The sequence below is a fragment of the Mobula hypostoma genome, chromosome 11 (assembly GCF_963921235.1).
Source record: "Mobula hypostoma chromosome 11, sMobHyp1.1, whole genome shotgun sequence".
Taxonomy (NCBI): domain Eukaryota; kingdom Metazoa; phylum Chordata; class Chondrichthyes; order Myliobatiformes; family Myliobatidae; genus Mobula; species Mobula hypostoma.
Window position 1 is genome coordinate 4,801,448 of NC_086107.1, and position 288,358 is coordinate 5,089,805.

At 43.5% G+C, this 288,358-nt stretch overlaps 1 protein-coding gene across 1 annotated transcript; it reads right to left on the bottom strand.

Annotated features, from left to right (window-relative positions):
* Positions 1-24,837: 24,837 nt before the first annotated feature.
* On the bottom strand, positions 24,838-168,516 carry syt9b (synaptotagmin IXb). Its single transcript, XM_063063116.1, has 7 exons — positions 168,369-168,516; positions 87,593-87,938; positions 79,981-80,524; positions 52,297-52,417; positions 49,991-50,162; positions 47,650-47,779; positions 24,838-24,994 (listed from the first exon to the last, which is right to left on the bottom strand). Exons 1-7 carry the CDS (start codon positions 168,514-168,516, stop codon positions 24,926-24,928), a joined length of 1,530 nt encoding a protein of 509 aa, XP_062919186.1. The 3' UTR covers positions 24,838-24,925.
* Positions 168,517-288,358: the final 119,842 nt, after the last annotated feature.

The following is a 288,358-nucleotide window of genomic DNA, read 5'->3' on the forward strand; positions in this document are numbered from 1 at the left end:
TGATATCATTCATGGAGGAACATTGTATCATTTCTTAATGCATGCATTACTAAATGACAATAAAAGAGGACTGCGGTCCTCATAATCTAATCTAATTATCATTTTTCTATTTGTATTTGCACAGTTCATTGTCTTTGACATAGGTTGTTTGTCTTGTGTACAGTTTTGCATTGATTCTATTGTTTTACTTTGTACTTACTGTAAATGCCTGCAAGAAAATGAATCTCGGGGTTGTATATGTTGACATGCGTACTTTGATAATAAATGTACTTTGAATTTTGACCTTTGAACATCTCTAACCATTCTACACCCACTGACGTACATATTTCTGATTCTGGGAAAGGCAAAGTCAAAGCCAGGTTTATCATCATATACACAAGTCCACGTGGGCACAGGTACAATGAAAAACCTACTTGCAGCAGTGTCACAGACACAGAGCATTAGATACACAAAACATTCACTAGAAAATCAAATTATGTACATTTTTACAAGAAAACATGCAATGAGAACTAAAAAAGGAATCCATTGTTGTGTAAACTGTACTGAGGTAGTGATTGGGTTGTGCCAGTTGGTTCAAGACCCGAATGGTTGAAGGGAAGTTGTTGTTCTTGAATTTGGTGGTGTGGGACTTCAGGCTTTTGTATCTCCTTCCTAATGGGAACTTGGAGAAGGTGGCTTGACGCAGATGGTAGGGATCTTTGACAATAGATGCTGCCTATCTGAGGCAGCACCTCCTGTATATGCTAATGCGGGTGTGGAGGGACGTGTCTATGGTGTACGTGTTGGGGAGAGTCCACACGCTCTGCAGCTTCTTACATTCCTGTGCATTCGATTTGCAATACCAGATTGTGATGCAACCTATTAGGATTGCCACTGCAACGGCTATCATGACTACACAATGCTGGAGGAACTCAGCAGGTCAGGCCCCATCTATGGAAATGAATAAACAGTCGACGTCATGGCTGTTGGTTAGTTAACTTCAGACAGTGCTTGATATATAAGCCTATCCGATATAGGAGCAGAATTAGGCCAGTTGGCCCATCAGGTCTGCTCTGCCATTCCATAATGGCTGATTTGTTATCACTCTCAACCCCATTCTCCTGCCTTATGCTCATAACCTTTGACACCCTGACTATTCAAGAACTTGTCAACCTCCACTTTAAATATACCCAGTGACTTGGCCTCCCAAGCCATCTGTGGCAATGAATTCCACAGATTCACCACCCTCTGGCTAAAGAAATTCCTTCTCATCTCTGTTCTAAATGGACATCCCTCTATTCTGAGGCTGTGCTCTCTGGTCGTGGAGTCCTCCACTGTAGGAAACATCCTCTCCACGTCCACTCGATCTCCGCCTTTCAACGTTTGATAGATTTCAATGAGACCCTCTCATTCTTCTAAACTCCAGCGAGTACAGACCCAGAGCCATCAATCGAAACAAATCCACAAAGGATTGTAAACGTTGCAGTGAGCTTAATTAGAAGCACATTCATGTTTTTCCTCGCATTCGTGTGGCATGGTAGAATAGTGGTTAGCGTAATGTGATTGCAGTTCCAGGTTCAGTTCTGCTGTTGCCTGTAGGAAGTTGTACATTCTCCCCAGGAACATGTGTGTGTTTCCTCTGGGTACCCTGGCCTCTTCCCACTTTCCAAAAATGTACAGCTTAGTAAGTCAAAATACACAAAATGCAGGTCAGCAGGTCAGGCAGTATCTATGGAGAGGGATAAAGTGCTGGCGTTTTGGACTGAGACCCTTCATCTGACTTGAAGAGACCGAAATGTCGGCTCTTTATTCCTCTCCATTGACATTGCCTGACCTGCTGAGTTCCTCCAGCATTTTGTGTGTGTTATTCTGGATTTCTAGCATCTGCAGAATGTTTTGTGTTTAGGCTTAGTAGCTCAATTGGTGTCATGGTTATAATGAGACAGCAGGGGTTTGTTGGGCTGAAAGGGCCTGTTACTCTGTTGTCATCAACATCATCATCATGAGCCATGTTGTATGACATGGGCAATCATGGTCTCATGACCATGATTGTTCTTGGCACATCTTTCTACAGAAGTGGTTTGTCATTGCCCTTTCCTGGGCAATACTTTTTTCAAAATAGGTGACCCCAGCCTTCATCAATACTCTTGATGCTGCAGTGTTTGCTGAACTTGGCAATTAGCTTGCAGATGTTTCATCACCAAGTGAGGTGACATCGTCATTGCGCAGTTGTTGATGCTTCTCTCTGCTTGCCTTGGTCCTGATTGGCTACCCCTTCAGTTGACCTTTGAATTCTAACCACCTCAGCCCGAGCAACCAATATTCACCATTATCAACACTCTTCAGAGATTGTCCGCCTGGTGTCAGTAGATGCATAACCATGAATTGTGATATGCACCAGCTGCCCATATGGCCACCAACACCTGTTCCCATGGCTACACCTTGCCCAAGGGTCACTTGCAGGCTAGTAGAGGGAAGGAGCACCTTACACCTCCTTTGGTAGAGACGTATCTCCACCCCGCCACCTACTGTGCTGTATCTCTAAATAAAAATATAAATAAATAAACTCTAATTTGAGTGGGCTGTGTGGAATATGAGAGGTCGTGGGTTAAGGGTGAAAAGTGAAAATTTTAAGGGGAGCGTAGGAGGGAACTTCTCCTCCCTGAGTGTGGTAACAGCGTGGAATGAGCTGCCAGTGCAAGCGGTGGAAATGATTTTGATTTCAACGATTAAGAGAAATTTGGATACATATATGGATGTGAGGGGTATGGAGGACTATGGTCCAGGGGAATGATGGGACTAGGTAGTCAAAATGGTTTGGCAAGGAATAGGTAAACCAAAGGACCTGTTTCTATGCTATGGTTTTCTATGAGTCCATGTCGATGGCCTGTCTTTTTGTTGCTGGGCTGTGTTCCAAGGAGCTGTACATTGTCTTTGTTCTTCGATCCAACCGTCTTTTATACAGGTTATCTACAGCGACTAGCCAGGTGCTGGCAAGGGTTCAGCGGGGGGTGGGGGGTGGTGAGGAACAGCTAATGATAGAATAAATTTCCATCAACCACAGCTTTGCCCTCATACCCGAACTCTCTGAATATCAAGCAGTTTCATTCCTCTCTGCCAAGTTCCAAGTTTATTGTCATCTGAATGTACATATATACAACCAAACAAAACAACGTTCCTCCGGACCACGGTGCACCCACAGCACATAAACCAAAACATTACCACAAGTAAGTTGATAAGATATGATTCAGAATGCATGTACTCAGCAGCATGGGTAAACAGTAAGCAGCTCAGTAAAGAGCTCACTCTCCTAGTGACAAGACCTTGGAGGTGCCGGGGTATTCATTAGTCTCACAGTCTGAGGGAAGAAGCTGTGACCCAGACTGGCATTCCTCATTCTGTTGCTCCTGTACCTCCTTCCTGATGGTAGTGGGTCAAAGAGATTGTGGGATGGGTGGCAGGGATCTTCAACAATGACTCAGGTCCTTCATCTGCAACATTCCTGGTAAATGTCACAAATAACACTCACAACACGCTGGAGGAACTCAGCAGGTCGGGCAGCATCCGTGGAAACGAACAGTCAACATTTCGGGCCGGAACCCTTCGTCAGGACTGTAGGGGGAAGGGGCAGAGGCCCTATAAAGAAGGTGGGGAGAGGGTGGGAAGGAGAAGGCTGGTAGGTTCCGGGTGAAAAACCAGTAAGGGGAAAGATAAAGGGGTGGGGGACGGGAGGCAGGGAGGTGATAGCAGGAAAGGTGAAGAAGGAATAGGGGAAAACACAATGGGTAGTGGAAGGAGGCGGAACCATGAGGGAGGTGATAGGCAGCTGGGGGAGGGGCAGAGTGAAATAGGGATAGAGGAAGGGAGAGGGAGGGAATTACCAGAAGTTGGAGAATTCAATGTTCATACCAAGGGGCTGGAGACTACCTAGACGGTATATGAGGTGCTGCTCCTCCAACCTGAGTTTAGCCTCATCATGGCAGTAGAGGAGGCCATGTATGGACATATCCGAATGGGAATGGGAAGCAGAGTTGAAGTGGGTGGCAACTGGGAGATCCTGGCTGTTGTGGCGGACGGAGCGGAGTGGAGGAGTGGACAGAATGTCACAAATGGGTGTGGGAGGGAGATCACGGTGATCCTCTCAGCAGTTGTTACCATCCAGTGTAGGGTCTCGCAGTCTGATGCCTCACAGCTTCTGTACCTTCAGGAAGATTTTGTTAAATCGTTTGTTTCAACAGAGGGAACTGTGTGACTTTGAAATTTTTGGATCTCAGGACCAGATCACAGTTCCCAGGTTACCCAAGTGCCTGGCCTGGATCCATGTTCTACAGTTCACTCTGAAAGTGTACATTTAATTTGGTAAATTGGTTTATTACTGTCACATTACCGCAGTACAGTGAAAAATATTGTTTTGCTTGCCAACCACACAGGTTTCATCACATTAGTACTGCGAATAGTGCGATCACTGCAGTCAATTTGATGTTCTCCCAAGGGGTTATTCCCTTAATGGAGAGTGCCTGTATGTGACTTTGTTTAAATGTGGGGAGGCTGATGCACGGGGCAGCCACCATTCAGTCCTTAACAGATCAGGGTCAGGGTCCAGTGCCATGGAATGCAAGATGACTGGGGACCCTTCACTGCTACGGCCTTCCTCTGTCTTCACTGGCGTTCTGATGTGTCATCACCTTCCACCAGCTCCACCACTGAAGTCTTGGTTAGATCGCTCTTTGTCCAGATTCTCCCCCTTGACCTTTCCGACATGGGTGAGCCTACCAAGAGCTAAGTGCTGGAAGACTACGTTCCAGACATCATCAGGGTCCGGATCTCAGGAACTCAGAAACCCCTCCACCATGACAAGGTGATAATCCTTGGAGAGGAGTCACATTAGTGCATTGAGGTTCAAGGGCAAAGCAGTAACAGAATTCCGAATAGAGTGTTGCAGCTACAGAGACAGTGAAGAAGACAATAGGTGCAAGGTCATAACAAGGTAGATTGTGAGCTCAAAAATCCATCTTAGCTGAAGAGTAGAGTTGGGTAGAAGTTGCCTTGAGCCTGGTGGTGGTACATGATTTCAGGCTTTTGTACATTGTGCCCAATGGGAGGGGGCAGAAGCAGGAATGTCTGGGGTGTGTGGGGTCTTACATTATGTCATCTGTTTTACTGAGGTAGTGAGAAGGGTAGGCAGAATCCACGGAGAGAAGGCTGGTTTCTTTGATGTGCTGAGCTGTGTCCACAACTCTCTGCAGTTTTTTGTGCAAGTGTGCACAACAGTTGCCGTACCAATCCCTAATGCATCCAGACCGAATGGTGCATTGATAAAATTTGGTAAGAATCGATGACAACATGGGAAATTTCATTAGCCTCCTGAGGAAGTTCAAACTTCAAAGTAAATTTATTATCAAAGTACATATATGTAAATACAACCTTGAGATTCATTATCTTGCGGGCATACACAGTAAATCTAAGAAATACAATACAATCAATGAAAGACACCACCCAACAGCACAGCCTGCCAACCAATGTGCAAAGGATGTCGAACTGTGCAAATACAAAAAGAAAGAAAGAATATCAATGTGTAAGATAGCAATAAATATAGAGAACGTGAGATGAAGAGTGCTTGAAAGTGAGTCCGTAGGTTGTGGGAACATTTCAGTGATGGGACAAGTGAAATTGAGTGAAGTTATCCCCTTTGGTTCAAGAGCATGATGGTTGAGGGGCAATAACTGTCCCTGAACCTGGTGGTGTGACTCCTGTACCTTCTTCCCGATGGCAGCAGTGAGAAGAGAGCATGTTTTAGGTGGTGGGGGTCCCTGGTGATGGATGCTGCTTTCCTGCAACACTGTTTTATGTAGATGTGCTCAAAGGTGGGGAGGGCTTTACCCGTGATGGGCTGGGGCGTATTCACTACTTTTTGTAGGGTTTTCCATTCCAGGGCATTGGTGTTTTTGTACCAGGCTGCGAATTAGCCAGTCAATATACTCTCCACTACACAGCTATAGAAATTTGTCACAGTTTTAGATGTCATGTTGAATCTCCACTAACTTCTGAGGAAGTAAAAGAGCTGACATGCTTTCTTCATAAATGCACTTCCATGCTGGGTCAGGACAGGTCCTCTGAAATAATAACACCAAGGAATTTAAAGTTGCTGACCCTGTCCACCTCTGACCCTCTGATGAGGACTGGCTCATGGACCACTGGTTTCCCCCTCCTGAAGTTAGTAATCAATAATAATAAGAGGTTATTGTCATGGCACGACTCAACCAGATTTGCAATGTGGGCATCGGTGAGTTTTCTTGGCTTTGACATCATGGTGGCTGGACCGGAACAAGCCGTTGGTTATGCTCGCACCTCGGAACTTGAAGCTCTCAAGGTCCACACTGTTGATGTACTGATGAACACATGCACCGTCCCCCTTCCTGGCAGCAGTGACCATTGAGGGAAAGGTGGTTGACATGACACTGTATCACTAAGCTCTCTATCTCAAGTTCAACTTTATTGTCATCTGTCTGTACATATATACAAACAAGCCTGACAACATTCCACTGGACCACAGTGCACCCACAAAACACATATCACACACGCCATGAAAAACAAAATGTTACTACGCATAATCTCCTTCCTGTACTCCATTTAATTGCTAATTGAGATAAAGGTGTAATGGGTAATGGTGTTCCAGTGCTGGGGAAACCTCCAACCCACAACACAGATGAGTATCCCAGCTGCAATGTATTAGTGAGAGTCTGCATACCTACTCAGGATGATGCAGAAAGTCCCACTAACTCAAGCAGAAGGCATGGTTCTCCAGAGATGTAGCATCTCTTCAAGCAATGTCATGAGCTGTCGACCATGTGGAGAGCTTGTGGAATTGTGCTGTGCTGCAACGGCTCCTTTGCTTGGCTGCGGAATTTGATTACAGTGGGGAAACCAGGACTAGAAGGCCCAGCCACAGAGATGAGGAAAAATATCTTTAGCCAGCTGATGGTGAATCTGTGGATTCATTGCCCTCGACGACTGTGGAGGCCAAGTCATTTGGTATGTTTAAAATGAAGGTTGATAGGTTCTTAATTAGTAAGGCTGCCAAAGCTTACAAGAAGAAGGCAGGAGAATGGAGTTGGGAGTCATGATGGAATGGTGGAGCAGATTCGATGGGCCAAATGGCCTAATTATGCTCCTATGCCTTATAGTTTTATGGTCTTAAATGGCAAGTGGCTTCTCAGGAGATCAGTTTTTTAAAGATACAGCACGATGAGCCCATGCCATCTAATTACACCCATATGAGCAGTTAACCAATGAATCTGTATGGCTTTGGAACGTGAAAGGAAACCAGAACACTCAGAGGAAACCCACACAGTCCTGGAGAGAACATACAGACTTCTTACAGGTAGCAGCAGGAAGTGAGTAGTGGTTATGCCACCAGTAAGATACCAAGCCACACCGAAAAAAAACAAGTTCGAGATGACCCAGTGGCATAGTGGTTAGCATAATGCTTTACAGTGTCAGTGATCAGGGTTCAGTTGCCACCACTGTCTGCTTGGAGTTTGTAGGTCCTCCTCGGGATCAGCCGGCTTTCCTCCAGGAGGTCCAGCTTCCTCCCATTGTCAAACTGTTCGCATATAGGCCAAGTGCAGAGAGAGAAACATCGAGGTGGTCAACAGTTCACTGACTTTAATGAGACCTATTGCAGAATTTTAAAGGAAATGAAAAGCAATAAACACTAGGCTAATAGGGCCATTAACTAAAACTCTCAAACTGAAAGTTATTGCCAATGCTGTGGCTGGAAGCAATTACTAACACTAAATGAATACCGCCTGTTGACAGAGACAGTTGAAAGGTAGACTTCTTTCCTGGACAAGGACGAGGGTAAGCAGGGAACATAAATGTTGCTGTGCTTTTGGTCAAGTCTCAGCAAGACTAGAACAAACAGAAGGGAGTTAAATATTACCACAATGAAACCGTAATTAGCTGAGTAATACACCCAAAGTGCCGGAGGAACACAGCAGGACAGGCAGCATCTATGAAAAAGAGTACAGTCGACGTTTCAGGCCGAGACCCTTCTTTGGGACTGGAAGGAGATCTTTCCAGTCCTGAAGAAGGGTCTCGGCCCGAACTGTTGAGTATTTACTCTTTTCCATAGATGCTGCTTTTCCGTAGAGTTCCTCCTGCATTTTGTGTGTGTAACTTTGATTTCCAGTGTCTGTAAATTTTTTCTAGTAATTAGCTGCACATCAGGCAATTGCCAAACCTGTTGCGCAGCCCGCCTGCATGGGTGCATAGACCCCGTGGTTGTGACACCCACAATCCAAAGATGTGTGGATCAGTAGGTTCATTGGTCACATGGTATCATTGGGCAACGCGGGCTCATTGGGCCAGAAGGGTCTGTTACCGTGCAGTATCTCTAATAAAAAATAATAATATCCATAGATATTAAAATACAAATGCAAACATTTTCTGTTTGGAATCACAGTTCCATTACCTGTTTTCTATTCTCTTCTAACAGCACCTAGCAACGTATCAGCTTCTGTTCTGCAGTAGAAGGTGTCACTTACACACACACTTGTGTTCTAGCTGACTGGGGCTGACCTTGACAAGTTGAAAGGATCCAGCGGTAAGATTTGCTCAAGTCTAGTTTCCCTCATCTGCACTCCGATCATTAAAGGGAGACAGTCAGTGAAGTTATTTCCAACCGAATCTTTCTCAACAAGAGTTGAGTAATTAAACATTTTCAGTTGACGCACTACACTGAAAAGGATGGAGAGACTGCAAGAGCTAACTTACAAAGAGCAACAGTTACTTGCAATTGATGTCCATTATTTAGTTGACAGGACAGAGCACAACACATCCAAGTTTGTATTTTGTATTCACAAACAACAGGAATTCTGCAGATGCTGGAAATTCAAGCAACATACATCAAAGTTGCTGGTGAACGCAGCAGGCCAAGCAGCATCTATAGGAAGAGGCGCAGTCGACGTTTCAGGCCGAGACCCTTTGTCAGGACTAACTGAAGGAAGAGTAAATCCCTTACTCACTCTTCCTTCAGTTAGTCCTGACGAAGGGTCTTGGCCTGAAACGTCGACTGCGCCTCTTCCTATAGATGCTGCCTGGCCTGCTGCGTTCACCAGCAACTTTGATGTATGTTGCTTGTATTTTGTATTTATTTTATTTTGGCATTTCCAGCCCAATGAGTTTATCAGCTGAATCAGAATCAGGTTTAATATCACTGTCGTAAAATGTCATGTTCTTGTTTTTGTGTCATAAAATATGTTGTGTTGCAGCAGCAGTACAGAGCAATACGTAATAATAAAAACTATAAATTACAATGAGAAGTACTCTATACACACACACACACACACACACACACACCATGGTAATGTAGCAGTTAGTGCAATACCATTACACTTTGGAGTTCACTTCTGACATCATCTGCAAGGAACTTGTAAGCTCCCCATGACAATGTGGGGTTTCTCCAGGTGCTCTGGTTCCCTCCCAGAATCCAAAGACATACCGGTTAGTAGGTTAATTGGTCATGGCAAATTGTTTTATGATTAGGTTAGGGTCAAATCAGGAGTTGCTGGACCGCACAGCTCAAAGGGGTCCTATTTCACCAGCAGCTCTAACTAAATAAATGAAATTAAATAAGTAATGCAAAATGAGAGGGAAGATATAGTGAGGTGGTGTTCATGGATTCAATGTCCATTCAGGACACTGGCAGAGGGGAAGAAGCCGTTCCTGAAACATTGAGTCTTCAGTGCTGGGGAGGCTACTGCCCTGATGGAGCTGGCTGAGTTTACAACTTCCTGCAGCTTTTTCTGACCCTGTGCCGCGGCCCCTCCATATCAGACGGTGATGTAGCCAGTTAGAATGCTCTCCACAGTACATCTGTGGAAATTTGCGAGAGTCTTTGGTGACATACCCGTTCTCCTCAAACTCCTAAAAATATAGCCGCTGTTGTGCCTTCTTAGGAACCGTATCATTATGTGGGGCCCACATGACCAATTACATAAAACATAGAACATTGAACTGAGAATATAAAATGTAGAATGTTACAACACAGTACTGGCTCTTCAGCTCATAATGTCCCGCTGATGATTTAACATGCTCTAAGGCCAAGCTAACCCTTCCCTCCCACATAGCCCTCCACTTTTCTATTATCCCTGTGCCTATCTAAGAGTTTCTTAAATATATCTCCCTCTGGTACCCTGGCAGCCACAGCTCACCCACCACTCTCTGCATAAGGATATCTCTGATATTCCTCCTATACTTTCCTCCAATCACCTTAAAATTATGCCCCTGCTACTAGTCATTTCCTCACTGGGAAGTGTCTGGCTCTTCACTCTAACTAGTTGGGAAGATTCAGGACATAGAACATAGAACACTACAACACAGTACAGGCCCTTTGGCCCACAATGTTGCGCTGACCTTTTAAACTACTCTAAGATCAATCTAACTCTTCTCTCCTACATAACCCTCCATTTTCTATCAACTATTTAAAAGTCTCTTAAATGTCCTTAATGTGTCTGCCTCTACCAACACCCCAGCAATATGTTCTATATACCCACCACTCTTTATGTAAAAACTATCCCTGACACCCCCCCCCATAATTTCCTCCAGTCACTGTAAAGTTATACCCCCTCGTACTAGTAATTTTCACCCTGAGAGAAAGTTTTTAGCCAGCCACTCGATCTGGTACGTCACTTTTCATTCTCCTCTGCAAAGAGAAAAATCCTTACTAACCTGCATATCTTTGGAACATTGTCTGGTTATTCCTCTCCATAGATGCTGCCTGACCTGCTGAGTTTGTGTGTGTTGTTGTGAATTTCCAGCAACTGCAGAATCTCTTGTGTTTGAGAGAAAACATAATATTTATGATTTATTTATTTTTATTTTATTTAATAATACAACACAGTAACAGACCCTTCTAGTCCAATGTGCCTACACTGCCTAATTACACCGATGTGACTAATTAACATAGAAACATAGAAACATAGAAAATAGATGCAGGAGTAGGCCATTCAGCCCTTCGAGCCTGCACCGCCATTCAGTATGATCATGGCTGATCATCCAACTCAGAACCCTGTACCTGCCTTCTCTCCATACCCCCGATCCCTTTAGCCACAAGGGCCATATCTAACTCCCTCTTAAATATAGCCAATGAACTGGCCTCAACTGTTTCCTGTGGCAGAGAATTCCACAGATTCACCACTCTCTGTGTGAAGAAGTTTTTCCTAATCTCGGTCCTAAAAGGTTTCCCCTTTATCCTCAAACTGTGACCCCTCATTCTGGACTTCCCCAACATCGGGAACTATCTTCCTGCATCTAGCCTGCCCAATCCCTTTAGAATTTTATACATTTCAATAAGATCCCCCCTCAATCTTCTAAATTCCAACGAGTATAAGCCTAGTTGATCCAGTCTTTCATCATTTGAAAGTCCTGCCATCCCAGGAATCAATCTGGTGAACCTTCTTTGTACTCCCTCTATGGCAAGAATGTCTTTCCTCAGATTAGGGGACCAAAACTGCACACAATACTCCAGGTGTGGTCTCACCAAGGCCTTGTACAACTGCAGTAGTACCTCCCTGCTCCTGTACTCGAATCCTCTTGCTATGAATGCCAGCAAACCATTTGCCTTTTTCACCGCCTGCTGTACCTGCATGCCCACTTTCAATGACTGGTGTATAATGACACCCAGGTCTCGTTGCACCTCCCCTTTTCCTAATTGGCCACCATTCAGATAATAATCTGTTTTCCTGTTTTTGCCACCAAAGTGGATAACCTCACATTTATCCACATTAAATTGCATCTGCCATGAATTTGCCCACTCACCTAACCTATCCAAGTCACCCTGCATCCTCCTCACAGCTAACACTGCCACCCAGCTTCGTGTCATCCGCAAACTTGGAGATGCTGCATTTAATTCCCTCATCTAAGTCATTAATATATATTGTAAACAACTGGGGTCCCAGCACTGAGCCTTGCGGTACCCCACTAGTCACTGCCTGCCATTCTGAAAAGGTCCCGTTTATTCCCACTCTTTGCTTCCTGTCTGCCAACCAATTCTCTATCCACATCAATACCTTACCCCCAATACCGTGTGCTTTAAGTTTACACACTAATCTCCTGTGTGGAACCTTGTCAAAAGCCTTTTGAAAATTCAAATATACCACATCCACTGGTTCTCCTACTGGTTAACCTACTAACCTGTATGTCTTTGGAATTTGGGAGAAGACTGGTGCACCTATAGGAAGTCCACATGGTCATGGGGAGAATGTACAAACTCCTTACAGGTCAGTGGTGGGAACTGAACCCGGGTGTGTCATAGTGTTACATTAAATACTACACTACAGACTCTGGTGGATTGAACAGACGAGACCAATGGAAGCTCCAACAGTCAAGAAGGCAGTCTCTGCAAGTGTCGTGGAACATGTAGAGCAGGACAAGACACAGAAGATGTCCTGGTCATCCACTGTGCCTAGTCCCATCTCCAGCCGTCTAGACTCTGTCTTGCCACTGGATCCAGATGGGAATTGGGAAGAGAGAGTGAGGCTGACGCTGCGCAACTCTCCCTCACTTAAATCCAAATCATGCGCTAGTCTCGACACCATCATAATGGTGTCGAGGTCCTCATCGATGTTGGCGATGGATGAACACACACACTACTGTAACACCTCAATTTGCTGGAGTGCAGAGTAGCTGAGAAGGTACTCTTGCAGTTTTTGTGATTACACCAATTGTGTTGTGGCAGTGGACAAATCACGATGTAGATTCTTTCAAAAGTTCAATCGAATTATAGATTGAGTTATGTGCAGGGGCTGAAACCATCTTTCACTGGAAATGACAATGTAGAAGGAAAAGAAATCCAGTTTGCTTTTAGCCCTCAAAGCTAAAATGAAGCACATTGGCTCGAGATTAACTGGCATCCAGGACAGGAATGGAACAAGAATAAAGGATTCAATCCTGACCTTCACAACGTTCAGCAGAAGTATCAGGACTTGGAATTTTTATCAGGGCTTTTTATGAAAATTAACTATTTCCTATAGTGGGGGAGTCCAGCCTAAGAATAGAGCCTTAGTCTAGGAGGACATCATTTAGAACAGAGATAAGGAGGAGGAGGAATTTCTTTAGCCAGAGGATGGTGAATCTGTGGAACTCATTGCAACAGAGAGCTGTGATGACCAAGTCATTGGGTTTATTTAAAGTGGACGTTGATTAGTGAGGATGTCAAAGGTTATGGGCAGAAGGCAGTAGATTGGGTTTGAAAGGGATAAGAAATTAACCATAACCAAGAGCAGACTTGATCGGCCAACTGGCCTAATTCTGCTCCTATGCCTTATGGTCTTATGGTGCAATTTGGAGGAAACTCAGGAGTATGTGGGAGGATTAGAAAAATGAGGATGAATCAGAATGAGAATCAGATTTGATAACACTGGCATTTGATTCTGATTTTGAAATATTACGTAATTTGGAAATGTTTTATTGGTTAGAAATCTCCTGTGAGTATTAAGTCATGTCAAGAATTATTTGTGCAAATTAAACATACATCACTAAAAATAAAATAAACTGTGTTCGCTGGAAGTATCTCCTCCTGGGTAGGAAGGGCTAACACACCACTCAAATGGTGATCATTGACAGCTAGACCTCATTGTGGAGACTAAACAGTGAAGTGAATTTGTTCCTGAAGAGTAGGTTGATACAGTATGATCTCCTTATAATGAGGATTCTCGTAGATACTTATATCAGGTAGAGCTTAAAATCTACAATGAAGGTTAGAGCTCGTGGACGGTGGACTCAATATCATTGCTTAGTTAAGTCTCCACGTCAGAGAGTCATCCAAATACATGGCAGTAACTCCTCAGAGTCCTGCCATAGACCTCTACAACGAGGAAACAGGCCCTCCATCCTGCTTAGTCCATGACGACCAAGCTACCTAATCACGCTTGTCTCATTGGCCTGAGTTTTCCCATATTCCTCTGAACCAGGGGTTCCCAACTTGGGGTCCGTGGACCCCTTGTTTAATGGTTTTGGTCCATGGTACAAAAAAAGGTTAGGAACTCCTTCTCTAAACCTTCACTGTCCATGTATCTAAACAGGAAATATCTGGATGCACCACAGCTTGGTATGGAAGCTGCCCTGCCTGTGACCACAAAAGGTTATGGTCAGAGCATAGAAACCAGCCTCCCCTCCCTGGGATCTGTTTACACTTCTCACTGCTTCAGTAAAGCAGCCAGCCTAAATAGAGACCCCACCCACCCCGGACATTCTCTCTTCTTCCACCGCACCCCCCCCCCCATGAGGGAGAAGGTACAAAAGCCTGAAAGCATGTACCACCAGGCTCAAGGACAGCTTCCACCTTTCTGTTATCAGACTCTTGAATGGACCTCTTGACAATAAGTGTACTCTTGGCCTCACAGTCTACCTCATTATGACCTTGTACTTACCATTTCTTCCCTCTCTTTGCATGGAAAACACAAAAGCCTGAAAGCCTGTTCAAGGACAGCTTCTATCCTGTGTTTTCAGACTCTCGAATGGACCTTTTGTATAAGGCCTCTTGGCCTTACAATCTACCTCATTATGATCTTGTATTTATCATTTCTTTCCTCTCTCATCAGAAGCAAAACACAAAAGCCTGAAAGCCTGTTCAACGACAGCTTCTATCCAGCTTTATTAGTCTCTTGAATGATTGTAATAAGGCCACAAAACCATGAGACACAGGAGCAGAATTAGGTTACATGTATTTGGCCCATCGAGACTGCACCACCATTTCATCATGGCTGATCCATTTTTCCTCTCAGCCCCAATCTCCTGCTGTCTCCCTGTATTCCTTCACGTCCTGACTAATCAAGAATCTATCAACCTCTGTCTTAAATATACCCAATGACTTGGCCTTTGCAGCCATCTATGGCAATGAATTCCATAGATTCACCACTCTCTGGCTAAAGAAATTCCTCCTCATCTCCATTCTAAAAGGACGCCCCTCTATTCTGAGGCTGTGTTGTCTGGTCTTAGACTCTCCCACCATAGAAAGCATCCTCTCCACATCCTCTCTATCGAGGCCTTTCAACATTTGATAGGTTTCAATGAGGTCACCCCTCACTTTTCTGAATTCCAGCGAACACAGGCCCAGAGCCATCAAACTCTCCCCATATGACAAACTGTTCACTTCCAGAATCATTTTTGTTAACCTCCTTTGAATCCCCTCCAGTGTATGCATTTACTCTCTTAGATAAAGGGCCCAAAACTGCTCACAATACTCCATGAGGGTTATGAGTGCTTTATAAATCCTCAGTATTACATTCCTGCTTTTATATTCTAGTCCTCTCAAAATGGATGCTAACATTACATTTACCTTTCCACCAGCGACTAACCTACAAATTAACCCTTAAGGAATACTATTTGAGGATTCCCTAGTCCCTTTGTACCTTAGACTCTTGAAGTTTCTCTGGTATGATGAGATGTACTCTGGAATTTGCTCTCGTTATGACCTTGCACCTTCTTGTCTACCTGCTCTGCGCTTTCCCTGTAGCTGTAAAACTTCACCCTGCATTCTGTTATTGTTGATATTTATACTTACTTATCACATGTACAGTGGATGTGCCATTTTCATTAACAGTGAACACAACCAAAGGATGTGCTGTGGTAGCCCGCAAATGTGGCCACATACTCCAGTGCCACCACAGCAAACCCACAATGAATAACTATAGTTTTACTTTATTCCGTCTTAATATACTGCACAATGAACTGATGGAGGTCTCAGCCCAAAGAGTCAGCTGTTATTCCCCTCCATAGACACTGCCTGAGCTGCGATCCCCCAGTATTTTGTGTGCGTTGCTCTGGATTTCCAACATCTGCAGAATCTTTTGTGTTGTGATGAACTGATCTGTATGAAGACAAACTTTTCACTGTCTCTGAGTACATGCAACAATAATAAACCAATTCCAATTCCAATTCACTGTTCAAATGCCTTTTAAATGTCGTATTTGTACCCACAGCTGAGACCAACCAGTGTAGTGTCTAGACCTCTTGCCCCTGAGTCACTGAATCGCTGTGCACCCACAGCTGAGACCAACCAGTCCTGAAAGCAGCTGGACTATTTGGTCAGACATTTAATAAATTTATTCCTAGATATGAATGGATAATATCACCAGTGGTAGAAGTATTTCCATATTTTCAATCCATTCCCTTTTGAGATCCATAAATAAATAACGATTTCTTCCTATGAATCAATAACTCCTGGTTATTTTTAGTGCGTGTTACTTGTCGGGTGGAATGCGTGTTCTAGCACGTGTGTTTTACCGTGTATTACTGTCAGGTGGAATGTGTGTTGTGATACAGGTTACTGTCGGGTGGAACAAGTGTTGTAGCATGTGTTTTACCACGCGTTACAGCCAGGGTGGAAAATTCTTTGGAGAATCAGTTTATAAAATGTCTGGCCAGATTTTTTATTTAGGCAGTGACAGTGCCCCTTTCAGACAGATCTTTCAACTATTCAATTATTCTTGTATTCTCTTCCCCCACCCCTCCACATCAGAATTAGCAAGACATTGTGTTAATAAGTTGTACCTGGATTGTAATAATGTTGCGAGGGTTTTATGAGGCCAGTACGATGGTGTAGTAGTTGCTGTCCTTTATATTTATTTTTCACATGTACAGTACTGTTCAAAAGTCTGAGACCCATAGATATAGCTAGGGTGCCTAAGACTTTTGCTCTCTACTGTAGTAATTTTACGTATTGCACTGTACTGCTCAGAATCAGGTTTAATATAAGCGCAATATTACATGAAATTTGTTGTTGGTGTTCGCAATCCTCCTTTTCCCTACACCACCCACAGCCCCTAGTATCTACAACTCTTGAACAACATTGGTGGGCCAAAGGACCTGACCTTAAGCAGTTCTTTCTTATCAACAACTGAGAGGACGTATGACCTGCCTTAAGTACAGCTTCTATCCCACTGTTATCAAACTGGTGAATGGTTCCCTAGTACAATAAGATGGAATGCTGACCTCATAATTCTACCTCATAGTGTCACAGCACCATAATGTCTGCACTTTCTCTGTAACCGTTGCACTTTATTCTGCATTCTGTAATTGTTTTACCCTATTCTACCTCAATATACTGTGTAATGATCCGATCTGTATGGACAGTATGTGAGACAAGTTTTCCACCGTACCTCAGTATTTTTAACAATAATAAACCACTTTAACCACAGAGTGATGAGAATGTTGAATGGACAGGCCATGGAGTAGTTCGTGACAAAGCAAAGCGATAGAGGCAGATATGATAGTAAATGTAATAATAATGACCCGTTTGCCCATTGCTGAATTCAACCCCTCTAGACTTTGGCTCTCTCAACCACAATGGCATTGACCCTTAACTGTCTTTGAGTTTATGGACAACTTGAAGAGAAGGTCTCTTTTGTGGACCTTAGTTCTGAAAGCTGTTTGCCTGCTTTTATAGTTTGCACAATTTGCTTTTTTTCTCTCTGCATATTGGATATTTGATGGTCTTCTTATTTTTAATGGGTCTTTTGTTTTGGGTCTGCCTGTAAGGAGACGAATCTCATGGTTGGATAATGTATACTACATACATTGATAATGTACTTTGAACTTTGAACAATAAATATTGGTCCCAATTAACTAAAATGCTTCAAAGTTATTAAAAATAACAATGCATTAAATCTTACTAATAATTTATAACTCAGAAATAGTTCTATGGCCTCACTTTAAATTGCTTTGCGTCATTTCACTTCTAGTGAATGCAATCTTTAAGACAGGTCTACCAGAGATCAAGTTCTGATCCATTAGCCAAATGGAGTCTGTAACATGTTGCGTGATCAATTAAGGAATAACTTCAACCGGCTTGTGGTAAATGGCCTATAGTTCCCAGGAAGAACATAAAACGTAGCATAGCCCTTTGGCCTATGATGTGCTGACCTTTTAACCTACTCCAAGATCAAACTTGGTCAAGGCAGGAGAATGGGGTTGAGAGGGATGATCAATCAGGCATGATGGAATGGTGGGGCAGGCTCGATGGGCCGAATGGTCTAGGTCTGCTCCCATGTTTTATATTCTCCGACAATGGACCATGGAAGAAAGTGAAGGATGAATGTAACCAGAGGGAGGTGATGAGCAGGTGAGAAGGGAAAGCATGAGAGGGTAACCAGAATGGGGAGTGGAGAAAGAGAAGAGGCAGCAAGAAGTGGACCAGGTACATTTGATAGCAAGGTGGAAGCTGAAGGCAAAGTTGATGAAATTGACAAGTTCAGCTTGGATGCAGGACGCAGCACCAATGTAGCCGTTAATGGAGGATGGAGGGATATGGACCATGTGCAAGCAGAGTGGATTAGTGTAATTAAGCATCAGTGGCTTAATTAGTTTACTGTGGGCTGAAGGGCCTTTTTGTGTGACAAATGACCATGTGACGGTAATACTCCGATCTGCTGCCCACAATATTTGCTGAACTAATTAACCTAATTATGCCTAATTAAACTAATCTCTCCTGCGGGCACATGGTTCCTGTTCTTCTATCCTCTGTACATTCATGTACTTACTTATTTTTATTTACAGAAACATCACGGCAACCAGCCCGTCTGGCCCCACAGGCCGGTGATGCCCAATTACACCCATGTGAACAACTAACCCATGGGAGGGAACTCCTGTGGTTGAGGGGAGAACGTACAGGCAGCGGTGGGAATTGAAGAAGAATTTCAGAGTCGATAATAAATGAACGTTTGAATCTCTGAGCCCGTGTCATCTGTGTTCTAATAGCAGTATGCTATCGGTATGCCTCGCTATCTATCTACAAACCTCAACCGTATCTGCCTCCTCTACCGTCCCTGGCAGTACATTCTACGAACCCACCACTCCGTGTAAAGAAAAAACATTTGCACTGCACGTCACATCTCCTTTGAACTCCTTTCACCCCACTTCCCCCCACCCCACCACCCACTTAAATAAATGCTCTCTGGTATTAGGTACTTACTTATTGAGATACATCACAGAATATGTCTTTCTGGCCTTCTAGCCATGCCAGCCAGCAACCCCCTGATTTAATCCTGGCTTAATCATGGGAAAATTTACAATGACCAGCTGGTACTTTGGACTTCTCCGTGGATTGTCACCTTGTCGTGGTGGAGAAGCTTGTGTGGTCCTGTGATCCCGAGAGCGATGCCGTCTGGAGCTATGCTCCTGGTAGGGTCACCCATGGCGGTAAGGTCGAGGGTGAGGTCCCTGACAAAGAACAATCCAACCAAGACCTCAACGGTGGAACAGGGAGAAGAGGTTACTTTGAACTCAACGGCTGTGAAGGCGGATGAAGGCTGCAACAAATCCATCAGCTCCCATCATCGTGGTTTCCATGCCATTGGAATCAGTTGGTTGATTTGTGAAGTATCGTGTGCTTCTTGGAGTGCAACATCAAGTACACGTTAAACAAATACACGCACAGGCATCTTCACTCTGTGGGCCACTTCTTCAGAACGAAGACCATCATCCTCGACCTCGAGGGATAGCCATGATGACGACGACTTCTTTGGAGTGTGGGAGGAAACCAGAGCATCCAGAGGAAACCCATGCAGTCGTGGGGAGAACGTACAAACTCCTCACAGAAAGCAGCGCGCATTGAACACGGATTGCCTGTATTGTAAAGCGTGGTGTTCACCCCATGTCTATGATGCTCATCATCTTGAAATTCTACCAGAATGGTCTTTACAATGCTGGGTGGCGGGTGGAGATACATCCCTACAAAAGGAGGTGTAAGGCACTCCTTTGCTGCGCTAGCCTGCAAATCACCCTTGGGCGAGGTGTAGCACCTGCTTAGCCCCCTGATCAAGGTCACATGGTCCATGGGAGCAGGTGGCAGGTGGTGCATACCACAAGTTCTGGTTATGTGACCACTGATGCCAGGCAGACAACCTCTGAAGAGTATTGATAATGGATCAGGTCACCTGTCTTGTAAAGACACTGCCCAGAAGAAGTCAATGGCAAACCACTTCTGCAGAAAAATTTTTCCAAGAACAATCCATAAATAGATAGGTTGCTATACAGTGTGGCTCAGCGGACCGGAAGGGCCTGTATTCTAAACAAATAGACAAACACGTAAGTAACATTTACGGATCTGAACTCAGGATAATTAGTTTAAGAACTGAGTTTTGGATCTCCACCTGGTAATGGAATGCAATACATTCCTACATCAGTCAAACTCCTGTTGAAGCCATCCAAGTCCCTGTACCCTCCAGACAATTCTGGCCTATTGTATTCCTGGCCACACGTTCTTCTCTCTGAAAACACTGGACAGATCTCCCTCTCACACTTTTTTCCCTCTGAAACTCTGGCCTGATCCCCCTCTCACATGTTCTTCCCTCTGAAACTCTGGTCTGATCTCCCTCTCACACGTTCTTCCCTCTGAAAACACTGGACAGATCTCCCTCTCACACATTCTTCCCTCTGGAACTCTGGCCTGATCTCCCTCTCACACGTTCTTCCCTCTGAAAACACTGCTTGTGTTCTGTTCACTGGCCAACAGTGCTTGACTACGTACATTGTCCCTGAGTTCTGCCCACAGAAGGTGGAGGGTGGTTGTAGGTGGAGTGTATTCTGCCTGGACATTGGTAACCAGTGACCAGTGGTTTTCCACAGGGATCTGTTCTGAGATCCCTGCTCTTCATGATGTTTATAAATGACTTGGAATGGAAAGTGGAAAGGTGGGTTTGGAGATGACACAAAGGTCGATGGTCTTGTGGATAATGTAGGTTGCCATGGGTTGCAACGGGATATTGATAGGATGTAGAGCTGGGCTGAGGGTGGCAGATGGTGTTCGATCTGCAAAAGTGTGAAATAATACTGGTTGGAAGGTCAAACAGGAGGCAGAGTATAAGGTTAAGGGCTGGATTCTTTGCAGTGTGGAGGAACAGAGGAATCATGGGGTCCACGTCCAAGTTGATAGGGTGGTTAAGAAGGTAAATGGTGTGTTGGTCTTTATTAGTCGGAGGATTGAGTTCAAAAGCCACGAGGTAAAGTTGTATCTCTATAAAATTGTGCTTAGACCACACTTGGAAAACTGTGTTCAATTCTGGTTCCATTCAATTCAATTCAGGCTTAATTGCCATTCAATCATACATGAATACCCATGAATACAGCCAAACCAAACAGTGTTACTCCAGGGCCAAGTGCAAAACACAGCACCAACAGTCATACACAGCTCAAGGCACAAATAGCACATATAAAATACCAGTAAAATACAGTCACACAAAAAAACTACAGTCCAAGATCCCTGAGTCCATGAATATTGCAGTAATCTGCAATCTGACACAATATGCTGACTGAATACTGGGGGGCAGCACCGACTCCAGTTTGGACGCCACACCACACCGTCCATGGTATTCCAGTGCAGTGCACCAACTTCAACACCTCTCCCCCAGGGTGACTACAAACAGGTGACGCTACAGCTTGAGGCCCAGTCCTTACCCATGACTGAGGCCACGCAGCGCCTCCGCCATCCGCCAGTGTATCAGTGAATCGGACTTGCAGCATTCCACATCAGCAATGCCCAACAGGGTCTTGTGATCAATAGAAAGGTGACCAAGACGATCAGCTACTGTTAGACCGCACACCTCCTTCGCTCACTGACTCCTCTGACGCAGGCAGCAGTATGATCCGCATCAAGCCCCGCTCTTCTGCCAATGAACAGAAGACGATAGGGTAGATCTGCAGCACTCCAAGTTCTCGATGTCCAACATGGTCTTACGATTGTGAAAAAAATACATCTACAAAAGACAATAACACCTCTGGTTGGCCCCGTAGAAGCTGTTGCACCTGAGCACACCACCATCATCGCTTGTTACCTGGTTGCCTCATTATAGGAAACACCTGGAAGCTTTAGAGAAGGTGCAAAGGAGATTTACCGGGATGTTGCCTGTATTATAAAGGTCATGGGGAGAAGGCCCGGAACTGGGATTGAGGAGGAGACAGAGAAAAGGATCAGCCATGATTGAATGGCAGAGCAGACTCGATGGGCCAGATGGCCTAATTCTGCTCCTATGTCTTATGGTCTTATTATCTTCTGAGGAAAAGTTGAGTGAGCTAGGGCTTTTTCCTTTAGAGCGAAGGAGGATGAGAGGTAACTTGAGAGAGGTGTATATCTAGAGTGGACAGCAGCGCCTTTTTTTTCAGGACGGCAAATACATTAGAGACTTTTAAGGAATGTTTAGATAGGTACATGGATATAAGTAATATGAAGCGATATGGACATGGTGTTAAAATGTCACCACACCATCGTGGGCCAAAGGTCCATAGTGTACTATTCTATATTCTATGATGTTTCAATGTTAAAATTCCCATGCTTATTTTTTTAAACTTTTCATGGTCTCTATACTCCCTTTCTGTTCAACACCCCTACAACACTGAGCTTCTTCAACCGTTGAACTACAGTAAATTACCCTTGAATTCGGAAACATGAGTGCCTGCAAATGTTAGAATCCAGAACAAAAATCCTTGGATTTAGCTTTCAACTCCAGAAACTCCTTTCTTCTGCTGTCAAGGACTTACACCTCGGAGGCTCCTTTCTAAACTTCTCCAGCTTCAAGGCACAAGATTCTGCAGATGCTGGAAATCTTGAGAAACACACACAAAATGCCAGTGGGACTCAGCAGTTCAGACAGCATCTATGGAGGGGAGTAAACATCGATGTTCCAGACTCGTCAATGGAACTGGAAAAGAAGGGGGCAGAAGCTGAAATAAGAAAGTGGGGGGAGGGAGGTGCGAGGAGAGCAAGCTAGCAGGTGATAGGTAACCAAAACCAGGTTAGGGGAAAAGTGGGTGATGGGGGGATGAAGGAAGAAGCTGGAAGGGGATAGGTGGAATAGGTAAAGTGCTGAAGAAGAAAGAATCCGATAGCCTGTGGAGAAATGGAAGCAAGAGGGAACTATAGCAAGGTAATGGCCAGGTGAGGACAGGAGAAGGGGTAAGAGGGGAATAAGAATAGAGAATGTTAAAAAAGTGAGAAGGGGAGAGAAGGGGGATAAATTACCAAAAATGAGAGAAATTGATGTTCATGCCATCAAGTTGGCGGCTACTCAGAAAGAACATGAAATGTTGCTCCTCCAGCCTAGGTGGGCCTCATTGTGGCAGTAGAGGAAGCCATGGACTGACATCTCGGAATGGGAATGGGAAGCTGAATTGAGATGGGTAACGACCAGGACATCTCGCCTTTTGTGGTGGACAGAGTGAAGGCTCCAAACAGCGACTCTTCATTACTTTCCATAGATGCTGCCTGATCTGCTGAATTCCTCTACCATTTTGTGACTGTTCTACTTTAAGATGTTGTTTTCTTCACCAGCCTTCGAACATCTGGCACAATGTTTTCTTGGCTGCCTCGGCCACAGTTATATCCTGTTTATCAGCACTCATGTGAATTACCTCGGGAGGCCTCTGTTACCCGAAGGTCACCGTATACACTCAACTTTGGTAAAATTTATTAGTGAATTATGAAGTAAATGTCATGGTAAGCATTAACACAAACAAGTTCTTGTCAAAATTGTATCTTTTATTAGGAACTGAGTTTTTTTTTACATAACGTATGTTTATAAAGAATAAATCACAGCACATTTAAATTGCAATTTTTTTATATAATAAGAAAAAGGAATTTATTTTGCCTTAAAAATGAATCTCACCAAAAACTGGATGAATATAAGTGCTGACATTTTGTCTCCAGAGTAGAAATAACAGCTCTTCTTGCTATAAATTAAGGCCGTAAGACCATAAGACATAGGAGCAGAATTAGGCTATTTGGCCCATCGAGTCTGCTCCACCATTCCACCATGATTGATTTATTATACCTCTCAACCCCCTTCTCCCCATAACTATTGACACCCTTACGAATCAAGAACCTATCAACCTCTGCTATAAAAACACCCAATGACTTGGCCTCCACAGCCGTCTGTGGTGATGAATTCCACAGATTCAACACCTTCTGGCGAAATAAATTGTTCCTCATCTCCATTCTAAAGGGATATTCCTCTGTGCCCTATGGTCTTAGACTTCCCCACTACTGGAAACATCCTCTCCACATCCATTCTGTCTAGGCTTTTCAATACTTGGTAGATTTCAATAAGATCCCCCTTCATTCTTCAAAACTCCAGTGAAAGCTCCAGGCTCAGAGCTGTCAGAAGCTCCTCGTCTAGTAAACCTTTCATTACTGGGATCATTCTTGTAATCCTCCTCTGGACTCTTTCAGTAATGGAGATATCCTTTCTATGTCCACTTTATCCAGGCTATTGAGTATCCAGTAGATTTCAATGAGACCCCCTTCAGCCTTGTGAACTCCAGTGGGTATAGGCCCAGAGCCATCAAACACTCCTCATGTGTTGATACTTTCATTGCTGGGATCATTGTCATAAAGCTCTTGTGGATCTCCCACTATTGGAAATATCCTCTCCATAACACTCTATCCCAGCCTTCCAGTATCTAGTAGGTTTCAATGAGATTTCCTCTCATCATTGTGAACTCAAGCAGGTACAGGCCCAGAGCCATCAAACACTCCTCATATGCTGCATTAAAGTAGTTTGGTTTCATTTTAATGGCAGATGTGGTCATAATTAATAGAGACCAAATAATACAGTCACATATTGGGACGACTAACAAAAAAAAACCCACTGCCATCATCAGGAAGGATATTATCAAAATCTTTCCTCACAATGGTTCACAGGTCACCAAACAGTGACATAGTAAGTGGTTACCCAGATATGATTAACTAGCATGCAACTGAATACAATGTCTTCATGCACGGGAAATTAAAAACAGGAAGATAGAGGGGAAAAAATAACATTTTCTGATTTGGGCCATTGTCAGAGAATTCCCAGTGCTCCGGCCTTTCCTGATTACAAGCCTTCAGGAATGTTTGTGATAAGGATCCTTGTGAAGTTCCTTGACGAGTTCCTGGGAGCTCCTCGCCCCTCTCTCAAGGAGATGGCGCAGTCTTCAGGGAATTATAGGACCCCTGGTTGCCGACAGAAGATGGCCCCAGCCACTGTGTTACAAAGACGTGAACAAAAAAAGATAGCATTAGATTCATCCTTATGTAGGCTGAGGAAGTAAAATCATAGCTCCAGCATTGTCTCTCTCTCCATTCACTTTTCCGTTGGCATTGGAATTGGTTTATTATTGTCACGTGTACTGAGACACGGTGCAAAGCTTGTCTTGTATACTGTTTATACAGATCAAACTACTACATAGAGTACTGAACTAGAACAAGGTTAAAAATAACCAAGTACAGAATAAAGTGTAACAGCTACAGAGGAAGCGCAGTGTAAAATTCAAAGTAGAAAGTAAATTTATCATGAAAGTTTGCAGAAGAAGAATCTCAGAGGTGTAAACTACATACATACTTTGATAATAAATGCACCTTGAACGTTAAATATGTCACCATATACTATCTTGAGATTCATTCTCTTGCAGTCATTCACAGTAGAACAAAGAAATACAATAAAATCAGTGAAAAACTACACACAAAGGCTGACAAAAGAAGACAAACTGAAAACTAAAAAAAATAATAATACTGACAAGATGAGTTGAAGAGTCCTTGGGAATGAGTCTATGGGTTGTGGAATCAGTTCATTGTTGGGGTGAGTGAAGTTGTAGGCTCAGGTTCAGGAGGGTAATAACTGTTCCTGAACCTGCTACTTGCCCAGGTTTGACCCATACCTTTCCTGTACAGACACTTGGCCAAGTACCTTCTAAATGTTGTTAATGTACCTTCCACAACCACGTTCTCTGGCAGCTTGTTCCATGTACTGCCATTCTCTGGGTGAGAGAAGTTGCTCCTCAGGTTTCTATTAAATTTCTCCCCTCTCCCCTCTCCCCTCTCACCTTAAACCTTCTGCCCACTGGTTGAGCATCCAAGCTGGTGCAGCCTTTCATTGAGTCTGCTATGGCTATTATTATATAAATTTATTGAGTGTGCTGCAAGAAAATGGATCTCAGGGTTGTATATGGTAACATATATATGCATGTACTTGGCTAATAAATTTACTTTGAAATTTGAAAGAGACTTGACGAAGTCCCTTGGCCTGAAACATCAACCATCCATTTCCCACTGCCTGATCCACTGAGTTCCTCCAGAATTGTGTGTGTGTGTGTGTGTGTGTGTGTCTGTGTGTGGTGTGTGTGTGAATATCTGTGGGTGTGTGTGTGTGTGTGTGTGTTTATCCAGATTTCCCACATCTGCAGTCTCCCTTGTGTTACAGAAAGAGGTCTTGCCAAATACAATTCTGACAGTGGATACAGAGACGGTGAATTCTGTTTCACTCCAGTTGATTCCATTGGCCTCGTTCCCACTGCAATTTCAACAGAAATCACTATTTGACCTCCAAAATAAGAAAACTGTAATATAACCCTGTTCCCAAGGAGATTTCTGTGACAGGAATACATCCAGGCAGTGTGAGTTGACTCAATGATTTCCTTGTCTTCAGTCTATCATGGGGGGATATATCTGGCAGGGTCCCAGAGAATCACTCCTCCCTTCCACCCCAAGCTGGACATTTGCTGAATGAAATGCTGGCAGTGAAATAAAGATGTTGTCGTGCCAATGCAAACTTCCTGCCAGGCCTGATGGAATCTTATGGAAGGCAAGATGTAACTAGCGGCTCAGAGAAGGATGTATTATACTTGGGCTAAGGGCAGAATGGGTTCAGGGACAACGAGGAGAAGCAGAGGGTGAGAAGAGAGACAACACAGGCACAGGAGGTACAAACTTCCTCCGGATTCAAAAAACAATGACTTAGGGCAGCACAAGGTCATCAGACCATCAGACCATAGACATGGGAGCAGAATTAAGCCATTAAGCACACTGAGTCTGCCCCACCGTCCCATCATGGCTGATTAATTTTTCACTCCCAGCCCCATTGTCCTGCCTTCTCCCTGTAACCATTGACATTCTAATGAGAGAACCTACCTACCTCCACATTAAATTCACACAAGGACTTGCCTCCACAGCTGTCTGTGACAATGAATTCCATAGATACACCACTCTCTGGCTGAAGAAATTCCTCCTCATCCCTGTTCTAAAGGACATCATTCTATTCTGAGGCTGTGCCCTCTGGAACTAGATTCCCTCACTGTAGGAAATGTCCTCTCCATATCCAGATCTTCCAAAATTGTTAGGTTTCAATTCATTATTCTAAACTCCAGTGAGTACAGGCCCAGGGCCATTAAATTTTCTTTCATTCATAGGATCATTCTCATAAACCTCTCCTGGACCCTCTCTAATGCCAGCACATCCTTTCTTGAGATAAGGAGCCCAAAACTGCTCACAGTACACCAAGTTTAAAGCCTCATCATCACATCCTTGCCTCAGCATTATATCCTGTTTTTACTTCCCCACAATGAATGACAGCATGGAGGCACATCTCTGCTAAAGGTGTAGGGCACTTCTTCCCTCCGCTAGCCTGCAGGTCACCCTCAGGCAAGGTGTAGCACCTGCTTAGCCCTCGATCAAGCTCACGTGAAGCCATGGAAACAGGTGGTGGGTGGTCGTATGAGCAGCCGGTGCAGATCACAAGTCCTGGTTATGCGACCACTGACACCAGGCAGACAATCTCTGAAGAGTATTGATAATGGGTGGGGTCACCTGTCTTGTAAAGACACTGCCCAGAAGGCAATGGCAAACCACTTCTGTAGAAAAATTTGCCAAGAACAATCATGATCATGAGACCATGATCCCCCACGTCATACGACACAACACATAATGAATGAATAGGTACTGAGTTCTGACTCACATCCACCCTCCTTTGAGTCTATAGCCCATTAGTTTGGATTTGCGTTCTCTGCTCACTTCCAGGAACTATATTGCCTGTCTCCGTCAGCTCAGGATGCTAGAAAGGTTGCTGCACACTTTACAACTTCGAAGTTCAAAGTGTATTTATTATTAAAGTACATGTTTTGTATGTCACCATGTACTACTCTGAGATTCATTTTCTGGTAGGCATTTACAGAAAAATAAAGGAATACATTAGAATCTCTAAAGAAAAAACCATACGTAACTAAGACTGACAAGTGACAAATGTGCAAAAGAGGACAAATTGTGTAAATAATAAATATATTAAATAAATAAATAATTCAGAGAACATGTAAAGTCCCTGAAAGATCACAAGACCATAGGATTAAGGAGCAGAATTAGGCCATTTGGTGTATCGAGTCTGCTCCATTGTTTCATCATGGCTGATTCATTTTCCTGTCAGCCCCAATCTCCTGCCTTCTGCCCGTATTCCTTCATGGTCTGACTAACCAACAATCTATCAGCCTCTGCCTTAAATATACCCAGTGGTTTGGCCTTTGCAGCTGCCTGCGACAACGAGTTCCACAGATTCACTACCCTCTGGCTAAAGAAATTCCTCCTCATCTCCATTCTAAGTGTACATGCCTCTATGTTGAGGCTGTGTCCTCTGGTCATAGACTCTTCCACCATAGGAAATGTCCTTGCCACATCCACTCTATCCAGGCTTTTCAATAGCTTTCAATGAGGTCACCCTTTATTCTTCTCAATTCCAGTGAATAGAGGCCCAGAGCCATCAAACGATCCTCATATGACAAAAAAGTAGGACTGCAGTTTGTGGAGTCAGTTCAGAGTTGCAGTGCAGGAGTAAGTTGGGAAAAAGAACTGTTCCTGAGCTTGCTGGTGTGGGACCTAAGGCTTCTGTATCTCCTGCCTGATGGTAGTGGTGAGAGGAGAGCATGGTCTGGATGGTGGGGGTCCTCAATGATGGATGCTGCTTTCTTGTGGTAGTACTCCTCGCAGGTGGCGGGGAGGTCTTTGCCTGTGACGGAAAGGGCTGGATTCATCATTTTCTGTAAATGTCTCTATTCCTGAGTTTAAAAGGTTAAAGACTGAGTAAAGCCCCAGCTGCTCACTGTTCCTCTCCACGCGAGAACACCAGAAGGGTGTGAAATGCAAGCCGGAATCTTCTCTCACATAATTCCCTACTGGCTGACACGTTCCTAGGGTGAGGAGTTGAGGAGGAGAGAAGAGTTACTCATCTGCTGCAGAGTGTAGAATGGAGGCGGGGATGATACAGCGCCTTCTGCCAAGATATGGGCAATTCAGTCCTTTTCTATGTGTCTCCTGCCACCCCATCCTCCATTTCCATTCACCCTGGTGTGTTTAACCAAGGTATCCTTACCCTGTTCACTGTCTAAACACTCTCTGTGAGAGTAGTTTCCACACAGACTGGAGTCAGGACCTTCGACAGGGAAACTGGCTCTTTGGCTCTACTCCTCCATGCTATGTTACCGAGTGAGCTGGTCCGATCTGCCCATGTTTGGCCCATAGCATTCTAAACCTCTTCTATCTAAATGGACATATTGAGGTGGCTTTTAAATGTTGCTAATGTGCCCTCCTCAACCACTATTTCCAGCACCTCCCTCAGGTGAAGAAGCTTGTCCTTAATTCCTATTCCAAATCTCTGGCGAGGAGCTGGCCTTCAAGTGCGGCCTAGCTACCACGCCCAGCGGAACCATTTCTACCGACAGGAGAAAGGGCAAAGTCAGGTTACTGTCCCCTTGAAACTAGTCGCTTCAGGCAGATGGGGCCCATCAGGAGAAGGAGAATCTGATCTGAAGCCTCTGCTGCCTTGCAGTTATACCAACTCACGGGAAAGGCTTCGGGAAAAATCTGGAGCTGGAGTCCTGAAGGCAGTCCTATGTTGAGTTCATTGCTGACTGGCAACTCCTCTAACACTGCTGGTGCCAAACTGCATCGGTCTCTGCCATTCCTTTGAATTCATCATCTGCGTGGTGAGGGTGAGCCTGCTGCTTGGGCAACAGCTTGCTCTCCATATCGTACTGCCCTGGCCTGCGTATCGAACGTAGACAGCTGGGAGGTAACATCCATCGTCAATCTCGACCAAAGGAGTGCTTCAAAACCTCAAATCTCTCACCTCCGATCTTAAACCTATGCTCGCTTCTTCTTCATATTGGTAAAGTAGTAAATTGTTTCATTATTGTCACAGGTACCGAGGAACAATGGAAAAACTTGTCTGACAAACCTCCATACAGATCAATTAATTACACGGTGCATTGAGATAGAACAACGTAAAACAATAACAGACTGCAGAATAAAGTGTAATGGCTACAAAGGAAGTGCAGTGCAGGCAGACAACAATGAGAGAGCTTGTAAGGTCAAGGGTCCAGTACAGCATGCCCACACTGGGTATAACTCTCTTGAGCTGATATCTCTTTATCACAGGAGTGTATTATATTCTAGGTTGAGCAAGCGAGGGTTTTTCTCTTTGGAGCGAAGGAAGATGCAAGGTGACTTGATGGAGGTGTACCAGATGAAAAGGGACATCGATCAAGTGGAGAGCCAGAGACTTCCAGAGCCTTTTTCCTAAGGTGAAAATGGCTAATACGAGGGGGCATAATTTAAGCTGATTGGAGAAAAGTACAAGGGGGATGTCAGATGTAGGATTTTTACACAGAGGATGGTGGGTGGATGGAAAACCCTGGCAGGGTTGGTGGTAGAGACAGACATATTAGGGACATTTAAGAGACTCGTAAATTGGCACATGGTAGATGATAGAACAATAGAGGACTGTGTAGCAGGGAAGGGCTAGACTGATCTTAGAGTAGGTTAAAATTTCAGCATAACATGGTGGGCCGAAGAGCCTGTATGACATCCTGTGTTCTATGTTCTGAACCATACTCATCAGAAAGCGCCAGTGATTTTCAAAGTTCAAAGTAAATTTATTACCAAAGTGCATTTATGTCACTATATACAACCCTGAGATTTGTTTTTTTGCAGGCATTCACGGTAAATACATGAAACATAATAAAGTCAATGAAAGACCTTACCCAAAAGGACAAATAACGAAAGACAACGAACTGTGCAAATACAAAAGAAAAAAAAAGAAATAATAATAATATAAATAAGCAATCAATACCGAGAACATGAGACGAAGAGTCCTTGAAAATAAGTCCATAGGTTGTAGGAACAGTTCAGTGAAGGGGCAAGTGATGTTATCACCACTGGTTCAAGAGCCTGATGGGTGAGGGAGGAGGGAGGAGGGAGGAGGAGTGACAGGACACGAGCTATGGGACACTGGAAGAAAGGTTGCAAGGTATGGTAGTCAACACAGATGGTGTGACACAGCTGAAGGTACAGGGCAGGTTATCAGACATATGAAAGCGAAGAGTTAAAAAGCAGAAGACAGACACAGACTGTTCTTTTCCTCTAACTAATTTTATCCACCCCACATTACTATCAGCTGGCCCTCATAAACCCATCCCTCATTAACTCACTTTGGACAACTAAACCCCCAACCCACCCGCTTTTGGCATCACCTGCCAACTTTTATATTGTGACCCCTGCATCTAGCTTCTTCCTCACCGCCATCAGATTTCTGAACAGTCCATGAAGCCGTGAACACTATTTATTTTTAATGTATTTCTATTCGTAACTTATCATCTCTTATGTATTGCACTGTTCTGCTATATGTAGAACAATGAAGTTCATGACATATGTCAGTGCATCAATGGTTCTGATCAGTGACCCCCACCGAAAATCAGAACGTTCCCAGTTCTGATGAAAGGTCATCAAGATGAAATGATTATTCTGTTTTCATCTCCACATTGGCTGCCTGACCTGTTCAGTAATTCCAGCATTTTCTTTAGGAGTTTGAGGAGAGCTGGTATATCAGCAAAGACAACAGCAATTTTCTACAGAAGTACTGTGCAGAACATTTCTGGTTGCATCACTGTCTAGTATGGAGCGGCCACTGCACAGGATTGGAAAAAAGCTGCAGACAGTTGAAATTTCAGCCGGCTCTATCATGGGCACTAGCCTTCTCAGCATTGAGGACATCTTCAAAAGGTGCTGCCCCAAAGAGATGGTGTCCATCATTAAGGCCACCCACCATGCAGACTATAAGACCATAAGGTATAGGATAGGGGCAGAATTAGGCCATTTGGACCATCGAATCTGATCCACCATTTCATCATGGCTGATCCAATTTTCTTCTCAGCGCATATCTCCTGCCTTTTCCTCATATCCTTCATGCCTGACCAGTCAAGAATCTATCAATCTCCGCCTTAAACATATATAAAACCTTGGCCTCCACCGCTGCCTGTGGCAAAGAATTCCACAGATTCACAACTCTCTGGCTAAAGAAATTCCTCCTCATCTCCATTCTAAAAGTACTCTGTCCTCTGTTCCTAGACTCCCCACCATAGGAAACATCCTGTCCACATCCACTCTATCAAGACCTTTCACCATTTGATAAGTTTCGATGAGGTCACCCCTCATTCTTCAGAATTCTGGTGAACACAGGCCCAGAGTCATCAAATGTTCTTCATATGACAAGCCATTCAATCCTGGAATCATTGTCATGAACCTCCTTTAAACCCTCTCCAGTTTCAGCACATCCTTTCTAAGATAAAGGGCCCAAAACTGCTCACAATACTCCAAGTGAGGCCTCACCAGTGCTTTATAAAATCTCAACATTACAATGTGGCTTTTATATTCTAGTCCTCTTGAAATGAATGCTAACATTGGATTTGCCCGCCTCACCATGGACTCAACCTGCAAAGTAACCTTTAGGGAATCCTGCACAAGGAATCCCAATTCCTTTTGCACCTCAGTTTTTTGTACTTTCTCTCCGTTTAGAAAATAGTCAACCCTTGCATTTCTTCCACCAAAGTGCCTGACCATACATTTTCTGACATTGTATTCCATTTGCCATTTCTTTGCCCATTCTCCTAATCTGTCTAAATCCTTCTGTAGCCTCTCTACTTCCTCAAGACTACCTGCCCCTTCCTAATGTTGATAGTCAGTGTGATAGATGTAAAATTGAGACAGTTACATTGACGCATATGTTTTGGCTGTGTTCTGTATTGAAATATTTTTTGGAAATCTATTTTCTCTACAATTTCTAAAGCTTTAAAAATTAATTGACAACCTAATAAATTGACAGTTTTGTTCGGTATAATCCCTCAATATATTAATGGTATTTCTATATCAGACCAACATGCGATTGCATTTGTTACATTATTGGCCAGAAGGGCTATATAATTGAAATGGAGAGATGCCTCTGCTTCCACTTTGATACAATGGTTCTCTCAGGTCTTAGTTTGGAGAAAGTCAGAAGTCGAACTTTTGATCCTCGATTTGACTTTGAGAAAAGGTGGGGTTCATTGGTCCGCTACTATAATCTGATTTGAGTTAATTAAGATGGATTCCTTCTGACTCTTGTTTAAATGGATTTGAGTTGGCGGATTGATGTTTTTCTTTTATGGAAGCTTGTATGGTGTACAGCTCCGGGGTTGTGCTCCCAATGGGTTTTTTTTCCCTCGTTTTTTTTTGTTAGTAGGGGTTGTTTTTGTTTTAGTTAGTAGGGGTTCTTTTTTTCCTTTCTTTTTCTTCCTTAAAAATATTCTTAACACTTTATTTTTTCTTCTTATTATTGATATATTGTTTAGCTTTTTTAATCAGTTATTTGGTAATTTAATTCTTCATTGTACAGATTGACACGTTGACTTGATAACCTTAATGTATTTTTTGTTGATCTTTAATAATAATTAATAAAAAGATTTTAAAAAACTACCTGCCCCTCCACCTAGCTTCATATTGTCTGCAAACTTTACAACAAAGCCATTATCCAAATCATCGAAAAAAATCATCAAACAAAACCATCATCCAACATCATTCAAATCATTGATATATAACTTAAAAAAGAATCAGTCCCAACACTGACCCCTGTGGAACACCACTAGTCATCAGCAACCAGCCAAAAAAAGGCTCCTTTTATTCCCGTTCTTTGCCTCCTGCCCTTCGGCTAATGCTTTATCCATGCTGGAATCTTTCCTGTAATAGCATGTGCTCTTGGCTTGTTAAGCAGCCTCATGTGTAGCACCTTGTCAAAGGCCTTTTGAAAATCCAGGTAGACAATATCAACCGATTCTTCTTTGTTTATCCTGCTTATTATTTCTTCAAAGAATTATAACAGATTTGTCGGTCACGATTTTCCCTTGAGGAAACCATGCTCACTATGGCCTATTTTATCATGTGTGTCCAAGTACCCTGAGAACTCATCCTTAATAATTGACTCCAACATCTCCCAAGCATTGAGGTCAGACTAACTGGCCTATAAACAACAGGAATTCTGCAGATGCTGGAAATTCAATCAACACACATAAAAGTTGCTGGTGAATGCAGCAGGCCAGGCAGCACCTCTTCCTAGAGATGCTGCCTGGCCTGCTGCATTCACCAGCAACTTTTATGTGTGTAACTGGCCTATAGTTTCCTTTATTCTGCCTCTCTCCCATCTTGAAGAGTGGAATGACATTTGCAATTTTTCACTCCTCTAGACCCATTCCAGAAACTAGTGATTCTTGAAAGATCATTACTGAAGTCTCCATGATCTTTTCAGTCACCTCTTTCAGAACCCTGGGGTGTACACCTTCTGGTCCAGGTGACTTATCTACCTTCGGACCTTTCGGTTTCCCAAGAACCTTCTCCCTAGTAATGGTGAATTCGCATACTTCATGACCCCTTACACCTAGAACTTCCACCATATATTGCTAGTGACGTCCACAGTGAAGAGTGATACAAGACAAACCATGAACTCTTCTCATTGCTATTATCACGGAGGAGGTACGGGAGACTGAAGACACACACTCAATGTTTCAGGAACAGCATCTTCCCCCTGCCACCAGATTTCTGAATGGACAATGAAACCATGAACACTAAATCACTACTTTTCCCCTCATTTAGTCACAATTTATTTAACATATTTTTTGTTTATACTTATTGTAATTTATAACTTTTATTATTTTATAGTGCACTGTACTGTTGCCCTAAAACAACAAATTTCATGACATATGGCGGTGATATTGAACCCGATTCTGAGTAATACAGCACAGAAACAGGCCCTTCAGCCCAACTGGCCCATACTAACCAAAATACTCCATCCAATCCAGTCCCATTTGTCAGTGTTTTGCTCATAACCATCTAAACCTTTCTAATCCGTGTACTTTTGCAACTGTGTTTTAAATGTTGTTCTTGTACCTGCTTCAAACACTTCCTCTGGCAGCTCATTCCACATAGATATTGCCCTTTTGTGTAAAAAAAAACATTGTGTAAAAAAAAATTTCCTCTTAAATTGCTTCCCTCTCAGTTAAAATGTTTCATTGCAACTTGGATATTTTTTATACATTGCACTACACAACTGCCACAAAACAAGAAATTTCATGAGATATGTCAGTGACATTAAACCTGACACTAATTCTGATTCTTGATTACCTAAGCATGGGAAACAGACTGTCTCCATTCACCCACTCCATTCCCCTCATGTTTTTATACATCTCTATAAAATCAGTGGGTGGTGAGTTGGAGATGCATTTCTACGAAAGGATGTGCAAGGCGCTATTCCCACCACTAACCTGCAGGTCACCCTTGGGTGAGGTGTAGCACCTGCTTGGCCCCCCGATCAGGGTCACGTGAAGCCATGGGAGCAGGTGGTGGATGGTTGTATGAGCAGCTGGTGCATATCACAAGTCCTGGTTATGCAACCTCTGATTCCAGGCAGACAGTCAATTGAAGACTATTGATAATGTCTGGGGTCACCTGTCTTGTAAAGACACTGCCCAGAAGAAAGCATTGGTAAACCATTTCTGCAGAAAAATTTACCAAGGATAAGCATGATCATGAGACCATGATTGCCCACGTCATACAGCATGACACACAATGATGATGATAAGATCACCTATTGTGAAATAACTTTAATTTCTGCATCAAAACTTTCAGGGAGAGAATGAGTTAAATTGTATAAAACTGAACCCCGAGTCTATGAGTCACCAACAACTTTTGATGTGCAGCAACATTTTAAAAAAATCTCTCGTCACAATCAAAGGCTTGTTCGCAATTGTGAGTCAGAGGGTTAAGTGCAATTTATGCAGAGACACCAGTGAGGTGCTGAGGAGTATTGCACTGCAGGAGATGGCATCATTTGATCTGTTGGGCACATTTACGAGGAACACAGCCACAAGAAAGCGGAATTCATCATCAAGGACCCCCCCCATCCCAGTCATGCTCCCATCTTGCTGCTGCCATGCAGAAGGAGGTACAGGAGCCTCGGACCCACACCACCGGGTTCAGGAGCATTTATTACCCCTCAACCATCAGGCTCTTGAACCAGAGGGGATAACTTCACTCACCTCAACACTGACTAATTCCACAACCTACAGACTCACTTTCAAGGACTCTACAACTCACACTCTCAGTACTAATTATTTTTTATATTTGCACAGTTTGTCTTCTTTTGCACAATGGTTCATCTTTGTTATTTATAGGTTTTCATAAATTCTATTGTATTCATTTAATTTCGTGTGAATGCCTGCAAGAAAATGAATCTGAAGGTGACATATGCGCTTTGATAATAAATTTACATTAAACTTTTGAACTTTGGGTGCTCCAGTGCACTCACAGCTTTATACATGGGCACTGTCAGAAGTATCCTGACTAGTTGCAACACAGCAATCTGAACGCACAGGTACGCAGGAGAATTACAATCAGATTTATTATCACTAATTAACAGGGTAAGTAGTTTTGCAGTTTGTAGTTTGTAGTTTTGCATCACAGGCATAAAATGACTATTGCTCATTTGGTTAGCCCTGATGAAGGGTCTCGGCCCAAAACGTTGACTGTACCTCTTCCTGGAGATGATGCCTGGCCTGCTGCGTTCACCAGCAACCTTGATGTGTATTGCTCATTTGTTATGTGCCAAGTCGTATGATATGGGCAATCATGATCTTTTCATGACAGTGATTGCTCTTGGTAGTTTTTTCTACTGAGGTGGTTTGCCAGTGCCTTCTTCTGGGCAGTGTCTTTACAAGACGGGTGACCCCAGCCATTATCAATACTCTTCAGCAATTGTCTGCCTGGTGTCAGTGTTCGCATAACCAGGACTTGTGATATGCACCAGCTGCTCGTACGACCATCCACCACCTGCTCCCGTGGCTTCACGTGACCCTGATTTTGGGGGGGGGGGGGTAAACCGACCTTGCCCATGGGTAACCTGCAGGTTAGTAGAGAGAAGGAGCATCTTACATCTCCTTTCATAGAGGTGCATCTCCATCCCACCACCCACAAAATTACTACAAAAAATAACAATAAATAAATAAAGCTAGAGAAAAGAAATAATGAAATGGTGTTCATAGGCTCAGAATCTCAAAGCAGAGGAAAAGAAACTATGGACCAAGGTGCCTGTCTAATCCAGTTCCATTTGCCCAAATATGGGACATATCACTCTTACTTTTCCTATCCATATGCATGTCCAAATGTCTTTTAAATTTTGTTAATATTCTTGCCTCAACTTCCTCTGGCAGTTCCTTTCATATACAGACAACCTTCTGGCTGAAGAATGTAAACAGGAGGAAATCTGTAGATGCTGGAAATTCAGGCAACACACACAAAAAACTGGTGGAACTCAGCAGGCCAGGCAGCACCTATACCTCTTCCTATAGATACTGCCAGGCCTGCTGCGTTCCACCAGCATTTTGTGTGTGTTGTCTCTGGCTGAAGAAGTTGTCCTTCATGTCCCACTTAAATCCTTCCCTTCTCACCTGAAACCTTTACCATCTAGCTTTAATTTTGGTCGGCATAGCTCAGTGGAATGTCCTTCACTCCAATAGATCAGTATGAAGCACTCCCACAGTTTGAATCAGAGGTCTTTAGTACACCTTGAAACAGTGTTGTCGTCTAGCTGACAAATTGTCTAATTCGTGCACATTCTGTTGTCACCTACTAGATGCTAAGCAGGGAATGATCTTTGTGAACTCACTGCACTTAGATCCTGAAAGCCAACAATATATTCATGCCACCTGTGTTGGACTTTGAGGGCTTTGTTAATTCTCAGGGAAGTCTAGAAAACCCGCTGATAAACATTTTGGTCACAATCCTTATAAATTGAGAAGTTCACAGGATCGGCAAGAGCTGTAGAGGGCTGTAGACTCAGCCAGCTGCATCATGAGCTCGACCCTCCCCAGCATCCAGGACATCTTCAAAAAGCAATGCGGCATCCATCATTAAGGACCCTCGTCACCCAGGGCATATCCTTTACACTTTACCACGATCAGGGCGGAGATACAGGAAGTACACACACTCACCGTTAGGAACATAGACCATAGAACAGGAGAGCACAGGAACACAGCCTTCAATGTTGTGCTAAGCCAATTAAATTAGTCATTAAATGGCCAAATAAACTAATCTCTTCTGCCTACACAATGTCCATATCCTACCATTTCCCTTACAATCATGTATCTATCTAAATGTCTCTTAAAAGTCACCAATTTATCTACATGTACCATCACCCCAGGCAGCACATTCCAGGAACCCACCACTTGCTATGTAAAAAAAAAACATGCCTCTCACATCTGCTTTGAAATTAACCCCCCCCCCCCGCCACCTTAAGTCCATGCCCTATGGTATTAGTCATCTCAAACCTGGGAAAAAAGATAATGTCTGTCTGCTCCGTCTATGCCTCTTTCAATCTTATAAACCTCTCCTCAGCCCCTGCCGCTCAAGAGAAATCAACCCAAGTTTGTCCAACCTCTCGTTATAGCACCATGTCTTCTAATCTAGGCAGCATCCTGGTAATCCTCTTCTGCACACTCTCCAAAACTTTGACATCTTTCCTATAATGGGGAGACCAGAACTGTATGTATGTAATACTCCCGATGCAGCTGAACTATAGTTTTGTAAAGTTGCAACATGACTTCCTGACTTTTAAAATCAATGCCTTGATGAATAAAGCAAGTGTGCCAGATGCCTTCTCAACCACTCTCTCAACCTGTGTAGCCTCTTTCAGGGAAGAGTTGTTTCAGGAACAACTTCTTTCCCTCTGCCATCAGATTTTTGAATGAACAATGAACTCATAAATACTACTTCACTGTTTTGCTGTCTTTTTTGTACTAATTATTGAATTTTTCATATATATATATATTTCTTATTTTAATTTATAGTACATTTTATGTAGTGCACTGTACCACTGTCACAAAACAACAAGGTTTACAACATACTGTATGCCAGTGATAATGAATCTGATTCTGATTAAAAAGAAATTGTTATTGGATTATCTTCAAGGTTTACATTTCAACTTTGCTTTAACAGGAGGTTCAGTAGCCTGTGTGCAGAGAGTTAGTGAAATGTATCATACAAATCCAGAAGAACACATACAAAATGCTAGAGGAACTCAGCAGGTCAGGAACACCTATGGAGAGGAATAAACATTCAACATTTCTGGTGAGCCCCTTCTTCAGGACTGAAAACGAAGGGAGAAGATGCCATCATAAAAATGTGGAAGGAGGGGAAAGAGGATAGCTGGAGTGTTATCTTGTAAAGTTTAAAGTCCATGTTTTGGGAATTACTTCAAAGTTTACAAAACATCTAGAACTATGTATTATTAACACACAGATTCTACAGATGCTGGAAATCCAGAGCAACACACATAAAACTCTGTGGGAACTCAGCAGGTCAGGCAACATCAATGAAAAGGAATGAACAGCCACTATTTCAGGCTGAGATGTTCAATCAGGACCCTTTATGAGCCCTAATGAAGGGTCTCAGCCAGAAATATTGGTTCATTATTCATTTCCATAGAGGATGCCTGACCTGCTGAGTTCCTCAGAATTTTGTGTGTGTTGCTCTGGATTTCCAGCATCTGCAGAATCACTTGTGTTTGCAAAAATGGAGGGGAGTTGAGGAGAATTTTTATTCAATTTCACCAAGAGGACAGGGTAGATTCAATAGTAAGACGCTGGGTAAGTGTTTGAAAAGGTAAATGTTTCAGAGACAAGGGAGGAAAGAATATCAGAGCAAAACCAATTTTCTTGCTCTATTTCTGTGAGGTAAACATTGCTGTCAAGACCAGTCTTTATTACACACCAGCTCTGTCACAACAGTGAATTCCTCCATTAAAATACCCTCACTCTCCCCATATAATCTTTAATCCAGTTAAAGATCTCCAATAACCTTGCCTCAATTCTTAACTAACATCATTTTTATGATATGGTGCATAGCTATTTTTATCGATGCACCACAGAAAGCATCCCATCTGGATGCATCACAGCTTGGTACGGCAACTGCTCTGCCTGTGACCATTAGAAACTGCAGAGAGTTACGTGAACACAGCTCAGCTGTGAACAAGCCACCTCCCATGTCTACACTTCTCACTAACTTAGTAAGGCAACCAGTAAAATCAAAGGTCCCACCCAGCCCAGACATTCTCTCTTCGCACCTCTCCCATCAGGCAGAAGATACAAAAACCTAAAAGCACGCACCTCTAGTCTCAAAGGCTGCTTCTATCCCACTGTTAGTGGAGATCTTGTACAATAAGATGATTTTTTTACCTTACCATCTACCCCGTTATGACCTTACACCTTATTATCTGCCTGCACTGCACTTCCATAGAGTATTGAACAGTTCAGAATGTTGTGATGACCTTCTAACCTACTCCAAGAATAATCTAACCCTTCCTTCCCACATAGCCCTCCATTTTTCTATCCTCCATGTGCCTATCTAAGAGTTTTTTAAATGTCCTTAATGTATCTGCCTCTACCATCCCCTCTGGCAGTGTGTTTCACATACTCACCCTTCTCTGTCTAAAAACACTGCTGACATATCCTGTATACTCCTTGGGAAATAGTTGCTGGCTGTCTACTCTATCTATGCCTCTTATGATCTTGCATACCTCTGTCAAGTCAACTCTCATCCTCCTTCACTCCAAAGGGAAAAGTCCCAGCTCACTCAACTGCTCCTCATAAAACCTGCTCTCTAATCTGGGCAGCATCCTGGGAACACACACACAATGCTGGAGGGAATCAGCCAGTCAGGAGCAACTATGGAAGTTAATAAATGGTCGATGTTTTGGGCTGAGACACTTCATCTGGACTGCAAAGGAACAGGAAAGATGCCAAAGTAAAAAGGTGGGTCGAGGGGAAGGAGGACAAGGTAGAAGGTGATAGATGAAGCCGGGGGGTGGGGGGTGGGTAGGAAAGATAAGGGGCTGGAGAGGACGGCATCTGATAAGAGAGGAGAGTGAACTATAGGAGAAGGGGAAGAAGGAGTAGGTGATAGGCAGATGAAAAGAGGTAAGAGGCCGGATTGAGCAATTGAAGAAAAGGGGAGGTGGTAGGATTTTTTTTTTACCTGAAGGAGAAATTGACATTCATGCCAATAAGTTGGAGGCTAGCCAGATGGAATATAAGGTGTTGCTCCTCCATTCAGAGGGTGGGCTCATTGGGGCACAAGAGGAGGCCATGGACCAACATGTTGGATTGGGAATGGGAATTGGAATTAAAATGTTTGACTACCCAGTAAATTTTCTGAGCACCCTCTCTAAAGCTTCTACATCCTTCCTATAATGAAGTGGCCAGAACTGAAATCAATACTCCAAGTTTGATATAACTAGAGTTTTATGGAACTGCAACATTACTTTGTGGCTCTTCAATGCAATCCCCTGTAATGAGGTGACCAGAACTGAACACTAAGTAGTTGAGAGATAAGCCATAATTACGCAAAATAAAATTAGCAAGTGCCATAAAAGCATAAGACATTGGAGCAGAATTAGTCCAATCAGCCCATCGAGTCTGCTCCACTATTCCATCATGGCTGATTTAATATCCCTCTCAACTCCATTCTCCTGCCTTCTCCGTTGTCCTGATCACTAACCTGTCAACCTCCGCCTTAAATATTCCCATCCTTCTGTGGCAATGAATTCAATAGATTTACCACTCCTTGGCTAAAGAAATTCCTCCTCATCTCTGTTCTAAATAGATGTCCCTCCAGGAATTCTGCTCTGCAGAGATGTGGTCGTCATACTTCCAGATACCAAGGGGCTGAGCTCTAGAATTCCTTCGATAAAATCCATTAGTCGTTTTCCCTTGCTGAGATGCTCCTTCTCAGATCAACGTCCACGTCAGTTTTTGTGATTCAGTCACCTTGTGTAACTGATAGTGTCCAATAAACTGTTGAAGATACTACATTCAGTGGCTAATTTATTAGGTATCTCCTGTACTTAATAAAGTGGCCACTGAATGTATATTCATAATCTTCTGCTGCTGTAGCCCATCCATTTCAAGGTTCAATGTGTTGTATGTTCAGAGATCAGCTGCACACCACTGTCGTAAGGTGTGATTATTTGAGTTACTGTTGCCCTTCTGTCAGCTTGAACCAGTCTGGCCATTTTCCTCTGATCTCTTTCATTAACGAGGTATTTTCACAAACAGAACAGGCACTCACTGAATGTTTTTTAGTCTTTCACACTTTTCTCTGTAAACTCTAGAGACCATTGTTTGCGAAAATTCCAGATCAGCAGTTTCTGAGATACTCTAACCACCCCATCTGGCACAGTCAAAGTCACTGGGATCACACTTCTTCCCCGTTTTGATGTTTGGGCTGAACAACAACTGAACCTCTTGACCACATCTGCATACTTTTATGCATTAGGTTGCTGCCTTGTGATTGGCAGATTAGATATTTGCATTAACAAGCAGGTGTACAGGTGTACCTAATAAAGTGGCCAAGGTGTGTATAAAATAGACTATAAACTACAATAAGAAATATTTATTTCCCTGTTTAGCAACAAGCAGTCTGCTGGAGGAACGCTGTTGGGTGGATCAGAATCTGAAGGGAGAGAGAAGCAACTGGTGTTTCAGGTCAGAACCCTACCTCAGAGTGGAGGGGGGAGATGGCTGATATAAAGAGGATAAGGGGAATGGTGACAAAGGATTTGGAGGTGATTGATGGTCTAGGGAGGAGTGTATGAAGACAGGTAAGTACAGCCAGGTGGGGGATGTGAGAGATCGCATGTAGTAGATGGTAGCTGCCAAATGATTAAGGTCGACTTTCAAGTTGAATCTGGTTCAGTTTGTTCATTATGTGCCAGATCACATGAAGTGGACAATTATGGTCTGTCCATGATCACAATTGTTCTTGGCAAATTTTTCTATAGAAGTGGTTTGTCATTGCCTTCTTCTGGGCCATGGCTTTACAAGAGAGGTGACCCCAGCCATTATCAATATTCTTCAGAGATTGCATTCGATATTTTGGGCTGGGACCCTCCTTCATGCTGTGTGTGTGTTTTTTTGGATCTTCAGTATCTGTTGATTTTCTGATGCTTACAACTCTTCAGAGATTGTCTACTGGCGTCAGTGGTTGCGTAACCAGGATGTGATATGAGCAGGCTGCTCATACGAGCATCCACCACCTACTCCCAGGGCTTCACTTGACCCTGATCAAGGGGCTAAGCAGGTGTTACAACCTTGCCCAAGGGTGACGCGCAGGCTAATGGAGGGAAGGAGCACCTTACACCTCCTTTAGTAGAGTCGTATCTCCACCGCCACCTGCAAGGAAAATGGAGTAAGGATGGCAAATGCAACATTAGCACTCACTTTGAGATGATGAGAATACAGATTTAAGAATATAATGCTGAGGCTTTATAAGACATTGGTCAGCCTGCACTTGTGACCAGTCTTGGAAAAGATGTGCTGGCATTGGAGAGGGTCCAGAGGAAGTTCATGAGTATTATTCTGGGAATGAAAGGTTTAACACATGAAGAGTGTTCCACAGATCTGGGCCTGAACATGCTGGAGTTAAGAAGAATGAGGTAGCAAATTGGACTAGACTTCGGCTTCTCTGGAGAAGCTAAACGTGATAGTAGAGGGTTGTCTCTCTGACTGGAGACCTGTGACAAGTGGAGTGCCACAGGTATCAGTGCTGGGTCTGTTGTTGTTTGTCATCTACAGCACATCGATGATCTGGATGGTAGTATAGAAAAACGGGATCAGCAAATTTGTGGCTGATGCCAAGGTAGGGGGTGCAGTGAATGTTGAGGAAGACTGTCAAATTGTCCAGTGGGATCTGGACCAGCTGGAAAAATGGGCCGAAAAATTGTAGATGGAATTTAATGCAGACAATTGTGAGCTGATGCACTTTGAGAGGACAAATTAAGGTAGAATTTCCATGGAAAGACATTGAGGAGTGCATTAGAACAGTGGGATCTGAGAATACAGGTCTATAATTCATTGAAAGGGGCATCACAGGTACAGTCGATAGGGTTGTAAAGAGAGTTTTTGGTACATTGACATTCATAAATCAAAGTATTAGATATCGGGGGAAGGGTTAAGGGGAAGGGGGAGAGTAGATATTTTCATTCCATGTAATCACTTCAAAAACTCAATGAAAATCATATTAAAAAAAGTATTAGATACAGGAACTGACAGGTTAAGTTGAAGTTATAGAAGATGTTGACGAGGTTAAATTTGGAGTATCATGCACAGTTTTGGTCACCTACCTAGAGGAAAAATATTAATAAGATTGAAAGAGTGTAGAGAAATTTGACAAGGATGTTGCCAGGACGTGAGGACCTGGTTATTGGGGAAGGTTGAATAAGTTATGACTTCATTCCCTGGAGCAAAGGAGATCGAGGGAGAGATTTATTAGAGATATACAATGGCATGAGAGGGGAACTGGCTAAAGTTGACTAGAAAGGGACACTATAAAGGGAGGCAGCAGAAGGGCAACTATAGACCTGTTAGCCTGACATCAGTGATTGGTAAGTTGTTGGAATCAATTGTTAGGGATGAGATTATGGAGTATCTGGAGGCACATGACAAGATAGGCCAAAGTCAGCATGGTTTCCTGAAAGGAAAATTCTGCCTGACTAACCTACTGCAAATTGTTAAGGAAATTACAAGCAGGGTAGACAAAAGAGATGTAGTAGATGCGGTGTACTTGGATTTTCAGAAGGCCTTTGACAAGGTGCCACACATGAGGCTGCTTAGCAAGATAAGAGCCCATGGAATCACAGGGAAGTTACTATCATGGGAGGAGCATTGGCTGATTGACAGAAAACAGAGAGTGGGAATAAAGGGATCCTATTCTGGCTGGCTGATGGTTACCAGTGGAGTTCCACAGGGGTCGGTGTTGGGACCGCTGCTTTTTACGATGTATGTCAATGATGTGGACTATGGGATTAATGGATTTGTGGCTAAATTTGCTGATGATACAAAGATAGGTGGAAGAGCGGGTAGCGTTGAGGAAACAGAAAGCCTACAGAGAGACTTAGATAGTTTAGGGGAATGGACAAAGAAGAGGCAAATGAAATACAATGTTGGAAAGTGTATGGTCATGCACTTTGGTGGAAAAATTAAATGGGCAGACTATTATTTAGATGGGGAGAGAATTCAAAATACAGAGATGCAAAGGGACTTGGGAGTCCTTGTGCAGGATACTCTAAAGGTTAACCTCCAGGTTGAATCGGTGGTGAAGAAGGCAAATGCAATGTTGGCATTCATTCTAGAGGTACAGAATGTAAGAGCAGGGGTGTGATGTTGAGACTCTATAAGAAACTTGTGAGACCATACTTGGAGTACTGTGTGCAGTTTTGGGTTCCTTATTTTAGAAAGAAAATACTGACATTGGACAGGGTTCAGAGAAGATTCACAAGAATGATTCCAGGAATGAAAGGGTTACTGTATGAGGAACCTCTGGCTGCTCTTGGGCTGTATTCCCTGGAGTTCAGGAAAATGAGAGGGGATCTCGTAGAAACATTACGAATGTTAAAAGGTCTGAACAGATTAGGTATGGCAAAGTTATTTCCCATGATAAGGGAGTCTAGGACAGGAGGGCATAACTTCAGGATTGAAGGACGTCACTTAGAACAGAGATGTGGAGAAATTACTTTAGTCAGAGGGTGGTAAATCTGTGGAATTTGTTGCCATGAGTGGCTGTTGAGGTCAAGTCATTGGGTGCATTTAAGACAGAGATAGATAGGTTCTTGATTAGCTAGGGCATCAAAGGGTAGGGGGTGAAGGCAGGGGAGTGGGGATGACTGAAAGAATTGGATCAGCCATGATTGAATGGCGGAGCAGACTCGATGGGCTGAATGGGCTACTTCTGCTCCTATATCTTATGGTCTAATGGTCTTATACAAAATTATAAGTGATACAAACAGAGTGCACTGCCCCAAAGAAGGAAATGGAAAACCACTTCTTTAGAAACATTTGCCAGGAATAATCATGGTCATGGATAGAGAAAAGAATAAGAACAACAGCATGAAGGGGGTCTTGCCCACAGGCATCGATCAGATTAAGGACAGATGGACAGCCGCGATCACCCATGTCATACAACATGGCACTTAATGATGATCATGATGAAATGCAAGCCACTGAGGTTGGGTGAGAGTAGAACTAGAGGCCATGGGTTAAGGGTGAAAGGTGAAATATTTAAGGGGACCAGGAGAGGGATTTTCTTCACTCAGAGGGTGGTTGAGAGTGTGGTACAAGCTGCTAGTGGAAGTGTTGATGTGGGTTTGATTTCAAAATTGAAGAGAGATTTGAATAGGTATATGGATGTGAGAAGTATGAAGGTATATGGTTCAGGAGCAGGTCGTTGGGACTAGGCCAGCATTGACTAGATGGACTGAAGGACCTGTTACTCTTCTGTAGTACTCTTAGACTCTGTAGTTTGATTTCATAAGGGTCTTGTGTTTTATTCAATTATTTTATTTGTTTAATTAAATGAATCAAAACAATGTCTCTTTGAATGGAAATAATGGAATTATTCACTCCACTTGAACGTCAAGTACATTTGAAACAATATAGAGATTATGTCAGACATCATCTCATAAAGTATTAATTAAAATAATGAGAGAAATTAGTTTTATCTGAGAAGATTAAATCCCATACATTATTTAAGTGTGTTGTACTCTATCGTAGGTGCAATAACATGATGAGGGACATAAATGGGTTGAAGCTCAGAATGAATATTCATAAGCCAACTGTTTAAATGCTAGTACCTCCCTGATGGATTTTGCTTAGCCTTACATCTCCTCTGTAAGCCGTTCTGATTTGCTCCAAATTTCATTCTACCCTTCAGAGATGAGAACAAGTTCAAAGATGGACTGTTGGTTTTCAAAACTCAACTTTTACAGAATTTAATTTGCTATAAATAGCCCAATGATACACGCTGTCCCACTCTCCATATTCAGTCCATGAGCCATAGGGGCAGAACTGAACCATTGTGCGGTGCCTCCTGCAGAGAAGAGAGTGCACTGGGGTGAATTTTAAGGCAGATTAAAGTGTGGAGGCCCTAGAGTGGAAAACGTACCAGTGTTCAGCCACACTAAGTGCCAGCCAAGATTCCCTACTTGAGCCCATCCCGACTGCCTGCATTTGACCCATCTCCCCCTCTTCATGCTACGACCATCGGGAGTAGGGGTTCCCAACCTTTCGTATGCCATGAACCCCTACCATTAACCGAAGGGTCTGTGGACCCCAAGTTGGAACACTTGATCGGGAGGAAGGTGCAGGAGTCGTGGTCACTATGCTACCAGGTTTAGGAACAATCTCTGCCTATCAGGCATTGGATTCCTAGACCGGTGTGGATTTTTCACTCGCCTCAGAGCTGAACTAACTACACAATCTGTAAACAATTTCAGAGAATCTGCTTTGGTTGTACATGGTTTTTTTATGGATTCTATTGTACTTCTTTATTTTTCTGTGGGGTGGGAATTTCCTTTTAAAATCCTCTGAGTTTCCTTGCTCTTCGATTGCAGGCCTTACCAAATATGAAAGGCCATCACTGGGGACACACCCACGTGCCTCCTTCTAAACCCGCAAAACCATCCAGGTTCTTACCTCTGCCAATTGGTGCCAGTGTGCCACTGGTTTCCGGGGATAGCTGAGCATTTCACTCCAGTGATCTCGTCCCAGTCTCTCGGCGTCATTCCCCACGCGACACACACCGATGACCTCATTGTGACCTACGCTGTGAAAAGTTGGCCATAATGATTTTCCTTAAAAAGCCAAAACAGTAATCATCTCTCGAACAAACAGCTGAGGAAGACGTATAAAATAATGAGAGGCAAACATAGGCTAGGTTTCTCTGCATCACAGCCTGGTATGGAAACACCAACACCCTTAAATGGAAAATCCTATAAAAACTAGTGCATATGCCCCAGTCCATCACGAGTAAAGCCCTCCCTACCATTGAGCATGTGTACACAGAGTGCTGTCACAGGAAAGCAGCAATCATCATCAGGGACCCCCACTGCCCAGGTCATGCTCTCTTCTTGCTGCTGCCATCAGGAAGAAGGTACAGGAGACTCAGGACTCACACCACCAGTTTCAGGAACAATTATCACTCCTTAGCCATCAGGTTCCTGAAGCTGAGGGGACAACTTCCCTCAACATCACTCACTCCAACACTGAACTGTTCCCACAACATATGGACTCACTTTCAAGGACTATTCATCTCACGTTCTCGATATTTATTGCTTATTTATTTATTTGTTGTTATCATTTTGTCTTTTTTCTTTTCATTTACCGTGAATGCTCACAAGAAAATGAATCTTAGGTTTGTATATTGACATATTGTGATAATATATTTACCTAGAACTTTAAACTTTGAGATAGGCAGAGTCTCTTCTCAGGGTGCAAACGTCAAATAGGTAGCGGACATAGCTTTAAGGTGATTGGAGGAAAGTTACATGCTAGTTTGATGACTCAGAGGTAGTGGGTGCATAGGTTTAAGGTGGGCGAGAGCAAGTTTAAAGGAGATGTGCAAGGCAAGTCTTTTGTACCAAGAGTGTTAGGCACCTGTAATCCACTGCCAGGATGAGTGATGGAAGTGGATACAGTAACAATATTTCTGAAACATTTTAACAGGTGAATGGAAAGTCAGGGATACACACATAGAAGAACGTCAAGCAGTGGATGTGGTGTATATGGATTTCAGTAAGGCAGTTGATAAGGTTCCCCATGGTAGGCTCATCTAGAAAGTCAGAAGGCATGGGATCCAGGGTAACTTGACTGTGTGGGTTCAGAATTGGTTTGTCCACAGAAGGCAGAGGGTAGTGTATTCCCTTTAGGGTAGAGGGAGTATATTCTGCCTGGAGGTTGGTGACCAGGGGTGTTCCATGGGAATCTTTTCTGGGATCCCTGCTCTTTGTGATTATTATTAAGACTTGGATGGAGGAGTGGAAGGGTGGGTTAATACGCTTGCAGATGACATGGAGGTTGGTGGAATTGTGGATAGTTTAGAAGGCTGTCATAGGTTACAATGAGAAATTGATAGGATGCAAAGCTGGGCTGGGAAGTGGCAGATGGAGTTCAACCCGGGCAAAGGTGAAATGATTCAGTTTGAAAGGTCAAATTTGAAGGCAGAAATACAGAAAAAAATGGCAGGATCTTTCGCAGTATGGAGGAACAGAGGGATCTTGGGGTATACGTGCATAGATCCCTCAAGATTGCTGTGCAAGTTATTCGGGTGATTAAAAAAGGCATTTGATGCGTTGGCCTGAATTAGTCAGGGGACTAAGTTCAAGAGCCATGAGGTGATGTTACAGCTCTATAAAACTATGGTTAAACTGAACTTGGGCTGCATTCAGTTCTGGTCACTTCATTATAGGAAGGATGTGGAAGCTTTAGTGAGGGTGTAGAGGTGATTTACCAGGATGTTGCCTGGATTGGAGAGCATGTCTTATGAGTTTAAGCAAACTAGGGCTTTTCACTTTAGTGTGAAGGAAGATAAGAGGTGACTTGATATAGGTATATGTTGATAAGAAGCATAGACTGAGTTGATAGCCAGAGACTTCTTCCAGAGTGGATATGACTAATACTGGGGGGCATAATTTCAAGATGATTGGAGAAAGTACAGGGGGATGTCAGAGATAAGTTTGTTATGCAGAGAGTGGTGTGTGCATGGAATGCCCTGCCAGGGGTGGTGGTAGAGGTAGAATCATTAGGGACATAGGCACATGGATGAGAGAGAAAGTGGATGGTTATGTGGGGGGGGGGGGCAGGGTTAGACTGATCTTAGAGTAAGGAAGTAGATCGACACAGCATCCTGAGCTGAAGGGCCTATATTGTGCTGTGATGTTCCACGTTCTATGTTCTAAACTAATCTTTATCTGCACACTATGAGCAAGGACAAGATAAGAGTCTATCATTTAAAACTATTTGTAAACTGGTATCTCACCGGTCATAATCCATTACGGCTATTAACAAGTTCACTTGGTCAATATTTTCGGGAGGGACGTCAAACACGATGGCCTCGTTGTACACAGGGTTCAATGTGTTTCTCTTTGTCGACGTTTTCCTTTTCTTCAGCCTCCTCCCATTGCACATGAGGGAGATCTTCACGTATGGATCTGTGTGAACATAGAACAATACAGCTCAGCACAGGCCCTGCAGCCTACAATATTGTGCCCTCCATTTTTCTTTCACCCATCTACCCCAGAGATTCTTAAATGTCCCTAATGTATCTGCTTCTATCACTACTCCAACAATGCGTTCCATGCACCCCCTCCTCTCTGTGTAAAAACACTTAACTCTGACATCCACCTCTATTGACTCCAATCATTTTAAAATTATGCCCCCTTGTTTTAGCTATTTTCAACCTGTGATAATGTCTCTGTCTATCCATACCTCTTATCATCTTGTACACCTCTGTCAAGTCGTATCTCATCCTCCTTCACTCCAAACAGGGAAGTCCTAGCTCACTCAGACTGCTCTCCAATGCAGGCAACATCCTAGTAAATCTCCTTTGCACCCTCTATGAACCTTCCACATATTTCCTACGACGAGGCAACCAGAAATGAACACAATACTCCAAATGAATGTCATAGAGTTGAAACATTACCTTGCGGTTCTTAAGCTCAAACCTCTAACTAATGAAGGTCACCACACTATACGTCTTCTTAACCACCCCATCAACTTGTGCAGCAAGTGTGAGGGATCTATGATTGTGGATCCAAAGACCCCTCTGTTCCTCCACACTAGTTCCGACCATTAATCCTGTGCTCTGCCTTCAGTTTTGACCTTCCAAAATGAGTCACTTCCCACTTTTCTGGATTGAGCTCTGTCTGCTCATTCTCAGCCCAGCTTTGCATCGGTTGTAACCTACAACATTACTCACAAAAACACCACCTTTCGTGTTGTTCAAATCCCGTCTGATGTTGACCTGAGCTGGCTGATTGAAAGGCAGAATGGTCTAATTCTGCTCCTATATCCTGTGGTCTTATAAGACCATAATACCACATAGGAACAAAATTAGGCATTTAGCCCATCGAGCCTGGTCTGCTATTCAATCAGATCTGATTTATTTTCCCTCTCAATCCCATTCTCCTGATTTCTCCCTGTAACTGTTCATGCCCTGAATAATCAAGAATCTGTGAACCTCCACTTTAAATATTTCAATGACTTGGCCTCCACAGCTGTCTGTGGCAATGAATCCCATAGGCTCACTACCCTCTAGCTAAAGAAATTCCTCCTCATCTCTGTTCTCAAAGGACCTTCGTATTCTGAGGCTGTATCCTCTGGTCTTAAACTCCCGCTCTGTATGAAACCTCCTCTTTCAAGGTCTATCAATATTCAATAGGTTTCAATGAGATCCCGCCTTATTCTAGACTCCAGTGAGTACAGGCCCAGAGCAATCAAACACTCCTGATACATTAACCCTTTCATTACCAGGACCATTCCCACGAACCTTCTCTATTCAAGTTCAAGTTTAATCATCATTCAACCGCATGTGAATACTGCCGGATGAAACAGCGTTCCTGTTGCTCTGGACCCTCTCCAGTGCCAGCACACCGTTCTTAGATAAGGGGCCAAAACTGCTCACAGTACTCCAAGTGCATTCTGACCAATGCTTCATAAACCCTCAGCTTTACGGTTTACCTCTGCTTCTTTCTTGACCAGACTTCTGAGTTCTGCTTGCTTTTCTTGTTCATTCCTTATATCCGTTGCTTCAGTAGTGACAGGCATTTCATCAGCTACTGGGCCCCAAGCTCTGGAAATCACCCCTCCCCCCCAACACCACTAAACCTTTCCACCTCTTCTTTCCAACATTGTAAAGTTCTTTTAAACAGAATTGTTATTCCAAGCCTTCTTGGTAACCTTTCTTGGTGCCTAACTTTTACTTACTAGTCCCTCTCATCAAGATCCTCTGGCCACTGAGTCCTGTTGAAGCCCTTGTATTGGCTACAGAGGATGTTGCTGCTAATAGCTTATCTTAAAATGTTTTTTTTTATTTCAAGATACAGCACAGTAACAAACACTTCCAGTGCAACAAGACTGTGCTGTCCAATTACACCTCTGAGACGAATGCATCTACTGACCTGTATGCCTTTGGAAAGTGGGAAGGACCCAGAGGAAACCCACGCAGTCACAGGTATAAATTCCTTACAGGGAGTGACGGGAATTGAACCCAGATCACTGGCGCTGTAATAGCGTTATATTAACCACTACACTACTGTGCCAGCATCGGATGGTAGGAGTGCTTACCGGATGCCCCCGTTATGTCCATGGCCTTGAGGTTGCGTGCCTTGATGACGGTGATGGTGAGTCTGCCAGCAGTGGGGAGATAGCACAGGGAGAACATAAGGTCCCCCAGATCCACATTTTCCTAAAGTACAAGAAGCAAAGTTCAGCAGTGCTCTCCTCAGTACAGCACACGCTACAAAATGGATAAACACCAAGGATTCTGCAAATACCAGAAATCCAAAGCAACATGTACAAAAATGCTGGAGGAACTCAGCAGGTCAGGCAGCATCTGTGGAAATGAATAAAATATTAATGTTCTGGGCCGAGACCCTTCTTCAGGACTGGAAAGGATGGGGGAAGACGCCAGAATAAGAAGGTAGGAGGAGTGGAAAGAGGATAGCTGGAAGGTGATTGGTGGAGCCATGTGGGTGGGGAAAGGTCAGGGATGGAGAGTAAGGAATCTGATAAAAGAAGCGATTGGACCTTAGGAGAAAGGGAAGGAGGAGGGCATTCAAGTGGAGGTGATAGGCAGGTGAGAAGAGGTAAGAAGTAAGAGACCAGAGTGGGGAATAGAAGGTGGGGGGGGGGGAGTTGGGAGGGAATTTTTTTCTACTGGAAGGAGAAATCGATGTTTATGCTATCAGGTTGGAGGCTAACCAGATAGAATATAAGGTGTTGCTCCTCCAGCCTGAGGGCGGTCTCATCTTGGCACAAGAGGAAGTCATGGACTGATATGTTGGAATGGGAATAGGAATCAGCATTAAAGTGTTTGCTCCTGCAGATCTGGGGAGGGGAATAAAGAGTCAACATTTCAGGCTGAGCCCCTTCATCAGGACTGGAAAGGAAGAGCAGCATCGGTGGGGAAAATGACTGGTTAACGTTTTGGTTCCTGTGTTCCCCAGTGCAATAAGTTGGACTCTTGACTTCAGAATCTAACTTACAATGACGACCTAGCACCATATTGTCTGCCTACACTGCCCTCTCTCTGTAACACTCACAGAATTTGGAGTACTGTGTGCAGTTCTGGTTACCTATCTACAGGAAAGATCAAAAAGTTTGAAAGAGCACTGAGAAAAGTTATAAGGATGTTGCTGGAACTTGCAGACTTATAGGGAAAGGTTGAATAGGTAGAGGCTTTATTCCTTGGCGTGTAGAAGAATGAGTGTAGATTTGATAGAAGTATACAACATTATGAGGGGTTTCGAAAGAGTAAATGCAAGCAATCTTTTCCCGCTGAGGATGGGTGAGACTAGAACTAGAGGTCATGGGTTAAGGGTGAAAGGTAAACTGATTCAGGGAAACTTGAGAGGAAACTTCTTCACTGAGAGGATGGTGAGGGTGTGAAATGGGCTGCCTGTGGAAATGGCGGATGCAGGTTTGATTTCAACATTTAAAAGGAGCTTGGGTAGGTACATGGATGGGAGGGGTACGGAGGGGTATGGAGGCCTATGGTCCGGGTGCAGGCCGATGGGACTAGGCAGATTAATAGTTCGGCACTGACTAGATGGGCCGAAGGGCCAGTTTCTGTGCTGTAGTGCTCTATAACTCTTACTGTTTTCCCTTGTTCCAGTCTGTGGAACTGTATGCAAGGTAAGATTTGTACTGTACCTCTTTATATTTGACAATAAAAAAGCAAATTCAATTCAAGAAGCTGCATCGGGACTGAACTTCCCTTGAAACATTACCACAGATGCTGCCTGACCTGCTGAGAAGTTCCAGCATTTCCTGTTTTATCCAGTATCTGTTCGTTTTTTTCGTATTTTCATGACCTGCATTTGTCACGTGTACATCGAAACATCAAAACAGTGAAATGCGTTGTTTGCATCAATGACCAACACAGTCCAAGGATTGTGCTTGCGAAAGCCCTCACCGTGCCCCTCTACTGAACGTAGCTTGCCTACAACTTACTGACCCTAACCCACAACTTATTAACCCTAACCCGTAACTTACTAACCCTAGCCCGTAACTTACTAACCCTAGCCCGTATGCCCTTGGAAGGTGGGAGGAAACTGGAGCATCCAAGGGAAACCCATGTGGTCATAGGGAGAATGCACAGACACCTTCCAGACTGCTGCAGGAATTGAACCCCAATCGCTGGCGCTGTAAAGTGTTTCATGAACCACTACACTGCCGTGCCACCCCTGTTGATTGTTTTTACTGGGGTGCAGTGAATGCTTGTCTTTCATACTGCTCATACAGATCAGGAGCCAGTCTTCATCGAAGGATCAGAGGTGGAGACGGTTAGGAACTTTATATTCCTTGGCGTTACTATTTCAGAGGATCTGTCCCGCACCCAGCACATAATTGCAATTGCAAAGATAGCACGGCAGCACCTCTTCTTCCTTAGAAGTTTGTGGAGAGTTGGCATGACAAATTTCTATAGATATGTAGTGGAGGGTATACAGAATGGTTGCATCATGGGCCTGGTATGGAAGCACCAATGCCTTTGAATGGAAAATCCTACAAAAGATAGTCGTCGTCGTGGCTATCCCTCGAGGTCGAGGATGATGGTCTTCGTTCTGTTGATCTACTTATGGGCTCTCAAGTGGCTTATGAGTCCAATCTTGGCTTTGAAAGTTCTTCTGCATTCAGGACAGGTAGTTCCAGATGGCAGATCGGGCTTTGGTTGTTGCTGCCTCTCTTTCCATTTTCTTCTCTTTTCTTCTAATTCTGCACATCTGTTGGCTTCGAAAGTTGCTGTTCCTGCTTGGGTGATGGCTTGCCAGAGTTTCCTGTCCTTGGCATTGGTTTCCCAATTGTTGATGTCGATGTTACGTTTCTTCATGTTGGCTTTTAGGACGTCTTTGAATCTCTTCTGTTGTCCGCCTCTTTTACGTTTGCCTTCTTTAAGCCGGGAGTAGATTCAGCCCAGTATACCATGGGTAAAGCTCTCCCATCTGTTGAGCACATCTACATGAAACCCTAGCAGAGGAGAGCAACGTTCATCGTCAGAGATCCCACCACCCAGGCCATGCTCTTTTCCCACTACTGCCATCAGGAAGGTGGTACAGGAGCCTCAGGACTCACCGCACCAGGTTCAGGAACAGTTACTACCCCACAACCATCAGGCTCTTGAACAAGGAGGAGAATTACACTCATTTGCCCATCAATTGAGATATCCCCACAATGAATGATCTCACTTTAAGGTCCTTATCTCATTATCTCATGTTCTCATTATTTAATGATAGTGTTTTGATAGTGTTTGACATTGATAGTGTTTTCCTTTCGATAGAAGCTGCCCAAACTGCTGATTTCCTCCAGCACTTTGTGTATGTTGTTCAAGAGAGTGCTAACTTCTTCTAGTGTCCTGTCCTGATCTCTGTGACGAGTGCCAATAGAGTCTGCTTTATCCTGGAATTGGCATCGAGTTGTGTTGGCTGTTGACACAAGTAACACATTTCACTGTATATTTCGATGTACATGTGACAAATAAAGTTAGTCTTTAGTTACAGTAAAATGCTTTTGTGTGGGTGCCGATTGTTTGATCATGTCATACACAAATGCTAAAATCCTGCTGAACCTCTCTCTCCCTCTAGTTCCCGTTCCCTCTCCCTCTTCATCTCTCACCCTCTAGCCCTCCCCCTCTTCCCTTTCCTTTTCCCTCCCCATCCCCATCCATCTCCCCCTCCCTTTTCTCCTTTCCCTCTCGCTTCCCCTTCCCCTCTCTGTCTTTGAACACCTCCTTAAAACATGCATCTTTGACCAGGTTTTGGCTGTGCTCCAGAGCTTCACGATGAATGGCTTGGTATCAGGTTTTGATGTAATTGCTCCGTGAAATGCTTTGGGACATTACACTGCACTAGAACTGCTTAGAACAGCAAGCTCAGACAGGAGACTCAGAAGCTACCGACTGACGTCCGAATATAATTATTACGAGAACAGAGTCTGGGAACATTGCAACGTAGAAACAGGGTGTTCATATCAGACTGTACGGTTGTTAATGAGGCTGCACTGGGAGTACTGTCACCCTGCTATCATCATCATCATCATCATCATTATGTGCTGTGTTGTATGATGTGGGTAATCATCATCTTTCCATGATGATGATTGTTCTTGGCAAATTTTTCTTCAGAGTAGTTTGCCATTGCCTTCTTTTGGACAGTGACTTTACGAGACGGGTGACCCCAGTCATTATCAATACTCTTCAGAGATTGTCTGCCTGGCGTCAGTGGTCGCATAACCAGGACTTGTGATTTGCACCGGCTGCTCGTACGACCATCCACCACCTGCTCCCATGGCTTCACGTGACCCTGATCGGGGGAGCTAAGCAGGGTCTACACCTTGCCCGAGGGTGACCCGCAGTCTAGCAGAGGGAAGGACCACCCTACTTCTCCTTTGGTAGAGACGTATCTATAGGAAATATATTACAGTCCAAAGTTGGCAGAAGGGAATAGCTGGGCTGAAGCATCTTGATCGGCATGGAGCAGATGGGCTGAAGGGCCTGGTTTTGAGTGCTATAACTCTATGACTCCATGAATGAACACAAGACAACAAAAAAATGGAGGAGATGGAGTAGGCCACTTGTCTCATCAAGCCTGCCCTACCATTGAATATCATCCTGGTCAATCTGACCCACCAGCTCTCATCCCCTCCTCTGTGCTCCTCCCCATAGCTCTCACTTCTCTGATCATTGTCTCAGAATTCGAATCCGAATCAGGGTCAGGCTTAACATCACTTGTATGTGTTGTGAAATGTGTTGTTTTGCAGCATCAGTACATTGCAATACCTAATCATTTAAAAAAACTATAAATTACAATAAAAATTATATATATATATATAAATTATATAAGTAATTCCTGAAATGTTGAGTGTGAGTCTTCCCGTCCCTCTTCCTCTTTAAGTACCTGCAACAAACAGCTCCTGTAACTCTTCAGGGTAGACAGATCTAGAGGTTCACTAAATTCTGCAAGCAGTTCCTAGGCACCTCAGCTTTAAATGACCTTGGCCTAATCTCGTAAGTGTGTCCACTCATTCAAGACTCCCACACTAGTAGGGACATCTCAACATCTACCCTGTCCTGCAAACTCGGGATAAAGAGCTAGAAATGTGCACTTTATTTGTCATATGTGAGGCCCTCCATTGGTTGAGGTGGACCATAATGTTGCTTCCTAGCTCTCTACCTGACACACAAGCCATTAAACAAACCAGGAAGTACAATAAGAAGAGCGAACAGTTGCCCATGCAGCAAGCTCCCCTTCTCCAGATGGCTGATGAATCCAAAGAAATGACAGAGACCAATACAGTTTGGCACCAGCAGCATCGCAGGTGGACTGAAAATTGGACTGCCTTAGGGACTTCAGCTTCGGATTTTTCCCACAGCCTTCCCCAAGAGTGGGTATAGCTGCAAGGCATCAGAGATTCGAGATCAGAGTTTTCCTTCTCCTGACCTAGATGAGCTGCCAACCACAGCTGACAAGTCCCATCTGCCCAGAGCGTCTGGTTTTAGGGCACCAGTAACCCACCTTTGCCTCTTCTCCTGTCAGTAGAAATTGTTCTGCTGGGCTTAGTAGCTAAGCCCCATGTGAAGGCCAGGAGTTGGACGAGGTTATTTGAAATGCATGCCATTGGGAGCATTTAATAGGTAGTGGGAGCTTACCCCCACACCCCACCCACCCGGCTATGACAATCTTAAGGAACATACACATGTCACATGTCACAGGTACATGTCTTTTTGCGTCCACAACCAATATAGTTCAAGATTGTGCCTGGGACAGTACACAAGCTCATTTTACTTAAATTAAGTAAACAAAAAGACAGCAAAAAATAGAGAGGTAGAGTTCATCGGTTCGTTGTTCATTTAGAAATCTGATGGTGGAAGGGAAGGTGCTGTTTCTGAATCATTGAGCGTGTGTCTTCAGGCTCTTGTACCTCCTTCTTGATGGTAGCAATAAGAAGTGGGCATGTATGAGTTATTGGGAGCTCCTTAATGATAGATGCCATCTTCTTGAGGCATTGCCTTTTGAAGGCTGTCTTGCACAAAATCAGATTTGAGAAGTGCATCAGTATGCTCTCCTCCACAGACTGGAGAAACGCTAGCGGATGCAACTGGGACAGACAGACAAGGCACATATAAAGAAGCAGAATACTGAGAGGAGAACTGAGCAGAATGCAGAAGGTATAGGAACTGAATAGTATGGTGGTCGGAAGGATGTAGGAATTAGTATGGATGAATAAAACATAGAAACAGGAGAGTAGACCATTCAGTCTTTTAATCCTAGTCTGGCATCCATATTTAATCCTTGGCTCCAACTTTTCTTTTATCCTTTGATTCATTCAGTACTTTGAAGAATACATAACTCTTTCAATATATGAGAATGATCCGGGGAATAAAAGGGTTAACATATAAGGAACTTGATGTCTCTGGGCCAGGAGTTTAGAAGAATGAGTTGGGGGGGGGGAATGGTGAGAGGGACTCTCATTGAAACCTATCAAAGGCCTTAATAGAGTGGACATGGAGAGGATGTTTCCTACCGTGGGGGAGTCTAGGACAGAGGACAGAGCCTCAGAATACAAGGACGATTCTCTCTATATATTTCTTTCTGTAATTTATAGTTTTCTTTATGTATTGCATGGCACTGCTGCTGCAAAACAACCAATTTCCTGACATATGTCAGTGATATTAAACCTGAATCTAATTCTGATTCTGATATTCATGTGCCTGTCTCATTGCCTTTTAAATGCTGCCAATATTTTTGACTTTATCTGTCTTCTGCAGAAGAAAGTACCACAGGTTCATGATCCCTTTTAGAGGAAATTTCTCAGTCTAACATGCTTTGCATCTCATTCTGAGACTGTGACCCATGGTCCTAGAATCCATCAGCGTTAGATACATCTTGCTTGTATCTGTTCAGCACAGTAGGAATTTTACAGGTTTCTTTGAGAATTCTCTCAGTCAGTGAGACATGGTGTCTGAATGACTCTGAATTGATGACTAGTAGTTATTGTGTCTCATAGCTTTGTCAATGTTAACTCTTGTGAAAAACTAGGGAGTGAGTAGGGAAAAATCAACTTCATCACATTTGGAGGATTGCGTGCAATTCTGGCCACCCCATCACAGGGAGGATGAGCAGACGGTGCAGCAGAATTTAATCAGGATGTTCTCTGGTTTAGGTTAGGACATTGTTCCCTGGAGTGTAGGAGAATGGGGGGCAGATCTGATAAAGGTATACAAAATTATGAGGGGTGTAGAAGGGTAAATGCAAACAGCATTTTGCACTGAGGTTGGATGAGACTACAACTACAGGTCATGGTGAAATGTTTAAGGGGAACCTGAGCGGGAACTTCTTCACTCAGAGGTGGTGAGAGTGTGGAACGAGCTGCCAGCGGAGGTGAGGGATGCGGGCTCGATTTCAACATTGAGGAGAAATTTGGATAATGCAGAATATGGATGGGCGGGCTGTGTGCAGGTCAATGGGATTAGGTAGAATAACAGTTTAGCATGGACTAGATGGGCCAAAAGACTTGTTTCTGTGCTGTCGTGTTCTGTGACCTGCTGTAATATGCAACTTTCTCTAAATCCCGTGAAAAACGTTAGCTCATCATGACACAGAACTGAAAATTACTATCAGATTTACTGAATCCAGTAGTAGTACAGTGGATATCCAGGGAGCTAGCGAACTCTGGATGGTCACAAGTTCAAATCCCATCACAATGGTAATCTCAGGATTGCTACCTGTGCTAGGTGCCAGTGAGGGTAGGAATAGGATGCTCTGGAGGAGGAACAAGTGGCTGAGGAATTGGTGTAGGGGGCAGGGTTTCAGATTTCAGGATCATTGGGACCTCTTCTGGGGCAGGTGGGACCTGTACAAGAGAGGCAGGTTACACTTGAACCACAGGGGGACCAATATCCTTTCAGGGAGGTTTGTTAGTGCTATTGGGGAGGCTTTAAACTAGATTTGCAGGGGGATGGGAACCAGAGTGCCAGAGCTGACAGTGTGGCTGGGGTGAAAATAAATGATATTGAAAGTTTAAGCAAATCCGCTGATAGAAAGGTTGTGAGTGGTGGTAAAAATCTTCTGAGGTGTTTATATTTCAATGCTAGGAGTATTGCGGGGAAGGCGGATGAGTTGAGGGCGTGGATTGACACGTGGAATTATGATGTTGTAGCAAATAATGAAACTTGGCTACAGGAGGGGCAGGACTGGCAGCTTAATATTCCAGAGTTCCGATGTTTCAGATGTGATCGAGGCACAGGAATGAAAGGTGAGGGAGTAGCATTGCTAGTTAGGGAAAATATTACAGCAGTGCTCAGGCAGGACAGATTAGAGGGCTTGTCTACTGAGTCCTTATGGGTGGAGCTGAGAAACAGGAAAGGTATGGCCACATTAGTGGGATTGTATTACAGACCACCCAATAGTCAACGAGACTTGGAAGAGCAAATCTGCAGAGAGATAGCAGGCAACTGCAGGAAACATAAAGTTGTGGTGGTAGGGGATTTTAATTTTCCATACATTGATTGGGACTCCCATACTGTTAGAGGTCTAGATGGTTCAGAGTTTGTAAAATGTGTTCAGGAAAGTTTTCTAAATCAATATATAGAGGGACCAACTAGAGGGGATGCAATATTGGATCTCCTGTTAGGTAATGAATTAGGGCAAGTGACGGAAGTCTGTGTAGGGGAGCACTTTGGTTCCAGTGATCATAACACCATTAGTTTCAATTTGATCATGGACAAGGATATATCTGGTCCTAGGGTTGAGGTTCTGAACTGGAAGAAGGCCAAATTTGAAGAAATGAGAAAGGATCTAAAAAGCGTGGATTGGGACAAGTTGTTCTCTGGCAAAGATGTGATTGGTAGGTGGGAAGCCTTCAAAGGGGAAATTTTGAGAGTGCAGAGTTTGTATGTTCCTGTCAAGATTAAAGGCAAATTGAATAGGAATAAGGAACCTTGGTTCTCAAGGGATATTGCAACTCTGATAAAGAAGAAGAGGGAGTTGTATGAAATGTATAGGAAACAGGGGGTAAATCAGGTGCTTGAGGAGTATAAGAAGTGCAAGAAAATACTTAAGAAAGAAATCAGGAGGGCTAAAAGAAGACATGAGGTTGCCTTGGCAGTCAAAGTGAAGGATAATCCAAAGAGATTTTACAAGTATATTAAGAGCAAAAGGATTGTAAGGGATAAAATTGGTCCTCTTGAAGATCAGAGTGGTTGGCCTTGTGCGGAACCAAAGGAAATGGGGGAGATCTTAAATAGGTTTTTTGCGTCTGTATTTACTACGGAAGCTGGCATGAAATCTATGAAATTGAGGGAATCAAGTAGTGAGACCATGGAAACTGTACAGATTGAAAAGGAGGAGGTGCTTGCTGTCTTGAGGAAAATTAAAGTGGATAAATCCCTGGGACCTGACAGAGTGTTCCCTCGGACCTTGAAGGAGACTAGTGTTGAAATTGCGGGGGCCCTGGCAGAAATATTTAAAATGTCGCTGTCTACGGGTGAAGTGCCGGAGGATTGGAGAGTGGCTCATGTTGTTCCGTTGTTTAAAAAAAGATTGAAAAGTAATCCGGGAAATTCTAGGCCGGTGAGTTTAACGTCAGTAGTAGGTAAGTTATTGGAGGGAGTACTAAGAGACAGAATCTACAAGCAATTGGATAGACAGAGGCTTATTAGGGAGAGTCAACATGGCTTTGTGCGTGGTAGGTCATGTTTGACCAATCTGTTGGAGTTTTTCGAGGAGGTTACCAGGAAAGTGGATGAAGGGAAGGCAGTGGATATTGTCTACATGGACTTCAGTAAGGCCTTTGACAAGGTCCCGCATGGGAGGTTAGTTAGGAAAATTCAGTCGCTAGGTATACATGGAGAGGTGGTAAATTGGATTAGACATTGGCTCGATGGAAGAAGCCAGAGAGTAGTGGTAGAGAATTGCTTCTCTGAGTGGAGGCCTGTGACTAGTGGTGTGCCACAGGGATCAGTGCTGGGTCCATTGTTATTTGTCATCTATATCAATGATCTGGATGATAATGTGGTAAATTGGATCAGCAAGTTTGCTGACGATACAAAGATTGGAGGTGTAGTAGACAGTGAGGAAAGTTTTCAGAGCCTGCAGAGGGACTTGGACCAGCTGGGAAAATGGGCTGAAAAATGGCAGATGAAGTTTAATACTGACAAGTGTGAGGTATTGCACGTTGGAAGGACAAACCAAGGTAGAACATACAGGGTTAATGGTACGGCACTGAGGAGTGCAGTGGAACAGAGGGATCTGGGAATACAGATACAAAATTCCCTAAAAGTGTCGTCACAGGTAGATAGGGTCGTAAAGAGAGCTTTTGGTACATTGGCCTTTATTAATCAAAGTATTGAGTATAAGAGCTGGAATGTTATGATGAGGTTGTATAAGGCATTGGTGAGGCTGAATCTGGAGTATTGTGTTCAGTTTTCGTCACCAAATTACAGGAAGGATATAAATAAGGTTGAAAGAGTGCAGAGAAGGTTTACAAGGATGTTGCCGGGACTTGAGAAACTCAGTTACAGAGAAATGTTGAATAGGTTCGGACTTTATTCCCTGGAGCGTAGAAGAATGAGGGGAGATATATAAAATTATGATGGGTATAGAGAGAGTGAATGCAAGCAAGCTTCTTCCACTGAGGCAAGGGGAGAAAAAACCAGAGGACATGGGTTAAGGGTGAGGGGGGAAAAGTTTAAAGGGAACATTACGGGGGGCTTCTTCACACAGAGAGTGGTGGGAGTATGGAATGAGCTGCCAGATGAGGTAAATGCGGGTTCTTTTGTAACATTTAAGAATAAATTGGACAGATACATGGATGGGAGGTGTATGGAGGGATATGGTCTGTGTGCAGGTCAGTGGGACTAGGCAGAAAATGGTTCGGCACAGCCAAGAAGGGCCAAAAGGCCTGTTTCTGTGCTGTAGTTTCTATGGTTTCTATGGTAACAGTTGGGGAATTAAAAAGAAGAAACAATCTACAGATGCTGGAAATCCAAGTCAACACACACAAAATGCTGGATGAACTCAGCAGACCAGGCAGCATCTATAGCAAAGAGTACCTGGAAGGTCGACTGTGCTCCTTTCCATAAATGCTGCCTGGCCGGTTGAGTTCCTCCAGCATTTCGTGTGTGTTGCTTGGGGAATTAAGTTTTGTTAATTAAGTAAGTTTAATGAAAAATCTAGTAATATCAACAGTGACAATGAAACCTCTGATAAATGCATGTCCTTCATCAGCATTCCTAAGGGAATCTGGTCTGATCTATACGTGACTCCACATCCTTAATACTGAGGTTTGCTATTGATTACCCTCTCAGAATAAGATAAGATTAAAATTAGTTTTATTTGTCACATGTACATGGAAATGTACAGTGGCAGTCACATATCAAAAGTAAAGAAGTTTCCCTCTCTTCTATGCCAATATACATAGATAGGGTAGACAGTATCTAAGACCAGAAGGCATACGAAGGCACAGGAAGGGGCAAGAGCTTTACAGGGGTCATACAGCACAGAAATAGGTCATTAGGCCAATCTAGTCATGGCAAACAATTATTCTGCCAAGTCTCATCGACCTGCTCCTGGACCACAACCCTTCAAATCCCTTCCATCCATGTACGTATACAAACTTCTCTTAACTGGAGTGGACATGGAGAGGAGGTTTCCTGTACTGGAGGAGTCTAGGATCAGAGCACTGTACTTCACAATAGAGGGACATCCATTTAGAACAGAGAAGACGATGAATTTCTTTAGCTAGAGGGTGGTGAACCTGTGGAATTCATTACCACAGGCAGCAGTGGAGGGCAAGGCATTGGGTATATTTAAAGCGGAGGTTGACAATTTCTTTATTAGTAAAGACATCAAAGATTATGGGGAGAAGAGCAAGCGAATGGGTTTGAGAGGAATAATAAGTCAGCCATGATGGAATGGTGGAGCAGACTCGATAGGCCAAATGGCTTAATTAATTCTGCTCCTATGTCTTATAGTCTTAAATGTAGAAATCAAAATCTCTGTCCACCACCTCTGCTGGCAGTTCATTCCACACTCTCACCACCCTCAGAGTGAAGAAGTTCCCCTTCATGTTCACCAATAATCTAAGGAAGATTTCTTTTTCATCCAGAGGACAGTGGGAGCCTGTAATTCATTGCCTAAGGAGCTGGCAGAAGCAGAGACTCCAAAAGAGGTCTTGTGCAGCTGTCACAAGGGACGTCAAGTTACAAGATGTGACGGCCACAGACAAGGCCAGCAATTCTTACCTGGATTTGAGTGACATGCTGGGTTATATTTAGACAGTAATCAATAGTAAATAACTGAGGTACTGGAATCGCAACTAGGCCAGGTGCAGTAAGAACATTACAGCACAATATAGACTCTTTGGCCATCGATGTTGTGCCAAATTTATAGCCTACTTTAAAATCAATCTAACTCTTCCCGCCTACATAACCCTCTTTCATCCATGTACCTGTCTAAGAGGCATTTAAATGTCCCTAATTTGTCTACCTCTACTACCACCCCTGAGAGCTCTTTCTACACATATGCCATTCTCTGTCTAAAAAATCCTACCTCTGACATCCCCCTTATAATTTCCTCCAATCACCTTAAAACTACGTCACTTATATTCGTCACTTCCACCCTGGGAAAATGTTTCTGGCTGTCCACTTCATTTATGCCTCTTATCATCTTGAACATCTCTGTCAAGGCCCCTCTCATCCTCTTTTGCTCCAAAGAAAATATCCCTAGCTCTCTCAGCCTGTCCTCTTAAGACCTGCTCTCTAATCCAGGCAACACCCTGGTAAATCTCCTCTGCACCCCTCTAAAGCTTTCACATCCTTCCTACAATGAGGCGAACAGAGCTGGATGTGGTGGACTTCATTTCTTTAGGAATACTGATGAACCACAGGGGGATTTTAATTGTGTTATGTTTTGTAACTCCAAAGCATTAAACTAATTGAGAGGAAAAGATGGAAGGCAGAAATGTGAAGTTAACTTTGTTTTCACTTTAAGCGAGGTGCGTACGTTAGGTATGGTAGCTCGATGACTTATGCAATTCACTTATTTATCTTTCTATCTATTTATGTATTTATTTATTTATTGAGATACAGAATGGAGTAGGACCTTCCGGCTCTTTGAGCCTCACTGTCCAGCAACCCCCGCTTTAATCCAAGCCTAACCACGGGACAATTTGCAATGACCAATTATCCTACTGACTGGTACGTCATTGAATTGTGGGAGGAAACCAGAGCACTCAGAGGACACCCACCCGGTCACCGGGAGAAGGTACAAACTCCTTACAGACAGTGGTGGGAATTGAACCCGGGTCGCCTGTACTGTAAAGTGTTACGCTGACCACTACGCTACCGTGCGGCCCAATATTATTCTTACATATAACCCAATAATGAGATGATTAAACGAACAAAAATGTTTAATCAAATAATATATTGACATTATTACTCAAAGCTACTGAAATATTAAATACACAACACTCCTGCTCCTGTTAACTATAGTATAACCTCCAACACAATATAGAATGCATCTCAACTATATACACAGTACACTATATAATACAACTACTACAGAGACATTCACAACATAGTATTTTATTTCATTGTCCCATTCAGGTCTAAAGATTTAATTGCTGTGGAGGATTTCTTACTCTTGTGGGATAACTCTTTCCAACAAGCAGAGGTCGCTCTGCACGGCAGGTGAGATGTGGCTGTGAAACTGTCTCAGTTTCTGGGTCCTCCTCCATGCTGGTTGTAGGAGTTGACTCTGGGACTGTGGGAAATGGTTCTGACAGCTCTGGCCAGCTGTTTCCTCTAGCAATCGACTCTGCTCACCTCGGCTGATCGATGTGTCATCTCCAGAAGATATCAGACACAATCTCCATTGTTTAGGACAGTAATCCAGTTCTCATAGTCATACTTTATTGATCCCGGGGGAAATTGGTTTTCGTTCAATAAAGTATGGCTATGACTATGACTAGGACATTAATCCAGTTCTGTCCTTAATCTACCCGAGTACACACTTTTCATCACCTCTGTAGTCCCTTACGAGGACTGCTTGTGCCTCCTTGTTTGAGGAGCCCTCAATTTGTCTCAGCTGTTTGTCCTGCACACTCCTTCCGACATCGGGGTTGAAGAGATCCAAGTGTAAACACAAAGGACGATTCAGGAACAGCATAGCCGGTGAGTTGTTGGCTGTGGAGTGTGCTGCATTGCGATACACAAAGAGGAAATTGGAGAGCTTCTGATTCAGTGTCAGAATAGTGTGTTCTGCTGATGTTGCTCACAGCGTGTTCTTTAGACTCTGAATAAACCTTACCGTTAAGCCATTTGTAACGGGGTGGTACAGTGGAATGATTTCAGGAGTGCCTGAAACTGTTCCACAACAACTGTGGCCCATTGTCACTGACTAAGTTCTGGAACACCAGTCCTTGAGAAGAGGCTTCTCAACACGTCAGCAGTGTGAGAGGCTGTAGAGGACGCTATTGGGAACACATCAGCAGTGTGCGAGACTGTGGTGGAGGCTATTGGGAACATATTAGCAGTGTGAGGGGCTGTGGTGGAAGCTATTGGGAACACATCAGCAGTGTGCGAGACTGTGGTGGAGGCTATTGGGAACACATCAGCCTCTTTGTAGCAGCATCCACTACTATCAAGAAACTTAGGCCCATGAATGATCCAGCAAAATCCACATTCATACTCTGCCAGGACAATACCAATTATTCCCAGGGATGGAGAGGGCCTGCTCTTGGCATCTTCTGGATGTGTTGGCATCCTGCACAGTTCATGGCAAGCTACTCAATCTGCTGATCTATTCCAGGCCACCAGACACCACTTCAAGCCAATGCTTTCATTTTAACCACCACTAGGTGACTGGCACGTAGCTCCTCCAACATTGTAGCTCTCAGCTTGAATGGCACAACAACTGTCAATCCCCGCATAAGGAACTCCCATCAAGGGCAGGCTCACCTTGCTGCTGGTGAAACTGGGGGCACTGGCGTTTCTGCTGCACAAATCAGCCATTTTGGTGGCTATTTATCCCTGAGACAGTGTTTTTCTTCTCTGGTTTCCCTTTGGATCATCTCTGCCATAATACTTTCGATCTACGTTAGGGAGAATATGTCAAGTGGAGTGTCCTCTTTTTAAAAACTTTCAGGTATTTCCATTCCAAAGGTAAATGGGGCAATCCATCAGTATTTCCATGATTAGTTGTCCCCTTGAATTCAATCTTGTAACTGCATCCTCCATGAAACACAGCTCATATGGGCATTCGTGCTTCCACTATTAGTGGAACACCCTTCCGTGGATTGAAAATGGGCTCTAGTGGTTGTTGATCAGTAATGAGGGTAAACTCTCTCCCATAAAAATACTGGTTAAAAAGTTTTACACCCCAAACCAGATCAAGGCCTCTCTGTCAACCTGTGCGTAATTTTGCCTGCAGCAGTATGGGAGTCTGATGCAAACGCTATGGGGCGTTCACTTCCATCACTCATAATAGGTGACATGACTGCACCTGTACTATAAGGCAAAGTATCACAGGCAAGTTTCACGAGGTGATGTGGATCATAATGTGCGAGTACTGTGTCTCACATCACCATTTCCTTTACCTTTTTAAAACCCACCTCACACTGGTTTGTCCATTGCCATTTTTTTTCCCAATCTGTAGTAATGATTTCAAGAGGTAGAGCACAGTAGTAAGGCTTGGCAGGAACCTGTTATAGTAACTGACAAATCCTAAAAAGAGCCACAGTTGTGGCACGTTCTCTGGTTTGGGGCATCCACCATTGCTCGACTGTTCTCAGCACACTTGGGTAATCCTTGTGCATGGATGGTGTTGCTTGGTTTAAAGAATTCACACTTGTTGTGTCACGCTCTGAGCTCATAGCCTTCTAATGCCTTTAAAACTGTCTTGAGATTTTGGAGAGGTTCCTTGCTATCCTCATGGGTAACAGTGTTGTCATCCGGGTAATACTGAGTGCCTGGAGAGCCTAGCAGCTCCTGGTCCATAGCTTTCTGTCAGGATGCAAGTGCAGATGTACTCCAAAAATAAGCCCATTATCTTTGTGAGTGTTTACGATAGGCAACATTTTTGCCTCTGCTTCCAACTCCATTTGTGGTTAGGCCTTAGCTAAGCCCACTTTGGTGAAGTTTTTCTCTCCAGAAAGGTTTGCAAAGATATCCTCTACCCTGAGGAAAGAGTATTGGTCTATTTTCAGGACTGGATTGATGGCAACCTTAGTCACCACCGATCCTGACAAATTGGCTGTTGGGACCACTGATATTGCCCAGGGCTCCACTCAACTTTATCACGGATGGCACAAGGAACCGGATAGGTTTTGTAAAACCTGGGTGAGGCATCTTCATTTAACACTATTTTACCCTTGATATGTTTGAGTTTTCTAATGCCACCCTTGAACACTGCTGTGGCATCATCTGCTACCTTTCTTAATTCGGGTTCAGTTGACTCTGATTCAGGAGATGTGGCATGCAAATAGTAGATGGATCTCCAATCAAGTTGTGGTGTGTCAACCAATCTCAGCCCCGCAATGCTGGCCCTCCTGTTTTTTACCACATACAAGCCTACTATGGCTTGTTGATTGCTGTATTTCACTGTTACAGACGTCATTTCCACAGGAGTTATCTTTTCTCCGGTATCTTAGTTGGATATCTGCAGACTTCAGTTCAGTATTTTTGAAATTCCATTCAAACTCATTTTGAGGAATTACTGAAGCAGCCGATCCGGTGTCTATTTCCAGTTTAATTAATTTGCTGTCCACTTCTGGTATAAGTCATATTGCTTCTCTCCTGTTAGTTTTCACGTGTAAATCTCAAGGCTACACAGCCCTGTGTCACTCTCATCATGATCCGACTTTTCATCAACAGCATGCAGATTAGTGCTCTTTTTGACACTGGAACTTTACTTTTTAGCCTTTTCTCTTCCCTGTCAGTCCATTTATTTTTGTCTGCCTGACATGCTCTTTGTGTGTGTCTACTTTGTTGTATTTTCTGCAAGTCTCACCTTTAAACTTGCATTGGTCTGGTGTTTGTGAGCCCTTGCCCCAATGGTAACACAGTTTGTTCAGCCAGACAGTTTTCTGCTTTTTGTTGCTATTTTGTTCATGTTCACATTCATTCCTGACTGCAACTCAATTGCATCTAGGTTTGCTGTTTCCATTGATATGGCTACTTCAACTGCTCTCTTAAATGTAAGTTGTGTTTCAGTGTTTTTTAGATGTTTTCTTGTAAGATTCCACAAGCTAAATGAATTCTCAATGCATCATTAAGCTGATCACTGAACTATCCATGCTCAGACAATCTCTTTAACTTAGCCACATACATTAAAATGGAGTCCCCTTCTTTTCTATTCTGCTTATGAAACCTTAAGTATTCTGTAATCAACAATGGTTGCAGTTCTAATTGTTCCTACATTACTCTCACGACATCAGCAAAGCCAATTTTGGCTGGTTTGGTTGGAACAGTCAAACTCCTAAGCAATCTATATGCTTTTCCACCTAATGCACTCAGCAAAACTCGTAGTTCCTTCTCACTGGTTATTTCATTTGCTTCAAAATACTGCTCAGTTAGCTCAGTATTCGTGAGCCAGTTGAGGAATCAAGTGTGTGTATCTTTCCAATATGGCCAACCATTTCTGCTTTTTTGTAATGATTATTATCATCTGATGAATTTTTCCATTGTCTTGCGTTTTTTTTACCTCGACAGTCTCTGTCGATTTGCAAAGGAAGACGTGTTGTGCCGCTTTTTAATTTCTTACTGTGCTTTTCTTAACTCAAAAGTCTCGTTGCAGGTAGGTTGTCATCTTGGATTCATTAAAAAATTTGTTATTGCCACTATTATGTTTTGTAACTTCAAAACATTAAACTAATTGAAGAGAAGGGATGGGAGTTTGATATGTGAGTTTTATTTTGTTTTTACCTTGTGTGAAGGAGACTGATTGGTGACCCTGTAGAACAGGGGTTCCTAACCTGGGGTTCAGAGACCCCTTGCCTAATGATATTGGTCCATGGCATAAAAAAGGTTGGGAACCCCTGATGAAGAGGTTTATAAAATCATAAGGCCATGGGGGTGGGGGTGGGGGTGGGTGTGGTGATCAAACTCTTTGACCATGATTGTTCTTGGCAAATTTTACAGAAATTTTACAAATCTACAGAAGTGGTATGCCATTGCCTTCTTCCATGCAGTGTCCTTACAAGATGACTAACCCCAGCCATTGTCAATACTCTTCAGCGATTGTCTGCCTGGCATCAGTGGTCACCTAACCAGGATGTGATATGCATCAGCTGCTCATACGAGCATCCACCATCTGCTCCCTTGGCTTCACATGACCCTGACTGCGGGGGCTAAGCAGGTGCTACATCTTGCCCAAGGTTTACCTGTAGGCTATTAGCGGGAAGGAGCACCTTACACCTTCTTTAGTAGAGATGTATCTCAGCCCCACTTCCCACTAGGGTAGAGGAGTCTAAAACTAGAGGACACAGGTTTAAATTGAGAGGGGATAAATTTACAGAGGACCTGATAGACGACTTTCATTAGGTACATATATTAAAAGCGGATTGGTAAGGGCATCAAAGATTATGGGGAGGAAGCAGGAGAATGGGGTTGAGAGGGATAATAAGTCAGCCATTACTGAATTTTCAGAGTAGACTCACTGGGCTGAATGGCCTAATTCTGTTGCTATGTCTTATGGTCTTATGGTCAAAAGTTAATGGAAGAAGGATGGAGAATGGGTCTAAGATGGATAAGGAATCAGCTGTGATTGAATAACAGAGCAGACTCAATGAGCCGAATGGCCTATTTCTGCTCCTATACCTTACAACCTTATGGTCTAATGGTCAAGGTTATGGGGTGAAGACAGGAGAATGGGGTTGACGAGGATAATAAATCAGCCATGACTGAATGGCAGAGCTGACTCAAATGGTCAAATGGTCTAATTCTGCTCCTGTCACAATGGGGTGTTGGGAACGGACCCAAATGCTGTTGCACGGGGCGAATGAGGAGAACCCAACTGCAGGACACCGGCACGTCGACTGAGTTGGGGATGCTGTTCTACACTCACGTCTACACCAGCATCCCCAACTCAGTCGACGTGCCGGTGTCCTGCTCTTGGGTTCTCCTCAGTCACCCGTGCAACAGATCCAATGTCTGACAGTCTTAAGGTCCAAATTTTTCACACAGAAGATGGTGAGTTTATGCTTATGGAATGCGCTACCTGAGGAAGTGGCAGATGTGGGTATAGTTACAATGTTTAAAAGACATTTGGACAGGTGCGTGGATCGGGAAGGTAGAGAGTGCTACGGGCTAAAAGCAGTTAAATAGGACTAGCTCAATTGGGCAACTTGGTCAGCATGGATGTGTTGGGCCGAAGGGTCTCTTACTGTGTTGCTTGACTCTATGACCCCCACAATACTTCACGGGTACCTGGACAAGCACCTCAATCACCAAGGTTATGCACCAAGTGCTAGTAAATAGGGGGAGTACAACATGGATATAGTGGGCCAAGGGGGCTGTCTCCAGGCGGCATCTGTGGAGGGAAATGGACAGTCAACATTTGAGGTCAAGACTCTTCATCAGGACTGGAAAGAAAGATGGTCAGTGTAAAGAAGTGAAGGGAAGGGGTGGAGCAAGAGCTGGCAGGTGATGGGGTGGATCCAGGTGAGGAGGGGTGGCTGGCAGATGGTGGAGGGGAAAGTGGGAATAGTGGCACTGTAAGGTTACCCCTCTGCTACTTTCCAATTGAAAATGAGCCAACTTGCTGAACCTCTCTCCATAACACAGTGCTTCGAGACTCAGAAAACATTCTACATAGGAAGTGATAGATACAGCTCCCCACATCACAGACAAAGCCTCCCCACTACTGAGTACATTTACAAGGGTGCTGACACAGAAAGCACATCCATAATCTAAGAGCCCCATGTCCAGGCCATGCTCTCTTTACACTTCCACCATCGGGACAGAGGCACAGGAACCTTAGATCTCACACCACTGGGTTCTGCAACAGTTATTACCCTGCAACTGTCAGGCTCCTGAACCGACGTGGGTAAATTCACTCACCACCGCTCTAAACTGATTGTATAATCTACAGACCACTTTCAAAGACTCTTTACAACTCATATGCTCAGTATTTTTAAAATTTATTTGCTCATTGCCTTCCTTTGCACATTGGTTACTTGCTTGCAAGCAAATGAATCTCAGGGTAGTATATGGTAACATATACTGTACATATTTTAATAATAAATTTGCATTGACCTTAAATCTCCTCCGCACTTTTTCCAGCTAAATAATATCTTTTCTATGGCAGCGCGACCTAAACTGAGCACAATATTCCAAGTGCTGCATTAATTGGCTGCAGTAAATAGTCGCTCATGTGAGGGTAAATGGTAGAAACTGGGGGAAGGATAAATGGCTTAGGGTGACATTAATGTAGGTGGGGCCACGATGGCTGGCATGAGTTGCAGGCTCTCTCCCTCTCTTCCTCTCTCTCACAATCTCTCTCCATTTCGATCTTCCTCTCTCTCCCACATACACTCTCTCTGTCTCTCTATTTCTCTCTCACACTCTGCCTGTTTTATTCCCTCTCTTTCTTTCTCTCTCAGTCTCCTTCCCACTCTCTCCCTTTCACTCTATGTCTTTGTCTCTCTGCCCTTGCTTTTGTTTTTCTGTGTCTATGTGTCTCTCTTCTGTGTCTCTGTCCCTATCTCACTCTATCCCCCACTCTCTGTCTCTCTCTCTTCCTGTCTCTTTCTCTCTACCACTCTGTTCCTCTCCTTCCCTCTCTCTGTTTTCCTGTCTCCCCGTCTCTTTCTCCCCCTTTGTCTCTGTCTCTGTCTTTCTCTCTATCTTTCACTCTCTGTCTCTCATGTCTCTCTCTTTCGGTCACCCTGTCTCTGTCACTCTCTCTCTCTCTCTCTCTCTCTCTCTCTCTCTCTCTCTCTCTCTCTGTCTCCCTCTCTCCCTGTCCCTCTCTGTCTCTGTCTCCCTCTCTCTGTTTCTCTCTGTCTCTATTATTTCTCTGTCTCTGTCTCTCTCACACTCTGCCTCTCTCTGTCTTTGGCTCTCTCTCTCTCTCTCTCTCTTCCTGTCTCTCTCTCCCCCTCTCCCTCACTGTTTCTTTCTCTCGGTCTCTGTCTCTGTCTCTCTGCCTCTGCGTGTGTGTGTCTCTCTGTCTCTCTCTCTCTCTGTTTGTCTGTCTGTCTCTCTGTCCCTTTCCTCCTCACTCCCCTTACCCCTCTCTGTCTCCCCTCTCTCTCTTCTTCTCTCTCCCTCTCTCTGATTATCTCCTTCCCCCACACTGTCTCTCTCTTTGTCCCTGTCTCTTCGTCTCTCTGTCTGTCTCTCTCCTCCCCCCTGTCTCGGTGTCAATCTTTTTCATATCTCTGTCTCTCTCTCTCACTCTGTCTCTCTCTCTGTTTCTCTCTCTGTCTCTCTGTTTCTCTCTGTCTCTGTCTCTGTCTCTCTTTCTCTCTTTCACTCTCTCTAATTTATCCCATCAGCATAGCTCATTTTATTTTCAGCGCTGCTCCATGTGAAAAGCTCCTCTGTTACCCAGCTCCCAGCTTCCTGTGGGAACGACTCGCACAGTCACTGAGCGGTACGTGCTGACTGATCTGCTGTGTGTACAGCTGGTGTGCACGAGCTGCAGCTGCCCCTTCAGGCTAGCTGTCCCCATTTTCAGTCGGATCATTAGTCAGACGCAGGTATGAGGCACTCACAACTGGTGCTGCCTCAGCTCTGGGCTCCTGGGGGAAGGGGAACGCTTGCAGAAAGCAGAATCACAGAGTCACGAAGTCAAAGAGGGCTACAGCTCCGAAACAGGCCCCTTAGCCCGACTAGTCCATGTCAAACTTGTTATTCTGGCTAGTCCCAATGATCCGCACCTGAACAAAAGCCCTCCATATCCCTTTCATCTATTATTTATCCAGACATCTCTTACGTGTTGCAAACGAACCACTTCTGCTTGTGGCTCAGTTCACACTTGCACCACCCTCTGTGTTTCACCTCAGGTTCCCCTTAAATATTTCACCTTTCACTCTTAACCTATCATTTCTAACTGTAGTCTCACCCAACCTCAGTGGTAAAAGCCTGCTTGTATTTACCCTATCTACACCCCTCTATCGAATCTCCCCTCATTCTCCTATACTCTAGAGAATTAAGTCCTCATCCATTCAACACTCGGGTCCTCAGGTCCCTGCAAGATCTTTGTAAATTTATTTACAACTTTTCTGGAGGTAGGCCACCAGAACAGCACACAATCCTCCACATTAGGCCCCACCCCAATGACATCACATTATAGAAAGGGGGAAGAAGCCTGAAAATTAAATTGGGGAGAGGGGAAGTACAAGCTGGAAGGTGATAGGTGAGACCAGGTGAGGACGAAGGTGGATGGATGAGGGAGGGGAGGATGTTGAAGTAAGAAGCTTGCTCTAAACTGGAAACTTCTTCACTCCCCGCTCCACACTCACTCTACTTTCCCCTCTCCAGGTCTCATCTATCGCCTACCAGCTTGAGCTCCTTCCCTTCTCTCCACCTTCTTATTCTGGCTTCTGTCCCTTTCCTTTCCAGTCCTGAGGAAAGTCCTGATGAAATATTGACTGTTTATTCCTCCTCATACAGTATCCACCCGTTGTGATTGTTTACACCTCCATAAGGTCACTTCTCATTCTCGTACACTCGAGGCTTGGACCTTTTTCCATTGGAAAGTAGGAAACTGAGGTTAATAACATCCAGAGAGGCATGGATAAGGTGGATGGCTGCAATTTTTTTTCCAGAGCGGGGAGTCCAAAGGTCATAAGTTTAAGGTGAGCTGGAAAATATTTACAGAGGACTTTCGGGGAACCTTTTTCACAAAAGGCGGGGTGGGCCAATGGAATAAATTGCCAGAAGCAATGGTAGAAATGATTATAATTCTTCATCAGTCCGGATGAAGTGTCTTGGCCTAAAACATTGATTCTTTATTCCTTTCCATAGATCAGGAGTTCCCAACCCGGAATCCACAGACCCCTCGGTTAATGGTAAGAGTCCATGGAATTCTTCCAGGACTTTGTGTGTGTTAATCCAGACTTCCAGCATCTGCGGAATCTTTTGGGTTTAGAAGTGCAATTATGATGTTTAAAAGACATTTCAATGGCCATATGGATCGGAAGAGTTAAAGGGGTATGAGCCAAACACAGACAATCTTCAATAGATATCTTGGATATCTATTGGATGGATGAGTTGGGCCAAAAATGCTGCATACTTGTTGACAATAATTATATCCAGTTCTGGGGGATATACTTTAGAAAAGGTATGAGATCAGGTGCTGGATGGTCATATGAGCAGAGGGTGCATATCACAAGTCCTGGTTATGTGACCACTGACACCAGATAGACAATCTCTGAAGAGTATTGATAATGACTTGTGTCATCCGTTTTGTAAAGACACTGCCCAGAAGAAGGCAATGGAAAACCACTTTTCTAGAAAAATTTGCCAAGATCAATCATAGTCATGGAAAGATCACGGTTGCCCATGTCATATGACATGGCACATAATGAAAGTAAACATTTCCCATTGGAATCTCAACATTTGCCCAATCCAATTGGTAACAAGGAAAGTACTTCCGATAAATCAGCACTCTTCTATCCTCTGCAAAAGGCATGTTCTCTTGGTGGCTACCCAATTCAAATCAACTTCCCATTCCCATTCCAACCTGTCTGCTCATGGCCTCTTCTGCTGCCACAATGTGGCCAACCTCAGGTTAAAGGAACAACACCTCATACCCAGTCTGGGTAGCTTCAATCTGATAGCATAAACATCAATTTATCTAACTTCCAGTACTTTCTCCCCGGCTCTCTTTTTTTCTCCTTACTTGCCTATCACCTCCGCTTGGTCCCCCTCCTCCTTCCCTTTCTCTCATAGTCCACTCTCCTCTCCCATCAGATTCCTTCTTCTTCAGCCCATTAACTTATCCACCCATTCCTCCCAGCTTCTCACTTCATCCTTAGCAGTTGCAGACACATCTGTCAGCTGGGGGGCAACTCCGTTCAGTGTTAAAGCTGAAGTCAATAGTTTCTTGATTAGTAAGAGCATCAAAGGTTACAGGGGAGGGTGGTCGAATAGGGTTGAAAAGGATAAAAAATCAGCCATGATGGAATGGTGCAGCAGACTCAATGTAATTGAATGGCCGAATTCTGATCCTACGTATTATGTATGGTCTGACTAGGAGCTGTGTGGTCACTTTCTGAACCTCAGTTGGTTCAGAATCAGAATCAGAACTAGTTTTAATATCACTGGCATAACTTGTTGTTTTGCAGCAGCAGAATATTGCAATACATAATCATAAAAACTGTAAGGTACAGTAAGAGGTATATATATATTTAAAAAGTTACATTAAATAAGTAGTGCAAAAAAAGAAAAAAAAAGGAGGTAGTGTTTATGGGTTCAACGTCCAATCCGAAATCTGATGGCAGTGGATAGGAAGCTATTCTTGAATTGTTAAGTGCGTGCATTCAGGCTCCTGCACCTTCTCCCTGATGGTAGCAATGAGAAGCAGACACGTAAGGGTCAAAAATGTCCACTTAAACTCGTCCTATATTCCCAAGTTTGGCCCATATCCCTTGAAACCCTCCCTATCCCTGTACCTCTCCAAATGTCTCTGAAATATTGCTATTATCATTGTAACCAGCTTATTACTGTCACATGTATGAGATGCATTCAGAAGCTTTCTTTTGCATGCCATCCACACAGGTCATTCCATCACGTAGACCGAGGGGCCTCTCTCCAAATCATAAGAAGAAAAGCAGTGGGAATTAACTAAAGAGAGTCTGCAGATGTTTGAATTCCAGAGTAACTCATACAAAATGCAGGAGGAACTCAGCAGGTCAGGCAGCATCAATGAAGAGGAATAAAGATCTGACATTTCAGGTGAAAACCCTTCATCGAGACTGGAAAAGGAGGGGGAAGACGCCAGATTAAGAAGGCGGGGTGAGGGGAAGGAATACTAGCTAAAAGATGATAGGTGAAGCGAGGTGAGGGAGAAGGTAGATGGGTGGGAGAAGAAGGATGAAGTGAGAATCTCTGAGGGGATAGGTGGAAAAGGTAAAGAGCTGAAGAAGAAGGAGGAATCTGTAGGAGAGGAGAGTGGACTATGGGAGAAAGGGAAGGATGAAGGGCACCAAACAGAGGTGAAAGGCAAGGAAGGAGAAAAGAAAAGATAAAATGGGAGCCAGAATGGGGAATAGAAGACTTTTCATCTCATGTTCTCATTATTTATTCTTATTTATTATGACTATTAATTCTTTTCTTTCTCTTTTTTTTGTATTTGTACAGTTCGTTTTTTTTCACTTTGTTTGTTGTCTGAACAGTTGTGTGTGGTCTTTCATTGATTCGATTATGTTTCTTGTACTTACTGTGATTGCCAGCAAGAAAATGAATCTCAGGGTTGTATATGGTGACGCGTATGTTCTCTGATAATACATTTACTTTGAACTTATGAAGAGTTCATTGTTAAACAAGATACCAGGATAAAAGAGCTGGAGGTGATTATAGGTTTGGCAACTCAAGCTAACTGGCCGATGGCTTTCTGTATGGAATCACAAGGTTGAGACAGTTTACAGTAATTGCAGCAATTTCTTCACACTTCATTGATTTAATAGCCTGCTATTCTTATACAGTGTCTCCAGTGCCTATGCAGCAGCCACACAGCAAATGCTCTGTGGAATTCTCTCTGACAGAGCGGGTAAAGGGCAGAAACTGAGATCCGTATTATCAGAGTAGACTCTGCAAAATAGGTCAGGGCTGGACTGAAGATACTTGTGTGCTAGTTTTGCAGGTTTCACAGCCGACGTTCCTGGGATTTGAACTTCCGATATCTTGCTAAAGAGCTAATACACAAAGTGCTCTTCTTAAGCAGCCTTTGTTTAAAAACAGGTTATTACAACTCTGAAAGAGGGCATTACAAATGCAGGCTTCAGCTGTGCCCATTTTAAAGTAAAATCTGGTGGTTTAGTTAAAGGTCTCTCTGCTAATGGCACATTTAGACTGATACCACTTCACAGCAGTTCAAAGTTCAAGTAAATTTACGATTAAAGTATGCCAATGTCAATATACACTACCTTGAAATTCATTTTCTTGTAGTCATCTACCGGAAAATAAAAAAATACAATACCATTTATGAAAATCTTAAGGATGTAGTGCTGACCCTTTGAAAGGCAGTAGTCACACCACTCTTGGAGTATTGTGAGTAGTTTTGGGCCGATTATCTAGGAAAGGTATGTTTGTATTGGAGAGGCTCCAGAAGATGTTCCAGAAGACATACTTTTAAGATGAATGGAGGAAAGTTCAGAGGTGATGTCAGAGGTGGGTTGTTTACAGAGAGTGTGGTAAGGGCCTGGAACGCACTGCTAGGGAGATTGGTACAATATTGATATTTAAGAGACTCTTAAATAAGCTCATAGATAAAGCAAACATGGAGGTTTTTTGGTCTGTAGAGGAGGGAAGGCCTAGACTGACCATGGGGTAGATTTATATTGTTCTGCACAACATTGTGGACCACAGGGCTCATTCTAGGCTGTAATATTCTCTACGTACAAAATACTGGAGAAACTCAGCAAGTCAGACAGCATCTGACTGTCTGAGGTAGGGTTGCAGATTGAGCAAGGTCAATACGTGCCAGGGCATTGGAGTTTGGAGTTCAATTCCAGCATCCTCTGTGCGGAGTTTGTACGTTCCTTTCCATGTGTGAGTGGGTTTCCTCCGAGTGCTCTGGTTGCCTCCCACAGCCCAAGGACATACCAGTTAGTGGGTTAATTGGTCATTGTAAATTGTCCCATGATTAGACTCCGGTTTAATAGATGGGTTGCTGGGCGGTACGACTCAAAGAGCCGAAAGGGCCTACTCCGCACTGTATTTCTAAATCAATGCTTTGGGTTGCACTTCTTCATTAGGGAAGGGTTTTCTATGGGATCCCCTCCATAGATGCTGCCTGACCTACTGAGCTCCTCCAGCATTTTGTATGTTTTGCACAAGATGTCCAGCATCTACAGAACCTCCTTTGTCGTCTATGTTCTATGTTCCACTGCTGCAGAGTTGGTGTGGCCTTTAGCACTGTTCCCTCAAAGCCGTACTGGTGCGTGACTGTGCAGTAACTGAAATGTTCCTGCGCACTTGGCCTTTGTTGTCACACAGCTGTAATTTTCTTTTATATAATGTTAATATAAATTTGAAATTCCAGTATGCTAATATAATTTTGAAACCTACGTTAATATTATTGTGAAATACCCAATAATTAGTTATGTGTTAATGAATGTATATAATAATAAATGTGCCCCAACATTTATCTTGAAACATTTTAGAGCTTCAATGTATTTACATTGTCAGTGTTTCAAGTTACAACACTGTTACAAATTGTAACAATAAACACAGAATGGAAGTCAGTAACTCAATGTTAATAAACCCCTGGCCCACTGAATGCTGATGCCATCTAGTCAAAACATTCTTTTTGTGCTGTATTTCATTACACACTTCAATTAATAAGATCAAAAGTATGTGATTTTTCAATTTTCATTTGAAATATTAATAGTATGAATATTAGAGAAAAAAATTCAAGTTTTCAGGCTGTGCAAAAAATTCTTGCTCAGAGCAATGCATCATCTGCGCAGCTGTAAAAAAGATTAGAGGGAATATTTGTGTTTAGTCAAGCTGTGGACCACAAGCCATAGGAAAGGAAGTAGTTCAGATGGGCGCCTTCCTTGACGTTGGTCTGGAAAGCTCTCACTTACCGAAGTGACATGCTGAATATCCTTCCATAGCACCGTCTCCCGAGGGAAGTCAGATAGCTCAAGGAAGTTGTCCACAGCCACTTGACCAATCACGTCATGGCGGGAGAACCTGTCAAAGTCGTAGACGCTGAAGTGGAGTTTGCGGTTGGCCAGCTCATTGTAGGGGACGGGGAAGAGGAAGGCTTCGTTGAAGATGGGGTTGAGGGTTTTGCGGTGGACCTTGGTCTGGTGTTTGGTTTTGCGGTCGGGCAGCAGGTATATCTTCACATAAGGGTCAGATGTGCCCGAGAAGTCCTTGGCCGGCAGATTGACTGCCTTGTGGACTTTGACTATCAGCTGTTCCAAGTCGCAGTCGTACTTCAATGTGAAGTTAAGTTTGCCACAGGTCTCGTTGTTCCTTCGCCCGTCATCTGTGTCCACCGACCTCTGTTTGTACAACTCAGGTTTGATTCGCCCAATGTCCATGGGTCTCTCCTGCCTTTGGCACTGTTGGATGTCAAAGTCTGGGTTGGAGAGGTTTAACTGTCTTCTTATCGAGTTGTGCCTGAAACCACAAAACAACATCTTTCAGTTAAAAATGTAGTAGGGGATAGTAAATTCATAGGGAATTGTGAACTCTTGGTTGTGTAGCACAGTAGCGAGTGAGAGATTGGGGGAGGGGAATGAGCATGTAGTGAGTAGTTTTGGGCCCCTTATCTAAGAAAAGGAAACAGAGAGCCTGAAGAGAGACTTAGATAGTTCAGGAGAATGGGCAAAGAAGTGGTAAATGAAATACAATTTTAGAAAGTGTATGGTCATGAACTTTGGTGGGAGAAATAAATGGGCAGTATTATTTAGATGGGGAGAGAATTCAAAATGCAGAGATGCAAAAGGACTTAGGAGTCCTTGTGCAAGATACCGTAAAGTTTAACCTCCAGGCTGAGTTGGTTGTGAAGAAGGCGAATGCAGTGTTGGCATTCATTTCTAGAGGCACAGAATATAAGAGCAGGGATGTGATGTTGAGGCTCTATAAGGCACTTGCAAGACCACACGGAGTATTTTGCGCAGTTTTGGGCTTCTTATTTTAGAAAGGATAAACTGTCATTGGAGAGGTTTCAGAGAATATTCACAGGAATGATTCTAGGAATGAAAGGGCTGCCATATGAGGAATGTCTGATAGCTCTTGGGCTGTATTCCCTGGAGTTCAGGAGAATGAGGGGGGATCTCATAGAAACATTCTGAATGTTAAAAGGCCTGAACAGATTAGATATGGCAAAGTTATTTCCCATGGTGGGGGATTCTAGGACAAGAGGGCACAACTTCAGGATTGAAGGGCGTCCATTTAGAACTGAGATGTGGAGAAATTACTTTAGTCAGAGGGTAGTAAGTCTGTGGAAATTGTTGCCACAACCCACTGCGGAGGCCAAGTCACTGGGTGTATCTAAGGCAGAGATAGATAGGTTCTTGATTTGCCAGGGCATCAAAGGGTATGGGGTGAATATGACTGGAAGAATTGGATCAGCTCATGATTGAATGGTGGAGCAGATTCGATGGGCCGAATGGCCTACTTCTGCTCCTATATCTTATGGTCTTATGGTCTAAAAGAAGTGCTGGCATTAGAGGATGTTCGTGAGAATAATTCCGGGAATGAAAAGGTTAACATATGAGGATAATTTGATGGCTCTGAGCCTATACTTGCTAGAGCTTAGAAGAATGAGGGGGTATTTCATTGAAACCTATTGAATATTAAAAGGTCTAGACCAAGTGGATGTAGAGAGGATGTTTCCTATAGTGAGGGAGTCTAGGAACGGAGGGCACAGCCTCAGAATAGAGGGACATCTGTTTAGAGCAGAACTGGGGAGAAATTTGACCAGAGGATGGTGAATCTGTGGAAGTCATTGCCACAGACAGCTGTGAAGTCTAAATCATTGGATCTATTTAAAGTGGAGGTTGATAGGTTTCTGATTAGTGGGGGCATCAAAGGTTACGTGGGGAAAGAAGGAGAATGAGGTTGAGAGGGATAATAAATCAGCCATGATGGAACGGAAGAGTAGATTTTATAGATTCATAGAAAACTACAACACCAAAACAGGCCCTTCAGCCCATTCAGTCTGTGCCTAACTATTGTTCTGACTTGTCCCATCGACTTGCACCAGGACCATACCCTTCCATAACATCCCACATCCATGTATGTATCCAAATTTCTCTGAAATACTGTAATTGAATCCATATCCACCACTTTTGCTGGCAGCTCGTTTGACGCTCTGAATGAACCCATTGACCTCATAATCTACCTTGTTATGGCCTTGCATCTTATTGTCTGCCTGCTCGGCACTCTCTCTGTAACTGCAACACTTTACTCTGCATTCTGTTACTATTTTACCCTGTACAACCTGAATGCACTGATGAAATGATCTGTTTGGATGGCGTGTAAACAAGACTTCTCTCTGCAATGATCAAAAGTTATCATCAAAGGTCATTAAAGTCTTATCAAAGCTGAAAGGAAAAAGGCAGGAGAATGGGGTTGAGGGATAATAGAGCAGTCATATGGAATGGTGGAATGAACATGATGGGCCGAATGGTTCTTCTAACTTCCAGGAGGAACGGTCCCGTTCATTACTCCCAACCTCAGGACGCAGTCTGGGGAATATCCAGTGTTGTTTCTCCTTCTTTGAGTTTAAAGAGGAGACCTATTCAGCTCTGGCAAGACTTCCTTACTCTTATATTTCAGACCTGTTGGATTAGACGGCATCATTTTTAGTTTCTTTGCAGCCCAACCTTCATGCCTGCTTGTATTTTATTTAACTACCCACATACATGTAAATATTTAGTATGTTTCCTGGTGGTCACAGTATGTATATGCAATTGTACAGTGTGCCCCCTAATGGTTACATTTCTGTATAACTCTGGAAAGTTCTTGGTATTACGTTATTTGAATAGGGGCTGTCTGATTGATTAACTCTTATCTACAAATTTGAATTGAATGCTTCTTATCTGTAGGGCATAGGAAATGTTGGCCCACTGTCTTTTTAGGCTTTTCCTAAGCTACTAGATCTTTGTAACTCTGAGCTTTTGATTCTATTCGTACTGTTAGCACTTAATAAAACAATTGTGAAGCAATAAGTTTCATGCCACCTCCTTGACTTCCAAAAGAACCTTGGCTCCAAAACATCAGAATCCAACAAAGTCCTTCCTAATAAAGTGATAAAACACAAGAGATTCTGCAAATGCTGGGAATCCAGAGCAACACACACAAAATGTTGGAAGATCTCAGCAGCTCAGGCAACGTCTATGGAAAGAAATAAACAGTCGACCTTTCAGACTGAGACTCTTCATCAGGACTGCTGAAAGGTTTCAGCCCAAAACATTGCCTGTTTATTCCGCTCCTAGGTGTTGCCTGACCTGCTGAATCTCCAGAGCATTGTATGTATTGCTCTTTACAATAAAGGCTTACTTTCCAATTCACCTCCCTTCTTTTACCCACTCTATGAAAGCAGCTTCTTCCCTTTAACTTTTACATTGAAGCTCAATGTACTTAGTCTGAGTGGATAGATTTTTGGAGTCGTTAACACAAAACATTTAAGAGAATTTTGGATGAATACATGGATGGGAGGGATATGGTCCTTGGACAGGTCAATAGGACTAAGCAGAATAACAGTTTGGCACAGACTAGATGGGCTGAAGGGAATTTTTCATGCTGTGGTGCTGTTCAATTCTTTCACAATTAGTCATCTGATACTTACTTGGCCAATTAGAGACTTTTCCTTACTTGATTGACAGAATAATTACCGAGCCAACCATCCTTCCCCACTCCAATGCTAATATTTCTTGAGGCCTCCTTTGTTCAGGGTTGACATACCTCCACAACCTCCCCTGGCCATAATAATCTTAAGGTACCAATGCTAGTATTTATTTTAATATGCTTTGCCGATTAAATGCTAATATTTATTGTCTAACAAACAAATAATAATACTTCTGTAAATTGTTTTCTGCCTGGAGGTGGGGTGGCCTGGAAATTACTCTTTAATTTCTGAAAAATCCTGCAACTGTTGTTAGTCCAAATCAGAAGACTGGTTTGTTTCTATGTTGCAAACAGATGTGTTTATTATCAGATTTCTGGATTAAATTGCCGTGTTGAGCAGGTTGTCTTCTGAGGAAAGGATGGACCCACTAGGCTTACAAATATCAGCGATCAGGAGAGTGAGAGAGGATGTAATTGAAAGATATAAAATCCTGAGCGGCCGCAGAGAGGATGTATCCTTGAGAGGGAAGGTAACCAAGGATCACTAATAGAAGTTTGAGTCATCCATCTAAGATAAAAATGACACGTTTTTTTTCATTCAGAGGGTCTTGTGCCTTTGGAATTTTTCTACTTGATTGGCAATGAAAACAGAGTCTTTGATATATTCTCAAGTTAGAAATGGATAAAATAGTCACAGAATCATACAGCATGGCAACAACCTTTGGAACAGTTCATCTATGCTGGCCACTCTGCCCATCTGAACTAGTCCCTATTTCCTATGTTTGGCTCATATCCTTCCTAGGAGTTCTCACCTGGGGGTCCACAGACCCTTTGGTTAATGGTAGGGGTCCATGGCATAAAAAAAGGCTGGTACCCCCCTGCTCTAAACCCTTCCTATCCATGTGCCTGTCCAAGTACCTTTTAAATGTTGATATTGTACCTTCCTCCAACATTTCCTCTGGCAGCTTAGTCCATATACAGGTGAAGAAGTTGCCATTCATGTCTCTATTAAATCTTTCCCTTTTCACATTAAACATATTCTACTTCTTATTAAGCCCATCACCCTGATTGGGGCATAGCCCTTGGACAGCAGATCACCAGAGTAATCTGCCCAGTTTAGTCTTTCAAGGTTTCCCAGGTTTAGTCGAGCCTCTCCTTTTTCTCCCGGGGTTGAGGTCTTTGTAGCTTCTGTAGCACACCTTACACCTATGCTTCTAGTATTTGGTTCCTTTTCCCTGGGAAAAGGACTGTGTGTATTCACTCCATCTATAGCCCTCGTGATTTTATGTACCTCTCTAATTTTGGTCCTCGGTCTTGTATGTTTCAAGGAATAAAGTCCTGGCTGTCCAACCTCTCCCAATAACTCAAACACTCAAATCCCAGCAACACCATCCTAAATCTTCTCTTGCACTCTTTCCAACTGAATGCTATCTTTCCTTACAAGAGGTTGGTTAAAAATGCACACCGTACTCTAAGAGCAGTCTCACTAATGTCTTGTACAACTGCAATGTACGGTTAACATACGAGGTGTTTTTGATGGCTCTGGGCCTGGACTCGCTGGAGTTTAGAGGAATGGGGGTGAGGGGGAGAATCTCATTGAAACCTATTGAATATTGAAAGGCCTAGTTATAGTGGATGAGGAGGGGATGTTTCCAATAGTGGGAGAGTCTAGGATCTGAGATCACAGAAAGACATCCCGAAAGAGTAAAGATAATGAGTAATTTCTTTAGCCAGAGGGATGTAAAATTGTGTAATTCATTGCCACAGATGGCTGTGGAATCCAGGCTATTAAAAGCAGAGATCGATAGATTCTTGATTAGTAAGGGTGTCAAAGGCTATGGGGAGAAGGCGGGAGATTGGGGTTGAGAGGGAAAATAAATTAGCAAATATTAAATGGAAGAACGGAGTCAATGGGTTGAATGGCCATTCTGCTCCTATGTCTTATTGTTTAATGGCCCAGCCTCTATGCTCAGTGCCCTGACTGATGAAAGCCAGAGTGTAAAAAGCCTTCTTTACCACCCCCGGCCACCGTCCACCTATGACATCAATTTTACGGAACTGTGTACAGTACTTGTGCTCCAAGATCCCTCTGTTCCTACAACACACACTCCAACGTGCAAACTTTTGCTGTATAATTACTATGCTGGTCTGACTTCCCACTTGGCATTTATGTTTTATTTTACTTAGAGATACAGCACGGTAACAGGCCCTTTTGACCCAATGAGCCCGTGCCTCCCAATTATAACCATGCGACCAATTAACTTACTAATCCTGTACGTCCTTCAAACGTGGGATGAAACCAAACAACCTGGAGGTAGCCAGTGTGGTCACAGGAAGAATGCACAAAATCCTGACAGGCAGTGGCAGGAATTGAACCCACGTCACAGCCACTGTATTAGAGTTATGCTAACCACTAAGCTACAATGCCACCCAAAAAAAAACCAAATTAGGGGTGGAACAGTAGCATAATGTTTAGAGTAATACTATTACAGCGCTAGTGACGCGGGTTCAATTCCTGACGCCATCTGGGAGGAGTTTGTATGTTCTCCCAGTGACCACGTGGGTTTCCTCCGGGTGCTCTGGTTTCCTCCCACGTTCCAAAGACATATGGGTTAGAAAATCAATTGGTCACTTTGTGTAATTGGGTAGTGTAGGTCTGTTGGGCCACAAGGGCCTGCTTCATGAATTGGTACACTACCATAAATAGTTTATAATCCTTCCCAGGATCCAGGCAGAGGAAAAGAACTTGGGCCTTCCCTTACCTGTCTCAGACCAGTATTATACACACCATAATACAAAGGTACAGGATATGCATCTAGCTCACATGTAGGTGGAGGAGACTCGATGGGCTGTTGACCTAATTTCGCTCCTATGTCTTGTGCTCTAATGGTCCGATCTCTACACTCAGAGCCCTGACTGATGAAGATCAAAGTGCCAAAAGCCTGAAAAGCCATCTCATAGGCATTCTACAAATTCTCTCCCTTGGGATCCAGCACCAAGCTGATTTTCCCAATTCACCGGCATATTGAAATCCCCCATGACTATCGTGACATTGCCCTTATGACACGTGTTTTCGCTCTTCTATTGCAATTTGTATCCCACATCCTGGCTACTGTTTAGAGGCCTGCATATAACTCCCATCAGGGGCTTTTATCCTTGCAGTTTCTTAACTCTACCTACAAGGTTTCTACATCTCCTGATCCAATGTCACATCTTTCTAAGGATTTGATTTCATTTTTATCAACAAAGCAACCGCACCCCCTCTACCTACCTGACTATCCTTTCAATAAAATCTGTATCAACCAACACACATAAAAGTTGCTGGTGAACGCAGCAGGCCAGGCAGAATCCCTAGGAAGAGGTACGGTCGACGTTTCGGGCCGAGACCCTTCGTCAGGTCATGAGTCCTGATGAAGGGTCTCGGCCCGAAACGTTGACTGTACCTCTTCTTAGAGATGCTGCCTGGCCTGCTGCGTTCACCAGCAACTCTTATGTGTGTTGCTTGAAATTCCAGCATCTGCAGATTTCCTTGTGTTTGCGCGAATAAAATGTGTATCCTTGGATATTAAGCTCCCAACTTGGATCTTCTTTCAGCCAGGACTCAGTGATGCCCACAGCATCATAGCTGCCAATCTTTAAATGTGCTACCTTATTCTGTATGCAATGTGCAGTCAAATATAACACATTCAGTCCTGTATTCATCACCCTTTTCAATTTTGTTCCCCTGTTACATTGCAGCTCATCCCACTAATTGCAATTGTAGCCGATCATCTGCCTATCCTTCCTGACAGTCTCACAATACACTGCTTCTGCTTGTATACCGACTTATATTTATGGTTTCAATCTCATAAGCTTGCCGGCTGGCCTTTCCAAACATGTTTTACCACTGACCTTGTGGAAGACGTGGGTTCTGTGATCTGCCGGTGCATCCGTACATTGTGGGAACAGTTCTCTTTGTTCTGGGCTTCCACAGGGATGTTGGGGGAGGTGTGGCTGATCTTCATGGCTGACTCTGGGTAGGAGGCCGGCTCTGTCGTGAAGTCCTCGCTGCACTCCTGCCCATTGGTCCCGTTGTCCGTGTAGGGCTGCTGATCCTGTTGGCTCCCCTTGTGGTCGGATGACTCACTGCGCTCTCGCCACGGGATCCAGCACAGCTTCCAGGAGACGAAGAGCGAGACACCGAAGAGGGCCAGGCCGCAGGCCGTGACCACCAGCGACAGGAGGCTAATGGAGATGTCTGGAAAATGAGGAAGATCTTTTGCTTAGAACCATCATCCAATTATAGAGTCACAGAATCATAGAGCACATAAACAGACTCTTCAGCCCATCTAGTCCATGACTAGACCCCATCAACCTGAACCTGGACCCTCCCTATCCCTCCAATCCATGTACCTATCCAAACTTCTCTTAAATGTTGAAATCGAACCCACATCCATCATTTTATGCCCACAGGGTTCAGCAGAACAACAGAGAACACACAGATAAAACAAGACAGAGCCCGAGGGACAGAGCAAATACCATGCACAAATACATTCCCCATGAGCTCAGTGAGCAAAGGTCTCCCTCTGTTGTGCATGGATCTATAACTCTTGCCTGTAGTTGATGCTATTTTAGTCATTAACTCAAGCACTGTGGACCACTGTAGCTGTACTTTTAATCACAAATTTAATTGAAAATTTGGCACGTACTGTAGTTAATTGTGAGGCTCGGAGATTTGATCTAGGGAATGCATACTTATTGCGCAAATCCCACTGGTGTCTGCTTTGCTGAGAGCACACCTGTTTCCGTACACAGGCAGACATGATGAGCCAAAACCATTCAAACAATATTGCATCTTTTGACAATGATTAAATTTCAAAGTACATTGAATGAGGCCTCCATCGGCCAGGGTCAGCCATGGAAGTTGTGTCCTACCTGCGTAGATATGCAAGCCTGGGCAGTACAATATGGAGAGCAGCTGTTTCCCATGCACCATGTAGGACTGCCTTAGGGACGCCAGCTCTGGAGTTTTCCTTGAGTTTTACTCCAGAAGCCTTCCCCATGAGGCAGCGGAGGTTTGAGATCAGGGTTTTCCTTCTCCTAATTGAGCTGCCAATCACGGCTGATGAGCCCCAACTGCCCAAAGTGACGAGTCACCCACCTTTGCCCCTTCTCCCGTCGGTAGAAACGGTTCTGCTAGGCTGAGTAGCTAAGCCACACATGAAGGCCAGGAGCTGGACTTGGTTGTCAGAGGCTATTTGAGATGCACACCATTGGGAGCGTTTAATCGATAGTGTGAGCTTGTCTCCAATACCAACCCTGGCTACGACAACTCTAAAGAATCTATCAAAGTACAGTACTGTGCAAGTGTATAAGCTAGGGTGCCTAAGATACTTGCACAATACTGTAGTAATTTTATGTATTGCACTGTACTGCTTCCGCAAAAAAAAAAACAAATTTCAAGACATTTCTCATGTTAAACCTGATTTTGATATGGGTCTCTATTGTTGACTGAGAGTAGGAAGGGGGCAGGGAGAGGGTAGGGAGCGGGAAGCACCAGACAGACATTCTGTAATGATCAATAAACCAATTGTTTTAAATGAAATGACCTTGCCTGGTGTCTCAGGCCTGGGTGTGCCTGCACCCACGCCACTCCCCATCCCTGGCACTCCTTCTCTGCCACCTGTTCCATACCCTTCCCATGGCACTCCACTCAACATCCTTTGCTCCCACCAGATTTGCAAACTCGATCTCCACTCCATGTTGACAAATACAGCACCGTGTATCACTATATACAACCCTGAAGTTAATTTATATGCAGGCATTCACTGTAAGTACAAAGAAACACAATAAAATCGATGAAAAACTGCACATGACAAAGAACAACAAACTGCAAATACATGTAACTCTCGCTTTGGCTTGTGGCTTAATATACGGGCTGATAACCCCCGGCCCTGCAAAACTTAAGAAATCTTGTTTGGGTGGATGCTGCACGATCTGTCCCCTGTTACAAATCAGTACTCCGAAATAACAAACAGTACATAATATGCAATTAAACGATTAAGCTTTATAATTCTTACGTTGACTATATGGTTAATAAAGAAACAAAACAAAAGGGCCCAATCTTATTAAACGGTCTGTTGCGTAAAGTTGGAGCTCACTGATAAGTCGATCATCCACCATTGACCTCTTCCGATCGTCGCTGCCCTTTGGACCCTTGCTCCAAGTCCACCCCCGTCCGGCCGTCTACCAAATCTCTCCATTTGCGTCTTCTCTCCTCATCTTTCCCCGGCAAAAGCCCGGAAAACATCTCCTTCCAGATTCACAAGACAGAGCAACAAAATCCTGATTGGCTAACATCCATAATCATAGTCCTGTTATCTCCAGCCATAACCCAAACATTGCTGCTACAAAGGAACTGTTACCTCAGCAGTGAACATTACAGAGAAGCCATTTCGTTAGCCTTACAGCATGTTACATACAAAATGAAAGTAAATAATAATAATATATAAGTAAGCAATGAATACTGAAAACATGAGCTGCAGAGTTATTAAAAGTGAGTCCATAGCATGTGGAATCAATTCAGTATTGGGGTGAGTGAAGTTATCCACACTAGTTCAGGAGCCTGATAGATGAGGCATAGTAACTGTTCCTGAACCAGGAGGCGTGCGACCCAATGCTCCTCTATGCCTTACCCTGTGGCAACTGTAAAAAGAGAGCATAGCCTGGAATGTGGGGGTCTTGGATGATGGATGTTGTTTTCCTGAGATAAACCTCTATGTAGATGTACAGTGCTCCTTGGAAACATACTGCCTCCATTTTAGGACAAGTTCAGCAGCAAAACTGTTGTATTATTAGAAACCATTAATAAACAGTTGAATTGCTCGGCAAAGATGGTGCTCGGTGCTCAGTGTCGGAGGGCTGGTTGGAGGCTCAAAGTTTTCAGATGGACTCAGAGTCTGACTGTGGTCGGGTGCTTCCAGGGTGCTGCATCAGCAAGTTTGCGGTGCTGGAAGCTCATGGCAGGGAGAGTTTCTTCCTTCTAACGTCTGCATGAGATGATGGGCTATCGGGACTTTGAGACTTTTTTTTACCGTGCCCATGGTCTGCTCTTATCAAATTACAGTATTGCTTTGCACCGTTGTAACTATATGTTATAATTACGTGGTTTTGTCAGTTTTAGACTTGGTCTATCTTGTGTTTCTGTGATATCACACCGGAGGAACATTGTATCATTTTTTAATGCATGCATTTCTAAGTGACAATAAACGAGGACTGAGTGTCCTCATAATCTAATCTAAACTAAACTAAACAGTTGGTTCCTTGTTGTTATAGCCGGGGTGGTATTGGGGTCAAGCTCTCACTACCTATTAATGCTCCCAATAGCATGTGCCTCAAATAGCCTCTGACAACGAAGTCCAGCTCCTAGCCTTCATTTGTGGCTAAGCCCGGTGGAACCGTTTCTACTGACAGGAGAGGGGCAAAGGCGAGGCGCCTTGAAGCCAGTCGCAACGGGCAGATGGGGCTCATCATGTGTGGGTCAATGGGACTAGGCTGAATAACAGTTCACATAGACTAGTGGGCCAGTTTCTGTGCTGTAGCGCTCTGTGACTCTGGTTGGTTAGTCACTATAGATTACACTTTGTGTATACTGTAGGTCAGTATAGAGACGGTTGACAGGAGTGTAGTCTAGGCAAAATGGGAAATGGGAGTCTGATAGTTGGTATAGATGTTGGACTGATACTCCATAATGCTCTGACAAATGGCCACCAGTCACCACAGGAGGAGCACACGACAGCACATCAATGACTGAAGTCAAAGAAAATAATGTAGGAACATCAAAAATAGATGCAACCAGAATTCCATTGCATCTTCTCCCCCATTCAATCACACTATGCCTGATCTTTCACCTCAACACCATTTCCATTGATTTCCTTAATGTTTCAAATAGGGCGGTGAGGTGGAGATATGTCTCTAACAAAGGAGGTGTAAGGCGTTCCTTCCCTCTGCTAGCCTGCAGGTCATCCTTGGGCAAGGTGTAGCATCTGCTTAGCCCCCGATCAGGGCCATGTGAAGTCATGGGAGCAAGTGGTGGATGGTCATATAAGCAGCTGGTGCATATCACAAGTCTTGGTTATGCAACCACTGACGCCAGGCCGAAAATCTCTGAAGAGCATTGATAATGGTTGGGGGTCACCCATCTTGTAAAGACACTGCCTGCAAGAAGGCAATGGTAAACCACTTCTGGAGAAACATTTGCCAGGAACAATCATGGTGAAGACCACGATCGCCCATGTCATAGGATACGAAATATAATGATGATGATTAATGTTTCAAGATCTGTTGATAAGCAACTGTGCTCCCACTGCCCCCTTAGAGTTGTAGTAGGCAGCATGGTAGTGAAGTGGTTATCACTGCTTTGCAGTGATAACCAATTGGGTTCGATTCCCGCAGCTTGGTGTAAGAAGATTATACATTCTCCTTGGAACTGTGTGGGTTTCCTCCGCATGCTCCAATTTCCTCCCACATTCCAATGATGTATTGATGTATTGATTAGAGTTAGTGACTCGTGGGCAGTGCCATGTTGACACCAGAAGCGTGGTGACATTTGCCCAGCACAATCCTCACTGATTTGAATTAACACAAATGATGCATTTCACTGGTATGTTTCAGTATACATGTTATAAATAAAGCTAAAATCCTAATATTTCATCTTTTGAGTCATCACGCACAGAAATAGGACCACCATGTATCTGCCAACCATCAAGCCCTCTCTATTTTAGTCTGTTACACAAGAAGCTGATCTGTAGCCTCCTACACCTTTCAATTCCTCATCCAGGTACTCACTGATTATTATGTGAGTTTCTGCCTCCATCATTCCCTCAGGCCACACATTCCAGATTGCAATCAACTTCTAGGTAGAAAAAAGTGGAACTGGTTTATTATTGTCACATGTACGGAGATACAGTGAAAAGTTTGCCTAGCATCCAGTTCATACAGATCAGATCATTACACAATGCATTAAGGTGGAACATGGTAAAACAATAACAATGCAGAATAATGTGTAACTGCTACAGAGAAAGCACAGTGCAGATAGACGATAAGGTGTAAGATCATATCTGAAGTTCTACCCTGGGCCCTTCATCCCATCATAAAGAAAGTGCACTGGTGGATATACTTTATTAGGAGCTTGAGACTTCTTGTAGGCATTGACAGTAAATAGAAAGAAACACAAGAGAGTCAATGAAAACCTTCACACGAGAGAGCCGGACACAAAACCAATGTGCAAAAAGGCAACAAAATGTGCAAATACAAAAAGAAAAGAAATAATAATAATTATAAATAAGCAATAAAAACTGAGAACATGAATTGTGGAGTCATTAAGTTTGTAGATTCAGTTTAGTGTTGGGGTGAGTGAGGTTATTTACACTGGTTCAGAAGCCTGATGGTTGAGGAGTAATAACTCTTCCTGAACTTGGTGATGTGAGTCCTGAGGCTCCTGTACCTCCTGATGGCAGCAGCAAGAAGAGAGCAAGGCCTGGATGGTGGGGTTCCTTGATGATCGATGCTGCTTTCCTGCGACAATGCTCCTTGTAAGTATATGGTGGGGAGGGATTTACCTGTGATGGACTGAGCTGTATCCAGTACTTTCTGCAGAGTATTCTATTGCACTTTTGAAGATGGAATGGCTTTGGAAAGTCAAGTGATCGGTTACTCACCGCAGGGCATTCAACACTGATCTGCACTGATTTATGTGGCTGGTCCAATTATGTCTCTGTAGTAACACACACAAGTTGGTGGAGGAAGCCAGCAAGTCAGGCATCATCTATGAAAAGGAGTGAAGAGTTGACGCTTTGGGCCGAGACCCTTTATCAAGAATCCAGTTAACTGATTTATTTTATTTAGAAATGCAGCATGGAACAGGCCTGTGACCTGTGACGCCCAGCAACCCACCAATTTTAACCCTAGCCTAATCACAGGACAATTGACAATGATCAGCTAACTAACTAAATGGTAAGTCTTCGCACTATGAGAGAAAACCAGAGCACTCAGAGGAAAACTAAATACACATGGGGAAGGAACGTATAAACTTGCTTACATAGCGCGTGGAATTGAACTCTGAACTCCAACGTCCCGAGCTGCAAAAGCTTTGTGCTAATCACTATGCTACCCTATGCCCTAGGTCTCTTATTTATACTATGGGAATTATAGATGGGAAATTATACTAAATGAAGATGAGTTCATTCTTTTTATGTTTTTTTTAAGCAAATGTCTTAAAAATGACAGTGCTGAAGCTATAATGGATTCTCAAGGCTTGGAATGAGCTCTCGGCTTTCAGTAATAAATCATTTATGAAATACACATTATGATGAGATGTGGGCTGCGATATGAATTTCATAATGGGGCAGATTTGATAACTTGCAATAGAATTAGGTCTGTAGTTTAATTGTGGGCATAAGGTTTTAAATTATATCCCAGTAACACTCTGCCCTCTGATTTTAACCATTCATTAAATATTCATCACCGAAATTGTTTGGAAATGCCAGTATGCATTGATAACTAGAGCGGTACAGCACAAGAACAGGCCCTTTGTCCCACGATGTCTGTGCCAGACATGATGCCACATTAATCTAATCCCTTCAGCCTGCACGAGATCTACACTCAGTGGCTACTGCTGTGCATTTGCAGATGTGCTTCTGCATACCATTGTTGGAATGTGTGGTTATCTGAGTTACTGTCACCATCCTGTCAGCTTGAACCAGTCTGGCCATTCTCCTCTGACCTTTCTCATTAACAAGGTGTTTTCACAACAGAACTTCTGCTCACCGGATGCTGTTCTCACCATTCTCTGTGAACTTTAGAGGCTGTTTTGCATGAAAACCCTAGGAGATCAGCAGTTTCTGAGATACTCAAACCACCCTGTCTGGCACCAACAATCATTCCATGGTCAAAGTCATTTAGATCACATTTCTTTCCCATTCTGATATTTGGTCTGAGCAACAGCTGGACCTCTTGATCATATCGGCATGTGACAGCGGACACCGCTTCAAAGGATGGCCTAAAACAGGCAAGGGTTGCCGGCAGCCGGTGAGATAGAGATATGCCTGTCCAAGAATGTAAAGTCAGCTCCTGCCGACTGAACCGATGAGAGCTACAGTGAGATCCAACGGCTAGGAAGGTGGTTCTACAAATTTGTGGAGAGTGAAGGGCACGACAAGACCCAGAAAACATCAAGGTCACTCACTGCAACCGAAGAATATCCCAGTTTGTGATGGTTGTTCATACCACTGGACTTGGACTTTCAAGGTTGAGAGAGTGGAACTGCCCCAGTGCAATGGATTTTCCACCTTAAAAACTTTCTCGCAAGGGTTTTCTGTCATCGTCAGACATGAGGAACAACCATTTTATATATATATACAAAATTAAACAAGTAGTGCAAAAAGAGCAAAAAGAAAAAAAAATTGAGGTAGTGCACATGGGTTCATTGTCTATTCAAAAATCTGATGGAGGAGGGGAAGAGGCTGGTTTGAAATGTTGAGTGTGTGCTTCAGGCTCCTGGACCTCCTCCTTGATAGCAGCAATGTGAAGAGGGCATGACCTGAGTGATGGGGGTCCTTAACGATGAACGCTGCCTTCTTGAGGCATCGCCTTTTGAACAGTTTACCGATCCATGTCTAGATGGCACCTTTACCAAGGGCAAGAAATGCCTATCGGAATATTTAACACAACCAGATGTGAGACTGATAATTAGACCATATAACCATATAACAATTACAGCACGGGAACAGGCCATCTCGGCCCTTCTAGTCCGTGCCAAATGCTACTCTCACCTAGTCTCACTGACCTGCACTCAGCCCATAACCCTCCATTCCTTTCCTGTCCATATATCTATCCAATTTAACTTTAAACGACAACATTGAACCTGCCTCTACCACTTCTGCTGGAAGCTCGTTCCACACAGCCACCACTCTCTGAGTAAAGAAGTTCCCTCTCATGTTACCCCTAAACTTTTGTCCTTGATCTCTCAACTCATGTCCTCTTGTTTGAATCTCCCCTACTCTCAATGGAAAAAGCCTATCCATGTCAACTCTATCTATCCCCCTCATAATTTTAAATACCTCTATCAAGTCCCCCCTTAACCTTCTACACTCCAAAGAATAAAGACCCAACTTGTTCAACCTTCCTCTGTAACTTAGGAGATGAAACCCAGGCAACATTTTAGTAACCCTCCTCTGTACTCTCTCAATCTTATTGACATCTTTTCTATAATTCAGTGACCAGAACTGTACACAATACTCCAAATTTGGCCTTACCAATGCCTTGTACAATTTCAACATTACATTCAACTCCTATACTCAATGCTCTGATTTATAAAGGCCAGTATACCAAAAGCTTTCTTCACCACCCTATCCACATGAGATTCCACCTTCAGGGAACTATGTACTGTGACGTCTTCTTCAACAGCAAAATTCTTCATTACTTTCTGCTTGACACTGCACTAATGTATCTTCCATGAGGAGATAAAATAGATAAAAACCAAAATAAAAACTGATGAGTTTGCTTGTATTCTCACTGGGTTTGTGACAAATAGAGAGTGACTGGAATTCTGAGCTATCCTGCTCCTCGGCTACATTGAGGTTGAGCTGCCCTTTAATTTCAATCTGTGTAGCATTAATCATTCATTGCCATGCAACTTTCAGTGAAAATACCCCAGAGATCCATCTGGATTCTTCCAGTCAGTCAAATGAATATTGCATTTTGCCTTGAGTGACTAAATAGTCGTGGTGAGGGGAGGGATTGTTGAGGTAATGGGGTAAGGGAAGGGAAGAGAGAGTGAGAGGGAAAGAGGGAGAGAAGGAAAAAAGGGGAGGGGAAGAGAGAGAGGGAGAGAGAAGAGAGAGACGGAGCTGGAGAGAGACAGAGAGAAAGAAGGAGAGAGAGGGAGAGAGAGAAGAGAGAGATGGAGATGGAGAGGGTCAGAGAGAAAGAATGAGAAAGAGGGAGAGAGAGAAAAAGTTAGAGGGAGGAAGAGAGAATGAGGTGGAGAAAGAGAGAGAGAGGAGGGAGAGATGGAGAAAGAGAGAGGGAGGAAGGAGGGAGGGCAAGTACAGGGTTGAGACAACAGTGTGAGAGGGAGGCAGAAGCAGAATGAGGGGGAGAGAATGTGTGGAGGGAAGAGGGATTTGAGAGGAGGTAGGGTAGGGAGTGAAATGGAGGAAAGGGAGAAAATGGGAAAGCCAGAAACAAGAGAAACAATGGTGAGGGGTGGGGGTGCAGGAAAGAAAAAGGGAAGTATAAAGGAAAGAAATGCAGGGGAGAGAGGGAAAGGCCTGTGTGGATTCCACTCGGGTGCTCTGTTCTTCTCCCACATCCCAAAGATGTATGGGCAGTGGGATTACAAGGGGTGATTGATAAGTTTGTGGCCTAAGGTAGAAGGAGTCAATTTTAGAAAACCTAGCCCATTTATTTTTCAACATAGTCCCCTCCTACATTTACACACTTAGTCCAGTGGTCGTGGAGCACACGGATCCCTTCTTTGTAGAAGTCGGTGTCTTGGACCTCCAGAAAGTGGTCCACACCATGGGGTGATTGATAAGTTCATGGCCCAAGGTAGAAGGAGTCAATTTTAGAAAACCCAGCACATTTATTTTTCCTACATTTACACACTTAGTCCAGTGGTCGTGGAGCATACGGATCTCTTCTTTGTAGAAGTCGACGTCTTGGACCTCCAGATGTGATCCACAGCAGGGGTGATTGATAAGTTCGTGGCCTAAGGTACAAGGAGATGAGTTATTGACTTCAAACTTTCTGCATGATCTCTCAAAGAGTTGAACTGCACATGCATGTAATGAGAGTTGTATAACCCATCTCCTTCTACCTTAGGCCACAAACTTATCAATCACCCCTGCTGTGGACCACTTTCTGGAGGTCCAAGACACCAACTTCTACAAAGAAGGGATCCGTATGCTCCGCGACCGCTGGACTAAGTGTGTACATGTAGGAGGGGACTATGTTGAAAAATAAATGTGCTAGGTTTTCTAAAATTGACTCCTTCTACCTTAGGCCATGAACTTATCAATCACCCCTCGTATTTTCCACGATAGTGAGAAGGTGTGTGCTAGAATGTGGCGGGGGGGGGGTAGTTCATGGCAATGTGGGGAAAATATAAAGATTTGAGATGGTTTAATGTCATTTCCATTACTCAAGTGTAAAGGAGAATGAAATAATTTTTGCTCCAGATAGAGTCCAGCACAAAAGAAAACAATAAAAAGGGATTCATGTAGGATTGGGGGCAAAGGGAGGGAGAAGAGAAACAGAGAACAGAGAAAGGTACGTGCACAATGGAAGTCACCTGAATTAGAGGGTATGAGCTACAAAAGAGGTTGGACAAACTTGGATTGTTTTCTCTGGAACATCAGAGGCTGAGGGGAGATGTAATCAATATAAAATCCTGCCCAAGGACTCTAAGTCCCTTTGCACCTCTAACTTTTGAATATTCTCTGTTTATAAAATAGTCTATGCCTTTATTTTTTCTACCAAAGTGCATGACCATACATTTCCCTACACTATATTCCATCTGCCCCACTTTGCCCATTCACCCAATTTATCCAAGTCCTTCTGCAGACACCCTGCTTCCTCAACACTACATACCCCTCACCTATCTTTCTATCATCCACAAAACTGGCCACAAAGCCATCAATTCTGTCATCCAAGTCATTGACATATAATGTGAAAAGTAGCAGACCCAACACCAACCCCTGCAGACCAGCAGCCAACCAGAAAAGCCCCCTTTATTCATGCACTTTGCCTTCTGCCAGTAGGCCAATCTTCTGTCCATGTTAGTATCTCTCCTGTAATACCATGGGCTCTTATCTTGTTTAGCAGCCTCGTGTAGCATCAGACTAATTTTATTGTCCAAATTCCTTTCCAATGTGGGCGAGTCCATTCAGCCCAATATATCTCTGCTATCTCTCAGGACCATCTATCAATCTATTCCCCTACCTACTTCCTTGTAACCTACCCATCCCAGACCCTACTGCTCACCAACATAATAATCAAAGTTCAAAGTTCAAAGTAAATTTGTTACTATATACTACTTGAGATTCAGATTTTTTCAAGCATTTACAGGAAAATAAAGAAATACAATAGAATTTACGAAAACCTATACCTAGACAAACACCAATATACAAAAGAAGACAAACTGTGCAAATAAAACATAATACTGAGAGCATGAGTTTTAACGAGTCATTGAAAGTGAATCTGTAGATCATAGAATCAGTTCTGTGTTGAGGTGAGTAAAGTTATCCACACTGGTTCAACAGCTTGATGGTTGTAGGTTAAAACTGTTCCTGAACCTGGTGGTGTGGGATCCAAGGCTCCTGTACCTCCTTCCTGATGGCAGCAGTGAGAAGAGAGATGTTCTGGTTGGTCAGGTTCTTTGATATTGCTCTATGTAAATGTGTTCATTGGTGGGGAGGACTTTGCCTGTGATGGACTGGGCTGTATCCAGTTTTTGTAGCCTTTTCCATTCCTGAGAATTGCTCTTTCCATTCCAGGCTGTGATGCAGCCTGTTAGGACATTCTCAACTGTGCATCTTTAGAAATTTGTCAAAGCCTTTAGTGACATGCTTAGCCTACACAAACTTTAAGAAAGTCGAGGTGCTGTTGTGCCTTCTTTAGCGGCCAATGAACCTACCTTTGGAAGGTGGGGTGCTGAGGGCAAACCAGAGAACCTGGATGGAAACCCATGTGGTCACAGTGAGAACGTGGTAACCCAACACCAGATGTTGGGATTGTTGGAGCTGTGGGATAGATGTGCTACCCGCAGTTTCATTATTCCTGTAGTCTGAATGCTCCCCTAGCTGTAAATCAATCATTGGCTGTCCTGATGAAGGATCTCAGCCCAAAACATCAACTGTTAAATTCTCTCCTCAGGTGCTGCCTGACCTTCTGAGCTCCTCCAGCACTTTTGCCCAGTGTGCTGTGTCCAACTCAGGAAACTAGTAATTAAACGTCTAACAAAATTAGTCTTTTCTGCCTGTATGTGGTCTTTCTCCCTCATTCTCTGCACTTTCATGAGTCTATCTAAAAGCCCCTGGAATGCCTCCTGTATTTGCAACCACTACTAACTCTGGCAACACATACACACTGAACACTGCCACCAGGAAGCAGCATCCATCATCAAGGACCCCATCATCCAGGCTGTGCTCTCCTCTCGCTTCTACCATGGGCAGGAGGTTCAGGAGACCACCAGGTTCAGGGACAGTTATTACCTACAACCATCAGGCTTCTAAACCAGCGTTGGTAACATCACTCAACTCAACTCTGAAGTGATTCACTTTCAAAGACCTTACTATTCACGTTCTCAGTAATATTTCTTTTGCACATTGTTTCTTTGTACAGTTTTCCATAGATTATATTGTATTTCTTTTTCCCTTGTAAATGCCTACATGAAAATTAATCTCAAGGTAGTATTTGGTGACATACACATACATATTTTGATAATAAATTTAAAGTTCAAAGTTCAAAGTAAAATTTATTATCAGAGTACATACATGTCACCACATACAACCCTGAGATTTTTTTTTCTATGGACATACTTAGCAAATCTATAGAACAGTAAATGTAAACAGGATCTGTAAACTGTAAACAAACTATGCAACTGCAGATAATAAATAAGTAGCAATAAATAATGAGCATGAAATAACAATATAACAGAGTCCTTAAATGAATGTAGCTATCTCCTTTTGGCACGTGGCCAAGTGGTTAAGGCGTTCGTCTAGTGATTTGAAGGTTGCTAGATCGAGCCTTGGCTGAGGCAACGTGTGTGTCCTTGAGCAAGGCACTTAACCACGATGACACCGGTGCCAAGCTGTATGGGTCCTAATGCCCTTCCCTTGGACAACATCGGTGGCGTGGAGAGGGGAGACTTGCAGCATGGGCAACTGCTGGTCTTCCACACAACCTTGCCCAGGCCTGCGCTCTGGAAACCTTCCAAGGCGCAAATCCATGGTCTCGTGAGACTAATGGATGCCTATTAAATCCTCTTTTGTTCAAAAGTCTGATGGTCAAGGGGGAGTAACTGTTCTTGAAGCTGGTGGTGCAAGTCCTGAGGCTCTTGTACCTTCTACCTGATGGCAGCAGTGAGAAAAGAGCAAGGCCTGGGTGGTGAGGATCTTTGATGATGGATGCTGCTTTTCTACGGCAATGTTTCATTACTTAGACTTCAACTATCAGGCTCCTGAACTGTTGTGGATAACTTAACTCACCTCAACTTTTAAATGATTCCACAATCAACAGACGCACTTTCAAGGACTTGTCAGCTCATGTTCTCGGTATTATTTGCATACTTTATTTACACAACCTGTCTTCGATACACATAGGCTAATTGTCAGTCTTCATTTCTCCAGTATTACTGTGTGTGTTGCTCTGTCAATTACAGAGGAAGCTTTTATATTAACTGTAAAATTCTTGATCTTCACTGTCCTACATCTTAATCAAAGTAATTACTCTGCAACAAGAAAGGAAGTGAGTACAGCTCCCACTGGAATTCTGCTGGGAGCAGGCTTTCCATCATAAAGAGGAACATTAACCATTTCCCTTTGCTTCCTGCTACAGAATAAATGTTGGATCCAAATAAAAATCAGAGATGTGCAGATGCTGTAAATAGAATCATGGAAGATCATATGACTGAGCCCAACGTTTACACAGAGGGCTGTCACAGGAAAGCAGCATCCATCATAGAGAACTCCCACCATTCAGGCCATACTCTCTCCCTGCTGCTGCCCTCAAGGAGGTGGTACGGGAGCCTCAGGATTTACACCAGCAGGTTCTGGGGAAGTTATTACCCCTCAACCATCAGGCTCATGAACCAAAGGGGATAACTTCATTCAACTTCATTTGCCCCAACATTGAACTGTTCCCACAACCAATGAACTCACTTCCAAGGACTCTTCATCGCATGTTCTCGATATTTATTGCTTATTTATTTATTATTTTTTCTTTCTTTTTGTATTTGTGTAGTTTGTTGTCTTTTGCAAACTGGTTGTGTGCCCATCTCGTGCTTGCAGCCTTTCATTGATTCTATTGCCTCGTTGTATTTACTGCAAATGCCTGCAAGAAATTGAATCTCAGCGTCGTATACAGTGACATATAATCACTTTGATTAAAAAATTTCTTTGAACTTTGAACTGAGAAACAGGCCTTACGGCCCATCAACTCTCTCAAAATTCTAGCCTTCACCCATATGCTAGCAGCCTGTACGTCTTTTCGATGTGTGAGAAGACAGAGTACATGGGGGAAGCTTACGCGGTTCCAATGGGAACATGCAAACTCCGCGCAGTCAGCGGCAGAGCTCAGGTCACTGGAATTACAAGGCAATGGCTCTACCAGCCCTGACACTGAGTCATAGAGCACTGCAACACAGAAACAGGGCATTTGGCCCATCTAGTTTGTGGAAGACTGTTATTTTGCCTAGTCCCCTCAACCCACACTTGGACCATAACCCTCCATACCCTTCCCATCCATACACTTATCCAAATTTCTCTTCAATGTTGTTGACGAACCCACATCCACCACTTGCGCTGGCTGCTCATTCCACACTCTCACCACCACCACCCTATGAGTGAAGAAGTTCCCCCTCATGTTCCCCTTAAACACTTCACCTTTCACCTTTAACATACTGTATGTCCTCTAGTTCTAGCCACACCCAAACTCAATGGAAAAAGCCTGCTTGCATTTACCCTATCTATACCCCTCATAATTTTGTATATCTGTATCAAATCTCTCTTCGTTGTCCTGCGCTCCAGGGAATAAAGTCCGAACCAATTCAATCTTTCCTTTTAACTCAGGTTCTCAAGTCCCCAACAACTTCCCCAACATCCATCTCGGCCTGAAATGTCGACTGCTTATTCATTTCCATAGATGCTGCTTGGCCTGCTGAGTTCCTCCGGCATTTTGTGTGTGTTGCTCTGGATTTCCAGCATCTGTAGAATCTCTTGTGTTTGTGATGATTTGTTCACTCACAAAGAGATTAAGCCCCTTAATACTTCCTCTTTGATAATGAAATTCCCATGATGTTTCACACACTTCATCCTTAGCTATAGCTTTGGAATTATCGCTTCTTTTGTGAAGACAGCCAGAAAGTATTGATTACTAATTTATTTCAAGGGTCAAGATTAAGAATCAAATTTATTTGCCATACCCTGTATATTTATACAGTATGTATATTAGGAATTTGCTGTTGTGTGTTTGTCAGGGCATGAGATACAACAAAAACAGCAATGTTACACAATTGAAAAGAGTAAAGAATTACATAAAAATAAAGTGTTAAAAGTAAGTAAATAGAACCATAGAACATAGAAATCCTACAGCACAATAGCCCTCTATTTGTCTAAGCTCCATGTACCTGTCCAGGAGCCTCTTAAAAGACCCTATCGTATCCGCCTCCACCACCGTCGCTGGCAGCCCATTCACGCACTCACCTCTCTGCGTAAAAAAACTTATCCCGACATCTCTTCTGTACCTACTTCCAAGCACCTTAAAACTATACCTTCTCGTGCTATCCATTTCAGCCCTGGGAAAAAGTCTCTGACTATCCACACGATCAATGCCTCTCATCATCTTATATATCTCTATCAGGTCACTCTCTAAGGCTGAGTTCACTCAACCTACTCTCATAAGGCATGCTCCCCAATCCAGGCAACACCCTTGTAAATCTCCTCTGCACCCTTTCTATGGTTTCCACATCCTTTCTATAGTGAGGCGACCGGAACTGAGCACAGTTAGTCCACCTTTGGTCCCCACCTGGCATTCAGCTCTCACCTGTGGCTCCCCGTAGCTGTTTGCATGCGACAGCGGCCATACCCCGGGCAACGGCTTCGACAAGCTGGCTAAACCAGGTGAGGGTAGCCGACGGGTCTCAAACCCTCGGTGAGATAGGGAGTTCTCTATCCCAGCACGTGAAGACAGACTCCGGCGGACTGAGCAGATGAGACCAATGGAAGGTCCAACGGTCAAGAAGGCGGTCTCTGCAAGCGTCGTGGAACGTGTAGAGCAGGACAAGGCACAGAAGACGTCCTGGTCATCCACTGCGCCTAGTCCCATCTCCAGCCGTCTAGACTCTGTCTTGCCACTGGATCCAGATGGGAATTGGGAAGAGAGAGTGAGGCTGACGCTGTGCAACTCTCCCTCACTTAAATCCAAATCACGCATCATTATGGTGTCGAGGTCCTCATCGACGTCAACGATGGACGAACAACATAGTGAGGTGACCGGAACTGAGCACAGTACTCCAAGTGGGGTCTGACCAGGGTCCTATACAGCTGCAACATTACATCTTGGCTCCTAAACCCAATCCCATGGTTGATGAAGGCCAATGCACTGTATGCTTTCTTAACCACAGAGTCAACCTGCGCAGCAGCTTTGAGTGTCCTATGGACTTGTATCCCAAGATCCCTCTGATCCTCTACACTACCAAGTGTCTTAACATTGATACTATATTATGATATCATATTTGATCTACCAAAATAAACTACCTCACACTTATCTGGGTTGAACTCCATCTGCCACTCCTCAGCCCAGTTTTGCATTCTATCAATATCCCGCTGTAACCTCTGACAGTCCTCACTATCCACAACACCTCCAACTTTTGTGTCATCAGCAATTTTACGAACCCATCCCTTCACTTCCTCATCCAGGTCATTTATAAAAATTATGAAGAGTAAGGGTCCCAGAACAGATCCCTGAGGCACACCACTGGTCACCAACCTCCATGCAGAATACGACCCGTCTACAACCACTCTTTACCTTCTGTGGGCAAGGCAGTTCTGGATCCAGAAAGCAATGTCCCCTGAGATCACATGCCTCCTTACTTTCTCAGTAAGCCTTCGATGGGGTACCTTATCAAATGCCGTGCTGAAATCCATATACGCTACATCTACTGCTCTTCCTTCATCAATATGTTCAGTCACATCCTCAAAAAATTCAATCAGGCTCATAAGGCAAGACCTGCCCTTGACAAAGCTATGCTGACTATTCCTAATCATATTATACCTCTCCAAATGTTCGTAAATCCTGCCTCTCAGGATCTTCTCCATCAACTTACTAACCACTGAGGTAAGACTCACTGGCCTATAATTTCCTGGGCTATCTCTACTCCTTCTCCTGAATAATGGAACAACATCCGCAACCCTCTAATACTCTGGAACCTCTCCCGTCCCCATTGATGATGCAAAGATCATCGTCAGAGGCTCAGCAATCTCCTCCCTGGCCTTCCACAGTAGTCTGGGGTACATCTCATCTGGTCCCGGTGACTTATCCAACTTGATGCTTTCCAAAAGCTCTTTCTTAATATCTACATGCTTAAGCTTTAGAGTCCACTGTAAGTCATCCCTACAGTCGCCAAGATAGTACTATGGATTTCAACAAGGCGTAAATAGATGTATTTATTTAGAGAAACATCACAGTAACAGGCCCTTCCGCCCATTGAGCCTACACCACCCATGTGACCAATTAATCTGCTAAACCGTACAGGATTGGAAAGTGGGAGGAAAATGAAGCAACCGGAGAAACACACGAGGTCACAGGGAGAACCTACAAGCTCCTTACAGGCAGTGGTGGGAATTGAACCTGGCTGCAGGTGTAGTAGCTGCATTACTCTAACCACTATGTGACTGTGTCACCCATTTATATTGCCTCTTCGTCCGGAATAAGCCCTAAATTTACCTTAGCTGTACGAACACCTTTGGAGAAATGTGTTCAATTGTGGGCAATCCATTACAGGAAGGATGTCTTGTCATCTTCAGAAGTTTTCTGATGACTCTGCCATAGTTGGATGCATCAGCAAGGGAGATGAGGCTGAGTACAGGGCTACGGTAGGAAACCTTGTCACATGGTGTGAGCAGAATTATCTGCAGTTTAATGTGAAAAAGACTAAGGAGCTGGTGGTAGACCTGAGGAGAGCTAAGGTACCGGTGGCCCCTGTTTCCATCCAGGGGTCAGTGTGGACATGGTGGAGGATTACAAATACCTGGGGATACGAGTTGACAATAAACTGGACTGGTCAAAGAACACTGAGGCTGTCTACAAGAAGGGTCAGAGCCGTCTCTATTTCCTGAGAAGACTAAGGTCCTTTAACATCTGCCGGATGATGCTGAGGATGTTCTACGAGTCTGTGGTGGCCAGTGCTATCATGTTTGCTGTTGTGTGCTAGGGCAGCAGGCTGAGGGTAGCAGACATCAACAGAATCAACAAACTCATTCGTAAGGCCAGTGATGTTGTGGGGATGGAACTGGACTCTCTGACGGCAGTGTCTGAGAAGAGGATGCTGTCCAAGTTGCGTGCCATCTTGGGCAATGTCTCCCATCCACTACACAATGTACTGGGTGGACACAGGAGTACATTCAGCCAGAGACTCATTCCACCAAGATGCAACACAGAGCGTCATAGGAAGTCATTCCTGCCTGTGGCCATCAAACTTTACAACTCTCCCCTTGGAGGGTCAGACACCCTGAGCCAATAGGCTGGTCCTGGACTTATTTCCTGGCATAATTTACTTTTTACTATTTAACTATTTATGGTTTATGACTATTTATTATTTATGGTGCAACTGTAACGAAAACCAATTTCCCCCTGGATCAATAAAGTTGACTATGACTATGACTATGTGGAGGCTTTAGCGAGGGTGCAAAAGAGGTTTACCAGGAAGCTGCCTGGATTTGGCAGCGTGGGCTATAGGAGAGGCTGGACAATCTTGGTTTGTTTTCTCTGGAGTACTGCAAGCTGAGGAGAAACCTGATAGAAGTTCATAAAATTATAAGAGACATATAATTATAAGTTCAAAGGAGATATGTGTGGTATGGTTTCTTACACAGAGGATGGTAGGTGCCCGGAAAGTCAAAGTCAAGTCAAAGCAATTTGATTATCAAAGTACGTAAGCTGTATTTCACCAAATACAACCTTCAGTTTAATTTTCAGAAAAATAAAGATATATAACAGAATTTATGAAAAAAAACTATACATAAATAAAGACTAACAAACAAACAATGTGCAAAGGAAGGCAAATTGTGCAAATAATATAAAATGTAATACTGAGAAGATGAATTGGTAGATTCCTTGAAAGTGAGTCTGTAGGTTGTGGAATCAGTTCAGTGTTGAGGTGAGTGACATCATCAATGCTGGTTCAAGAGCCTGATGATTGAAGGATAATAATTGTTTCTGAACCTGGTGGTGTGGGACCCAAGGCTCCTGTACCTCCATCCTGATGGCAGAAGCAAGAGGAGAGCACGGCCAGGATAGTGGGTGTCCTTGATTGGATGCTGCTCTCTTTTGGGAGAGCTCCATGTAAATGTGTTGCCAGAATTGGTAGTGGATGCAAATACAATAGAGGCATTCAAGAGGTTAAACATAGAAACATAGAAAATAGGTGCTGGAGTAGGCCATTCGGCCCTTCGAGCCTGCACCGCCATTTATTATGATCATGGCTGATCATCCAACTCAGAACCCCGCCCCAGCCTTCCCTCTATACCCCCTGACCCCCGTAGCCACAAGGGCCATATCTAACTCCCTCTTAAATATAGCCAATGAACTGGCATCAACTGTTTCCTGTGGCAGAGAATTCCACAGATTCACCACTCTCTGTGTGAAGAAGTTTCTCCTAATCTCGGTCCTAAAAGGCTTCCCCTCTATCCTCAAACTGTGGCCCCTCGTTCTGGACTTCCCCAACATCGGGAACAATCTTCCTGCATCTAGCCTGTCCAATCCTTTTAGGATCTTATACGTTTCAATCAGATCCCCCCTCAATCTTCTAAATTCCAACGAGTACAAGCCCAGTTCATCCAGTCTTTCTTCATATGAAAGTCCTGCCATCCCAGGAATCAATCTGGTGAACCTTCTTTGTACTCCCTCTATGGCAAGGATGTCTTTCCTCAGATTAGGGGACCAAAACTGCACACAATACTCCAGGTGTGGTCTCACCAAGGCCTTGTACAACTGCAGTAGTACCTCCCTGCTCCTGTACTCGAATCCTCTCGCTATAAGTGCCAGCATACCATTCGCCTTTTTCACCGCCTGCTGTACCTGCATGCCCACCTTCAATGACTGGTGTATAATGACACCCAGGTCTCGTTGCACCTCCCCTTTTCCTAATCGGCCACCATTCAGATAATAATCTGTTTTCCTATTTTTGCCACCAAAGTGGATAACTTCACATTTATCCACATTAAATTGCATCTGCCATGAATTTGCCCACTCACCCAACCTATCCAAGTCACCCTGCATCCTCTTAGCATCCTCCTCACAGCTAACACTGCCACCCAGCTTCGTGTCATCCGCAAACTTGGAGATGCTGCATTTAATTCCCTCATCCAAGTCATTAATATATATTGTAAACAACTGGGGTCCCAGCACTGAGCCTTGCGGTACCCCACTAGTCACCGCCTGCCATTCTGAAAAGGTCCCGTTTATTCCAAAGAAGAAGCATACAAATTAGCCAGAGAAAGTGGCTCATCTGAGGACTGGGAGAAATTCAGAGTTCAGCAGAGGAGGACAAAGGGCTTAATTAGGAAGGGGAAAAAAGATTATGAGAGAAAACTGGCAGGGAACATAAAAACGGACTGTAAAAGCTTTTATAGATATGTAAAAAGGAAAAGACTGGTAAAGACAAATGTAGGTCCCCTGCAGACAGAAACAGGTGAATTGATTATGGGGAGCAAGGACATGGCAGACCAATTGAATAATTACTTTGGTTCTGTCTTCACTAAGGAGGACATAAATAATCTTCCAGAAATAGTAAGGGACAGAGGGTCCAGTGAGATGGAGGAACTGAGCGAAATACATGTTAGTACGGAAGTGGTGTTAGGTAAATTGAAGGGATTGAAGGCAGATAAATCCCCAGGGCCAGATGGTCTGCATCCTAGAGTGCTTAAGGAAGTAACCCAAGAAATAGTGGATGCATTAGTGATAATTTTTCAAAACTCGTTAGATTCTGGACTAGTTCCTGAGGATTGGAGGGTGACTAATATAACCCCACTTTTTAAAAAAGGAGGGAGAGAGAAACTGGGGAATTATAGACCGGTTGGCCTAACGTCGGTGGTTGGGAAACTGCTGGAGTCAGTTATCAAAGATGTGATAACAGCACATTTGGAAAGCGGTGAAATCATCGGACAAAGTCAGCATGGATTTGTGAAAGGAAAATCATGTCTGACGAATCTCATAGAATTTTTTGAGGATGTAACTAGGAGAGTGGATAGGGGAGAACCAGTGGATGTGGTATATTTGGATTTTCAAAAGGCTTTTGACAAGGTCCCACACAGGAGATTAGTGTGCAAACTTAAAGCACACGGTATTGGGGGTAAGGTATTGGTGTGGGTGGAGAATTGGTTAGCAGACAGGAAGCAAAGAGTGGGAATAAATGGGACCTTAGGGTTCAGGAATGCACAGAGAATGGGGGGAGATAGACCATGTGCAAGCAGGAGGAATTAGTTTTGATAGGTGTTTAATAACTAGGTTAATGAGTTTGGCACAGTATGGTGGCCCAAAGGGCCTATTTTAGTGCCGCACGTGCTCCATATTCTGTTGTTCTGTGTTCTGCTTCCCCAACAGCGTTATCCCTGCAGGGCCATATAGCAGGAGGCGGCCAGAATTTTGGTACACATTCAGCAGTGTTACATTTGAACTTCTGGCCACTAGGCTAAGAAGCAAGGGTGTTACATACTAGAGTGAAAAATAAGCCCTTCCCCAAGCCCAATCAGAGGACAGCCCAGAAGCTCAGTTCTGTTTGTAGTCATGCCCTTGGGTTCTATGACCATGGGAATACAAAATGTTTCATCTGGTCACCACATTGGTTGGTAAGTCACAACCTTGCACACTGGTTGCATACCTAAGGAATTCTGAGATTTGTCAAGCACCATTTGACGTGACTTCTATATCCTGTTCATTTATATGGGCAACAACTTTATCCTTCAAACACCATTTATGAATTCATTGCTGGTACCACTGCTGTTTGTGGATGGCGACAGGAAGGCACACAAAGGTGAGATAAGTCAGTTGGTTGAGTGGTGCTGCAGCAACAACTGCAGACTTAATAGCAAGACCAAGAAGTTGACTGTGGACTTCAGGAAGGAGAAGTTGAAAGAACACACATCTATCTTCATTGATGGTTCAGCAGCTCAGAGGATCTATCCTCAGCCCAACACATTGATGCAATGTGTCTACTTCACTGGGAGTTTGAGGAGATTTGGAATGTCATCAAAGATGGTTACAAGTTTCTGTAGATACATGGTGGAGAGTATTCTGACAGGTATGGAGACTCCAATGAACAGGATCACAAGAGGCTGCAGAAAGCTGTGGACTTCATCAGCTGTATCATGGGAACAATGCTCACTACCATCAAGAATATCATCCTCAAGTGGAAAGTGAGCAATTTCAAGTTCCTGGTGTCGACATCTCCAAGGATCTATCCTGGGCCCAATATATTGATGCAGTTACAAAGAAAGCACAATAGAAAGCTATATTTCATTAGGACCTTGAAGAAGATTTACTGTCACCAAAGACACTTGCAAATTTCTACAGATATATCGTGGAGAGCATTCTAACTGGCTGCTTCACCGTCTGGTATGGGGGAGAGGAGGCACTGCACAGGAAATATGCTGCAGAATGTTGTAAGCTCAGCTAGCTTCAACATGGGCACCAGCCTGCCCAGCAACCAGGACATCTTCAAGGAGTAATGCCTTACAAAGCAGCTTCCAGGATGAGGACCCTGATCACCCAGGACATGCCCTCTTCCCATTGCTACCTTCGGGGAGGAGGTAGAAGAGCCTGAAGGCACACACTCAAGGGTTCAGGAACAGCTTCTTCCCATAGGCATCAGATTTCTGTATGGACATTGAACCCATGAATACTATTTCATTACTTTTTTTTGCACAACCTATTTAATTTAACTTTTATGTATAAACTTCTTATTGTAATTCGCTGTTCTTATTATTATGTATTGCAATGTACAAGTGTCACATACAACAAATTTCACAACATATGCTGATGGTATTAAACCTGATTCTGATTCTGAGAAGGCAGTATCTATAATCTTTCAGGACATCCCCTCTTTTTGTTACTACTGAAGGAGAGGAGGTAGAGAAGTCTGTAAACCCACATACGTTTCAGGAACAGCTTCTTCTCCTCCACCACCTGATTTCTGAACATTCTGTGAACCCATGAACACTACCTCATTGTTCATCTTTTTCAATATTTAGTTATTTTTGTAACTTACTGTAATTTTTAATCTGTGGAGCCAAGTCATAGAGTATACTTAAAACAGAGGTTGATAACTTCTTGATTAGTCAGGGCATCAAAAGTTAGAGGGAGAAAGCAGGAGAATGGGGTTGAGAGGAATAATAAGTTAGCCATGATGGAATGGCTGAGCAGACTCGATGGGCTGAACAGCCTAATATTGTTCGATAGTCTTCTGCTCTTTAAGTCTTGCACTGTACTGCTGCTGCAAAACAAGTATCACAATATCATCAATATCATCATTATGTGCCATATCATATGACATGAGCAATCATGGTCTTGACCATGATTGTTCTTGCCAAACTTTTCTACAGAAGTAGTTTGCTATTGCCTTCTTCTGGGCAGTGTCTTTATAAGATGGGTACTTTATTCTGTGATGGGAATAAAGAACCAGCAGAAATAGGAAACACTTTGGAGTCCAGTATTGTTATTAACTAATAATATTTATTAGTAACTATGCAATACAGTAATACAAATGTAGATAAATCAAACAGGTTAGCAATGATAATATATATATAAGTAGGTATATCAGTAAGTGTGGAAATATATGTGAAAATCAAGCTTCTTCAAGTCTAAGGATAAAAAGATACATCTTACGATGATGAGTAAAGTTCAGTTCAGTTCAGTTTGTGGTATTGAGTTGAGTAGTGATGGAGAGAGAGAGAGAGGGAGAGATTTGAGTCTTCAGGTGAGCTGACGCCATCGATCTTCTCATTGTCCTCCGAAATCCTTTAAAAGTCACCGACTGTGACCATAACAAAGGGGACTGGTTTCCTGTGGTGGAGCTATCACCCAGGCAAGGGTGGACACATGGACAACTCCCCACCGGTCACTGCCTTTTCTTTTCACTGCAAGAGCCACTGATCGATCTGCCTGATCGATCCTCCAAAAACCCACTTTTTCTGCGGGCACAACCAAGCTCATTCCGTGTCCAAAACATGTGTCTGAGGTCTATATCATCTGACCTCCTATTTTATCTTCCCGTGCTGGATACCAGCTGTCATTCAAATAACTCTTCCTTCCTCTCTCTGTGTAAGAAATGCAAGCAGGCAAATGTCCTTGAAGAAAGTATAAACAACCTTGTGCAGTATTCATCTTTCTCTCTCTTTTAAAACAACCTGTCGGTGTTAAATAACAACTCTCTCTCTCTTTTCCAAAGCACAGTTCATAGGGGTAATTCAGGACCCCGTCAAAAACGACAACCATTATCAATACTCTTCAGGGATTGTCTGCCTGGTGTCAGTGGTCGCATAACCAGGACTTGTGATATGTACTGGCTGCTCATATGACCATCCACCACCTGCTCCCATGGCTTCATGTGACACTGACTGGGGGGCTAAGCAGGTGCTACACCTTGCCCGAGGGTGACCTGCAGGCTAGCGGAGGGAAAGAGCGCCTTACTCCTCCTTTTGTAGAGATATATCTCCACCCCACTACCCAACTCAAGGTGTATGTCAGTGACTATAAAACTGATTTTATTCCTTCGATAACAGTTCCCAAAATGTTCACCAATATTTTGATAACACTCAGTAATTATTTGGATTCGTCCTGTTTCATATTTAACAAATAAAGGCATGATTGTCTGCACATGAGTTCTCTGACACACACCAATTCTTGGAGAGCTTCATTGTACTCCTGAGTCTTCTCCCAGAAGATTCTGACTTATCTCCTCAGTGTCATGCCATTTTACTTTTCTCTAGACTAATTAAAGTATTGAAGTTTATCCATAACTCTCCTTTCTCTCAATCACTTCAGGATTATTTTCCACTATAATATCCTTCCCTGCAGCAAAGACCAGGGAGCAATCCTTTATAATACTATTGTTCAATTATTGAGACCTACCGTCGATCAGGGTCCTCCATGGATATTATGTTCTAGCTATTTAAGCCAGGGCAGTATGACATGGAGAGCAAGTGGTTGCCCATACAGCAGGCTCCCCCTCTCCACGCAGCTGATGAATCTAAAAGCACAGCAGAGACTGATACAGTTTAGCACCAGAATTGAACTTAATGTAGATCTGCCTTAGGGATTCCAGTTCCGAATTTTTCCATGGGCTTTCCTCCTGAAGCCTTCCCCGTGGTGGGTATAGCCACAACTTCAAAGTTCAAAGTATATTTATCATCAAAGTATGTATACATTATGTAAGGGGTTTCTTCTTTTATGTTACTGCGTTGGCTAATTAAAATGGCTTCTTTGTTATGTTATAATTGAAATAGATTCTCTGTTATGTTAACTGCTGAGAAAGTCCTCCCACTAGCAGTTTGTTTGGATTATGTTACTGATAAGAGGATGAACCAATTGGGATAGATGTTATTCTTTCTGTGTTTCTGTAAGCTATTGTGATGCGCGGGTTTTTGGGCAGAACGGGGTCGGACCTCGATCAGGAATCCGAGGTCCAGGGGGCTTGGCGAGGAGAGGAGACAGAGATGGACTCGTGTGGAGCGTCTGGTTGACCACCGTTGTTGGTCCCAGGCGGCAGGTCAAGGTGGTCTGAGGGGATTGCAGGGTGAAGAAGGACGGTCCCAAGCTCCAATTGTTTGTGCATGAAGAGATTGAACTTTGATAAGTGTGGCGCCTTTTATTTTCCTTTTATATTTTATCTCTATTAATTATATAGTTCCAGTAATATCTATAAACTGTAAATCATTTAATCATATCTGGTGTACTGTCTGTTACTTGGGCGGGGTGGGGTACATCACACAGCATCCACACAAACTAGTTACCCAGTTTGGCGGGGCCGAGGGCTGTTTCCCTAGACGACAGCGAGCTGAGCGACCCTGAAGCTTGCCGGGGGGCTACAATTATATAACCTTGAGATTCGTCTTCTAACAGGCAGCCATGAAACCAAGAAACCCAAAAAAGATCATAAAAAAGACCGTCAAACACCCAATGTGCAGAGAGAGAAAACACATCATGCAATCGGTAACCACAAGCAAATAGTGTTCTGAACTGAAGTCTGCAAAGACAGTCCCATAGTTCAGCACAGAGCCAAGTCTTGGAGCAGTGAGCTGAATCAGCTTGCCCCTCGCCTTAGGCCCTGACACCCTGACCTTTTCAATTTGGTCTGGCGCCTAAATTGATGTCATACATTGGGTTCCATCGCCTCGATCTGGGGCCAGGACCCCACTGTCTCAGCTTGGCCTGTGACTAACATTTTTGATCTGGCCCTGGCCTTAAGTCTCTGTCCAAACATCACATTCAGTCGAATCAGTACATTCTGGTGCCCAGACCTCAGCGTCTCAATTTGACCTTCAGCATGGCGCTTAAATCGATTGAAACTTGGGTCATTCTCATTCTCGGTGACGGGCCCACTGCCTCGCCTTGCTGCGATTCTGCCACATTCAGTTGCTTCCAAGTCCAAAGGGAAGTTACAGGCTATTACTTGTGATGATTGTTTGCCAGAAAAAAATGTGAGCTGCCAACCTGAGACAGGTGAGACAAGACCCATCTGCCTGAAGTAACTGGTTTTAAGATGTTAGTAACCCGCATTTTCCTCTTCTCCTGTCAGTAGAAACATTTCTGCTGGGCTTCGTAGCTTAGCCACACATGAAAGCCAGGAGCTGGACTTGGTTGTCAGAGGTTATTTGAGATGCACATAATTGGAAGCGTTTAGTAGGTAGTGGGAGTTTATCTCCATTACCAATCGCCCCCACCCCCCCAGGCAATGACAACCTTAAGTAACCTGCTCACTTAGAGCGCTTGAAAAAGTTGTCTTTTGCAGGGACCAATTTTAGATTTAAAAATATCTATTGTTTTGTTGGTGGTTTATTCTCCTTTGTACTTTGTAGCCAATTTTAATTCTGCCGTTGGACTATTATATTTCTGCAATACTCTTCAGTTTTTCATTACTGATCTTACTGAACATCAATTCTAATCTCATTCAGCCACTTAGTTAAACCACTATGTTCCCATGCTTTTATGTAATCTGCACCCTTGCAATATTGTTTTGAATCACGCTCCTCTTTATTCATCGATCTCATTGAAAGTATAGTTTCTTTTGGCCTACCTTGCACTAAACACTTCCAATGAGATTAAAGGCTTGTTTTATTTCTCACAAAAGACCATAAGACATAGGAGCAGAATTAGGCCATTTGGCCCATCACATCTACTCCACCATTCCATCATGGTTGATTTATTATCCCTCTTAACCTCATTCTCCTCACTTCTCCCTGTAATCTTTGACACCCTGATTAATCAAAATCCTATCAACCTCTGCTTTAAATATACCCAATGATTTGGTCTCCACAGCCATCTGTGGCAATGAATTCCACAGATTCGCCACCCTCTGGCTAAAGAAATTCCCCCTCGTCTCCATTCCAAAAGGGTCTTCCTATTTTGTGCCTTTACCCTCTGGTCCTAGACTCCCTCACTATAAGAAACTTTCTCTTCACATCTACTCTATCTAGGCCTTTGAGTATTTGATAGGTTTCAATGAGGTCCCCTCTCTTTCTTCTAAACTCCATGGAGTATAGGTCCAGAGCCATCAAATACTGATATGTTCAACCTTTCATTCCTGGATTAATTCTTGTAAATCTCCACTAGACCCTCTCCAATACCAGCACAACCCTTCTCAGATAAGGGGTCCAAAACTTCTCTCAATACTCCAGTTGTGGTATGATCAATGCCCCATAAGCCTTAGCATTACATCCTTGCTTTTATGTTCCAGTCCTCTCAATGTTAACATTGCATTTGCCTTCTTTGGTACCTGAAAGTTAACCTTTAGTGAATCATACACGAGGACTCCCAAACCCTTTTGCACCTCTGATGTTTGAATTTTCTGTACATTTAGAAAGCAGTCTACATCTTTATTCCTTCTACCAAAGTGCATGATCATACACTTCCCTGCACTATATCCCATCTAGCACTGTTTTGCCCGTTACCCCAATCTGTCTAAGTCCTTCTGCAGACATCCTGCTTCCTCAATACTACCTGCTCCTCCACCCATCTTCATATTGTTAGCAAACTTGGCCTCAAAGCAATCAATTCTGTCATCTAAAATACATAGAAACATAGAAAATAGGTGCAGGAGTAGGCCATTCGGCCCTTCGAGCCTGCACCGCCATTTATTATGATCATGGCTGATCATCCAACTCAGAACCCCGCCCTAGCCTTCCCTCCATACCCCCTGATCCCTGTAGCCACAAGGGCCATATCTAACTCCCTCTTAAATATAGCCAATGAACTGGCCTCAACTGTTTCATGTGGCAGAGAATTCCACAGATTCACCACTCTTTGTGTGAAGAAGTTTTTCCTGATCTCGGTCCTAAAAGGCTTCCCCTCTATCCTCAAGCAACATACATCAAAGTTGCTGGTGAACGCAGCAGGCCAGGCCTGCTGCGTTCACCAGCAACTTTGATGTATGTTGCTTGAATTTCCAGCATCTGCAGAATTCCTGTTGTTTCCCTCTATCCTCAAACTGTGGCCCCTCTTTCTGGACTTCCCCAACATCGGGAACAATCTTCCTGCATCTAGCCTGTCCAATCCCTTTAGGATCTTATACGTTTCAAACAGATCCCCCCTCAATCTTCTAAATTCCAACGAGTACAAGCCCAGTTCATCCAGTCTTTCTTCATATGAAAGTCCTGCCATCCCAGGAATCAATCTGGTGAACCTTCTTTGTACTCCCTCTATGGCAAGGATGTCTTTCCTCAGATTAGGGGACCAAAACTGCACACAATACTCCAGGTGTGGTCTCACCAAGGCCTTGTACAACTGCAGTAGTACCTCCCTGCTCCTGTACTCGAATCCTCTCGCTATAAATGCCAGCATACCATTCGCCTTTTTCACCGCCTGCTGTACCTGCATGCCCACTTTCAATGACTGGTGTATAATGACACCCAGGTCTCGTTGCACCTCCCCTTTTCCTAATCGGCCACCATTCAGATAATAATCTGTTTTCCTATTTTTGCCACCAAAGTGGATAACTTCACATTTATCCACATTAAATTGCATCTGCCATGAATTTGCCCACTCACCCAACCTATCCAAGTCACCCTGCATCCTCTTAGCATCCTCCTCACAGCTAACACTGCCACCCAGCTTCGTGTCATCCGCAAACTTGGAGATGCTGCATTTAATTCCCTCATCCAAGTCATTAATATATATTGTAAACAACTGGGGTCCCAGCACTGAGCCTTGCGGTATCCCACTAGTCACCGCCTGCCATTCTGAAAAGGTCCCGTTTATTCCTACTCTTTGCTTCCTGTCTGCTAACCAATTCTCCACCCACACCAATACCTTACCCCCAATACCGTGTGCTTTAAGTTTGCACACTAATCTCCTGTGTGGGACCTTGTCAAAAGCCTTTTGAAAATCCAAATATACCACATCCACTGGTTCTCCCCTATCCACTCTACTAGTTACATCCTCAAAAAATTCTATGAGATTCGTCAAACATTATTTTCCTTTCACAAATCCATGCTGACTTTGTCCGATCATTTCACCGCTTTCCAAATGCGCTGTTATCACATCCTTGATAACTGACTCCAGCAGTTTCCCCACCACCGACGTTAGGCTAACTGGTCTATAATTCCCCGGTTTCTCTCTCCCTCCTTTTTTAAAAAGTGGAGTTACATTGGCCATCCTCCAGTCCTCAGGAATTAGTCCAGAATCTAACGAGTTTTGAAAAATTATCACTAATGCATCCACTATTTCTTGGGCTACTTCCTTAAGCACTCTAGGATGCAGACCATCTGGCCCTGGGGATTTATCTGCCTTCAATCCCTTCAATTTACCTAACACCACTTCCGTACTAACATGTATTTCGCTCAGTTCCTCCATCTCACTGGACCCTCTGTCCCCTACTATTTCTGGAAGATTATTCATGTCCTCTTTAGTGAAGACAGAACCAAAGTAATTATTCAATTGGTCTGCCATGTCCTTGCTCCCCATAATCAATTCACCTGTTTCTGTCTGCAGGGGACCTACATGTAACCAGAAAAATCAAAAGCTACAGTGAAATGCATTGACATGCCCCAAGATGTGTTGGATGCAGCCTGCCACTATCACCATGCTTCTAGCACCAATACAGCACATAATTTAATAATCCATATATCTTTGGAATGTAGGAGGAGACCGGGGCACCTGCGGGAAACTCACACAGTTAATGGGAGAACGTGCAAACTCCTTACGGACAGTGGCACAATTGAACGTGGGTTGCTGATATTGTAAAGCGTTGTGCTGACTGCTGTGCTACTATGCCACCTCGTAGATCCCTCGTTCCATTACACTGCGCAGTGCTCTACCATTCATAGTGTAATCTGGCAGCATTCAAGAACCATCTTGAGAATGATGTGACTGACCAAGGCACTGAAAGCGACAAATCTAATGTAGGTGAGTCCGATTAGTGTAGGGGACAGCATGGACAGACTGGGCTGAGGTTTGTTTCCAAGCTGCACAATTCTATAATTTCATGGCTACAATCAAACACCAGAACTCACTGTGGTTTTTATTAGAGGGAGGCGAAAGCAAGACTGCGGATACAAGAAATCTGGATCAAAACACACACATTTACACACCTCCCAGAATTCACTAAAACTGACATTGTGAGCCTGTCTGGAGATCAGGTTTTGTGCTCCAAAGGTGGAGGAACGGCAGGTGCCCCTGGCTTGTCCAGAGGTGTGTTGACACACTCATGGTCATGTTGTGATGCCAGGAGCATGGCAGCAGAATATTCAAAATCTTGTTAGGCTGGTTTCAGGTAATCTACCAAAATACATTCAGGTTTATCACTCATCTATGGAAAAAGTCTTTCCTTCCCGTCTAAAACATGGAACGGACCATTGTAAGGGGGCCTGAGGGGATATTGGAGTGCATCAAGGTGGATGAAAACAAATGAGACAGAATGTAGATCAACAAGAGAGCTGTATGCCATGATGGAAGGTAGGAGTAGGTGAAAAGGAACTGAATTTGCTTAGGAGGGTGTTACACTGCTGAGAGGCTGACCGGGTGGTTGAGGCATCAGGAATGAAATTACCTGGCACTTGTAATGGCTGCCCATATACCAACTGTGCCACAGACGGCTGAAGGTCCTCTTTTGGAGCAGTTCTGAGCCCCAGCAGGACCCATGGGAGACGATTATGCCAACAGTCATTGGTCAGGGTAGCCCTCGGAGCAGCCTTTAAGGAACAGTGAAAGCACTTGCTTAGACCAATGGACTGCAGGTGATATGTTGTGATGTGATAGCTTAACACCGAGGTTCTGGGCCATTGCAGCCCAGAGGTTGGAAATGAATTGCGGACCACAGTCAGAGGAAATATCAGATGGGGAGCCAAACTGATCAACCCTGGTGTGGATGAACGCCCGATCCAAGTCTGCGGCCATTGTCAATCCTAGAGGGACAATCTCTGGCCATCTGGTGGTACAGTCTACCATGGAAAGAAGGTCTGTGAAACCACTGGAGGGAGGAAGCGGACTAACAAAGTCCACATTGACATGGTCAAACCGTCACTCAGGGACCTCAAAAGCTGCCAATGGTGCCTGAAAATAAGGTTAATTTTTGCCTTCCAGCACTCCACATAGGCTGCAGTCCAATCGCACAGGTCCTTTCTAGGCCGTGCCACACCAACTTTAGTGCAAACAGTTTCTGTGAGGTCTTCTGGCCTAGATGCGAATGGCCACATATGGAGTTGAAAGCGATCCATCTCCAGTTTACAGGCATGTTGGGTGGCGGCGGGGGGGGTGACCAGTTGAGTCATCATACAAGAGAGAAACCTCAGCTTCCTCAAACTTAATGTCATCCAATCACAGGCCTGTGACTGCTGTTCGGCAAGCCTGGGTCAGTAACTTGGTCGGCTGCCATGCCGGGATAGTCAACCCCAATGTGTACAGGCTCAACGACTGGCCGAGAGAGGCAATTGACCATGGCATTATTTTTCTGCTTGATGTGTTGTATATCCGTTGTGAACTCGGATAGGTAGGCCAGGTGGTGTTGCTGCCGTGCAGATCAAGGGTCTGATATGTTGGCAATCAGATGCACGTGGTGCTTGTGGTCAACAAACACTGTGAAATGGTGACCCCCTAGAAGAAAATGAAAATGGCAGACAGCCAGTCAAAAGCACTGTAATTCCTTTTAGTGGGACAGAGCTGCTAAGTGAAGAATGCGAGTGGCTGTCACATGCCTCTGACTGACTCTTCATGCACAGCACCCACAGCATCGTCTGAAGTGTAGGTAGTAATGGCTATGGGTGTGTTGGAGAGTGGGTGTGCCAGTAGGGTCGTGTTGGAAAGAACTTGTTTGGTACCATCAAATGCCCAGTCATGTCAGCTGACCAGTCAAGCACTTGATTAGGGATATTGCCTTTAAGTGCACGATACGGGGGGAGCTTAAGTTCAGCAGCCCAAACAGCATGCACAGAAACTCAAAAAGGCCGAATGGAGTTATCACCAGCTGTTTTGGGAATGTCATCTGAGCATACTTGCACCTGATGGTAGCCCCTCACTAGATTGACTATGGAAACAATTAACTTTCCGGCTAAACATGCCGAAAAGCGTTGGATGTGTGGGACCAGGTAATGATCATAGGTGATGGCCTTGTTAAGGCGTTGGCAATTACCGCATGAGCAGCAACCATCATCGGACTTAGGGGACATATGGAAGGGATGTTAATAAACTCAGCTTTTGCTGTTGTCAGCTTTTCTCGGTCCAGTCTATGCACTTGGGCATGGACAGGTGGGCCAATTGTGGCGATGTGGAGCTCGACCCCGTGTTTTGTGACTGTAGTGGAGAATGTGGGCTTGGTGAGGTCTGGCAATTGAATAAACTCACATTCTGGGGTACATGTGCTTGATAGAGTCGTCATGGGGAACTTACTGGGAGAGCAGGGTAATGACTCCAAGTCCTTGACATCCACAAGCTGGCAGTTCTTAAGATCGACTAATAGTCCTTGGGCACACAGGAAGTCTGCACTGAGCAAAGATCTAGCCACCTTAGCCAGGATGAAGTCCCATGTGTAATGTTGCCCACTGAAGCAGAGCGTCACCCATCATGTCCTGTAAGTCTGGATCCTGCTGCCCTCCAGCGAGGTTTCATCGCTCTTTGCCTTCTGATCAATAGGTGATGTTGGCGGCGCACTCACTTGAGCACCTGTGTCACAGAGGAAGCTTCGCCCTGTTAGGGTGTCTGTAATGAACAGTAGATGATCCCGGCAGCTGGAACTCACGCTGATCACAGACCTCTGATGTCTTGGTGCCCTGGAACTTGGTCAGGCATTTGCTGCATGAGGAGTTCCTTGAAAATAAGCCAAGCACGGTGATTTCCCAGGAGAGATAGCACGTGGTCCGTTAGGTCTGAAGGCCAGGCAAGGAGAGCAACTGGTTGACGTGCCAAGACTCTGATAGCCCAAAAATCTATGAAAGATGAGCTTTCAGCAATCGGTATTTATTGTGTTCAGGCGGGTGTTCTAGTAGACTCACCACTCTTGCAGCCGTGGAGTCGCTGAGCAAAACTACTACATAGAAATATTTGGTGTTGTCGGCGTTGATTTCTCTCAGGGCAAATTGGTCCTCAGCTTGTACAAACCAAGCGACTTCACTTTGCTCCCAGTACTCCGACTGTTTCAAAGCGACTGTGTTGGCTGACAAGTTCAATAACCCTGGAATCACCCTGGAGCATCGGGGTCAACGACGTAGGTTTTCGCAAATAAAACAAAGTGAGGCATTTTCTGTTTAATGAAACCTGCAACACATTTTATTGAACTTTAAAACCTAAGCACAAAAGTTTGCTAAAACTCCTTATGGAATAACGTCATCATGTCAGACCAGCCTCTTGAATTCAAACCCCAACTCATTGTTGGTGGTGGTGAATGATGTACATTTCTCCCAATTATGTTACCCAACAGCCACATACAACCCTGAGATTTGTTTTCCTGCAGGCATACTCAGTAAATCTATAGAACAGTAACTGTAAACAGGATCAATGAAAGGTCAAGTAAAGCATAGAAGACAACAAACGGGCAAATGCAAATATAAATAAATAGCAATAAATAACTAGAGAACAGATGAGTCCTTAAAGAGAGATCACTGGTTCTGGGAACATCTCAATAGATGAGTATCATTATCCCCTTTTGTTCAAGAGCCCAATGGTTGAGGGGTAGTAACTGTTCTTGAATCTGGTGGTGCAAGTCCTGAGGCTCTTGTACCTTCTACCTGATGGCAGCAGCAAGAAAGAGCATAGCCTGGGTGGTGAGGATCTTTGATGATGGACGTTGCTTTTCTATGGCAATGTTTCATGTAGATGTGCTCAGTGGTTGGGAGGGCTTTACTCATGATGTACTGGGCCAAATCCACTACCTTTAGTAGGATTTTCTGCTGAAAGGCATTGGTGTTTGTATACCAGGCCATAATGCAGCCAGTCAATACACTTCCCAGCACATATCTACAGAAGTTCACCAAGGTTTTTGATGACATACCTAGTCTCTGCAGACTTGTAAGGAAGTAGAGGTACTGTTGTGCTTTCTCCGCAATAATGTTTATATGATGGGTCCAGGACAGCTCCTCTGAGACAGTGACACCCAGGAATTTAAAGTCACTGACCCTCTCCACATCTGATCCTCTGATGATTACTGGCTCATGGACCTCTGGTTTCCTTCTCCTAAAATCTACGATCTGTTCCTTGGTCTTGTTGACTTTGAGTGAGAGGTTGTTGTTATTACACCACTCAGTCAAATTTTCAAACTCTCTCTCCTGTATGCTGATTCATCACCATCTTTGATACAGCCCACAATAGTGGTGTCATCAGCAAATGTGTATATGGTGTTGGAGCTGTACTTAGCCACACAGTCAAAGGTGTATGTACACACATTGAAAGGCTGAAGAAGGAGGAATCTGATAGGAGAAGCGATTGGACTCACCTTTCCCCTCACCTGGTCTCAACCTATCACCTGCCATCTTGAACTCCTCCTACCTATTATTCTGCATTCTACACCCTTCCTTTCCAGTCCCGAAGACGGATCTTGACCCAAAGCGACAACTGTTTATTCATTTCCATAGATGCTGCATGACCTGCTGAGTTCCTCCAGCACCTTGTGTATGTTGCTCAAGATTTGCAGCATCTGCAGATTCTGCGTGTGTTGCTCAAGGTTTCCAGCATCGGCAGAACCTCTTGTGTTTATAATAAGAATTTAATTGTCCTTGTACTCTTGGATCCAGCAATTCATCCATCTGGGTGCTAACATTGATATTTGGCAGACAAACCAGCGGAGAGCTAGTTTATCTAATTTGACACTTTTCCCATACACTTCAGAGAGTTCCAACTGACTGACAGGTGAAGATGCGAGTCTGCTTTTCTCTGGAGGTAGAAATCTGTGTTATTACATCCAAGCTTATGCCAGTGGTCCTACCCAACATAAAGATGATTGGCAGTTCAATAACCTCTTCAAATATCAAAAGACAAGAACTAGTTAAACAATCATCCTTTGTATCTACAGCAAGTAATTTACTTCTTGACACCTCAAAGCCTTTCTTCACACAGTGATATAGCAGTTGGCAAAACACTCCTACAGTGCCAGAAATCAGCAATCAAGGTTCAATTTCCACCACTGTCTGCAGGAGTTTGTATGTTCTCCCCGTGGTTTTCATTCGGTTTATTCCCACATTCCAAATATGTGTTACACCTTCTTATTCTGGCTTCATCCCCCTCCCTCTCCTCTCCTGATGAAGTGTTTTGGCCTGAAATGTCGACTGTCCATTCCCCTTCATAGATGTTGAGTGATTTGCAAAGTTCCTCCAGCATTCTGCGCAGATTCCCCCAGATTTTCAGCATCTGCAGAATCTCTTGTGTTTATGACTTGTTCCTCCAGGTTGTTCGGTTTCAGGGTTAGAGAAAGGGATGTGGAGGAGTTAGTGGTCACTGCATGTTTCAGTGCATATGTGGTAAATAAATCTAAATCTGAAACTAATCTCACTGAATGCAAAAACACTGAAGTTCCACATATCCAGGAGAAAGAAACCCATTTGAATGGCATCCCAGATCTCAACCATTCACCTCATTCACAAATGGCATAGATTGACTGCAAGATGCATCATCCACAAAACATTCTAGACTCATTCACTCATGAGAATTACAGCATGGAAAAAAGGCCTTTTGGCCCAACTGGTCCATGCTGACAAAGCACATGTAAGTTAGTCCAAATTGGTTTATTATTGTCACATGTACGGAGATACAGTGAGAAGCTTGTCTTGCACACTGTTCATACAGATCAGATCATTACACAGTGCATTGCGGTAGAACAAGGTAAAACTATAACAGAATGCAGAAAAAATGCTACAGATACAGAGAAAGTACAATGCAGACAGAGAATAAGGTGCAAGATCATAACATGGAACATTGTGAGACCAAAGTTCCTTCTAGTTGTATTAGGAAATTATTCAATAGCCTTAAAACAACAGGGCAGAAGCTGTCCTTTCAGGCTCTTGTATCTTCTGTCTGATGGGAGAGGGGAGAAAAGAGAATATCCGGAGCAAGTGAGGTAGTTGATTGTGCTTGCTACTTACTGAGGCAGTGAGAAGTGTAGACAGAGTCCACGGAGAGGTCCACAACCCTCTGCGGTTTCTTGTGGTCACGTGCAGAGCAGTTGCCATAGCAAGCCGTGATGCATCCCGGTAGGATGATTTCTACGGTGCACTGATAAAAACTGGTGAGGGTCAATGTTCTTTAGTCTTCTGAGGAAGTACAGGCATTGGTGATCATTCTCAGTCATGGTGTCAATGTGGTCGGACCAGGCCAGGCTGCTGGCAATGTTCACTCCTGCAAACCTTCATTTTATTTTATTTAGAGATATAATGCAGAACAGGCTCTTCCGACCCAGAAACCCACCGATTTAATCCTAAACACGAGGAATTCTGCAGATGCTGGAAATTCAAGCAACACACATCAAAGTTGCTGGTGAATGCAGCAGGCCAGGCAGCATCTCTAGGAAGAGGTACAGTCGACGTTTCAGGCCGAGACCCTTCGTCAGGACTAACTGAAGGAAGAGCTAGTAAGAGATTTGAAAGTGGGAGGGAGAGGGGGAGATCCAAAATGATAGGAGAAGACAGGAGGGTGAGGGATGGAGCCAAGAGCCGGACAGGTGATTGGCAAAAGGGATATGAGAGGATCATGGGACAGGAGGCCCAGGGAGAAGGAAAAGGGGGAGGGGGGGGAAAACCCAGAGGATGGGCAAGGGGTATAGTCAGAGAGACAGAGGGAGAAAAAGCAGAGAGAGAGAGAAAGAGTGTGTGTATATAAATAAGTAACGGATGGGGTATGAGGGGGAGGTGGGGCATTAGCAGAAGTTAGAGAAGTCAATGTTCATGCCATCAGGTTGGAGGCTACCCAGACAGAATATAAGGTGTTGTTCCTCCAACCTGAGTGTGGCTTCATCTTTACAGTAGAGGAGGCCGTGGATAGACATGTCAGAATGGGAATGGGATGTGGAATTAAACATGTGGCCACTGGGAGATCCTGCTTTCTCTGGCAGACAGAGCGTCCGCCTAACCCTAGCCTAATCATGAGACAAATTACAATGACTAATTAACCTACCAACCAGCATGTCTTTGGACTGTGGGAGGAAACCAGAGCACCTGGGAAACCTACATGCACAAGGGAAGGCCAATACAAAATGGAACTCTGAACTCTGGTTCCATGAGTTGTATTCGTGTTGCATTAGCCCCTATGGTGCCCCTTTTGTAGATTACAAAGCCAGTCTCCAACGACCAGTTACCTAGTAACTAGTATGTCTTTGGACTGTGAGAGGAAACCAGAGCACCTGGAGTAAACCTATGAGCTTAGTGGGAGTAGATACAAACTCCTTACAGATGGCGTCAGAACTGAATTCTGACTTCCTACGCCCTGAGCTGTAATAACGCTGTGCTAACAGTTTGCTACCGTAGCACCTTATGGCATTTTGCGTGTGACATCAAAATTATGAAAATGAGTATAAAAAATAAAACAAATTAGATGTTAAATCAGCTTATGGATGCTTCTTCCCAACCGTGTCAGACATCAGCACTGCTGGCTGATCAATCTGGCTGCCCCACATGTCCATGGGTGATCACTTGGCACTTATTCACCTGTCATTTTGATCATAGATGAGCTTTATTTAATTTTATATGGGTTACTGTGTCCTCTAAAGTGTAGAGTAAATACATTCAATTTAGTTTTTCTAATATTACTTAAAATTAAGGGAAGGGGAGGAGAAGATGGCGGCGTGACACAGCGCCCGCGGCCGCTCCGGAATGATATCTGTATTTGTTAAGTAGGTACTGTGCACAATCCTGATTTGATGGAGACAGACATGAGAAGCACGAAGGAACATCTGGAGAAACTTCTGAAATGCCCGCTTTACTGCCACTGCTACTGTGCAATCGAGAATCTCCGGAGGGGAAGGCCCCAAATCCTCGGCTTTGCCTTTTGCTTGGTGGCCTGGGCTGGGGTCAAAACATCGGCAGAGATGGTGCTCGGTGCTCGGTGTCGGGGGGCTGGTCGGAGGCTCGAAGTTTTCCGATGGACTCAAGAGTTGGCTGTGGTCGGGTGCTTCCAGGGTGCTGCATCGGCAAGTTTGCGGCGCTGGAGGTTCATGGCAGGGAGAGTTTTTCTTCCTTCTACCGTCTGCGTGAGATGATGGGACTTTCAAGAGACTTTGAGACTTTTTCTTTTACCTTGCCCATGCTCTGTTCTTTATCAAATTACGGTATTGCTTTGCACTGTTGTAACTATATGTTATAATGATGTGGTTTTTGTCAGTTTTTCAGTCTTGGTCTGTCTTGTGTTTCTGTGATATACTGGAGGAACATTGTATCATTTCTTAATGCCTGCATTACTAAATGACAATAAAAGAGGACTGCGTGTCCTCATAATCTAATCTAACCTAATCTAAATTAATTTATGTAATCCATTACAGGTAAAGCACTCCCAACCATTGAGCACGTCTACATGAAATGCTGTTGCAAGAAAGCAGAGACTCATCAGAGACTCCCACTACCCAGGCCATGCTCTCTTCTCACCGCTGCCGTCAGGAAGGAGGTACAGGAGCCTCAGGGACTCACACTACCAGGTTCAGGAATAGTTATTACCCCTTAACAATCAGACTCTTGAACCAGAGGGGATAACTTCACTAGCCCCATCATTGAACTGTTCCCACAACCTATGGACTCACTTTCAAGGATTCTTCTTCTCATACTCTTGATATCTTTTGCTTATTTATATATTATTATTATTATTTCCTCTTTTTGTATTTGCAGTTGTTGTCTTCTGTGCTCTGGTTGGACCCACTAGTTGAATGGCCTTTCATAGATTCTGTCCTGGTTTCTATTCAATAGATTCATTGAGTAGGCCCTCAAGCCAATGAAACTCAGGGATGTAAATGGTGACATATATGTACTTTGATAATAAATTTACTTTAAACTTAAATTACAAGATGACAGTGCGCACGAATGCAGCGGCCTCTCTGAGTAGAATCAAAAGTGTAATTTTCATCCTTTATGTCTTTTTTATGATCACAAGACACTGCTGCATATTAAAAACATCAGTTACTGCAGGTCTAGCCCATCAGCAAGTTTCTGGATAGCGACAGAGATGGACTTGCTGTGTATTGTTGCTATGCAGAGGTGGTGCGCAGTCTAACAATCAGTGCAAATGATTTTCTTAGACACTTTCATTACGGTTGCAAGACCCTGTTGGACATTGGTAATGTTGAATACTGGTTCTGGTTCACTGGTTCACTGGTTTACTGGTGAGAACAATGGTGGGGAGACTGCGTGTGTCTCGGTTGTAGTGAGGACAAGGCCCTCATACTGTGAAGGCACCTGTTGTAGCCACTCAGGAGAGGAGACACTGAATCTGTGGGAGAGAGAAGAGGCCTCTTTGAGCACACTGGAATCGGTACTGGATGGGGGGCTGGTCCCTCCATTCAGTGCTGCCCTCCAGAGTTCGCTCGGTGGAAGACAAGCTGGACCAGGACAACACCCAATGCACCACTAATCTACAGAAATGCCACTTCAGGACTTGGGCTGTATTATTTATTTTGTGACTGTATGTTTTTCTGGTATCATAACTATATGTGCTATGTGCTGTGTGCTGTTGGAACTGTGTTTTGCACCTTGGCTCTGGAGGTATGCTGTTTCCCTTGGTTGTGTTCATATGTATGGTTGAACGACAATTAAACAAACAAACTCACAGCCAATGGGGGCATTTCAAATAGAATCCTGCTAAGACAGAGAAGGTTAGTTCTAATGAAGCTCCTTGTGTTATAGAGACATAGAGCACTACAGTACAGAAATAGTCCCTTCAGCCCATCTAGTCCATGGCAAATTATTATTCTGCCTAGCCCCATTGACTTGCATTTGGAATATATCCCTCCACACCCCTTCTATCCATGTACTTGTCCAAACTTCTCTTAAATGTTGAAATCAAACCTGTATCCATCACTTTCATTGGCATCTCATTCCACACTCTCAGCACCCTCTGAGTGAACATCTTCTCGTGTTCTGGTTAAACACTTCACCTTTCACCCTTAACCCATGACCTCTAGTATTAATCTCACCCAACCTCAGTGGAAAAAGCCTGCTTGCATTTACCCTATCTATACCCTGCATAATTTTATATACCTGTCTTAAATCTCCCTTCATTCTCCTACAGGCTAGGGAGTAAACTCCTTACCTATTTAACATTTCCTCAAGTCCCAGCAATATACTTGTATATTTCTGATGAAAAAAGGTAAATATAATTTCCAGAATTGCAGGAATCAAAGTTTATTTCCCTCCATAAATGTAGCTGTAGTCTCACCCAAACCTCGGTGGAAAAAGCCTGCTTGCATTTACTATATACTTCTCATAAATTTGTTTACCTCTATTACATAAGACCATAAGACATAGGAGCAGAATTAGGCCATCTGGCCCATAGAGTCTGCTCTACCATTCAATCATGGCTGATCCTTTATTTTTTCACCTCCTCAACCCCAGTTCCCAGCCTGCTCCGTGACCTTTGATTCCATGTCCAATCAAGAACCTATCAATCTCTGCCTTAAATACACCCAACAACCTGGCCTCCACAGCTGCATGTGGCAACAAATTCCACAAATTCACCATCCTTTGACTAAAGAAATTACACCACATCACTGTTTTGAATGGATCCCCTCTATCCTGAGGCTGTGCCCTCTTGTCCTATACACCCCCACTATGGGAAACACCCTTTCCACATCTACTCTGTCTAGGCCTTTCAACATTCGAAAGGTTACAATGAGATCCCCCCTCATCCTTCTGAATTCCAGCGAGTACAGATCCAGAGCCATCAAACTTTCCTTGTATGATAACTCTTTCATTCCTGGAATCATCCTTGTGTACCTCCTCTGAACCATCTCCAATCCCAGCACTCTCCCCTCAATCTTCTACATTCTAGGGAATAAAAACCTAACCTAGTCAACCTTTTGCGATTATTCAGGCCCTCGAGATCCCAGTAACATCCTTGCAACTTTTTTCTGCACTCTTTCAATCTTATTGATAGCTTTCCTGTAGGTAGGTAACCTACCTGCACAATCCTCCAAATACTCACCAATGTCTTATACAACTTCAACATAACATTCTAACTCCTGTACTCAATATTTTCATTTTTGAAGGTCAGTGTGTACGCCGTAACCTGCAAGTCTTTGGAATGTGGGAGGAAACCGGGGCACCCAGAGGAAACCCATGCAGTCAGAGGGAGAATGTACAAAGTCCTCACACATCATGGTGGGAATTGAAACTTGAGTTGCTAGCGTTAGTGTTATGCTAACGACTACACTAACGTGCCCCCTGAGGTGTGCAGGGCAAGTTGTTTTTACACAGAGTGGGGGAGAAAAATGTGATAGAGGCACTTAAGAGGCTATTAGGTAGGTACATGAATGTGTTGAGAATGGTGTTAAACCAGAATTGGATTCTGAACCATCTCATCTTGGAAATTAGATTGGTGGATCTATTTTGGACTGTCTCCAGTTTGGGTGTTTCCATTGTTAAGAGGAACAAAACAATGCACATTGCTGTGAAGTGGCCCTACCTGTATCCTTAGCAAAACACATAACATGTTGGTGGAACTCAGCAGGTCAGGAGCATCTACGGAAATGAATAAACAGTTCATGTTTCTGGCTGAGACCCTCCTTCAGGACTGGAAAGGAAAGGGGAAGATGTCAGAATAAGAAGGCGAGGGGACAGGAAGGAACAAAAGCTAGAAAATAATAGGTGCAGCCAGGTGGGTGGAGGGGTATGAAGGAAGAAGTTGGGAGGTGATAAGGAGAAAAGGCAAAGGGCTGGAGAAGGAGGAATCTGATAGGAGAGGAGAATGGACCATGGGAAAAAGGGAAGGAGGAGGTGATGGGCAAGTGAGGAGAAGGGGTAGGAGGCCAAAGTGGGGAATTAAAGTAGAGGGAAGAGGAAGGAGGAAAAATACCAGAAGTTGGAAAAAGCAATGTTCATGCCATCAGATTGGAGCCTACCTAAACATGGCAGAAGAGGAGGCCTTCGAGAGACATGTCAGAATGGGATTGGGGATAGGAATTGAAATGGTTACCTGTACCCTGGACAGCTATGCCAAAACATCTCCATTATTAAACTCCAACCCACTTGCTAAAAAGACTAATAACCTTCCTAATAGCATTTGTGTGAGAAGTACACAGGAACACCCAGTCCCTCTGTAAATCATCCGTTATAATCTTGCTCTATTTTCATAATGGTCTGACCTTAGATTCCTATTACTGAATAGATGAACTATTACTTTCCTTCAAAGAACATAGACCAGTGCAGCACAGTACAGACCCTTCAGCCCATGATGTTGTGCTGACCTCTTAACCCTTCCCTCCACATAGCCCTCCATTTTTCTATTATCCATGTACCTGTCTAAGAGTCTTTTAAACATCCCTAATGTATCTGCCTGTACAATGACTCCTCTTCTCCATGGATTGTCACCTTGTCGTGGTGGAGAAGCTTGTGTGGTCCTGTGATCCCGAGAGCGATGCCGTCTGGAGCTATGCTCCTGGTAGGGTCACCCATGGCGGTAAGGTCAAGGGTGAAGTCCCTGACAAAGAACAATCCAACCAAGACCTCAACGCTGGAACAGGTAGACGAAGTTACTTCAAACTCAACGGCTGTGAAGACGGATGAAGGCTGCAACAAGTCTATCAGCTCCAATCGTCATGGTTTCCATGCCATTGGAATCAGTTGGTTGATTTGTGAAGTATCGTGTGCTTCTTGGAGTGCAACATCAAGTACACATTAAACAAATACACGCACAGGCGTCTTCACTCTGTGGGCCACTTCTTCAGAACGAAGACCATCATCCTCGACCTCGAGTGATAGCCACGACGACCATGACTTCTGGCAGGGTGTTCCATTGATCCACACTCTCTGTGTAAAGAACTACCTCTGACATCCTTGCTGCACTTTCCTCCAATCACCTTAAAATCATGCCCCCTTGTATTCGCCCTTTCTGCCCTGGAAAAGTCTCTGGATGTCCACTCAGTTATGCCTCTTATCATCTTGAACATCTAAACACCATTTGCTAAGTTTTCACCTGCTTACTCAATCTTTCTATATCCTGCTACAGAATCCAAATACCCTCATTCACCATATCATTATTTTTTTTTCTTAGCCTGAGGTACGGGCATAGTTAAGGACGCTGATTTCTCAATAGCTGGGAACTTTTGGACTATTCTAGTGGCGTAGTACATTTATTATCAAAATATGTATGTAGTATACAACCCTGAGATTCATCTTCCCCACACACAGACATGAAGCAAAGAAAACAATGGAACCCGTTCAAAGAAAATCAGCAACCCCCCCCACGCAAAATAAAAAACAAATCGCACAACCAGCAACAAGCAAAAAAAACTGAGCAGATAAACAGAGAATATAACACACAAAATCAAAAGGTGTCCAGGCATAATTTAGTTCAGCTCAGTGTTCGTTATGTGCAGGCTGCCTCAATTCAAAGTGACCCAAAATAGCAACAAAAAAGGAGTGAGCTGAAACCAGGAACACATCACAATGTGAACTTTATTGTGGCTTTCTGGAGATCTACACAAACATTGCTGTATAAGCCTAATTGTTTAATGCTATTGTGTTCCATAGTCTTTCAATTTCCTCTTTTAATTCAGCATATTTCTGGTGTTTTTCACTTAATTGATTTCTGTATGTTATGTGTGTTTGGAATGCCTATATCGATTAAGTAAGTTGTTCTTGCTCGTTTATCCTGTAATATTATATCCGGACAGTTATTATGGATTGTCCTATATCTAATAATGGATCAGTTGTAATACAATTTGTAGGACTCTGACTGTAAAACTGAATCAGGCTTGTATTTATAGTGAGGGTGTCTTTTATCAGATTGTATTTTAAAGCAAGATTTTAGTGAATGATGTTTGCCATTTGATTGTGCCTGTGTAAGTAATCAGATTGAGTTAAACTGCTGCAGGATCCTGTAATGTGTTGGATCGTTTTGGGTTTCTCTTGGCATTTTCTGCATTCATCATCTTGAATTTGTTAGTTTTTTATAATGTATTTTTGATTTTTTTTGTGTTAACCACCTGATCCTGTATTGCCCAAGGAACCCCTCTGTTTCTGGGAAAAGGTCTCCAAAACTGAGCCAGGCATTCCACACTTTCTTAGAGTCATTGAGCCATTTAAAAGTACAGCACAGAAACAAGCCCTTCAGCCCATCTATTTCATGCTGAACCTTTAAAATTGCCTACTCCTAGTGACTTGCACCCTGCTCCATAACCCTCCACACCCCTACAGTACGTATGTATCTAAACTTCTCTTAAACATTGAAACTGAGCTTGCATGCACTACTTGCACTAGTAGCTCGCTCTACACTTTCACGACCTCTAAGTGAAGGTCTCCCCTCATGCTTCCCCTTCAATTTTTCACTTTTCACTCTTAACCCATGACCTCTGGTTGTAGTCCCTCCGAGTCTCAGTGGAAAAAGCCTGCTTGCAATTACCCCTCATAATTTTGTATACCGTACCTCTATCAAATCTCCTCTCAATCTCCTCTGTTCCAAGGAATAAAGTCCTAACCTTTTCAATCTTTCCTTATAACTCAGGTCCTCCAGTCCTGACAACATTTTTGAACATTTTCTCTGTACTCGATTAACCTTGTTTGTATCTCTCCTGTGGGTAAGTGACCAAAACTGCACACAGTATTCCAAATTGGGCCTCACCAACGTCCTATACAACTTCAACATAACATTCCATTTCCTGCCCTCGATACTTTGATTTATGAAGGCCAATGTGCCAAAAGCTTTCTTCACAATTCTCTGTACCTGTGGCGCCACTTTCAAAAAGTTGTGGTCCTGTATTCCCAGATCCCTTTGTTCTGCAGCACTTCTCCACTACCCTACCATTCGCTGTGTTCCTTGTCGACATCGAGTCTGCTCAGATCATGAGGATGTCTTCCATGGAGGATCATGCTCTTCCATTGGTTAAGCTTATAATCGCTGCTGCTGTAAAGCGTTACGTTTTCTGCAATGCTATCATAGCAGCTATAGACGTAGAGCAGAGAGCAAAGAACAGCACAGCATTGGGGCAGGTACTTCGGCCCATCATGTTATGCTAGACAAACTAAACTATTAATTAATTCTAATTTCTTCTGTCTACACAATGTCCATATCCCTCCATTTTCTGCATATCTGTTTGCCAATCTCAGTCTCTAAAATGCCTCCTATTGTATTTGCCTCCACCACACCTGTCAGCGCATTCCAAGCATGCCCGCTTGTAAAAATCTTGTCCTGCGCTTCTCCTTTGAACTTCCCATTCTCACCAAAAGTACATGCCCTCCCATATTAAAAAAAAGATGCCCACTCTCTTAGGAGAAGGATAACTCTGATCTTAAATCTCCGCTGTCTTACAGCCACTCATGGGGAAGGCTTCAGGAGTAAACCCCGAGAAAGCATACAGAGCTGGAGCTCCTAGGGCAGTCCTATGGTAAATTCAATGCTGACTAGCAACTGCTGCAATGCCACTGGTGCCAGAATGTATCGGTCTCTGCACGGAGAGGGGGAGCCTGCTGTATAGCACAGCTTGCTCGACATATTATATTGCCCCGGCTTTCTTGCAGACTTCTGTATCGATTTCAGCTGCTCGGATGCAACATCAATGGTCGACCCTGACCGCTGGAGGGGCCATGCCGGCTCTATGCTCTATATGTACCTGTTGTAATCTTACAAACTTCTGCAAATTTTCTCCTCTGCTCCACTACATGCTCGACTCTACACTCCATACTTTAATGCTTTAGATTAGATGAGATTCAACTTTATTGTCATTGTGCCAAGTACAGATACAAAGCCAATGAAGTGCAGTTAGCATCTGACCAGAAATGCAAAGAATAATGTTATTTACAAAATAATTGTGAATAAAAAGTAAGTGTTACAGCACACAAATATAAAAGTACTGAGACAGTACAATATGGGTGCAATACTGCTTAGCGCTGTGATGTGAGGTTCAGCAGGGTCACAATCTCAGGGAAGAAGCTCTTAAAATCCTTTAGGTAATTCATATAAATAAATGAGGGCAAAAGTCCAATCCTTGTGACACTCCAATCATTACACCCCTCCAGCCTAATCAAGGCCCATTTACACTCAGTGGCCACTTTATTAGGTACACCTGTACACCTGTTCATTAATACAAATATCTAATCACTTAACCACTTGGCTATGTGCCCAACACAAAGTTAGGGTAATAACTGCTCCTGAACCTGGTTGTTTTGGTCCTGAGGCTCCTGCACCTCCTTCTGGATGGCAGCAATGAGAAGAGAGCATGATCTGGATGGCAGGAGTCCTTGATGATAGATGCTGCTTTCTTGTGGCAGTGTTCCTTGCAGATGAGCTCAATGGTAGGGAGGGCTTTTCCTGTGACAGACTGGGCTGTATCCACCACTTTTTGTAAACTTTTCCATCCTTTGGCATTAGAATAAGAAAGATATAAAATATAAGTAGTGCAAAAAGAGAGCAAAAAGTGAGGTAGTGTTCATGTTTTCATGGACAGTTCAGAAATCTGATAGTGGAAGGGAATAAGCTGTTCCTAAAACACTGAGTGCGAGTCTTCAGGCGCCTGCATCTCCTCTCAAAGTTCTAAGTTCAAAGTAAATATATCATCAAAGTGCACACGGTATTTGTCACTATATGCTGGATATACTGTATATGTCAACCTTGGATTTGTTTTCTTGCAGGCATTCAAGGTAAATACAAGAAAAAACAATCGAGTCAATGAAAGACTGTATTCAACAGGATGGACAAATAACCAATGTGCAAAAGACAACATACAGTGCAAATACAAAAAGAAAGGAAAAGAAAATAATAGTAATAAATAAATAAGCAATAAATACTGAGAACATGAGATGAGGAGCTCTTGAAAGTGGGTCCGTAGGTTGTGGGAACAGTTCAGTGATAGGGCAAGTGAAGTTGAGTATCGTTGAGAAGAGGACATGAAAACAGCTCTAAATAACATTCGCTCATCATTCCTCTAATTCTCAGCCTGGTAACGATTCAATAAATTCTCCTTTGCATCTTTCACATCCTTCCTGTAGTGTAATAAAGTGTCTTCATTCAAACAGTAAGCATGCCAGGCACAGATGTATTAAGATGGAGTACAGCAGATAGATCATAGTAATTATGATTGCTGCATTGCTTATAATGGTTATGGCCAAATTTGAAATTAGCAAAATACATCCCAGGATACTCCAGCTCCTGTTGGCAATAAATCCCTTTGCACAAAGAAGATAAAGGCTTTTTTACCCTTGACAATAGAAGCAAGTCCTGTTATTGTTGAGTTTACAGTCACATGTATAAGTACAGTGAGGGACAGATACAATGAAAAACTTGCTCTAAGCAGCATCACATGTATATATGCTTGCAGACAACACTGGCCAAATAACAAACAATATTGGGGTTGTAGTGGACAGTGAGGAAGACTGTCATGGCTCGCAGCGGGATCTGGACCGGCTGGAACAAATGGGCTGAAACGTGGCTGATAGAATTTATTGCAGAGAAGTATGAGGTGTTAGTCATAGTCATAGTCATAGTCATACTTTATTGATCCCGGGGGAAATTGGTTTTCGTTACAGTTGCACCATAAATAATAAATAGTAATAGAACCATAAATAGTTAAATAGTAATATGTAAATTATGCCAGTAAATTATGAGATAAGTCCAGGACCAGCCTATTGGCTCAGGATGTCTGACCCTCCAAGGGAGGAGTTGTAAAGTTTGATGGCCACAGGCAGGAATGACTTCCTATGACGCTTTGTGCTGCATCTCGGTGGAATGAGTCTCTGGCTGAATGTACTCCTGTGCCTACCCAGTACATTATGTAGTGGATGGGAGACATTGACCAAGATGGCATGCAACTTGGACAGCATCCTCTTTTCAGACACCACCGTCAGAGAGTCCAGTTCCATCCCCACAACATCACTGGCCTTACGAATGAGTTTGTTGATTCTGTTGGTGTCTGCTACCCTCAGCCTGCTGCCCCAGCACACAACAGCAAACATGATAGCACTGGCCACCACAGACTCGCAGAACATCCTCAGCATCGTCCGACAGATGTTAAAGGACCTCAGTCTCCTCAGGAAATAGAGACGGCTCTGACCCTTCTTGTAGACAGCCTCAGTGTTCTTTGACCAGTCCAGTTTATTGTCAATTCGTATCCCCAGATATTTGTAATCCTCCACCATGTCCACACTGATCCCCTGGATGGTTGCACTTCGATAAGACCAATCAGGGTAGGTCTTGCACAGTGAATGGCAGGGCACTGAGGAGTGTGGTAGAAAAAAGTGATCTGGGGATACAGATCCATAATTAATTGAAAGTGGCATCACAGAAAGATGTAAGTAAGCTTGAAAGAGTACAGAGAAAGATTTACAAGGATATTGCAGGGTTTGGAGGACCTGAGTTATATGGAAAGATTAAATAGGCTAGGACTTTAGAAGATTGAGAGGAGATTTGATAGAAATATACAAAATTATGAGGGGTCTAGATAGCAATCAGACTTCTTCCATTGATATTGGGTGGGACTACAACCAGAGATCATCCATTAAGGGTGAAAGATGAAAAGTTAAAGGGGAATATGAGGGGAAACTTCTTCACTCAGAGAGTTGTGCTGCCAGCACAAGTGGTGCAAGTGAGGACAATCTCAACATTTAAGCTAAGTTTGGATAGGTACACTGATGGTAGGGGTGTGGAGGGATAAGGTGCAGCACAGGTCAGTGGGAGTAGCCAGTTTAAATGGCTCAGCACAGACTAGTTGGGCCAAAGGGCCTGTTACTGTGCTATACTTTTCTATGACTTTATGACTTTTAGTAGCAAATCTGCATGTTTAGAGGAGGTTCTGAAATGGTTCAATTAGCGCAGAAACCACATCAAGAAGACAAAAGAAATTATAATTGACTTCAGGAAGGCAAGAGGTCCTGAATAAACCCCACTGTTCAGAAATGGGAAGTTTTTGGGGATGAACATCACCAAGGAGCTCTCTTGGTTCGTCAACACCACATCGATAGTAGGGAAGGCATAACAGTGACGATACTACCTGAGGTGCTTAAGGAAAGCTAACCTGCCCCAAAGATTGTCCGCCAACTTTTATTGATGTGTGACAGAGAACATACAATGGAACATCAATGTGGTACTCTAATTGTGTACAGTTTTGGTCACCAAATTATAGGAAAGATGTCAAAAAAATAGAGAGAGTACAGAGAAGATTTACTAGAATGTTACCTGGGTTTCATCACCTAAGTTACAGAGAAAGGTTGAACAAGTTAGGTCTTTATTCTTTGGAACGTAGAAGGTTGAGGGGGGACTTGATAGAGGTATTTAAAATTGAGGGGGATAGAGAGGTTTTTTCCATTGAGAGTGGGGGAGATTCAAACAAGAGGACATGAGTTGAGAGTTAAAGGGCAAAAGTTTAGGGGTAACATGAGGGGGAACTTCTTTACTCAGAGAGTGGTAGCTGTGTGGAATGAGCTTCCAGCAGAAGTGGTCGAGGCAGGTTCGATGTTGTCGTTTAAAGTTAAATTGGACAGCTATATGGACTGGAGGGTTATGGGCTGAGTGCAGGTCAGTGGGACTAGGTGAGAGTAAGAGTTCGGCACGGACTAGAAGGGCCGAGATGGCCTGTTTCCGTGCTGTAATTGTTATATGGTTATATGGTTAATTGCAGCAAGACAGATCACAAAGCACTCCAATGCATGTTTAGGACGGTTCAGCAGATCATTGAGACTCAACTACCAGACCCAGAGACAACCTACAACTCTCATTGCCTATGGCATGCTTGTAGCATCATTAAAGATACATCCCATCCCAGACACGGTCTGTTCAATCTCCTGCCATCTGATAGGAGATAAAGAAACATCTTAGCCAAGACAGTAAGACTGAAAAGCAGCTTTTTCCCAAGAGCAGTTGTGCATCTGAGTAATGCCACACCCCAGCTTGTCAATGACCTTTGAGTGTTATAGACTATCAGAGTCACTTATTACATGTAAATATGGGAATTTTTTAAAAACATGCCGCATGCATTGGAAATATTTGTTTTGCATGGACTGGAGTAGCTTCGCAATCTCATTGTTTTGAGCAATGACAATAAAGTTCTATTCTATATACAATACTGTGCAAAAAGATTAGGCACCATAGATTTTCATAGAGTTTCAGATGGTATGTTCCCACCGAGCCTGATCTGAACATCATTGAGGCTGTCTGGAATTACCTGGAGAGACAGAAGCAAGTGAGACTGCCAAAGTCTGCAGGAGAACTGTGGCAAGTTCTCCAAGATGGTTAGAACAACCTAGCAGCTAATTTTATTATAAAACTGCACAACAGTGTGCCTAAGAGGATTGATGCAGTTTTAAAGGCAAAGGGTGTTCGCACCAGATATTGATTTGATTTAGTTTTTTACTGTTTACTGCTCTTTACAGCAATTTTCATTTCATTATTTTTGAAAGCATATTGGCTTTACAGAAATCTTTTACATGTGCCTAAAACCCTCGCACAGTACTGTAGGTAAATTCAACACATAGAATATAAACTTCCCTCTGGTGTCCCTCCTCTTTTCCTTTCTCCCATGGTCCATTCTCCTTTCCTATCAGATTCCTTCTTCTTCAGCCCTTTACCTTTTCCACCTATCACAACCCAGCTTCTTATTTCACCTCCTACCCCATTCTCCCACCTCCCCCTTACCTGTTCTTCCTTATCACCAACCAGTTTGTTCTTCTTCCCTTCCCCCCACCTTTTTTCTTTGGAATATATATCCAAATGAAGAATATATACATCCCAAAGAAGAAGAGGTCTTCTAAAGGCAGGATAACACAACAGTAGCTGATAAGAGAAGTCAAAGCTAACATAAAAGCCAAAGGGGGGCATATTTTAGAGCAAAATTTAGTGGGAAGTAGAGGATTTGGAAGCTTTTAAAACCAACAAAAGGCAAGTAACAAAGTCATTCAGAAGGTAAAGGTGGAATAGGAATGTTAGCCAATAATATTAAAGAGGATACCAAACGTTTCTTCAGATACATAAAGTGTAAGAGCGAAGTGGGAGTGGATAGCAGACCACTGGAAAAAGATGATGAAGAGGTATTAACGGGGGACAGTGAAATAGCAGAGGAACCGAATAGGTATTTTGCATCAGTCTTCACTGTGGAAGACAGAAGCTGTATGCCAGATATTTAAGCGTATCAGGGGCCAAACGTGTGTGAAGTTGCCATTACTACGGAGAAGGTGCATGACAAATTGAAAGCTCTGAAGGTAAATAAGTCACCTGGACCAGATGGTAGGCATCCCAGGGTTCTGAAAGACGTGGCTGAAGAGATTGTGGAAGCATTAGTAATGACCTTTCAAGAATCACTATATTCTGGCATGGTTCCGGAGGACTGTAAAATTGTAAATGTCACTGCACGCTTCAAGAAGTGAGACGGGCAGAAGAAAGGAAATTATAGGCCAGTTAGTTTTACCTCAGTGGTGGGAAGATGTTGGAATCAATTATTAAGGATGAAGTCTCGGGTACTTGGAAGCACATGATAAAATAGGCTATAATCAGCATTGTTTCCTCGAGGGAAAATCTTGCCTGATAAATCTGTTGGAATTCTTTGAAGAAATAGCAGAGCAGGATAGGCAAACAAAAATTGGTGGATGTTGTATACTTGGATTTTCAGAAGGCCTTTGATTAGGTACCACACACGAGGCTGCTTAACAAGCTACGAGCCCATGGTATTATAGGAAAGATAGTAGCATGGATAGAGCAGTGGGTGATTAGCAGGAGGCAAAGAATGGGAATAAAGGGAGCCTTGCAAAACACATAAAATGCTAGAGGAACTCAGCAGGCTAAGCAGAATCTTGAGTCCTGCCAACTGGTTTTGACTGTAATTTTTTCCATTGATGCTGCCTGGCCTGCTGAGTTCCTCCTGCATTTTGTGTGTGTTACTCAGATTTCCAGCATCTGCAGATTTTCTCTTGTTTATAAAGGGAGTCTTTTCTGTTTGGCTGCTGGAGACTAGTGGTGTTCCACAGGGGTCCGCGTGTGGATCGATACTTTTTCTATTATATGTCAATGATTCAGATGATGGAATTGATGGCTTTGTTGAAATGTTTGCAGATGATATGAAGATAGGTGGAGGGGCACGTAATTTTGAGGAAGCCGAGAGCGTACAGAAGAACTTCGATCAGGAGAATGGACAAAGAAGTGGCAGATGGAATACAGTGTTGGGAAGTGTTTGGTCATGTACTTTGGTAGAAGAAATAAAAGTACAGACTACATTGTAAATGGAGAGAAAATTTAAAAATCTGAGGCACAAAGGGTCTTGGGAGTTCTTGAGCAGGATTCCCTAAAGGTTAATTTGCAGTTGAGTCGTTGGTGAGGAAGGAAAACTCCAAGGCAGAGTACAAAGTAAATGGCAGGATACTTGGTAGTGTGGAGGAGCAGACGGATCTGGGGTTACATGTCCATAGATCCCTGAAAGTTGCCGCACAGCTAGATTGGGTAGTTAAGAAAGCTTATAGGGTGTTAGCTTTCATAAGTCGAGGGATAGAGTTTAAGAGTCGCGATGTAATGATGCAGCTCTATAAAACACTGGTTAGACCACACTTGGAGTACTGTGTCTGGTTCTGGTCACCTCACTGTAGGAAGGATGTGGAAGCATTGGAAAGGGTACAGAGGAGATTTACCAGGATGCTGCCTGGTTTAGAAAGTATGCATTCTGATCAGAGATTAAGGGAGCTAGGGCTTTACTCTTTGGAGAGAAGAAGGATGAGAGGAGACATGATAGAAATGTACAAGATAATAAGAGGAATAGATAGAGTGGATAGCCAGTGTCTCTTCCCCAGGGCACCACTGCTCAATACAAGAGAACATGGCTTTAAAGTAAGGAGTGGGAAATTCAAGGGGGATATTAGAGGAAGGTTTTTTACTCAGAGAGTGGTTGGTGCATGGAATGCACTGCCTGAGTCAGTGGTGGAGGCAGATACACTAGTGAAATTTAAGAGACTGCTAGACAGGTATGTGGAGGAATTTAAGGTGGGGGGCTATATGGGGAGTTACGGTTTAAGGGTCGGCACAACATTGTGGGCCAAAGGGCCTGTACTGTGCTGTATTATTCTATGTTCTATGTTCAAGTGCAATGTTAGCATTCATTTTGAGAAGACTAGAATATAAGTTCAAGGATGTCAATGTTGAGGCTTTATAAAGCACTGGTGAGGCCTCACTTGGAGTACAATGAACAGTTTTGGGCCCCTTATCTAAGAAAGGATATGCTTGCATTGGAGAGGGTTGAAAGGTGTTCACAAAAATGATTCTGCAATTGGAAGGCTTGTCATACAAGGAATGTTTAATGGCTCTGCACCTCTACTCACTGGAATTCAGAAGAATGAGGGGTGACCTCATTGAAACCCGTCAAATGTTTAAAGATATCAATAGAATGGATTTGGAGAGGATGCTTACATTGAAGGGAGTGCCTAAAACCAGAGGACACAGCCTCAGAATAGAGGGGTGTCCTTTTAGAACAGGGATGAGGAGGAAATTCTTTAGCCAGGTGTTGATGAACCAGCGGAATTCGTTGCCAGAGGCAGCTGTGAAGGCCAAATCATTAGGTATATTTAAGGCAGGGCATTAATGGACATGGGGGGATGGCAGGAGTTTGGGTCTGAGTGGGAAAACAGATCAGGCGTGATGAAATGGTGGAGCAGACTTGCTGGGCCAATGGCCTATTTCTGCTCCTATATCTTATTGTCTTTTTTTCTGGTTTCTGCCCCCTTCCTTTCCTGTCCTGATGAAAGGTTTTGGCCCGAAACATCGACTGTTTATTTCTGTCCATAGACTCTGCCTGACCTGCTGAGTTCCTCCAGCATTTTGTGTGTGTTGTTCTGGATTTCCAGCATCTGCAAGATTTGCAGAAATTATACATAAATCAGTAACTTATGTAGGTTAACTATTATGAACACTTCAACACAAGTCATTTCATGCCACTTGGAACTGGAATTGGTTTATTATTGTCACATGTACTGAGATACAATGAGAATCTTGTCCTGCATACTGTTCCTACAGATCAGATCATTAGACAGAGCATTGAGCTAGAACAAGGTAAAACAATAACAATGCAGAATAAAGTGTAACAGCTTCAGAGAAAATGCAGTGCAGGTAAACAATAAGGTGCAAGATCATAACGAGGCAGATTGTAATTTGTGAGTTCAAGAGCCCATCTTATCATACTAGGGAAGCAATTAATATTCTCATAATGGTGGATGGTGGAGATATGTCTCTACCAAAGGAGGTGTAAGGTTCTCCTTCCCTTCATGAGCCTGCAGGTTAACCTTTGGCAAGGTGTAGCACCAGCTCAGCCCCACCTCCCCCCAACCCCCCCCCCCCAATTAGGGTCATGTTGAAGCCATGGGAGTAGGTGGCGGATGGTCGTATGATCAGCTGGTGCATCTCACAAGTCCTGGTTATGTGACGACTGGCACCAGGCATACAATCTAGGGAGAATACTGATAATGGCTGGGGTCACCCATCTTGTAAAGACACTGCCCAGAAGACTACTTCTGTAGAAAAATTTGTCAAGAACAATCATGGTGATGCAAAGACCATGATCGCCCACATCATACAACATGGTACATAATGAGTGAACAAATAGTGAGGTCAGCTGAAGGGATCATCGGGGTCTCTCTTCCCGCCATTACAGACATTTACACCACACACTACATCTGCAAAGCTAACAGCACTGTGAAGGACTCCACGCACCCCTCATACAAACTCCTCTCCCTCCTGCCATCTGGCAAAAGGCACCGAAGCATTCGGGCTGTTACGACCAGACTGTGTAACAGTTTCTTCCCCCAAGTCATCAGACTCCTCAATTCCCAGAGTCTAGTCTGACACCAACCTACACACACACACACACACACACACATACTCAACCGAACACCACTCCATTCCCTTTGCAATTTTTACTCATTTCTTTCTCAGTTCCTGCTAAAACATTGTTCATATTGTTTACATTTACATCTACATCATTTATTATTATATTGTAATTTGTCCTTCACTGTGCCTATTGTCTTGTTTATTAATTATTGTACGGTCTTGCACTGTTCTGTGCACTTTATGTAGTCCCGTGTAGGTCTGAAGTCTAAAGTAGTTTTGTGTTGTTTCACGTAGTCTAGTGTAGTTTTGTGTTGTTTCATGTAGCACGATAGTACTGGAGGATCGTTGTTTCGTTTTTACTGTGTACTGTACCAGCAGTTATGGTTGAAGTGACAATAAAAGTGACTTGACTTGACTTGGCAGTGACTAGAAGCTGTCCTTGAGCCTAGTGTATTGTGTTTTCAGGCTTTAGTATCTTCTGCCTGATGGGAGAGGGGTGGAGAGAGTACATCCTGTGTGGGTGGGTTGGGTCTTTGATTCTGCTGGCTGCTTTACTGAGGCAGTCAGAAGAGTAGACAGAGTCCAAGGAGGGAAGACTGGTTTCCATGGTGTGTTGAGAGGTTAAAAAAATACTTAAGACCGTTTTGTTTGGTGCACCATGGGCTGAGGAGAGAGCTGAATGAGCTTTATAAAATTTGAAAGGTATAACCAGCCAGAATCTTTATCCCAGTGTAAAAACACCAAATACTAGAGGGCATAGATTTAAAGTGAGAGGGGAAGGGTTTAAAGGAGATATCCAGGGCAAGTTTTTTTTTATACACATAGAGTGGCAGATGCCAGAGGTGGTGGTGGAACCAGTTACGACAGTGATGACTAAGAAGCTTTTAGGCAGACACGTGAATATGCTGGAGGGAGATGGATCGTGTACAGGCAGAGGAGATTGGTCTAACTCAGCATTGTGCTCAGCACAGACACCATGGTGGAAGAGCGTGTTCCTGAGCTGCACCTTTCTTTGTTCTGTGACCTGTCTTTAATAGACATGACAGGATACAACTTTGAGGTGATTGGAGGAAAGTATGAGAGGTATATCAGTGGTAGGGTTCTCACACAGAGTGGTGGGTGTGTGGAACATGCTGCCATAGGTGATGGTAGAGGCAGATACATTGGAGGCATTTAAGAACCCCTTATTTGATGATAGAAAACTGGAGAGCTATGCAGGAGGGAAGAGTTGGATTGATCATGGAGTCGGGTTAAAGGCTTGCACAACATTGTAGGCCCAAAGGCCTGTAGTTTGCTGTAACGTTCCACCTGCGGCTTGTAAGGAGTTTGTATGTTCTCCCCGCGATGATGTGGGTTTCCTTTGGGTGCTCTGGCTTCCTCCCATAATCCAAGGACATACTGGTGGGTAGGTTAATTGGTCAATATAAATTGTTCATGATTAGGCAAGGATTGAATCAGGGATTGCTGGGTGGCGGGGCTCAAAGGGCCAGAAGGGCCTATTATGTGCTGTATCTCAATAAAATAAACTAAAAAATGTAGCACTCTATGTTCAATGACGCAGTCATGAATTGTATGCTAGTTAATAGGGAATGGACATGAAATTAGATATATGATATCTCACCTCATTGTGTTTCCCATCTAAGGAATTAGGTTGTGGTAATTAATTATTCAGTTAGTCAGAGCAGCCATTATTTTACACTGACTAGTGTGAAGTGCGACCATTTAATCAAGCTCATGTTATTGGGTGAGGGTCACATTGAGAGGAGATCTTCTGCTCAGTCATTGCGTTATGTGTCTGAAATGGATGACATGAATCTACTCAGTGTCAGGGAATTTGGTTCCAAGCCCAGTGAGCTGGGCACATAATTCATTCAAGCTCTCCACTGGAGTGCCTAGGGAAAGTCGAACTGTCAGAAACACCACAGATGAGATGCCAGACTGATTCCCAGACAAATATAGAATATTGCAAGGTAAAATGTCAGACAAGATAAAAGGAGTGTTCTTTGTACCCTGGACAAAACCTTTCTCTCACCAACATCTGTCAAAACTCTTCACAATACCAAATGTCAGTTCTTTTGGGGTATTTTCTTTCCTGTACTCACTGGAGTTTAGAAGAATGAGGGGGGATGTCAGTGAAATCTACTGAATATGGAAAGAGCTGGATAGAGTGGATGTGGAGAGGATGTTTCCAACAGTGGGAGAGTGTAGGACCAGACGACACAGCCTTGCTATAGAACGACATCCCTTTACACAGATGAGGAGGCATTCCTTTAGCCAGAGGGTGGTGAAACTGTAAAATTCAACACCACAGACACCTGTGGAGGCCAAGCCTTTTAAAGAAACAAGAGAAAATCTGCAGATGCTGGAAATCCAAGCAACACAAACAAAATGCTGGAGGAACTCAGCAGGCCAGGCAGCATCTATGGAAATAAGTACAGTCAACATTTCGGGCCAAGACCCTTTGACCCGAAGGGTCTTGGCCGAAACTTTGACAATACTCTTTTCTGTAGATGCTGCCTGGCATGCTGAGTTCCTCCAGCATTTTGGGTATATTTAAAGCGGAGGTTGATAGGTTCTTGATTAGTCATGGTGCCAAAGATTATGGGGAGACAGGGTTGAGAGGGATAATAAGTAAGCAAATTTACAAACATCTTTCTCATATCTCATGGTCTAATGACCTTATTATGCTGTTGTACACTGACAGCTATGCTTTCTTCATTAGAGACTTATGGAGGAACACAACTTGAAAACAGGGTCTTCAGCCCGACTGCTCTGTGCTGATCAAGAGCCCCACCTGAGCTAGTTCCATTTGCCTGCATTTGACCCATATCCTCTGAACTTTTCCTAACCATATCCTCTAAATCTTCTCTATGCAATCTTCAAAAGCTTTCCTATCCAAATCTTCTCAATCTTTCCTACTCTTTTACCTGCCAAGAGCCTTTTAAAAGTTGTTAATGTATCTGCCTCAGCCATTTCCTTTGGCAGCTTATTCCATATACTCATCACTGTCTGGATGAAAAAGTTGTCCCCCAGGTCCCTGTTAAACCTTTTCCCTCTCACTTGAAAGCTATGCCCTCTAGTTCTTAAGTCCCTAATCAGAGAAAATAGAATGTGTGTATTCAACTTACCTCTACCCTTCATGATTTATACACCTCCTTAAGGTCACCCTTCAGTGTCTTACAATCCAAGAACAAAGTCCCAGCATGCCCAACCCCTCCCTTTAACCAAGGCCTTCATGTCTCGGGAACTTTCTTATCAATTTTCTTTGCACTCTTTTCAGCTTGTTATTGCCTTTTCTGTATTAAGGTAACACAAACTGTGCATCATACTCCAATCAGAAACAACAGAATATCTGCAGATGCTGGAAATCCAAGCAACATACACAAAATGCTGGAGGAACTCAGCAGGCCAGACGGCATCTAGGAATAGAGCACAGTCGACATTTCGGGCCAAAGCCCACAGGGGTTTTGGCTCGAAATGTCAACTGTACTCTTTTCCTAGATGCTGCCTGGCCTACTGAGTTCCTCCAGGATTTTGTGTGTGTTATATCATACTCCAACTGTGATCTCACCAATGTCTTGTACAACATCTGCATATTGCCCGTTTGTCTGTACTCACTGATGAAGATCAGCATGCCCACTGCCTTCTTCCCCACCCTATCTGTGGTACCACATTCAGGGAAAGATATAGAGAGATATACAAGCAACACACATCAAAGTTGCCGGTGAACGCAGCAGGCCAGGCAGCATCTCTAGGAAGAAGTACAGTCGACATTTCAGGCCGAGACCCTTCGTCAGGACTAGACCTGAAACTGTACTTCTTCCTAGAGATGCTGCCTGGCCTGCTGCGCTCACTAGCAACTTTGATGTGTGTTGCTTGAATTTCCAGCATCTGCAGAATTCCTGTTGTTTGCGTTGTTGTTTGAGAGATATATAGTACTGTATTTGTCAACATGGAGCGGAGAGCAAGTTTGTAAATTTGGTGGGACCAAAGGATGTTGGGAATGGTGAGGGTGGTTGGACAGGTGGCAGAGAAGAAGTGCCAGGGGGTGGGGGTGGTGCAGGTGCAGACACACCCAGCCCTGAGACAATGGGCAAGGTCACTGGACTCCAAACAACTGACTTATTGATCATTATACAATGTCTTTCTGGGGCTTCCCACTCCCTCCCTCTCTCTTCCCCTTTTCCCAACCATGATTCCCCTCTCCCTACCCAATGAGTCCTTACTGCCAATCCAGCACTTATTCACACAAATCCTGTCTAAATCTATTTTATTCTCCTTTCATCCACTGCTTCCCCGCCCCTCTGCACCAATGTCAATTTACAGTGGTGAATTAACCAACTAAACCACATAGTTTTTAGATATAGGAGAAATCTTCTATCCTGCTGTTAAAAGACTATTAAATGGTTCTCTCACTACATAAGATGGATTCTTGTCCTCGTTATGATCTTGCGCTTTATAGTTTACCTGCTCCACACTTCCTCTGTAGCTGTTACACTTTATTTTGCATTGTTATTGTTTTACCTCATACTACCTCAGTGAACTGTGTAATGATCTGATCTGTGCCAACAGTGTGCAAGACAAACTTTTCACTGTATCCCGGTAGACGTGACAATAAACCAATACACCAAACCCATCCTGGACATTCTTTCATCTCCCCCTTCCCACAGGACAGGAGATACAAAAGCCTGAATGCACACACAGCCAGGCTCAAGGACAGGATCCATCCCACAGTCATAAGACCATTAAATGGTTCCCTAGTACACTAAAATGGACTCCTAACCTTACAATCCATCTTGTTATGACCTTGCACTGCACTTTTTCTGTAGCTGTTACATTTTATTCTGCATTTTGTTATCATTTTACCTTATTCTACCTCAGTACGCTGTGTAATGACCTGTTCTGTATGAACAGTATGCAAGACAAGCTTCTCACTGTATCTCCGTGCATGTGACAATAAAAAACGATTTCCAATACCAAACCTGAAGCAGCCAGAGGAAAGCCATGAGGTCACAGGGAGAACATGCAAACTCCACACAGAGAGCACAAGAGGTCAGATTTGAACCTGGGTCACCAGAGCTGTCAGCCAGTAGCTCTACCCACTATGCCAACGGTTCTGTGACTGCAATACTCTTTTGGTGTCTCCTATAGGAGCTTGAGGAGAGGGGTTTCTTTTTGACTAATTTTATACATTGGGGTACCTCACATTTCTTCCAACAGATACCATCTGACAAAGCAACGTAGCATAGTGATTAGCACAACACATTACCGTACAGACGACACAGGTTCAGTTCCCGACTCTGCCTGGGAGGAGTTTATATGTGCTCCCTGTGGCTGTGTGGCTTTTTTCTGGGAGATGCAGTTTCCTCCCACAGTCCAAAGACGTACCAATCGGTAGGTTAATGGGTCATTGTAAATTATCCGGTGATTAGGTTAGGGTTAAATTGGGGGTTGCTGGCTGGCGCGGCTCAAAGGGCCAGAAAGTCCTATTCCGCACTGTATCTCAATAAACAAACAAACAAATAAATGAATAAATCTGACCCCTTTCCTGACACATTCTTTCTTCTCCCCCCTCTCACCGGGCAGAAGCGAGAACCTCGAGAGGATCACCAGGGTCTCCCTCCCCCTTATACGTGACATTTATAGAGGACGTTGCAGATGAAGGATCTGAAGCATTGTTGAGGATCCCTACCACCCACCCCACAATCTCTTTCACCCACTACTGTCAGGAAGGAGGTACAGGAGCATCAGGACTCGGACTGTCAGACTGGGTGACAGCTTCTTCCCTCAAACTGTGAGACTAATGACTACCCTGACACCAACAGGGTCTCATCACCAGGACAGGAAACTGCTTACTGTTTATCTGGGCTGCACACTACATGCACTTTGTATTATAATTGATTAACTTTGTTACAGTAATATTTAGATTTATGTGCTGTGTGATGCTACATATGTTGTGTGGGTGCACTATGGTCTGGAGGAGTGTTATTTCGTTCAGATGACAATAAACTTGCACTTGAACTTGAGGTAAAACCCTGAAAGCACTATCACCAGGCTCGTGGACAGCATCTATGCGACTGTTTAATCAGACAATAATGGACTTATAGCAGTGGGATGGAACTACGGCTATAGCCCATAGGTTAAGGGTAAAAGGTGAAAAGTTTAAAGGGAACCTGAAGTGGAACTTCTTCACTCAGGGGGGGTGAGAGTGTGAAACGAGCCACCAGCAGAAGTGATGGATACAGGTTCCATTTCAACATTTAAGGGAAGTTTCAGTAAGTACATGGATGGGAGGGGTATGGAGCGGAGGGCTTTGGTCCATCTACAGGGTCAGCATGAACAAAGATCCGTTATCTGTGCTGTAGTGCTCTATGGCTCTTGAATGGTTCCATAATATGATCAACCTCACAATTTACCCTGTTATGACTTTACACCCATTGTTTAGCTGCACTGCACTTTCTCTGTAACGGCAACACTTTAATCTGCACTCTACCTCAATGTACTATTGTAATGAGTTAATCCGTATGAACGTTACACAAGACAAGATTTTCACTGTACCTCGATACTTGTCAATAATGAACCGATTTACGAAGCTTGTTATAAGCGCAAGAGATTCTGCAGATGCTGGAAATCCAGAGTAATAATGCTGGAGGAGCTGAGCAAGTCAGGCACCACCTATGGAGAGATATAAACAGTTGATGTTTCAGTCCTGATGAATGGTCTCAGCCCGAAATATCGACTCTTTATTTGTCATCATAGATCTGCTCCCGACCTGCTGAGTTCCTCCAGCATTTTGTGCGTGTTATCCAAGTTTGTATTAGGTCATGAAGATAAGTTAGTTTGCATTATTCAGGGACATGCTTTTGTCTCTCGTTCCTTGGTTACTTAATGCAAGAAGACAAAATTTGAGTGAAACACAACATGTTGGAGGAACTCAGTAGGTCAGACACCATCTATGGAGGAGTGTCCAGTCAGCATTTCAGGCCAAGATCCTTCATCAAGGAACATGAACTCAGGTCAACAATGAACAAAACCACAAAGGTGGGGGATGTGTTTTTTGGGAGGGGGAGGGAGGTAATACAGCCAGATATCTTGTCTTCTCATTACAGGCTATCTAGCTGGTGGCATTTCGCAACATTGATGACATCTCTGTATTAACATCTTACAACAAATGATATTCCCAGAATCCTATGTTTTACTTAAGCTGAAAGGATCAAATTAATTACATTGTGAGGGGCAAGTTTTTTTTTTACACAGGGGGTGGTGGGTTCTTGGAATGTGCTGCCTGGGGTGGTGGTAGAGGGCGAAATATTAGAAAATTTTAAGAGCTGTTTGGATAGGCACTTAGATGTGAGGAAAATGGAAGGATATGGACATTGTGTAGGAGAAGAGATTGGTTTAGTTAGCCATTTGATTACTAATTTAATTGGTTCGGCACAACATTGCTGGCTGGAGTGTCTGTTTCTGTGCTGTACTGTTGTATGTTCTATGTACATCCAGAAAATAAAAGAGGCTACATCTAATTTATTCAGCTATCCAGATCTTCTTTTCAGCTCTCAGCGACATATAACAATGTAAGCAACGTATTCTGAGAGAGTCATTGGCATCTCTTTCCACCCCCCCCAACTAACCATTATTTACGACAGTGCCTTTCTGTCATATATGAACACACAGAAAATGCTGGAGGAACTCAGTCGGCCAGGCAGCTTCTATGAAAAACAGTACAGTTGACATTTTGGGCCGAGACCCTTCAGGAGGACTGGGGAAAAAAAGATGAGGAGTAGAATTAAAAGGTGGGGAGAGGAGAGGTAGAAACACAAGGTGATGGGTGAAACCGGGAGGGGAAGGGGTGAGGTAAAGAGCTGGGAAGTTGATCGGTGAGAGAGATACAGGGCTGGAGAAGGGGGAAATCTATTAGAGAGGACAGAAGGCCACGGAAGAAAGAAACAGGAGCAAGGAGATAAAGTGAGAGAGGGAAAAGGGGCTGGGGAATGAGGAAGTGGAGGGTGTGCAGTTGCATTACTGGAAGTTTGAGAAATGGACATTCATGCCATCAGGTCGGAGGCTACCCAGAAGGAATATAAGGTGCTGTTCCTCCAACCTGAATGTGGCCTCATCATGACAGTAGAGAAGTCCATGGATAGACATATCGGAATAGGAATGGGAAGTGGAATTAAAATGGGTGGCCACTGGGTGATCCCGCTTTTCCTGATGGATGGAGCATAGGTGCTCAGCGAAACGGTCTTCCAATCTACGCCAGGTCTCACCGGTATAGGGAAGGCCACATCAGGAACACTGGACATAGTATATGACCCCAACAGACTCACAGGTGAAGTGTTGCCTCACCAGGAACGTCTGTTTGGGGCCACTTACCTGTTGCGATGAGGCCACACTCAGGTTGGAGGAACAACACCTTATATTCCGTCTGCTTAGCCTCCAACCTGATGGCATGAACATCAATTTCTCGAACTTCGGGTAAACCCCCACCCCTCCTTCACCAGTCCCCTTTCCCTCTCTCACCTTATCTCCTTGCCTGCCCATCACGTCCCTCTGGTGCTCCTCCCCCCTTTTCTTTCTTCCATGGCCTTCTGTCCTCTCCTATTGTATCTCTTTCACCAATCAAACTCCTAGCTCTTTACTTCACTCCTCCCACTCCTGGTTTCACCCATCACCTTGTGTTTCTCCCTCCTTTCCCCCCAAGTTTTAACTCTACTCCTCATCTATTTTTCTCCAGTCCTGTTGAAGGATCTCAGCCTGAAACTTCAACTGTACTCTTTTCCATAGGTGCTGCCTGGCCTGCTGAGTTCCTCCAGCATTTTGTGTGTGTTGCTTGGATTTCCAGCATCTGCAGATTTTCTCTTGTCATATATGAACTTTATATCAACTTGTACGTTTACAGAATATTTCTTTATTAACTGTTAATGTTATTGTGTTCATATTAAATTTTGTGCTGTATGTGATTGTATTTTTCAACTTGGTCTCAGAGGAATGTTGTTTTATTTAGCTATATACATGTGTACGGTTGATATATGTATAGTGTTTTGCACGTTGGTCTGCAGGAATATTGTTTCATTTACCTGTATACATGTGTATGGTTGAATGGCAATAAAATTGAACTTGAAGTTCGTAAGCAGCCTTAAGACTTTTCGTGTTGGGTGTTGATAATCTGCTCTGTGAATGTTTATACTTCTTGTGTTTGCTTTCTGTGAACTGAGGGCAGTGTGAAGTCTATTTAGTGACACAGCACAGAGCAGACTCTCCCAGCCCTTCGAGCTATGCTTTACCAGTCACCCCCACCAACCACGATTAACCCTCACCTAATCACAGGTCAATTTACAATGACCAATTAACCTACCAGGTACATCTTTTGAACTGTGGGAGGAAATCAGAGTACCCGGGGAAAACCAACACATTCCACAAGAATGTATAAGGGTGAGGGAGACCCGGGTGGTCCTCTTGGTCCTTCTTACTGTGCTCTGTAGGGCGAGTGGAAGATTCAGGTGGAAGCGGATGAGAATGTGGGATTAGCGATGGTCAGCATGATTCAATGGGCCGAAGGTCCATGTTGCATGCTACACATTTCTATGACTTTACCGTCAGATTTCCCCATCTCTGTACTTGTGGAGCATGGTCGACACTTTGTTCTATATTTATCAATGGAATCTTTGGGAATTAGAGTTTATACAAGTTGTTATCATATACACCAGAGTTTCTGTGGATGCTGGAAATCTTGAACACAAGGAATCCCAAGTAACAAGCTTATTGAGTATTCCTGCCACTCATTCCACAATCTCTTTGACCCAGAATCAAAGGTTTCAAAGGTACAATTAATGTCAGAGAAATGTATATAATATACATCCTGAAATTCTTTTCCTTCACAAACATCCACGAAAACAGAAATGCCTCAAAGAATGAACAACAGTTAAATGTTAGAACACCTAAGTACCCCTAGCTCCCCCTCCCAAGCATAAGCAGCAGCAAAGCAGCGAGCTCCCCCAGCAAAAAAAGCACTGGCACCCTCCACTAAGCACTCAAGTGTGCAGCAAGCATCAATAAAGGCACAGACTTGCAGTACCCCAAAGATTACTCGTTCACCCAGTAATTTGACATACCACAGGCTCTCTCTCTTTCACTCTGTCACTCTAATAAGGGAAGAAAGAGGTGTACCCATTTCAATATCATCAGGAAGGAGGCACAGGAGTATCTTTTCTAAGATGAGGAGCCCAAAACTGTTTACAGTACTCAGGTTGAGGCCTCACTAGTGCCTTATAAAGCCTTAGCATCACATACCTGCTCTTATTGAAGACCCCTTGGAAAGAATGCTAGCACTGCATTTGTCTTCCTCACCACCAACTCTACCTGCGTTAACCTTTAGGGTGTTCTGCACCAGGACTCCCAACTCCCTTTGCATCTCAGATTTTTGAATTTTCTCCCATTTAGAAAATAGTCTGCACATTTATTTCTTCTACCAAAGTGCATGACCATGCATTTTCCAATATTGTATTTCATTTGTCACTTACTTGCCCATTCTCCCAATCTTTCTAAGTCCTTAAACTGATTAAGTAGCTGGTTGTGGACTACAGAAGGAATGGAGACAGGCTAACCCTGTTGACATCAATGGATCTGGGGTTGAGAGGGTGAACAGCTTTAAGTTCTTCAGCATACACATCACCGAGGATCTCACGTGGTCTGTACATACTGACTATGTGGTGAAAAAAGCATAACAGCGCCTCTTTCACCTCAGACCGTTGAAGAAGTTTGGCATGAGTCCCCAAATCCTAAGGACTTTCTACAAGGGCACAATTGGCTGCATCACTGCCTGATATGGGAACTGTACTTCCCTCAATCGCAGGACTCTGTAGAGAGTGGTGCAGACAGTCCAGTGCATCTGTAGTTGTGAACCTCCCACTATTCAGGATGCCTAAAAAGACAATTGTGTGTAAAAAGGGCCCGAAGGATCATTGGGGATCCGAGTCATCTCAACCACAAATTGTTCCAGCTGCTATCATATGGGAAATGGTAGTGCAGCATTAAAGCCAGGGCTAGTAAGCTCTGGGACAGCTTCTTCCACCAGGTCATCAGACTGATTAATTCACGCTGATGCAATTGTACTTCTATGCTATATTGACTGTCCTGTTGTACATACTATTTATTGCAAATTACTATAAGTTGCACATTGCACACCTAGATGGAGACGTAATGTAAAGATTTTTACTCCTTATGTGTGTAAGAAATAAAGCCAATTCAATTCAATTTAACTCAATTCAGCAGTCATCCTCTTTCCTCAACACTACCTGCCCCACTACCAATCTTCATATCATCTGTAGACTTGGCAACAAAGTCATCTATTCCATCATCTAAATCATTGATATACAGCAGAAAAAGAAGTGGTCCCAACATTGACCCCTGCGGAATACCACTAGTCACTGGCAGCCAACCAGAAAAGGATCCTTTTATTCTCACTCGCTGCCTCCTGCCAATCAGCCCAATGCTCTAACCATGTTAGTAACTTTCCTGTAATACCATGGGCTCATGTGTGGCACCTTGTCAAAGGACTTCTGAAAGTCTAAAGTTTACAACATCCACTACATCCCCTTTATCTATCCTACTTGTAATCTCCACGAAGAATTCCAACAAGTTTGTCAGGCAAGATTTTCTCTTAAGGAAACCATGTTGACTTTGTCCTATCTTGTCCTGGGTCACCAAGTACTCCATAACCACATACTTAACAATTGACTCCAACAACTTCCCAACTACTGAGTTCAGGCCAACTAGTCTATAATTTCCTTTCAGCTGGCTCCCTCCTTTCTTAAAAAGTGGAGTGACATTTGCAATTTTCCAATCCCCTGGAACCATGCCAGAGTTCTTGAAAGATAATTATTAATGCCTCCACAATTTCTACCTCTTTCAGAACCCTGGTCCAGGTGATTTATGTACCTTTAGGTCTTTTAGCTTTTTGAGCACATTCTCCTTTGTAGTAGTAACTACACTCACTTCTCATCCATCACAACCTTCAACATCTGGCACACTGCTAGTGTCTTCTACAGTGAAGACTGATGCAAAATACTCAATTAATTTATTTGCCATCCCCTTGGTCCCTATTACTACCTCTCAGGCCTCATTTTCTAGCAGTCCTATATTCACTATCATCTCTCTTTTATTTTTTATATGCATGAAAAGGCTTTTTTCTAGCCACTTTGATATTGTTTGCCAGCTTGTTTTCATATTTTATCTTTTCCCTCTTAATGATTCTTTTAGTTGCTTTCAGTAAGTTCTTAAAAACTCCCCAATCCTCTAATTTCCTGCTAATTTTTGTACGCCCTCTCTTTTGCTTTTACATTAGCTTTGACTTCCCTTGTCATCCACGGTTGTACTATTTTGCCATTCCAGTATTTCTTTGTTTTTGGAATACATCTATCCTGAACCTTTCTCATTTTTCCCAGAAACTCAATCCATTTCTGCTCTGCTGTTATCCCTTTCCGCAACTCCTTTCAATTTACTTTGGCCAACTTCTCTCTCATACCACTGTGATTTCCTTTACTCCACTGAAATACTGCTATGTCAGACTTTACTTTCTCGCTATCAAATTTCAAGTTGAAGTTAATCATATTGTGATCACTGCTTCCTAAGTGTTTGTGTACATTAAGTTCTCTAATCACCTCCGGTTCATTACGAAACACTCAGTCCAGGACATCTGATCCCCTAGTAGTCTCAAAAACAAACTGCTCTAAAAAGCCATCACATAGGAATTCAACAAATTCATTCATTGAGATCCATTACCCACAATCCTGATTGGTAAGTTACAGAACATGGGACTCAGTACCTCCCTTTGCAATTGGATCCTCAACTTCCTAACCGGAAGACCACAATCTATGATGACATCGCTGACGATCAACACTGGCACCCCTCAGGGGTGGGAGTTTAGCCCACTGCTCTACTCTCTCTATACCAATGACTGTGTGGTTAGGCATAGCTCAATTACCAACTACAAATTTGCTGATGATACAACCATTGTTGAGAATCTCAGGTGGTGATGAGAGGGCATACAGGAGTGAGATATGCCAACTAGTAGAGTGGTGCCATAGCAATAACCTGGCACTCAACATCAGTAAGGCAAAAGAGCTGATTGTGGACTTCAGGAAGGGTAAGATGAAGAAACACATACCAATCTTCATAGAGGGATTAGAAGTGGAGAGAGTGAGCAGTTTCAAGTTCCTGGGTGTCAAGATCTCTGAGGATCTAACCTGGTCCCCACTTATCGATGCAGTTATAAAGAAGGCAAGACAGCGACTCCACTGCATTAGGAGTTTGAAGAGACTGGGCATATCAACAAAAACACTCAAAAACTTCTATAGATGTACCACGGAATGCATTCTGACAGGCTGCATCACTGTCTGGTGTGGGGGGGGGGGGCTACTGCACAGGACCAAAAGAAGCTGTAGAGGGTCATAAATTTTGTCGGCTCCATCTTGGGTACTAGCCTACAAAGTACCCAGGACATCTTCAGGAAGCACTGTCTCAGAAAGGCAGAGTCTATTATTAAGGACCTCCAGCACCCAGGGCATGCCCTTTTCTCACTGTTACCATCAGGTAGGAGGTACAGACTGAAGGCACACACTCAGCGATTCAGGAACAGCTTCTGCCATCCAATTCCTAAATGGACATTGAACCCATGAGCTCTACCTCACTTTTTTAATATATATTATTTCTGTTTTTGCATGATTTTTAATCTATTCAATATTCATATGCTGTAATTAATTAATTCATTTATATTTCTTCTATATTACGTATTGCATTGAACTGCTGCTGCTAGGTTAACAAGTTTCATGACACATGTCAGTGATAATGAACCTGATTCTGACCTGATTTTCCCAATCGACCTGCATGTTGAAATCTCCTATGACTATCATAACATTTGCCTTTTGACACGGCTTTTCTATTTCTCATTATAATCTGTAGTCCACATCTCAGCTACTGTTGGGAGGCCTGTATATAACTGCCATCGTGGTCCTTTTAAACTTGCAGTTTCTTGACTCAATCCACAAAGATTCAACATCTTCCAATCCTATGTCACATCTTTCTAAAGATTTGATGTCATTCTTTAGTAGAAGAGTCACACCAGCCCATCTGCCTATCTTCCTATCCCTCTGATATAATGTGTCACCTTGGATATTTGGTTCCCAACTGCAACCAGCCTTCAACCATGATTCAGTGATGGCCAGAACATCATACTTGACAATTTGTAATAGTGCAGCAAGATCATCCACCTTATTTCTTATACTCCTTGCATTGAGATATAACACTTTGAGTACTGTATATGCTACTCTTTTTGTTTTTGCATCCCTAATGCACTGATATTCACTCTGATGGCTGCAATTTTGTTCTATCTGCCTGCCCTTTCTGACAGTCTAACTGCATGCTATTTGTGCTTTTTTACCATCTGTCCTATCCTGAGTCCCTTCGCTCCATTTCCCACCCCTTCCAAATTAGTTTAAACCCCCTCCCCAACAGCTCCAACAAACCTGACCATGAGAATATTGGTCCTCCTCAGGTTCAGGTGCAACCCTTCAGGTCATAGCTCCCCCAGTAGAGGTCCCAAATGATCAAAGAACCAGAAGCCCTGCCCCCTTCATCAGTTTCACAGCCACACATTATTCTGCCACATCATCCTGTTTCTACACTTACTAGCACATGGCACAGGTAGCAGTCCATAAATTACTACACTGGAGGTCCTGCTTCTCAGCTTTCTACCCAGCTCTCTAAATTCTCTCTTCAGGACCTCTTTGCTTTTGCTTCCTATGTCATTAGTACTAGTTTGTACCAAGACATCTGGCTCCTCTCCCTCCCCCTCCGAAATGCCGTGGACGTGACCTGAGACATCCCTAACCCTAGCACTTGGAACGCAACGGACCGTCCAGGTGTCCCATACATGTCTGTTCCTCTAAGAACTGAGTCCCCTATCACTACCATTCCTCTCTTCTCCCTCTTTCCCTTCCGCACCATGGACCCATGCTCAGTGCCAGTAACCTGGTCTCCATGGTACTCCCCTGCGATATTCTGCCACCACCAAGGTTTCATCACTAGGACAGCAAGCTATTTACTGTTTACTGGCTACTTATGCAGCACAATACATGAATTTTGAATTATATTTTATTAACTTATTTGTGGTAATATTTTGGTTTATGTGCTGTGTGTGATATAGGTTTTGTGGAAGCATCATGTTCTTTCATTTGGTTGTATATATGTACAGTCAGTTGACAGTAAAGTTGAAGTTGAACAATGTGCTGGAGGAACTCAGCTGTTGTTGAGTTACTGGTTACAACAGTAATGAGTTGTTGATTTCAAGACAGTTATGGTCTTGTAAACTAGCTCCAACTGCAATCACAGATGACACAGCCATGTAGCTACTAGGGTTGGTGAGTTCTATGCTGATAAACACGCCATTTAGTTCAACTGATCCAAGCCAACCAAGATTCCCATCTAGCCCAGTCCCAGTTGCCCGCATTTGGCACAGATTCCCCTAGATCTTTTCTATCTGCAGTACTGTGCAAAAGTCTTATGCACAAACACACAGCAAGGGTATCAAAGACTTTTTCACAGTGTGGCAATAATTTTATGTATTACACAGTATTGCTGCTGCGACTGCAAAAGAAAAAAAAACAAATTTAATGACCTAGGTGAGTGATGATAAATCTGACTCTGATATGGGTCTGAGAGTGGGAAATGGGCAGAGAGGGCGGAATCATGGTTGGGAAAAGGGGACGGGAGAGGGGAGGAAGTGGGAAGCACCAGAGAGATATTCTATAATGATCAATAAACCAATTGTAAGGAATCAATTTACCTTGTCTGGTGTCTCAGGGTTGCGTGTGTCTGCCCTTGAGCCACACCTTGACTGCCACCTGTCCCACACCCCTCGTATGGCACTCCACCCTTACCATTCCCAACATCCTTTTTTCTCGCCAGATTTGCAAACTCGATCCCTGCTCCACGTTTGGGAGTATTGTGGAGAGGTCTTAGGCACCCAAATTAGAGAACAGTGCTGGAATTGAACTCTGAACTATGAAACACCTGGTGCTGTAGGAGTGTCTTGCGAACTGCAACACCACCGTGACGTCCATGTTTAAAGTTCAAAGTTCATTTATTATCAAAGTACATTTATGTCACCATATACAACCCTGAGATTCATTTTGTTGTGGGCATACTCAATAAATCCATAAAATAATAACCATAACAGAATCAATGAAAGACTGCCCAACTTGGGCATTCAACCTGAGTTTAGAAGACAACAAAATGTTCAAATACAAAAAAGAACAAAATAGTAATATAAAAGCAATAAATATCGAGAACATGAGATGAGTCCTTGAAAGTGAGTCCATTTATTGTGGGAACAGTTCAAGTCCACAATGTAACTGTAGAACATATGAACAAAAGTAGTTCCCTTCACGTACAACACAGTTCTATAGGTACAGGTATATAATTCTTTAAAGGTGGTGACATCATTAGACAGGGTGACGACGAAGTGCATGACAACCTGGCCTTCATTGGTTGAGGAACAGAGTCCAGCAATTGGAAAGTCATCTTTCAACTATACAGGATATTGGTCAGACTGTACCTGGAGTATTGTGTGTGTTTCTGATCACTGTACTATAGAAAGGAAGTGATTAAAGTTCAAGATTGTTTAATGTCAATTCCTGTACACAAGTGTAAAGGAAAACCAAGTAATTGTTACTCCAGATCTGAGGCAGCACAAGAAAAGTAAGATAAGGAACACAATACTAATAATAAAAACAGTGGGAAGTATAAGTACATAAGATAGCTTATATGCATAGATTGATTTTACAAGGGGTGATTGATAATTTCATGGCCTAAGGTAGAAGGAGTCAATTTTAGAAAACCTAGCACATTTATTTTTCCTACATTTACACACTTAGTCCAGCGGTCGTGGAGCATACGGAGTCCTTCTTTGCAGAAGTGGTCCACAGCAGGGGTGATTGATAAGTTTGTGGCCTAAGGTAGAAGGAGATGAGTTATTAACTTCAAACTTGCTGCATTTTCACTCAAAGAGTTAAACTGCACGTGCATGTAACGAGAGCTGCATTACTCATCTCCTTCTACCTTAAGCCACGAACGTATCAATCACCCCTGCTGTGGACCACTTCTACAAAGAAGGGATCCGTATGCTCCACGACCGCTGGACTAAGTGTGTAAATGTAGGAGGGGACTATGTTGAAAAATAGATGTGCTAGGTTTTCTAATATTGACTCCTTCTACCTTAGGCCACGAACTTATCAATCACCCCTCGTATGTCCATAAAGAGGCACTAGGCACAGGACTATCTCTACATAGGGTGACTAACAGGAAACGATAAAGTAATGGTGTTTGGGGGTGTGGAGGGGTGGGTTAGTGGGTGGAGGTGTTGATCAACCTTACTGCTTGAGAAAGTAACTGTTTTAGAGTCTGGTGTTCCTGGCATGGATGTTACGTAGCGTCCTCTCTGATGGGAATGGGACAAATGGTCCTTGCGTAGGTTGGGTGGGATCCTTCATGATGTTACTGGCCATTTTCCAGACCCTTCTGTACATAAGCCCTCGATGATGGCTAAGCTGGTGCTGGTGATACATTGGGCAGCTTTAACTACCCGTCGTAGAGCCTTCCTGTCTGCCACGGTGCAGTTTCCGTACCATTCAGTGAGACACTTTGTTGGGATGCTCTCTACTGTGCATCCATAGAATGACGCGAGTATAGAAAGAGTGCAGGAAAGATTCACAAGGATTTTACTGGGACTGCAGTACGAGTTATAAAAAGAAACTGTATAGGTTGGACCTGTTTTTCCTGGTTTTTCTTCCTTCTTGTACAAGTTATACTCATTGGCCTCTTTATTAGGTAAACCTGTACACCTGCTAGTGAATACAAATATCTAACAAGTAATGATGTGGCAGCAACTCAATTCATAAAAGCATGCAGACATGGTCAAGAGGTTCAGTTATTGTTCAGCTCAAACATCAGAACAAACGTAATCTAAGTGACTTTGTCCATAGATTGATTGTTAGTTCAAGACGGGGTGATTTGAATATCTCTGAATCTGCTGATCTCCTGGAATTTCATGCACTGTAATCTCTAGAGTTTACAAAGAATTGTGCAAAAAAACTTAAAAATCTAATGAGTGGCAGTTCTGTGAGTGCAAATGCCTTGTGGATGAGAGTGGTCAGAGGAGAATGGTCAGACTGGTTCAAGCTGACAGGAAGGCAACAGTAACTCAAATAACCATGTGTAACAGCAGTGGTGTGCAGAAAAGCATCTCTGAATACACTACACATCAAAGCATGAAATGGATGGGCTACAACAGCAGGAGACCATAAACTACACTCAGTGTACACAAGACGTACTTAATAAAGTGACCACTGTGTGTATGTTTAATTCATGTTTTACTTGTGAATGCTGCTTATCTGATGATATGCACATGTGACGCTGTTGCAAATAGGTTTTTCATCGTGCCTGTGCACACATAGACTTGTCCAGATGACAATAAACTTTGCTATGTCTTTGTTGTACAATTTTAATAAGAGCTGTTTGTACATATTCATTGTGATCTGTTAACTGATCCATAATCCCAGTTAATATGCACAATCAATCCCATGTGTCCCCACTTTGTACATTATCCTTTTATGAGACACTTTATCAAATGCCTTAAGGAAATCTAAATACTTTACATTGTCTAGATCCCCTTGATCCACCCTGCTGGTCGCATCATTAAAGAACTCTCATAGATTTGATAAATTTATTATCAACATATGTATACTATATACAACCTTGAGATTTACAGGTAGTCACAAAACAAAGAATCCCTATAATAAAAAGACTAGCAAGCACCCAAAATGCAGAAAGAAAATCAAAGCATGCAAATAATAAAAGTAAGCAAATAATATTCAGAAATGAAGTTCACGAAAGTGAGTCCACAGCCACGAAGCCAGTCGTCATTGCAGCCGATCCAGGAGCCTGTTTGTGGCAGACCACAGCCTCAGTTCAGCGCGGAGACTAGTAAACCTCGCAGGCAGCAAGCTGAACACTGGCCCATCCCTCTCTACCTGTCCTAACACCCTGACCTTTTCAACCTGGCTTGGCACTTAAATCGGCTAAGGAATGGGTCATTCCTTGCTCTCGAACTTGGTTCTGCTGTTTCAATACATTCTCTGGCCTGGCCCCACTGCCCCGATTCAGCCTGTACCCTGCCTTTCCAGTCAGGTCCAACACTTAAATCAGTCAAACATCAGCTCGTTACTCACTCTTGAGCATGGACTCTGTTGCCTCATCTCTGTCTCACTTCAGTTCTGCCTCATCGAACTGGCTGGGGGTTTCGCCGGCTTGATTCGTCCTGTACACATCATGCCGCAACTGTTCTGCACCTTCAGGACTTCAGTTCACATCGCAAAAGTACCATGTCAACCTGGTGGTTCAAACGTTCAACTCCAAAGGGAAGTTATGGGCTACTGACTGCAAGCATTGTTTACCAGGAAAAGTGTGATCAGTAGAGTAGTTAGTAGGTTTGTTTGCTGTCGGCAAGTCATCACTGTTTCATCAGCATCATCTTCTCTATTGATAAATCCATTCTGACCCTGCCTCATACAAACTGCTGGAGGACCTCAGTAGGTCAGACCTCATCTATGGAGAAGCACCTCCAGAGCAACCGTCAGGCTTCTGAACCAATGGGATAACTTCACTCACCTGAACTCTGAACTGATTCCATTACCCATGTCCTCCCTTTCAAGAATTTGATGATTCATGTTCTCAGCATTATCTATCTATCTACAGTACTGTGCAAAAGTCTTAGGCACATACAATATGCAGTATATAGCTGGGATGCCTAGGACCTTTGCACAGTACTGTGGTAATTTTACTTATTGCACTTTACTGCTGCCGTAAAAAAACCCAAATTTCATGACATATGTGAGTGATGATAATCCTGATTCTGATACGGGTCTCTGTTGTGGACTGAGAGTGGGAAGTGGGCAGTAAGAGGGGAGTCATGGTTCAGAAAAGGGGAAGGGAGAGGGGAGGGAGCAGGAAGCACCAAGGAGACATTCTTGAATGATCAATAAACCAGTTGTTTGAAAGACCTTGCCTGGTGTTGCAGGGCCGGATGTGTCTGCACCCACACCACCCCCTCTTGACCCTGGTACTCCTCTGCCATCTGTCCCACAATCTGCCCTTGGACACCCCACATAAGCAATTCCCCACATCCTTTGCTCCTGCCAGATATACAAATTTGCTTTCTCCTCCACGTTGACAGGTACACTACTGTACAAAAGTCTTAGGCATCCTAGTTATATATATATATGTGTGTGTGTTGTATCGAGATACAGTGCAGAATAGGTCCTTTCTGCCCTTTGAGCCATTCAACCCAGCAATCCCCCTAGTCAATCCTAACCTAATCACGGGACAATTTACAATGACCAATTAACCTACCAAGTGGTAGGTCTTTGGACTGTGCGAGGAAATTGGAGCATCAGGAGGAAATCCACATGGTAATGAGGAGGACAACATACAAACTCCTTACAAGCAGCAGTGTGAACTTGTGAATTGACTCGAGTCGCTGTACTGTGAAGCAAAATGCACTGACTACTACGTTACCCAAAACTTCTGTGCTTAAAGCTTTTTCACTATACTATATCTATCTATCTACTGATTGTTTCATTTGTTTGCATTTGTATTTATGTTTGTCGTTTGTAAATTGGTTGTTTGACAGCTTTTTATTGATTATATTATATATCTCTGTTCTAATGTAAGAAAAATATAATACATGGGTAGTATATGGTGACATATATGTACTTGATAATAAACTTACTTTGAACTTTGATATTGCAAGCAGAACTTAGTTGACAGTAAGATATTTTACAATCACTTACAAAGAGTGGCGAGGTGTGTTTCTAAAAGCAAGCCTTTCATTGATCACTGGACTTTGCCTTCTGAACTGTAGCAGTCTCTCACAATTACAAATACTCCACTTTGCCATGCACTTTAAAGTCCCAAGATAATGAAGTACTCTCTACACCAGTTGTAGTTTTGACATCACAGCCTAGTTATTCTTGATATCTTGCCGGCATTAGTGAGTCTGGTGATTAATTATTATTTCGTCAGCGTCTATCAGCAAGTCTCTGATCCAAATTAATTGCATTTTGGACACCGAGACTGCAAGCTCAGGTCCTGGAGCCTGGGCTGTGAGTTCAGACGAAGCTGAAACTGCGGAAGGAAAAGCTTTCACATCCGATCCCCCTCCATAATGTCAATAGAGTAGGTGATAACTGCAAGAATAACTTGGCTGTGTGCTTTCGGCGCTTAGTGCGAAGCAAACGCGGCATTGTCCTTTTACGAAGAATCGCTGTGGTATTAGAAAGGAAAATGAGTCTAACTCCAGAAAGCAGTTAGTTAAGCTTACTCAGTCCCTCTTCAGCTAAAGCCACCGCATCCCACAACGGGGATACCCGCGGATACATCATATAAGATTACACACCCACTCAGAACCCCATCTAACACACAGTTGTTCGAAGTTACCACGCAACACGTGGATGGCAAAAATAAGACAATTATTAATTTGCTCCGCACACCCACGCCCCACTCCCCGCACAAAGAAACCGCGGTTTTCCCGTGATATGCATTTCAAGGGAATAAAAGACCAAGTACAAAAGGGCGTGGCAAGTGTGACTGCGAACCGCAGCGGAAACCACTGTCGTCTCGCCTTGTACCACGGAGCCTGGTTTATCGCGGAGTAAGGTGACAGACGTTCAATGAATGTTCACCTTTCCACAGATCCAGGCTGGAGCGGCCGGTTATCCCTCGAGAAGCAGTTCCCAGCCGAGCAAGCAACAAATGCACCGAGTGCGGCAGGATTTCATTTTAACAACCGTGCACTATTATACCGGAACCTGGGGAGTGTCTGGGCTTGGATGCCTACCAGGAATCAGCACTAAAACCTAATACCAATCAGCCCAGTTTGTGCACTTTGATGTGTTCCCGCCCTCTTAATCAAGGCCTCTGACCTAAACTTCTGTCTGTCTGTCTGTATCTTGTTTTACGGCGGTTGGCATCCAGCTTAATGGTGCATTACCGCCACCCTCTGCTCCAGAATGTGCACTAGACATACATTCTAAATCCCTTCACCCAAACACACACACACACACACACACGCGCACACACACACACACAAACCTACACTTCACCCTCCCATCTTTGACCATCCTAGTATCCTATTCCTATTTATTCGTCATATTCTATAAAAAAACCCTGTACCCCTTAAAAACGCTAAAAATACCCGGACTTGTGCTCGCTCACCCATGCCCAGCAACCTTTTTAATGTAAATTCCTGCATCCCCAACTCCCTTAATTTATTTCTCATCATCTCTCTCTGTATCCCATACTTCCTGCAACTCAGAACTACATGTTCTACTGACTCCTCTTCCTGACATTCCTCACACAATCCTGTCTGGTGTTTCCCTATCATTTTCAATGTTTTGTTTAATGCACAGTGCCCCAGCCTTAACCTAGTCCACACAATTTCCTCTCTTCTGTTTCCATTACCTACCCTAGTAACTGCAATACTCTTTTGTATTTGATATAAATGCCTCCCTTTCCCCTCCCTGTCCCATCTTTCTTGCCACATTCGGTTGACTTTTTCCCAGATTACACACTTAACCTCTGCTTTACTGATACTAATGTGCATTTCCACATTTTCTTTCTTTAACGCCCTCTTTGCCAACTCATCCACCCTCTCATTCTCCTTCACCCCTACATGTGCTGGAACCCATAGAAATTTTACCTGACGTCCCTGATTTGCAATTCTTGTAACTAACTGAAGGACTTCATAAAGTACATCTTGCCGACTGTTTGTGTGAAAAGACCCTAAACTTGCTAGAACTGAGGATGAATCTGAACATATCAATGCTTTGGATGGTCTGGCTTTCTGCACCCATTGCAATGCAACCAACACTGCCAGCATCTCCACTGTAAACACCCCTAACTTATTAGATGTTCTTCTGCTGATTCCAATTTCTTTTGCTGGTATTACCACCCCAAACCCTGTCACTCCTGTTTCAGGTTCCTTCGCACCATCTGTATAAATGTGAGTATAATCACTATACTTTTCCATCACATGACAGTTAAATGCATTTACCAAATCTGTTTTATATCTTTCTTTCCTTTTTACCTCTAACAAATGCCAGTCTATGTCAGGGCATACAAGCTTCCATGGAGCTACAACCGGATAAACTACTGAAGGACTTATCCTCAGATCAAACACTCCACATTCTTTCGCGATATCATTCCCTACCCGACTAAAGGTATCCCTCTGAAACCTCCCATTTTCCCAGCACTCCTGCAACACTCCTTTAGTAGGGTGAGAATCATTGTGCCCCTGCAAGTTAGCCCAGTAGTTTGCCATCTGACCTAAACTTCATATCGTTAAAACGACCCTTTCCTCCCTCCCAATATAACCCGTGGCTTGGCCAAACTTGAGTTCTCTAGACCAGCGAAGGCTGAGAAGCGATCTGAGATTTATAAGATGACAAGAGGCATAGATAGAGTACACAGACGGTATCTTTTTTCAAGAGTTGGATTGTTCAATAGTATAGGTTATGCATTTAAGGTGAGGGGGGTAATTTCAAAGGCAAGTTTTGGAAATGAGGGGTAATTTTTTAAAAAAAGACACAGAGAGAGTGGTGGGTGTCAGGAATATACTACCTGAGGTGGTGATAGAGGCAGAATCATTAGGGATTTTTATCAGGCATTTGGATAGGCACGTGAATGTGAAGAAAATGGAAGGATATGGACATTGTGTAGGGAGAGGAGATTAGTTAGCAATTTGAATCGGTCGGCACAACATAGTGGGCCGAAGGCCTTGTTCCTGGTGCTGTACTCAATGTTCTACGTTCTATATTCTATTAACCGGAATGGGGTTATTTAAAGCAACGGCCAATTAGATAGATAAAACAATGAATGACCTACATTTAGAACATTTCCACGGTCTATTTTAAGTACTTCTGTGTAATTTCTGGAACCTTTTTTTTCCTAGCAATGCATCGCCAAAACAGTGCCATGGACATTACCAAGCCCGGCGTGCTACAGAAGCTCCAGAGACCTCCTCCCTGGGAGAGCAAGGATCTACACCTGGGAACAATTTGAAAGACTGGTCCAGCATAGATGACTCTGACGAGCCTGTGTCAGAGTCAATGGCCTGTGTCTCTGAAGAAAAACCTATCGCCAAGTCTACTTCATATATTCATGTAATATTTAAACTGATAGAAATAGTTGAAATAATTCCCGAATCGTTTATGATGCGTTTAAACTTTCCAAAGTGCACTTGTTAATAAGAACCCGGTCTTTAACCAGAGACTGCCGCAGGCTGAGGGGTGGGGAAATGTAACCGATGGTTAGAGCGCCGGGGCGGTGGGTGTCAACAGCTGGAAGACTCGGCCTACGCGGCTCAGCTGCAAACCGCCGACGGATGCGAGTGATCGCTTCAAGTCGAGATTTGCTCAGCGTTGCCGTCTAGACTGGCTGATAACTAGTGCCTGCATCACCCCTGGCTACCTGGCTACAGCGGGGACATTCGTTTTCATTTGCTGCCCTGGTTCAGAGGGTCTTTTACATGTGCATCTATATCCCACTGGTATATACACACCCCTATGTGTAGGTGTATTCAGTCTCGGACCTACCTATAAATCCAACACACAGATATCGCTTCGCACGCTTTCATAAATCTACTTTTATATTTATGATCACATATCTGCATATATAACCATAAAAAGTTTTACCTAACTATACACATATCTAACTACCACTTTTACATATCATTTAGGATAAATTAATAGATGAAGGTTTAGTATATTGATTCACGAACAGCGAGTGGAGAATTTGCCCCACAAGTACTTTTAGCACAGCGGGGGGAGAAATAGAGAGAGAGAGGCAGACAGAAAGAGAAAAAAGAGGAGGGAGGGACAGAGAGCGAGAGAGAGAGAACGAACGAGAGAGTGAGCGAGGAGGGGGAGAGAGAGAGAATATCTATACTGTATCTATCCGGATGTTGTACCTGACTCCGTGTGGCGTGGCCTGCCCCGGTCCCGGAGATAGTAGGAAAAATCCAGACAGCTCTCGTGCTCCACCAGCCCTTTAAAGCAGAGTTCGGTCACAATGTTGAGCGCTTTCTGACAAAGCTCGTCCTCTCGGTCTGCAGTCATTTCCCATCAGCATCCTTCTGAATGGGTCTCAGCTACGCAGTAACGGGAAGAGGGGGCGGCACATTCGGTGAGCTTCAGCACCGCGGACAGCACCAACGCGTCCCCTTCAGTAGACTTCCCGGCCTCCACATCCAGCCGCACCCCAAGCAAGCTCCCTTTCTCTCTCTGTAGAAATAGTTCCTGGGTCTGTGTCTCTTAGATCTGCTCCCCACCCATCCACACCCTCCCAAAATAACGCCTCCAGGACCCGATGGGCCAAGTAGTTTTATTTCGACACACTTAATGTGGCAGAAAGGGCTCCAGCCCTTTCTCGTTCTGAATCACGGCTGCTGGCCATTGGCGCCCGTAGCAGAGAGCCGCTCCTATTCAATTGAGATAAATGGCTCCCAGACCAGATTACTTAGCAGATGTGTCCGCCAGGGATTTGCAAAGCCTTAAAAATGCTGGGCTAATTACCTACAGCTCCCTCCTCCGCCGGTGCCAGAGAATTCTGACCTCTTTATAAACCAACTTCACTCAGCAAGGAAAGGCTGACATTTCTGTAACACCCGCCTCATCCCTTTCGGGACGTCCTGAAGTTCTTTTCGACTAGATCGCACACTCCGAAAGATCACGCGACCGTGCACGAAACTAACGCGCGCGTAGCAAAATCCCTCAAACGGAATCGTGAGGAGGCCCGTCTTCGCAAATGGCGAACGAAGTATCATAGCGGGGGGAGTGCGATAGAATGTTGACATGCAGTCGAGGACAGTGTGGCGTGGGGGGGGGGTCTTGTTTGACTGATAGTCGGAAGTCAGGGCCAGCAACAGTTCTGCCTAGTCTTGGTATTGCACAGGGAATAATGCACCACGTCTTGTTGCTCTGAAAGGGTCTTTTCGCTTCAGAGGCTAGAGTTGGTCTCCCATTCGCTCTCACCCTCCCGGTCCCCCTATTCAGCCCACTCCCATTCACTCCCGTCCCCCCACTTAACACACACACACACACACTTATTTTAATACGTTTGTCCACCGGGTAAACTCCTTATCCCACGCATTTGTAACGAAAATAGTCGAGTTACAACATCGCTATTTGATCTTGCTGTTTTAGAGGGACAGCATTGTATGACTTGGGAGGGTTTTTTTAAACCAGATTCAACACCCCCAAATCAGAAACGTGATATTCTGTAAAACAAGGTGTCGACGATGTCTGACACCAGGCGCAAGGCGACACACGAAGAGTTGTGAAATGCAATCTGCGAATTTCCGTCTGGTACGGAAGGGGCCACTGTACAGGATTGGAGAGAGCTGCAGAAAGTTACACACTCAGCCATCTCCATCATGGACATCTATAGGGAAGGGCCTCGGCCCGAAAAGCCGACTGGACTCTTTTCGATAGGTGCTGCCTGGCCTGCTGAGTTCCTCCAGCATTTCGCGTGTGTCGCTTGGGTTTCCAGCATCAGATTTTCTCTTGTTTGTGATGTGCTCTTGCCCCCCTCGAGGACATCTTCAAAAAGGCGGCATCCGCGATTAAGGACCCAGGACATGGCCTCTTTTCATTTATGCCATCAATGAGGAGCCTGAAGACACGCACTCAACGTTTTAGGAACAACTCTTTCCCCACCACTATCAGATTTATGAATGGACAATGAACCCAGACACTACCGCACTATTTTTATTTTTTTTTTGTGCTCTCTTTTGGCTCTATTTGATTATGTATAAATATATATAAACATTGAATTCGAACTACTAAATAAGAAATAACGAGGGCGGATATATGTGAAGCGAAGGAGTTCATACCACCAAGTGTTTGATACAACTTTGTGGGTTTAGAGCAAGTATCATAATGTCTTTCTTTCCGAAGTGTCAAGAGTTTAACTAAAACAAGGGCTGGTGTTATGTGCGACATGGGAAGCCACCAGCCGCCTGCTTTAATTTGCGTCTCGTTTCACTCAGTTCAGCACCAACGACCCGGACTAGTGAATAGGTACCATCTATCATTCACTTGCCACTGTTTCAAAGTACGAAGGTTCAAAATTCAAAGTAAAATAAGTACCTATGTGCACGTATTCATTTTTTGCAGGCGTTTATAATAAAAAGAAATACAACAAGTTATGAAAATAAAGGGATGAAGACAGACTAATGCACGAAAGAAGACAAAATGTGTAAATAAAAATAACACTGTGAACATGAGTTGTATCAAGAGTCCTTGAGAATGTGTCTGTGTCTGAAGGTCATAGAATCAGTTCAGAGTTGCGGTGAGTGAAATTTTCCACGTCTGTTCAAGATCCTGAGGGTTGCAGAGTATTAACTGTTCCAGAACCCGGTGATACGGGACCTAAAGTTTTGTACCCCCTATCCGATGGTAATAGATTGAAGAGGGCATGTCTTGGACGGTGGGGGTCCTTGATGATAGATGCTGTTCTTTTTTGCGGTGATGCTCCTTGTAGATGCACTCAATGATGGGAAAGATTTACCTGTGAGGGACTGGGTTGTAAGCACCGCGTTCCGGTATCTGCAGAATCACTTGTATGTATCCATCACTTTCTGCAGCTCTTTCCATTCCTGAGTATTGGTGTTTCCATACCAGGTCGTGATGCAACCAGTTACGATACTCTCCACTGTGCATCTAAAGAAGTTTGGCAAATGTGTTTGAGACCTCCCCCTCCAGACACTACCTACCTGTCATCTTAAAACCCTCCTCCGTCCACTAATCGCCTCAAAAAACCTTTCTGCTTGCTCTTTTCGCTTTTTTATACCGGTAATATCGCCTCTCCGCTCCTACTCGAGGCACGACTTCAAATTTCAGCAATTTCTAACCCCCCCCAACATTCACACACAGATGTAGCTCGATCCGTCGACTCTTCATCCCATGTTCTCGATATTCATTGCTTATATATATATTTATTTATTTATTACTATTATTTTATTATTATTTCTATTTTTCTTCTTCCTTTTCTATTTTTTCTTTCTTTTTGTATTTGCATAGTTCGTTGTCTTTTGCACATTGGTTATTTGTCCGTCCTATTGAGGGTGATTTTTTTCATTGATTCTATTGTGTTTTTTGTAATTACTTTGAATGCTCGGAAAAAAATAAATCTTAGGGTTGTATGTGGTGACATTTATATATTTTGAACTTTGGAGTTCATCCAGCGCATCATTTATTGTTCTTGATTCAAGCATCTGCAGACTCTTTCTCTGGAGTTCTGAAATACCCCACGTGAGGTGGGGTAATAGATTTGCCCCTGTAGGGTGATTGCGTTTTAAAGTGACGCCTAATGGATTTTTTTCCCCGAGTTATTCCTTTCCCCCCACCAACTCTACCTTAGAGGCACTGAGATCAGCAAGACATATGGAGCAAGCAATAGACACGATCTTGGAGGAACTGAAAGGGTCAGGCAGCCTCCATGGAGGGAGATGGACAGTCAATATTTCAGGTGAAAACCCATCAACTACAGACGTGGAGTGATCTGTTAGCAGTTACAAATAGATACTATTTAATTTTAGAAATTGTTATGTCATGTAGAAAATGCCACATTACACAAGTGGTACATTGGACGTGATGTACACTCAAGGTCTGGGTATCTCTCTAGTCTGGGCTCTTTTATGCAAGGCCATAAAAACCTGGCAACCAGACCAAGTTGACAAAATCCACTGCAGATCAGCACTAATTGGGAGTCCACTTAAATAATCACAATACACGTAAAACCCATGCCAATCAAACTAAACGACAAGATTAAACAGAAAGCCTTAGGGCTTAACGACTCTAGGTAACAATGAACAAACAGAGGTGCACAGGCCCACAGCACTCACGACAGTTCTTGTCATAGTGCTATGGTACCGCCTGCCTGATGTTTGGTGGTCAAAGAGATTGCTGGATGGATGGGAGGGATCATTGACAATGCTAAGGGCCCTGCATATGCAGCACTCCTTATAAATATCTCTGATGGGTGGAAGAGATACCCCAATGATTCTTTCAGCAGTCCTCGCAATTCTATATAGAGACTTGTGGTCAGGTGCCTTGTAATTGCTGTATTAGATGGTGATAAGACCATAAGGAGCAGGGAGGTACTACTGCAGTTGTACAAGGCCTTGGTGAGACCACACCTGGAGTATTGTGTGCAGTCTTAGTCCCCTAATCTGAGGAAAGACATTCTTGCCATAGAGGGAGTACAAAGAAGGTTCACCAGATTGATTCCTGGGATGGCAGGACTTTCATATGATGAAAGACTGGATTGACTAGGCTTGTACTCTCTGGAATTTAGAAGATTGAGGGGGGATCTGATAGAAACATATAAAATCCTAAAGGGATTGGACAGGCTAGATGCAGGAAGATTGTTCCCGATGTTGGGGAAGTCCAGAACGAGGGGTCACAGTTTGAGGATAAAAGGGAAGCCTTTTAGGACCGAGATGAGGAAAAACTTCTTCACACAGAGAGTGGTGAATCTGTGGAATTCTCTGCCACAGGAAACAGTTGAGGCCAGTTCATTGGCTACATTTAAGAGGGAGTTAGATATGGCCCTTGTGGCTAAAGGGATCAGGGGGTTTGGAGGGAAGGCAGGTACAGGGTTCTGAGTTGGATGATCAGCCATGATCATACTGAATGGTGGTGCAGGCTCGAAGGGCCGAATGGCCTACTCCTGCACCTATTTTCTATGTTTCTATGTTTCTACAAGATATAAGAGCAGGATTAGGCCACTTGACTCAGAGTCTGTTCCACCATTTTATCATGGCTGATCCAATTTTACTCTCAGCCCCAATCTCCTGCCTTCTCCCCATATCCTTTCATGCCCTGACCAATCAAGGATCTGTCAACCTCTGCCTTAAATATACATAAAGACTTAGTCTCCACATTTGCCTGTGGCAAAGAATTCCACAGATTCACCACTTTCCGGCTAAAGAAATCTTCCTCATCTCTGTTCTAAAAGGAAGCCCAACAATCGTAAGGCAATGTTCTCTGCTCTTAGACTCTCTGACCACAAGAAACATCCTCTCCACATATACTCTATCAAGTCCTTTCACCATTTGATAGGTTTCAATGAGGTCATCCCTTATTCTTCTGAATTCTAGTGAATACAGGCCCAGAGCCATCAAACACTTTTCATATGACAAGCCATTCAATCCTGGAATCATTTTTGTGAACCTCCTTTGAACCCTCTCCAATTTCAGCTCATCTTTTCTAAGGTAAGAAGCCCACAGCTGCTCACAATACTCCAAGTGAGGGCTTACCAGCGCTTTATAAAGTTTCAACATTACATCCTTGCTTTTATATTCTAGTCCTCTTGAAATGAATGCTAACATTGCATTTGTCTTGCTCACCACAGACTCAACCTGCAAATAAAATTTAGGGAATCCTGCATAAGGACTCCTGAGTCCCTTTGCACCTCAGTTTCTTGTATTTTCTCTCCATTTAAAAAGAAGTCAACTCTTTCATTTCTTTTACCAAAGTGCATGACCATACACTTCCCAACACTGATGCAGCTGGTCAGGACACTCTCAATAGTGCTTCAATCTGAGCTGGACTTTATTTGTGCTTCCACTCAAACAACCTTTTAAAGCTTTAATTGTGCATTCATTATTGATTGTCCTTAACCGAACCCAATAAAATATTCCTTAAAATGATCTCCATGTACAATGCAATTTCTGGCCTGAACACTTGTGTAGAAAAGCAGTGATGGCTATTTTAATCAGAAATTTATTCACAGGGGAATTTTATTTACTCCCCTACTCAGACAGATGGCAGGAACTTGTTAACAGTTTGGTTGGTATAGTGGCATAGCGGTTAGCACAATTGCCTTACAGCGCCTGAGATCACCAATCAGAGCTCAGTTCCTGCCACCATCCTGTAAAGAGTTCATAAATTCTCCTCATTACGCATCGGTTTCCTTCAGGTGCTCTGGTTTCATCCCACATTGCAAAGATGTAAGGTCATTAGGTTAATTGGTCACATGGGTTGTAAAAGGGTAGCACAGGCTCAATGGGCCAGAAAGGCTTGTTACCGTGTGGTGTCTCTAAATAGAAAAATAAAACCGGAACTATTCATCGGGTCTCTATGCATCAGTCAAGTATTAATTTCATTCTCTCTTCAAAAGGCAATAGCTCAGGGGTAAATTAGTTACTGACACAACAAAACGCAAGGATATTACATCAGGAAACTTTGGTTATCGAGTCATATTGAGGCCCCAGTGAAGAAAAGGAAGTGTATAGCAGGTATAGGCAGGAAGGAACAAATGGGTACTTGAAGTTTATAAGAAATGCAAGAGAACACTTAAGAAGGAAACCAGAGGGCTAAAAGAAGACAAGGTTGTTCTAGCAGATAAGGTGAAGGGGAATTCCAAGGGGTTCTACAGGTATATTAAAAGCAAAATGGTCGAAAGGGACAAAATTGATCCTCTTGAAGATAGCAGTGGTCACCTATGCATGGAGCAGAAAGAGATGGGGGAGATCATAAACGGATGTTTTGTATCTGTATTTACTCAGGAGACGGAATATAAGTTCTATTGATGTGAGGCAAAACAGCAGTGAGGTTACGGATGGTATGCAGATTACAGAGGATGAGATATTTCCTGTCTTAAGGCATATTAGGGTGCATAAACCCCAGAGCTTGCCAAGGTGTTCCTTGGACCTTGTTGGAGGCTAGTGCAGAAATCACAGGGGCCTTAGCGCATATTTAAAACATCCTTAGCCCACAAGTGAGGTGCTGGAGGTTTGGAGGAAAGCTTAATGGTGTGCCCTTGTTCAAGAAAGGCTCTAAGAAAAAACTGGGAAATTATTGGCTTGTGAATGTGACATCAGCAGTGGCTGAATTATTGGAAGGTGTTCTAAGGGACAGGATATTTAAGAATTCGGAAAGACAAGGCAACTTTAATATGTATTCACTGATTAGGGATAGTCAATTTGACTTTCTGGCAGAAGGTCACGCCTAATTAATGTTATAGAGTTTTATGCAGAAATTACCAGGAATGTTTATGAAGAGAAGGCAGTGGAGGTTGTCTACGTGAACTTCAGCAAAGCCTTTAACAAGGTCCTGCATAGGTGGTTGGTCAAGAAGGTTCAGTCGCTTGACATTCAAGATAAGGTAGTAAATTGGATTAGGCATCGGTTTTGTGGGAGAAACTGGAGAGTGGAGGTAGAGTGTTGTCTCTCTGACTGGAGGCCTGTGACTAGTGATATGCTACAGGGATCAGTGCTGGGTCCTTTGTTGTTTGTCATTTACATAAATAATCTGGATAATAATGTGTTAATTGGATCAGCAAATTTGCACATGACACCAAGATTGGGAGATTGGGGGCATGGTGGAGAGCGAGGGAGGCTATCAAAGATTACCGTGGGATCTGGACCAGATAGAAGTTGATGCAGATGTTTGTGAGGTGTTGCTCTTTGGGAGGACAAACCAGGTTAGGACTTTCATGGTGAGTTGTAAGGCACTGAGGAGTGTGGTAGAACAGAGGGATTTTGGAATACAGATCTTTCACTGAGGTTGGGTGAGACTAGGACTAGAGGTCATGGGTTAAACATGAAAGGTGAGATGTTTAAGGGGATCATGATGGGGAACTTCTTCATTCAGAGGGTGATGAGAGCATGGAATGAGCTGCCAGCGGAAGTGGTAGATGCACGTTCAATCTCAACATTTAAGAGAAATTTGGATAGGTACATCGTCCACCGGACAAAGCAGGATCTCCGAGTGACCAACCATTTCAATTCTACTTTCCATTTGCATTCCAACGTATCAGTCCAAAGCCTCCTCTACTGCCACGATGAGGCCACACTCAGGTTGAAGGGGCAACACCTTGTTTTCTGGGTAGCTTCCAAACTGGTAGCATGAACATTGATTTCTCAAACTTCTGCTAATTGCTCTTCCCCCTTCACCATTCCCATTCCCCTCACTTCTATTATCTCCTTACGTGCTTATTACCTCCCTCTCATACTTCTTCCCTCTTGCTTTCTTTCGTGGTCTTCTATCCTCTCCTATCAGATTTCCCCTTCTCTAGCCCTTTATTTCTTTCACTAATCAACTTCCCAGTTTATTTCACCCCTCCCCTCCCACGGTTTCGCCTATCACCTACGACCTTGTACTTCTTCCTCCTCTTCCCCACCTTCTTATACTGACTTCTCATCTTTTTCTTCAGTCCTGATGAAAGGTCTCATCCTGAAACATCAATGTTTACTCTTTTCCATAGATGCTACCTGACCTCCTGAGTTCCTCCAGCATTTTGTATGTTTTATAGGGATGAGAGGGCTATGGAAGGCTTAATATTTAAGATTTATATTTTGCTGTGGACTAGATGGGCTGAAGGTCCTGTTTTTGTGCTGTAGTGATCTCTGATTCTATAACTCTATGAGCTTGCTGGAGGAACTGAAAGGTTCAGGCAGCATCGACGATGGGGAATGGACATTTTAGATCTTTCATTTGGACGGAAAGGGTAAGGGAAGATAGCCAATATACAGAGGCCATAGGGTCAAAGAGCTCGACAGGATAGAAACAGGACCTTTGGCCCACCTAGTCCATTATTCTAGCTTGCCCCCTTGATCAGCCTCTGGACCATGGTCCTCCATACCCCTTGTACCTACAAACTTCTCATAAATGCTACATGAACCTGCACCCACTACTCCTGCTGGCAGCTCTCTTTACACTTGTGCCACCCTCTGGGTGAAGAAGATCCTACTCAGGTTCCCCCTTGGCCCATCAATCTACTCTGCCATTCCTTCATGTCTGATATATTATCCTTCCCGGTGACCTTCTCCCCATAACCTGTCTAACCAAGAACCTATCAAACCTCTGCTTTAAATATTCTCAATGATTTATCCTCCACAGTTGTCCATGATAATACATTTCGCAGATTCACCAACCTCCGGCTAAAAAAAATTCCTTCTCATCTCTGTTCTAAATGGAAATCCCTCTATTCTGAGGCTGTGTCCTCTGGTCCTATACTTACCCACTATAGGAAACATCCTTTTCACATCCACTCTGTCTAGGCCTTTCAATATTTGGTAGGTTTCAATGAGACCTCCCCTCATTCTTCTAAACTCCAGCAAGCATAGTTCCACAGCCATCAAATGCTCCTCATATGTTAACCAGTTCATTCCAAGAATTAATCTCATGAACCTCCTTTGGACCTCTCCAATGCTAATCCAGATAAGGGTCCAAAAACTGCTCAAAATATGCCTAGTGTGGTCTGAGCAACGCTTTAGAAAACCTCAGCATCATACACTTTTATATTCTAGCCCTGTCAAAACAAATGATAAAATTGCATTTGACTTTCTCAGGCCAACTTAACCTGCAAGTTAACCTTTTGGGAGCCCTGCATAAGGACTCCCAAATTCCTTTGCCCCTCTAATTTTGAATTTTCTCTCTGTTTAGAAAATAGCCTATGCCTTTATTTCTTCTACCAAGGTACATGTCCATACACTTCTCAACACTACATTCCATCTTCCACTTCCTTGCCCATTCTCCCAATCTATCCAAGTTCCTCTGCAGAGACCCTGCTTCCTTAACACTACCTCCCCCCTATCTATCTTTGTATTATCTTCAGACTTCTCCACAAAGTCATCCATCATCCAAATCATTGACATATAACGTGAAAAGAAACAGTTCCAATACTGACACCCGCAGAACACCACTTGTCCATCAGCCAACCAGAATCTGCTATTTATTCTGACTCTTTGCCTCCTGCCAATCAGCCAATCCTCTATTCATGCTAGTATCTTTTCTATTATACTAATACCATGGGCTCTTACCTTGTTAAGCAGCATCATTTTGCGGTACCTTACCAAATGCCTTCTGAAAATCCAAGTTAACAACATCCACTGATTCTACTTTGGCTATCCTGTCTGTTATTTTCACAAAGAATTCCAACAGATTTATCAGACAAAAATTCCCCTCAAGGAAACCATGCAGACTTTGGTTTACTTTATCATGTGCCTCCTACTACTCTGAAACCTCGTCCTTAATAATGAACTCCAACAACTTCCCGATCAGTGAAGTCAAACTAACTTGCCTATATTTTCCTTTTTTCTGCCTCCCTCTCTTCTTAAAGAATGGAGTGATATTTGTAATTTTCCAGCCCTCTAGAATCATTCCAAAATCTAGTGTTTCTTGACAGAACATGTGGGTATAGTCAGAGGCTTTTTCCCAGGGCTGAAATGGCTACCACGAGAGGACACAGTTTTAAGGTGCTTGGAAGCAAGTACCAGAGGAGATGTCAGGGGTAAGTTTTTTTTTTAAACACAGAGAGTGGTGAGTGCATGGAATGGGCTGCCAGCAACAGTGGCAGAGGTGGATATGATAGGGTCTTTTAAGAGACTCCTTGATAGGTACATGGAGCTTGGAAAAATAGAGGGCTATGGGTAAACTTAGTTAATTTCTAAGCAAGTACATGTTTGGCACAGCATTGTGGGCCGAAGGACCTGTATTGTGCTGTAGGTTTTCTATGTTTCTATGTAAGTTTAGTAAGTTTTTATGTACGTTTAGCTACCTCTTTCAGAACCATGGGGTGTAGGCCATCTGGTCCAGGCAACTTATCTATCTTCAGACTTTTCAGCATTCCAAGCACCTTCTCCTTAGTATTAGCAACTACACTTCTGTCCCCTGGCACTCTTGAACTTTTGCCATACTGTTAATGAATTCCACGGTGAAAACTGATGTAAAATATTTATTAAGTTTGCCTTCCATTTTTTGGTCCCCTATTACTACGTTAGCAGCATCATTTTCCAGTGGTCCTATGTACCAGTCTGCCCTCTCTTTTACTATTTATGTATCTGAAAAGAAAACTTCTGCTGTCCTCTTTCACACTTTTGCTTATATTATCTTTTCTCTCTTTATGGCTTTTTTTCATTGCCTTCTGTAGACTTTTAAAAGCTTTCCAAACCTCTAAGTTCCCATTAAATTTTGCTATATTACCTTCTCTTTTGGATTTATACTGTCTTTGATTTCCCTTGACTCCCATAGTTGCATCATCCTTCCTTTATCTTTGAGGTGTATCTATCCTGCTCTTTCTAAAGGCTGATTTATGCTTCTGCATAGTAGCCTACGCCATAGCCTACGCAAGTGGCCTACACCGTTGTGAGCATTTATACTTGTGTGTTGGTGTGTCTGCGTTGCTCTGCAATTCACTGCCAAAACGCTAGTTGACGGTGGGGTTTCTATGCCACTGTGTTGAGTTTCTTTGTGTTGAAACTCAACACAAAGAAACTCAAACTTCAAGCAATGGTGACTGAAACTGAAGGAGGGTGAATTTTCTGTGCTTGTCTGGCCACTGAGGGACATGGACGAGGAAATGCATTTCAAATATTTTCGGATGTCTTCAGTTAGATTTGACGATTTGGTTCATCGTCACCAACCATTTATTTTGCATCAGTGTACACACAGTATACTCAGAGACTGGCAATCACCATTCGAGTTTGAGCTTCATGTGGAAGTCAACAGGCTGTAGCAGCTAGGTACAAACTGACATCAAGCACAGGGTCCTCCATAATTTCGGAGGTCTGTAAAGCTTCATGGAAAGCATTGCAGACAGAGTTCCTTCTCTGCCCTTCAGTCACCCAATGGGAAGCTATTGTAGGAGGAAATGCGATGCTACCAAGCGGACCAATCACAGTTGTTGCAGTCTGCGTCACTGCAACGTGTAGTTACATTTTTGGAGAGGTGCGCATCAGGCTATGGCATAGGGTACGGCGTAGTGTACGCGATAAGCCGTACCTATGGCGTAGATTTGATGCCGCAGAAGTATAAATTGGCCTTTAGTTACCCCCAGAAACTCCAGCCATTGCTGCTCTGCCGTTACCCCTGCTACTGCTAGTGTCCCCTTCCAATCAACTCTGGCAATCTCCTCCATCATGTCTCTGTAATTCCATTTATTCCACTGTAATACTGACACATCTGACTTTATCTTCTCCCTCGCAAACTGCAGAGTGAATTCTATCATATTATGATCACAGTCTCCCAAGAGTTCCTTTATCTTAAACTCCCTAATCAAATCCTGTTGATGTTGCAACACTCAATCAAGAATTGCAGTTCCCCTAGTGGGTTGAACCACAAGCTGCTCTTGAAAGCCACCTCATGTGCATTCTACAAATACCCTCTCTTGGGATCAAGCACCAATCTGATTTTCCCAATCTAGCTACATTTTGAAATTCCCTATGACTATTGTAACAAGCCATTATTACATATGAGGGGTGGTTGATAAGTTCGTGGTCTAAGGTAGAAGGAGTCAATTTTAGAAAACCTAGCATATTTATTTTTCAATATAGTCCCCTCCTACATGTACGCACTTAGTCCAGAGGTCGTGGAGCAAACGGATCCCTTCTTTGTAGAAGTGGTCCACAGCAGGGGTGATTGACAAATTCGTGGCCTACAGTAGAAGATGAGTTATACAGCTCTCGTTACATGCACGTGCAGATCAACTCTTTGAGTGAAAATGCAGAAAGTTTTGAAGTTAATAACTCATCTCTTCTACTTTAGGCCACGAACTTATCAATCACCCCTGCTGTGGACCACTTCCGGAGGTCCAAGACGCCGACTTCTACAGAGAAGGGATCCGTATGCTCCACGACCACTGGACTAAGTGTGTAAATGTAGGAAAAATAAATGTGCTAGGTTTTCTAAAATTGACTCCTTCCACCTTAGGCCACAAACTTATCAATCACCCCTCGTACCTTTCCCCCATCCTGGCTACTGTTTGTGTATCTATGTATAACTCCATTAGAGTCCTTTTACCTTTACAATTTATTAACTCACAAGAATCCTATCATCCAGGTCATTAATATAGATGACAACAAGGTGAGGCGGGGTGGGGCAAGAGTGATCACAATTACCCTTGTCATTTTGGGGATATGAATATGAATACTAGTTCCTGTCTAATTAATTGGATTAACAGCTGAGTAGCCTCAGTCTTCTCCAATTAAGCTATAGATGTGACTTGCCTTGCTCTAAGCTCTTTCCAGCCTCTTGGCTTTCCTGGTCAAACTCGAGATGACTGTGAAGTGATGGATGAGGCTGAGCCTGCAGCTGACTATTGGGTTACCACCAGCCTGGTTGGTATGAAGGCCGTTTATTATTGATCCCCTGTAACCGTGTTAGGAGACTTTTAGAATTATCCAGAGTTCCTAGCAAATTAATAATCGACATTTGTAAAGACCGTTTGGGGAGTTATAAATTCACGCTGTGAATTATGTGTCGGGTACAACATAGTTCCGATTTCTGAAGTCATGAGGTATTCTTTCTCTGTTAGTTACATCATAATGACATGACATTTTTATTGTAATTGTGTTCTCTCTGTAAAAATTGTGCGTAATTTGTATTTTTCTTCTTCACTTTTTCATTACTCTTGTGCATACATATATTTGTGCAAATGACAATAAACTCATCTTTGACATTGACCATGATACCAGAAGAGAAAGGTGGCGGGTAGAAGGTGGCATCTCCTCTACCAAAGGAGGTGTAAGGCACTCCCTCCCTCCGCTAGCCTGCAGGTCACCCCTGGGCAAGGTGTAGCCCCTGCTTAGCCACCCCCCCCCCCCCGATCAGGGTCACGTGAAGCCACGGGGGTAGGTGGTAGATGGTCGTATGAAAATCATAAGTCTTGGTTATGCAACCACTGATGCCAGGCAGAAAATCTCTGAAGAGAATTGATAATGGCTGGGGTCACCCATCTTGTAAAGATACTGCCCAGGAGAAGGCAATGGCAAACCACTTCTGTGGAAAAAAATTGCGAAAAACAATCATGATCATGGGAAGTCCATGATCAACCACGTCATACAATAGATAGCAAGCAAATGAACCAGAAGAGAGAAGACATGGGATCAGAGTTAGGCCATTTGTCCCATCGAGTCTCCTGTACCATTCATCATGGCTGATTTATTTTCCCTCTTTACCCCATTCCCCTACCTTCTCCCTGTAATCTTTAAGATCCTTGGTAATGAAAAACCTATTAGCCTCTGCTTTAAATATACCCAATAACTTGCTCTCCACAGTTCTCTGTGAAAAAGAGTTCCACAGATCCACCACTCTCTGGCTAATGCTGGTTAATGCTTTTTAAGGCTGTTCCTTTAGATGTGACATTTGAAACCCATTCCCTTTTCAGTCATGAAAGACACCATGATACCATTCTCTGAAGATCACGGGAGTGAAGTCAACGCAACAGAAGTTCATTGTCATATGCACAAGCGGGGAAGTGGCAGCAAACCAACGATTAAAATGGCATGGAGACTGAACAGTGAGAGACAGTCCTGTCTCAAACTGAATGAAACCTTCGAAAGCTGCCCCACCCACTGTACTGCCTTTTCTGAGTGTGGAAATTCAGCAAGGCAGGGGTTAAAATGATGTACTGACAGAGACAGTGTGCAGACACTGTATGATCTCACACTGAATACAAACCACTGAGAGCTGGACTCCGTCTGTACTTCCATTTCTGAATGTGGATGTTCAGTAAGGCAACAGACAAGATAATGAGCTGACAGAATCAGTGTGCAGACCTGTACAGTCACAAACTGAACACAACTTCTGAGAGCTAAACTCTCCTCTGTACAGCCTTTACTGACTGTGGACGTTCAGTCAGACATTAGTCAGGATGATAAGCTGACAGAGGCAGTGTACTGAATAAAACCACTGAAAACTAGACTCCCCACTGTACAGCCTCTTCTGAATGTGGACAACCAGTAAGGCAGTAGTCAGGATGATGAACTGACAGGGACAGCGAGCAGAGATAGTGCAGTCACTCAGGCTGAACACAGCCCTTGAAAGCCTAACCTCTCTGCTCATACCTGGGAAACAAAATCAGAATCAGGCTTAGACTGACATAGGTGGTGAAATGTTGTTTAGTGGCAGCACTACAGTGAACTACTTAGAAAATACCTTAAGTTACAATAAGAAAGATGAAGAAAATAACTCATGCAAAATGAGGACAAGAAGTTAGGTAGTGCAGTAGAGACGCAGTATATGTGATGTACTTGGATTTTCAGGAGGCCTTTGACAAGGTGCCACATGAGGCTGCTTAGCAAGATAAGAGCCCATGGAATTACAGGGGAGTTACTAGCATGGGTAGAGCATTGACTGATCGGCAAAAAACAGAGTGGGAATAAAGGGATCCTATTCTGGCTGGCTGCTGGTTACCAGTGGAGTTCCGCAGGGGCTGATGTTGGGACCGCTGCTTTTTATGATGTATATCAATGATTTAGATTATGGGATTAACAGATTTGTGGCTAAATTTGCCAATGATACAAAAGATAGGCGGAGGAGCGGGTAGTGTTAAGGAAACAGAGAGCCTGCAGAGAGACTTAGATAGTTTAGGGGAATGGGCAAAGAAGTGACAAATGAAATACAATGTTGGAAAGTGTAGGGTCATGCAATTTGGTGGAAGAAATAAATGGGAAGACTATTATTTAGATGAGGAGAGAATTCAAAATGCAGAGATGCAAAGGGACTTGGGAGTCCTTGTGCAGGATACCCTAAAGGTTAACCTCCAGGTTGAGTCGGTGGTGAAGAAGGCAAATGCAATTTTGGAATTCATTTCTAGAGGTATAGAATATAAGAGCAGGGATGTGATGTTAAAGCTTTGTAAGGCACTTGGGAGACCACACTTGGAGCCTAAACCTGCACGCAATACTCCTTATTTTAGAAATGATATACTGACATTGGAGAAGGTTCAGAGAGGATTCACAAGAGTGATTCCAGGAATGAAAGGGTTATCATATGAGGAACGTCTGGCAGCTCTTGGGCTGTATTCCCTGGAGTTCAGGAGAATGAGGAGAGATCTCATAGAAACATTCCAAATGTTAAAAGGCCTGAACAGATTAGATATGGCAAAGTTATTTTCCATGGTAGGGGAGTCTGGGACAAGAGGGCAGGACTTCAGGACTGAAGGATGTTCACTTAGAACAGAGATACAGAGAAATTACTTTAGTCAGAGGGTGGTAAATCTATGGAATTTGTTGCCACGAGTGGCTGTGGAGGCCAAGTGATTGGGTGCATTTAAGGCAGAGATAGATAGGTTCTTGATTAGCCAGGGCATCAAAGGGAGAAGGCAGGGTAGTGGGGATGACTGGAAGAATTGGATCAGCCCATGATTGAGTGGCAGAGCAGACTCGATGGGCCAAATGGCCTGCTTCTGCTCCTATATCTTATGGTCTTAAGATTCATGGACCTTTTGGAAATCTGATGGCAGAGGGGAAGGAGATGTTCCTTAAACATTGAGTGTGGGTCATCAAGCTCCTGTACCTCCTCCCTGTTGGTAGTAATGAGAAGAGGGAACACCCTGGGTGGTGGGGGCTCTCATTCATGGATGCTGCTTCTTTGAGGTATTGCCTTTTGAAAATGTCCTTGACTGGGAACAAAGATCATCAAAGTTCAAAGTAAATTTGTTATTGAAGTATGTACATGTTACTCTATACTGTTCAACACTGAGGTTTGTATTCTTGCAGACATAGTTAGTAAATCCAAGAGACATAGTAGGATCAATGAAAGACCAACAGGATGGACAAACAAGCAATGTACAGCAGACAATAAACTGTGCAAATACTAAAGAAAAAATGAAATAGTAAGAATAAATAAACAAGCAAGCAATAAACCTCGAGAATGTGGTGAAGAGGCCTTGAAAGTAACTGGATAGTCCATACAATTTAACGTTGCAAATGAAGGATTTAGAGCAACACCTACTATTGGACAGTTATCTTACTAATTTTCAAGTATTATTGGCTTTCAGCATAATTGGTGATTATCACCTGACATACATACTCTGATTGGTACTTAAATATCCAAACGCTGTGCACCAAGTTTCTATTGAGTCAGTATCTGTATTCAATTAGTCATTTTCTGTATAGAAATGGCATTTTTTGGTTCACACTGCAGTGTGGTCTCACGAGTGCCTTATACATCATATCCCTGCTCTTATATTTTATACCTCTAGAAGGCATTCGCCTTCCTCACCACTGACTCAACCTGGAGGTTAAACTTTAGAGTATCCTGCACAAGGACTCCCAAGTCCCTTTGCATCTCCGCATTTTGAATTCTCTCCCCATCTAAATAATAGTCTGCTCGTTTATTTCTTCCACAAAAGTGCATGACCATACACTTTCCAACATTGTATTTCATTTGCCACTTCTTTGCTCATTCCCCTATACAATCTAAGTCTCTCTGAAGGCTTTCTGTTTCCTTAACACCACCCACGCCTCTACCTATCTTTGTATCATCGGCAAATTTAGCCAAAAATCCATTAATCCCATAGTCCAAATCACTGACACACATCATAAAAAGCAGCGGTCCCAATACTGACCCCTGTGGAACTCCTTTTATTCCCACTTTCTGTTTTCTGCCGATCAACCAATGCTCCACCCAGGCTAGTAACTTCCCCGTAATTCCATGGGCTCTTATCGTGCTGATCAGCCTCATGTGTGGCACCTTGTCAAAGGCCTTCTGAAAATCCAAGTACACCACATTAACTGCATCTCCTTTGTCTACCCTGCTTGTAATTTCCTCAAAGAATTACAGTAGGTTTGTCAGGCAGGATGTTCCTTTCAGGAAACCATGCTGGCTTTGGCCTGTCTTGTCATGTGACTCCAGGTACTCCATAATCTCATCCCTAACAATCGATTCCAACAACTTCTCAACCACTGATGTCAGACTAACAGGTCTATAGTTTCCTTTCTGCTGCCTCCCACCCTTCTTAAATAGCAGAGTAACATTTGCAATTTTCCAGTCATCCAGTACAATGCCAGAATCTATTGATTCTTGAAAGATCATTATTACTGCCTCCACAATCACTCCAGCTACTTCCTGCAGAACCCGAGAGTGCATTCCATCAGGTCCAGGAGATTTATCCACCCTCAGATCATTAAGCTTCCTGATCACCTTCTCGGTCATAATTTTCACTGCACATACTTCACTTTCCTGACACCCTTGAATGTCCGGTATACTGCACATGTCTTCCACTGTGAACGCTGATGCAAAATACGCATCTAGTTCCTCTGCCATCTCTGTTTCTCTCATTACAATATCTCCAGCATCATTTTCTATTGGTCCTATATCTACCCTTGACTCTCCTTTACCATTTATATACTTAAAAAAGCCTTTAGTATCTTCTTTGATATTAGTTTCCAGCTTCCTTTCATAATTCATCGTTTCCTTCCTAATGACCTTCTTAGTTTCCTTCTGCAAATTTTTAAAAGCTTCCTAATCCTCTATCTTCCCACTAGCTTTGGCTTCCTCATATGTCCTCTCTTTTGCTTTTACTTTGGCTCTGACTTCACTTGTCAACCATGGTAGTGTCCTTCTTCCATTCAAAAATTTCTTTTTATTTGGAATATATCTGTCTTTCACTTCCCTCATTTTTCAATGTAACTCCAGCTGTTACTGCTTTGCTGTCCTTCCTGCTCGTGTCCCTTTCCAGTCAACTTTGGCCAGTTCCCCTCTCAAGCCATTGTAATTTCCTTCATTCTATTGGGTTTTAGTTTCTCCTTCTCAAATTTCAAAGTGAACTTGATCATATTGTGATCACTGTTCCCTAAGGGTTCCTTAACCTTTAGCTCTTTTATCATCCTCAGTTTTCCCAATCCTCTTTCATGTTAAAATCCCCAACGATTATCATGACATTGCCCTTCTGACATGCCTTTTCTATCTCCTGCTGTAATTGTAATCCACATCCCAGCTGCTGTTTGGAGGCCTACATACAACTGCCATAAGGGTTCTTTTACCCGTGTCATTTCTTAACTCAACCCATAGAGACTCTACACCTTCCGATCCTATGTCATCCCTTTCTAATTATTTAATATTATTCCTTATACACAGGGCCAGACCACCCCCTCTGTCTACTAACCTATCTTTTCTATACTCTGTATATCCTTGGACGTTCCGCTCCCAATTTCAGCCACCCTTTAGCCATGTTTCAGAGATGGCCACAAAGTTATACTTGCCAATCTGTTTCTGAATTGCAAGATCATAGTCATGGAAGAGATGGCCCATAGTAGCCACCCATTTCAACTCAACCTCCCATTCCCATTCAGACATGTTGGTCCATGGTCTCCTCTACTGCCACAATGAGCCTACACTCAGGTTGGAAGAGCAACACCTCATGTTCTATCTGGGTAGCCTCCAACATCAATTTCTCTAACCTGGGAATTTCTCCCCCTCCCTCTTCTCTATTTCTTCATACCCCATTTTGGCTCCCCTTTCACTCCCTTCTCTTCTCCTCGCCTGCCTCTCACCTCCCTCTAGTTCCCCTCTTCCATCCGTTTTCCCATGGTCCACTCTCCCCAATCAGATTCTTTCTTCTCCTACCCTTTATCACTTCCACCTATCATCTCCCAGCTTTTTACTTCACCTCCACCCCCCCAACCACCCATCTCCCCGCTCACCTGGTTTCACCTATCACCTGCCAGCTTGTACTCTCCTCCCTCCCCTCTTCCTTTTTATTCTGGCTTCTACTCCCTTCCTTTCCAGCCCCGCTGCAGTGTCCTGGCCCAAAACATCGGTTGTTTATTCCCTTCCACAGATGCTGCCTGACCTGCTGAGTTGCTCCAGCATTTTGTGGGTGTTGCTCTGGACTTCCAGCACCCTCAGAACCTCTTGTGCCCGTAGGATTCCATTCTGAGGTAGGCTTAGGGTTGTTCCAGTCAGCTCAGGAACCTGATGGGTGCACGAAAGTAGTCATTCCTGAACCTGGTCACATGGGACTTCAGGCTTATGGACCTCCTGCCCATGGTATCCGTGAGAAGAGGGCACGTTCCCGAAGGTCGGGATCCCTGATGCTGGATGACAGCTTCTTGAGGCAGCTTTATACAGAAGTGATTAATGGCGGGGAGTGGTGTGCCTGGAAACATGTACTTATATAGCAACATAAACTTATGAAAGATAAGATAGAGGCAGGAAAGTTGTTTCCATTAGTAAGTGAGATTAAAACTAGGGGACATAGCCTCAAGATTTGGGGGAGTAGATTTATGATGGAGACGAGGAGGAGCTGCTTTTCCCAGAGAGTGGTGAATCTGTGGAATTCTCTGCCCAATGAAGCAGTGGAGGCTACTTCAGTAAATATACTTAAAACAAGGTTGGATAGATTTTTGCATAGTAAGGGAATTAAGGATCATGGGGGAAAAGGCAGGTAAGTGGAGATGAGTCCATGGCCAGATCAGCCATGATCTTATTGAAAGGTGGAGCAGGCTCGATGGGCCAGATGGACTACTCCTGCTCCTACTTCTTATGTTCTTCAATGTTCTCTTTTGGAAGGACTGGCTGTGTCCACGACCAGATGTATATTGCCCAATCAATGGAATTAATGAGGAAGAGTGTAAATATATCGGTTAGTAGAATGGAGATACATCTCTACCAAAGGAGGTGTAAGGTGCACCTTCCTTCGGCTAGGCTGAGGGTCATCCTTGGGCAAGGTGTAGCACCTACTTAGCCCTCCCACAATCAGGATTTGTGAAGCCATGGGAGCAGGTGGTGGATGGTCGTATGAGCAGCTGGTGCATGTCACAACTTCTGAGGTTATATGACCACTGCCGCCAGGCAGACAATTGCTGAAGAGTATTGATAATGGCTGGGGTCACCCATCTTGTAAAGACACTGCCCAGAAGAAGTCACAGACTACCACAGCTCAGAAACAGGCCCTTCAGCCCCTCTAGTTTGTGCTGAATTTAATCTGCCTAGTCCCATCAACTCGCACCTGGAACATAGCCCTCCATACCGCTTCTATCCAAATTTCTCTTCAACCTGACTCACAGAAGTATTGTACCAGAATTAGCTCTGGAGGAAAATGTCACCAAATCTCTCTTGGAAATGACTAGATTTGATAGCACAGAACTAAGGAAATTTGATGGAAACAAGAGCTCCCTGTAGGTAGGAACTAATACTCTTTACATCTACGCAACACACAGGGGTTAATCGCATCAAGTTTCAAACCCACCCCTCTGATCACACACTAAACTACAAGAGAGTGAAGAATGCAAATGCAGTCATCCTTTGAAACCAGAGATTGAATAACCCAGAAATTTGTTAACTCATAAAATATACATAAAATCATCTACTATTTTCAGCCTGTGCTGGTTTCCTGTCTGAGATAGTATTGCATTTCTGATGTGGCTTTACCCTTATTTTAAAACTACACATTTTCCAAAACATTTGGGAGACTGAGTTGTCATGTCATATTTTCCATTTCTTACCCCCCTCCACTCCATCCCTAAATATTCAATTTCTTCTATGCTTCATATAAATCTTTAATATTTTCTTACATGTCTATCATCTCAATTCAACATCATTTCAGCCATTTAACCAATCCAGTCTATTAAAACAGAAAAGTCATCAAGTGTACGAATGAGGCTGTACTTTGAGTGCTGTGTTCAGTTTTGGTCACGGTGGTATAGGAAATATGTTATTAATGTAAACCTCTCACTATAGTCTTGTAATGAGTTAGCTATTACTGTGAATTCAAACTAACAGTAACATAATTCTGCAAGACATGGGGAATAACAATGAAAAAGCTATTTCCAATAAATAAACGTGTCTAGGGTAAATATGATTCAGCTAAACACAGAAGCATAAAAATCTGTTTGTTCCTTTAAGGAAAAACTAAAGCAATTATCTTTATTCACCCATGATTCAGCCATGCAAATTTACCCTTTGCCAGAAAGCAATAATTTAACTCACACCAGTATAAACTTAGATTAAAATTATATTGACAATGTATTCTAATCTATAACAAGCAAAATAAAGAAAAAGAGCCCATTACATATATATTAGTATATAGTGTGCACATAATCATTGTACTTCATTGTGGCATAATCAATCCAGTTTGCTTCACTTTATTTATTCATGGTACTGAAACAATTCTGCCTGAAAACCCAGTGCAAGTAAAACTCAAAATAAATATCCACACAATGTCCAAGGACAAGGCATTGAATGTTCTCCAAGGTCATGTGACAACTAACTAATTAAAAGTTATCTGTACATTCTCTGTAAAACCAAAGTCTGCAGGAGGATATTCTGACATCTGTATATATCCTTTTAAATTTATTAACGAGCATTTCACAATGCTTGACACTTATATTTGTTGTCCATCTCCATTCTTTTACTTTCTCTTTCTTCCTCCAAGACTCCCGCAGTCCCTCCAGAAAATGGCTACCCCAATCCCTCTAGAATGCTCTGGGGCATCTTATTGGCTAAAATGTTAACAAAACAAATCCTATGAGCTTAACTTAATCAAACGAATTGTTAATTTAAGCAGCAAAACAATGAAATACTTGATTTTATAATGTAATTAAAGGAATGCACTGCAGTTTGAGAAAATATGAAGAAAATAAAATACACAACAGCATAATTGTATTGATAAAATAAAACATGGTCATAAACCAGGGTATTACAACTTGGAAAGAATACAGAAAAGATTTGCAAGGATGCTGCCAAGACTTGAGAAACTGGGTTATAGGGAGAGGTTGGGCAGGCTAGGACTTCATGACTTGGAACATAGGAGACTAACAGATGATCTTACAGAAGTGTGTAGAGACGGTGAATGCCAACAGTCTTTTTCCCCAGAGTTGGGCAAACAAGAACAGAAGGGCGCAGGTTTAAAGAGAAGAGGGAAACCTGAGGAGCAATATTTTTACCCCAAGGGTGGCAACTCTATGGAATTATCTGTCAGAGGAAATGGTTGAGGCTGGTGCCATAGCAACTCTTAAAAGGAAGTTGCACAGGTACATGGATTGGAAAGGTTTAGAGCAGAGTTTCACAACCTGGAGCCCACGGATACCTCAGTTAATGGTGGAGGCCATGGCAAAAAAAGGTTAGGAACCCCTGGTTTAGAGAGAAATAAAGATTAGCTTGATTTGTCACATGTATTTCAGAACATTGAAACATACAGTAAAAAGCATTGTTTTGCTTCAATGGCCAATAAAGTCCGAGGATGTGCTAGAGGCAGACCACAAGTGTTGCCACGCTTCCACGCCAACATGGTATGACAAATTACTAGCCCTAACCTGTACATCTTTGGAATGGCAGAGTACCTGGAGGAAAGCCATGCATGAGAAGAATGTACAAACTCCTTACGGACAGAACTGGGAATTGAAACCCAATCGTTGGTGTTCCAATAGCTTTACAGGTTCCTGAAGGTTGTTATAGCTGGGGGTGGTTAGTGGAGATCAGCTCTTCCCACCTATTAAATGCCCCCAAAGGTGTGCGTCTCTATAGCCTCTGACAAACCGGTCTTCACATGTGGCTTAGCTGCTCAGCCTGGCTGAACCATTTCTACTGACAGGAGCAGAGGTAAAGGTACATTACTGATGCTTCAGGTAGATGGGGCTTGTCAGCCATGGTTGGCAGCTCATCCAGGAGGAGGAAAACTCTGATCTCAAACCTCTGTTACATTGTGACTATACCCCCAGTCTGCATACCATCTTGTGCATCCCATAGATGGCTGGGATGCAATATCTATGATCAAGCCCGACCAACGAAGGGCCTCAGAACAGCATTACATTAACCGTTACCTAGCCTTTACGGACCAAGTGCTGACTAGATTGGATTGGATATCTTGGTTGGCCTGGACCCTTTGGAGTAAAAGATGTGTTTCAGTACTATATGACTATGACTCAACTTGAATTAGACCTTTATTCCCATTTATCAGTCCAGATGAACATCAGTAAGCAATAATCAATACCAAATCTCTTAAAGATATTGCTTACAAGTGTCAATAGTTCTGCATTTAAGTTCCAGTGCATCTGAATCTTTAGCAAGTCAGGCAACATCTATGGGGGAGAAATAAGCTGTCAATGTTTTGGGACAAGACCCTTGATTCTGTCCATATATAGTACCTGGCCTGCTGAGTTCTTCCAGCATTTTGTGTTTATGTTAGTTTGGATTTTCAACATCTGCAGAATCTCTTGTGTTGATGAACTGAGTCTTCAGCAGATGGGATGTCAATTGATTGATTGATTGGTTGTCTGTCATATCTGTTGATGATAGGAGACCTGTGCGGGAAAGTTTTTAAAGTGGAATCCGTTGCAGTGAGGCAGTTCCACTCCCTCGTACTCGAAAGTTCAAGTCCAGTGGTATGAGTAGTCATCACTACTGGGGTCTTCCTTAGTTGCAGTGGATGACCATGCCATCTCCTGTACCTTGCCATGTCCTTTGCTCTCCACAAGGCGTGGCAGAACCACCTCCCTTACCTCACTGTTGACCTCATCCCCCCAGTTTGCTGGAGCTGACTTCACATGCTCAGACAGGGATGTCCCTATCTCACTGGGCTATGCCCACCAGCTACCCTCATCAGGGTTAGCCCACCTGTTGAAGTGATGTGGCCGCTGTCACTTGCAAACAGCTAGTACGAGCCACAGGTGAGAGCTGAGTGTCTGGTGGGGACCAAATATGAGTGAGCTGCCCCAGAATAGAGACGATGAGCCCCTTCGTCAGAGGTGCTACCGCTCCCTGGACACGCCATACACTCAACACACCCCAAGTACAATCTCTCCAAATTCACCTGAAGATACTAGATGCTGGAATATAGCTATGTTCAAATTTTTGGAGATTCCTCAACATTCCAACTGAGATATGGGCTCTTAGATAAATAGGTTCCATTTTTGGTTCTGTTTATTTCTGTTCAGTTCTGTCAGTGGTCTCGGAAGAGACTATAATTAAAAAACAAAGAATGTAGAGACACAAGAGATGGCAGACACTGGAAACTGGAGCAACAAACAATCTGCTGGAGGAACTCAATGGGTTGAGCAGCATCTGTGGGAGGAAGTAGAATTGTTGATACTTCAGGTCAAAACCTTGCATCAGGACTGAAAGTGGAGGGGAAGATGTTCGGTATAAAGGGAGTGGGATGAGATTAAGAGTAAAGATTCGTCATTGTCGTGGCTATCCCTCGAGGTCAAGGACGATGGTCTTCGTTCTGTTGATCTACTTATGGGCTCTCAAGTGGCTTATGACTCCAATCTTGGCTTTGAAAGTTCTTCTGCATTCAGGACAGGTAGTTCCAGATGGCAGATCGGGCTTTGGTTGTTGCTGCCTCTCTTTCCATTTTCTTCTCTTTTCCTCTAATTCCGCACATCTGTTGGCTTCGAAAGTTGCTGTTCCTTCTCGGATGATGACTTGCCAGAGTTTCCTGTCCTTGGCATTGGTTTCCCAATTGTTGATGTCGACGTTACATTTCTTCTGTTAGCTTATTTGTCACACGTACAGTACATTGGAAAACTGAAACATACAGTGAAATACATCGTAACACATATAAAATTCTGGAGGATCTCAGCAAGTCAGGCAGCATCAATGGAAAGAAACAAACAGTTGACACGTTCGGCTGTTTATTCATTTCCACAGAGGTTGTCTGACCTGTTCCTCCAACATTTTGTGTGTGTTGCTCTGGATTTCCAGCATCTGCAGACTTCTTCATGTTTATGATTTGCTGCTGTACCATGTCAGGATAAATTGTGTCTTTCACACTTTACCTGTCCACCAATTACTTCACTCTCTTCTCTCACCACTCCCCAACTCTTCTTTATGCTGGCCAACCCAAACACACTCTCGGTCCTGACTCATATTTTCCATAAGAACATAAGACCAAAAGGCATAGGAGTAGAATTAGGCCATTCATCTGATCGAGTCTACCCCAATATTACATCATGGCTGATTAATTATCCGCCTCAACCCTATTCTTCTGCCTTCTCTTCGTAACCTTTGATACCCTGAATGATACCCTTAATGAAGATCCTATCAATCTCTGCTTTAAATACACCCGATGACTTGGTCTAAACAACTGTCTGTGGCAATTAATTCCACAGAAATGTCAATGATTTCCTCTTTCCACAGATACTGTTTGACTCACTGAGTTTCTCAAGCAAATTGCTTGTTGCAACAGAGAACATGCAACCGCGCAATGGGCAGGAACTGTAGGAATAGAAACCTCTGGTGTCTTAGGACAATAGCCTCTCACCAGAACTTGAAAACTGTTAAAAATCAAATACAATTTGAACTGTGCAGAGGGCAAGGGGTCAAGAGGACAAATATCCCTTATAGGATGAAGAGCAATAGAGAATAAAAGACTGCTACATGGATGGTACAGTGGTTAACAGTTAGCATAATGCTTTACAGTGTCAGCAATTGAGGATCAGTTCCCGCTGCTGTCTGTAAGGCGTTTGTACGTTTTCCCTATGACCACATGAGTTGCATCTGGGTGCTCTGTTTTCCTTCCACATTACAAAGAAGTAAAGTTAGGAAGTTGGGGGCATTCTGTGTTGGGGCTGGAGGCATGATAACATTTGCAGGCTGCCCTCAGAACGTGCTCGGACTGTTTTGGTCATTGACACAAATGACACATTTTACTGTATGTTTCAATGTTTTAATGTACATGTGACAATCGAAGCTAAGCATTATCTTCATAGTGGGTTTTTCAACACTATTTGGCTTACTTAATATTTTCAATTACTGTATGTGTGAATTTTTTACTCTAAATTAATTTTTGATGGGAAAATAGCTCTTTTGGATTTCCTATTGTTTTTTAAATGTGGCTGAATAGTAGGAAATGTCTAGTATGGGCAATTTTGACAGCTGGCAAAGCAGGGACAGGACTTTGTTGCTTATCCCAGTTTGAGGGACACAATTTATTCTGCTTGCCATTGGAGGCCCAGCAGCTGCACAGATCGTACAGCTCAATGCTGGAAAACTACAGTTTTTGCCATCCTAGAGAAAGCAAACCAAGTAGGCACAGGATCTGATAGGAATGCTCTGAGCATGGATGGACTTGATGGGGTAAATTTCCTTGCTCTGTGCTAGCAGGTTAGCAGGGCTGAAAAGAGAGCTGTCCTGAATGTCAAACTGAATTGACCTGAGGTAATTAAGTTCAAGTTTAATTATCATTCCACCATATATGAATATACCCAAACAAAACAGCATTCCACATTATCAACAGCACACAGTACATAGCACATACGGTATGACAGCAGAAAACATGCAGTCACAAACCAAGTCACAGAATGGCACGGCCTGTCGAGTGGTGGTGCATGAGATGCTGTGCTGGTCCAGCTTGTTCTTCCTCCAAACGAACACTAGAGGGCAGCACCAATGGGAGGGGCAAGCCCCCAACCCAGCACAGCTTTCCATGTGCTCTCCTAGGCCTCTGCTCTTTCCCACACCAGCTCTGCCGTCTCCTCTCCTGAGTGATGGCAACAGGCAACCCCATGGTCTGAAGGCCTAGCCCTTACCACAACCAAGGCAACATCACTCCCTTGCCAACAGTTTTGCAAATAAAATAGTGAAACAGGCTTGCAATATTCCACATTACCAATCAACCAATTAACTGAGCTAAATTTCCAATAAACTGAAATCAGATCTCAGATGAACACTGAACAGGAATTGAGGCATCCATCAATAGGGTCTGTAGCCTGGGCTCCAGCTAGACTCTTGTTGTGTACTTATACCACTGGCTGGAATCTATCCGGCTGAATTTTTAAGCTTCCCTTTTAATAAGAGAGGTTTGCAGAAATCTGAATAAATTCATGCATAAGCATAATTTTCTTCTAATAATTAGAATTGGCATTAATAGAGTGGGCAGCCAGTTCCATTCTTCCAGGGTGGCAGTGATCAATACCAGAAGATTGAGGCGGGGGTCCCATCCTGGGGTCATGGACCCCTTGTTTCATGGTATTGGTCCACGGCAGAAAAAAAGTTGGAAACCCCTGGTTTAAGGTGAATAGAGGAAAGTTTAGGGGAGGTGTCAGAGGTATAATTTTTCCACAGAGAGTGGTGGGTGCACTGCTGGTAAAACCAGATAGAGTAGGGACATTTAATATCCTTGTGAACCTCCTCTGAATCCTCTCCAATGCCAGCACATCTTTTTTTAGATGAGGAGCCCAAAACTGTTCACAATACTCGAGGTGAGGCCTCACCAGTGCCTCATAAAGCCTCAGCATCACATCCCTGCTCTTGTATTCTAGACCTTTTGAAATGATTACTAACATTGCATTTGCCTTCCTCACCACCGACTCTACCTGCAAGTTCACCTTTCTGCGCAAGGACTCCCAGGTCCCTTTGCATCTCAGATTTTTGGATTTTCTCCCCATTTAGAAAATAGTCTGCACATTTATTTCTACTACTAAAGTGCATGACCATGCATTTTCCAACAATGTATTTCATATACATCACAAACAACAGAGGCCCCAGTTAGATCTCTATGAAACACCACTAATCACAGACCTCCAGCTAGAAAGGTCACTTTAACCGCTACCCTTTGTCTTCTATGAGCAAAGCAGTTCTGTATTCAAACGGCCAATTCACCATTGATCCCATGTATCTTAATCTTCTGGATGAGCCTCCCATGAGGGACCTTGTCAGATGCCTTACTAAAATCCATCTAGATAACATCCACAGCTCCATCTTCATCAATCACCCTTGTCACTTTGTCAAAAAGCTCAATCAAGTTAGTTAGACTCAATTTGCCTTGCACAAAGCCATACCGGCTTTCCCTAAAAATGCCATGGTCTTCCAAATGCTCATAAATCCAATCCTTAACAATTCTCTCCAGTAACTTCCTTACCACAGACATGAGACCCACTGGTTTATAATTTCCAGGATCATCCCTGGTTCCCTTCCTGAATAATGGAACATACCGTAGGTCCGTACAATAAGAAGCACATTTAAGAGATGTTTAGACAGGCAGATTGATGTAACAAAGAATAGCAGGGTTATGGGTTGTGTTGGAGGGAAGGATTAGATTGACTGTGGATGAGGTCAATAGACCGGCAGATGAATGTGGGCCGAAGAGTCTGTACCATGCTGAATTGTTCTGTGATTTTCTTTATTGGGGTACGGAGTGGAATATGCCATTCCGGCCCTTCAAGCCCCTCCACCCAGCAACCACTAATTTCACCCTAGCCTAATCATGGGGAAATTTACAATGAGCAATTAACTGGAATGTCTTTGGACTTTGGGAGGAGCCTGGAGCACCTGGAGGAAACCCACGTGGCCACAGGGAGAACATACAAAAACTTATAGACAGTGGCTAGGAATTGAACCCAGGTTACTTGTACTGTGAAGCATTGTGCTACCCACTGTACTACCTTGCCACCCTCCGATATTCTGCATTTTGTATTGTAATCAGCTGTTTACAGCTGGAAAGACAATCATTCTGAAAAAGGTCTTGAGGTCAAACCATATGGTTTAAAATTGACAATGCCACAAAGGACCACCCACGTACTGAAATGTTCGCCCTCCCTGCTACCATTTCACCGTGCCTGCAGTTACTACTTCCATACTGTCTACATTCCTTGTTGCCTCAGTAAAGCAGCCAGCATAATCATAGACACCACCTACACTGGATATTCTCTCTTCTCCTCTCTCCCATCAGGTAGAAGATACAAAAGCCTGAAAGCACATGCCACCATGCTCAAGGACATCTTCTACCCCACTGTTACCTGACTCTTAAGCAAACCATTTGTATGATAAGATAGGGTCTTGGCCTCACTATCTACCTTGTTATGATCTTGTACCTTACTGTCTACCTGCTCAGCACTTTCTCTGTAATGGTTACACTCTATTCTGCATTGTCATTGTTTTACCTTATTCTAACTCAATGCACTGTGTAATGATCTGATCTGTATGAACAGTATGCAAGCCTGGCTTTTCTCTGTATCTTAGTACATGTGACAGTAATAAACCAATAATAAACATAAGAGATTCTGCAGATGCTGGAAATCCAGAGCAACACACACAAAATGCTGGAGCAACTCAGCAGGTCAGGCAGCAACTATGGAGGGGAATAAACAGAAGACATTTCAGTCTTTCCTTCAATAAAAATATCTTTTAAAAAAAAGACATTTCAGTCTGAGACCCTTATTGTGTTTTATGCTGTTCTGCCAAGTATTGTGAGCACGCTATGTTGGTGTCGGAATGTGTGGCGAAACTTGTGGGCTGCCTCCAGCACTTTCTTGTTAACACAAGTAATGCATTTCAGTGCACGTTTCGATGTAAGTGTAGTAAATAAACCTGAAACTGACTCTGAAGCCCGTGAGGCAACCAGAGTTTCCCTGCAAGGCACATGCCAGCCTGCATCACAAACACAGTCATCCTTCTCTTCACTCCTGCTAGGTCGAAATCCCACTGATCCGTTTCCAGCAGCACCTTGGAGTAACTTCCCTGACAGGGATTGGAAGAGTTTCAGATGAAGACACTAAATATAAATCAATTAAGGCTGCAAACAGCAAGCTTCATTGAAAATCTAATCATAAATGAATTATTTAAACAGTTCAGGCTGTGGTGGTATTTAAATATGTAATTTGGTTGCAAACCTCTAACAAAACAAAGTCACTTTGTTCTGACATTTACAATCAATGCTTTCAATTTGGCCACGTGTCTGAAAACTGAGGGCAATCGATTTGCTGTCAGGATTGGTGGTGACAATGTGACATCTTCCACTGCTGTACCACGGGGACAAGTATATTCAAGGATCAGAATGTTACTGTGCCTGGGGTATCCCTTCTGTCGTGAATTTGCTTTTAATTAAGTCTGATTAAATCAAGGAAGGTCATTGGTCCTGATGCATTTATACTCATGACCACTTTATTTTTAAAAATTTATTTATTGAAATACAAAGCAGAACCAGCTCTTCCAGTTCTTTGAGCCATGCCACCCAGCAATCCCCCAATTGGGGGAGGAGAAGATGGTGGCACGACGCAGCGCGCGGCTGCTCCGAAATGATATCGTATTTGTGATGTAGGTACCACGCACAATCCTGATTTGATGGAGACCGATGTGAGAAGCACGGAGGAACATCTGGAGGAACTTCTGAAATGACCGCTTTGTTGCCGCTGCTACTGTGCGATCAAGAATCACCGGAGGGGAAGGCCCCAAATCCTCGGCTTTGCCTATTGCCTGTTGCCAGGGCCGGGGTTGAAGCGCTCGGCGGAGATGGTGCTCGGTGCTCGGTGTCGGAGGCTCGAAGTTTTCGGACGGACTCAAGAGTCGGCTGTGGTCGGGTGCTTCCAGGGTGCTGCATCGGCAAGCTCGCGGCGCTGGAAGCTCAGGGCAGGAAGAGCTTTTCTTCCTTCTACTGTCTGCGTGAGATGATGGGACTTTCGAGAGACTTTGAGACTTTTTTTTACCATCCCCATGGTCTGTACTTTATAAAATTACGGTATTACTTTGCAGTGTTGTAAACCATATGTTATAATTATGTGGTTTTTGTCAGTTTTTCAGCCTTGGTTTGTCTTGTGTTTCTGTGATATCATTCTGGAGGAACATTGTATCATTTCTTAATGCATGCATTACTAAATGACAATAAAAGAGGACTGCGTGTCCTCAAAGTCTAATCTAATCTAATTTAGGATGGCCAATTTAAAATGACGATTAACCTACCAATCAGTACATCTTTGAACTATGGGAGGGAACCCGAGCACCCGGAGGAAACCCATGTGTTCATGGGGAGAACGTACAAACTCCTTATTGGCAGTAGCAGGAACTGAACTCGGCTTGCCTGTACTGTAAAACGTTGTGCTGTTACCCTACCGTGCCATAGATCTGCTCGTTAATGCAAATATCTCATCAGCCAATCATGTGGCAGCAAGTCGATGCATAAAGGCATGCAGACATGGTCAAGAGGTTCAGTAGCTGTTCAGGCCAAATGTCAGAATAGAGAAGAAATGTGACTTTGACCATATAATGATTGCTGGTGCCAGAAGGGGTGGTTTGAGCATCTTAGAAACTGCTACCTCCTGGGATTTTTGTGCAGAACGGTCTCTAGAGTTTACAGAGAATTGTGCAAAAACCAAAAGATAGCATCCAGTGAGTGGCAGTTCTGTGGACAAAAATGCCTTATTAATGAGAGAGGTCAGAGGAGAATGGCCAGGCTGGTTTAAGCTAACAGGAAAATGGGAGTAGCTCGAGTAACTACGCACTAGAACAGTGGTGTGTAGTAGAGCATCTCTGAACGCACAACACGTCAATGCTTGTTGCGGATAGGCTCCGGCAGCAGAAGATCACAATCAGTGGCTACTTCACTATGTACAGGCAGTTCCTAGTAACACGGTCACTGAGTGTACATGCCTGAAGCAGTCAAATCAGGTCTGATTAATCTGTTTGCATGTCCCCATTGACCTTCACCAGTTGTTTTAGATGAACCATTGAAATCACTTTATCCAGACACATCTGAACTTGGTACGCCTACTGTTCTGGCCAAGTCTGAAAGAAGTCACAAATAGTTGTGAACACAGTCCATCACAAAAACCAGCCTCCCTTCCACAGAGCCTTGAACTGAAATGTCCACTGTCCATTTCAGTATGGAATCTGTGGTGAACAGGCAAAACAGCTAGTCAAAACTTCCCAATGTATCAACGGCACCTTCAAGGACATATAAATAAAAAGGTGTTAGAAAGGGGCCAGTAACATCATGAAGCCACCCACCCAACCTACTCATGGACTCATCCACAACAGGACCACCAAACTCAGTTACTTTTCCCAAGTAGTAAGGCTGATCAACACATCCACCCACTAACCCGCCCCTCCATGCCCTCAACCACCACTACTTTATCATTTTCTGCTCACCTAATGTACAGACACTTCGGTGCCTAGCGTCACTTTATGGACATACAATCAATCTATGTATTTCAGTTGTCATGTATTTATATTTATTGTGCTTTTTATCATTATGTTTTTTTGTGCGCATCAGATCCAGAGTAACAATTATTTTGTCTCCTTTATACTTGTGTGCTGGAACTCACATTAGACGAAGGGTCTCGGCCTGAAACGTCGACTGCGCCTCTTCCTATAGATGCTGCCTGGCCTGCTGCGTTCACCAGCAACTTTGATGTGTGTTGCTTGAATTTCCAGCATCTGCAGAATTCCTGTTGTTAAACGAACTTGAATCACTCTTGAATTTGCCTCTGTAGAGGTTTCCTGGCTGACTGAGTTCCTCTAACTCATTTTGTGTGTTACTCCAGATTTCCAACATCTTGTGTCTCCACTCCAAAGACTTTATCTATGCTTCACTCTGCCTTGGGAAAGCAGTTTTGTCAAGGACCTCTCCCACCCCAGGAGCTAGTTTAATGTATATAGGGTAGAATGGGTTAGTTTACAAAATTTGGTGAAAATCGTAATCTGGATGACAGAATTGTGGAAGAACTCAGATTAAGGTTCTAAGTACATTTATTATCAAAGTATGTCTTAAGAAGGTTGTTCTCTCTCAATGACTTTCATGTTTTTTTTATGGCTATCTGGTGAAGAAGAATCCCGGAGTTGTATAATAAATAAACTAAACCTTTGATCTTTTATGTATGCAGTATACAATCTTGAGATTCATCTTCTTGTAGACGGCCACAAAAATAAATACCCCAGACCCTGTTTAAAGAAAAACCCCACAGAACAAAGACCATCAACCATCCAATGCACGAAGAAACGAACAAATCATGCAAATGACAAAAAGCGAACAAATAACACACAGAACATGAAACGTCGAAAGCGGTGTCATTGAATGTGAGTCCACAGCCATGAGCTGTCGAGGTGAATGAGGCCGATTCAGGAGCTGATGGCTGCTGGCCTTAGCCACTCAGTGTACATCAACGTCCATCAATTAGTGTCAAAAAAAGTGGAATTTCCGGTTGGCCAACCAGTTTAATTCCTATCCCCATTCCTATTCCGACATGTTCATCCATGACCTCCTCTACCGCCACAATGAGGCCACTTGCAGGGTGGAGGAGCAACACTTCATATTCCGTATGGGTAGCCTCCAACCTGACAGCATGAACTCTTTCCAATAATTTATTTTTTTCCTCCTCCTTCCCTCTTCTTCTATTCCACACTCTGGCCTCTTACCTCTTCTCCTTGCCTGCCTTTCACCTCCTCCTTCATTTTTTCCCATGGTCCACTCCCTTCTCCTATCAGATTCCTTCTTTTCCGTCCCTTTGCTTTTTCTACCGATCACCTCCCAGATTCTTTCTTCACCAACCCCTTCCCCTACCCACCTGGCTTCGCCTATCATATTCTAGCTTGTTCTCTTTCCCCTTACCCCCATCTTCTTATCCTGGCTTCTTCCCCCTTCTTTCCAGTCCTGACGAAGGGTCTCGGCCTGAAATGTCAACGCTTTATTACTTTCCATAGATGCTGCCTGACCTGCTGAGTTTCTCCAGCACTTTGTATGTGCTACTCTAGATTTCCAGCATCTGCAGAATAGCTTGTGTACATAATACATGGTCCAGTTGGCTTCAAACCAACAGCTTCCTTTGGCTTTATACCTTGCCCAATGTCCAACCACCAGAATAAAAAATAGCTCCATTAGTGTACAATGCCCTCAGCTCACAGCCTTCCTTTCCCGAATCCTGTCCACTTTGAACTGTTAGGTGCTGCCTGAACTGCTGGGTTCCTTCAACATTTTGTGTGCGCTGTTCTGGATTTCCAGCATCTGAAGAATCTCTTGTGTTGATAGTGTTCCAATCTTCCTTTGACTCCCCAGCCAGAAGAACTCTCTACAGATTTTGTTCAGCAATTTTTGGACCACAAGGCAAGTTTGTCTTGAGCAGTCAGTGAGTCAAGTGCATTGGTATCCCTGGCAACCTGTAGCAAGAGCAGGCACTTGTTCAAGACACCCAGGGTGTCAACATTATCATGTTTAAGGTGCGAAATGGGACATGGACCATTCACCCATATCCAAATGCTCTGTAGAAATTGTCAAAATGCTGGTGACTCAGTGTTTCCAGTCCAATCAGTATTGATGGAGGAGTGAGACATTTTCGTTGGTCACGTTTCATTTTATTTTTTATCTAGATGTACAGCCTGGTAACAGGGCATTCCAGCCCATGAGCCCACAGCACCTAATTATAACCAGGTGACCAATTAAACTTCTAACCTGTATATCTTTGGAATGTGGGAGGAAACCGCAGCACGTGTAGCTCCTTTGGCTGTATCAGAGGATGTATGTAACTATGGTGACCAGAATTCTTTTCCAACATTAAGTTCTGCTGTTGCCAGCTTTACTCCTTTTGCATATTATATGTGTCTCTTTAGCCATCAACATCGAATTCTGAGAGAAAAGAAGGCCATTCTGGCTATCATCGAGACTAACACTTTTCTGAGCAAGTTTCATTACCCTCTCTTTTTTCTTTTTAGCCCCTGTAACTTATTACTTTAAATTATATTCCAAATTATAACCTTTCACAGGGAGATATGAACTCAATCTCAAGTGCATAAAGCATGTTTGCCTTTATCCATCGTGGCACTGAGTATAACATTTGGCATGTCAAGAGAGGTATAGATAGGATAATTGCAAAAGGATTTTTCCTCTGAGACTGGGTGAGATGAGCTGGAGGCCATGGATTAAGGGTGAAAGGTGAAGTGTCTAAGAGGATCTATCCGTGTGGGAAATATTTCATTCAGAGTGTGGAATGAGCTGTCGGTGGAAACGTGAATGTGGGTTTGACTTCAACATTTAAGGGAAATTTGGGTAAGTTCATGGATGGGAGGGGTATGGAGGAGCTATGGTCCTGGTGTCGATTGATAGGACTAGGCAGAATAAGCTTGGCATGAACTAGATGGCCTAAAAGGCCTGTTTCTGTACTGTAGCTCTTTATGACTCTATGACCCTAGCTTGCAGTGTATAAAACATTGGTTTGGCTGCTTTTGGAGTATCGTGTACAGTTCTGGTCACCCCATTACAGGGAGAATGTGGTAGCTTTGGAGAGGGTGTCCAGGAGGTTCACCAGGATGCTGCCTGGATTAGAGAGGTTGCACAAACTTGAATAGATTTCTTTAGAGCTTCGCAGGCTGAGGGAAGACGTGATAGAACTTCATAAAATTATGAGAGGCATTGATAGCAGACAGTCTTTTTCCCAGGTGGAAATGTCATATATGGAGGGTATAGCTCTAAAATGAGTGAGGAGGGGAGGAAGTTTAAATGAGATTCGTGAATACAGGCGTTCTGCAAATGCAGCAAACTTGACTTGAGTACTTAAATATTTAAGCTCATCACTGCTACTGAGGCATAGACAGCCGGCAGATCCTCCCCCACCAGGGACAAGGTCTTTGGAGCCTCTGCTGTTGTTTCTGCAGCTCTAGGTTTTTATGGGATGGGATTGCTTGCTCCATGCCCAGCCCTCCTCCTCTTGCAGCTGGGCTTGGGGCCGTCCATGGCAGAGTTTGGAAATCTCAAGCGACACACAAAACACAGCAGGCCAGACAGCATCTACGGAGGGGAATAACTAGGCGACACTTTGGGCCAAAACTTGTGATGAGGTTTGTGAGATTTACATGATAAGTGATTACATGATAATAGATGTGACAATCCCAAATGAAGATAACATCAGGAAGAAAGAATATGAGAAGTTGGAGAAATACCAGGGCTTGAAAATCAGATAGAAAGGATGTGGAAGTTTAAAGCCAGAGTAATCCTGGTGGTGATGAGAGATGTCCCCTGCCTGCTAGCTGAGGTATTCTCCTAGTAGGTCATCTTTAGGGCCATCTTCCTGACATACTCATGGATGTCTCACATTTCTTCCAGGACCGTGACCTTGACACTTCCAAATCCCATCCTCCTTTATTCTAGTGGGTGTACAGTTGCTCAATGTCAGACTTCGGATGGAATCCTCCATGTGTTATTAGTAGTTTCCGGGTCTTGATTTCGGTGGCTCCCAATTCTTTCCTTGGCCAGCACACTATTGCAGCTGGGTATCTGAAGACTGGTAGGGTGAATGTGTTGATGCCTCTGATCTTGTTCTTCTCATTCAGCTGTCTTTCTAGAACCTGCCTCACTCTTTGGAGGTTCTTGGATGTTACAGTCTTCCTTGTGTCCTCATTGTGGCTTCCATGTGCCTGCAGGATTCCCAGGTATTTGTAGTTGTCCTGTACATCTGGTATGTGGCCTTCAGCTAATACCTCCTTTGGAAATTTTACATTGATCGAATGTTTTACAAAATTCAATCGCAGTGGATTTAATTTGGTTTTATTTGATACCGATAAACAGAAAAAGCACCCAGACAACAGTTGTTGTATGTGCAGTTTCTTCCATCTCAGCCACTGAAGCTTGTAAAAGTGAAAACAGATCTCCACAGTGATCTAAATCAATTCCAAATATAAAACACAAAATAACTGATCTCATAAGTATTAACCCCCCCTTTAATATGACACACCAAATCATCAAATCGTCACTGCTGCAGCCAGTTGGCTTTAGAGGTCACATAATTAGTTAAATGGAGATCTGTTTTTAGAGACCTGTGTGCAGTCAAGATGTTTCAATTGACTGTAGTAAAAATTCACCTATATCTGGAAGGTCCAACTGCTGGTGAGTCAGTTTCCTGGCAAAGACTACACCATGAAGACAAAAGAACACTCCAAGCAACTCTGCAAATAGGTTATTGAAAAGCACAGGTCAGGAGATGGATACAAGAAAATTTCCAAGTTATTGAGTATCCCTTGGAGTACAATTAAGTCAATCATCAAGAAATGGAAAGAATATGACACAGCTGTAAATCTGCCTAGAGCAGGCCATCCTCAAAAACTGAGTGGCTGTGCAAGAAGGGTACTAGTGAGGAAGGCCACCAAGAGACCTCTGACAACTTTGGAGGAGTTGCAAGCTTCAGTGGCTGAGATGGGAGAGACTGCGCATACAACTATTGTCTGGGTGCTTCACCAATCACAGCTTTATGGGAGAATGGCAAAGGCACTGTTGAAAAAAACTCACTTGAAATCTTGGCTAGAGTTTGCTGGAAGGCATGTGGGAGACTCTGAAGTCAGCTGGAAGAAGGCTCTATGGTCTGACAAAACTAAAATTGAGCATTTTGACCATCAGACTAAACACTAGGTTTGGTGTAGGCCAACCACCACACATCATCAAAAACACACCATCCCTACTATGAAACATGCTGGTAGCTGCAACGTGCTGTGGGGATGCTTCACTGCAGCAGGCCCTGGGAAGGTTTATGAAGGTAGAAGGTAAAATGACTGCAGCAAACTACAGGGAAATCTTGGGTGAAAACCTGATGCAGTCTGCAAGAGAACTACAATTTGGGAGAGAATTTGTTTTCCAACAAGACAATGACCCCAAAGCATAAGGCCAAAGCTAGACAGGAATGGCTTAAAAAAAAACAAAGTTAATGTCCTGGAGTGGCCAAGTCAGAGTCCAGACCTCAATCCAACTGAGAATTTGTGGCTGTAAGATGTATATATTATTGTAATTTATAGATCTTTTATTATGTATTATAATGCACTGCTGCCGCAAGACAACATATATCACAACATATGCCAGTGATATTAAACCTGATTCTGATTCTCATTTTAGCCACAGTCGTTCAGAAAGGTCTCTTCCAATTTAGTGTCATGTGTGGGTTTGACTTATTTGCCAGTCGATAGCTGCTTCCACTGTGTTGCTCACTGAGTGGCCCCTTTGAAGGGTGCAGCCACTCTTTTCCACTGGTTGCCTTAAGTAACATGGCACTGGTTTCCAGTTCCAGGAACCATCTGGGTTTAAGAATAGCACATGCAAGAGACTCGTTCTCTTTTCTTTGTCTCCTGGGCCAGCTTCAGGCTGAAGTCTCACCTAGCACGAAGGGACCATTGGGAAAGAGCGTTGCAGACATACACGACTGCCTACCTTTACTTAGCTAAGTACTCGTTCACAGCATGCTTAGCTTTGTAGTTTAATAACTTGAGGAGATTTAATGGAGTACCTGTTGATTTAAAAGGGTTGGTGTTATAGCTCAGATGAGCACTAGTTTAGCTACATGCCCAGTTTTGTGTTTCACTGTTGGTTTATTGTGCTCTGTTGGAATCCGTGTCTTGTCCCTTTCACTAGACAGGCGAATCTGTTTCCAAGTTACACTTAGTGGTCTTAAAGTAAATCATACGTGACAGCAGGAGAATGAGTTGTTTTTATCCTTCAAAGACCCTGGGAGGCCAAAGTCATTGGATCAGTAACCATGGAGATAAAGAGTGATACTTTCACTGATACGTTTCATACTAAAAGAGCAAAGCAATTTCTCTGAGTAGTTGTCTTGACCCTGATTCTCAAGTTCCTGGGTTCAAGTCCCACTGCAGAGGCATGAGCACACGTCCATTTCCTCTCGGATTCTCGGTGCCTGAAGGAATGCTGAACCATGGACCATTGAGAGTTAGGCCATTTGGCCCATCGAGTCTGCTCTGCTGCTTTATCATGGCTGATCAATTTTCCCTCTCAGCCCCAATATCCTGCCTTCTCCCTGTATCCTTTCATGCCCTGACCAATCAAGAATCGACCAACCTCCGCCTTAAATACTCCCAGTGACTTGGCCTCCACAGCCAGTTAGCATGATGCTATTACAGCTTGGAGTGTTGGAGTTCAAAGTTCAATTCCACTTTCCTTCCTGTGAATGCGTGGGTTTCCTTCGGGTGCTCTGGTTTCCTCCCGCAATCCAAAGGCATACTGGTTGGTAGGTTAATTGGTCATGGTAAATTATCCTGTGATTTGGCTAGGGTTAAGGGGGCGGGTGAGGTCTGGGCCTGACGTCCCGCTCGCCCAGGAAAAGTGAACGCGCAATACATCGCCTCTCCTTTCCCGGTGTAGTGATCGCTGCGTGGTCACTGTCTGGCCTGCTAGGCAGGAGGCCACTACAAATGGCCTCTCCTACATTACTGTGTCCGTAGCAACACCTTCCCGTCGGTGCCCCCTGTTTCCACCGAGCTTGCTATGTCATGGCGTGACCGAGTGTCTGGCAGTATAACTGGATGGGTAGGCTGGATGTCAGGCCATCCACCTAGGAGAAGGACACTCCGACGTAAATCCTACGACCCGAGGACCTCACTGTCACCATTCCAGCTTGTTAGGCTATGGCAGATGAACCCCGGGTGTAAAGGATGGGGCCAGTACCGCGCACACTGCACTCCACCTAAAATACCATTGCACAGGCTGAAGGGCACGCCCACGTCTACGACCGTCCTCCCCGCCAGCCACTGTGGCCAGGCCTGTCTGTCCCATACTGGCCTCGTCAGCCACCAGCGGGCCTGCAGAAGACGTGGGCAGCCCCCTTCCTAAATCTTCGTTTGCGAAGCCAAGCCATGAGGCTGGGGTTAAATCAATGGGTTGCTGGGAGGCACAGCTCAAAAGGGCAGAAGGGCCTGTTCTGCTCTGTATCTTTATGTAAAAAATATTAAATAAGTGAGCATCGAAACATCAAAACATGCCGTTAAATTCTGGTTTCCAAACGGTTCTTCCAGCTGAGGTAGCACTTCACCTATGAATCTGCTGGGGTTGTCTATTGCGTCTGGTGCTCCTGACACTGCCTCTTTTTACATTGGTGAGACCCATCGTAAATTGAGGACTGCTTCGTCGAGTACTTCTGTACCATCCACCGCAGGTGGGACTTCTCAGTGGTTGAACATTTTAATTCCAGTTTGAGCGGGCACATAGAGCTTTAAGACCAAAACCAAAAGATGACCAATATCCACGATCGATTTTAATAAAATGCTTAAGATTTCAAGACAAGGAAAGGATTCTACAGGCGGCTGTTCGAGCTGCCAAAGATAGAAAAGGGCCATTGATAATTAAAGGGAAAAGAGTTTTTTTCTACCCTGATATAAGTTACGAACTTTTGAAGAAAAGGAAGAAGTTTAATCCAGTGAAAAAAACCCTATGGGAGCATGGTTATCAATTTATACTGCGTTATCCTGCAACTTTGAAGATTCTTTCCTCTCCAGCTTTTTATTTTTCTTACCCATCTAACTTCACCTATCACCTTCTAACTTGTCCTTCTTCCCCACCACCCCACCTTTTTATTCTGGAATCTTCCCCCTTCCTTTTCAGTCCTGAAGAAAGGGTCTCGGCCCAAAAGGTCGACTATCTAATCCCCTGACATTTGAAGTGTATTAGCTGCTCCATGGCGATGTGAGTCCTGAGGCTCCTGTATCTTCTTCCAGATGGCAGCACAAGAAGAGAGCATGTCCTGGACGTTGGCGGTCACTGATGATATTTGCTGTTTTCCTGCAACAGTGTTTCACGTGCTCAATGGTTGGGAGGGCTTTACCCATAATGGAGTGGGCAGTTCCTCTACCTTTTGTAGAATTTTCTGTTCTGTTCAATGGCATTGGTGTTTCCATGCCAGGCTGTGATGCAGCCAGTCAATATACTCTCCACCACACATCTATATGTGTGGTGTGTGGCCAAGTGGTTAGGGCGTTAGGCTCATGAGCTGAAGGTCGTGGGTTCGAGTCTTGGCCAAGGCAGCGTGTTGTGTCTTTGAGCAAGGCACTTAACCACATAATGCTTCAGTCCACCCAGCTGAAAATGGGTACTGGCAAATACTGGTGGTTAACCTCGCGATAGGCTGGCGTCCTATCCGGGGGGGGGGGCGGGGGGGGGAAGTCTTGTACTCTCAGTCGCTTCACGCCACAGAAACTGGCATAAGCACTGGCCTGATGGCCCACAAAGGCTTGGGACAGACTTTGACTTTGACACATCTATATGGTTTCATGTAACACAATTGCTCCTATTTCCCTTTTCTTTCTCCTCCTGACACTACCCAGTTCTTCCTACACTGACTCAGTCCTCCACCTCAAAACAATACAGAAAGGCCTGGAGAGAGTGGACACAGAGAGAATATTTCTTTCAGTGGGAAAGTCTAGGATCCGAGGGCACAGAATCTGAACAAAAGGATGTCTATTTAGAACAGAGATGCGGAGGTATTTTTTCAGCAAGTGGGTGGTGAATCTGAAGAACTCATTGCCACAGATGGCTATGGAAGCCAAGTCATTGGTTAAACTTAAGACAGAGATTGACAGTTTCTTGATTGGTAAGGGGTTAAATATTATAAGGAGAAAGCAGGAGAATGCAATTGAAGGAAAAAATTAACCGTGATTGATTGGCAGGGAAGAATTGATGGGCCAAGTGGCCTAATTGTGCTCCTACGTCTGATGGCATTCATGGTCTGTCACTGCATTTCTTTTCTGCTCTCTACCCACTCCCCCTGTCCATCATCCACATATTCCTCCCGCTGGGTCATCTCTACCCATTCCCCACCCCATCTCCCTTATTTGGTTTTATGCTCCACTTTCCTCTCCGATCAGATTCCATCATCTACAGCCATTTGTCATCCTCACCAATCAGCTCCCAGCCTCTGTCATTCTTCCCTCCTCCACCCTCACCTGGATCCACCAATCACTTCCGAGCTCTTGCTCTACACCTTTCCCTCACCTCTTTAGACTGACTCGCTTGCCTCTATCACTCATTCCAGATGAAGGGTTCTGACCTGACACATTTCCCTCCACAAGTAATGCCTGACCCACAGAGTTCCTCCAGCACTTTGTGTTGCTCATGATTGCAGCTTCTTCAATATTTTGTGTCTCCGAGCTCCACCAGGCCATGTCAACTGTGAGCTGCCTGTCAGTATTGGGGTCTGACGAAACATGAATCAAACCCACCCCCCCCCCACCACAACCTCTGACTGGGCGTTCCATGCGCCCACCACTCTCTGTGTAAAATATCTACCTCTGACATCTCCCAATACTTTTTTTATAACTTAGGGATACAGCTGAGAACAGGACCTTCTGGTTCACAGAACCTCGCTGCCCAGCAACCCACCTAACCCTAGCCTAATCACAGGACTAATTAACCTACTACTAGGGTACGTCTTTGGACTGTGGGAGCAATCTGGAGCACCTGGGGGAAACTCACATGCTCATGGGAAGAACGTACAAACTCTTTACAGATGTTGCCAGATTGAACTCCGAGCTACGATGCGTTGAGTTTTACTAGTGTTGCACTAACCGCTACGCTATTGTGGTGCCCCAAAATTCCCCTTCAAACTCTCTCCCTCCCCTAAAAGTTCCCTTCTCAGACTCCCTCTTTTTCCCTGAAACTCCCACGACTTCAATCTCTCTCACTATCTCAAAACCTGTCTCTTCCTCAAATCCTTCACTGCCTCAAAACTTCCTCATTCCTTAAACTCTCCCTATACAGTCCTTCAGTTACCTTTGGTGTGACCCATTTCCATCCTGGGAAAAAGTCACTGGCTGTCCATTCAATCTATGCCTCTTATCATCAAGTCATCTCTCGTCCTCCTTCACTCCAAAGAGAAAATCCCTAGCTCGCTCAAATTGTCATCATAAGTCAAGCTCTCTAATCCAAGCAGCATCCTGGTAAATTTCCTTACATATAATATACGAATCATAGAATTCATACATATAAATACAAAAAATAACAAAGTGCATTGAGGTAGAAGAAGGCAAAACAATAGCAGAATTCAGAACAAAGTGTAACTGCTCCAGAGAAAGTCCATTGCAGGTAGACTATAAGATGCAAGGACATAACAAGTTAGATTGGGATTTCAGGAATTCAACTTGTCATGTAAACTATTTTTGTTCTATGTGGAACAGTTTATGTTCCAAACCTACACTCCCTAACATTTCCTATGATCCGTTGACTGCATTGGTGCTGCTTCCTGCACCCATGCTGAGCTCATCAACTTCATCAACTTTGTCTCCAACTTGCACCTCAAATTTAACTGGTCCATTTCCGACACCTCCCTCCCCTTTCTTGATCTCTCTGTCTCTATCTCTGGAGACAGCTCATCTACTGATATCTTTTATAAACCCACTGAATCTCATAGCTACCTGGACTATACCTCTTCCCATCCTGTCACTTGTAAAAATGCCATGCCATAAGACCATAAGACAGTAAGACATAGGAGATGAATTCGGCCATTCAACCCATTGAGTCTACTCCGGCATTCCATCATGGCTGATCCCAGAACCCACTCAACCCCATACACCTGCCTTCTTGCCATATCCTTTGATGTCCTGTCCGATCAGGAAATGATCAACTTCCGCCTTAAATATACCCATGGATGTGGCCTCTACCAAAGTCTGTGGCAGAGCATTCCACAGATTATGTTCCACGGCAAAGAGCTATTTTTCATTAACACAAGAGATCCTGCAGATGCTAGAAATCCAGGGCAACGCACTTTGCGTGTTTATGACCATTTTGGATGTGGGTTAAAGTGGAGGTCCTGCTCAGTCTCCTAACGGGACCTATGAGTTCCTGGGTATGTGTGTTCGTGACCTTTCAATAGTCAGCCAGTAGGGCTCTGGTGAAGCTATATAGGCCAAAACCCTGCACAGTGGATACAATGGATTACAGAAACATTGATGAATGCTCACCATACATTGGCTTTATGAGAAGAAGCTCATCATCCAGTGAGCACATGAAAAAACGGCTCGTAACGGAGGACAATGAAGACGGGAGGTCACTGATAGCCTATACTCCACGGGAGCTAAGGGCCCAACAACAACAAAAGTATGTGCCCGTAACAATAAATTTGAACTTGAGATTGAGACAGGGATCTATACTAATTAGATTGTACGTGCAAAGAGCCAGTATAAATTTAGTGAGCCCAGTGTTTCACATTTTTGCTGTAAACATTCCTCACTTTCCATCTTCCTGGATAGTGTTGATCAAGATCGATGACTGGAGTTTATCACCGACTCTTTCATTGTTCAATTACAGGACTACTTTACTGGTCATGTGAATGTGAGTGTACCTTTAGGAACAGCGTGTTCTATGTGATTAGATTTTCAAAACGTTATTCCAGCTATTTATTATCATTTGTGACTCAACTGCCTTCAACGGGGGATATTTTATTGGTAACCCTTTCGTTGCCAATGACGCAAATAAACGCCGAAAGGCGCTTCAGAAGAAAGAAAGACCAGTCTGCTTACGAACAGCGATGCTTCACCCTGCCACTAGCTTTGCTTATGACAGGGAATGCGTAAACCACACATTTCAAAACTTTTCAGTTCCCAGTGTGATGATCTTCCCTTTGTACGTTAGGGTTAAATTTCCTGCTCTTGTAGTAGCACTAGAAAATAAGGAATTGTATTAAAAGTAGGTTACTTGTTCCACCAAGACTGCATCACCAGTCAGATTATTTATCATTTATTCATTACACATACATCGAAGCACACTTTCCCCAGTAGACCTAAGCTTCTGCAGAATTATGCACTTCTGATTGAACTATTGGCTTCGATCTTCAGTATCCACCTGACAACCCACTGATGACGATAAGTGAGGAATCTGGCTGATGATCTTGGGCACCAGGCCTCGAACTCTGGACTTGCAAAAGATGGGACCCTGAACTCTAGACTTAAACTCTGGAGTCACCAGTGATGGGATCCGAAGCTCTGGACTCACCAATGATGAGACCCTGAGCACTATGCCTTGAACTCTGGTCACCAGACCTCTTACCTCCTGCCTGCACAGAACTCCAATCCTGAAAACTGCCGGCGACTTGCTGAACTGGGGGCTGGGGATCAACAGCCCTTGTGTTCGCTGGTCTACTGCCCACCATCTGACCACCATGTCCATGACTTCAAGTTTAATTGTCATTTAACAATGCTTATGAATACAGCCAAATTAAACCGCACTCCTACACGGTCAAGGTGCAAAACACAGTATCAACAGTTACACACAGCACACACAACTTACAAACTTCAAAGTTCAAAGTAGGTTTTGTTATTGAAATAAATATTCTACCATTTACAAACCCGAAATTTATTTTCTTGTGTGCATATGTAGTAAATACGAAGAAACACAATGGAGTCAACGAAAGACTGCACCCAACAGGATGGACAAACAACCAATGTGCAAAAGGCAATAAACTGTACCAGTACAAAGGAAAAAAATAATAATAAATAAATAAACAATATATATCGAGAACATGAGATGAAAAGTCCTTGGAAGTATTCCACTGGTTGTGGGAACAGTTCGATGTTGGGCTGAGCGAACTTGAGTGAAGTTATTTGCACTGGTTCAAGAGTCTGAAGGTTGAACCTGTTTGTGCGGGTTCTGAGGCTCCTGTACCTCCTTCTTGATGGTAGCAGTGAGAAGAGAGCATGGCCTATATATGCAGCTATATATAGCACATATAATTACGATTTCTAAAAAACATAGTCAGAAGCAAAAATAGCCCGACTCTCTCAGTGTCATTGCTTGTAGATTGATGGTGCTTGGAACGTTGTCTTGGAGCCATGTTTCTGCAAGAACAAACACACTTTATTTCCTGGAAAAAACTGTGTTACACAGCAGTTCCTCATCATCAGTGGTGGTGTTGACGGCAATTTATAGATGGGGATTGCAGGAACCAAAGTTGTTTACAGTACAGACAAGAAAATTTGCAGATGCTGGAAATCCAATCAACACACACAAAATGCTGGTGGAACGCAGCATCTACAGGAAGAAGTACAGTCGATGAGGGTACACCCGAGGGTCTCGGCCCGAAATGTTGACTGTACTTCTTCCTATAGAGGTTGCCTGGCCTGCTGCGTTCCACCAGCGTTTTGTGTGTGTTGCTTGTTTACAGTATAACAGGCAGGGTGTCACTGTTGTTGTGTACCATCACAGTGTGATGTCCTATTCCACTCCAACCTCATGAAGTAAGTGCTAACCCTCAATGGTGATGAGAAGGCAACAAGAGTGAGATCGTTGAACTGGTTGAGTGGTATCAAAACATCTATACATAATATAATTTCCATTTTCTTCTCTTTTCTTCTAATTCCGTTGGCTTCGAAAGTTGCTGCTCCTTCTCAGGTGACGGCTTGCCAGAGTTTCCTGTCCTTGGCATTGGTTTCCCAATTGTTGATGTCGATGTTACATTTCTCGTTTTTCGTTTTTAAATCTTTTTATTAATTATTATTGAAAATCAACAAAAAATACATTAAAGTAGTTAAATCAACATATCAATATAAACAATAGGAGTTAAACTACCAAATAACTGATTAACCAAGCTAAACAGTATACCAGTAATAATAAGAAAAAACAAAATGTTAAAACTATTATTTTTTGGAAAAAAGAAAGGAGGAAAAAAGAACCCCTACTAACTAAAACAAAAACCCCTACTAACCAGAAAAAAAAGAATGAGATGTTACATTTCTTCATGTTGGCCTTTAAGACGTCTTTGAATCTCTTCCGTTGTCCGCCTCTTTTATGTTTGCCTTCTTTAAACTGGGAGTAGAAGATTTGTTTCGGCAGACGTTCGTCTTTCATCCAAACAACATGACTGCTCCATCTTAGTGGGCTCTTGATGACGAAGGCTTCAATGCCTGTTGTTTTTGCTTCATTTAGCACACTGACGTTAGTTCTTCTATCTTCCCAGCTGATATTTAAGATGTTCCAAATTTATAGTTTTGAATAATGTATTGCAATGTATTGCTGCCACAAGACAACGTATTTCACAGCTTATGCCAGCAATATTAAACCTGATTCTGATGACCTTCCATCTTCTACTAGGTCTGTGTGTCAGCTTTCCATATTGTGCACAATGGAGTCCTGCCCATTCCCTTCCTGGTCTCTGAAAATTTTTCCCCATATAAGTAATAGTCATAGTCATACTTTATTGATCCCGGGGGAAATTGGTTTTCGTTACAGTTGCACCATAAATAATAAATAGTAATAAAACCATAAATAGTTAAATAGCAATATGTAAATTACGCCAGTAAATTATGAAATAAGTCCAGGACCAGCCTATTGGCTCAGGGTGTCTGACCCTCCAAGGGAGGAGTTGTAAAGTTTGATGGCCACAGGCAGGAATGACTTCCTATGACTCTGTGTTGCATTTCGGTGGAATGAGTCTCTGGCTGAATGTACTCCTGTGCCCATCCAGTACATTATGTAGTGGATGGGAGACATTGTCCAAGATGGCATGCAACTTAGACAGCATCCTCTTTGCAGACACCACCGTCAGAGAGTCCAGTTCCATCCCCACAACATCACTGGCCTTACGAATGAGTTTGTTGATTGTTTTGGTGTCTGCTACCCTCAGCCTGCTGCCCCAGCACACAACAGCAAACATGATAGCACTGGCCACCATAGACTCGTAGACCATCCTCAGCATCGTCTAGCAGATGTTAAAGAACCTCAGTCTCCTCAGGAAATAGAGACGGTTCTGTGTGTCAGCTTTCTGATCATTTGTTTTCCCTTCCAAATGAATGGCTTCACATATTTCCAGCATCATCTCCCACACTTGCCAAGTTGACTGATCTCCAGGTTCCCAAGGGTAATTAGGGACAAGCAGCAAATACTGGCCTTGCCAGAAATGACACCACATGAATAATTAATGAAAAGGAAAGACAGGGAGGGAGCTTTGAAGGTTTATGATACAATGGCAACTGGTTTTACACTTACACTTCAGTGGCCACTTTATTAAATATCTCCAGTACCTAATAAAGTGGTCACTGAGCGGACGTCCATAGTCTTCTGCTGCGGTCTCCCGTACACTTCAGGGTTTAATGCGTTGTGCACTCAGTGATGCTCTTCAGCACACCACTGTTGTAAAGTGTGATTATCTGAGTTACTATCTCCTTCCTGTCACCTTGAACCATTCTCCTCTAACCTCCCTCATTAACAAGGTGTCTTCACCCACAGAACTGCTAATCACTGGATTTTTTTTTGTTGTTTTTCACACCATTCTCTGTAAACTCCAGAAACTGTTGTGCACAAAAATCCCAGGAGACAGCAGTTTCAAGCCACCCCATCTGGCGCCAGCAATCATTCCACAGCCAAAATCACTTAGATCACATTTTTTCTTCATTCTGATATTGAGTCTGAACCACAACTAGATCTCTTGACCATGTCTGCATGCTTTTACGTATTGGATTGCTGCCACATGATTGGCTGATTTGATATTTGCATTAACAATCAGGTGTACAAATGTTTCCAATAAAGTGGAAAATCAAAGATGTTCCAGTGCTTACTAAGCAGTATAACTCAGCACCATGGTAGTGTAGGTGGCTTTCACGATGCTATTACAGCTCAGGTGTCAGTATTCAGAGTTCAACCCCGGTGTCCTCTGTAAGGAGTTAGTACATCCTCCCCATGAAATGCGTGGGTTTCCTCCGGGTGCTCCAGTTTCCTCCCACAGTCCAAAAACATACTGGTCAGTAAGTTAATTGGTCTTTGTAAATTGTCCCATGATTGGGTTAGGTTTAAATTGGGGATTGCTGGCAGAGTGGCTCATAGTGCTAGAAGGATCTAATCCACGCTGTATCTCTAAATAAAATATACCTGGAAAACATTTCAATTACTTCTTGCTTGGCCATGTCCCTTGTTACAAAATGCAGGAGCGACTCTTCCAGTGACAAGTGAATATAAGGCTATACCCTCGATGAAAGCAGATGATTCCCTGAAAAGTATAGCTTCAGAATCTCTTTGGAAATCACTGGCAAACTCAGGATTTCTGTGTTTTGGAATGAATCCCAAATTTCGTATTATGAAGTAAAATGCCACTTAGCTTGGGCACAGTTTCAACGATTTTCCAGTGCTTTCTAAGCAGCTAACTTTCTTCTCCCCACCGATGTTGCCTGATCTGCTGAGTGTCTTGTGCATTCCCGATTTTCACTTTAATTCAGGTCTGTGGATGACTGAAAATGCCCTCCATATGTTAGCTGGAATCAAACTTGCATTGATAATGATCTGCTCACATAAAATGGTTAGCAGAACTCAGCAGGTTAGCCAGCATCTACGGAGGGGAATAAGCAGTTGATATTTTGGACTGAGACCCCTCATTAGGACTGGAAAAGGAGGAGGCCAGAGTAAGACCATGGGGGGCTGTGAATAAGAAGCTGTAAGAAGTGCTGAATGGTCTCCACCTGAAATATCCCCTCCATAGATGCTGCCTGACCTGTTGATCAACGTTTCCAGAATATCTTGTGTTTATAATAATGATCTGCAATGTTTTGTTACATTAAAGGCAAGTTCTAAATGCTTGTTGGCATGTCTACTTGAGGAATAATGTAGATTAATCTTGTTCTCTTACTGGTTTGAAATTCTGCCTGGATTAATCCTTCAAATAGAAACAAAGAATGTTGGAAGTGCTGTGAAACTATTTTACAAAAGATGGGGCAGAGGTCTGTAATGTGGCATTAGAAAGATTTCATCTGGTTGTCAAGGAAACATAGAAATATACAACATGGACGGAGGCCAAGTAAGCTCATTATATTGGATTTGGATAAAATGTAACTACCCCTACCCTAACTTCACCCTCCAGCACTGGGTCTATGGCTCAGCAAGGAACACTGTTGCAGGAAAGCAGCATCCATCATCAAGGACCCCCATCATCCAGGCCATGCTCCCTTCTCACTACCACAGGAGGTACAGGAGCCTCAGGTCCCACTCCACCAGGTTTAGGAACAGTTATTACCCTTTAACCGTCAGGCTTCTGAACCAAAGGGGAAAACTTCACCCAACTTCACTCACCAAATCACAGAACAGTTCCCAGAACCCGTGGGCTCACTTTTAAGGACTCTACAACTCATGTTCTCAATATTTATGACTTATTTATTTATTAATTTTATTTATTTTCTTTTTTGCACTAGCACAATTTGTTGTTTTTTTGCACATTGGTTATTCATCTTTGTTGTGTGCACTTGCGTTCTGAAGAAAAAAACATGCTGCATTTCAACAGGTAGGTAGTCGTCCTGGGTTCATTTTAAAACTAGCTTGTCATCACTGTTATACTTTGTAACTCCAGAAACTGATCAAAAGAAAAACACGTGAGCCCAGGATAAGGTGTTTACTTAGTTTTACTTACCTTTTATAAGGCAGTCACATATGACGGGGCAGCATAATGGCATATGCCATTCACCTACTTTGTACATATAACTCGTCATGAATTATGTAAACAAACAAAGAATGCCAATCAAACAATATGTTTACAATATTAATCAAATATTACTGAAACATTAAATACACAATGCATTTGGATAATAAATTTACTTTGAGGGTCTCGAGGACTATGGTGAGGATGCAGAGGGACTGAGGAGTAACATCTCAGCCAGGTTTTTCCAGGTTAGTTTACAAATACATTGATACCACGACCAAGAAAGCACACCACTGCCTCTGCTTCCTCAGGAGGCTAAAGAAATTCAGAGTTTCCCTTTGACCCTCATCAAATTTGATCAATGTACCATAGGAAGCATTACAGCTTGGTTAGGCAATTGCTCTGCCTGCAACCGCAAGAAACTGCAGAGAGTTGTGGACACAGTTTAGCACATCCCAGGAACCAGGGTCTCCTGCTGCCGACACTTCTCAATGGCTTGGTAAAGCAGCCAGCATAATCAAACAGCCCACACACCCCAGACATTCCTTTGTCTCCCCTCTGCCATCAGGCAGAAGATACAAAAGTCTAAAAGCACGTACTTGGGTGGTGGGGTGGGGATACATCTCTACCAAAGGAGATGTAAGGTGCTCCTATCCTGCACTAACTTGCAGTCACCCTTGGACAAGGTTTAGCACCTGCTTAGCCCCCCACCCCCCACGCATCCTCCGATCAGAGTCACAGTGGTGGATGGTCGTATGATCAGCTGATGTTTATCACAAGTCCTGGTTATGCAACTACCCAGGCAGACAATCTCTGAAGAGTATTGATAATGGCTGGTGTCACCTGTCTTGTAAAGACACTGTTCAGAAGAAGGCAGTGACAAACCACTTCTGCAGAAAAATTCGTCAAGAGCAATCATGGTCATGGAAAGATCATGATTGCCAATGTCATACTGACACGGCATATAATGAAGGTCTGTCTGTCTAGGTACCATATCCGATGCGGATGTTAGTGACCATGGTTTTCCATACAGATCTATCCCTCGTTCTTTGGATGACTTCCATTTCCTCGATGTGTAGCCACCTGGCTAGGCTTCTGATGTACATAAGCCGAGGTCTTCCTCTAGATTTACTCCCCTCGATCTTTCCAGAGAGCTTGAGTTTTTCTAGTTCATCTTTCCACATGATGAGTCCTAGGAATCCAAGTGTCTTTCTCTTATTGTTGGTATGAGTGATCGAACTGCTTGGGCTCTTCTGAGAACTTCTTCATTTGATGTTTGTGTGGTCCATGATCTTTTTAACATTCTCCTGTAGAACCATAATTCAGCTGCTTCTAGTCTCTTTTCCATTGCTGGGGAAATGGTCCAGCATTCACTTCCATAAGTCAGGATAGAATAAATGTAGCACTGCAGTATTCTGTTTTTAGTGTATGTGCTCATCTTTCTGTCTGTTAATAAGGTCTTCATTTTTTGGAAAGCTTCTTTCGCCTGCCATCACTTGTTATTAGGCTGCCAAGATACCCGAATTTGTTGACTTGTTTGATGTTTGTATTTCCGATCTTGATCACACATTGTGGGATGTTTGTCTTTCTGGAGATGACCATGCTTTCTGTCTTCTTGGTGTTGATTGAGAGGCCTCTGTGATTACTTTCTGCTGCCACTATAGTGAGTAGTTCTTGAAGTTTTGTTTCTGAGTCAGCTATTAGTACGATGTCATCAGCATATCTGATGTTATTTATATTATGGCCTCCAACTGTGAATCCTATGATGTCTTTGATACTTCTTAAGATATTTTCACTCTACAGGTTGACTAAGTCTGGCAAAAAGACACAAACTTGCCTGACTCCTCTCATGATATTCACTCACTCACTCACTTCTCCTTCTATTCTGATGGATGCTGTCTGGTCCCAGTATAAGTTACTTAAGAAATGTATATCTTCCCCATCTATGTCAAGATCTTGAAGCATTTCCAGAAGATCTTGGTGTCTGACAAGTGTCAAAAGCTTTTGTATAGTCGATGAAACACAGGTAGATGTCTTAATGAAGGTAATACACACAAAATCAGATGAAGGGTTTCGGCCCGAAACGTTAACTTTTCCATAGATGCTACCTGATCTGCTGAGTTCCTCCAGTATTGTGTGTTACTTAGATTTTCAGCATCTGCAGATGTTCTATTGTTTGTGATTTAGTGTATAATGATGGTGGTGATGGCCAGGCTCAGGGACAGCTTCTACCAACTGCTATCAAACTATTGCACGGTCTTCTAGAACAATAAAATAGACAATCTCAGGATGCTGAGATATATCCTAGGTTGTGCTGGGATACATCATCAGTGGGGTAACGTGGGGTAATCAGGTGTTTCCGGTCTTTCAGCATCGCTCAGTAACCTCTGTGGTGGGCCTGATGGCTCTTTTCTTTGCAGGCCTCATAATGCTAAGGAAAGAGTAGGTTCTACACAGCAAGCAGCCAGCAGAACCTCTACACCTCCTTTAGAGGCTCACATTGTGTCCTCCACTACTGTCTCCAGCAGTCCTCCACCAGTTCCTGGTATTTGGCTTTCTTACCCCTATAGATCAGATTAGATTAGATTATGCAGTCCTCTTTTATTGTCATTTAGTAATTCATGCATTAAGAAATGATACAATATTTCTCCGGTGTGATATCACAGAAACACAGGACAGACCAAGACTGAAAAAAACTAACAAAACCACATAATTATAACATATAGTTACAACAGTGCAACAATATCATAACTTGATGAAGAGCAGGCCATGGCACAGTAAAGAAGTTCAAAGTCTCTTGAAAGTCCTACATCACACACAGACGGGAGAAGGAAGAAAACTCTCCCTGCCATACCCGACCACAGTCCGACTCTGAGTCATCCGAAAACTTCGAGCTCCGATCAGCCGTCCGACACCGAGTACTGAGCACCATCTCTGCTGAACGCTTCGACCTCAGCTTGGGTCGCCAGCAGCAGGCGAAGCCGGGGATTTTGGGGACTTCCCTCCGGAGATTCTCGATCGCACAGTAGCAGCGGCAGCAAACCGGGCATTTCAGAAATTTCTCCAGATGTTCCTCTGTGCTTCTCATGTCTGTCTCCATCAAATCACAATTGTCTCAAATAACCCCTATTTAACAGATACGATATCATTTCACCGGAGAGCTGCGCGCGCTGCGTTGCATTGCCATCTTCTTCTCCCACTTCCCGAAGGCGTGCAAAACAAGAGTTTTCACTGTACGTCCTACTATTGAACAGTCCCCCAGTAAGAAAAGATAACATCTGACCTCACAATCTCCCTTGTACGACCTTGCACCTTATTGCATTTTCTCTGTAACTGTAACACTTTATTCTGCAATTTCTTAATGCTTTTCCTTGTCAGAATCAGAATCAAAATCAGGCTTATTATCACTGGCATGCGATGTGAAATTTGTTCTACCTTAACACACTGCTGTAATAGGTTGCGCTATATAAGCAGTATGGAAAACAAGTTTTTCAACTTGTACCTCAGTTCATGTGACAATAATAAACCAACTTACCAAGTGGCGATTATATTAGTTCTATCAGGTTAATGAGAAAGATCCAATGATGCAAGTTTGACGTTCTGCTGGTAGCCTGGCTGATTTCTGTTCTCCAAGCAACATCACCGCATCTAAACTTATAGATATGGGCAGGTTGTGGTTTATGGGAGCTTACTGTATGTAAACTGTCTGCTATGTCCCACTGCCCAATAGTACACCTCACCACAGCAACCACATTTCAAATGCACTTCACTGAGTGTAGACTCCATCTGCATGTCATGTAGGATGTAGATAATCCCGGGATTGAAAGAGTTAACATATGAGAAGCATTGATGGCTCGGAACCTACACTCGCTGGAGTGTAGAAGGATGAAGGGGGATCTCACTGAAACCTATTAAATATTGAAAGGCCTTGATAGAGTGGATGTTGGGAGATTGTTTCCTATAGTGGTGGAGTCTAGGAACAGTCTATGCACAGCCTTAGAATAGAGGGACCTCCATTTACAACAGAGATGAGGAGGAATTTCTTTAGCCAGAGGGTGGTGAATCTATGGATTTCATTGCCACAGACAGCTATTATAGGCCAAGTCATTGGGTATCCTTAAAGTGGATGTCAATAGGTTCTTGGTTAGTAAAAGTGTCAAAGGTTATAGGGAGAAGGAAGGAGAATGGGGTTAAGAGGGAAAATAAATCAGCCATGATGAAATGATAATAATAATAATAATAATTTATTGATATTATTTCTTTGTTTTTGTATTTGCAAATGTTGTTGTCTTTTGTAAACTGGTTGAATGCCCAAGTTGGTGTAGTCTTTTGTTATGGTTATGATTTTATTATTGATTTACTGAGCATGGCTGCAAGAAAATGAATCTCGTGGTTGTATATGATGACATATATGTACTTTGATAATAAATTTACATTGAACTTTTTGAATTATTGAATGGTGGAGGAGACCAGGTGTGCTGAATGGCCTAATTCTGCTCTTATGTCTTATGGTGTTCTTATAGCGGCATCAGCTCTTGAAAAAGAAACAGACAGTTCTGTAAATCAGTTTAGAATGATTGGCATAGTGATCTCACTTTCTGCTGTAATTTCATTTCAGTCTTTTGTTTGAATCCCTCCTTTTTGTTTGTCTAGCTTTGACAGATGAATTGGTATTTCTTGACAAGGTCACATCTGACAAGTTTGCTTACTGTTAAGATGTGAACTAGCATTTCCAACAATTTAGCATGAGGGCAATCTAATGTCAGAACTAAGGTGTATCTGTGAGCATTCATTTTGAGAAGACTAGAGTATAAAAGCAAGGGTGTAATGCTGGGCCTTGACAAGGCATTGGTCAGACCGCACTTGGAGTACTGTGAGCAGTTTTGGGCATTGGTGGGGGTCCTGAGGACATTCATGAAAATGATCCTGGGAATGAAAAGGTTAATAAATTAGGATATTTTTGATAGCTCTAGATCTGTATTCGCTGGAGTTTAGAAGAAAGAAGGCACAGCCTCAGAATAGACAGATCTCCCTTTAAAATAGAGATGAGGGACAATTTCTTTAGCCAGTGGGTGGTGAATCTGGGTAATTCATTGTCACAGAAACTGTAGAGGCCAGGTCTTTGGGTACATTTAAAGCTGAGGTTGGCAGGTTCTTGATTAGTCAATGTGTCAAAAGTATCAGGGGACTCTATAGTCAGGGGAACAGATAAGTGATTCTGTGGACGCAGAAAGGAACACAGATGGTAGTTTGCCTCCCAGGTTCCAGAGTCTACGATGTTTCTGAATGCGTCCACAGTATCCTGAAAAGGGAGGGTGAGCAGCCAGAAGTCGTGGTACATATTGCTACCAACATCAATAGGTAGGAAAAGGGAGGAGTTCCTGAGGAAAGAATGCTGGGGGCTATAGAAAGGAAGCTGAGAAGCAGGACCTCAAGGGTAGTAATCTCAGGATTGCTGCCTGCGCCACGTGACAGTGAGGATAGGAATGAAATGAGGTGGCAGATAGATGTGTGGCTTAAGAATTGGAGCAGTGTGCAGGGATTCAGATTTTTGGATCATTGGGACAGGTGTGGCCTGTACAAAAGGGACAGGTTGCACTAGAATCCAAGAGGGTCAATATTCTTGTGGGCAGATTTACTTGAGCTGTTGGGAGTGGTTTAAACAAACATGGCAAGGGTGTGAGAACAAGTGTGATATAACTGAGGATAAGCCATCGAGTTTACAAGTAGATAATGGGTGTAACATGAATGTAAGGAAGGACAAGCCAATCATTGAGTACAAATTCAGACAGAGCAAAGAGTTAAATTTTACCACAGGGGCAAAATTCAAAAGGGCGAAGAATGCAGGACTGAAGTTGCAGTATTTAAATGTGCATAACATTCAGAATAAGGTAGACAAACTTGTGGTGCAATTACAGATTGGTCGGTATGACGTAGGCATCACTGAGTTGTGGCTGAAAGAAGGCCATAGCTGGGAGCTTAAAATCAAAGGATATATTTTGTCACGAGAGGACAGGTGGGAAGGCATAGATGATGGTGTCTCTCTGCTGGTAAAAGATGGAATTACAGTTTTACAAAGAGGTGACATTGGGTCAGAGAATAGAACGTAGAACATAGAATAGTACAGCACAGTACAGGCCCTTCAGCCCACAATGTTGTGCCGACCCTCAAACCCTGCCTCCCATATAACCCCCCACCTTAAATTCCTCCATGTACCTGTCTAGTAGTCTCCTAAATTTCACTAGTGTATCTGCCTCCACCACTGACTCAGGCAGTGTATTCCACGCACCAACCACTCGCTGAGTAAAAAACCTTCCTCTAATATCCCTCTTGAACTTCCCACTCCTTACCTTAAAGCCATGTCCTCTTGTATTGAGCAGTGGTGCCCTGGGGAAGAGGCACTGGCTATCCACTCAATAGACAATAGGTGCAGGAGTAGGCCATTCAGCCCTTTGAGCCAGCACCGCCATTCATTGTGATCATGGCTGATCATCCACAATCAGTACCCCGTTTCTGCCTTCTCCCCATATCCCTTGACTCCACTATCATTAAGAGCTCTATATAACTCTTTCTTGAAAGCATCCAGAGAATTGGCCTCCACTGCCTTCTGAGGCAGAGCATTCCACAGATCCACAACTCTCTGGGTGAAAAAGTTTTACCTCAACTCCTTTCTAAATGGCCTACCCCTTGTTCTCAAATTATGGCCTCTGGTTCTGGACTCTCCCAACATCGGGAACATGTTTCCTGCCTCTAGTGTGTCCAATCCCTTAATAATCTTAAATGTTTCAATCAGATCCCCTCTCATCCTTCTAAATTCCAGTGTATACAAGCCCAGTTGCTCCAATCTTTCAACATATGACAGTCCCGCCATCCCGGGAATTAACCTCGTGAACCTCCGTTGTACTCCCTCAATAGCAAGAATGTCCTTTCTCAAATTTAGAGACCAAAACTGTACACAATACTCCAGGAGTGGTCTCACCAGGGCCCTGTACAACTGCAGAAGGACCTCTTTGCTCCTATACTCAACTCCCCTTGTTATGAAGGCCAACATGCCATTAGCTTTCTTCACTGCCTGCTGTACCTGCATGCTTACTTTCAGTTACTGATGAACAAGGGCACCAAGATCTCATTGTACTTCCCCTTTTCCTAACTTGACACCATTCAAATAGTAATCTGCCTTCCTGTTCTTGCCACCAAAGTGGATAACCTCACATTTATCCACATTAAACTGCATCTGCCCACTCACCCAACCTGTCCAAGTCATCCTGCATTATCTCAACATCCTCCGCACATTTCACACTGCCACCCAGCTTTGTGTCATCTGCAAGTTTGCTAATGTTACTTTTAATCCCTTCATCTAAATCATTAATGTATATTGTAAATAGCTGCGGTCCCAGCACTGAGCCTTGCGGTACCCCACTAGTCACCTCCTGCCATTCTGAAAGGGACCCGTTAATCCCTACTCTTTGTTTCCTGTCTGCCAACCAATTTACGATCCATGTCAGTACCCTACCCCCAATACCATGTGCTCTAATTTTGTCCACTAATCTCCTATGTGGGATTTTATCAAAGGCTTTCTGAAAGTCCAGGTACACTACATCCACTGGCTCTCCCGTCCATTTTCATAGTTACATCCTCAAAAAATTCCAGAAGATTAGCCAAGCATGATTTCCCCTTCATAAATCCATGCTGACTCGGACCGATCCTGTTACTGCTATCCAGATGTGCCGCTATTTAATAGAACATAGAACATAGAATAGTACAGCACAGTACAGGCCCTTCAGCCCACAATGTTGTGACGAACCCTCAAACCCTGCCTCCCATATAAGCTCCCACCTTAGATTCCTCCATCCTTTATAAATTCATCCTTTATAATTGAGTCCAGCATCTTCCCCACCACTGATGTCAGGTTAACTGGTTTATAATTCCCTGTTTTCTCTCTCCCTCCTTTCTTAAAAAGTGGGATAATATTAGCTACCCTCCAGTCCTCAGAAACTGATCCTGAATCTATAGAACATTGGAAAATAATTACCAATGCGTCCACGATTTCTAGAGCCACCTCCTTAAGTACACTGGGGTGCTGACCATCAGGCCCTGGGGATTTATCAGTCTTCAGTCCCATCAGTCTATCCAACACCATTTTCTGCCTAATGTGAATCTCCTTCAGTTCCTCCATTACCCTAGGTCCTCCGGCCACTATTACATCTGGGAGATCGTTTGTGTCTTCCCTAGTGAAGACAGATCCAAAGTACCTGTTCAACTCGTCTGCCATTTCCTTGTTCCCCATAATAAATTCACCCGTTTCTGTCTTCAAGGGCCCAACTTTGGCCTTAACTAATTTTTTCCTCTTCACATACTTAAAGAAGCTTTTACTATCTTCCTTTATATTCTTGGCTAGCTTGCCTTTGTATCTCATCTTTTCTCCCCGTATTGCCTTTTTAGTTATCCTCTGTTGCTCTTTAAAAGTTTCCCAATCCTCTGGCTTCCCACTCATCTTTGCTATGTTATACTTCTTTTCTTTTATTTTTATACTATCCTTGACTTCCCTTGTCAGCCATGGTCGCCCCTTACTCCCCTTAGAATCTGCCTTCCTCTTTGGAATGATCTGATCCTGCACCTTCTGTATTATTCCCAGAAATACCTGCCATTGTTGTTCCACTGTCATCCCTGCTAAGGTATCTTTCCAGTCAACTTCGGCCAGCTCCTCCCTCATGGATCCATAGTTCCCTTTGTTCAACTGCAATACTGACACTTCCGATTTTCCCTTCTCCCTCTCAAATTGTAGATTAAAACTTATCATATTATGGTCACTACCTCCTAATGGCTCCTTTACCTCAAGTTCCCTTATCAAATCCTCTCTATCTATTCCTCTTAATATCTTGTATATGTCTATCATGTCTCCTCTCATCCTCCTTCTCTCCAAAGAGTAAAGCCCTAGCTCCCTTAATCTCTGATCATAATCCATACTCTCTAAACCAGGCAGCATCCTGGTAAATCTCCTCTGTACTCTTCCCAATGCTTCCACATCCTTCCTATAGTGAGGCGACCAGACCTCTAAGTGTGGCCTAACCAGAGTTTTATAGAGCTGCATCAGTACCTCGTGACTCTTAAACTCTATCCCTCGACTTATGAAAGCTAACACCCTACAAACTTTCTTAACTACCCTATCTACCTGTGAGGCAACTTTCAGGGATCTGTGGACATGTACCCCCAGATCCCTCTGCTCCTCCACACTACCAAGTATCCTGCCATTTACTTTGTACTCTGCCTTGGAGTTTGTCCTTCCAAAGTGTACCACCTCACACTTCTCCGGGTTGAACTCCATCTGCCACTTCTCAGCCCACTTCTGCATCCTATCAATGTCTCTCTGCAATCTTCGATAATCCTCTACACTATCTACAACACCACCAACCCTGCATCATCTGCAAACTTGCCAACCCACTCTTCTACCCCCACATCCAGGTCCACATCCAGCAGAATGCTGAATCTTTGAGGGTGGAGTTAAGAAACTGCAAGGGTGAAAAAAAAACATTATGGGAATCATAAATAGGCCTCCAAGTAGTAGCCAAGTTGTGGGGTTAAGATTGCAAAGGGAACTGGAAAAGGCAGGTAATAAGGGTAATGCCACAATTGTAATGGAGGACTTCAATATGCAAGGGGATTGGGAAAATCAGTTTGGTATCAGATCACAGAGAGAGAATTTGTTGAATGTCTATGAAATGGCTTTTCAGAGCAGCTTGTGCTTGAGCCTACTCAGGGAAAGGCTATCTCAGATTGGGCATTGTGTAATAACCCAGATCTTATTAGGGAGCTTAATGTAAAGGAACCCAGGAGGCAGTGATCATACTGTAATTGAATTCATACTGCAATTTGAGAGTGAGAAGCATAAGTGAGATGTATTAGTATCACAATAGAATAAAAGGACTTACAGAGGCTTGAAAGTGGAGCTTGCCCTGGTGGTTTGGAGGAGGATACTGGTGGGGATGACAGCAGAGCAGAGATGGCTGAAATTGCTGGAATTAGTTCACAAGGCGCAACATAGATATGTCCCACAGAGGAAGAAGTTCTCAAATGGCAGGAGTAGGCAACCGTGGCCGACAAGGGAAGTTAAGGACTGCATAAAAGCCAAGGAAAGAGCACATAAGGTAGCAAAAGTGAGTGGGAAGTTAGATGATTGGTAAGCTTTTATAATCCAACTAAAGGCAACTAGAAAAGCTATAATAAAGGAAAAGATGAAATATGTGGGCAAATTACTTACTAAAAGTTTTTTCAGTTATACAAAGAGTAAAAGGGAGGCGAGAGTTGACATTGGACCACTGGAAAATGATGCTGGTGAGGTAGTAATGGGGGACAAAGAAATAACAGATGAACTTAGTGGGTACTTTGCATCAGTCTTCACTGCGAAAGACGAAAACAGTGTGCCAGAGGTCTGTGAGTGTTAGGGAGCAGGAGTGAGTGCCATTGCTGATACAAAGGAAAAAGTGCTTGGCAAACTGAAATGTCTGAAGGTGGGTAAATCACCTGGACCAGATGGACTACATCCCAGAGCCCTGAGAGAGGTTGCTGAAGAAATAAAGGGTACGTTTGTCATGATCTTCCAACGATCATTTGATTCTGGCATGGTCCCAGAGGACTGGAAAATTGCAAATGTCACTCCCTCTTTAAGAAGGGAGGAAGGCAAAAGAAAGGAAATTATAGGCCCGTTAGTCTAACATCAGTGGTTAGGAAAGTGTTGCAGTCTATTATTAATGATGAACTTTCAGGGTACTTGGAAACTAATGATAAAGTAAATCAAAGTTAGCATGGTTTCTGTCAAGGGAAATCTTGTCTGACAAATCTGTTTGATTTCATCAAGGAAGTAACACGCATGTGTTCAAAAGAGAGGCAGTGGATGTCATTTACTTGGATTTTCAGAAGACATTTGATAAGATGCCACACATGAGGCTGCTTAACAAGATAAAATCCTGTGGCATTACAGGAAAGATATTGGCATGGATAGAGGAATGGCTGATAGGCAGGAGGCAGCGAGTGGGAATAAAGGGGGCCTTTCGGGTTGTCTGCCGGTGACTAGTGGTGTTTCTCAGGGCATCAGTATTGGGACTGCTACTTCTCCCATTGTTTGTTAATGATTTGGGTAATGGAATAGATGGCTTTATGGCAAAATATATGGATGATACAAAGATATGTGGAGGGGTAGGTAGAGCTGAGGAAACAATGCCATGGCAGCAGGACTTGACAAACTGAAAGAATGGGCAAAAAAATGGCATTTGGAATATAGTGTTAGGAAATGTATGATAATGCATTTTAATAAAAGGAACAATAGTGCAGACTATTATCTAAATAGGGAGAAGGTTCAAACATCAGAGGTGCGGAGGTGCAAGGAGATAATACGAAGGCTTTATAAGACACTAGTCAGGCCATACTTGAAGTATTGTCAACAGTTTTGGGCCCCATATCTCAGAAGGGATGTGTTGTCATTGGAGAGAGTCCAGAGGAGATTCATGAGGATGATTCTGGGAATGAAGGGGTTAGCATATAAGGAGCATTTGGCGGCTTTGGGCCTGTATTCACTTGAATTTAGAATAATGCAGGGGGGGTTCTCATTGAAGCATTCTGAATGTTGAAAGGACTAGATAGGAAGGATGTGGAGAGGATGATTCCTATGGAGGATGTACCCAGAACTAGAGGGCACAACCTTAAAATTGAGGAGCGACTTTTTAGAACAGAAATTAGGTGTATATTTTTTAAGCCAGGATCTACGACAGACTGCGGTGGAGGCCAAGTCTGTGGGTATATTTAAGGAGGAAGTTGATAGATTTCTGATTGGTCCGGGCATCAAAGGATATGACGAGAAGGCAGATGTATGGGGTTGAGTGGGATCTGGGATCAGCCATGACGGAATGGCAGAGTAGAATCGATGGGGCAAATGGCCTTATTCAGCAGCTATGTACTAAGAAGAGGGTTAAGACATGTTGTTTCTCCCCAGTAGATATGAGTCTTTGCAAAGCTTCCTGCTCTGGAAAGTTGAAAGTAACATGAAATGGCATTGATCAATTGGCTAGCAAGCGTCTTTATCCCAGGACAGAATTAGCTACTAAGTGATTGGAGGAAAGTATAGGGGGATGTCAGAGGTTTTACTCTGAGGATGGGGGGTGCATGATGTGCTCTCAGGGGTAGTGGTAGATGCACGTATTTTAGAGATACTTAAGAGGCTCTTAGATCGACACATCAGTTCTAGAAAAAGGGTGGGCTGTGTGGGAGGGAAGGGTTAGATTGACCTCGGAGTAGGTTAGAAGGTGGACACAGCGTCATGTTCCAAAAGGCCTGTACTATACTGTGCTGTAATATTCTATGTTCTATGTTCTAACTCAGCAGGTTAAGTTGGAGGCAATAATATAGATGCTGGCATAACAAACAATCTGCTGGAGGAACTCAGTAGAGGATCTGTAGTAGTGGGGAGGGATTGTCCATGTTTTGGGTGGAAGCCTTCCATTAGGACTAAGGACTGAGAATCTCAGGACTGTATAAATGAATCTCAGGGTTTCATACGGTGACATAACGAGGGGTGATTGATAAATTCGTGGCCTAAGGTAGAAGGAGTCCATTTTAGAAAACCTAGCACACTTATTTTTCAACATAGTCCCCTCCTACATGTACACACTTAGTCCAGCGGTCGCAGAGCATACAGATCCCTTCTCTGTAGAAGTGGTCCACAGCAGGGGTGATTGACAAATTCGTGGCCTACAGTAGAAGATGAGATATACAGCTCTCGTTACATGCACGTGCAGATCAACTCTTTGAGTGAAAATGCAGAAAGTTTGAAGTTAATAACTCATCTCTTCTACTTTAGGCCACGAACTTATCAATCACCCCTGCTGTGGACCACTTTCTGGAGGTCCAAGACGCCGACTTCTACAAAGAAGGGATCCGTATGCTCCACGACCGCTGGACTAAGTGTGTAAATGTAGGAAAAATAAATGTGCTAGGTTTTCTAAAATTGACTCCTTCTACCCTAGGCCAAGAACTTATCAATCACCCCTTGTACATGTACTTCGATAAAAATTTACTTTGATAAATTTGCATCAGGATTCGTTGAACTTTGCCTCAGAAAGGTGGCGTCCATCATTAATGACCCCCATCACCCAGGTCATGCCTTGTTCTTATTGCTACCATCAGGAAGGACTGCACACAGGTCTCCAAAAATAGATCTCCATTTAACTAATTATGAGACATCCAAAACCAATCGGCTGCACCAGGGATGATTTGGTGTCATATTAAGGGGGGGGGGGGCGTGGAATGAATACTCATGCAATCAATTATTTTGTGTTTTATATTTGTAATTAATTTAGATCACTTTGTAGAGATCAGTTTTTCACTTTGACACAAAAGAGTCTTTTTCTGTTGATCAGTGTCAAAAAAGCCAAATTAAATCCAGTGTGATTCAACGTTGTAAAATAATAAAACACAAAAACTCCCAAGGCTGGTGAAAACTTTTTATAGGCACTGTATATATACTGTATAGTTCTTTTCTATTATTATGTATTGTATTGTACTGCTGCCATGAAACAACAAATATAAAAAGCCTGTTTCTGATTCTGGGGGTGGAAGGGGAGATGGACAGGGTAAAGAGAAGGAAACATGTCTCAGGTGACAGTGGATGGTAGGTGGACCAACTGAAATATCGTTCCTCTGGGGACAAGCTGCAAAACACAATACGTATAGGCACACACAGCCATATAGTTAGCAGGCAGCAAATATAGTTACTATAAAGCACAAAAAAGTCACAAAATAATATCAACACAAGTCTCTGCTGTGCCGGTAGGCAAATTGGAGCAGATCCAAATCACTTCTCAGGCAGGAGTTATGTTTTATCATCAACCTCTCAAAACACTTCATCACTGTGGATGTAAGTGCAAGTAGGCGATAATTATTGAAGCAAGTTACTACATTCTTCTGAGGCACTGGCATCGACTGTTTATTCATTTCTGTAGATGCTGCCTGACCCGTTGAGTTCCAACTGGCATTTTGTGCCAGTTGCTTATATTTGGAGCCTGTCTGAAGTAGGTGAGTACCTCAGACTGCCGAAGTGAGAGGTTAAAGATCTCAGTGTACACTCCAGCCAGTTGATCAGCACAGGTTTTTAGTAGTTGGCCAGGTACCCCGTCTGGGTCAGATGTTTTCTGTGGGTTCACCCTCCAGAAGGATGCTGTCACGTTGCCTTAAGAGACTGAAATCACGGGATAATAGTGCATAGGATTTTGTCTGTTATCCAGTAGGTTTCAAAAAGATTTCCCCCTCATTTTTCTAAAATCCATCAGATAAAGGCCCTTGACTTCAAATGTTCCTCACGAGGATGGCAGCCTCTGTGGATTTGATAGTGCAGTCCACAGGCTCGCAGCCCCGGCTCCAAAAGTAGTCCCTGGGGTAAGGAATATTGAGGCAGTTCCCAGCTCAGAGACAAGCGACATGCCTTGAAGTGTGTAGCTAGGGTTAAAGGTTGTGAGGTAACATACGGTATGAGTTGATTTAATACTTTTTAGGTTACCACACACTGTCATCTAGTGAGAATCGTTAGCTACGTTTGAGAAGTGATTGGTAGTGACTGGTGGTTTTGTGGCTCTCCTTTTCATTCTCAAAGGGTTTGTGGACACATCAGGCAAGGTATGGTTTTTCTTTGACTGTGTGTGGTACGGTGAAAAGACGCATTCCGGACCCAGTGCGGTTCGTGTAGTCAGAGTCAGATTTAATAACATCGTGAAACGTGTGGCTTTGTGGCAGCCGTACATCGCAATACTTAAAAATACTATAAATTATAATAAGAATACATTGCAAAAAATTAAGTAAATGCAAACAGAGAGCAAAAATACTGAAGTGATGTTCATGGGTTGATTCATTGTCCATTCAGAATCTGATAGCAGGGTGGGGGGGGGGGAGGTGAAGAAGTTGTTCTGAAAGTCTTTAGTGTGTGCTTACAGGATCCTGTACCTCACCTCTGGTGGTAATTATAGGAGGGGGGCATGTCTTACTGATGAAGGCCCTTAATGATGCATGCAGTCGTTTTTGATGATGTCCTTAATGCTGGCCAGGCGTGTGGCCATGATGGAGTGACTGAGCTTGCAACCCCTCTGCAGTTTTCCACACCTGTGCATTGGTCCCTCCATACCAGATGGTGATGAAACCAGTTAGAATGCTACATCTGTAGAACTTATTTAGAGTCTTTGGTGACATGGAATATCTCAAACTCCTAATGAACTACAGCCGCTGTCATGCCTTCTTTGTGTTTGCATCAAAATGTTGGGCCTGGGATAGACCTTCAGAGATGTGACACCCAGGAACATAAACCTGCTCACTCTTTCCACTGCCGATCCCTTGATGAGAACAGGTGTGTGCTCCCTTGCCTTATCCTTCCTGAAATCCACAATCAATTCTTTGATTGGTTCCGGAATTAGCAAAACTCCAGGGTCTTGGCTCAAAGCTGATGATTAACTTGAATGGAAACTAATTTTAATGAAGTAATGAAAAATAAATATCAGATACCTAATTTTCTAACAATGGGCCATCATTAAATAGTGCTCAGCCTTCCTCCATTGAAATGTAATTGTATACAGTATAATTATGTGCAGATGAAGTGAAACCAGGAGCACATCCCAAAGGTGATCGATATTCTGGGGGTTGAGTCACCAGAAAGATATGAATCCAGGCTTGGGCATTAGAATTATAGGGACATGGAACACTACAGCACAGAAATAGGCCCTTCTGCCCATCTAGTCTGTACTGTGATATTCAGCATAGCCCTCCATACTCCTCCCATCCATGTACATATCCAAACTTCAAGTGTAGAAATCCTCTGAGTGAAGACATTCCCGGTCATGTTTCTCTTGGATATTTCACCTTTCAACTTCAACCTATGACCACCAGTTGTAGCCTCACATAACCTCTGTGGAAAAGCCCTGCTCACATTTACCTGATCTATATGTTTCATAATTCTGTTTATTGTACCTCTATCAAATCTCCCCTTATTGTCCAATGTTCCAGGAAATGAAGTCCTTACCTACTCAATCTTCCCCTAGAACTCAGGTCCTCACATCCCGGAAACATCCTCGTAAATGTTCTCTGTGCTCTTTCAATCATATTTGTCATCATGTTACAAACATTCAGAGAGTGTCTGAAGAGAGAGAGTTGTTGTTCTACCAAGCATTCATCAGCTTTGAGGAGCATTCAACTTCAAGTTTAGTTTTTATTGTCAATAATGTGTACATGTATACTGCCAAATGAAGCAATGTCCCTCCAGACCAAAGTGCTCAACACGGTACATATACTGTAACTCACAGACATAACACATAAAATAATATTACCACAAATAAATTAGCAAATAATAAGGAGCATATACAAGTTAAAAAGTAAACAGTATAATGCTACTGGTGCTTCATATGTGATGAGATCTGAGTGGTGGTAGAGAGTTCAGTCATCTTATAGCCTGGGGGAAGAAGCTGTTCCCCAACCTAACAGTTTTTTCCTAACGCTATGGTACCTCCTGCCTGATAGTAGGGGGTCAAATAGATTGTTGGAACAGGATGCAATTATTTCATGTTTACCAGAACCTTTTTGCTCATGTGGATGAGAGAGAGGCTGACTTGGAGGACTGTATACAGATTTGTCTGTCTTGTTATAGGAAAGACCTCCTTAAACTAGAAAGAGTGCAGAAAAGACTTACAGGGGAGGGAGGGCTTCAGAGTTTTGGATGATTGTGCACTCTTCCAGGGAAGGTGGGACCTATACAGGAGGGACAGTTTGCATCTGAACTGACTAACATCCTATCAAGATGATTTGTTAGTGCTGTGTGAGGGGTGCGGTAAGGGGACTAGAGTTGCAGGGGGATGGGAACCAGAACACCAGAACAGATAGTGGAGTGGTTCCGGAGAAAGACATTCTTAAGCCTACATACAAGGTCAGGGATTAAAATTTGAGCATGCATTCTGAACTGAGTTTTCTTCAATGCAAGGAGCATTGTGGGAAAGGGAGATGAGTTTAGGATATGGATCAGCATGTGGAATTAGATTTGGTTGCAGGAGGGGCAGCTCAATATACTGGGGTTCAGTTGTTTTAGACATGAGAGAGTGGGAGGGACTAAAGGAGGAGGAGTGAGGATACTAGTCAGGGAATATGTCACGGCAGTGCTCAGACGGGATAGGCTGGAGAACTCGTTTAGTGAGACTTTATGTATAGAACTGAGGATTAACCACTCAACAGTCTGCAGGATTTAGAGGAGCGAATTTGAAGAGAGATCACAGCTTGTTGCAAGAAACAGAAGGGTGTGATAGTAGCTGACTTTAACTTTCCACATATTGACTGAGTCCCATTCTGTAAAACGGTTGGATGGGAAAGAGTTTGTCAAATGCATTCATTAAAGTCCTTAATCAGTACATAGGAATCCCAACTAGAAGAATGCAATATGTGATCTCCTATTAGAGAATGAGACAGGGCAAGTAACAGAATTTTATATCAGGAAACACTTTTTATCTAGTGATCATAATGCCATTAGTCTCAAGGTAATTACGGAAAAGGATAGGTCCGGTCCTTGGGTTGAGATTCCTTGGAGAAAGACCAGTTTTAATAATCTGGCAAATGTGGATTGGGATAGGTTGTTTTCTGGTAAAGGTGTACTTGGCAGGAGGGAGGTCATCAGGAGTGAAATTTTGAGAGTCAGAATAAAATGCAATGATAACAGGTATGGAACCTTGGTTCTTAAGAGATATCGAGGCCTGGTTAAGAAAAAAGAAGTGTTGAAATATTTATGGAGTATAAGAAACACAAGAGAACACTTACGAAGGAAATCAGGAGGGCTAAACGAGCAGACAAGGTGAAGGAGCATCCCAAGGGCTTCTACAGATATGTCAAGAGCAAAAGGATAGCAAGGGACAAAATTTCTCCTCTGGAAGATCAGAGTGGTCATCTATGCATGGAGTTGAAAGAGATGGAGGAGATCTTAAACGTATTTTTTTGCTTCTGTATCTACTCGGGAGATGGAGACAATTCTATAGATGTGAGGCAATGCAGCAGTGAGGTCATGGACCCTATACAGATTACAGAGGAGGCAAATTAGGGTAGATAAATCCTCAGGGCCTGACAAGGAGTTCCCTCGAACTCTTTGGGAGGTTAGTACAGAGATCGCAGGGCAACTAGCAGAGCTATATTAAAGCATTCTTAGCCATGGGTGGGGTGCCGAAGGATTGGAGGGTAGCTAATGTGGTTTTCATTGTTTAAGAAAGGCTCTAAGAAAAATCCAGGAAACTATCGGCCACTGAGCCTGATTTCAGTACTAGGAAAGTTATTGGAACTTTTTTCTAAAAGACTGGATATATAAGTATTTGATTAGACAAGAACTGATGAGGGATAGTAAATATGGCTTTGTGTGTGATCAGTTGTGTCTAACCACTCTTATCAAGTTTTTTGAGGTAGTTACCAGGAAAGTTGATGATGCGTACATGATGACACCAATGGATGTTGCCTACGTGGGCTTCAGCAAGGCTTTTGACAAGGATCTGCATAGGAAGATGGTGAAGAAGATTCCGCCACTTGGCATTCAAGATGAAATATTAAATTGGATTAGATATTAGCTTTGAGGAAGATGCCAGAAAGTGGCTGTAGGTGGTTGCCTCTCTGACTTGAGGCCTGCGATTAGTGATGTGCCATAGGGATCGGTGCTGGGTCTATTATTGTTTGTTAACTGATAATGTGGTAAAGTGAATCAGCAAATTTACAGATGACACCAAGCTGTAGTGAACAGCGAGGAAGACTATTAAAGTCTGCAGCAGGATCTGGACCAGCTGGAAAAATGGCAGATGGAAGTTAATCCAGACAAGTGCGAGGTGTTGTATTTTGGGAGTTCAAACCATGTTAGGACTGATACAGTGAGCGGTCAGGAACGGAGGAGTGCAGTAGAACAGAGAGATCTAGGAATACAGAGCCACGATTTCTTGGAAATGGTGGCACAAGTAGATAGGGTCGTAAAGAAAGCTTTTGGCACATTGGCCTTCATAAATCAATGTATGGAGGACAGGAATTGGGTTGTTACGTTGGAATTGTATAAGACATTGGTGAGGCCTAATTTGGAGTATTCTGTGCAGTTTTGGTCACCTGCCTACAGGAAAGATGTAAATAAGATTGAAAGAGTGCAGAGAAAATTTACAAGGATGTTGCCAGGACTTGACCTGAGTTTTAGAGGAAGATTGAAAGGGTTAGAACTTTATTCCCTAGAACGTAGAAGATTGAGGGGAATTTTGATAGAGGGTAGAAGAGAATTATAGAGAGGGTAAAAGCAAGTAGGCTTTTACCACTGAGATTGCATGAGACTACAACTAGAGGTCATGGGTTAAGGGCGAAAGGTGAAGTGTTTAAGGGGAAAATGATGGGGAGGTTCTTTACTCAGTGGGTGGTAGGACTGTAGAACGAGCTGCTAGTGGAAGTGATCGATGCGGGGTTGATTTGAACATTTAAGAGAAGCTTGGAAAGGTACATGGGTGGGAGGGGTATGGGGAGATGGGGTCTGTGGGACTGAGCAGATTAATGGTTTGGCACAGGCTAGCTTGGCCGAAGGCCTATTTCTGTTCTATAGTATTCTATGACTCCAAAAGATTGATGAGGATGTTGCCTGGATTAGATGGCCTGAATTATAAGAGTGTTTGGCCTAATTTAGGTTTTTATTCCTTGAACGTAGGGGTGACCTGACAGAAATTATGAGAGACATGGATAAGGGGATGGTAGCAGTCTTTTCCCCAAGATAGGGGAGTCCAACACTGGGAGGGGGGCATAGATTGATGATATACTGTATTGTGTGAAATCATGTTTGCAGGTTCATGTGTGGCGACAGAAAACATTCACTACCCGTAAGTAAGTTAACTATTTATTTACAGGACAAGGCAAGCACTAAACACTCAGAAAACCTTTCAAGTCCCTCTCAATTACAAATGCTGATCTAAAGTGTGTGCCCAGGCCCACTGTCACTTCAACAGACTTCCATCATTCCCATAGGAACATCTAATCCATGGTGACACAGACAGCAAAAGGGACCAGCACTAGGTTTATCCTCTCCCTGCACTGCAATGTCATCAGCTGATGCAGGCACCAAATGGCAGCCAGTGGGAGGACTACAATGCTCCCAAAGGAGCCAATCTCGAGCTAGTTGGAGGGCGGCTATTGCTGATTGGGAAAGATGCACCCTTACTGGAACCTGATGATGGGGAGAAGATTTAAAAAGAAGCTGAGTGGCAACTATTTCAGGCAGAGTAAGTTGAGTATATTTAATGCAATGCCAGAGGAAATGGTTGAGCTGGGTACAATTTGGATTGTACAAGAAGCATTTGGATAAATACACAGGGGGCTGGGCTTGGAGAAATATGTGCTGAATGCAGAAACGTGGTAATAGCTGGGTGGGCACCATGGTCAGCATGGACTGGTAGGGCTGAAGGGCCTGTCTGTGTTGCATTGCTCAATGACTAATAACTGTGTGCCACTTATTTACAGCTGGAGTCTGTCAACTTTGTAAGGTCGCTGCTCTCAGTATTTCAAGGATTCCAGAAATTCTTTGGTGTGTTTCAGCAAATTTCAGGACAGATGCCAGGGATTTTAAACCTAATCCGGATCCTGCCTCACACTTACTCTTGTTATCATGAGGAAACATACCACAGAATGGTATAATGTACCACAGAGTTCATAGCACCGTACAAGTGGTTGCTGTGCTGCAGCCTCCCCTCTCCAGGCAGCTGATGAATCCAAAAGGTACGGTAGAGACCCATACAGTTTGGCACCAACAGCATCGCAGGCGTTGCCGGCTTGCTTTGGGTTCAATGTAGGACTGCTTTAGGGACTCCAGCTCAGGATTTTTCTTCGAGGTTTCCTCCCGAAACCTTTCCCTTGAGTGGGCAGAGCTGCAAGAAGATTTGCAGACATCCCACCCTGCAAAAACTCATTTCAGGGAGGTAGCACCATCAATTTGCGGGAGACGTCCGGAACTTCCGGGAGAGGTGGGATGTCTGCAATAGAGTAGCTCCTTCGCAGCCAGCCAGCGAGTTTAAATGTCATAGTCACACTTTACTGATCCCAGGGGAAACTGGTTTTCGTTACAGTTGCACCATAATACCATAAATAGTTAAATACTAATATGTAAATTATGCCAGTAAAATAACGTTAGCTATGCTAATGAATGAATGACACCTGTTAAACTCACCTCGACTTCTTTTACAGTCTTAACCCACCATGGGCAATAGAAAAGTCTCTGTTGCAAACAGTGCAGCGAGCAACACTGTCATTATTTTTGACCCCTATTAGGCAGGGGTACACTTTAGGGTAGTCTGGGGTGACGTAAGTTTTATATTTTCTTTTTTTAGAACACTCTGCCATGGCGTGTTCTCTCTCTCTCTCTCTCTCTCTCGCATGGTCGCTCTCACACTATCTCTCTCACTCTCAAAAAAGTTGATTTCTGGGATATTGTATATAATTTGCAGGCATCAGGGAGCCACTACTAATATGCGGGAGACTCCCGGAACTTCCAGGAGAGGTGGGATGTCTGGATTTGAGATTAGTTGTTGACATACCAAATCTCTTCAAACTCCTAATAAAGTATAGCTGCTGTCTTGCCCTCTTTATAACTATGTCGATATATTGGGGCCAGGTTAGATCCTCAGAGATCTTGACACCCAGGAACTTAAAAATGCTCACTCTCTCCACGCTCTGTTGTAGAACAGAGGGACCTGTTTCTGTGGAGTTGTCATATGGGGGTGTTGAAGGCAGACCCAAAAAGCAAGACACAGACACTGAAGTACTGGGAACTGGACTGGACTAGAGTTAGGGACAGGACTGGACACAGACTAGAAGCTGGGATAGGAACACTGACTTGGGCTAGGAAAGCAGGACCAGGACAAGGAACTGGGAACTAGGAGCCTGGGCTTGGACTCCAAGCCAGAGACTGGACAAGGACCCAGAATCTGGGTCTTGACTCAGGCTCAGAAACCAGAAATAGGCAAGGACATTACGTGGCTACAGGACTGGACACAGGCTCAGGTTCTTTGAGGCTCAGGTCAGTTAGGCCCTCGAGTATGGAGCCAGGACTCCTTAGAGCACAGGGCCTGGACCGTTCCTAGGACACAGGGCCAGGATGCTTTCGCAGGGCCGGGCCACTTCCTTGGACACTGAGCCAGGATGACTGCCAAGGTAATCCGCCAAGGAAACTATCAGGGATTTAGATAGAGAGGGGAAGGGAACAGACCAGCCTCAGGGTAACAGCAAAGACAGCCTGACTTACCCCAGAGGCTAGGACAGGAAGGGAGCTCAATCCAGGGTGGCTCTGAGTCTCAGGGCAGCCAGCAACCTTTGCTAGCCACAGAAACAGCCAAATCCACATCTATCTCAGAGTGGCAGACAGCCACTCAGCTGACCCCAGAAACAGACAAATCCATACCACAATGACTGCTCCAACAAGAGACAACAAGGGACAACAAGGCTCCATGAAGCAGTGGTCCTCCAGCCAGACCTAGCAATCACAAATGGCTACACCTTCCACCAACAGGTTGCTCCAAGGGAATACCGACAAGACTACCCACCAACCACATGTGAACCCAGGGCCACTTATAGTCCCAGCCCCAAGACGAGAATCAGGTGCCTATGATTAAGCCCAACTGAAGCAAGGGACAGCCGGAAGACCTAGAGTCCAGAGTCCACGGACCGGACCGGGAACCGGAATGTGGACTTCAGGGACTGGACCATGACAGCAGTTTCATTCTACAATTCTATAAATAAATAAACAAAACCCAGATTTAGACAAATCAATGGCTTGTCAAATGTATTGTAAGCAATTGCCAAGAGCTAGCTCTCTTGGCCAGGATGATGTCGTGTGTTTTTTTTTAGCATAAATCAGTGATTCATGAAGCAAATACTGACAAACGGGACAAGCTTAGATGGGATTCTTGGCCGGCAGAGACCACTAGGGCTGAAGGGCCTTCTCCTGTCCTGTATAACTCTATGCTTCAATGACAGCCATGGGTGTCAGTTGTGAACCCAGGTGAGTGGGCAACAGCTCGGCTGGCTGCACCCTTGTGTCACTCAGATTTCCTTCTTTAAAGATTCAAGTTAATTTAATGTAATTTCCAGCGCTACATTTTGGTAGGACTAATCAAAATAGGACATACATGGTAAATGGTAGGGCATTGAAGAATGCTGAAGAACAGCAGGATCTAGGACTAATGGTGCATACATCCCTGAAGGTGGAATCTCATGTGGATAGGGTGGTGAAGGAAGCTTTTGGTATGCTGGCCTTTATAAATCAGAGCACTGAGTACAGGAGTTGGGATGTAATGTTGAAATTGTACAAGGCATTGGTGAGGCCAAATTTGGAGTATTGTGTACAGTTCTGGTCACCGAATTATAGGAAAGATGTCAACAAAATAGAGAGAGTACAGAAGATTTACTAGAATGTTACCTGTGTTTCATCACCTAAGTTACAAAGAAAGGTTGAACAAGTTGGGTCTTTATTCTCTGGAACGTAGAAGGTTGAGGGGGGACTTGATAGAGGTATTTGAAATTATGAGGGGGATAGATAGAGTTGACGTGGATAGGCTTTTTCCATTGAGAGTGGGGGAGATTCAAACAAGAGGACATGAGTTGAGAGTTAAAGGGCAAAAGTTTAGGGGTAACATGAGGGGGAACTTCTTTACTCAGAGAGTGGTAGCTGTGTGGAACGAGCTTCCAGCGGAAGTGGTTGAGGCAGGTTTGATGTTGTCGATTAAAGTTAAATTGGACAGCTATATGGACAGGAAAGGGATGAAGGGTTATGGGCTGAGTGCAGGTCGGTGGGACTAGGTGAGAGTAAGAGTTCGGCACGGACTAGAAGGGCCGAGATGGCCTGTTTCCGTGCTGTAGTTGTTACATGGTTATATAAGTGTAAAGGAGAATGAAATAATTATTACCCCGGATCTGATGCAGCACAGAGAAACACTCAATTAGATAAAGAACATTAAAAAAGTACAATAGAAATTAACTTATATACATTGATTATATGTCCATGAAGTGAGGCTAGGCACAGGAGTATCTATACATCTATACATACTGTAGGTGACTCTAACAGGAAATGATAAAGTAGTGGTGGTTGGGGCGTGAAAGGGTGGTTGAGAGGGTGGAGGTGTTGATCAGCCATACCACTTGGGGAAAGTAAGCACTGGCTCTTCTGATTATCTAGCACCATTACTGAGACTAGCTTTGACTCCTGATTTATATCCTGTAACTACAATGAAATTCTCCAGATGCCTTGCCAAACTTTGATTCTTTTGTCCAGATGAAAAATCCAGGTGCTTGGGGAAACGTGGTTTGAAATGGATAATTATTCACGACCACAAAATCCTGCCAAACGTATTGAGCAGCTCAGTAGCGTTTCCAAGGTTTGGTTTCATGGGTATTAGAATTGGATTTGGACTTGATTTATTATTGTCACATGTACAGAAACACAGTGAAAGGATAGTCCTGCATACTGTTTGTACTGATCAATCATTACACAGTGTGTGAGGTAGAACAAGGTAAAACAATAACAGAATGCGGAATAAAGTGCAGTGCAGGCAGACACCAAGGTGAAAGGTCATAACGAGGTAGACTGTGAGGTCAAGAGTCCATCTTTTGTAGAGGGAAACTATTCAATTGCCTTATAACAGCAGAATAGAAGCTGCCCAATAGCCTAGTGGTGTGTATTTTCAGGTTTTTGCGTCTTTTGCCCTATGGGACAGAGGAGAAGAGACAAGAGGTATTGGCTGGAGGGGGGGCGGGGGGAGTGGAATCTTTGATAATGCTGGCTGCTTCACAGAGACAGTGAGAAGTGTAGACAGAGTGCATAGAGGGGAGGCTGGTTTCTGTGATGTGCTGAGCTGTGTCCACAACTCTCTGCAGTTTCTTGTGAGCAATCGCCATGTTTGCTATAGTGCATTGATAAAATTGGTGAGGGTCAAAGGCGACATGCCAAATTTCTTTAGTATCCCAAGGAAATAGAGGCGTTGGTGAACTTCCTTGGTTGTGGAGTGATCATGGTTGGACCAGGAGACGTTACTGATGATGTTCACACCTAGGAATTTGAAGCTCTCACTCTGAACACCGTTGATGTAAACAGGAGCATGTGCACTGTCCCTTTTCTGAACTCAATGAACAACTGACAATGAGGAAAGGTTGTTGTCATAACACCATGTAACGAAGCACTCTATCTCTTTCCTGTACTCCGACCCATCACTGTTTGAGATATGGCCCACTATGGTGCATTGTATATGAGCCTAAAAACTGGTGGTGTAGAGGTTACGTTAATAAATCACAGTATTGCTACACCACAGCAGTGGGTACATATCAAAAGTATTTCTATAGCTGCCATGCACTTTGGGACAGACAAGTCTTTGTTTCACAAAGCACTGTGATCTCACCTGGAGCCACAACATCACCTCTTTAGTTAAGAAAGCACTACAACATCTTCACTTCCTGAGGAGATGGAAGCAAGTGAGGCTTCCCCCAGCCCATTCTAATCAACTTTTACAGGAGCGCCATTGAGAGTGTCCTGATCACTCTCTGGTATGGGAATTTAAAGGCATTTGACTGCAAGACCCTGCAAAAGAAAATGCCATCCCCTTCTCGCAATTCCTCCGTCTCCGCCGCATCTGCTCTCAGGATGAGGCTTTTCATTCTAGGACGAGGGAGATGTCTTCATTTTTTAAAGAAAGGGGCTTCCCTTCCTCCACTATCAACTCTGCTCTTAAACGCATCTCCTCCATTTCACGTACATCTGCTCTCACTCCATCCTCCCACCACCCCACTAGGAATAGGGTTCCCCTGGTCCTCACCTACCACCCCACCAGCCTCCGGGTCCAACATATTATTCTCCGTAACTTCCGCCACCTCCAACGGGATCCCACCACTAAGCACATCTTTCCCTCCCCCCCTCTCTCTGCATTCCGCAGGGATCGCTCCCTACACAACTCCCTTGTCCATTCGTCCCCCCCATCCCTCCCCACTGATCTTCCTCCTGGCACTTATCCGTGTAAGCGGAACAAGTGCTACACATGCCCTTACACTTCCTCCCTTACCACCATTCAGGGCCCCAAACAGTCCTTCCAGGTGAGGCATCACTTCACCTGTGAGTCGACTGGGGTGATATACTGCGTCCGGTGCTCCCGATGTGGCCTTTTATATATTGGTGAGACCCAACGCAGACTGGGAGACCGCTTTGCTGAACATCTACGCTCTGTCCGCCAGAGAAAGCAGGATCTCCCAGTGGCCACACATTTTAATTCCACATCCCATTCCCATTCTGACATGTCTATCCACGGCCTCCTCTACTGTAAAGATGAAGCCACACTCAGGTTGGAGGAACAACACCTTATATTCCGTCTGGGTAGCCTCCAACCTGATGGCATGAACATTGACTTCTCTAACTTCCGCTAGGCCCCACCTCCCCCTCGTACCCCAGCTGTTACTCCTTTTTATGCACACATTCTTTCTCTCACTCTCCTTTTTCTCCCTCTGTCCCTCTGAATATACCTCTTGCCCATCCTCTGGGTCACCCCCCCCCGTCTTTCTCCCTAGGCCTCCTGTCCCATGATCCTCTCGTATCCCCTTTTGCCTATCACCTGTCCAGCTCTCGGCTCTATCCCTCCCCCTCCTGTCTTCTCCTATCATTTTGCATCTCCCCCTCCCCCTCCAGCTTTCAAATCCCTTACTCACTCTTCCTTCAGTTAGTCCTGACGAAGGGTCTCGGCCTGAAACGTCGACTGCGCCTCTTCCTATAGATGCTGCTTGGCCTGCTGCGTTCATCAAAAGATTGTAAAGACTGCTGAGAGGATTGTCGAGGTCTGTCTTCCACCAATCTGAGATACTTATCCAGGGCACTGCATATGCAGGACCCTTAGCATTGTCAATGATCCCTCTCATCTGTCCAACAAACTCCTTGACCCCGTACCATCAGGCAGGAGGTCCCATGACATTAGGACAAGGACTGTTAGGGTGGGAAACAGCTTCTTCCCCCCAGGCTGTAAGACTACTCACCTTTCTCACATCCAGGTCTCGCATGCATGAAGCAGTGGCATTATATTACATTATATCTAATTTGTGATGTAAATGCACCCTCTTAGTTGTACCTTCTTGGAAGTTTTCATGTTTATTGTTTGACAACATTGAATCACAGTGGATTAGATCTGGCTTTTTTTGACGCAGATCAAGAGATAAAGATCGTTCATCTCAAAGTGAAAACATCTCCACAAAGTGATCTAAATTAATTACAAATATAAAACACGAAGTGATTGATTGCATAAGTATTCACACCCCCCCACCCCCTTTAATATGACACACCAAATCATCACAGGTGCAGCCAATTGGTTTTAGAAGTCACATAAATAGTTAAATGGAGATCTGTTTTTGGAGACCTGTCTGCAGTCAAGGTGCTTCAATTGACTATAGTAAAACTGCACCTGTAACTGGAAGTATCCTGGCAAAAGCTACACCATGAAGACAAAAGAACACTCCAAGCAACTTCTCGAAAAGGTTATTGAAGAGCACAGGAGGTGGATAAAAGAAAAATTCCAAGCTACCGAATATCTCTTGAAGTACAATTAATTCAATCATCAAGAAATGGGTAGAATGTAGCTCAGCTGTAAATCTGCCTAAAGAAAGCCCTCCTGAAGAAGGAGAATGAGTGAGGGAGGCCACTAATAGACGTATGACAACTCTGGAGGAATTACAAGATTTAATGGCTGAGATGGGAGAGACTGTGCATACAACAACCGTACCGGATGCTTCAACAGTCACAGCTTATGGGAGATTGGCAGAGAAAGGCACAGTTGAAAAAAACTCACATGAAATCTTGGCAAGAGCTTGCCAGAAGGCATGTGGGAGTCTATGAAGTCAGCTGGAAGAAGGTTCAATAGTATGATGAAACCAAAATTGAGCTTTTTGGTCATCAGACTAAACGCTATGCTTAACGTAAATCAAACACCCCACATTATCAAAAACATACCATCCCCACCGTGAAGCATGGTGGTGGCTGCATCATGCTGTGGGGATGCTTCACTGCAGCAGGCCCTGGAAGGCTTGTGAAGGTAGAAGGTAAAATGAATGCAACAAAATACAGGGAAATCCTGGAGGAAAACCTGATGCAGTCTGCAGGAGAACTGTGACTTAAGAGATTTGTTTTGCTGCAAGACAATAACCCCAAGTATAAAGCCAAAGCTACACTGGAACTGCTTAAAAACAACAAAGTTAATGTCCTGGAGTGGTCAAGTTGGAGTCCAGACCCCAATCCAACTGAGAATTTGTGGTTGGACTTGAAAAGGGCTGTTTTGTAAAGAAGAATGGGGAAAAACTGGTTTCCAGATGTGCAAAGCTGATAGAGACCGATCCACACAGACTCAAGGCTATAATTGCTGTCATGGGTGCATCTACTAAATACTTGAAGGCGTGAATACTTATGTAAACAATTATTTTGTGTTTTATACGTGTAACTAATTTAGATCACTTTGCAGAGTTTTTTTTTTAAACTTTTTTTTCTTCTGTTGATCAGTGTCAAAGAATCCAAATTAAATCCACTGTGGTAAAACAATAAAACATGAAAATTTCCAAGAATGGGGGGGGGGGTGAATACTTTTTATAGACACTACACATGTATATGGTTCTATGACAATAAACTTGAACTTGTCTGAAAGAATAAAGTACTGTATGAAGTGGGTAATGCCAAAGTTTCATTTGAAATTTGCATAGTAAGATTAATAAAATCAATGTACACAATACATCTGTTTTGTTAATATCATGTAATCACTAGCAAGGTACTCTGAAAAAAAGTCTCTGAACATTTTGTTTCAGAATCATTTGTTCCTTCACTCAAAGAGCCCTTAATAAATGCCCAACATGGCATATGTATTTACCTTGTGTTTAACTCTTGTTCAAGCTCTGTATTAAACTTGAATTAAACTTTCTGATTGTCGAAGGAAGTTAATGATTACTGAAAACAATCCAAAACCACCGTGAGACTAAGCCTGGGTAATTAACACTGTTTGACGTGCTTCCAAATTGATAACGGTACATTCGATCCTTTATTACAAAACCGGCAAAGACAAAGAATCTTGTAGCAATAAAAAGCTCATGAAACTAAATTAGTGAGAGAGCGGTCTTAGCATTCAAATCAGCGTAACTAAGTGTTCTAATTAGCCATATAACTAGCGATACTAAGCATAATTAGCGATCAAACTAAATGTATATTCAGTCAGTGCAGTTAGCATATTAAAACAGTCTACAAAAGCATAACTCCCCATGGCTCATTCCATCTGGCTAACAACTAATGAAGCCCAAGCATGAACATGTAACTATACCCATTTGCTTCTATCACATCCCAACCCTCATGACAGATTACCATAGAAATGCATGACAAAATACAATATAGACAGAAAACAGATACTAATATAAAATCCTGTGGCGTTACAGGATAGATACTGGCATGGATAGAGGAATGGCTGACAGACAGGAGGCAGCGAGTGGGAATAAAGGGGATCTTTTCTGGTTGGCTGCCTGTGACTAGTGGTGTTCCTCAGGGGTCAGTATTGGGACCAATACTTTTCACATTGGTTGTCAATGATTTAGATAATGGAATTGATTGCTTTGTGGCAAAGTTTGCGGATGATATGAAGATAGGTGGAGGGGTAGGTAATGCTGAGGAAGCAATGTGATTGCAGCAAGACTTAGACAAATTGGAAGTATGGGCAAAAATGTGGCAGATGGAATATAGTGTTGAGAAATATATGATAATACATTTTGGTAAAAGGAACAATAGTGCAGACCATTATCTAAATGGTGAGAAGGTTCAAACATCAGAGGTGCAGAGGGACTTGGGAGTCCTCGTGCAAGACTCCCAGAAGGGTAATTTACAAGTTGAGTCTGTGGTGAAGAAGGCAAATGCTGTGTCGGCATTTATTTCAAGGGGAACAGAATATAAAAACAAGAAGATAATGTTGGGCCTGTGTAAGACACTAGTCAGGCCACACTTAGAGTATTGTCAACAGTTTTGGGCCCCATATCTCAGAAAGGTTGTGTTGTCATTGGAGAGAGTCCAGAGGAGGTTCACGAGGATGATTCTGGGAACGAAGGGGTTAAAATATGAGGTGCATTTGGCAGCTTTGGGACTGTACTCACTGGAATGTAGAAGAACGTGGAGTGGGGGGGATGTGGGAGGATCTCATTGAAACCTACTGAATGTTGAAAGGACTAGACGAGGTGGATGTGGAAAGGATGTTTCCTCCGGTGGGGGTATCCAGAACTAGAGGGCACAACCTCAAAATTGAGGGGCGACCCTTTAGAACAGAGGTAAAGAGGAATTTATTTAGCCAGAGAGGAGTAAATCTGTGGAATGCTCTGCCACAGACTGTGGAGGAGGCCAAGTCCGTGGCTATATTTAAGGTGAAAGTTGGTTGTTTCCTGATTGGTGAGGGCATCAAAGAATATGGTGAGAAGGCAGGTGTATGGGGTTGAGTGGGATCCAGGATCAGCCATGATGGAATGGCAGAGCAGATGATGGGCTGAGTGGCCTAATTCTGCTCCTGTGTCTTACGATCTTATGACTCCTACAGACCAAAAAATAGATAGATGGCTCCTACATCGGAAATACACTTTCTGATTGAGTCCAAGAATGTGATCATTAACTCCAACAGTATTCTAGGAACATATTCAGTCCATCGTTCCTCTTATGATTGCTTGAAAACTATTTCATTCTGAAGACCTACATCCCAAGTTTCAAAAAAAGCTCTTCCCTGCTGCTATCAAGTTCTTGAACCAATGTGGAAACCCTTAGGCCTGCCTTGGTCTACCTCTTTTTCATCTTTCTCTCCCTCAATCTTGCGGACCGGCCGACCGGGGGGGGGGGGGGCCGGGTAGGGTTGCCCACGGACAAAAGAAAGACTACAATGGCCATGAAGCCTTGCGCGGGCACCCGTGCGCATGCGCATCGTGATCTGCCGATTAAAGCCCCGCCGATTCCCGCCCGCCCCAGCAAACCCTTTTTGGCGATTCTGTTTGGGGGGGGGGTGTTCATCACTACTGGAATATAGGCGATAAGTGGGTAATACACTCAATTTTGTTTCTAAAAGGGTTTATCTAACGAATTTAATATCAAACACACAGCGCATATTTTCCTCGCATGAATATAGTGATAAGTCAATTATCAGGGGAGCTTGAAGTAGGTGTTGAACGAACTTCCAGTACAAGTGGCAGAAGCAGGTTCGCTATTATCATTTAAAGAAAAACTGGGTGGATATATGGACAGGAAAGGAATGGAGGCTTATGGGCTGAGTGCAGGTCGGCGGGACTAGGTGAGAGTAGCGTTCGGCACGGACTAGAAGGGCCGAGATGGCCTGTTACCGTGCTATAATTGTTATACGGTCACTTATAAGTCAAAAGCATCATAACATTTTAAGTAACATTTGGATATTAAACACACAGCACATATTTTCCCTGTATAAATATATAAAATCATTGCAACACACCTATATCGCTGAATCAGTGGGAGCCCTGGGCTTGTTTCCCTGCAACAACACGGTCCCATCGAGGGGTGATGGGAGACAGTGATACTCGAAGGAGGTTCCTTATGTCCAGTCTATTCCGCAATTTAGTTTTCGTTGCGTTCATTGCAGAAAAATATTGGAAATGAAAGCAACGTTTTCAGTGCTTTCGTGGCTATCTCAGGATATTTAGCCTTGACTTTGATCCAAAATGCCGACAGAGATGTTATGTCAAACATATTTTCAGCCCGTCGTCATTTGCAAGCTCGAGGAGTTGATGTCCTTCCCACCCTGACACGGATGACGCGCGGGTAATGACCTCGCATGCGTAATGGCTGATCAGTGGCCGTGACAGGGAATGAGGAACGGTGCAGCTGGCCAAATCATATCGCTTCCTCGCGGCCCGGTAGCGCATGCTCTGCGGCCCGGTGGTTGGGGACCGCTGATGTACAGTGTCCTATCCTGACCAACCGCTCCCTATTATTCAGACTCTCTAGCCCCGGAAACATCCTTGTCAATCTTTTCTGCTCTCTTTCCGGTTTAACCACATCTTCTCTATAAACAGGGCACCCCAAATGGTACATGGTGCTCCAAGTGAATTCTTACTAATGACTTGTACAACTACAATATTATGTCCCAACTCCTGTACCCAATGCCCTGACTGATGAGATTTACACAAATGTTGTTGTTTATTTTGTACACATAAATTATTCATAAGTCATGCAAATTTGTACTGAATTTGTTTCCTCTTCCATCTGGTCACAGCCTCTCCTCATCTTTCTCTGGACCTTTTGCCAGTGACCTGAAGTCTGCACTCGCAGGCTGTTGGACAAGCCTGCTGAATGGATTCTTCTGTTGTCTGCACAGGTCCAGCAAGCCAAGCTCAATTCTGACCTCTAGTGCTGTCTGTGTGGAGTTTGCAGGCTCTCCCTGTGACTGTGTGGGTTTCTTCCAGGAGCTCCTGCTCTCTCCCAGATCCCAAAGACTTGCAGATTCACTGCTGTGAATTTCCCTATTTTACATTACAGATATAGAGGAGATTGGTGAGGCTGCATGGGAGTATTGTGTACAATTCTGATCACACTGTTAATGGAAAGATTCAAGATTCAATTTTTTAAAATCAGGTGTACTTTAAACATACAGTAAAATGTGTGGTTTGCATTAACAACCAACACACCTGAGGGTGTGCTTGGGGGCAGCCCACTAATGTACAGAGAGAGTGGTGTCCAAACTTCAAAGTAAATTTAATATCAAACTATGTATATGTCACCATATATACCACCCTGAGATTCATTTTCTTGCAGGCATTCACAGTAGAGCAAAGAAAAACAATAAAATCTATGCAAAACTACACACCAAGATTGATAAACAACCAATGTGAAAAAGAAGACAAACTACAAATAGGAAAAAGATATACATACAAACAAACAAACAAGTAAACCAATAAATGAAAACTTCGAACTTAGAATATGTGCTGTAAAGTCCTTGAAAGTGAGTTTGTATGTTGTGGATCAGTTCAGTGTTGAGGTAAATGAGGTTACACATGCTGGTTCAGAAGCCTGATGATTGAAGGGTAATAACTATTCCTGAACCATACCTCCTTCCCGATGGCAGCAATGAGCCAGCGCCAACTTAGCGTGCTCATAATGCTCAGCGGAACAACACAGAACACAACAAAATAGAGCACTACAACCGCAGAACAGCAACAGCAAACAAGACCCGTTCCTCCCTCCCATCCAAGAGCATACGTCTGCCTGGCTGTCTTCAGTCTCAGCTTCCAACTGTCTCGGACTAGCAGATATTGGCTTTCAACTTCCTCAGTGAACTTGCAGAATTCACCAAAGGGTTTTAATTTTTGGAATTCTGACTTGACCTTCAGGCCTTGATCCTTGTCATCAACTCCAAGATGCGATGATCAACAAACACCAGGCCTTGTACTCTAGAGTCGCCAATGATGGGACCCCAAACTCTAGGCTCAAACTCCTATCTCTCCGATTCACAAACCCAGGGGATAATTTACCTGACCACACAGAATTCCAACTTCGGTACCCGCTGACAACTCGTTGTCCCTGGAGGTACATCGGCCCTTGTCTATGCTGATCTGCCAAACAGACATCTAACATCAGACCACGCACTTGCCATGTCCCCATCATGGGCCTAGACCTTGGCCTGGCTTCCAATCCCCCTCACATCCCAGTCCCTACACCCTAACCTGACCCCTAAACACCCCCACTTTTGTTTCCAAAACTATCCCTACAGACCTAAAAGCAGCGAAATCCGATCATGATCATGGACTGTTCAAAAAACTTTAATGGTGGAGGGGAAGAAATTGTTTCTGAATTATTGAGTGTGGGTCTTCAGGCTCCTGCACCTCCTCCCCAAGGGTAGTAGTGAGAAGAGGGCATGTCCTGGATAGTAAGGTCTTTAGTGATGGATGTCACCCTAACGAACTGCATCCTGAAGATATCTTCAATGGTGGCCAGCATTGTGTCCACGATGGAGCTGGTTGAGTCTACAACCTCCTGACTGTCTGCAATCCTATGTATTGGAGTCACCACACCAGGCAGTGATTCAAGCAGTCAGGATACTCTCTGCTATATGTCTATGGGAATTTGCAAGAGGTTTTGGGGACAGAATAAATCTCCTCAAACTCCTAATGAAGTAGAGTCACTGGTGTGCCTTCTTCACATTTCATCCTTCCTGTAGTGTGGAAACCAGAGCTGTACACTATACTCCAAATGAGGTCTAATCATTCCATAGGTGGTCTAGTTTCTGGGCTCATAAATAAATTGTCACATCCTCTTTCTCCACAAGGTAGTGGAGCAACTAAGTTCACAGATAAACAAGGCAAGAATTGGAAGAGCACGCAGGATAGAGCATAGGGCATAGAAAAGTAGAACATTGTACAATTCCTTCAGCCCATGGTGTTGTGCCATCCTTTTAGCTACTTTAAGATCAATCTAACCCTTCCCTCCCATAGAGCTCTCCAGTTTTCTTTCATCCATGTGCCTGTTGAGAAGGCGGAACTTAGGAGGGTTAATGGTGCCTAACAACAACTCTGTTGCTTGCATCTTCGGAAACAGCTCTATTTGCGGTAATGCACCATTAAGCTGGATGCCAACCACTGTAAAACAAGAGAACAGCTCTATTTCCATCTTTAATACCTCTATTATTCCCTTTCAGGGATATCCTGAAGACCCTGACCTGGAGTTACACGCTGACTTTGCTTCTTTGCAGGAATGGGACCCACTCTCAAGGTTTCACAACTGGCCGTTGTTCGGCACGCCAAGAACTCAGCCTAAGAGCTCCGCTCGGCTTCGGAGGACCAAGTTTTCATGGCTCTGGAGAGGAGGGGATCGGGTGTCAGAGTCTGAGCAGAGGACCGGTGTGTTGGGGGGAGATGGAAGATCTAAGGCTGTGTGCCCAGAGACCCAAGATCGTTGGGCACAGGGCTTGGAAAAAGCAATGCAATGGACTTTTAATATCGTATTCCAGCGAGTTGTTTGTTATGTCTCCCCTCTCACTGTGAAACAGAGACACCTCTTTCTCCCTTATTAGGAAAAGAGAGAGAGAGAGGGAGAGCCTGTGGTATGCCAAATACCAGGTGAACAAGTATTCTTTGCAGTACTGCAAGTCTTCATCTTTGCTGTTGCTTTGCTCACGCTTGAGTGCTTGGTGGTGGGTGCTGATACTTTTTTTTGCCTGTGGGGGGAGGGGAGAATCGTTGCTTGCTGCCACTTATGCGCGGGAGGGAGGGGAGCTGGGGGGCGACTTTGGGGTTCTAATATTTAACTGTCATTCATTCTTTGGGGGCACTCTTCTGTTTTCATGGATGGTTGCGAAGAAAAAGACATTCCAGAAGATCGTAGGGATGGAGGAGGTTAGAGGTGGAAAAGGATAGAGCCACGGGGTGCAGGAACTCCCTCATAGATGGTCCCAAGCCCGGCTGTGGAAGTAAGAGGGTTGGACACGGGGCTAGCAATCCCATTTCGTAAAACCCACAGCTACCGAAACACTAACGGAGGCTCCAAAGCCCTCATCTCTGGGAGAGGAAATAAACCAAGAAGATGGACTACACCTGGGGACAAGGTGAAAGTCTGGCCCAGAACAGAGGACTCAGGTGACCTGCTGTCGACGGCCTCTGCCCCAGTAGGGGTGATGGGTTTAAGTACGTAAGTAATAGAGTATTAGAAATAAGGATAAGGATTCTCAGTTGAAAACCTCACGGGACGTGTATCCAATGAGCCCAGGAGATGATGTGCAGTACAAGAGTTTGGGGTGGATTTGATATTATGAGTGTGCAAGGTGTCATAAGCCATTTTATCTAGAGTTGTTAATCCCTTGTGCTTTCTGTTTAATCTTGTCAAGTTTATTTTGACTGGTCAGGTTTTCAGTCTACTGTGATTTTATAAAGTGGACTCTCAGCTGGTGCTGATCGGGGGTAGGGGGTTTGTGTTCTGAGAATGCTGCGTCTCACGGTGTCGCTCGGTCAAGCCACCGAGGTTCAGTTGGAGTTCTGATGAATAAACTCTTGTTTTTGTCTGTACATGGGGGCCTGTCATTCCTCCACTCCTGAGTTCAGTTGTCTGTCAGCACGTACTGTGACAGTAGGGATGGAGACTGGACCAGGAGAACAAGAAAACAACACAATGTTTTTAAAAATAGATTGAAATTCAGTTCAAACCTCCTTTTTTTGCTTTATCTGTTGTCATAGCAACAGAAGTGAGGTTTCCAATGCACCCACCCCAAGTAGGGCCAGTGCTGTGAAACTGTACTTATTTATTAAAAATGAAATATAACCAATTCCATCAGAGAAACATTAGCTACTCCTGGTTTAACAGCATTTTCACCCCTTAAGCAAAGAAAATGCAATTTGCCCCAAAGGAAAAAGAGGAACATTTTCACTGACACCAGCCTGCCCGCAACCAAGGACAAACTGTACATCCAGAAAGGTGCAGGAAAGAGTCAGTAACGTAATGAAGGATCCCACCCACCCTGCTTGTCCCACTCCCATCAGGGAGGAGGTTACATAGCATCCACACCAAGACCACCAGACTCAAAAACGGTTACTTCACCCAAGCAGTAAGGCAGATTGGTAATGTGGGATGTTGCAAGTCAGATTTTACTGGTTTAGTGATAGAACCGGCGGCGGGGGAGCTGTGTGGCCTTGGGTATAATGAGGGCTGAGCCTCAAGCCACAGTGTCGCCTGTTTGCAGCCGTCCAGAAGAGAGGTGCCAGAGTCAGTGTGGTGCAGTGTCCATGATGGAGGCAGTGCTGCCCCCAGTGTTTGCTCAGCAGAAGACAAGCTGTATTTGCGTTTGACTGCAGACTGCTGCAACGTTCATGGACTCATGGGCTCGGACTTCTTTTTGTGTTACTGTATTTTACTGATAACCTATATGTGATATATGTGTCTTCTGCTGTGTGTGACTGTTGGTTCTGTGTTTTGCACCTTGGCCCCAGAGTAACACCGTTTTGTTTGGCTGTTTTCATGTATGGTTGAATGACAGACTTAAATGTGATTTGATCAACACCTCCACCCACTATCCCACCCCTCCGCACCTCCACCACCACCACTTTATCATCTCCTGTCAGTCACCATATGTACAGACACTGCTCTGTCTAGAGTCACTTTATAGACTTAGTACAATTAATCTATGTATATAAACTATTTTATGTATTTATATTTATTGTGTCTTTTTAAATTTTGTGTTCTTCTTATTGTGGTTTTTTGTGCAGCATTGGATCTAGAGTAACAATCATTTTGTTCTCCTTTACATTTCTGTACTGGAAATGACTTTAAACAATCTTGAACCTTGAATCTTGTAATTTGAATCTTAACCAAAGAAACTGCAACTTGCCTTAAAGGAAATAGGGCAACGTTCATTATTAAACTGGAGTTAGATGTTTTTATTGGGTAATTTCATGATTAGCTGGATAGCTTCTTATTAAAGATCTCACCTGAGCTGCAAAGTGGGCTCAGCTTTGTCACAGAGGGAGAGAGCAAAGGAAAAATGATGAGTTCAGGGCCTGATTATGTCAAACCTGACTCCCGATCTTCAGCATGCAACATCACCTCACTTCCCAGAGGCAATTCTCCCAGGAATCAGTTGCTAAGCAATGTAGAATATTAGAGAAAAAATGCCCAATTTCTTGACATACTGTACATGTGAGATTTCTGATACAACGAACATAGAAGGAGGAGTACTAATAAGATAAGGACCCCACACAATTGGAATGTCTTCCACTCTTCCTTCATTTTTCTGCAACATCCTCCAACCCCTTTCTCTCTTCTTTATGTATTTCGAGATACACAGTGGAATGATCTGTGCCACTCAGCAATCCATCAATTTAACCCCAGCCTAATCACAGAACAGTCCACAATCAGAATCAGAATCAGGTTTAATATCACTGGCATATGCCGTGAAGTTTGTTGTCTTTGCAGCAGCAGTACAATGCAATACATAATGATAGAGAAAAGAACCATGAATTATAGTAAGAGTGCGTTTATATATATATAAATAGTTGAATTAGTCATAGTCATACTTTATTGATCCCAGGGGAAATTGGTTTTTGTTACAGTTGCACCATAAATAATAAATAGTAATAAAACCATAAATAGTTAAATAGTAATATGTAAATTATGCCAGGAACTAAGTCCCTCCAAGGGAGGAGTTGTAAAGTTTGGTGGCCACAGGCAGGAATGACTTCCTATGACGCTCTGTGCAGCATCTCGGTGGAATGAGTCTCTGGCTGAATGTACTCCTGTGCCCACCCAGTACATTATGTAGTGGATGGGAGACATTGTCCAAGATGGCATGCAACTTGGACAACATCCTCTTTTCAGACACCACCGTCAGAGAGTCCAGTTCCATCCCCACAACATCACTGGCCTTACGAATGAGTTTGTTGATTCTGTTGGTGTCTTCTACCCTCAGCCTGCTGCCCCAGCACACAACAGCAAACATGATAGCATTGGCCACCACAGACTCGTAGAACATCCTCAGCAATTAAATAAGTAGTGCAAAAATAGAAATAAAAAAGTAGTGTTCATGGGTTCAATGTCCATTCAGAAATCAGATGGCAGAGGACAGGAAGCTGTTCCCTGACCCTTGAGTGTGTGTCTTCAAGCCCCTGTATCTCCTCCCTGATAGTAGCAATGAGAGGAGGGCTTGACCTGGGTGATGGAGGTAGTTAATGATGGATGGCGCCTGTCTGAAGCATCAGATAAGCTGGATACTATGGAAGCAATAACCAATTAACTTACTAAGTGATATACCTTTGGAATGTGGGAGGAAACTAGGGCAACTGAAAGAAATCCACATATTCATGGGGGGGGGATCGTTACAGATAATGTTGAAATTGAACTATGAATTTTGACGTCCTGAACCGCTGAGCTAACCGCTGCACTACTGAGACGCCCTATGCTTTCCTATTTCCTTCTCCATTCTGGCTCTCCTGCTGACTCTCCTTCACTGCCACCTGTCCCACAACCCTCCCACAACTACTGAGCTCCCTATCACCCACGTCTCATCGCCTATGAAGCTTCACTAGCACTATATTGTTTACTTTTTAACTTGTGTCGTAAATATACCTTATTAGTTGAAAGAAACCACACAGCACAAGGTTCCAGAATGGTTTCTACCCCACAGTTACAGTACTGTGCAAAAGCCTTAGGCACATATATATATATATATATATAGCTAGAGTCCCTAAGCCTTTTGCACAGTACTGTAGTAATTTTATGTATTGTACTGTATTGCTGTTGCATACAAAAACTAATTTCAAGACATATGTGAGTGATGATAAACCTGATTCTGATATGGATCTCTATTGTAGACTGAGAGTGGGAAGGGGGCAGAGAGAGGGGAATCATGGTTGGGAAAAGGGAAAGGGAGAAGGGAGGGAGTGGGAAGCACCAGAGAGACATTCTGTAATGATCAATAAACCAATTGTTTAGAATCAAATGACATGGCCTGGTGTCTCATGGCTGGGTGTGTCTTCACCTGTGCCAATCACCCCCCCCCCACTCCAGGAACCCTTCCCGTGGTGCTCCACCCTCATCACCAGGTTTACAAACTCGCTCTCAGCTCCACATTGACAAATGCAGTATTGTGCAGCAGTCTCGGGCAACCTAGCTAATATATATGTGCATCTCCATGTACACGAGATTAAAAAAAATCTAATCTAGTCTAAGTCCCTTGATGTTTGACAAACTGGTGAATTACAGTGTTGAGTTTATTGTCACATGCACAAGTCCACGTATGCACAGGTGCACTGAAAAACTTACTCACAGCAGCATTGCAGGGACGTTCAAGATTCAAGATTCAACACTGTTTAATGTCATTTCCAGTATACAAGTGTAAAGGAGAACAAAATAATTGTTACTCTGGATCCAAGGCTGTACAAAAAACACAATATGATAAAGAACACAATAATAAAGAAAACACAATATATTTAAATATATAAGATAGCTTATATACATAGATTGATTATATGTCCATAAAGAGACAGTGGGCTGTACAAAGGTGACTCAGACAGGAAATATTAAAGTAGTGGTGAAGTTATCGATTGGAGGTGTTGATCAGTCTTACTGCTTGGGGAAAGTAACTGTTTTTGAGTCTGGTGGTCCTGGCGTGGATACTGCGTAGCCTCCTCCCTGATGGGAGTGGGACAAACAGTCCGTGAGTCCATGGGTAGGATCCTTCATGATGTCACATAGCAGATAAGCAGCTTTCTCAAGAAATACATGAATTATGCATAATTTTTACAAGAAAGAACATAATTAGAACAAAAAGTAAAGTCCATTTTAGTGCAAAGTGGTCATAGCATTGCTAAGCAGAGGTGATTAGTGGTGTGAAGACTTGGCATCCACAGCTGCTTGTGGTAACAAATTCCACTGATTCACCACTCGCTGGCCAAAGAACTTCCTCCTCATCTCCGTTCTAAAAAGCCGTTACTCTATTGTAAGACTGTGTCCTCTGCTCATAGATTCTCCCACCACAAGAAACATCCTATCCAAATACACTCTATCAAGTCCTTTCACCATTCGATAGGTTTCAATGAGATCACCCCCATGCTTCTGAATTCTAGTGAATACAGGCCCAGAGCCGACAAATGCTCTTTATATGACAAGCCATTCAATCCTGGAATCATTTTCATGAATCTCCTTTGAACCGCCTCTAGTTTCAGCACATCCGTTCTAAGATAAGGGACACAAAACTGCTCACAATACTGCAAGTGAGGCCTCACAGGGGCTACTACACAGGACCGAAAGAAGCTACAGAAGGTTTTAAATCTAGTCAGCTCCATCTTGGGTACTAGCCTACAGAGTATCCAGGACATCTTCAGAGAGCGGTGTCTCAGAAAGACAGCATCCTTTATTAAGGACCTCCAGCACCCAGGGCATGCCCTTTTCTCACTGTTACCATCAGGTAGGAGATACAGAAGCCTGAAGACACACACTCAGCGATTCAGAAACAGCTTCTTCCCCTCTGCCATCTGATTTATAAATGGACTTTGAAGCTTTGGACACTACCTCACTTTTTTTAATATACAGTATTTCTGTTTTTGCACATTTTTTAATAATCTATTCAATATACGTAGTTGATTAACTTGTTTATTTATTATCTTTTATTTTATTTATTATTGTTATTATTATTTTCTCTTTCTCTGCTAGATTATGTATTGCATTGAACCGCTGCTGCTAAGTTAACAAATTTCACAAGACATGCTGGTAATAATAAACCTGATTCGGATTCTGATTCACCAGTGCTTTATAAAGCCTCAACAATACCTCCTTGTTTTTATATTCTAGTCCTCTTGAAATGAATGCTAACTTTGTATTTGCCTTCCTCACCACAGACTCAACCTACAAATTAAGAATAATGCGATAAAGGTGAACTCTTACCTTTCCATATTTGGTAATAAAGATGTTACTATCAGACTCTTATATAGACCTCTTGTTTAATAAGATGGACTGGAACTAAATACTTTATGAAAAACACTTTTTCTGTTAAACGATTTCTGCAAACAATAGCATGTGACTTCATTTTCTGAGTTGAGCTTTTGAACTGGAAGGGAGGGTTATGGGCTGAGTGCAAGTCGGTGGGACTAGGTGAGAGTAAGAGTTCGGCACAGACTAGAAGGGCCGAGATGGCCTGTTTCTGTGCTGTAATTGTTATATGGTTAACTGACTGTACAACATAGCATTTCTGCGGGGTAAACTCAAGTCTCGAAGGTGCAGTACAGTTGTGGCGTGGCAGGCTGAATATAGGTGGCGAGCGGGGAATGAGCCAATGTATGACCATTGTTGGAGTGGACTTGGAGGCGATTTGATGCGGCAAAACTGAAGTGAGGTGAGTGTAGATGTGGCAGAGTCAAGGAGGAGCCCATGCCTGAGAGCAAGTAATGAGTACAATAACCTAATCCGAACTTGAGTCCCTTCCACCATGCTCATGGTAGCCACAGAGCAGACACTGATGTTTGGATGATTTAAGCACCAGACCGGATTGAAAAAGTCAGGGTGTCATGCCCAGAGGCGAGGAACGAGATGGTTCAGCTCGCTGGTCTGCGACACTAACTCAGCTCTGCACTGAACTGAGGCTGTGGCCTGCTTCTGAACTGGCTGCTGTGATGCCTGGCTTCCTGGCTGTGGACTCACTTTGTTAATCTCTAGTCCTGAATGTTATTTGCTTAATTTTATTGTTTGCACGATTTGTTTTTCTTCTGCAAATTGGGTGTTGGATGTTTTGTTCAATGTGTTCTATTGGGTTTCATTGTTTTGTGACTGCTTGTATGGAGATGAATCTCAAAGTTGTATATGGCATAAATGTCCTTTGAACTTTGAAGACGGATTCTTGACCTCACCATCTACCTCATTCTGATTATGCACTCGATTGTTTACCAGCACAGTACTTTTTCATTAGCTTTTACACTTTACTCTGCATTGTTATTGTTTTACCTTGTCCTTCCTCAATACACTGTGCAAATGATCTGTACAAATAGTGTTACACAGCATTGAGTCCAAAGCTCAAAATAAATTTATTATCCAAGTATATACTGTATATGTCACCATATTCCACCTGGAGATTTATTTGCTTGCAGGCATTTACACTAGAACAAAGAGATGCTACAGAATCGATGAAAGACTACACACAAAGACTGACAAACAATGCTAGAGTCCTGAAGAGGGTCTCAGCCCGAAATGTCATTTCCACTGATGCTGCCTGACCTGTTGAGTTCCTCCAGCATTTTGTGTGTGTTGCTTTGGATTTACAGCATATGCAGACATTTTTTTTGTTTTTCTTCAAACAACTAATGTGCAAAATAAGACAAACTGTAAAAATACAAAAAAGCAAATAATAATAATGAATAACTAAATAAATAATACTGAGAATATGAATTGTTGTGCCTTGAGTATCTCGATACATCTTGACACATGTATATCCCGGCACATGTGAAAATGACACAAACATAAATATCAATAAAGATCCCTTGACAGTCTTTTACTCACTGATGAAGAGATCTCCAGAACAATTTCTTAGGTCAAAAGCCTTGAAGTGGATAATCTCAGTCTATCTCATCCAGAGTTGAATGCCACAGACTCCTCCAGACCAGACTATTGCCTGCTGGTTTCGTCAGAGCACTAAATTGGTTCCTTTAGCCCAAGTACTGTTACATGTCACATGACAAGGATGTTGCCAAGACTTGAGAGGCTGAGTTACAGATGAAGACTGAATAGGTTAGGACATTTTTTTCCCCAGGAGAGCAGAAGAATGAGGGCAGGTTTGATAGAAGTATACAAAGTTATGAGTGGTATAAAAAAGTTTAATGTAAGCTGGCTTTTTCAACTGAGGTTACATGAGATTAGAACAAGAGGTCATAGGTTGAGAGTGAAAGGTGAAATGTTTAAGGGGAACATGAGGGGGAACTTCTTCACTTGGAGGGCTGTGAGAGGTTGGAACAAGCTGCCAGCGGAAATGGTGGATGGGGATTCGATTTCAACGTTTAAGAGAAATTTACATCATACAAGGATGGGAGGAGATGGAGGGCTATGGTCCAAGTGTGGGTCAATAGGAGTGGGCAGAATAACAGTTTGGCGTGGGCTAGATGGGCTGAAGGGACTGTTTCTGTTCTGTAGTGCTCTAAGACTCTAAGACATTTATTCATCACTCTCTGTATAATACCAGGCTTCTACCTAATCAAATATTTATCAAATTTTCTCTTAAGAGAGAATTTTAACACAGAATTAAGTGTTTCTTTTTCTGTAAATCCAGCTTGTGCAATCACAATTGAGTGAGAAGGACGTGCTTTTTCCAGAAATTCTTGCATATCATTTAACTTTCAAATCCTTCAGGCCTGCTTTTCACCTGATTAACATGTTTGTAACACCTATTCCAAAATAACGTGTTACATGCCCGTTTGCAATTTCCCCTGATACACACTCATGGAGAGGTAAGCAGAACACAATATTTCATTCGCAAGCAAGCTGTGTACTGTTCATTGCTTACTTGTGCTGCAGAGTACATGCATTTTGAATTAATAGATTATTAATTTATTTGAAGTAATATTTTGTTTCATGTATGTATTGTGGGTGCACTGTGGTCCTGAGGAACATTGCTTTGCTTGGTTTTATAAATAAGATCACAAGACCATAAGACAGAGAAGCAGAATTAGGCCATTTGGCCCATCGAGTCTGCTCTGTATTTCATGATGGCTGATCCATTTTCACTCTCAGCCCCAATCTCCTGCCTTCTTGCGTATTTCTTCATGCCCTGAACAATAAAGAATCTATTACCTCTGCCTTAAATAAACCCAATGACCTGGCTTCCATCGCCACCTGTGGCAATGGATTCCACAGATTCATCACTCGCAGGCTGAAGGAATTTCACCTCATCGCATTTCTAAGAGGCTGCCCCTTGATTCTGAGGCTGTGTCCTCTGGAATTAGACTCTCCCACCATAGGAAACATCCTCTCCACACCGACTCTATCAAGGCCTTTCAACATTCAATAGCTTTCAATGAGGTCACTCTTCATTCTTCTGAATTCTAGTGAACACAGGCCCACACCATCAAATGCTCCTCAGATGATAAGCCTTTCAATACTTATGTTGATAGTCCTCTTTTAAACCCTCTGCAACGTCAGATAAGGGCCAAAACTGCTGTACAGTCAGATGACAATTACCTTGAACTTCAACTTGATTTATTGAGTCACAGAGTAAAACAGCATGAAACCAGGCCTTTTGACCTATCCCTTGTAGCACCCTCGAATTCTGAAGGAAGCAGCTGGACAGATTCCGGAGGCATTAACAGTGATCTTTCAAAAATCGATAGATTTTGGCATTGTACCCATGACTGAATAATTGCAAATGTTACTCAGCTATTTAAGAAGGGTGAGAGGCAGCAGAAAGGAAACTATAGACCTGTTAGCCTGAACATCAGTGGTTGGGAAGTTGTTGGAATCGATTGTTAGGGATGAGATTACAGAGTACCTGGAGGCACATGACAAGGTAGGCCAAAGCCAGCATGGTTTCCTGAAAGGAAAATCCTGCCTGACTAATCTACTGCAATTTTTTTGAGGAAATTACAAGCAGGGTGGACAAAGGAGATGCAGTGAATGTGGTGTACTTGGACTTTCAGAAGGTCTTTGAAAAGGTGCCATACAGGAGGTTGTTTAGCAAGATAAGAGCCCATGGAATTACAGGGAAGTTACTAGCCTGGGTGGAGCATTGGCTGATGGGCAGAAAGCAGAGAGTGGAATCCTATTCTGGCTGGCTGCCGGTTACCAGTGGAATTCCACAGGCGTACAGTGTTCGCACTGCTGCTTTTTACGATGTATGTCAGTGATTTGGACTATGGGATTAATGGATTTGTGGCTAAATTTGCTGATGATACAAGGATAGGTGGAGGAGCGGCTAGTGTTGAGGAAACAGAGAGCCTGCAGAGAGACTTAGATAGTTTAGGGGAATGGGCAAAGAAGTGGCAAATGAAATACAATGTTGGAAAGTGTATGGTCATGCACTTCAGTGGAAGAAATAAACAAGCAGACTATTATTATTTCATCAGGATGAAGGGTCTCGACCCAAAATGTCGACTGTACCTTTTCCTAGAGATGCTGCCTGGCCTGCTGTGTTCACCAGCAATTTTGATGTATGTTGCTTGAATTTCCAGCATCTGCAGATTTCGTCGTGTTTGCGAGACTATTATTTAGATGGAGAGAGAATTCAAAATGCAGAGATGCAATGATACTTGGGTGTCCTTGTGCAGGATACCCTAAAGGTTAACCTTCAGGTTGAGTCGGTGGTGAAGAACGTGAATGCAATGTTGGCATTCATTTCTAGAGGTGTAGAATTTAAGAGCAGGAATGTGATGTTGAGGCTCTATAAGGCACTCGTGAGACCACACTTGGAGTATTGTGTGCAGTTTTGGGCTCCTTATTTTAGGAAGGATATACTGACATTGGAGAGGATTCAGAGAAGATTCATGAGAATGATTCTACCAACGAAAGGGTTACCGTATGAGGAACGTCTGGCAGCTCTTGGGTTGTATTCCCTGGAGTTCAGGAGAATGGCGGGGGAGGGAATCTCATAGAAACATTCCAAATGTTAAAAGGCCTGAACAGATTAAATATGGCAAAGTTATTTTCCATGGTAGGGGATTCTAGGACAAGAGGGCACGACTTCAGGATTGAAGGACGTCCATTTAGAACAGAGATGAGGAGAAATTACTTTAGTCAGAGGGTGGTAAATCTGTGGAATTTGTTGCCACGAGTGGCTGTGGAGGCCAAGTCATTGGGTGCATTTAAGACAGAGATAGATAGGCTCTTGATTTTCCAGGGCATCAAAGGGTATGGGGAGAAGGCAGGGGAGTGGGGATGACTGGAAGAATTGGATCAGCCCATGATTGAATGGCTGAGCAGACTCGATGGACCAAATGGCTTACTTCTGCTCATATATCTTATGGTCTTATGATTTATTTTTATTTGCACAATTTGCCTTCTTTTGCACATTGTTTGCTTGTCAGTCTTTATTTGTGTGACCAGGCTGAACACAAATGCTGTCTATAAATTAGCTGACAACACAACTATTTTTGGCAGAATTTCAGATGGTGACAAGAAGGCATACAGGAGCAAATTAGATTGAGTGGTGTCATAGCAACATCCTTGCTATCTACATCAGTAAGACCAAAGAATTGATTGTGGACTTCAGAAAGGGTAAGATGAGGGAACACACACCAGTCCTCATCGAAGCATCATAAGTGAAAAGGGTGAGTAATTTCAAGTTCTTGGGTCTCAACATCTTTGCAATTCTTTCCTGGGCCCAACATATTGATGCAGTTACAAAGAAAGTACAACAGCAGCTCTATTTCATTAGGATTTTGTGGAGATTAGGTATATCACCAAAGATGCTTGCAAATTTCTGTAGAAGTACTGTGGAAAGCATTTGCGACTGGCTGCATCACCACCTAGTATGGGGTGGAGAGCGGTCCTGCATAGGATCGAAATAAGCTGCAGAAAGTTGTGAGTTTAGGCAGCTCCATCATGGGAACTAGCCTTTGTAGTATCCAGGACATCTTCAAGAATCGACGCATCAAAAACGACAGCATCCATTTTTAAAAACGCCCATCACCTTGGGTACGCCCTCTTCTCATTTCTGCCATCAGGGAGGAGGTACAGGAGCCTGAAGGCACAAGCTCAATGTTTCAGGAATGGGTTCTTCCCCTCTGCCATCCAATTTCTGAATGGACATTGAACCCATGTACACGACCTCACAACTTTTTTTATATACACTTCTAACTGTAACTTACATTTGTTATTTCTTATTATTATGTATTGCATTGTCTTACTGCTGCAAAGACAACAAATTTCACAGCATATGCCAGTGATATTATATCTGATGCCATTTCTGAAACCTGATTGTGCACTTGTTTTGTAAATTCTAGTGTGTTTCTTTAGTTTCCTGCAAATATCTGCAAGAAAATAAATCCTAATGTATTACATGGTGACATATATACACTTATATGTATACATATTTACATATATGTATATGTAATAAATTTACTTTGATTTTGACTTTTAACTGGAAATTTAAACGATGACACATACGCTGATCTGAGTTACATACAGACAGCTAGAACAGAAAACATAGAAACAGCAGCAGGGAAAGTCAACAGAACTGATAATTGGCTTATTATTGTCACAAATACTGAAATACAGTGAGAAGCTTTCATTTGTCTGCCATCCAGACAGATCACTCCATATATAAGTACAGTACGATAGGAGAAGGAAACACAGGCACGATGCAGGACATCTCACACAAAATTTTGGGGGATCTCAGCAGGTCAGGGAGTATCTATAAAATGAATAAACAGTTGACGTTTCGGGCTGAGACTCTTCATTAGGACAGGCAAGGAAGGGGGAAGATGCCAGAATAGCTAGGTGGGAGGAAAGAAGGGAGGACAAGCTAGAAGGGCTAGGTGATGGGTGAGGGAGGGGGTAGTGAATTAAGAAGTAGGGAAGTGATAGGTGGAAAAGGGGAGGAGGTCAGAGAAGAAGGAACCTTATAGGAGAGGAGAGTGAACCATAGGAGAAAAGGAAGGAAGAGGGGCAACGGGGGAGGAGATAGGCAGGTGAGGAGAAGAGGTAAGAGGCCAGATTGGGGCATTCAAGAAGATGGATGGGGAGGAGGTTAAAAACATTGATCTTCATGCCATCAGATTGGAGAATGCAGAATATAGTGTTACACTTGCAGAGATGGTGCAGTGCAGGTAGACAAATAAAGTGCAAGGCCCACGTTGAAGTAGATTCGGAGATCAAGAGTTCATCTGTGTTGTATACAAGGTCCATACAAAGTCCTTTTAACAGCAGGATAGAAACTGTTTTTGAGCTGGTAGTACATCTTCTGAAGGTTTTGTATCTATCAGGTGTGTTACAGATTCTCTTGAGTTAATGTTTGTCAAAGCAGAGATAATGGCAATTCAAAGAACACATCAAGTCTGAACATGACATTATAAACCAGCTAATCTAAAAATGCCAATCGAACAGTGTCACTGATGCTTTTTTTTTCCTGAGAACATCACAAGTATCCAACATCTCGCAAGCCAGAATATTGGTTTGTTCATTATGTGCCGTGTCTTATGACATCGGCAATCATGCTCTTTTCATGACCATGTTTGCTCTTGGCAAGTTTTTCTGCAGAAGTGGTTTGCCATTGACTTCTTCTGGGCAGTGTCTTTACAAGATGAGTAACCCCAGTCATTATCGATACTCTTCAGAGATTGCCTGGTGTCAGTGGTCACATACCCAGGACTTGTGATATGCACCAGCAGCTCATATGACCATCCACCACCTGCTCCCATAGCTTCATGTGACCTTAATTATGGGGGTGGGAGGGTGATGCTAAACAGGTGCTACTCCCTGCCCAAGGGCAACAGAAGGAAAGATCACCTTACACCTCCTTCGGTAGAGAACTTCACCTTGCCACCCAAATATTAGAAATGTTAGTGCAAAGGTGAGAAAACCTGCAGATGCTTGAAATCCAGAGCAACACACACAAAATACTGGAGGAACTCAGCAGGTCAGGCAGCATCTATGGAAAAGAGTAAACAGTTGTGGTTTTGGGCTGAGATAAACAGATGACACTAACTCTTTTCTATAGGTGCTGCCTGGCTTGCCAAGTTCCTTTGGCATTTTGCGTGTGTTGCTTTGAAATAGTAGTAATAGATAAGTACAGGTTCCCTATCCAAGCACACAGATGCTGCAAGTGGACTGGAGAAGTATGATAAACCCCACGATAATAAGTGAACTCATGACAGGAGACTTACTTGTAGTCAGTCAGAAATTATATAAAATGAATTACTATAATATCAAACTAATTTAATTACTTCTTCTCACCTGTTGTCACCCCCTTCTGTTGCCCTCTCCTCATTCCCTTTCTCCCAATCTTCTCTCTTATCAGTTCCCTTCATCGTCAGCCCTTTATCTCTTCAACTTATTACCTCCCAGTTTCCAACATCATCCCCCCTTCCCAACCCACCCACCTTCCCCCTCACTTGGCTTCACCTATCACCTGCCAGCTTGTACTCCTTTCCCTCCTTCCACCTTTCCTTTTCAGTCCTGACGAAGGGTCTCTGCCAGAAGCACTGACTGCTTGAAGTTTAAAAGTGATAAGTTTAAAAATGATCAAAGTAGGTATATCGTATACAACCTTGAGAGTCTCCTTCTCACGGGCAGCCGTAAAACAAAGAAACACCATACAATCTTGCATCACAAAGATCGACAAACACGCAATGTGTCAAAAAAAAGCAAATCGTGCAAACAATAAAAAGGTAAATGAATAACACAGAGACCATGAACCGTGGAGACCATGGGCATGGAGTGGCTCTTTCAGCAATGAGGTAACTGAAACTGGTCCACGAGCCCGATGGCTGCAGACCACAGCCACGGAGCCAGTTCAACCTTCCATAGATGCTGCCTGACCTGCTGAGTCCCTCAGCATTGTGTGTGGGTTACTGTGGATTTCCAGCATCTGCAGAATCTCTTGTGTTTAAGCCAACTTCTAAGATGCAGTGATCAGTGTAGATGTTCACATGGTGTTACTGTTCAGCTTTGATCTCCTAAATCAGGCTTTTTGATGTAATGCCAGGCTCACTCCGTTGATGTAGTTCTCAGCCCTGGAAAAAAACTTGTGCTTGTAATATAAAGACAATTCTCCATAGTAAATTGGATAAAGCAGAGAAAATGTAGGAGTATCAAAATCAAGAGGGTACAGATGAAAGGCAAGGGAAAGGAGTTTTAAGTGAGTTCTGAGTGGTAAGCTTCTTCTGCACAGAGAGTGGCTGATATCTGGAACGTGCTGCTGGAAGGAGTGGTGGAATCAAATATAATCACTAGACAGTGATCCCTGGAATGAAAGGCTTGATGTATGGAGAATGTCTGAATTCTCTGTGTCTGTACTTGATAGAGATCAGAAAGATGAGAAAGAGATCTCATTGAAGCCTACTGAACTGAAAGACCTCAATATTTCAGGAGCAGTTTCTTTCTCTCTGCCATCAGATTTCTGAATGGACAATGTGCACTACCTCACTTTTTGCATCCATATGCACTACTTATATCATTTTATATATACAATAAATTAATTTTATGTAGAATATATACATAGCTGGCTGGTGGTGTACTAGCGTCTGCACTGGACTTTGGGGTGAGTGGTCTTGGGTTAGAATCCGGCCGGCTCCTTGCACACTTTCCATCCGTGCTGGGTCGAATTTCGTGCTCGTAACTCAGCCTCAAAAGACAGTCAACTGCTAAAGAAACAGCATGGTTAACGCCTGACGGGCCAGTGAGGTGCAAGAGGATACTTAAATAATATATACATATTATGTATATACAGTATGTATGCTAAATATTCTATGTGTGTCTTTATCTATCTATCTAGCTATATACTCAGTGACCATTAATCCAGTTCCTAAAGTTGTCATAGCCAGGTGTGGCAATGGGGAGAAGCTCCTACTACCTATAAAGTGCTCCAAATGGTGTGTGTCTCTAACAGCCTCTGACAACCAAGTCCAACTCTGGGCCTTCACGTGAGGCTTAGCTACTAGGCCCGGCAGAACTGTTTCTACTGACAAGAGAAGGGGCAAAGGTGGACCACTGGCACCTCAGAACCAGTTTCCTTGGGCAGGTGGGGCTCGTCAGTCTTGGACTGCAACCTGCCTAGGAGAAGGAAGACTCTGATTTTAAACCTCCTCTGCCTTGCGGCCATACCCACCCATGAGAAAGGCTTCAGGAGTAATCCCCAAGGAAGAGATCTGGAGCCGGGGTCCCTAAGGCACTTTGATGTTGTTTACAACTTCACTCTGGCGACCTCTGTGACGACACTGGTGCCAAACTGTATCAGCGGTTGCCCTTCTCTTGGACTATGTCAGTGACGTGGAGAGGGGGAAGCCACTGCATGGGCAACAGCTGGTTCTTCAAATCTTCCCACCCAGGCTTGTGCCCTGGAGAGGACACAGTCCACCAGGAGCGCAAACCCATGATCCCCTGGGATTGACGGCTACCTACTATGACCATTGACCTGGAGGGCTATGTTGGTTGGAGTGAGGGTTTTATGCTTTGGCTGTTTGTAGGGTCACGCATGCCAACCAGTTTAAAGGGTAGAAGTAGACTAAGACTGGTTCACCAGTCCACCTGTAACAAGAAACTTGTTACAGCAACAGCAATGAGGAATCCTTCTACATCTGAGTGCAATGGTATCCCTGAGTCTCCACATGGGACTTGCATGACTGAGAGCTGTGAAACTGAGTTACTGACAAGATGAAGGAAGCCCTGTACACTGCCAAGGGTGGAGGACTGTCATTGCTGCCCTCATGCCAGCAGAGCAATAGGCAGTAGAGTGCCAAGTGGTCACCGAGTGTATGTTCATGGTCTTCTGCTGTAGCCCAGAAGTTTCACTTCTCCTAGATAAGGTGCTGATAAGACCTATCTGCCCAAACATGCAATAGTATTTTTAGATGTTTATTTCCTTGGGACAGCAAGTCATACACTTCCCTGCTTTCTCGGCAAAAGATTCTCCAGTGTTTCCATTACCCTTATGGTTATATGCACCAATCTTTTGTATTTCACCACCATTTTCAATTATAAGCACTCTTTTAATGGGAGGATAAGGGAGGATATAACTACAGCTCTGAGGGTCCCTGCAGCTCCCAGTGACCCTGTGCTCTCTGTCTCGGAGACGGATGTCAGAATGCCTTTCACTTGAGTGAACCCTCGCAAGGCCACAGCCCCCAGTGGTGCATCTGAAAACCTGTGTCAACCAACTGGCGGTGTTGTTCAAAGACATTTTCAACCTCATTGCTACAGTCAGAATTTCCCACCTGCTTCAAAAAGGCAAACAATTATACCAGTGCCCAGGAGCAGCAGGGTGAGCTGCCTAACAATTATTGTTGAGTGGAACTCACGTCTACGGGTAAGTGCTTTGAGAGGTCGGCTATGGCTAGAATCAACTCCTGCTTAAGCAAGGACCTGGACCCACTGCAATTTGACTATCGCTACAGTAGGTCAACAACAGATGCAATCTCATTGACTTTTCATGCAGTCTTGGATTACTTGGACGAGACAAACACCGACATCAGGCTGATGTTTATTTACTGGCCTTCCCCAAGGCTTTCACTTCCTCTCTTTATACTGGCAATCTTCTCTCTATCTTTCAGTGCAGATGAAGGGTCTCGACCTGAAACGTCGACTGGCCATTTCCCTCCACAGATGCTGCCTGACCTGCTGCGTTCTTCCAGCAATTCAATTGTTGCTCCAGATTCCAGCATTTGTGCCACTTGTGTCTCCAAGATCCACACCTAGGATTGGAATTGGAATTGGTTGATTATTGACACTGAGGCTTGTCTTGCATACTGCTCAGCAGATCAAATCATTACACAATGCTTTGAGGTAGGACAAGGCAAAACAATAACAGAGTTCGGAATAAAGTGTAGCAGGTACAGTGCAGGCAGTCAATGAGGTGTAAGATCATAACAAGGAACACTGTGAGGTTAAGTCCATCTATCATACTAAGGAATCATACAATGGTCCTAAAGAAGCTGCCCTTGAGTCCGGTGATATGTGCTTTCTGATGTGGGAGCACAGTAGCGTAGTGATTGGCATGACACTTTATAGCACTATCTGCAGAACTGGAGTCTGATTTTTGCCACTGTCTGTAAGGAGTTTGTACGTTCTCTCCGTGACCACGTGGATTCCTCTGGGTGCTCCAGTTTCCTCCCACATTCCAAAGATGTACGGGTTAGTGTTACTAAATTGTGGGTGTGCTACATTGGCGCCAGAAGCACGGTAGCGCTTGCGAGCTACCCCAGCACATTCTTCCAAGATAACACATTTCAGTGTATGTTTTGATGTTTCGATGCACATGTGACAAATAAAGCTAATCTTTATCTGTAATATTTTTTATAGCTCTCCCCCGATGGGAGAAAAGAGATGTCCGGGGTGGGTATGGCCTTTGATCAGGTTGTGTGCTCTAATGAGGCAGCAAGACGCATAGACAAAGTCAATGGTGGGGAAGCTGGCTTCTGTGATGTTCAGTTCTGATTACCTTTATCCCCAGACTGTGCTTCAGTTGTTAGTTTCTCAAACATTGAGAATACAGTAAGTGAACAGTTGACTTGTACGCTAGCATCCTTGCAGACGAGAGCACTTTGAAAGTCACAAATATTAATATTTTTGGTGCATCTTGTTCCTGCATTCTTCTGCAGTATACGTAATGCACACAAATTAAATCAATGGAATGGGGCCACTTATATAATATGATTAAGAGGCAGTTAATTCATTAGCAAGTCAAATGTTGGACAATCTCTCATACCATTAGTGACTGCTGAAAGAATGGATTAGATCATTACTGGAAAGTCAGTTCTGTTATGTAGGACATTTCACAACCCCTGAACATTGCAAAATGCACAGTATTTATAGAATAGTTTTGATATAGAAGGAGGCCATTTACAAGGGCAAATACAATGTTAGCTTTAATTTCGAGAGAATGAGAATATAAAAGCAATGATGTAATGCTGAGGCTTTATAAAGGGCAGCACAGTAGCATAGTGGTTAGCACAATGCTTTACAGTACCAGTGACTGGGGTTCAATTTCCAACTCTGCCTGTGAGGAGTTTGTACGTTCTCCCCGTGACTGTAAGGTGTTCCTTTAGGTGCTCTGATTTCCTCTCACAGTCCAAAGATGTATCGGCCGGTAGGTTAATTGCACATTGTAAAGTGTCCCATGATTAGTCTAGGGTTAAATTGAGGTGACGTGTTTCAAAGGGCCAGAAGGGCCTGTTCTGTGCTGTATCTTAATGAAATTTTAAAAAATAAAATAAATGTCCAATACTAGGGGGCATGCATCTATGATAAGGGGGGAAGTTCAAAGGAGATGCACAGCTTAAGTTCTTTTTAACATAGAGAATTCTGGAAGCGGATTCAACAGAAGTATTTAAGGGGCTGTTAGACAGATCCACAAATATACAGGGAATGGAGAGATAAAGATCACGTTTAGGCAGAAAGGATTTAGTTCAATTCAGTATTATGTTCAGTATAAGCACCGTGGGCCGAAGGGCCTGTTTCTGTGCTGTACTCTCCTATGTTCTATGCTCTCATTGTGAATGAGAATAATGTTCATTTCTGCTCTCTTCATTGTAAGAAGGATTTGCAAGCTAGAGAGAGGGGGCAAAGGAGATTTACCAGGACGATTCCAGGATTAGAGAGCAGGTCTTAAGAACGGATGAGCGAGCTAGGGCTTCTCTCTCTGGAGTGAATGAGGATGAGAGGTGCATAAGATGATAAGAGGCTTAGACAGAAAGGACAGCCAGAGACTTTTCCCCCAGGGCAGCAATGGCTAGTATGAGAGGACATTCCTTTTATGTTTGCGCATGATACAAATATAGGTGGAGGGGCAGGTAGTGTTGAGGAAGTAGTAGGACTTAGACAGATTAGGAGAATGGGCAAAGGGATGGAGATGGAATACAGTGTCAAGAAATTTATGGTCACGCACATTGGTAGAAGGAATAAAGCACAGACTATTTTCTATATGGGGAGAAAAGTTCAAAAAGGGAATTGGGAGTCCTCATGCAGGATTCACTAAAGGTTAACATGAAGGTTGAGTCTGTGGTGAGGAAAGTAAATACAATGTTAGCATTCATTTCAAGATGACTAGAATATAAAAATTAAGCCAGCTGGTAATATAGTGGCATCCACACCTGACTTTGAGGCAAATGTTCCCGGGTTTGAATCCTTGCACGTTTTCTGTCTGTGCTAGGTTGACCATTGAGCTAGCAACTTTGCCCTATAAAAAACAGATAAGTGCTAAGGAAATGGCAAGGTTGCACCTCAAGGCATAGAAAAGAACAAAGGAAAGGAAAAGTACATCGCATCCAGAGTTTCTCTGGTTAGCGGACAATTTCCCTCCACACCTCTCTGACATAGTGGGGAACTGCGTGTAATGCTCAGTTATATTGCCTCGTGTATGTCTAGGGGAAATCCCACCCACCACCTGCCTCAACGCTTCCCACGGAGTTGGTTGCCGCCCGAATCAATCCCAAACATCAATCAGCAGCCAGCACACACAGTACGTTTTACCAAGTACACTTTATACATATTACTAATTCTATGACATTAATATAAAATTGATACAGAAAAGGAAGTAATGAAAAAAAGGCGCCAAGACTTATCAAAGTCCAAGTTCTTCGCGCGCAACCGTTGGAGCTCAATCGATTCCTGACGACCACTCGGATCCTGTCGACTCACGGCTCAGGACCACCGGAAGTGATCGACCGGAGCCTTTCACCGTCCTCCCCGTCTGTCCCCCGACTCCCCGTCTCTCCACCGTCCTCCCCGTCTCTCCTCTGACTCCCCGTCTCTCCACCGTCCTCCCCGTCTCTCCCCCAACTCCCCGTCTCTCCTCCGACTCCCCGCCAAAAAACCGGTCCCCAGTCATATGATACAGCATTGTATCCGAAAACAAAACGATACATGACCACCCATTGGCTAATAGCACCCTGCTGTCTGTAGTAACCCAAGCAAATGTCTAGCTAGAGACTTTCTCAGCATTTAACATAACAAAGAAACATTCCCCAGTATAACATAACAAAGAAGCCATTTTAAATTTAACATACAAAAAAAGAAAGATCCCATACACTCTCCCCCCACCAATAAAAGTCATGCCCTCATGACGTTAACAGGGTTCACCAGTGCTCCTTGCAAAACACAAAACCCAACCCAGGTGCATAAACAGGTGACATAACTTCCCAGGGCAGTAGAGATCACCCCCTGTTCTCCCGGCGCTGTATAGGTCAACCTCTCCGGGGGATGCCTACTCTTCTGAGACCCCTGTACTTCCTCTGCTGACTCTTCCTGTTTAGACACCCCAGGTGACACCCCGGGCCTACCTGTTGGACCCTCACCCTCACAGGGACCCCTCAGCACCTGTGAGCCCTCTGCCTCAGGTTCTGGCTCCACCCTCTCCTCCCCCAATCCCGGCTGTACGAGGCAGTCTGCCGGGTGAGTTTCCAAAGAGATTACCAGCTCGTAACCCAGCACGGAAGGAAAGCGTGCTGGACTTGAACTCGGGACCTTCCATCCCGAAGTCTGGCGCTGATGCCACTACGCCACCAGCCGGGTCACGAAAAGAACAACAGAACATAAAAACAAGGATGTGATGCTCAAGCTTTATTAGGCACTGGTGAGGCCTCACTTGGAGTATTGTGAGTAGCTTTGAGCCCCTTATCTAAGAAAGGATGTGCTGACATTGGAGAGGGTTCAAAGGAGGTTGGCATGAATGATTCCCGGATTAAAAGGCTTGCCATATGAGGAGCATTTGATGGCTCAGGGCCTGTACTTTCTGGAATTTAGATGAATGGGGCGGGATCTCATTGAAAGGCCTTGATAGAGTGAATGTGGAGAGGGTGTTTCCTATAGTGGGGCAGTCTAGGACCAGAGGGCACAACCTTAGAATAGAGGATGCAAACAACAGGAATTGTGCAGATGCTGGAAATTCAAGCAACACACATCAAAGTTGCTGTCTGGCCTGCTGCATTCACCAGCAACTTTGATGTGTGTTGTTAGAATAGAGGATGTCCATTTAGAACAGAGATAAGGAGGAATTTCTTTAGCTAGAAGGTGGTGAATCTGTGGAATTCGTGGCCATGGGCAACTGTGGAGGCCAAGTCATTTAGCGTACTTAAGGCGGATGTTGATAGATTCTTGGTAAGTCAGTATGTGAAAGGTTACAAGGAGAAGGTAGGTGACCGGAGTTGAGAAGGAAATGGATTCGCCATGATGAAATAATGAAGCATACTTGGTGGACCGAATGGCTTAATTCCGTTCCAATGTCTCATGATATTATGGTCTATTGAACCCATGAACACTTCCGCAACATTTTTCCCTCTCTTTTCCCACTACTTATTTATTTTTTAAATTTATACTTCTTATTGTAATTTATAGTTTTCATTATTATGTATTGCACTGTACTGCTGCCGCAAAATGACAAATTTCATGACATCTGCCAGTGATATTAAACCTGATTCTGATTATTCTCTGTTGATGAGCTTACCAGCAAAACTACATTTTGATACCAGAATGGTGGCGATGTGAAGACTTAATTAAGTAATAGACTAGGTCCTGATTACAGAATGAAATAATTATGCACATGTCCAAATGCTAATCCAGTTTTCTATTAGAACAATTGGTGTACACTATAATTAATGGTGTTCCTGAAACTTGGGTGCCATCACTGCTGTGTTCTATGTCTCTACTTTTGCAGCCACATTAGCACAATCTACATCCTTAATTACTAGTTATCATCCCTTCCATTCTTTTCTCTACAACACAATAGAGTATAGAACTGGGAGCATGGATCACAGCACAGCACAGGGCAGAATGGGCCCCTTGACCCATGATGCAGTGTTGACCTACATAAACCCACTCCATGATTGATCTAATCCTTCCCTCCTATACAGAGCAGTCCAATCCTGCCGAAGGGTCTCGGCCCAAAACGTTGACTGTACTCTTTTCCATGGATGCTGCCTGTCCTGCTGAGTTCCTCAAGCATCTTGTGTGTGTTGACTTTCCATCTTGGCTGATTTATTAACCCTCTCAACGCCACGCTCCGGTTTTATCCCCAACACTTTGACACCCTCACTAATCAAGAACCTAGAACCTTCCGCTTTAAGTATACCCAATGACTTAGATTGTACATACCAGCTGTGTGGTGAAAAATAGTGCCTCCTTCATCTTAGACAGCTGAAGAAGTTCAGCATGAATCCCAAATCCTCAGGATTTTCTACAGGGGCACCTTTGAGAACATCTTCACTGGCTCTGGTACGGGAACTGTACTACCTTCAATCGTAGGGCACTGCAGAGGGAGAGGTGCGGACAGCCCAGCACATCTGTGGATGTGGCCTTTCCTCTGCTCAGGACAGTTACAGCAGCAGGTGCCTAAAAAGGTCCTGGACGATCACCAGGGACTCCAGTCAGCCCAACCACAAACTGTTTCAGCTGCTACTGTCTAGCAAACGGTACCGCAGAATTAAGGCCAGGACCAACAGGCTTTGAGACAGCTTCTTTCACCAGGCCATCAGATTTATCAATTCATATTGATTTGATTGCGTATCTGACTGTATATACATGTATACAAAACAATTATGTATATAACCTTCGTGTCTGAGTGATGTCTTCACACAATTCCCCTCTTTATTTCTTGTACATTGCAACAGAGATGCAACATAGAGATTTTTACTCCTTTGGATGTAAGAAATAAAATGAAATAAAATAAATACATACACACATATATGATAAATACATGTTTATATTCTGAGGCTGTGCACTCTGGTCCTAGACTTCCCCACTACAGGAAAACTCATCTCTACATCCACTCTGTCTAGGCCTTTCAATATTTGATAGGTTTCAATGTGATCCCCCAAAAATGCACAGTTAGCGTTAACGAGTTGTGAGGCAAACCAAGTTGGTGCTGGATGTTGGTGCTGGATACAAAACTAGTATGTCAAATGCCGAAACAGATCTAAGGTGGATACCATCTCGCTGCCGGCGAATGCCATCCAGCTTGTCTTCCACCAAGTGAACACTGGAGGGTAGCACTGTTGGGAGGAGTCTACCATGCCACACCACCTCCAGCGCCTCCTCCCCTGGGAGGCTGCTACAGGCGATCCCACAGCATGATGGTTAATGTCTCTCTCTACAAATGGATTCTTCAGTTCTTGACCAACAGACTATGATCTAAAGTTAGGCAGCAGTTACAATTATTCTAAACATTGATGCTCCACAAGGTTATGACTTCAGCCCCCTAGTTGACTCCCTGGACAGCCGTGGCTGCTTGGCCAGATTCTGCACTAATCCCATCTGCAAGTTTGCAGATTATGTCACTGTGTTGGACCATATTTTAAATTGCAATGTGTCGGGCTGCAAGAGGGAGATAGAGAGCTTGACAACAACCTTTCCCTCCAAGTTAGCAAAACACAAGAGCTGGTCGTTGACGTCAAGAAGTAGGGTGGTGCACATGCTCCTGTCTACATTGACGGTATTGAGGTGGAGAGGATGGAGAGGTCAAGTTCCATCCTGGCCCATGACCAAGAAGGCTCGCCAATGTATCTACTTCACCAGGAAGGTAAAGAACTTCGGCCTGTCTTCAATGATCCTTATGAATTTTTATCGATGCACCATAGGAAGCATCCTTCTTGAATGTATCACGGCTTGGTATGGCAATGGGTCTTCCTGGGACTGCAAGAAAATGCAGAGAGTTGGGGACAGCTCAGCACATCAAGGAAACCAGCTTCCCCTCCACAGACTCTGTCTGTACTTCTTGCTGCCTTGGTAAAGTCACCGACCCCATTGACCTTGGGAAGAAGATACAAAGGCCTGAAGCCGCAAACCACTGGGATTGAGGACAGCTTCTATGCCACTGTTATAAGCTATTAAACAGGTTCGTAGTAGGATAAGATGGAATTTACCTTGTTATGACCTTGCATATTATTGTCTGCCTGCACTGAACTTTCTCTATAACTGTAACACTTTATTCTGCATTCTGTTATTGTTTTATCTTGCTGGAATGAAATGAGCTGTATGGGTGGCATGTCAGATAGCTTTTTCACTGTACCTCTCTTTCCTGCATATCAATAATAAACCAATTCCAAGTCCAATTCATTGTTAAAAGATATGAGGTAGGCACCAAGAGCTGGCAGGTGATTATATGGTGGATTCCAGTTAACTGGGACACATTGGGACCAATACGTTTTTGCCCAATTAAAGTTTTGTCCCAATTCATCAAAGTTTCATGGAAATAATTTAAAAGATATAAAAAAGATAAACTATCACTTAATTGAGTAACAAATTATGTATTTAAATGAAATATAGAACAAATTGGAACACTACCAACTGTATTGTCTTCAAGATGGCAGCAGTGGACAATGTGGTCAACAGTGATGTCTAGTTGACAGTTCATGGAACTACTTATTTTACTTCTTTCAAATATGATTCTGCCACGAAGCTGTGTGTGATTGGAACCTATCATTTACAGCTTGGTGGCGGTGTGTTTCTGGACCGACTTTCTATCTCTGAAGGAGTTTTGTGAGGTCTGGAGTGGAGTGTGTGGCCTGGAGATTTGGAGGTCTGGGGGCCTGGAGAGGGGGAATAAGCCCATGATCAACTCCATTGCTTCCTCCCGAGTGAGGTGTCGAGCAAAGTTGAAGTCAACGAGAGTGAGAGAGGAGAGCAGCTGGGTGTTCGATACCGACTGACTGCATTTGACTGGTCTTCCTCTTCCTCTCACCAGCTGCTGTCAGATGGAAGTGCAGGGGTCTTGATATTCTACGTGAAGCTGGCATGCTTTTTGTTGTTTGCGCATTTTGTTCTTTTTTTGCGTGTTGCATATTTGATGTTTCTTGAACAGGTTCCATGGTGTCTCTTTGTTTCATGGCTGTCTGTGGGAGGACAAATCTCAGAGTTGTATTCTGTATACATACTTTGAGAATAAATGTACTTTGACTTAAAACTGTCAAACTATTATGTTGATAATAGTTATCAACATAGGAATTCATCTAGTGTACTTTACCATGTTGTTTTGATTGATTGTAAATTAACAAAATCAATGCAGATGCCTAGTGCAGATAATTGACTACCTTCATGGAATCCTTTTGGTGATTGCGTCCCCCAAAATTTTCATTTTGATTGTAGCATTCAAGATGATCGTTGATATCTTCTTGTTCTTCATAGTCCCTAACTTGTTGAAGTAGTGAAGTAGTTTAATTTTCACTCCCGATCGTTTACGGCATCTCCAAGCCTGAATGCTTGAAACCACAGTGAGCAAAGCAGTTCTGAATTGTCTTACTGCTGACTACTCACCAACTATTAGTTACAAAACTATCACTGTTTTTTGAACTCAAACACACACAGCTAACACTATTTAAAAACTTTTCGCTCTAAGCATGGTGTAGTGTCTAACAACCACACAAGTGCACGGAACCAACGCTAGTTAGAAACTGTTTGCAACAGTCACCTGTCCCAATTAAGTAGTACAGTGTCCCAAGCAAATGAAGGAAATCCTGGCTACTTTTTCCATTAGTTTTTGTTCTTTAAGAGTTCTCCCAAATAAGTGGCTGCTCCAATTAACTGAAGGTCCAATTAACCAGAATACATTATAATCTAAATATTTAACCCTTTTTGGATGAAGTGGACACTGCAACCTCCTTTGTAACCTCTACGATTCTGTGATAATAACCAAACTTTGTAAGTGGAAAGACTTCCAATCTAGGCTGTACTTCTCTCCCTACCTGGCCTTTTCTTGTCGTAATTTATAGTTTCTTTTAAGAATACGTATTACAATGTACTGCGGCCACAAAACAACAAATTTCACAACACACTCCAGTGATATTAAACCGGATTCTGAGTCTGATTCAGTGGTCACTTTATTAGGTACACTTGTACATCTGCTTATTAATGCAAATATCTGATCATTAGGGTACATTAGGGTCTTTTAAGAGACTCTTAGAGAGGTACATGGAGCTTAGCAAAATAGCGGGCTGTGAGGTAGGGAAATTCTAGGCAGCTTCTAGAGTAGACAACATGTTCAGCACAACATTATGGGCCAAAAGGCCTGTAATGTGCTGTAGATTTCTGTATGTTTCTATGATTCAGCCAATCACGTAGCAGCAACTCAATGTCTAAAAGCACTCAGTCATGGTGAAGAGGTTCAGTTGTTCAGAGTAAACATCAGCATGGGGAAGAAATGTGATCTAAGTCAGTAGTTCTCAACATTTTTCTGCTCATGGCCAAGTTACCCCTGTGCCCCTCCTCACCCTCCATAGACTCCATCAGTTGCTAAAGTAGTTTTGGTCAGCTTTTCTACAGAAGTGATTTGCCATTGCCTTCTGGGCACTGTCTTTACAAGACGGGTGACCCCAGCCATTATCAATACTCTTCAGAGAATTGTCTGTCTGGTGTCAGGACCCTAACCAGGACTTGTGATATGTACCAGCTGATCATACGACCATCCACCACCTGCTCCCGTGGCTTTGCATGACCATGATCGGGGACGAAGCAGGTGCTACACCTTTCCCAAGGGTGACCTGCAGGCTAGTGGAGGGAAGGAGCACCTTACATCTCCTCTGGTAGAGACGTATCTCCACCCCACCACCCTATTCTCCCACCATCCTATTTTCCTTTTCGCACAATTCTCTGTTATCTCCAGAGACTCAAGAATAATCATGATTGCCCACATCATACCACATGGCACATAATGATGATAATAATGGTGATGCAAAATGCAAAAAAAACATTCAGTGAGCGACAGTTCTGTGGGTGAAAATGCCTTCTAAGTGATAGAGATCAGAGGAGAATGGTCATACTGATTCAAGCTGACAGAAAGATGACAGTAACTCAAATAACCATGTGTTACAACTTTGGTGTACAGAAGAGCATCTCTGAATGCGCATTTCAATCCTTGAAATGGATGGGCTACAGCAGCAGAAGATCAAAAACATACACTCAGTAGCCCTTTATTAGTTACAGAAGGTGCCTAATAAACTGGTCACTGAGTTTACATTTTAACTTTTTGGGGATCGTTGTTAAACATAATCTTATTGAGTGATCCTATAACTCTCTTGAACTACACATACTAAATATAAACCAGGAGCAGGTGTAAACACAAGAGATTCTGCACATTCTGCAGGTGCTGGAAATCCAGAGCAACACACACAAAATGCTGGAGGAACTCAGCAGGTCAGGCAGCATCCATGGAAATGAATAAACCGTTGATATTTTAGCCCAAGCCCCTTCATCAGATGAAAAGAAGAGGGAAGAAGCCAGAATATGAAGGTGTGAAGAGCGGAATGAATACAAACTAAAAGGTGATGAGTGAGCTCAGATGAAGGGGAAGTTCGTTGGTTGAGGGAGTGAGATGAAGTGAGAAGATCTCTTTTCCTCATGGTCCAATCTCCTTTCCTATCAGATTCCTTCTTTTTCAGCCCTTTACCTCTTTCCACCATCCTGTTGAAGGTTAATGGCCTGAAACGTTGACTGTTTATTCATTTCTGTAGATGCTGCCTGATCTGCTCAGTTCCTCCAGCATTTTATGTGTGTTGCTCTTCCACTTATCGTCTCTGAGCTTCTCACTTCTTCCCCGCCTTCCCCTCAGCTGGACTCACGTCTCCTGTTAGTTTGTACTCCTTCCCCTCCCCCTACCTTCTTATTCTGCCTTCTTCCCCCTTCCTTTCCAGTCCTGATGAAGGGTCTCAGCTCAAAACATTGACTGTTTATTCCCCTCATAGATACTGCCTGACCTGTTGAATTCCTCCAGCATTTTGTGAATGTTACCCAGGAGCTGGCGCTCCTGATTCACAGTTTAATACAGCCATCCTTACAAGGCGAGGACTGGTTGGTGGATTTGTAAGAAATGAGGCTGGACCAAGACAGACAGAATGAAAGGTTGAGACAAATGGCATGTATTTGTACACATTATCGACACTTTGCACGTTCTCCAGTTGATATTCAGAAAGAGCCAAAGCTTTGTTCTTTGGCAGATGTTTGACCATTGCCATCTTATCAATAAAAGCTTGGTTTGTTCAGACAAGTAGACAATACCTTTCATTCTCTGCACATCTTATCATCTCAGCCACTCGGCTGCATTCTGCATTTGATTGACAAGTGCCTCAGTTTGCCAGTAAAATGGTGTCATAAATTTATTGTGCTATCAAGGCCTTTCTCAAACGCTTTTCATGAAGCAGATTTTGGTCCCACACAAAGAGCAAGAAATGAGCTTTTTGTGAAAGGTTAAAGTTATGGAGTGCAGGTTGAATGAATGACGGTACTAGTCCGGAGATCACTGCTGTAGATCGAGTCAGAATCAGTTTTATATTTTTGTTTTAATTTATTTAAAGATTCCACGTGAAACAGACCCTTCTGTCCAAACAAGCCTGTGCTGCTCTGTAACCCACCTATTTAACCCTAGTCTAAGTACAAGGGAGTTTACAATTTACCTACTATCCACTATGTCTTTGGACTGTGGGAGGAAACTGGAGCACCCGAAAGAAACCAAAAGAAAAAGAAGTCACAGGGAGATCATACAAACTCCTTACGGATGGTACTGGAATTGAACTCTGAACTCCCACGCCCCAAGCAAACTGTTATGCTACTGATAGACTAATGGTGCCTAATTTCTCTAATCACCTCTTCCTGCACATGGAACACCGAAGAGTACAGCACAGAAACAGGCCCTTCAGCTCACAATGTTATGCTGAACCAATTGAATTAATCAAATGCCCAATTAAACTAATCCCTTCTACCAATACAATGCCCATTTGCCTCCATTTCCTGCATATCCCTATGCTTGTCAAAGAGCCTCTTAAATATCTCAGTGGTATCTGTCTCCACCACCACCCAAGGCATCTCATTGCAGGAAACCACCACTCGCTGTGTAAAAAAACTTGTCCTACACATCTCCTTTGCATTTTCTCCCGCTCACATTAAATGTATCTCCCACTAACAGCAATGCTACAGTGGCAACATTATCACTGATATATGTTGTGAAGTTTGTAGTGTAGCAGCAGCAGTTCAATGCAATACATAAAATATACCATAAATTACAATGAATTTTATATATATATATATTTAATGGATTGGAGTTGGCATCCCTCTACATTCTGCTGTCATCTCCAATGATAGAGCAAGCAGGAAGACTCTACAAAGGGACATCAAAACTGCCCGGTGTATCACCAGCACCGGATATCGGATATGCACCATCAAGGACAGATATCCAGAAGGGTGCTGGAAAAAGCCAGTAATGTCGTGAAGGATCCCACCCACCCTGTTCTTGGACTATTTGTTCCACTTCCATCAGGGAGAAGGCTAGGCAGCATTCACATCAGGACCACCAGACTCAAAGACAGTTACTTTCCCCAAGCAATAAGGCTGTTCAACACCTCCACCCACTAACCCACCCCTCCACACCCCCAGCTACCACTACTTTATCATTTCCTGTCAGTCACCTTATGTAGAGAGACTCCTGTGCCTAGCATCACTTTATGGACATACAGTCAACCTAAGTAGATAAGCTACCTTATGAATTTATATTTGTTGTGTTTTTTACTATTATTGTGGTTTTTTTTGTGCTACATCAGATCCAGAGTAACAATTATTTAGTTCTCCTTTACACTAGTGTACTGGAAATGACATTTAACTATCTTGATTCTTGAGTCTTGAAATGTGATCAAATTAAACATGAGGGCACACAAATCTTTTCTTCTGGAAGGCCTTTTCCTTCTGGAAGCTGAAATCTTTTAGCTTCTGGAGTATCCTCCTGGCTGGGTCAATCAGCTTATGAATTAATTGCAAAACATAAGAGTGTACCTCAAGGATGAGTACTTAGCCCACTGCTCTACTCTCTCACACTCATGACAGTGTGGCTAGGCACAGCTCAGACACCACCTATACAGTCACTGATTACACAACTGTTGTTGGCAGAGTTTCGGATGGTAATGAGGAGACGTAGAGGAGGGAGATAGATTGGCTGGTTGAGTGGTGTTGCAACAACACCCCTGCACTCAGTGTTAGCAAGACCAAGGAACTGGTGGTAGATGTCATGAAGGGGAAGTGAAAGGAACACCCACCAGTCCTCATTGAGGGATCAGCAGTGGAAAGAGTGAGCAGTTTCAAGTTCCTGGGTGTCAACATATTGGTGATCCATCTGGGGCCCAACATTATCATGAAGAAGGCACACCAGTGGTTTTAACTTGTAAGGAGTTTGAGAAAATTTAATAAGGCATCAAAGACTCTTGGATATTTCAATAGAACTACAGCAGAGAGCACTTGGACTGGTTGTGTCACAGCCTGGCATGGTGGCTGTTATGTATGAGATTGCACCAAGATGTAGAGTGTTGTAGACTCAACGAGCTCCATCACGGGCACAACTCTCCCCACCATCGATGACAGCTTCAGGAGATGGTTCCTCAAGAAGGGGGGCATCCACCACTAAGGACCCTCACCCTGCCCGGGACATGCCCTCTTCTCATTACAATCATCAATGAGAAGGTACAGTAGCCTGAAGACACGCGGTCAATGTTTTATGAATAGCTTCTTCCCCTCTGAACGAACCGTGAAGATGTATGGCGGAGAACACACTGACTGGTTACCTCACCACCTGGAATGGGGACTGCGTTGCGCAAGCTTCAGGTGTTGCAGGCTCCTCCAGCTTCATCATGGCAACAGGACTCCCCATCACCAAGGACATCTACAAGAGGTGGTTCCTCAAGAATGTGACATCCGTCACCAAGAACCCTCACCACCCAGAACGCCCCCTCTTTTCAGAGATAAGGCACAGGAGCCTGAAGAACCAAACTCAATAATTCAGGAACAGCTTCTTCCCATCCACCATAAGATTTCTGATTAGTCCATGAACACCACTATATTGTTCCTATTTTACACTATTTATCTATTATTGTAAGTTATGGTGATTTTATGTCTCCGCATTGTACTTTTGCTGTAACACAACAAAGTTCAAATGATCTAAATCTCTCATAAGAGACCTGATTCTGCAAATACACTGTGGAAGCTGAAATACCTTCATTCCTCTTAAAGAAGGATTATAACACACACGTTAAGCAAGCTGTGTCGATAGCACCTTGTTGAAAACAGATTGCGAACATGCTAAGCAGTCACCTGCTACAGTTTCAACCTCCTTTGCCACTTGATTCCAAGTGAATACAAGGCCAGTTTGATCACTGAAGAAGATTTACTCATCGTGTGTGTGTGTGTGTGTGTGTGTGTGTGTGTGCGCGTGTGCGTGTGTGTGTGTGTGTGTGTGCGCGCGCGTGTGTGTGTGTGCGTGTGTATGTATGTGCGTGTGTATGTGTGTGTGTGTGTGTGTGTGTGTGCGCGTGTGTGTGCGTGTGTATGTATGTGCGTGTGTATGTGTGTGTGTGTGTATGTGTGCGCGTGTGTGTGCGTGTGTATGTATGTGTGTGTGTGTGTGTGTGTGTGTGTGTGTGCGCGTGTGCGTATGTGTGTGTGTGTGTGTGTGTGTGTGTGTGTGTGTGAACTGTACTCTGCTGAAGTGCAGGAAAGAAAGAACAGGGGCTGTGGAATGATACAGATCAAAAAAGCATGGCACTTGAAATCAGACCCAGTCCACAAATCTTAGGTCAGGCTACTCTCATAACTACACCACACCTTGTTTCTAACCATTAAACACAATTGTCAGGAAAACAAAAACAAACTTAGCCCGTACCTTTATATTTAATTAATGGTTGATGCATTATTCATGAACCTTTATTATTTATTGATGCTTTCACATTTCTGACAATGCCTTTCTCTAATATTAAGCATGTAAATCCAAGCACGTTTCTTAACTCCTCAGACCATAAGGTAAAGGAGCAGAATTAGGCCATTTGGCCCATCGTTTTCTCCACCATTTTGTCATGACTGATCCAATTATCCCTCTCAGCTCCAATCTCCTGCCTTCCCCATATCCCTTCATGACCCGACTGATCAAGAACCTATAAAACCCTGCCTTAAATATATGTAAAGACTTGTCCTCCACAGCAATTTGTGGGCAATAGATTACACAGATTCATCACTCTCCGACTATAGAAATTCCTCTTCATCTCCATTCTAAATGGATATCTCTCTATTCTGAGTCTGTGTCCTCTGGTCCGAGACTCTCTCATCATGGGAAACATCCCCTCCACATCCAATCTACTGAGGCCTTTCACCATTCGATAGGTTTCAATGAGGTCACCCCTCATTCTCTGAACTCCAGTGAATACAGGCCCAGAGCCATTAACCGCTCTTCATATGACAGGCCGTAAAATCCTGAAATCATTTTTGTGAACCTCCTTTGAACCCTCTCTAGACTCAGCACATCTTTTTTTAGATAAGGGGCCAAAAACTGTTCACAATATTCTAAGCGAGGCTTTATCAGTGCTTTATAAAGCCTCATCATTACATCCCTACTCTTTCATAGAAACATAGAAAACCTACAGCACAATACAACCCCTTCAGCCCCCAAAGCTGCGTCGTACATGTCCTTACCTTAGAAATTACCTAGGCTTACCCATAGCCCTCTAATTTTCTAAACTCCATGTACCTATCCAGGAGTCTCTTAAAAGACCCTATCATTTCTGTCTCCACCACTGATGCCAGCAGCCCATTCCACGCAATCACCACTCTCTGCGTAAAAAACTTACTCCTGACATCTCCTCTGTACCTACTTCCAAGCACCTTAAAACTATGCCCTCTTGCACTAGCCACTTCAGTTCTGGGAAAAAGCCTTTGACTATCCACATGACCAATGCTTCTCATCATTCTTGTACACCTCCATCAGGTCACCTCTCACCCTCCACTGCTCCAAAGAGAAAAGGCTGAGTTTACTCAACCTATTCTCATAAGGCATGCTCCCCAATCCAGGCAACATCCTTGTAAATCTCCTCTGCACCCTTTCTATGGTTTCCACATCCTTCCTGTAGTGAGGCAACCAGAATTGAGCACAGTACTCCAAGTGGGGTCTGACCAGGGTCCTAAATAGCTGCAACAGTACTTCTCGGTTCTTAAACTCAATCCCACAATTGATGAAGGCCAATGCACCGTATGCCTTCTTAACCACAGAGTCAACCTGTGCAGCAGCTTTGAGTGTCCTATGGATTCAGACCCCGAGATCCCTCTAATCCTCCACACTGCCAAGAGTCTTACCATTAAAGCTATATTTGCTATCATATTTGACCTACCAAAATAAACCACCTCACAGTTACCTGGGTTGAACTCCATCTGC

Coding starts and splice junctions, on each gene's coding strand:
- syt9b (XM_063063116.1), bottom strand. CDS start 168,516: ATGACTGCAGACCGAGAGGACGAGCTTTGTCAGAAAGCGCTCAACATT. Junction 87,939..168,368: donor GCCACGCCACACGGAGTCAG/GTACAACATCCG, acceptor CTCATTTTCCAG/ACATCTCCATTAGCCTCCTG. Junction 47,780..49,990: donor GCCGTAATGGATTATGACCG/GTGAGATACCAG, acceptor AACTTTTCACAG/CGTAGGTCACAATGAGGTCA.